Raw genomic sequence first — 243,793 nt, 5'->3', positions numbered from 1 at the left:
TGTTTCAAAACACAGGCATTTATTGGTTCGGATGCTGCAGACGTTGTCGGAGGTACCGTGAGGAGATACACAGAAACAGTCATGGTCCCTGCCTCATGAAGCTTACAATCTAGAAGAGAAGAGACCTTCTTTTTTTTTTTTTAGTTCTTTTTTTTTAATCTTTATTAAATCTTTATTTAATCTTTATTATTTTTGAGAGAGAGACAGCGTGTGAGCAGGGGAGGGGCAGAGAGAGAGGGAGTCACAGAATGCGAAGCAGGCTCCAGTCTCCGGGCTGTCAGCACAGAGCCTGACGCGGGGCTCGAACTCACAAACTGTGAGATCATGACCTGAGCCAAAGTCGGACGCTCAACCGACTGAGCCACCCAGGCGCCCCAAGAGCAAAGACATTCTTTCACTGCAGGATACCTTGAAATTCCAAGAGGACTGTGAACAACGGCCAACAAGAGCAGATCATTCTGGGCTATTGGTATCTGGGGGCCGGACAGGGAGGGTCTGGATGGGCTGAGAGAGAGGAAAAGACTGTCCCACGTAAAAGCACATCACAGTGAAGTCACAGGGCAAGCTCACGCCTCAGACAGGGAGACCCGTGAGTGGACGTGCAGTCTCTGGTATGCATAACTGGGGGTGAGGTCGAAAGGCTGGCTGGAGCCCCATGGTCAAGGCTGAGGAGTCTCAGCTTCATGCTCTGGCAACAGAGAGACAATAAAGGGTACTGAGATGCTGACTGGCCATCACAAGAGTCCGTTTTGGAAGATTAAGTGGCAGAGCCACGTAGAGCTGAGTGAAGAGGGATTTTAAGTCTCGAGAAGAGCAATGAATTGAGAGATTTTAAGGTCCTCTAAGCAGAGTCTGTGATTCTAAAATGCAAGACTGGGAGCAAAAAAAAAAAAAAAATCAGGAAATGATTGCGATACCCCATGGGAAGGGAAAGAAGAGCTGTATACATAAGGATTTATAAAAATGACGAATTGAACACAACTCTATTGAATACCGAACCTCTCAAGAGAAACGGAAGACTGGGAACAAGGAGGCCAGCACTGCCACACCTTGCCTTACAGTCCATTTGGGTGGCGGGTCTCATCCACTCCCCCGTGGCCGAACAAGTGTCGGACAGAGAGACTGACCCTGGTCCTACCAAGCCCCGCCATTCACCACTGACCTGTGCCGCAGCAACAGACAGCCTCACAGGATGGAGGAAGCTACACCCAGCACGTACGACTTTGAGATCACGGGCAATGACTGCGCTCAGGGTCATTACAAGGAAGCAGCTCTAGCCTTTCCCTCATCTTCGGAAGCACAGAGAGATTCTGAATTGAGAGGTCTCCTAGGTTGACTGACCACACCCAGAGTATGGCACCCAGATGCTTACCAGACAATCAGGAAATCACGATGGGCTAACCTACAAACCAAAATGTAAAAACAGCCCTAAATGCTTACCCTCTATGGGAGAGAATTTGTCTCATACAGTTGCTCTTGTTTATCTCTCTCAAGCTAATTCCAGTGTGTTGACATCATTCTGGGGGTTCCTTATTGCAGGAAAATAAACCCAAGATGGACCCTGAAAATAATAAGCACTGGTCCCAGGCCAGTCTGTTAACAACAAAGTAATTATCCTAATGGCCAGAACATCTTCGTTGTTTGTAACTAAAATGGCCTGTCCCACATCTCTAGAGTTGAATGCTGTTCCACTCCACAAATAAAGAAGGTGTGCATGTTCTGTTACTTCCACCATACAAAATCCAATTCCGGTGTCTTTGTATCTATTTGTATACAAATAGAACAAGGAGCCACTATACCGGACTCAACAGCAACTAAGAAAAACACTTCTATATACAGTGGCTGGACTTTCAATGTAATAGAAAGAACACTTTGGTGGGAAAACATTTCATGAGTGCCTCCCAGGAGCCAGGACCCGCCTCTGGGTGGTGGCAGGGGCGAGAAGGACGGTGCACACCCAGTCCCAGAGCCCTTCACAATCCACGCTCCCTGCGTAGAAGGCATGTTTTTGTGTAGTTGTGCACAAATAATAACAGGGCAAGACATCAGTGCTATCACAGAATTGCCTTTACAATGTGCTGTGAGAAGACAGTCTGTAAGAATGAGGTTATTTCTAATAAGGAGAATGGGCGTCAAATCCGTAGAGTTTGGGAGCAAGGGAAATGACATTTGAACATTGGACATGTTTACGGCTATCAGACTCACGGATACAATTCATATAGTAAACAAGCTGTATGTAGCTGCATGTTGATTATAAGTTAACCTGTGGAGCCCAGGTATCATCGTGCAGGTCAAAGTGCTCCCAAGACTCAAGGGGTTTCTTAGCTCATTTGTATGCGAGGTTGGTGCCTCTCACAGATCAATTCAGATTGGAAACTGTATACAAGACTGCATAGTTGGCATGCTCCAAGTTTGTCAAACGTGTACAAAGAAAAATTGAGAAAGTAATATCCCCAAAATGTTAACTTTGTGTACCTAGAAGTAGTGAAAATATAATAAATTTTAAAATTGTACATGTATTTATATTTGCTTCTGTTGTGAATTTTCTCAATGGAGACATAGTCCTTATTAAATCTATTTTCCTGATTATATATTTCTGGTTTTATTATATAAATCAGTTTTATTGATTGCAAAAGTAATATACATACATACAAATACACACTTTTTTTTATTTGAGAGAGAGAGCAGAGAGAGAGGGGGGGAGAGAGAATCCCAAGCAGGCTCTGTGCTCAGCACAGAGCCTGATGTGGGATGTGATCTCATAACTATGAGATCAGGACCTGAGCCGAAATCAAGAGTCAGACACTTAACTGACTGAGCCACCCAGACGCCCCAAATACACACATTCTTTAAACACTGCGATATAAAATTGTAAAAAACCAGAAAGCAAAAATTCTACGTGCTCTGCCCCCGGAGATAACCTCTGTTAACATATGGGTATATTGCCTTCAGATGTTTGCTTTATGCATATATAAGGCACATATATTACTCTCATGATCATAAAACTATATATAAATGCTAGAAATATCAACGAAAATAGGAAGATCCTTTTCTGCTTCAACTCTCTTTAAAGATAAATACCTCAGTGACAATAAGACATCAGTGATATCTGACTTTGTCTTTTTATTCATGAAACACAGGCACCAGGAAATAGTCTTAAGTGACATGGATGGCCCGTGGGCTCTAACACTGAGGGCTTCTAGGTGGGTCCTGGGCACCTGGGCAGGACAAGCGGCTGTTACAGTGGCCATTTAAAAGGCACTTTTATGGGGGAAAAATACTTCCTCAAAAGGGCTTTCTCAGCGACCAGCCCACCAAATGACTGCTTTACTCTGCTGGTAGCACCTGCTGCTGCTTGGCTGGCTGGTTAACTAACCCAAGTGACATCTCTGGGAACCTATCCTCTCGCTGGAGAGGCCGCTGTGCGCCCCCAGCGTCAGTGCCACCTGATGTCTAACGGAGTGTGTAGGCGGCGTCCCCGAGGTCTGACCCAGGCCTTTTCAGCCCGACGTCTCTAAAGACAGAGCAATGGAAGAACAAGTCAAGTACGCTGTCAACGCCACCCGCACGTGGGCGCCCAAGAGGCCGAGGTGCTCGGGCAAGGGCGAGCGGACAATACACTCTTACGGCAGCCACGTCGTGTTTCCCGGAAAGTCATCGCGGCCACGTGTCAGGAGGCCGAGGCATGGCTTCTCTCTTCTCGCCAAGCCCCGCACTGGGCACGCCGGACAGAAGGGGGGGCCTGACCTTCCAGGCTGGTGAAAGTCACAGTCTTCAAAACCAGAACGAGGCAGAGGCCTGGAGGAACGGACCTTCCGCCTGTGACACGGGAGGAGGCCGGGAGAAGGGCCCAGAGAGCCGTGGGCTGCTTCCAGAAGTCTGGTTTCAAGACAAGTCAATCTGCTGGTGGATGGAGACCCACAGGGGCCACGGGGTGACGAGCCGAGGCAGATGCGAAATAAAGCTGTACTGTGCTTTTGGTTCAAGTAGGGGCTTGGGAAATGATGAGCCACATGGGCAATGATCACACGACTGGACCACTTTTGCCCAGGATGCCCTGCCCCCTCAGTGGCTGTCAAATCTGTGAAGCCGCTTCCTCCTCATTTCTTCCTCTGGTGAGAGACGGAACCCGTAGGGCAGGGGACCCGGGGGGCTGTTTCCTGTAGTGAGAAAACACAAGGGAGACTCAAACACTGCCCATCCATTGTTCTGACATTTACAGGGTATTGCTTCCTAGGCTTTCAAGGGGGAGAGAAGACAGATGGCTGGGGTGTCATCTTTGTTTCAGCACGAAGCAGAAATGTAACAAACATATTTCAACTTCAGCTGTCAATACTAAGTGTCAGCATCAAGTAAATCTTTTTAGTGCGGTCCAGTCTAGGAGTGTAATCCAGTCCTTTTGAAGATTCTTGACAAATCTCCCCATTTTTATTTTTTCTTCCATCACGCTTCATAATTTGCATCATCTAGCTTCTACAATGTCTCAAGGGCTTTATATTTTATTTTATTTTATTTTATTTTATTTTATTTTATTTTTTCTCATTTCATTTCATTGTATTTTATTTTATTTTTTATGTCCAGAGGTAATTTGTCACTGTGTCTAACTTCCCCACCAAGTATGCTGATTAGTTTCTCTTCAGCAACCTTTGGGTACCCCCCTCTCCCTGCCTCTGCCCGGCTGCCTCCTGCAGCACCCTGCCACCTGCACCCCAGCCAGTGAGAATCAAGTCTGCGTGAAACACACAAACACCACTGAGCATCCAAGGCCACACAGCAAGGGCCCGATTACCACGCTGACCAATTATCTGGGAGAGCAGACAAAAATGCAGGCTTAACATCTGAAAATCAAATGGAAGACCATGGAAATCATCACTGCAAAAGGCTTTCTGCTCATTCTCTAAGACTGGCACCTTTTCCAAGGTGTTTCCAGGTAATATACATTGATATGACCATTGTGGAGCCCAAGATGAAAAAGAGTTGGAGAAAGCAGTGAGAAATTAACCTGCTCGCAAAGACAAATACTGTATGATGTCACTTACACGTGGAATCTGAAAAACTGAACTCCTAACCAGAGAGTAAATGGCGGTTACCAAGGGCTGGGGGTGGAAGAAGTGAGGGTATAAACTTGTAGTGAGTAAATAAATCCTGGAGATCTCAGGTACAGCACTGTGCCTGCAGTCAATATCACTGTATTGGAAACTTCCAAGTTGCTAAGAGGCTACATCAACTGTTCTCAACACAAAGAAGAACTGGTAAATATTGACATGATAAAAATGTTGGCTGATGCTACTGTTGTAATCATATTGCAAGATGTAAGTGTATTAAATCGACATGTTTTACACCTTAAGTTTTTTAAAAATATTTTTTAATGTTTATTTATCTTTGAGGGAGAGAGAGTGCGAGCAGGGGAGGGGGCAGAGAGAGAGGGAGACACAGAATCCCACGCAGGCTCCAGGCTCTGAGCTGTCAGCACACAGCCCGACGTGGGGCTCAAACTCACGAACCGCGAGATCATGACCTGAGCCGAAGTTGGACGCTCAACTGACTGAGTCACCCAGGTGCCCCTGCACACCTTAAATTTACACAATGCTGTACGTCAATAATATCTCAAAAAAAAGTCAGTCTCCTCACTCCACAACAGGAATTTCAGCTGTCAGATGATGAGAAATTTTGAAACGGCAGTCAAAAGGTAACTTTTTTTTTTTTTTCATTTTGTTGCTTCCCTAACACTTAGGCTTATCTGGTTCTCCTTTCCTTTTGAGACCATGGGAGAATTACCCCTCCTGGACACCCTGTGGCCATTCCTGACTAGAAAACCTAAACGTCAAGTGGGCAGGCCTAGCTTCATACTCACTCCTGCTGGCCAAGCTCTACTCGAAGGCTTTTTGGTTCAGAGCAATATATGCCAATTTATCAACCTTCATTAAGGATGGCATTCAAACACAGAACAGGCTCATAAGACTTCCACCATAAAGAGTTCATGAAGTCTAGGGGCGCCTGGGTGGCTCAGTTGGTTAAGCATCTGTGACTTGGGTCATAATCTCGTGGTTCATGGGTTCAAGCCCCGCATCGGGCTCTGTGCTGACCGTTCAGAGTCTGGAGCCTGTTTTGGATTCTGCGTCTCCCTCCCTGCCCCTCGCCTGCTTGCACTCTCTCTCTCTCTCTCTCTCTCTCTCTCTCTCTCTCTCAGAAATAAGCAAACATTTAAAAAGTTATTTAAACAAAAAAGATGAAAAGTTTAACTGGATACGATTTTTGCTATATATGTATTTGAAAAGGAATTTTGTCTTTGTTTCCAAGTGGCAAATGCCTGACATTACAGAGAAACTCATGAATCCAATTACCACTAGTTTATTGCCTGAAACTGTTTCATGAGAGGAGATCCAAATCCTGCTTTCCCTTCAACAGTTGTTTGCAACAATAAGGCACTTGGGAGTGAAGGCCAGTAGTGACACCCCTACCAGCGCGGCAGGGAGGCAGCGGCAGAGCTGTGGACGGGGTCAGGGGCAACGTGGCAGGTGGAGCCTGGGCCACTGGGCATGAGCCCGTGGAAGCGGCAGGAGTGCTTGGCCTCCCAAAGGGAATCATGGTGTCCACAGCAGAAAGGTGGAGAGCTGAGGCTTCCATGGATGGAGACGCAGGGAAGGGCTCAGAGCTGTAGGCCGTGGGGGCTCCTGGGGCCCGCGAAACGAGCAGCTCGCACACGTGCACTTGGGACCTGCTCGAGGGGCAGTCGGGGAGGGCGGGGCCGAGCCAACGGAAGTGCCGCGCAAGCAAGCAGAGAACTCCCATCAGGGGAACAAGCATCACTCTTCTGCTCCTAGAGCTTTTCTAAGGTGCCCTATTTCAGTCAGCTTTCACTCCCAGTTTCAGGACCCCAAGTTTACAGACGAGGAAACTGGCTCACAGAGTGTTGGGGACACACACGAGGTCACGTCTACCCGCTTTCCCACTACCCCTACACCGGCTGTCACCTCTGACGCCATCCCCGTGAGCTCCTGCCCAAACCCACGCGGACATGGGAGCTCCTCCCATTTGGAAATAGAAAAGGAAGGTCCAGCCTTGAGCCCTCAACTCCACACGACTCTGCTGTCACCACAGATATGACTACAAGGCTCCCACAGGGGCCCCTGAAATTCCTAACTTTCCAGGACCACCAGAGGGCCCGGATTGTAACAGTAAAACCCGGTTTGTAATCAGGCCCGATTTTATGGGTATTTAAAGCCTGTGCTTTGGGCCAGCAAGGCCTCTGCTACCCATTCAAGTCTCAGCTAAGCTTCGTCTTCCACCCCCTGCTTTTCATTTACTCTTAAAACTGTTTCTGTGTTTCTAGAGTTTCCACTTATGTCATATGGTCTTTTACTTCTCTCCACAGCCTCCACGGGGCTCTACAAGGCATTTCTCAAAGGGTCTTAGAAATGTTTACAATATGTACTTATATTTTTTAAGTGTATTTATTTATTTTGAGAGAGACAGAGGGAGAGGAAGGGGCAGAGAGAGAGGGATAAAGAGAGAGAGAGAGGGAGAGAGAGAGAGAGAATCCCAAGCGGGCTCTGCACTGATGCAGGGCTCGAACCCACACACTGCGAGATCACAACCTGAGCTGAAACCAAGAGTCAGATGCTCAACCAACTGAGCCAGCCAGGTGCCCCTGTAACATTTGTTAAGCGCTTGGCAAAGGTGTGGACGGGCCTCAGCTGGGTGGTGGGAGAAGGTACAGCCCCCATCCCCGGGGACGTGATGGGAAAGGTGTTCATAGGATGTCATCAGATGCTTCCAGCCCTGCCTGGAACCGGAAGGGACACCCCAGGCCAGTCTCCATTTTGCAGGTTCTAGTAGGCTCCTTTGTGAGGGGAGGCTGCTCAAACAGGTGATGGCTGGGTCCCTTCCAAGACTGTGAGGTCTGACCACCAGGGACAAAATCCGGACTCCTCCACTCATAGCTATACATCCCTGAGCAAGCTGGTTATCTTCACTAGGCCTTAGCTCCCCTATCCATAAAATAGGAATAAAGGGATTCCTTTGCTGGGCTGTTGAGAGGCAAGAAAAGAAATGCTACAAATAAAATGCTTAGCTGAGCCCCAGGCACGCAGGCAGTGCCTGATGAGTGCTGGTTGTTATAATTTTTCATGTCTACCACCATCATGAGTCACGTGTCACATGTCTACTTGTTAGTATCGTTAAGTAACTTGGTGGAAGACACAAAATAAAATGACTTCTTAAAAGACAGTGCCCAATTCTATTGGGCAGCATTTTGGCAGCATTTTGTATAAAATGTGGAGTTGCTGCTTACTAAATATTTGCCTTCAAAGAAACAGATACAAAAAGGAAAAAGGTAATTAACAACCTCCAGTTAACAGCATCTTTTGTAACAACACAGGAGACTTTTCAGTCCCTGGGAAAGCTGGTGGGCCCAGCCAAGACCTCCTTTTTTCTGCCGAGTTAAATCACGCACTGAACATTTACAGGCCTGGGTGAGACAGCCTTGCTCTGGTGAACTTGGTACAGAGTATTAGTATTTATGAGCCCTGCCTCCGTGTCCTTGTAAATGGAGGTCAGCCCTCAATGTTACTCAGAGAAACAGCGAGCATGCTTCAAAGAACCTCAGGAACAGTGCCCAGTTTAAGATGATTTAGCTCAATTATAGCACCAGTAGTGAGATCATAAGATTTATTGATTCATGGTTCTTGATGGAAAAATTTTCAGTTCTCTACCCTTATGTATAATGCAGTAACTTCTGCAATTACATCCAGATAAGAATTGCTAAAAAGAGCACCATGAGTTGATGGCCATTTTCCCTCCCGTACGCCATCCCTGTAAATAGAGATGTTTAATTTGCTGGTATTCACAGATCCTGCCCATGATCTGATGAGCACACTGTACGATTCAGTGAAATTAGACTGATGTGAGTCACAGGATGGCGTATCTTTCCCTTACAGTAGGGAGCTAAAGAGGCAATCACTTTAAAAAAAAAACCAACAACAACCAGGAAACCTCTAAATAAATCACCAGTGTTCTCAGGGATTTCTATTGTCAAATGAGGGCAGCAGCATGGGATACACATTCTCTCTTTTAAGGTTACTTTATTAGTATTCCATGAATTACAAAGCTTCCAAAATGCCTTCTGAAAGGATGGTTGCTAAGTCATTTACTGACAACGACCAACAAGGCTGGAAGAAATCCTAACAATTTGGCAAGACATTCTCTGAAAAGGGGAGATACTTAAGGACATAAGACCACTTTACTTTTTGAGTCACTAATTATAATACATATCTGTCTGTCTGTCTATCTATCTCTTTAAAAAGAGTCTGAAGTTCACCTAAAACCTCGTAACTCCATACAAATGGAAGCATCATCATGGTTTACAAGAAAGGTAACATTTAGAAGTGACTTGAGAGGGAAAATATTCCCATTTCTACTCCTCAACCAATCGAGTCAGCCACAGTGGGGATTTCTTGGTTTTGAACTTCTATCTGGAATCTCAAAATGAGAAGCTTTGAAATGGAGATCCACTCAATGGCTACTTTGCCTCTCTGACCTTAAGTCAGTTAATTTTGGAAATCTTTAGGGCTACAATAGACTTACAATACATAGGCTATAATTCAGTGAGCAAGTCAAGTAACCTAAAATATTGGCTCTACTAGGTCAGGTCTAGTGTTTCTTCCAATACAGACAATGTACAGTCTGACCTCTGGAACAGAAAGTTCCGGAGACAAGAAACATCTGTTGGGCCATTACTAAATGCTCACCCTTCTTATTCTCCCTCCTTTTTAAAAAGTGCACAGCTTAGTTAGTTTTCATGAACTGAACATGTGGGACCAATACCTAGATCAAAATACAGACCACTTCTGGGGCACCTGAAGTTAAACGTCCAACTTCAGCTCACATCATGATCTCATGGTTCGTGAGTTGGAGCCCCACACTGGGCTCTGCGCTGACAGCTCGGAGCCTGGAGCCTGCTTCAGATTCCGGGTCTCCCCCTCTCTCTGCCCCACCCCAGCTGTGCTCTGTCTCTGTCTCTCAAAAAGGAATAAACGTTAAAAAAAAATACAGAACATTTCCGACACTCGTCAATCTCTGCACGTGCCCTTTTAAGTCACTGCTCCCAACTAAAGAGAACCCACAACCCTGATTTCTGACCGGTGGAGACTCCTTTATTTTCATGCATAAATGGATTCATACACTATGTAACCTTTGTGAGTGGTTTCCTTTTATATTATGTTTGTGATCCACATTGTGTATGTGGTTTTTATTCTACCTGTGCCCCCAAGTGGAACTTCCCTATTTATAGACAGAGGAACTGAGGCTTAGAGATTTCAAGTAACTTGCCAAGACTACACAGCTGGGTCAGTGGCAGAGTCAGGACTCCATCCCAGGAAGGCCCCTTTCTACTCTGTTCTAGATTTGATGTGTGTGAGTGTGTTCCTTAATCCCCAACCAGACTCTGTAAACCTGAACAATACTATTGCCTTAATCGTGACTTGGAGACAGGATCTGAAGTCTGCCTCTGCCTTGGACAAGACTCAGTGTAAACAGTAACCACTCTTGGGTTACTAAAGGGACCTGGGATTAGGATCTCCTTTGACGAGGCATCGTTTTAGCAACGGGCCCAGCCGCAAAGGGCAGCCTTGGTAGTTCACCATCAAGTGATACTATACACAAGAGAACAGTTTGTAACTTCTTACACAGACAGTTTTCGATGCACTTTCTACCTCACTGTGCTGGAGGAGCATCAAGGGAGGAAGGAGAGGCTGAGCGTCCACCTGTCATTAGCAGTCACTGGCATATGACACTTTTCAACTTGAGTGTAGCTGACACGCGATGTTAGACTAGTTCCAGGTGTACGACCTAGTGATTCGACGGTCCTGTCCATGATGCTGTGCTCACCACAGTGGAGCCCCCCGTCTGTCACCACACCACGCTATTACAATACTATCCGTATTGTGACTACCAGTCACTACCAGTGACTATATTCCCTGTGTTGTGCCTTTTAGCCTCATGACGTGTTCATCCCGTAACAGGAAGCCTGTATCTCCCACTCCCTGTCACCCATGTGCCCATCCCCCCCCCCCCCCCCCCCCCCAACCAGCAACTTGTTCTCTGTATTTATGGGTCTGTTTCTGCTTTTGGTCTATTCAGTTACTTTTTAGATTCCACACATAAGTGAAATCATATGTCTTTCTCTGACTTATTTCACTTAGTGCAATGCCCTGTGTAGGTCCATCCATGTTGTCACAAATGGCAAGACCTCAGCCTTTTTTTTTTTTTTACGGCTAACACTCCATTATGTATTTAAATTTTTAAAAAATATTTATTCATTTTTGAGGGACAGAGAGACAGAGCGTGAGCAGGGAGAGAGAGAGGGAGACAGAATCCGAAGCGGGCTCCAGGCTCCGTGCTGTCAGCACAGAGCCCGACGCAGGGCTCAAACTCACAGACCACGAAATCATGACCTGAGCTGAAGTCGGACGCTTAACCAACTGAGCCACCCAGGCACCCATAACACTCCATTATATATTATATCACATCTCCTTTATCCATTCGTCTATCAATGGACACTTGGGTTGTTCATGGAATTTTTGTTTAAACAAATGAATGTGAATTTTAATACTAAAAAACTTTCCTCTTTTTAAGATCTGTCTTAAATCCTTTGAAAATTCCATCACTGTCTCAACAGTTTATCATAAGATTTTCATGACACTAACGATGATTTTCAAACACTTTTTTTCATACATTTAACGATGCTTTAGAATGTTCCAAACTTTCCTTGATCTAAAGTGTTTCTTTGACCAAAATGCCATTTGGTCAGCAGTCTGTAGGTACCTCCGTTTACCCATCCTATCAGCTGATTCTGGAAACTGAGAAGAGGTTGACTATGTCTAAGAATATCTGTATACTTCAGGACTGTATTTTCCCCCCCAAATTCAAAACCATGTAGGGTTATTCACTGGACAAATATGTACAAACTCTTGGAAAACTAAACACAGGGCTCCCTGAGGGCAGAGGTCTCTCACTTCTGCATTCTCATTGCCTAGCACAGATGAGGGGCCCGACGTGTCTGGTTGGGGTGACAGAAACCACACGTGGGCCTTGTCTCGAGACACAGGTGGGAGAACACGCTTTACAGCCGACAAAAAGGAACCGAAGGTAGGACTTCCCATCTGTGCGGAAAGAGCGCGTTCTGATAAAAAAAACGTAGGTATGTGAGCAGGGAGAGGCTAGGAAAAAGATGAAGACCCTTCGGGAAATGAAAACTCCACAGTCTTCTCAGAAGCTCCGGGGCCAGCGTGTCCACTTGGCCTCAGGGGGAGGCTGCCGACAGGACATTTCTGATGGAGATTCCACACCCGTGTGCAGAGGGGGCAGCTGCTGAGCTCGCCCCACCAGGCCTGCATCTCTGCCGGACCCCGCTCTGGGGACCCTCAGGGGCGACACAGGATTGCCCAGGTCCAGATGGCTCTCTGCTCCAGGCTCTGGACTCCTCGGCCCTTTGTCAGCCCGACCCTCTGGCCTTTCTCTCTTGGGCAGGGGCTCACCAGTGGGGAGACCCACAGGCAGAAAGGGGCTTCTAGTGGCTTCTTCAGAGCTCAGATACAAGTCCTTCTGCCAACTCCTCATGCTTCTTGATCTTTTTTTTTTTTAATTTTCATAACTTTTAATTTCATTATTTAAAAAAGGAGAGGACAGGGATGCCTGGGTGGCTCAGTCGGTTAAGAGTCCGACTTCGGCTCAGGTCATGATCTCATAGTTAGTGGGTTCGAGCCCCATCATTGGGCTCTGTGCTGACAGCTTGGAGCCCGGAGCCTGCTTCGGATTCTGTGTCTCCCTCTGTCTCTGCCCCTCCCCCACTCACGCTCTGTGTGTCTCTCAAAAATAAATAAACATTAAAAATTTTTTTTAAAAGGGACAGTAGGTAAAAGAATGAACTATAATAAATTGAGCTTGACAAGATAAAAAACTGCCTCCTCCCGAGACACATAGAGTTCTGGCCCCACTTGCCTGCCACTTGCTATGACATTCACCCTAAAGAGTGGTCGTGGTGTTTTCCCTTCCTGGCTTTCAGCAGCCCCAGCCCTGTGGGCACAGTTACCACCCCACAGCAACCGACTGGCCACTGAAGGCGGAAGTCACAGTCGGGGTCCCGGCCCTTCAACGGGGCCAATGCAAGATGTCTGGACACAGCCAGACGGTCTCGGAGACACCACTCACTGGAGAGTTGCCCAGTATGCTGCTGTGGTCCTTAAACACTAGTGAACATCATAAAGGAAAACTGGTTAAAAACACAGATTACGAGATCCCACTGGTAGAGATTCTTGTGCTGGAGCCCAAGAAGCTGCATTTTAATGAGCACCCAAGTGATTCTGTTGCAGGCAGTGTATCAAATCACTGAGAATTGCTGTCGGAAAAAAAAAGACGCTTCACCAGACCTGGGCTCACATCCTGACCCTGCCAGGACCTTGGACAAGTCATTCCCCAGGCCCCCCCACACCCCCCAGCCCCTGCTCCCAACCCTCCAGGTGTTGGGCTCATCTGTGCCATGAAGGTGCTGGACTGGACATTTTGCCCCCCTGCACAGAGATGCCATGACTTGTCCGGTTCCCAGTGAGACATCAGGCTGGCTGGGCTAAGACTGCAATGGGGGACACCAGCCACCGGCCTTTACTGCCTGCAGCCCGGGTGGCTCACTCTGGAGGATCCCGCCTGCCCTGCTGGCCGGCCTGTCGGTGACTTCTGGCATCTGGACACACAACTGGCCGTGCTATGCTCCTTGACAATGTCCTCCAGCTCAGCTGGTCTATCTCGGTGCCCCTCCACTCTGACATTTTAATTTTCAGTAAACTTTTTTATTTTGGAACAGTTTTACATTTGCAGAAAAGTTACAAAGATAACAGAGATGATTCAATTCCCCTAATGTTAACAGCTTACGTTATGACAGTATAGTTGTCAAAGGTAAGGGATCATTTATAGGCATGGGTGCATTACTACGAACTAAATTGCAAGTTTCACTTGGATTTTTACCAGTTTTCCCACTAATTTCCTTTTTCTGTACTAGGATCCGTTTGGAACATTTAGTTGTCATGTCTCCTTAGCCTCTTCTGGCCTGTGGCAACTTCTCCATCTTTTCTTGCTTCCTATGACCTTGACCATCTTGAGGAAGTCCAGCCAGGTAGCCTGTAGAATGTCCCTCAGTGGGGTTTGTCTTATGTTTTTCCTCATGCTTAGACTGAGGTTATGGATCTTAAGAAGAAGTCACAGAGGTCAAGTACTCTTCCCATCCTGTAATAGCCGGGGCTCCTGCTATCAACATGACTAGCCACTGGGGGGGCGGGTAACCTTGAGTACTTGGTTAAGTAGTGTTTGCCACATTCCTCCACTTTTTAAACTTGTCTGATGAGTTCCGAGGGAATAAAGCTTTGAGTCTCTCCAGGAATGACCAGGATAAAATGGAAGAAGTGGGAGTAGGTACTTCAAGGAGGCTTGGTCACCTGTTGGGGAATGACTGCATAGGGTGGGGGTCGTCCCTGACCTTCACTGGGCCCCAGGTCCCTGGATTCCAGGTGAAGGGGCTCCAACACTGGTGTGAATGTATGAATCACCACGAGGGCTGGAGAGAGTTTCCGATTCTGTAGGCTTGGCATGGAGCCCAGGCCATTGTATTTTTAATGAGCTCCCAGGTGATTCGGACCTACAGTAGCTCTGGGGAACCAATGAGCTGCAGCTTAGATTTTTCTTTCAACTAAAAATATCCACCTTGGGTTTGCTTCCAGTTTTTACACTTGCCAGCAGGTGGACCCAGAGGCCTGTGACACGGAGTCCACTGAAGAAAACTAGGGCAAATTCCAGTCAACAAAGCATTCCGCCTCGTAAGCAGAACTGGGGTTATTTTGAAACAGATGGGCTCTACAGAGGCTGCCGCACTGAATATTATGGAGCTGTTTATTGTCTAGATGGTCTGGATTATCTGCCAGCATCTAGCAGTTTCTCTGTCACATCAGACTTCTTCAAGAGCAGAGGAGGAGACGGACGAGGCACTCAGAGAGGGTTAGACGTGGTTATGGATGTGGATGCGGAGTCGGATATTTTAACCGGCTCTAAACTCAGAATCTACTCTCGCTACTGTGCTTACTGCTTTGCATCACGGAGGGCTTTTTACTGCAAGGGTCTGTATCCCCCTAACTCCAGGTTAGAAGAGGTAAACAAACACAATCTGTGGGAATAAGACAACCGTGGATGCAGTGATACTAAAAACGACTTATTGTAAAACCTAACCAAAGCGGTAATGTTTCCCGGTCCACACTGTCACCCCAATGCCACTTATACTTGCCCCCAGTCTTCTTTCCTTCTGCCCCCTCTCCTTGTACCGCCCCAGCAGAATAGCAGGAGGGAGGAAGTGAGATAAACAAGGGCCATACGACTGTGCCTGATGCAGCGGTTCCGCGCGTGCAGGGCCAGGACTTATAAACGGAGTGTTCTGTGAGTCCTGGAAATCTGCAAAGAACTCCAGCATCCATGGCTCCTCCCTGGAGGATGTTTTCAATTCCTTAGCCCATGACCTCAGACACTTAGCTGCTGTCCTGGCCAGCCCAGGCCCAGAGGGGCCACGAAGGGGTCTTTGAAGCTGGCGGCTTGGTAATTGGTGGTCTGGCTGTCTCTGCGGCTGGACAGTCCCCAGGGGTTGGAGGGATACCGAGAGGGGCTTCCTGGCGGACGAGGCCCTGCCTGAGATGGTGGGCTCCTCACTGCCTGGGCCACCAGCTCCCCCGGCTCCACGGGATAAAATGCCAGGTGCATAGTCCACCCCCACCCCCGCCTCGCGTGCAGGGGGAGGCCCTTCGCCCAGAAACGACAAGCTCCCTAATGCTATTGCTTTTCGCCTCGGCTTTCAAAGCCCCTCTTCACACAGAGGTACAGAGACGCGTCTGTGATGACATTTAGACCTACTTCATTTTTTTCCTCACTCCCTCTCCCTCGAGTTTCAAATCAGAGACAGCTCAAGTTTCAGCTCTGGAAGCAAAGGCCCAAAATAATGTTTTCATTGACTTTTGAAATCACAGCCCATTTAAAATTAGACAATATTTCACTCAGAAACCTCAGTCTTCTGAAAACACCGTTTAGCCTTGGGGAATGAAAAAAAAATACAAATAAACATCATCCCAAGAAATCACGGGGTAAGGAAAAAAATGTGGAGAGCTAATGTGAGAACTTTGGAAAGGGACAAGGGAACTTGGGTTGACAACCTCTGCTGACAGCGACTACTCAGGGGTCAAGTCCAGCTCTCCCTGGACAACCACTGCAGGTAACTGGGTGTGTCACGAGAAACGAGGAGCCTCGGGAGGCAAGGGGGTTGGGATGGCTGGTCCCCAGGCTCGGTGGCCACAGCGACCCAATGCTTCCATGTCACAGTCCTGCGAGAAACATGGCATAATGAAGCACCAAAGGCCAGATACTGGCCCTAGAGGAGGAAGTCCCAAAGTCTGATGTAGAGAAGCTTGGTGAGAGGCAGATTCTAGGCTGTAACTTGGAAGATCCCAGCCCAGTATCTGTGGTGGGACCCAGGAATCTGCATTTCTTTTTCTCAAGCACGGAGAGTGAGTCACCGGCCTTATTATATGAAACTTTGATCACAGCAATGCCAAAATGTATTCTGGGGGTTCGTCTGGCCTTGGCCATGAGCACCTTTATGGCCACTGAGTTTATAGAAGTCGGTCTTTTGTCACATTTTTCATGAGTCAGAGACTCTGGTGGTTTCTTGGGTTGTTTATGCTCAATCCTGGATGAGGTGGGCTTTAAAAGTAAGGTATCATTGTAACCTGGCTCTCCAGAGGATTATAACAAATACAATTATGGTATTGCTCCAGAGATTCTGTTAGCCTTAACATTAGTGTAGATGAAACTGGCCCGCTGCCCCTCACCCAATCCTCGGAACAGAACGATTCACCTCTGGATCCCTGGAGGCCGGAACATGGTGGGTGTATCACAAATGTTTGGTGCATGGACAAAGAACAACTAATTGTGCCATCAGGGCTGAGCAGAGAGAGGGAGTCAGGGTGACCAAGCCGGAACAATGGGGCCAGAGGGCACTGACAGAAATGGAGACACATGGTGCCAGGTAGGGAATTTCAAGGTCTGGGAATCGTGGTTTCTGGCCTTGGCCCCCAACCAGCTCCCAAACCCTAGACATTCATGGATGAGGAACAGGTGAGAGGAGGCTATGCACACACAGGCTTAAGAATACAATGCTGTGTATTTGTTTCCTCTATGAAATTCCTTAGGGATTTCCTCTATGGGTTCCTCTAGGAATTCCTCTAGGAATTCCTTTTCCTGGGCTCTGGGATTCATGATACCTTAGAGAACTTTCAGTAGCTAGAAGCAGGCCAAGATAGGAGATGCATTGGGTACATCTAAACTGAATGCATCTTAAAGACTCCAAAAATTCAAATTATTTCTGCATTTCAAATATCATAAGCCAGATTAGTGCATAACCACATGTCCAGAGATACTGATATCAATGCATAATTACAAAACATCCCTGACCTAGGAAACTATCCCTGAGATTTTTGATGGCCAAGAGAATATCATGGTTCAATGCTCTCATGAGAGCCGAAAGCTGCCTGGAATCCTTTTCTCGAAGGTGGGATGAGAGGAGGACAAAGTGATGAGAGCCTCTGCGATGGGGTGTGGCATGGCTGGTGTCCAAGGGTTGCACTCGGCAGGGCCAGGCTGAGGGCATCACAGGGAAGCAACAGCCATGAGGAGCTAAAACAATGTGAGGACAGTGGCCGGGTGGTTAAATAAAAAAGGCAGGAGAGAGGAGGTGAGCATACATGAAAGAAGAATGACACTCTATTGGATGTATGATCACCATGACTTCTGAAGGGCCACCACTGGGCTGGGCTCCTCTAGGAGGGCACAGGCACCATGGAAGGGGAGGAGAGCACAAGTGCTGAGCCTTTCTGGGTGGATACACCCCGTTGAGGTGGGCAGCTGAGAGGCCATCGGGGCATCACAAACACACAGGAGCCTTGCCCTCAGAGCCTAAGAGCCAAGAAGTTCTTCCTGAAGGTCAGAGTCCACCTGGAGTTGTGTGGGCTGTGGATTTCTGTGACATGATAAACGATCCCACAAGCGTGGCGGCCGTTTTCAAAACATGCTTCTTTCTGTATTCGATGGTATTTAGCCTAACCCTGAGCCTAACTGCCACTCTTTGCGCGTTCTTTTAGGTCTGATTAACTCACTCCCACCACATTCTGACCTTGTGCCCCATCTAAGAGAGCGTGTGGATGTGTGCGTGTGCATGGACACGTGCATGTGGGTGCACATGCACACACGTACACACACACTGAGACTTAAACATCTCCAATAAACAAACCCTCCCAGCCTCAGGAAGGCCTGGGGGCTTTCTCAGACGGTTTTCATACCATTCAAACAGCCTGCCTCTAACTGCCTCATCCTGACCTAGAACTGTTCAGAAATGACTCTAAAATGGCCTCTTAGCAGAGAAGAGATACTCCATAACAATAAAAAGTGACTTACTCTTACAGGGCTGTTAATAATCTCTAGGAAAATAAAAATTACTTTATGAGCATTAAGGGAGACCTTGGGACTAAATTTTTTGAACTTTACTGGCCAAGTTAGGAGTCTAGAATTTGACTTATCTTGGAAAACAGAGGAGCTAGATGAAGGGGAGGACTATGATGCTCTCTGAGCCTCTTTGGAAGTATCTCGTGCATGCTGTGGACAGATTAAAAGCTAGTGCTGGAAGGCCTGTCTATGGTTTTAAGAAGGAAGCTCTGAGGAGTCAGTCAAGTGTGGACAGGAGATTCGGGGCGAGATGCATCCAGTCCATAGTAAAAATCATGGGTTTTCAGAGAAGGGAGGGGGGTCATTTGGGGTGGTGGTATCCAGTCGGCTCATTTTGGAGATGGGAAACAGAAGTGCAGAGAGGATAAATGGTTTTCCTGTTTTGTGCAGCTACGGGGGCAGAACCAGAAGTCAGGACTCTCGACGGTCTGTTCCTACTACCTGGCTAATTTTTTTTCCTTAAGTTTATTCATTTTGAGAGCCAGAGCAAGTGTGCATGCACAAGCAGGGGAGGGGCAGAGGGAGAGGGAGAGAATGCCAAGCAGGCTCTGTACTGTCAGTGCAGAGCCCAAAGTGGGGCTGGATGTCAGGAACTGTGATATCATGACCGGAGCTGAAAGACGTTCAACCGACTGAGCCACCCAGGCGCCCCGTCTTATTTTCTTTCTTAGGCATTTCATCCTGCATAACCTCCCTAGTCAAACCTGCAGTGGACACTGGTGTTTCACTAAAGTGCCCTTCTGAGATGTGGCTCTGGCAGGGGACAGAGAGAGGGAATGATTTCTGGAGCCAGACAGACCTGATGTTCTTATCTGTGCAGGGCAGAAATCTGCTTCACAGATGTGCTCAGAAATGAATGAATTGAAGAGTTTCACCACCTGGCCCCAAACAATCACAGGTAAGTGGCTCCTGATTATTATACTAATAACCCCCCTTCCAGGCTGCCCCATCCTGGGTACGTCCCCACCATACAGCCAGTTAGTCACACATACCCAGACCCTAGTCATCCGAGACTATTCCTTGTCCCTCACCTGCCCCTCTTGGACCCCTCACCGAATCCTGTCATTTTAACCCGAACATTTCCCAAACTCCTCCCTTCCTCTCCATCTTCCCCGTCACCAACCCTGTCTGAGCCACCTGCTTCGTGAGCCCGGACTGGCGTCTGAGCCTCCAAGTGATCTCCCCACACCGTCTCTGGTCCTCCTACCAGCCATTCCACACACAGTTGCGGGAGAGCTTCTGGAAAGCACGTGCCTCATCCTCTGCCTGCCAAGGGTTTCCTTTTATTTAAGTACAAACATCAAAATTTGTACCCAGTCCAGTACACTTGCCCTGTCACCTCCCACTCACCAGTTCCCTCCTCCAGCAACCAGCTCAAACACCATGTCTCCAGGAAACTGTGCCCAACCCCTCTCCCCCGCCACCCCAAACCCTCAGTGAGGGTCCTCTGCCCTAAGCTCTCACAGGAACACGGCCCCTTCCTTCAAAAGCACACAGTGCCCCCATTAGTAATTGGACAGGACTCATTATTTCAATAATGTGGGTTCTCACTGGGCTTTGAGCTCTGCGGGGTAAGAACAGGGAGAGGTTGTGTTCACATTCTCTCTCCAGAGATGAATAAATAAATGAGCCGATGCACGAATGAGAGAGAGGGAGGGAGGGAGGAGGGAGGGTAGTAACTATTGTCCTCATTTTACAGATGGCCAAACTGAGGCTCCAGAAGGTGTGTGATTTCCTGAGGCCTCAAGAGCCAGCACATAATACAGCCTGGACACGAGGGGCTGGATCTGAGCCCAGTGTTCTCTGTCCTCCATGAGGCACCCACCCATCTCCCTTTAACCAGCACCCACATCTCTCCCTTTAACATCCAACTTTCTCCACTTCAACCAGTGGCTCAGCAGAAAAAAAAAAAAATCAGTGTTTTGTTTTGTTTTTTTTTTCAATGGGGGCTATGAGGGTAGAGGAGGGGCCATAATTGGTACACGAAAAAAAAGAAGAAATTGCAAGTTGATATAGTGGATATTTTGAGTTAAAAAAAAAAAAAGATGACCATGAAAAGGCACAAAATTTGTTGCTATTTAGACCAACTATAACCACATTTCCAGAATTGTTTCTATGGGTCTGAAGATAGCAGATTAAGGGCAACTGACTTGGCAAAGGGCCTAGACGGGTTTTCAGACGCTCTTAGGTTAGAAAAAATTAAGGGCAGTAAAAGCTCCGGTGAGGACACGATACCAACATGACTGATATAAATGGAACACACTTCTATGAGTCATTTGTAGCTTTAAATACTACAGAAAAAAGAATTTATAAAACATGCCCAAACAGCCTCCCTTTGATGTGGCGAACCCTTTTAAAACCACATTGTTCAAATTTATGTTAAAATGCAAACCCTTCATGTTTACAATGGCACTCTCGGAGAAATGCAATATAAAAGTACAACTGTTAAATTTCAAAGACAAGACTTATAACCTCAGAACAATAGGGCATTCCCAGCGCAAATTTATGAGCTGTTAAACCTCAAAAGGTTTCTTCAATTAGCAGTGAAGGCTTTTGACATATTTGCAGCCTGATATAGGGGCTGCTCTTTCTATAATTTGGGGTGTATTGCTTTTATCAGAACTTTTCCTTACTTTTATTGACCTCGGCCGACAACCATTGTGCTTCTCTGTGCACAGCGTTTGATCCTGCTAATTATGCTGTGGGGCCAGGACGGCATTTCACGGTTTACCATTGCTCCTGGGGCGCGCTACAAATTATACATAATGCATTGCATTGTAATTGCTGCATTGTGAACTTGGCTCGCCTTTCCAACATAAAATACCGACATCCAAGTAGTTTTATTATAAAAAAACCATAAGGGATTCTTTTGGATTATAAACATCTGAAGACATAACATTCTCATGAATTCCAGCTGGCTATTTTGGACACACAGAGGGCAGGAGAGGCTGGAAAGCAAAGCAAATATACTTCATATTGATGTTTACAGAGGAAAAGGAGAGGCAGTCCTAAAGGCAAGAAGACTATGCTGAATGCAAAACACAACAGAGGGAGCAGAAGCTGAAGGGCGGACAGAAGTCCAAACCGAGAAACCGGAGATGCAAATTCTAGCGATGGTCCTAGGCCTCACTGGGCCCCTCGAGTTCCTCATTTTGAAAACAAAGGCACGGAACCAAGTGAGCACAAAAGTCCCTTCTCCCCAAAGACAGCGGCCTCAGGAGAGCAGTGGCTTGTTTTCTGCATCTAATTCGTCAGGCCAGCCTTCCTACCAGGGGGCTAGGAACCTGAATCTTGTAGTAAACATGAGGCCTCTCTCGGGTGCCCTACTGGTTTGGGGCCTCGGACAATAAGATAATGGCTTTTTAAAGGGCGGGGGGCAGAATGAGTGAAGCCACACGTTTTATGTATGCAACACGGCCAGCTGGCAAACAAAATTACGAGAACGGTATGGGGGTCAGTGAGGCTTATCGCTGTGGCCTGCGGGCCCCGGGCCGGAAGTCCGTGCTCCGGACACCCCCCAGCAGGCTGCTTGTGTCTCCAGGCCTGTGGTTTAGAAGCAACACCTAGGTACCAGGCAACTGCTCCTAATCCTCTTTTCTACCTGCACCCTCCTCCCCCGCCAAAACGAGACAGTAGCCTGATCTATGAGTTCAGACTGGTTTCTTTTCACTTCCTTTCAGGGAGAAGAATGTTCTAGAAGAGCTTAGGTGGAGGTGGCACTCTATCTGAGCACATTCTGCATCAGTGAGGATGCCGTCATCAAAGTTGGGGAGAAGGTGGGGGTGAGGTTGTGGGGGGGTGGGGGGGTCAGGCTCATGCATCTTAGTAATTTACAACAAATCATCGCTGAGGACACGCTGCTTCCTCGCTGCTTCCACGCATCACAGCGGCTGGGTTTATAAGTCGATGACTTGGCATCCTCACTTCTCTTGTATAATGGTGTTTCTGGGTGCGGGGTGCAGGGGGATGTCTGTGTAAGATCCAGGATGAGCAGACAGCTACAGGCTGTCCCCACAGGCTCTGCCTGGGAGCTATATTTGGGCTGCCCTGACGGGGATGGTGGCCAGTTTTGTCACACCTTCACAGTGTCCCTTGGGCCAAAGGCTTGGGAGGTTTCATCCCTGTTCCAATCCATGCTGCATTTAGTCTCCAAACAATCGAGACTTCTGACCAGTCAAGTAGGCCATGCCGGCCGGTGAGGATGGAAAGGGGGACTATTTAAAAATTTTTTTTTTTAATGTTTATTTATTTTTGACAGAGACAGAGCATGAGCGGGGGAGGGGCAAAGAGAGAGGGAGACACAGAATCCGAAGCAGGCTCCAGGCTCTGAGCTCAGCACAGAGCCCGATGTGGGGCTCGAACTCACAGAGTGTGAGATCATGACCTGAGCCAAAGTCGGACACTCAACCGACTGAGCTACCCAGGCGCCCCCAAAAGGGGGACTATTTTAAACTGAGCCCACTCGCGTGATTGCATTCATATTTTCTGTGTTGCTCAGACCTAAAGACGGAATACAGCACCTCAGTCCTGCAGCCAGATGCACTCAGCAGAGCCCACAGGGGGCATGTTTTCAGCTCTTGTTTTCTGTCAGCACTGGCAGAACTTGGCCTATGTGTATGATCTCTTTTCAACTATTTTCTAAATCATATGTAGTTTCCATAAGCATTACCACAACTTCTAACGTGCCAGTATAAAAGGCAACACTTAAGGAGTTTATGTGTAGATCACTGTTGAAAATTCTAAGCCTAACAGATGTTCAGGGCTTCCTTCTTTGTGTAGAAATACATGCATTTCCATGCCTTTCTGCACTAGACAGCATTTGACACAGTGTCTCTGCATCCAAGCAACCTCCCTGTTCTGTACCAAACCACCCCCTTTCCTTAAGAGAAAGTTTCTGTTGTCGAGGTGGGACTGGCCTGGTTTCTGCGGGCTCCAAGGGGAAATGAGAAAGTGTCAGGAAAATCAAGAAGCGGGTGGCCCCAGGAGGAAGGGGACTTCCGCAAGGGGATGACCACTCTGAGGAAGGCAAGCCAACTGTTAGGGCCTCAAGAGCATCTACTCCCACAAGTTTCCGACACGGTCCTGTCAAAAAGAGTTTCTCTTTATGCTCCTTTATCATCTTGGCGTCACTTAAACCTTGGGAGACCCGACAGGAGTGTGGGTCTAAAAGCTCACGTGTTAGAAATGGAGCTTCTGAATAAAGGGAAGGAATAGCTGGTGGTTTTAGGAGCACAATTTCCAGAGTGACCCGGCGGCTCAGTCGGTTGGGCAACCGAGTCTTGATTTGGGCACAGGTCGTGATCCCAGGGTCATGGGCTCTGCACTAAGCACGGAGCCTGCTTGAGTTTCTCTCTCTCCCTCTGTCCCTCTTCCCTGCCCGCTCTTTCTCTCTCTCAAACAAAAATCTTAAAGAAAAAAAAAAACACTACAGTTTCCTTCCCACCACCAAGAGACTTGACTCTGACCCTTCCCTGGGTCACTGCAGTGAATGAGTTGGGGTGACTGGCAGTGCTGCGGTCCATATGTGGCCATCAGGCCAGTGGACCTGGGCCTTGTGTGTGCCACAGGAGCACAGCCTGCAGGAGATACGTGGCCTAAAACTGGTAAAGGTCACCCACGTACAAGGCCAGGGACCTTACAGGAGTGAGCTCCAATTACACAACGCCTTCGGCCCCAGACGGGTCGCCGCCCTGCCCTGAGAGATGGGTACTGGATGCTAGAGTGCCCTGGTGCTTGGAAATTCCTACGCAAATCACTTCCAGGGTAAACTCGTATTTATTTTTCAACCAACTGGGAGAATCAAATGACCAGATGTCTCTTTTGTAGATCTTCATTAACGAACAAGAGACCTGACAGAAGTCACCACCTGGATTCTCGGGACTCAAAGGCAGCAACACTCACACGTTATCGTGGGGTCAGGTCCTGGTTAAGCTTCACCGCATTCACACTCTATGCTCACCACTGTGTCCAGAGACCTGAAATTCCGCGGACTGACACTGAAAGGACCCGGTGAGTCAAATGTTAAGTGCAGTAAAATTTGGTGTAAAGGAAATACGCTCTCAAATGTCAGTTCTATTGGGGTGATGATCCACCTAGTTTCATAATCTCTGGTTAACTAGAAAACTCACAACTTCTTCCTCCTACTGCCGACAGCTGACGTTTTATTGCGAGCTTACTACGTGTCGGGTATGGAGTTAAGCATCTGATGTGATGATGAGGGACAAGGGGGGGGGTTGTGGCTCACCAGTCACAGCCAGGAGAGGACACAGTTAGTGTCCTCATTTCCATTCCTTCTAACCTCCTTTATTTTGGTTTAGAGTTTGTAATTTCTAATTCCAGCAAAGTCTTGGAGGCTGTCTGAAAATTTACTAATTTGTCTCTCCCCTCTTTCCTTAATTAATACAACCGACATTAACTGAAAACATGGACTGTGTGTCAGGCACCATTCTAGATTAAGGAAGAATAAGGCACAGTTTCTTCTCTTGAGAAACTCACGGAAGCCTAAGATGAACAGGGCTATATGGTTTAAATGAGTGCATATATTCACATCCATGAGACCTATGCGCTAAAGCCAATATTAAACGTATGTAAAATTTCTAAAGCTAATGAAGCTACTTAGTTAGACACCCCCCTCGTTGTACAGATCCTGAAACAGGGTTCAGAAAAGCTAAGAAATTTGCCCAAGTCCCTCAGCTAGCCTCCAGTAACTTTGTGGTTGTTGCTGTGGTGGTGGTTGTTAAGATTTTGTTTTTAAGTACTCTCTACAGCCACTGCGGGGCTCAAACTTACAACCCAGAGATCAAGAGTCCCGTGTTCTACCGACTGAGCCAGCCAGGTGCCCTGCCCGCATGAACCCTGGAACTGGAACCCGGCCCTCCTCGTTCTCATTGACGACAGACACACCTATGATTCAGCGCATCAAATACTGTGTGCGCTCCAACAAGGTTTCCAGCAAGAAGGGTCATTCCAATGGCTCAGGCAGCCATAAGGCATTGCCAGTCTTGCTCACATAGCACATAACATGACTGTGTTAGAACAGTGGCTTCTCTTTGATGTAGGGCCACAAACACGCAAAACATGCAGTTGGTGGGTGGTTAACCTTCCATCAAAGAGTTCTGTGTTCCTCCGACGGACTGCTCCTCCCACCTGGTTCAACAGTGAGCAAACAGCCCAGCTAATTTCAATCCAAACTTCGGACCTATATTTGGCAGCAAAGTATGTTTAGAACTTTGCAGGGTTGGTCATGCAAGGGTCGGAATCCTAACTATTCAAACTGTTACACCCAGTTGTGCAAAAGGGGCCTTTGACTCCGGCCACTCGTCAAGGCTTGTGATACTGGGTAAGGAGTACTCTCTGGGCAAGAGTGTGGCAAGGCTGTGAGTCAGTCTCCCCACAGTCCCCTCAAATCCTCAAGCCTAGCACATGCCAGCAGCCATTCTCCTACCTAGTGGTCAACCTGGACAAAAAGGCTCTCAGGAGGGAGCAGCTGGAAGGGTCAACAGTCAGGATTACGATTTTAGGACAGAAAACTCTACTGGCCTTACAGTTGTTCTAAGGCTCAGACAAATGCCGGAAAGGGATGTGATCTGTGGCAATTATGCCCGTGAATGAAGCAGCCCCACGTTCTTCGCATTTGATTTTCACTCCGTAAGACAATAACAATGACAATCACAAGACACCTGGCAGTGTTAAGAATGACCATCTCTAGAACTTTTAGGCTTGTTTACTCATGGTCTGATTTACCACCCTCTCTAAAGAGAAAACAGTTCAACTATAAAACATTAGAAAAGTTCTTGCTGGGGTGCCTGGGCGATTCAGTCAGTTAAGTCTGACTCTTTTTTAAAAAAATATTTTTTTAATGTTTATTTATTTTTGAGAGAGAGAGAGAGAGAGAGAGAATATGAGCGGGGGAGGGGCAGAGAGAGGGAGACACAGCATCCGAAGCAGGCTCCAGGCTCTGAGCTGTCAGCACAGAGCCCGACGAGGGGCTCGAACTCACAGACCGTGAGATCATGACCTGAGATCATGACCTCAGCCAAAGTCGGACGCTTAAGCGACTGAGCCACCCAGGCGCCCCAAGTCTGATTCTTGATTTTGGCTCATATCATGATCTCACAGTCTTGAGATAGAGCCCCATGTTGGGCTCTGTGCTGACTGTGGAGCCTGCTCAGGATTCTCTCCCTCCCTCTCTCTCTCTCGCTATCCCTTCCCTGCTTGCACATGCGTGCTCTCTAAAAAAATTAAAAAATAAAAAGTTCTTGCTGAACAGGACTGGGCAGGGAAGAAAGAGTAAACGGGAGCGGAAACATCTAGCAACTGCTTTGGGAAATAATCCCAAGGCCATGGAGCTTTAAATAAATAAATACCAACCTTCCGATGGGGATAGTTTTGGGTAAATGGCAAAGCACATGAGGAAGCCGAGCAGAAAAGGGCCTATGAAAATTCCACCTTCCTGACTTCCTTACACGACAAGGCCAGACGTTTCCCCTCAGGCACCCACTTCTTGGTCACCAACATCTCCAACACAACAAAACACCTCAACATTTTCTTGAGTAATTATATTCTTAAGTTGATGTCAGGCAAATCTTGTTCTTTCTCTGGGGAGAATATGCTTTGGGATTCTTGCCACAAATGAAAATGCCCTTGATGAGTTTAGGAACAGCTCCCTTAAGAACCATATAGATCTAGGGGCTCCTGGGTGGCTCAGTTGGTTGATCGTCTGGCTCTTGATATCAGCGCAGGTCTTAATTTCAGGGTTGTGAGTGCAAGCCCCCTGTCGGACTCCACGTTGAACGTGGAGCCTACTTTAAAAAAACACGAAAAAAAAGAACAATGCAGATATATCCATACATGCAAAAAGGCAATACTGATAGTGAACGAGGGGTGCCTGGGTGGCTCAGTTGGTTAAGAGTCTGACTTCAACTCGGGTCATGATCTCACAGTTTGTGGGTTCAAGACCTGTGTCAAGCTCTGGGCTGACAGCTCAGAGCCTGGAGCCTGCTTTGGATTCTGTGTCTCCCTCTCTCTCTCTGCCCCTCCTTCACTCATGCTCTGTCTCTCTGTGTCTCTCAAAATGAATAAATGTAAAAAAAAATTAAAAAGAAAAGAAAAAAAAGGAAGGTGAACGAGAGTCCCTGGGTTGAAGTTCAGGGAGGAACCACCATGAGGAAGGACAGTGCCAGAGGGCACAATACAAACTCAAGAAGGGTTCTACATCTGCTGATTCTGAAGTCCAGGCCCACCAAGAGATTTGAAAAGAAATACAGAAAAATACCATAGCAGTGGAGAAACTGAACGTTTACGTGCTCAATCTTTATGCTCTAGGCTTCCTTCCCCACTGTAGGCTTTAGTTTATAAACAGAAGGGTTGTCTTTTGAATACAAAAGGTCACGTGTGCATGCACATACAATCCAACCACAAAATGAGTAATAAAAAGCAAAGACATTTCAAATATATGTCACCAAAGGGACCCCAAGGAGCAAGAGACAGACCTCTGGACTCCAGGGACGAGTCTGTTCTGGTCACTGTGGTGTTGCTAGTGCAGGTGGCCAAGGAGTGTTTGCTGAATGACAGAATCCCGAAGGATTTTCATGGATGGAGGGCGTTCCAGCATTTCTGCCCCGAACCGGAAACTCAGCCCATCAAGCAGCATTGCAAGTTTTTGAGTTTAGCCCAAGAGTGGCCTGGAAGCCTCTTAAAGAGGTCCGTCACAGCCTCTGGAGGCCCTGGGGCTCCGTGAGGAGCAAGTACTCCCAGTGCCCACCCACATAAGTGTGGACCCCCTTTTCTAGGGTGAAAGCAGGTCTGAGGAAGAAAAAAAGGGCTTTTTAGACAGTCCTAGTATCGCCCCTCATTTAGTCCCTTTGTATTTCTTTCTTTCATCAGGAGGGGGCGCTCTCTCTCTCTAGCTTTCCACCATGTTCAGTAGGTCACTTGCTACCAAACCCTAGAGCTTTGAAGAAAGATGAAGATTCATCTTCGGATGAAACAAAGTCACACAGTTGTATGTCTTAATGCATCTGAAATGATACAAGGTGAGGCTTCCAAAAGTAAAAGCCCGCAAAGGTCCTCAGACATCCCCGCATGACTGACAGGACATCCCTGTTCTCACAGAGCTTACCGTCTGGTGCGGTCAGAGGCACACATCAACAGCCGCCATCTCCTTGTGAAATATCTAAGAAAAGAACTGCTCTGAACCTCAATCTCCTTGTGAAAAAATAACTGACCCAGACCCAGAAACCACGGCCTTCAGGGCAGTTTTGAGGATGCAATTCAAAACAAAAAAGATGGGAAAGTATTTCGCAAGCTCGAACTGATGAGAAGTAAAAAGTTTTAACTTCTTAGATCTTGGTACCTCCAGGTGGTAAATGTCTCTTACTGTGTCTGGTGCCGCACCTGCTACCTACAAAGACTCAGTGCTCAGAACAGACAAATCTCTACCAAACCCTAAAAATAAGGCTTCTACAGGTGTCCTTCTGCAGCCAACAGATGTTCCTGAGGGACAGACACACATAAACCAGGATGCTTCATGCATAGACAAATCTTGGTTCATATCACGGCGCTCTGAAGAGTCAGAGGTTTAAACAAACAAACAAAATCTTACTTTGGGAAAAGAAATGAAACCATTTCTCAACTAGCTTCAGTCCTAAGCAGATACCACCATTTATTCGCCCTAGGAATGAGAAGCCATGGACTGTTCCTAAATTCAATTGTACGTCTCTCTTTTGCAGACATTTTATTAAACACCTAAAGCCTCCCAGCCAGCAATGCTAGTAGGTAAAAGGGGAAAATGAACTCAGTTTTGGAAAGAAAGGATCACATGACATAGTTTGGACATCTATCCTTGGAGGCAATCTGGTTCTATTATTTGTCCTGTTTTTTTCTCTATTCTTTTTTGTGGGCACCCTTTTGGGGAGCAGTGTGGGAGAGGGCTGGGGTGGGAAATGGCCAGGTTAAAAGCAGCCCCGGCACTGAAGAAGGATAACATTTAGAAATCTCTGCGAAGAGAAAACTGGCTGCTTCGAATGTGTGAGACTAGACCCTCCTTCTGGCTGCAGGGCTCCCTTTGGGTCTCACCGCAGGATGTGTGTTAAGATGATGTGCAGCGTGTTTAAATAAAACAAGAAAACAAACCAAGAAAAATTTAGCCTTATGAAGAAGGAAAATCGCCTAAAAATACTTTACTACGACTTCAAACATGAAATCACATTTACAAAATAACATTTTAATGACTTAGGCGTAAATGACTCAGGAACATATGGATTAAATTTCCTTCAAAATGCATATGGCTTGAACAATTAGGGGGACTTGCTTGGCAAAAATTAGCTTGGTTTGTAGAGCACAGCTCTGGAAAAAGGAAAAAAAAAAAAAGAAGTGTGTCAAACGGCACTCACTGTAGCGTCCCTTTCTGGTGCTTTCTTCGGTGACTGAGTCAATTGGCTACAACAGCCATTACCTAACAAACTTGGAACAACTTTCTTGGAAATGGTTTAACTCTTTTTCCCTATTTAGGCAAAGTATTCAATAAGTTTATAATAAATGACTCTCCTTCACCCCCAATATTGCATCAAAAATAGAGGCCCATTTCTGTAAAAAAATGTTGAGCTGTCTTAGGCCCAGAGCAAATGGCTGCTGCATCTTTTCAATAATAGGGATTTAACATTTGGGGATGTTAAATCAGGGATGTTTTTATTTTCTTTTAGTCTATTTGGAGTAAACTTTAGAGAGTACCCTTTTCCCCCCAAAATTAACGATGCAAATTTTAGGCAAAGCCCACGATCATCAGGTTCTGTGTTACTTGCCCAACCTTTGTTGTTTTTCCACTCAACTTCACATGCGAATACTACCACTGTCTCTGTAAAATACCTTAGCATTCATAGTGTTTACTGGTTCCAAAATGTACCCTCAAATACCATCTCACTCTATCCTAGGGGGCAGTCATGAAGAGCATTCAAAATATTTTTTTTAAGATTAAAACAATTTTTTTTACTCTTTATTTATTGAGATTGAGAGAGAAAAGAGAGAGAGAGAGAGCAGGGAGAGGCAGAGAGACGGGGAAACCCAAGCAGGCTCCATGCTGTCAGTGCAGAGCCTGATACAGGGCTTGAACTCACGACCCATGAGATCATGACCTGAGCTGAGATCAAGAGTCGAATGCTTAACCAACTGAGCCACCGAGGTGCCCCTCAACCTATTTTTTCGATAAAGAAACTGAGAGCTGAGGTTCAGATCAAGGTCATAAAGCACCAACCAGCCATTATGCAAACATCAGATTTCTTATCTTGAAATCTTTTATTATTCATTTTTAGTAATATTTGGTAGTGGCACTCTCTAGAATGCCTAGTCCCTTTAGAATACTAGAATCTCTATTCTTCAAGGACCAGAACAAATGCTACACCTTTCAAGATATGACCCTTGAACACCCAGTCTCTAAGTGTGATGGTCTTTTTTTATTGTGTCAACTGGGCTCATCTATGGTCTCCAGTTATGTAACCAAACACGAATGGGGGTGTTGTTGTAAAGGTATTCAGTAGATATGACTAAAGTCCATAATCTTTTGACTTTAAGGGAGATGATTCCAGATAATCGGGGTGGGCCTAATTCAGACAGGCCCCAAAGACCAGAGCTGAAGTTTCCCTGAAAAAGAAGGCATTTTCACCTGTGGATTGCAGCTTTAGCACGTGCCCGAGAGTTTCAGCCCACCCGTCCTGCAGGCCTCCTACAGATTTCAGACTGGTCTGTGCAGCACCCTCAGGTGCATGAGCCAATTCCTTGTACTGAATCTCCTAATATATGTCTCCCACTGGTAGTTTCTCTGGTTGAACTTGACTAATTCCCCAGGTAATTCTCCTTCTCTGTTCCTATCATTTATATAATTGCCAAAACCATTGGTACTGTAAGTTCTTTGTAGTCAGGCCCACATCTCAGACATCTCTGTAAGCCACAGCACTTAAGTCTTACATAGGAATAAATATTCCCTGGAAGAATTCGATTATGTAATGCAAGAGCAGAAGGGACAGTGCTTCATCCTCCTGTGAAATAAGTAAACCTGATTCCAAAATGCTCATGGGGAAACAGGACAAGCCAAGGAGCGTCATAGCCTTACAGGCGATTTCACCAAGGAGACTGTTTCTGCCACCTACCAACAGGTTACCAGTTTCTGCTCACTGGACACGACAATCTTATGGGTGCAGGACATTTAAGATTCCTGGGCCCGAAGCACTAAATGATGATCACAACCTTTCTACTCACCCCATCAATGCAACAACTAAAAAGCTCTCACACATTTCCCAATGACCCCCCTGCAGGGGGCATGCTGTGCCTTTCAAAAATTACCTCCGTAGCATTAAAACAATTAACATTTATCAAAATACGGAGTAAAAAATTATGCTAAGAATAGCTTCTTCTAAAACAAATGGCAGTTATGGATCAGAAAAATGAAAGATACTAACAGGTTATCATGAATGCCAAAAAGTAATCACATACAGAAAGTCAGAGGCAGGATAAGATTTCTTAACTTTAGGTACTTTATCCAGGCTAAGGATATAAATATTTTTTATTAATTCAACAAGTACTTAGGAGCCCTTCTGTAAGCCAGGAAGTATTTGTTATGAGCTCATGAGAAAACAGCTAGGAAGACCTTCATGGAGCACACAGGGTATATTGTTGGGATGTTAAAATACTAGTTATGTGGCGTGCACAGAATTCATTCTTGGAGACCTGGGGGCCTCACAAAGAGCTAATCTACCTTCTACATCACTTTCTCAAAGTGATTTGTAGACCGACCTCAGAGCATCATCCGGGAACTTGTTAGGAACGCAAAAATTCTCGGACCCCATCCCAAACCTGCTGATTCAGGAACTCTGGGGATGGGGCATCCATCCTGCTTGGCATGTATCAGAGTCACCTGCAGAGCTTGATGGAACAGACTGCCAGGTCTCACCCTGGTGTTTCTGGTTCAGCAGGTCTGGGGGGACGTCCAAGAATCTGTATTTCTAACAAGTTCCCAAGACCCGCTCTGAGAAACTATGCTCTACATCTGCCCTAGTATGATGGCCACTGGCCACACGTGGCTCTTTACATTTAAATGAATTCAAACTAAGTAGAATAAAAATTCAGTTTCTCGGCTGTATTAACTATAGTAGTCTCCCGCTCATCCGTGGTTTTGCTTTCTGCTGTTTGGGGTGCCCGTGGTTAACCATGGTCACGAGGCAGATGATCCTCCTCTGACATATGGCCAGAAGGTCAAGAGTAGCTTAAGGCTACGTCACTCTCCTCACTTCATCTCATCAATAGGCATTTTATCGTCTCACATTCATCACAAGCAGGGCGAGTACCAGATATTTTGAGAGAGACCACATTCACATAGCTTTTTATTAGTCTATTGTTACAATCGTTCTCTTTTACTATTGTTGTTAATCTCTTGCTGTGCCTAATTTCTCAATTAAACTTTATCATAAGTATATATGTATAGGAAAAAACAGTACATACAGGGTTCAGTACTATCTGTGGTTTCAGACATCCATGGGGGGGGAGGCCTTAGAACGTGTCCCTCAAGGATAAGGGGGAACTCCGATACATTCCAGGGGCTCAGCACATCCAGCGAGTGGCAACCACACTGGACACTGAAGATACAGACCGCACTGCAGAAAGTTCTATTGGACAAGGCTGTTCTGGAGTTACTGACGAGCCCATGCAGGAGGACCCTTCCATACATAGCCAGGTACCAGAGGCAGAGAAAAGACCAATTTCACATATTAACCTTACAGTGGAAAACACAAGGCCAGATGGTCCAAGTCAAGGGGAAAACTGTTTTGCGAGTGAGCTGCTTCTCACGTGGGTGACTCACTGTAGCTCCAGGATGAGGAACATCAGGGGTTTATTTACGTAACAGCAGCTAAGGCTGGAGAGACCAGTAGGAGAAATGCAGTCTGTCAATTATCATGTTCCTTTTCCTTAGCTCTCAGGGGTAGAGGTGGGGGTTAAGAAACTCAAGCCTTTAAAAGCACAGGGCTGGGGAGCCTGGGTGGCTCAGTCGGTTAAGCGTCCGACTCTTGATTTCATCTCAGGTCATGATCTCATGGTTTGTGAGTTTGAGTCCCACCTTGGGCTCTTCACTGACAGTGGGAAGAGTCTACGTGGAATTCTCTCTCTCCCTCACTCTCTGTCCCTCTCCCACTTGTGCTCTTTCTCAAAAAAAAACAAAAAAACAAAAAAACAAAAAAACAAAAACAAAACCCTTAAAAAAATAAAAGCACAGGGCCTGTTTTAACTCTGATGGAACACGAGACAAAAGCAGAATCTATCTGGAACCAGCAACTACTCATTTCCTGAAGCAGCTCTTGTCAATTCCATTGCTGACCTTGGCCTCGCTAAGTCCAGGGACCATTTCTCAGTTGTCATCCTACAAGTACTATGAGGGGCATTTGGTGCGGCTGAGCACTCCTCCCTCTTGACTTATCCTCAAAGAGCCACACTCTCTTCTCTACTTTCTGCCCACTTTGTAGCCCCTTCTTCTCATTCTCCTTTGCTGGTACCTTCTTTTCTCTCCAAACTTCACGTCGGGGACCTGGCACTCAGTCCTTGATCCTCTTTTCTATTTACACTCACTTCCTTGGAGACTCCATCCAGCTTCATGAAATTTAAGTATCACTTATACCTCACTGATGACCTGAAAACAGGTCCTGTTTCCAGACCGCACCTAGCATCTGGCCTCATACAAACACACCTCCTCACTGCCCCCACGTGGAGCTCTCACAAACCTCTCACTCCCTGCAGGTCCAAGACTGAACTCTGTCCCCCGCCCTGGCCAATCTGTTCTCTGTGTTCGGGTGAATGGAAGGGAAACTCCAGCTTCCCAGTGCCCTCAGCCAAAACATCACTCCCTTCTCCCTCCTCTTTCTCTTACAATCACAACTATTCTGTCAAAAACTCCTTCTGCGCCACCTTCAAAATATATCTAGAAGCTGACCCTATCGCTGCTCTGACCCAAGGACCGTTCTGTCATTGGGTTTAGGGTCCACCATCTTGAGACCGCTGCCTTAATTACATCTGTAAAGGCTCTTCCTCCAAATACACTCTAATGGGGTCTTTTGGGGGCTACCACTCAACTCACTATGCTGGCCCACAGCAGCCCAGGTGATCTTTCAACAAGTTAAATTATGTTAGTCCGCTGCTCAAAATTCTCTAATGGTCCTATCTCGGACAAAAACAAAAGTCCTTAGACTGGCCTAAAAGGCCCTACATTATCTGGCCCTTTTACCTCTCCATCCTTACCACCTACCTCCTGGGGACAGAAAGCACTGGCTCAGACTAGTGCACATGGAAAGAAGTGGAAGAATGTGAGCCACGTTTTGAGTTAGCACCAAGAGCACTTGGTTATTGACAACAATTAACGAGGAATGAGTCGGGGAAGTGGAAAGGTCTGACAAATTCAGTTTCATATGGTCTGCATCTAAGAGGTCCTTGAGTGGGTTAGACATAATTTCAGAAGCTCAGGAAGAGATCTGGGCTGAGGAGATAAATGTGGAAGTTGCCGGCATATACACAGTAACTGATGCCTTGGGAGAGAAAAGAACACCCAGAATGAAGTCATTAGGAAAACCGTTATTCAGAAGTCAAGTGGAGGCAGGTGAATCTGCCAAGGAGGCCAAGGAAAGGGGCCAGAGTAGCAGCCGGAAAGCCAGGGGAGTGGGCACTGGGGGGAAAGGGAGGCAAAAGGTAGGGTTTATGTCTGGCAAGAAAACGCAGGGAAGAAAAATGACCCCGGGTCTTAGCAACACTGAGGTTGCTGGAGAACTTGGCTAGAGCTGTGTGATTAGGGTAATGGCAGCCATGAGGCGATCGAGGAAGTGGACGCAAGATTCAGAGCTGAAGAAGTGAAGACAGTAAGCAATTCGCTGGAGGATGTCAACGGGAAGAAAGAATGGGGTGAGTGAAAGGCAGCTGTGTTACTGCTCTCTCCTTTTGGGATGAGGCAGGAGAGAGGCTAGCATATGTTTTGCTGTTGATAGGAAGGATCCAGTAGAGGCCGACGGGAGAAAGGGATAATCAGTAGCAAACGATTTTCCTGAGAAATTAGGAATTCTTTGATAAGAAGGAGACCTCCCTGCCCAGCTGTCAGAAGGGATGAGTTAAGTATGGGGATGGGTATAAGTAAGTCTGTAGCCTTCTTGATGGGAGCCGGAAGTCATTACCTACAGGTGGATTCTATTTTCTTCAAGCAGTCAAGGCCAGGTGGGATGTTGACGTGCATTTATAATAAGCTCAGTCTCCTCTATTGGGTCACGTTCTCCAAACAGACTCAGCTGCCAGATGGAGGCTCTGAGAAGCCTGGTGGCTGGGCTCATCCCAGTCTGTGCTTGCTTCCAGATAGGTGGAAGAAGGACGAAGCAGCAAGGGCATGGATGGTATTTGTAAGACGGTACTTGAAACAAAGGATCAGAAATCTAAGCAGGGTAGGGAGGAAAGATCAGGAATTAATGTAATGGACTGAAAACGGGGACAAAGAACACTGAGGCAGACTAGTCAGAACATTAAGGTCATCTGAAAGTGGTTGAAACTTTACATATTTAAATCCATGAATGCTAAGAGCCCAGTATATTTCACACGAAATATATTTCTCTTAAGTTTGTTTGTTTATTTATTGAGACAGAGAGAGAGAGAGAGAGAGAGAGAGAACCAGTGGGGGAGGGGCAGAGAGAGAGGGGGAGAGAGGATCCCAAGCAGGCTCTGCATTGTCAGCACAGAGCCCGATGCTGGGCTCGATCTCATTAACTGCAGGATCATGACATGAGCTGAAGTTGGACGCCCGACCCACTGAGCCACCCAAGTGCCCCGCAAAGGTGTTTTGGATACAGCTACTTTACTACCGAGTGCCACTCTACTTTCTAACAAGGAGGACCAAAGGGACCTTGCCATTGAAGAGGTAAGAAGGAGGTACCACAATTCAAGAAATATGATTCCAAATCTCTATTTCACACTATTAAATTACTTCTAAGTGATGCGCTTTATTAAGTTGACTACAGCTGTTTCTTATTTCAATTAAAAAAAATTTTTTTTAATGTTTATTTATTTTTGACAGAGAGAGAGACAGAGCATGAGCAGGGGAGGGACAGAGAGAGAGGGGGAGACACAGAACCTGAAGCAGGCTCCCAGCTCCAAGCTGTCACCACAGAGCCCGATGTGGGGCTTGAACTCACGGACCACGAGATCATGACCTGAGCCAAAGTCGGACGCTCAACCGACTGAGCCACCCAGGTGTCCCTGACTACAGCTGTTTCTATGTGAGTGTCCTACATGCAAGTTTTACCAGATTTCTTTTTTAAAGCTATTCTCCATGCAGTGGCTCTCAACTAGGGGTGACTGTGCCCCCCCTGGAGACCATCGATCAAGTCTGGGGATATTTTTGGCTGTCACAACTAGGGGGAACGGTGCACTGCAGCCAGCGGGTAGTGGCCGGGGGCTGCTCTTCATTCTATGATGCACAGGACAGTCCCATGCCACCCAACAAGGAATTATCCCACCCAAAATGGCAAGAGTGCTAAAGAAAACGCCAGCTATTTATAACAAAGAGGGCTCAACTGTGGATCAAAGTAACTAACAAACTATCTTCAAATTTTCTGTACCGGAAACATAACAGCGGCCTAAACAAAACCAACTTCGTTTTCAGAAAAGGCATCAAAGTAAGCACACGAAAAGGTGCGAGGTTTAGAAAAGAAAGCCGCTGGATATGCTGGACTTTTCCCCCCATCCTCGCCTGGCTTCCTCATTCCCTTGTTCCTCTCTCTCCTGCATACTGGAGAATTAACTTCCAGTGATAAATTAATCTTGACAAAATTCCTTTACCAGAAGTAAATGTGAAAGTCTGAAGAATTTAGTAAGACGGCCTTTTGCCCGTATATAGAAATGATGAAAGACCAGGCCGCGGTAAATTCCAAGCAGAGTAACATAATGATAGCAAATTTATGAATGGGTCTTCTTTTCACAGTTCTACTGTCAGGACTAATTACTTGTATTAATTAGGACTGTCAACACATGAATATGCTTGTTGAGGCCACTTCCTACGGTAAAATATGAGACTTGTAAATATCAAGACACTTGGAAAGATGCAAAGACTTTTTATTTATTAGCAGCTCTAAATGATGTGGAAGCTCCTCTGTACCATGAGCCTTGGGAATTGACTGTAAATAGATTCCTGGTTAATGAATTTGCTGTTTGTTCTTCCTTGCTTAGGCATTACTCCCGGTGTAGCCTTTGGATCTCACAGCCAATACATCACTGCTTTAGAAGGACTGTAGGAAGGCTACGGAGAGAATTCCTCACATCGCTGGAAAACTAGAAAGGACAACCAGGACAGTTAAAGGCAACGGGAGGGAGCAGAAGCACAGTCTGACCACCACTTTTAACTCTATGTGACCCTGGGTAAGTGGGTGAGTGACTTAGCCTCTCTGTGCCTCGGTTTCCTGACCTGAAAAATGGAGATAGAGACAGAACTTGTACAGAGCCGTGGTGAGCCTCCAAAGAATCAATACACGCAAGGGGCTGAGAGCACCGCCCAGGCGGGGTCTGTCCTGGCTCTAACCGTTTTCATAACCACGGCTACCTGGGATCGGGGTAGAAACAGAATGAACGTTCCAAGGAGATCCTTGGAGTAACATGCAGTTATGAAGTGCTTCGGAGTCAGACAGAGGTCTGGATCATACCTCGACTCTAGTACGTTTAATTTCTGGGCCTCAACTGTGCCAGTCTCCTGAGTTCTTGCAAAAAGTAAATGGAAAAGGAAAATGCTTGTAAGGTACTTGCTTATGCCTGGTGCCTGAAAGGGGCTTGCTAAATGCTAGTGGCTTCAGTGTTCGTTACCAGTATAAGCTTTTTGGAGAAATCTCCGAGATTGAAATGGATGCCAAAAGAAAAGACTTCGGTAAGTGATCTAAGAGAAGTGGGGAGACAAAACCCTCGGAAAAAGAGAGAGGGAAACAAAGTGGCCAGAAGAGGTGGCCCCTTCCGCGCCAAGTGCCCTTCCGTTCTGTCTCAGGTGGCTACACCACAGCGCCATGAGCAGGGCCTAACTCCCTCGCCACAAAATCCCCATAAACCCCTCCCCTGGTGAAGGGGAGGCGGCTGCAATTCCAACAGGGGCCCGACTGATTGCAAAGCCCAGACCTTGTTGAGGTGGCAAGGCAAGGATGCAAAGGGCTTCCTCGCAGACTGAGGGGTCTGCAGATCCTACGCTCTTTCTGCTTTTTCCTTTTTCCCCTTTACACATAAAAAATAGTAATCAAATTCTTGGTAGGCAGAGCATGCTCTGGTTGGTCGGCTAAGCTTTACCCGATGACTACCATAAAATGCCATAAAATAATTTTAAATCGAGGTCAGTTCATCAAGTCACTTCAGTTTTAATCCCGTTAAGTATCAACTTGGCAACAGTCCATAAAAGACGAAATTATTCTGTATTTTATTTGACAAGGTCCTTCGAGAGATGTCTCTCCCTGACAGTGTGAAGATGGCCTGTCTCGTGGGCGCTGCAGGGAATGCTTTGGGAATGACTAGAGAGGGCGTCTGCTAAGGTCCCTCCTGATTCAAAGATCTTCTATCTCTGAATAGAGCAAGATGTCCATACTATGAGTGGTTTCAATCAAAAATCCGTTTCTGTATAAAAAATGCAAGATCAGACAATGTGCTAAGTCAACCCCTAATTTTGTCTTAAAAAATCATGCAGTACCTTAAAAACCAATCTGGCCAAAAGTTTATAACATCAAAATAATATATAAGGAGAAAATCTAGCTGCAGGATGTTCTGGATCCTTTCACAAGGATACTTGTTAAATACAGGGTAACAGAAAATCCACCGCAGTTCCTAGTGATGGAGTAAAAAGCAAGGTGATCCACACTGATCACTGGAACCTGTTAAAACTTATTTCAAGGACATGATCTCCCACCTCTACCCCAGTTGCTAATTGCTTTCAAAGCAAATGTAGGTACCAAAGGATCCTACTGATAGTCCTCTAAGGTAGTGGGGAATCTTTAGAAATGGTCACTATGTGCATTATTGCCCTGTGAAGAACTCGGTTTCTTTTCTGATTGCATATTATGCTTAAAAATGAACTTGCATGATATGGTAGAAACAGTGGGGAGTGTAATGATGTGGATTTCTGGCTCTAGCCAATAACACCCTTTCCTCTGAGGGTGCAGAATGCCTAGGTGGTTAGGACCTGGCCATTCCTAATGCCCTTGCAGAGTGAAAATCCCAGGAATAAGTATGTTAACAAGAACTCTGTGTGATTCTTCTAAGGTGAAACCACAGCCATGGGGCTCGTAGACTAACAGTTCTGCACTGTTTCTGGAAGTGTCAGCTGAGCTCTCTTTAAATGGCACAACCAAGCCGCCAGGTTCTAATCGTCTCTAATTGGTGATCTTGTGAACTGCAACTTCCCTTACCACTAAAAGGGCTGACGATATCATTCCTCTAATAAGAAACATGTTAAAAGGCAAAATAATAAAAAGAAAGCACTACGGGCAATAATCATGAAAATTCATTGCATTATGTTAACATTCCTCTTCAGTAAAAACTTGGGTCTAGAGAACAGAATAAACAAAAGCCAAACATGTTACTTTCCAATTTGTTAACTGCATGATTTCCAATAAGAATTGGTATGTGATGAAAGATGGGCTTAATGGTTCCTTTTTTTTTTTTTTTTTTTTTGTCACGGAGACATGTCAAGAGAGTATCTTCCTTCCTTCTTCCCTCCCTCCCTTCCTCCTTTCCATCCTTCCTTTCCCTCCTTCCCCTCCCTAAACATTCCCAACCAGCAGCCCCCTTTTCGTTTATTAGCATGTGTCACCTAGATAATAGCTATTCTTGCTGATGCCTTGCTAGTTCCCTCCCTCCACACACCTTCCTCTTTCTCCCACCTGACCTAGTTCTCTTAAGGAAGGAAATGTGGTCTTATCTTCATTTTGGAGGAAGAGGGGGCAGCTGTCTTGCTCATGTTTGGCACAATATGGGTTTTCCATATATTCTAAAAGTCATATACAAAGAAATTAGAAATCTAGGTACTATTGAAATGGGTGGGATTATCTGTACCTCCAACTTAAAAGTGCCCACTGCCTTTTGCTAGAGCTCCTTAAGAGAGCAGAGATAAATGGGAACGTCTCACCTTGATCCTCAAGTATCTCTCCATCTAAAGGCTAGGGGAGCTTACAACACAATCCCAGTGCCTGGGCCCATGTAGGCATCTCTGCACACTTCTTCACCCCAACCCCAGTGGCGGCAGATTCTGCCTGGTAATTTAAAAACCTCCCCACGTGATTCTAACAAGCAGGTGGCTGAGTACCAACAAAATCTCTGAAACATCTCCTCTAGTTACTTAAATACTCGTCAACTGTATGTTTGGTCTTTCTTGAATTACAGTCCTTGGATGCACTCACAGTCACCATTCACTTACTGAAACGCACTGGATAACAATGGTTATTCTGTTTTCAGAAACCAAGTGAGGTCACTGCAGTTACCAACATATTCAGTTCTCCTGGATGTCAGTGAGCTGTCTCCTTCTCAAAAGTCGACTCTCCTTTATTCTTAATGCTGCCTTTCTTGTCTTTCCACTGAATTGGAAGATCCCATCTATAGTTAGCTGAGTCTTACCTGTGGGGGGCGGGCATTTTGGAATTTCATATCCCCTGGACTCTCACATGTATCCACTGAAGGCCTTGAAAACACTCAACCATGAAATTTGTCACACAAATTCCCATACAAAGCTTAAAGTTGACCAAGAAGACCTTAATTAACCTCTACTTGGAAAACTTCATTGGAAACTTGATGAATATTTTACAGAACTCTAATTCACTGAAATTTCTCATTTTATTCCGAAGGAATGAGAATAAATACAAAAGTTCACTGAGCTAGTAAATAGAAGTGTTTCATAGAAAACTAGTGCTATTATTATGAATTAAAATATGATGATAATCCTACCAATACCCTATGAAAGGCAAAATAACGTAATGATTAAGTACACAGACTCTGGAACTAAGACTGTATATAGGCTCACATCATGGCTCTACCATTACCAGCTGTGTGACCTCGGTCAGCCTCCCTTTGCTTTAGTCTTCTTTCAAAAAGACAAATAGTAAAACTGACTTCATTGTTGTTGGATTAAAATGAGTGTATACATGCACACACATGGATACATATGCATAGGTCACTTACAACGGTGCTCGTCACGCTGTGACTCACTTAAGTTCCATCTTTTCCCCGGCAGCCTGATCCCCACACGGTGATCTTAAAGGCACCACATCTGAAGGGCACCACATCTGAAGGGCTCAGTTGGCTGAACATCCGACTTCAGCTCAGGTCATGATCTTGTGGTTTGTGAGTTGGAGCCCCACATCAGGCTCGCTGTTGTCAGCCAGTCAGCAAAGAGCCCGCTTCGGATCCTCTGTCCCCCTCTGGCTGCCCCTTGACCCCTGCGCTCTCCCAAAAATAAATAATAAAAGAAAATCCATATTTGATCTTATCGCTCACCTACTCAATGGCTTCCACTGTCCCCAGGGCCACGTACAAAATCCTTAAACACAGTGTAGAGGGCCTTTCACAACCTGATTCCCGCCCATCTTGCCACTTGGGGCCCCACCTGAAAAATATATTGCAGCCCCAGCCAACTTAGTTTCTCCAACAGGCCATCATCTTATCTATTCATCTATTTTCTCTGTGCCCCTCTTGGTTCAAACCCTTCAGTACTCATCACTTTCAGAGGAAAGCCAAAATCCTGAGATGGACCATAGCCTAGAACACACTAATTCAAATTTAGAGTCAATACCCAGGTTGCCCCCAAACTTAGGAATCATACATTCATTCATAGGAGAAAGGAGGCTCACTACCTGGGTGCCCCATCTGCCGATCTTTAAGACAATGAAGGTGATGGCAGATTGTTATGATGTCACTACAGCCACACAGGAGGAAGACCCGTGAATTCCGAGCTTAGAGTAAACGGCATCCTCTCTGTATGCCTGTCTCCTGTTTGCTCTAGGCGCAATTTTTATTTCCATTTTCAGTTGTTATTTCTCTATTTGTGTAACTGCAAAGAGCAGAGGGAGATACGCTTTTTCAGCAAATACAAGTCTGGGGGTTTTTAAGGACAGTGCTCATTTGATCTCATTATCCTGCCAGTTAATTGACAGGAAAGAATGTCCTAATTGCTCATTAACTCTGAAGATGTCCCCCTTGTATGGTGTCAAGGTCTTAGAGACACAGGGTATACAGCATCTGTACAAACTGCTGCTGCTTTGGGGGACAAAGCGTAAGTTTCACACAGCTAAAAAAAAAAAAGAAAAAGCAAAAAAAAAAAAAAAAACCCCAAAAAACCCAACAGATGTTTTTGATTTTGGCTTCAAACAATCTTATCTATAATGGAGTAGAATTTGGTGGTGAGTTATTTTCTCCTTGAGCTAATAAGATGAACCACACTGCTGATTAAATACTGTTTTCTGGGGCCCCACATTTTCACAGCCATTGTTTATGGAAATCATTCTTGGTTAGATGGTAATCTGCCAGAATGGCGATGGATTTTTTTTTAAATTTTTTTTTAAACGTTTATTTTACTTTTGAGACACAGACAGAGCATGAACGGGGGAGGGTCAGAGAGAGAGGGAGACACAGAATCGGAGGCAGGCTCCAGGCTCTGAGCCATCAGCCCAGAGCCCGACGCGGGGCTTGAACTCACGGACCGTGAGATCGTGACCTGGGCTAAGGTCGGATGCTTAACCGACTGCGCCACCCAGGCACCCCAGCAATGGATTTTTGAAAGGTTCTCTGAGAAAGGTACTCCTCAAAGAACTTCCGCTTCTACCCACCCCTGGGTCCCCATATGCGGGACTGTGATGAGTAAAACCGTAACAGAACAAAGCCATCAACACGGGCACTGCTCAGGCCCCTTCTTCAAAGCGCACAAAGAAAGCCAGAATTGCTCTAACCAGCTATGCCCACATACTAAGAAGCCTGGTTTACATGCCTCTGTGATATATAAAACATTAAAATGATAATTGGCAAATAATTAGGGATACCAAGGGCTAGGAAATGTCATAACTTGACAACGGTCATTGTGTCAAGATTATGCTCAAAACGGGACTTACTGGGCCTGAGTTATCTAAGTCAGGGACTTATTTCCCTCTGCACCCGCAAACGTCCCACCGAAAAGCATCCTCTATTCCACAGTAAATTACTTGGGGTTTAAAATGTATCTTTGTCACAGCAGTGTGCGCCAAAAGAAGGGCCCTGCTAACCCCCAGAGACACAGCTTATTTAAAGTTATAATGAAGACAGCAGGTGCTCTATGCAGATGTCACTTCTTCTAGGAGACACTTATTAAACACTTTATCTCCCTTACTGTCGCTGGGCTAGCTACATTTTATGTTCTTTCAGCATCACCGTAGCCAAAAGCAAACTGTTTCCTTTTAGTCTCACTGAGCTGAAAATTAAAAACTACTGGGCTTTGGGTTGTTTAGGGGGATTTGCAAATAATTCTAAATGTAGTGATTCAAGAGTCAACCCATACTGTTTTCTAGTGACACAAAACTGTATTTTGCAATAAAACAACACTCTCCCACGGAAAGCATGCCAGACTTCTTTCCCTGGTGACCCAAACCTCTGCATTCCAACCACCACACATCCTTTTGTTCAGAGGAAGTGGAACAAACAGATAGGAAAGGACCCCACTCGAGAAAATGTACGAAGTTTTCCATTTCGCATACTGTCAGGTAAAATGGAACTGCCTGGGGCCATGGTTCCGAAACTCTGTGCTAAAGCAGCCTCAGAGTAAGACAGAATCCAGTATGTTCTGGAACCTTAAGAAAGAAGTCACTGCAGTAGCCAGGAAGAGCTAGCTACTAATAAGGGGAGCAGTCGGCCTTCTTGCCTAAAGTGTGTGGATCACTTCAGCCTGGAAGGTTCAGAGTAGGGATGGAATGGGAAAGGGGGTAAACAAGAAGGAAAAGGGGAGACTGGATCTGGAGGGATCTGGGCTCTGCTCAGTCTCCTCCATCACTCTGACTGCCCACGAGTAGCCCGCGGAGGCTGGAGGTGAACGAATGAGGTGTGTCTGCCCTTCTCCACAACAAACAACCTGAAGCCTTAGGTGGAATGGGGACGTGGAGAACATCAGAGAAGAGCATGGCTAAGCGTGAACAGTTTTAGCAATGCCCAGATTCATTTTACTAATTTTTTTTCCTTATAAAGGTTCTACATGATTTTGGAGACATTTTTGAAAAGGGAGTTAAGCCAAAATAAGAAAATAAAAGTCACCATAATCTTATTCTTGAGAAATAAGGGTAAGCGGCATTTTGTTAAATATCATCCCAATCTTTTTTACGGTACATTCACTAGGTCCTTTTAATGGCTGAGTATTATTCTATATCATAATTTATTTGACCTGTCCCTTCTCATGGCATGATTAGGCCATTCTGCAATTTTTCCCAAGCAGATGATTACAATGTAATTTTAATCAGCTTAATATTTATAGTAATCTTCCTAACACTGCACAGTTTTGGTCCTGTGTTACAACAAAAATAGATTTATGTAACACAGATGTGGCACAGGAAGATTTCTGGTCCCTAACTGAGATTCATGAAGATATATAAATACATAGTATGCATGACTCTCACATCTGGCTCTCCGTAACTAAATACAACAGAATTATAAATAGTTCTGGACCCTTGGAGAACCACCATGTGATGAAACTAGACCACTGTGAAAGCCATTTGTGAGCCTACAACAAATGGAAACCAACATATGACTTGATTTTTCTTACTAGCAACACAACACAACACAACACAACATGACAAAGTGGAAGGAAGACAGCACAAGTCTAAGAGGGCTTTGAGAGGCAGAGTGGATGACACTGGAAATTCTCACGGGAATAATTCCCACTCCTGAGGAGCAGGAGAAATGTGTGACAGCCTGATGTCAAATTCTGATGTCTTAAGCCACACCTAATGTGAGCACATGCCTTCCTTTTTGTTCTCAATCATTTCTCTTCTAAAAGGAAAGTTACCAGGGGTGCCTGGGTGGCTCAGTCAGTTGAGCTCAGGTAACTTTGGCACTGCTTTGTCCTATTTTTGTCATTGACTTTGAAAATAATCTAAATAAATTAAGCAAAGGATCACAATAATATATCCAAGATTTAATCCCGAGGTCATGATCTCGCAGTTCAGGGGTTCAAGCCTCACATCGGGCTCTGTGCTGACAGCTCAGAGCCTGGAGCCTGCTTTGGATTCTGTGTCTCCCTCTCTCTTTGCCCCTCTCCCGCTCGTGCTCTGTCTCTCTCTCTCTTCCTTAAAAATAAACATTAAAAAAAGTTTTTTTAAAGGAAAGCTACTGAACAAAAATAGAGCCCTATTAAAATGAATGATGCAAATATCCTTAATTAAAATGTCACTGATGTTTCTATATTAAAAACAGTATTTTCACATTCATATGCTATACATTTTGGTAAAAACGAATGACAGCTCAGAAGATTATTTATGATTGTCTACAGTAAGCACTTTTGTGTGTGTGTGTGTGTGTGTGTGTGTGTGTGTGTCCTTTAAGGTACCTGAGGTGCAGGTTTCTTGTGCAAGAGGGAGTTCTTTCCCTACAAAACAAACATTTGTTTTCCAATTTTTAAACCAATCTGGATCTGTTGCTTAAACAAAAACCAAAATCCAACCAAACGACAGGGCTTGGCCAATCATAGATGGGCAGGTGAAGAAGACGGTGAGGGAAATGTCACTGTTATTCTGGAAGTAATACAGTCTTTCTAAAGGGCGTAGCCACACCCCCCCTCCGTTTTCAGGGTTCTGAATTCAGGAACATCACATCAGCCAAACCATCTCCAAGAATACAAACCTAACTCCAGGTCAGTTAGGTCTTGACTATACGGAGAAAACCTCTCTCCTGTCATCAACAATTCAGTAGCAGCCTAGAAATGCTTCTTCTAAACAGGCTCTGTTGGTAAGACATAAAAGTGTCCCAACTAGTGTCCCTTCTTGTCTGGTGTTTACCACTTAGAATGCGACCCTGGGCAAGTCATTTAACTTCTCTATGCCACTGCTTCACAATCTGAAATAACAAAGATAATTGCAAATGCTTATTTCTTAGGGTTCTGTGTGGGTATGTGAACCTTCCTCGTCCCACGGAGAGGCACTTAATTCTTGCTGACTTGGAAAGAATTTCACCACAACATTTGCTGTGGTTTCTTCTGGGTGCCTATGTTATGGGTAGCTGCGAGGGTACACCTCAAATGTTACGTGGTTCTTCTCTGGGTGCTGGGGTTATGGGTTCTCTTTTTGTCTTCTTTTCTCATTTGTATTTTCCGCAGTGAATATATATTGCTTTTAAAACTAGAACAACAAACGTTAACCAAATTCTCAAGACTGTTATAGATGAGCTCAGTTAGCCATCATCACTGTCTTAGGTCCTCAACACAGTCCACCTCAGGACATCTGGAATTCAGGTAGAACTTCCAGAAAAGGAGTTGAGTGCTGACCATTCTGATGGCGAAACAGAAGCAGAACCACGCAGCAATCACGGCACACATCTTACCAGATGTTAGCACACGTACATCAGAGCCGTCTGTCACACTTTATCATCTGTCTCCCTTCCCTCGACAGTCAGGTGGACTCTGCCCCTGGTGACAGAGAAAAGCTGAGAAGTCTGTCTGCAGTCAAGCCTACAAGGAGGATGTGAAAACTCACTCAGAGATTCAGCTTTAGGGCGGACTCATGGGAGCTCTAGAAATGTGGCTCCAATCTAGCACCTTCCAGGGAGGTCTTGACTCCCCGGTTCCTCCCACCTGCCTGCTTCACACCTGCATCCCCAGGGCAGGACACTGTCAACAATAATCAAGGCCAAGTTAACAGACATGTATATAGATGGTGATGGGATATTAAGTCTCTTGGCTTCTCTTAGACTGTTTCCTCATTGGGCAAAATCAGGTGTCAGATATGATGCCTCCTAAGGTCCATGCCAGCATATCACTGTTACATTTGAAAATGGCACTGCTTTGTCCTAATTCTTTGTCATTGACTTTGAAAATAATCTAAATAAATTAAGCAAAGGATCACAATAATATATCCAAGATTTAATCCCCAAGATTTAAACTAAAGTCACATGCTTAATATGCTCAGCAAAGGTGGTTCTTTACGAATGCCAAACTCATCACTGGCGTCAGTTAAACTCAAAGATGAAGAGGAAATATTAAGATACAGTCATGAAAAATGTTAAATGTAGTCACTGTGGTGTGCAATTACAATGCTTAAAGAGGAATCAAAAAGGCTCAAATAAAGAGAAAATAAAATCAAATTCACTGAAAACATCAACTAATGAGTCTATGAAACAAAGTCTGGGTCTTCAGCTAAAAAAAAAACAGACGGTTTTGTATTATATTTTAGTATAAATAAGTGGGATTAGAAATTTCCTCATACTCTCCATGCTTTGATTAATAAGAATTTAAGATCCACTATAATTTTAAATCACTATTTGATATCTCTTTTCCAAATTAATACACTTTATAGAAATAATGTCTATATTAATAGTTTTCTATAATTATCTGATTTTATGGGACACTGACTATACACATAACTTCTGAGATTAAAAACTATATACATAGCTTGAGTATACAAATCATTGTATCAGTAAATTTGGTGGTCTACAGAATTCTTACATAACTTAGGGAATGATGGTTTTGCTGAAGAGGAGAATTTCACAGATGGGTAAGTAAAATGACCAACTCAAAAGTTACTACATGGCTTTCGTGGATCTAATACACACAAGAGGCTCAAATACAGACTTGCTGAGTAACAGCATGAATAATGACCCTGAGGAACATGATGAGGGTACTGGGTAATATTCCTGACACCGTTAAGATGTGGTGGCCCAGAAGTGGTCTCCAAGTGTGGGAGAGGATGGAGGGGACATGGGTGGGTGGAACTGATTCATTACAATTCTGTTTATACTTTTATTGTTAAATCTCCTCATTAGCATCTGAATAATGCCTTTTAATAAACGGTGATCGTGGGGGGTAGCGGCAGAGGAAAAATTATAAATACACATGTAACTATTACTGTCAAGATCCCAAATATGTTTAAATTTCATGTATCTTTATTTCTATTTTATTATTTCAGTCACCGCGGGCTATGGTTAATATTTTAAAATCTGGGACTTCAAGAGAAGCCGGCTCCTTTCCCACCAGGGACGAAACAGAACTCGGGCCCACTCATTTTATGATTTTTCTTCCTGGCTGGGATATCCACGTGTTGTTTCACAGATTTTAAAACTCACTTGCTTATGTTTCTTTACGGGCACAATTTGACATCTAGGCACAGTCTCGAATGTCAAACTTCACTCGCTGAAGTGAGTATCTCCCAACACAGAGCTGCAAGCAAGAACCATGATCCAAAGGGAGCGTTCTGCAACGAGACTGCTTTTAGACAATCTGGCAGATGGTACTTGTTCATTACACAGAAACTTGTCCTAGGAGAAAACACGCCAATTTACTTAAAAAAAAAAAAAAAAAAAAAAAGAAGTTACGTGGTCACACAGAATTAGCTGTACATCTCTGTCCTGGCCCGTAACGCCTCTGCCAAGCCAAGGAGGCCAGCCGTGAACATTTGCATATGTTAAAAACTGCCAACCGCATTATGCCTGCACTGGGCCAAGGAAGGATCATATAACCATGCAACTGAATGAGCCACCACCATCTAAGCCACGTATGTATCGATTCAGGTCTGCCACGGATGGCTGTGTGAGTTTGTCATCCCTAAACCCTGACACCCATGGGTCAAACACCAACATTCCTGACAGTTTCCCAGAAACTCCAGCTATACTCCTCCTACTCAGTCCATTACCACAGAATAATGGAAGAGGAAGAGGGGACCCAACTCACCTCTTTATTGTAAAAAAAAAAAAAACAGAGGTCTGAGGAGATTCAGTCATTCACACCTCAAGTAAAGCTAGTTAATTACTATGCCAGGACTGAAATGCAGGCCACTGGTGTTTTCCCATCATTTTCGCTTTGTACCACACCAGGAGAGATAAAAAGAATGAACATAATGCATCTGTTTTCTGCAAACATGTCCACACAATAAAGAAACAGGCTCTTATATATCTTGGTGTAGCTTCAGCAAGAAAGAAAAATTGTACAAGTCTTTTTTTTTTTTTTTTTTTTTTTACCTAAAATGTGTCTCAACGGTCCCTATGAACACATGATGCTTACAAACAAGATTCAAAGATATTGTCAAATAATCTGTTAACCACAAAAGCACTAGATATTGATTTGGAACCCCAACATTTTTTTCTCCAAAATGGCTCCCCTGGCAATTTCACATCGAGAAACTCAGAGACAAAGCAGCAACCAGTTTCATTCTGAAGCCAAGACCTTTGTAGTATATCCCACCATGGTTTCACATATGGCCAACCAGCAACCCCAACTGTATGGTGTGTGTGTGTGTGTGTGTCGGGGGGGGGGGGGTGGTGACAGATCTGCCTGATTTTCATGAGAGCCAGAGTGTGATTGGGGCCATTTGCCTTTCAGAAAGAGTCTAAGAAAAGAAGCACAAGTTACTCTACATGTCAGCAAGGATTTCCAGCTTTAACCAGTACACATGCTCCAGGCTGGCAGATAGAAGTTGAAAAGGACACAGCTTTGCACCCAGCCGCCAGCTGAACTTGGTGGCAGGCTATAAAAAAAAAAAAAAAAAAGGCACAAATTATACATAGAAGGATGTGGGGGAGGGGGGAGAAGAAAATGCAATGAGCTAATGTTCCCACTTGGCATCTGCCTTTTGACTCAAAGAAAGAGATGGCTCTTTTCCAAAATTTTTCTATTATTGTGCTATCAGCTGCCTCTTGGACGTGCTTATAAAAGCTGAGACTGCCAACAAAACAAGACAAGATTTCTGTTGATAGTAGTAAATGTGCAAGCTCCTTGAAATAATAGGGATTTCGCTATTTCTCCTGCAAAGGCTACTTTGGGATTATTATTCCCGGCACGAGCTTCGGGACATGTACAGCCAGGTCCTGTTGAGGACTATGCGAACAGCAAATTCTGAAGTTAAAGAGGTGCTACCTTGATTCTTTAATTTCCTCCTCCAATATAATTTAACTAAAGAACAGTCTGAAACTGATTGGCGCTGGATGTTTCTTGCTGGACTGGCATTCAACCAAATGAATTTCTATGTTGTCCCTTTCAAATCTCAGTATTGCTCTATTACACCAACTTCTTTGAAAACTGGAAATCAAAGAGAAAAAATTAAGCATCCAGCTTTTTTGAAAAGGACTATAGATTCTACCTACTTCGTGAGGGAAAGATCTTATTCAAACGCACAAACACAAAAAGGTAACAAACAAATGCACTAAGAGTGATAGATTCAAACTCCAGTGAAGAACCAGGAATGCTTCCAGCTTCCCTTTGGGGTGTAGAAAGCTAGGGAAAGCATCACTCCTCTCCTTGCCATAAACATAAATGCTGGCCAATCTGCAAGTTAGTAACTTTTTCTTGAACCCATCAGAGAGCTGTGGCAGTAAGGCAGCTAAACAGAGTCTGAAAAGGTACCTGAGCACTTGCTCACCTAGGACGGACTCTGATGGACACTCAGAAGAACTCGGCCAAAACCATGAACGGATGCTAAAGGCTTAGTGTGAGCTAGCCAGAGAACACAGACCATGTTCACAGAACGTATAACGCAAAGTGTACTGGGGGCTACGATATACAAGAGTTTGCGCCCACTTCTAGGCTCTTCTCGGAACCTCTTGTGGGCCTCCCCCAAGGGACAGGTGAGTCCACAGACGGCATCCTTTGTCATTCCTGGTTCAGTCCTGGGAGAAAGAAGAGCAGTCAGGGCAGGAAAAGTTTGTAAAACAAAAGGCTGCTCACATCCTTCTTCTCTATCCCCATGGAACAAAAGCCGTCATTGCCTGGGAGAAAGGCAAAAACCGTGGTTTCCCTAAGGGAAATGGTAAAAACCTACTGCAGCTTAGGATAGGGGGATGGGAAATGAAAAGGGACCTCTAGACCTGGGGGTGGGACAGGAACACAGGGAAGGCCACAACTCTAGTCACAGGGACACAGCCACTGCCTAAGATCAAGGCCTAGTCACAGCGTACCCCGCTTGCCCGCCACCCGAGACTATCAAACACAGTAAGCAGCAGCAGCAGCGTGTGCCTGGGAGAGGGGCATGAGAGCACATGGGGGGCCTGCCCGAGCCGCAGCGCAGAGGAAAGGCTGAAACTGAAGGTCAAGCAGACATGGAGAAAACCTCGTCAGCAAATCAGCCCCCACCCTCAGAAACAAGGTAACCCCGGAGGAATCTGAAGTGCTCGGTGTACAGGAGGTAACCGCAGCAACCCTAGGCATTCGGTAATACTGAATTATATAGTATATATGTACTAATATAAATGTTTTAATATAATATGTTGATACAGTAACTCATATAATTCGAAATGCAGTACGCAACAGAACAAGTAGAGAATAAGAATGGATTGGAACACCCAGGGGTGCTGGACTAAGTCAATCTAATTAACATTTATAGAATATTCCACCCAACCAGAGAAGAATACACGTCAGTTTCAAGGGCACATGGCATTTTCACCAGGATGGACCATAAAATGTCACAACCAGGTGAGCCTCATCCTGGGAACGTAAACCTTCTTCAGCTTTGAAAATCAAAATAATGTAAGAAGAAAAAACAGATTAATAATCTCAACAGATAGAATTTTCTAAATTACTACTTACAATAGCCTACCTTCCCCTCCAAAAAAAATACTTAGGTATAAATCTAATATGTGGAGGATCTGGATGTTCAAAAAATCTAGCGATATGAAAATATGATTACAACAAAACACTAAGTGAAAACAAGGTACAAAATAGTATGTACTTTACAGTCAGAATTTTATAAAATGAACTCAAACCAAATATTTTTTGCATAGGGAAAAAAAAAGGCTAAAGAAGGCCTTTAAGGCCTTTAAAACAGTGTCTCTTTGGGGGCGCCTGGGTGGCTCAGTCGGTTGGGCGTCCGGACTTTGGTTCAGGTCACGATCTCACGGTTCATGAGTTAGGGCCCCGCATCAGGCTCTGTGCTGACAGCTCAGAGCCTGGAGCCTGCTTCTGTATTCTGTGTCTCCCTCTCTCTCTGTCCCTCTCCCCCACTCACATTCTGTCTCTCTCTCAAAAATAAATAAACATTAAAAAATTTTTAAAGCAATGTCTCTTTGGTTTTTTGTCCTTTTTTTATGGTTACTTATTATTATTATTTATTTTGAAAGAGATAGAGAGAGAGAGAGAGGAAGAGACAGCAATTGCACAAGCAGGGGAGGGGCAGAGAGAGAATCCTGGGCAGGCTCTGAACCGTGAGCATGGAGCCCGATGCAGGCCTCGATCTCACAAACCTTGAGACTGTGACCTGAGAGAAAGAAATGAAGAGTTGGACACTCAACTGACTGAGCCACCCAGGTGTCCCATGGTGTCTCATAATCACAAAGTGTTTTAAAGAAAATCAACCTGAAATTAATGTAAACAATTTGTAAAGCTAATCCCTTTGCTGCCACCTGGGTCTGTAAAATGTACTTCATGGAGTCTCGTTAGGTTAGTTTCCTTAGAACTAGTTCCATATGCTCTTGAAATCATTCACTGAAAATAAAGTTCTGTGGTCAAAGGAGTTTAGAAAACACTCATGTAATAAACTGGCTTCCCAACTGCAGAATTAATTAGAATCATGCTGTTCTGGATCCTTAAGGGAATATAGTTTGCTATATTTTTACAGCCTTGCAGTGTTTCCCAAATCTATCTGAATGCGGTACTTGCGGAGGGGAGAGCGAGACGTATGGGACAGGGTTGTTTCGGCTGACCTTCCAAAGTAGGGTGCAGACATCACAATATTTTGCTTCTAAATACTTCAGTGTGTATCTCCCAAGAATAAGGGACTTTCTGCTACTTACCCATGATACCATTGTCACATCCAAGAAAGTCAGATTACTTCCCTAACATCTAATCTCTAGTCCAAATACAGAATTCCCATTTTCCCAAAAACTGTTTTTACAGTCAGTTTTTTAAGGTTCTCATGTTATGTTTATTTCCTCTTAATACAAAACAACATCCTGTTTTTTTCTTTCTTTTTTTTTTTTTTGACATGGCTTTTTATTTTTTTCCCTCAGGAGACCAGTCTCATTGAATTGCAGAAATCCCATGTTTCATTTAATTGTTTCTCCATGGTGTTATTCAGCCTGTTCCTCTATTTCCTGTATATTGACACTTATGTTGAGAGGCTCAGAGTCAAGTTAAATACTTTTAGGAAGAATATGATGCTGGGTGTCTCATACTCCATCCTAAGAGGAGATACACAACAGGCCATCGCATTAATAACACCGCTAAGCTTGATCAGTGTATTGAGGTGGTGACACCAAATCTCTCTGTTGCAAAGGTACATTTGCCCCCGTTGTTATCAGCATTGTGATAACTTCCTCATTGTCCTCTCAACAACCTTTTAGGTGACGGTTTTTGTAGTCATTGATGGTCTCTGCAGGACTACCCATTATTTCATTGGGTTTCTTACTAGTTTTCATTTACCTTTTTAAAATTTCTTACAGGCAAACTTACTTTGTGATGTACATGTATGTGAGTTCTGACAAATACAGAGTTGTGTATCTACCACAATAATCCAGACACAGAATAGTTACATCACTTCAAAAAATGCCCTTGCGCTGTCCCTCGGGGTATCCTAAATGAAGTTGAGTACGAAGCCCAGGCTCAACAGCTTTGCTCCAACTGTACTTGTCCCATAACATTTCCTGCCATGCCTAGTAGTGATTAAACCCCTGTGTGCATAGGAATAAAATCATGAAAACTTGTTTTAATAGAGGCTCTGGGGCCCTACCCCCAGAAGTTAGGACTCCAAGGCTGAGGCATGCTGTTAGCAATTGTGATACTAGTAATCCCTGGAGTAGACACGATGTAATGATATGAGAACGGCCCTAACTCTCTACCTTTCCTTCTATCCATCCTCTTTGCAACGTGACTTTGCAGCTCCTGCCATGAGGAGGTGGCTTCTATTTCTGCATCCCAGGAGTCTGGGCGGAGACTTGTTTCAGCAACAAATACAATGGAATTGACAATGCACCAGCATAAGCCTCATTTTCACTCTCTCAGAGCCCTTGGGCTGAGGCCTGGTGGATGAGCCTGGGCCAGCCGGCTGGATGAGGAGGGGTGCACGGCCTCATCTCCACCATCACCTCACACGATGGTCACTCAGGTGAGTGAATGGGCTCATCCGGGGGCAACCAGCTCCAGGTGACCCACCGCAGACACCTTAGCACAGAGGCCAAGCCAAGATCGCTTAAGCTTGGCCAGCTGACCTATATGCTCTAGAGTAAGAAAAAATATTTATTGTTTTTAGTTGTGTGTGTGTCTGTGTGCATCCGTGAGTGTGTGTTTGGTGATCTGTTACATGGTAATAGGTGACTTATACACCATAATTCTGATACGCTTCACCCAAGAAATACGGACTTATCTCTTCTCCATTTCTCTCACCACCTTCCTCATTTAGGCTTTCATTTCTTGCTCGGACCACTGCTGTCATTCAACCTCCATGCTCACTGCTGCCGCTGACTGTATTCTTTACAGTCAGAAGGCAAGTTGTCATAACTGATGCATTCTTATCATCTAGCATAATGCCTGCTCTCCCAACAGGTGCTCAGTCCTTCTTTGTGGTGCCGACAGATTCGTAAAGCACGGCTCTGATCACGTCCCTGGGCACACAGGACTCTACCGGCATTCACACCACATTCCAGGTCCATTCTCCACTTGGCCTATTTAATTCTAGGACCTCTGGGATCAGGCCACAGCCTTGCTTCCCACTCTTCTTCCCAGTCTTCTCTTAATGCTCCCTTCGAAAGTGAGGGCTGATGGACCACGCCCTTGCTGCCCGGTCTACAGGACACTGACTCCTGCCTGGAAGGCCTGCCTCCATCTCTGCAAACTCCACACGTCCTGGAAGGTCCAAGTCTTCTGGGAGCGTCTGGTAGCCGTGGTTAAGGAGGAGTTCCCCCCCTTCCCCCTGCCTCTACCAGTTGGCCTGAGCCTCTCGGAGCTGAGCACTCCCACCTGAGCACCTGACACGATGGTTACCTGTTCCTTGTGGCATCTAGCAGGCATCTCCTCTACCTGAGACTGCGAGCTTGTTGAGGGAGAGTCCATCTTTTACCTCTCTGTATTCCCTGTGGTACCTAACACGGTCCATGAAACACAGCAAGACCTTAATAAATGCGTATTGAATGAATGAATGGATGGTTTTTCGTCACTAGTAAAACAACAGTAACAGTAATAAGCCAAACTCACAACAAAGATGGCAAAAATAAATACAGTGCTTTTCATATATTGGTCTGTAAAAGAATCTTCTGGAAAGTCTGCTCAAAATACACATTCCTAGGCTTTGTCCCTAGAGAGACTGGTTCAGTAGGTCAGGAGTGGAACCCTAAGTGTGTGATTTGGGGGAAGGTTTGTGGGCAATATTTTGATATACAGTGGTATATACCTGCTTTATAGGTATGAATTCCAAGGCAAACTCCTTCCTTCATGCACCTATGAAATTTTTTTTTTAAGTTTCCTGACTTTAATGCCAAAGCATTGTGTGCAGTGAACCTATAAAAAGAACAGCTTTAACAATACATACATAGTCTGGCACCTCATTAGCTTAGGTTGCTGGGAATATGGCATCACACCGCATTCTTTGTAATGACAATCTACACATATTTTTTTTTATCTACATATCCTTTTTATAACCTATTTAAAGTTTAATATGTGACAAATAGTCCTTTTTCAGACCATCTCACCATGTGATGCATGCTTTAAAAAAAGAGAAGGGCGCCAAATTCCTACCTCGGTCCCAGAGGCTGGCTCTTAATGCTCTCTCCAGTTGTTCCTCTTCACTCAGTCCTGCTGTGTATGCGTCATAGTCCCTGGGTACTTCTTCAGAGTAACCTGGCATGCCGTGGGGGTAATAATCCTGATATCTGGAGTAGCCTACAGTCACAAGGAAAAGGTTACAGAACATTGCCATGTACTGTTCTTTTCACTCTCTCTATTTCATTAAGCAAAGACAGTAAAATGACCTATGTCATCAATTTGAGTACAGTGATACTTGCCAAAATAAAACCAGACGACAAATGGAGAATGCCCCCGTGGGGGTGGGCTGTCCTAGGTCTTATCACTGTTGTACCCACGGTGCCCAGCGTGAAACTGGAGTGGATTCTTACAGTTCAGAGCTACACAATCCTTGGGGAATGTTCTGTGAAGTGCTCACGAAAGTCAAGGGAATGGCTGAAATGATAGCTGATAGAGCCTTTCTGTCTGTGGCTCCATACAATGAGAGGCAGACTACCATTTAAGGCAGAAACCACAGGATTTCTGTGCTGGGTATGATACTTTGGACACTAATAACTACAGTGAGATACACAAGGCAGTGTCTCTGTAATTATAATTGTATGTCAAAGAACATGGCTTCTATCAATGGTCCTTTCAAGAAATTGGTTGCTGGGTAAAACGAGAGAAGAAACAACCTGCTCATTAAATGATGCTTTAAGTATCAGACTTACAAAGCCCATTACTAAAGGTCAATTACAGAGCAAAGTTCACTTCTGCAAGGGGTTTCCATCAATCTTAAGTTAATTTGAGTTTATTCCTCACATTTCCTTTAACTGCCCACTTTTATGTAATTTGTTTGGAAGAGAATTTTTTCCCTCTAAAGATTACCAATCTAATTCTGGTGTAATAAGAGAGAAGTTAATAATAGTCTGTTTATCCCTTCTTTCCTTCTATTATCATAACCTTTGGAGGGGAGTTTTTAAATGTTTAATTAATGTGCTTTTGGTTGTTGATGAAAATTCCTACCCTGTATCCTTAAGTCCTGTGTCATATGTCTCCGTATCATCCAACATAGTACATGCCTGAGTTTAAACTTCTTATTGTTTTAGTAAGACTACGGGGAGAAAAAACCTGACAATCAAGCTAAAAAAGAGGAACGTTGTGGGGCAGAATCTGGTTAATTAAGATTTCATATTCAGAATATTTGATAATTGGTCCTGAGGCTATTTGAAAATTTACTTTTGTGTTGGTTATAAATAAAATGCAAGATTAAAAGGGAAACAGTTTAAGTATCTCCCATGGGAATTTTCAGGCACTCAAAAAGTCTTTATTTTCATAGAAACAGTGAAATGATAATAAAACACACTGATCTAGTTTCAGCTGATAATCTAATGTAATGATACACATTTATACAAATATTTGTCATGCAAAGTATATGTGTCTATTCATTATGTTTTCATAGCAGCTTTAAGGGGATATAATTGGCATACGATATAATTCACCAATTTAAAGTATACACCTCAATGGCTTTTAGTGTATTCATGGAATTGTGCCATCACCACAACCAATATTAGAACATTTTCATCACCCTAAAAAAGAAACCTGCACCCGTTAGCTATCGTCCCCTGTCCCTCCCAGCCCTAAGTAACCACTAATCTACTTTCTGTCTGTATAGCTATGACTATTCTGGACAACTATATAAATGGAATCATGTAATATGTGGTGATCTGTGTCTGGCTTATTTCATTTAGCATAATGCTTTGAAGGTGCATCCACGTTGTAGCATGAATCCGTACTTCATTCCTTTTTGTGGCCAAATAATATTCCATGCGTGATTATATCACATTCATCAATTGATAGATATTTGGTTTATTTCCACCTTTTGACTCTTGTGAATAACATTCATGGGCAAGTCTTTAAATGGACACATGTTGTCATCTCTTTTTTTTTTTTTTTAACATTTGGTTGTGAGAGACAGAGAGAGAGAGCATGAGCAGGGGAGGGGCAGAGAATGAGAAGGAGACACAGAATCTGAATCAGGCTGCAGGCTCTGAGCAAGCCATCAGCACAGAGCCCGATGTGGGGCTCAAACCCACAAGCTGTGAGATCACAAGCTTGTGAGATCACAAGCTGAGCTGAAGTCAGATGTTCGACCGACTGAGCCACCCAGGCGCCCCGACATGTTATTTCTCTTGGGTATATACCCAAGAGTGAGATTCCTGGGTCATACGGAACTTCTATGTTTAACCATGTGGAAATGCCAGAATGTTCTCCAAAGAAGCTGTGCCATCTTAAATTTACACAAAGCAATGTTTATGGGCTCAGATTTTTCCAGTCTTCACCAATGCTTCTATCTATCTTTGTAATCATAGCCATCCTACTAGGTGTAAGTGGTATCTCATTATAGTTCTGATGGTTAATTACACTGAACATCTTTTCATGTGTTTATTGGTCATTTGTATATCTTCTTTGGAAAGCAGTCTATTCAGAGTCCTTGTCTACTCTTACTGATTATTACAATACTCTTCTACCTTGGTACTGTTTTACTACATGTCCTGAAAAGTCACACACAAAATGAATGATTTAAGTAAACATTAAATAAAAATGTTCAGGATTTTGGGAATTAATTCTGACAAGCTTTGCTTCTAAAGTAGTAAAAAATTAGTGGAAATTTACTAAATACCTCCAATGGCCCAACTTCCACATTGTCTCTCATGTTTCCCATGTCAGAATACTAACATTATGGTATTTAAATTTTTTTTTTTAAGGTTTTATTTATTTTTGAGACAGGGAGAGACAGAGCATGAATGGGGGAGGGTCAGAGAGAGGGAGACACAGAATCCGAAACAGGCTCCAGGCTCTGAGCCATCAGCACAGAGCCCGACGCGGGGCTCGAACTCACGGACTGCGAGATCGTGACCTGAGCCGAAGTCGGACGCTTAACCGACTGAGCCACCCAGGCGCCCCTAACATTATGGTATTTAAAACAGAAAAGGATGCGAGCAAAGTGCCCGAATCCTCACAATAGTGTAGGACTGAAGTGGGAGCTGGATTCAAATTTAAATGTGGACACCTTCCTCAAACTGGTCTCTACTCAACTTTCCTATGAAGAAAACTGAGCTCCCACTGCTACGTTGGGGAACACCCACTAGCAGGTTTTATATCCTGAGAGTAAAGACTGCAGCAGTGTTACAAATATTGCTTTCCTGAATTCTCACCAAAACAACAGCAACAACAAAACCTTCCACATAAGGGCAAACAGTTAAAATACAGTCAGTATGTCTACTTCACACAGAACCAAAGACAGGGGCAACTTCCAAAACATAAGGGAATACTTATGGATAAGTCATTAAATACCATGGCATGCTTTAGCAATCCCTGAACAGAGAGACTGCCCAATTCTCTGGGAGTGCCAACTACTTTACTGCAACAGAAAGAAGCATATTGGGCACTTTCCCATATGGCTCATTACCACTTTCAAACCACTGTGGAAAGTTATTGTGTTATAGAAGGTCTAAGCAGCATTTCTACCTATCTACCTTCGAAAATGTTCAGCTAATTCAAAACCCAAAATAACCCCAAAGCACTGAATACCCATTTATACAGATATCAGAATCACTGCATACATCTATAGAGTTTCAATTACCACGTAAATTTGCTACAATTTGAGACAATGTTTTCTTGACATAGAAAAACATTTTTCTTCATGTTATTTCTTAGTTAAAAAACAACCCAGAAGTGCCTGCACGAAATAAAGTCTACAACTCTAAACATCTGAATATTATAAAATCTAATTTGGTACTTGTCAGACAAAACATAGGGTGAAAAAGGAAAAGCTTTAGTAAGTTAAGTCAGAAAGACTAGTGTGGTTAAAGGTTCTCTATCATCAGTCATAAATCATCAAGAAGACTAAAACTCCCATCAATATCTATTATAATGAGAACAGGTCTCCTAGGACAAAAAATTTTCTTCAGCTGTTCCACTGGCCCAATCAGATATTTTTAAATCTTCATAATAAACATGGCTGGAAAAACCCAACAATCAAACACTTAAGATAAATAACTTTAAATTATATCCTGCAATGAATACCAGTTTAATATTCTTTTGTAGCTATATACTTTGGCTCTGTAGTAAAAGAAATTCTGGTTATCATTATTCTATTAACTACTCCATCTGTTCCTTATACACATACCAGGATTTCATGGCAAAAGAGATCAAGAAACACCACCAAGATTAGAAAAATTGGTAACAGCTTTTTAAACATTCATGAGGTTCTTTGACCTATAAAGACTCTTCCAGCTAAGGACGGCCATATTAAAAATAAATCATTACTTGTAAGAGATACACATGCTCTCATACAAGTTCCCTAGATGACCATTAGCATGGCCACCTGGCCTTATGTAGCTCTGCTTTTGAAGAAATCCAGTCACTTCAGAGGAAGGAATATAAATGTAGTAATCTTACAGGGGATAAGAGAGAAAGGTAAAAGAGGCTTTTATTTTTGCCCTTAATTCTCTGGTCTGTGTGTCTGCTCTGTGCATGCCTCTTCCAAATGAAGGAGGAAAGGAGCAGGTTTCCCTTTTTACTATTTTTTTAAATAAGTGCCAAAAAAAAAAAAAAAAGAGGAAAGAGAAGACAGTAAGGGGAACTGCCCTATTTCGTTAGGATAGATCAGCAGAATGTCTGGTCCACCTCCTATCCCTGTACAATAGAAAAAGCAGAGGCTAAGAATCGGCGAGTGGCCCTTTTGGTCCTGGTTTTATCACTAACTAGCTGTATGACTTTAGTCAAATTACTTAACATTCCTAAATTTCAATTTCCCAGCTGTCACACAAGACCTTAGGACTAGGGAATCTACAATAGTTTAAGACATACATGTCTGTGCACAAGTATATTCTTATTATTCTCTTTGTCCAGAGGAACATTCCTGTTACTTTTGGGGATTTAACAAATCAACCAGGAGAAAGGCCTTTTTTCCTCTACCGATGCCTAGTGTTAGGGGCCATGTTCTCTGCCAAGTAGAGGGGATAAAGTCAACAGAAGTGAGAAATCACAATGGGAGAGAGGACCAAAATGGGTCTTCCTGTCCAACCCACCTCTTCCGAGTTACACGGGCCAATAAAGCTCTTATAATTAAATCAGTGTAAGCTGGTCTCCATAACCAACAGATGAAAGGAATCAATGCTCTTCCAAATGAGTATATTTATCAGCTTAGTCAGTAACTACTCATTGCACTTATCTTTAGGTGAGTCCACAGACAGAGGGAGGTGAGCTGGCACTCCCCAACACCTGTTCCTCTCCTGCACCAAGACCACAGTTGTAACATTTTAAGCACTCGAATTAGCACAGGCAAAAGCCTCAGAAGTGAAATCTTTTCTTGGGGCAGCAACAGTATTCACTTCTATGGTTCCCAAGTCTATGTAAACCCAATCATCTAAGCCTATGATTTTTGTTCTTGATTTCATTAAAACCACCTGGGTAGTTAAGAAAAAAAAAAGTCCAATTCCCTGTATCTGTCCTCATTCTGATTTAATTTGTCTTGGATGAATTCAAGGCCTGGATATGCTATAAAAACTCCTCAGGTGCTTCATATGTATAGCCAGGATTGATAATCATGATCCAAACCTTTATAACTACATCAAACACAGAGCTTGAATATAACTCCAACAGTATCACTCCACTGATTAAATCCTCCAGTGGCACTCTGACACATTCTGGATAATCTCAAACAGGCTCTTTAGTAAAAGCCTGATAATCCCTTTCTTCCCATTGTTTTGCTTAACTTCTACTTATTAATTCAAGACCCATTCTCCACTTCCTCTGAATAACCTCCACCAACTGCAATCTTACTCCTCCTGCTCAGGCTGCACACTGAATGTACCACGCTAATACTGTTGAAATGGATTTCTACCTCTGCTAGAAAGGAGTAACTGGAACTGAACTAGCCCTTCCACCATACTCAAGTAGAAAACTGGAGAAAATATATGAAACAAATAGACATTTTGAAATACAACAGATATTGTATAACAGGCAATACAAGATTTTGAGCCTTGAGAGAAAGGAAATAAGCCTGTAGGTGCTTCCCGGACTATGGTACAGGGAAAGGAGACATGAGCAGGTGCAGCAGGGTCCTCGTGATGAGCTGACATTTGCAGGGCAGAGTATAGCAAAGGAGAAAACTAAATGCACAGAAAAACCTTCAGGAATCTGCATGGGTCCTCTGGAGATTTGGCTGAATTATTAAGCCAGGCATGTGTGGGTGAAATACCATAAGACCAAGGAAAGAATGATGAAGATCTACAAGTTGACCAATTCCCAGAGCTCAGGCAGGGCTGGAAGATCTCTGCTTCCCAACCAACCAGAACAGAGAGCCCTTGCTGAACAAAGGCCATTCAGGAGAGACCCCAGAAAAGTGATACTTCAGTTGTAGCACAGAATTAACCATAGAATAAGAGTTATTTTAAACTCACCTTAAAGAACTTAAAAACAAGTGCCAGAGGGATCAAACTGATCATCAAGAAACTTAACTGTGTGTCAGAACAAAGTTTAGTTTTCTCTGAAATAAGACAAATTCAACACCGCAAAATACACAATGTCTAGTATCCAATCAAAACTTACCAGACAAACAAAAATTGTGACCCACAACCAGGAGAAAAATCAGTGTGTATTGTAGCAGCTATGTATACATATTACATATATATTTATTTATGAGGGGGAGAGAGAGAGAGAGAAGGCACAATTAGGAGCCAGGGACTTTGAACATAAATATTATAGCTATGCTTGGGATTTAAAGAAAAACATGAATATAATGAGAGAAGACATGAAAGACAGAAAAGAGAACGAAATAGGACTTCCAGAGCTGAAAAATACAATACGTGCATGGAAAAATTCACTAGACAGGATTGACAGCAAACTCGACCTTGTGGAAGAATCTGAACACACAGCAATAGAAACCATCCAAACTGAAGTCCCCACGTACCCAATTACACAGCGTCTCAGATTTTTGTAAGACAAAATGAAGCGATCCAACATTGGTGTGACTGGAAATCAGAAAAGGTGGGGGATGTTCTTTAGTAAAAAAGCTGGAAAAATGGATTACCAAGAGATCTGAACTAGAAGGAAATGTTTAAGAGAATTCATGAGGCAGAAGGGAAATGATAAAAGATGGAAATTCGTATCTACATAAAAGGAATCTCCTATTTTTGTGAAGTAACTCACACAAGCCCTGGGTCCATCTCTGAGCTAAGTATGTGATGAACAGACCCAAGGGGGGATTAAAAACAAACAAAAAGCAGGGGCACCTTAGTGGCTCAGTCAGTTAAGCATCTGACTATTGATTTTGGGTCAGGCCACGATCCCAGGGTTGTAAGATCGTGGCCCATACTGAGCTCTGTGCTGAGCCTTGAACCTGCTCAAGTCTCTCTCTCTCTCTCTCTCTCTTTCTCTCTCCCCCCTTCTGCCCCTCCCCCTCTCATGCACTCTCTCCACTCTGTCTCAAAATAAAGAAATAAATATTTTTATTATTTAAAAATTTAAAAAAAAATGCAAAGGCTTTAAAAACTGAACTGCTACATAACCCGCCACACAAATATCAAATTAACCCATGAGAGGTACATGCATGAGAATGGATCAAATAGCACAGAAGATCTGAAAACTGAATTGACATTGGAACCTAATCACCCACAGAAGGAGAGACAGAATTTGTGTTCTAAACCTGAAGAGGGTGACTGCCTGCACAAACAAAAATGTCAATATTTTATAGGTGATGTTCACAGGATCTGGAATATCACAATAGTCAAAAAAGTCACCGTCAAAATTACTGGAAATCCCAAACTAAAACAAAATGGAAGATAGTGACTAATGCTCAGGATTAAAAGACAATCAATAGATGTCAGCCCCATGAGCAGACTCAGAGATTGGAATTACCAGACAGACTTTAAAGACGATCCAATGACCAATGACCATTCTCCATGAGATAAAGTGAACACTCTTGAAATGAATGGAAAGATAGTTTTCAGCAGAGATAGAAACCACAAAAGAGAACCAAATGGAAAGAGTAGAAGTGGTATTGTTAAAAGCCGCTGGGTGGGTTCAATAGCAGAATGGAGAGTACAGAGGAAAGAGACCATGAACTTGAAGATAAATCAGCAAAAATTATCCAAGGTGCAGAACACAAAGGGAAGAAGATTGGGGGGGGGGGAAGGAGCCTGAAGGGCTTGAGGAACACTATCAAAATGTTTAGATTTCATGTCATTAAAGTCTCAGGAAGAGAGGAGAAAGCAACTGGAGAAAAAACATTTGTATAACTAATATCTGAAATCCTCCCAGATTCAGTGAAAGACAAAATACGTGAGGCAAAAACTGACCAAATTAAATTTTTTTTTTCAACGTTTATTTATTTTTGGGACAGAGAGAGACAGAGCATGAACGGGGGAGGGGCAGAGAGAGAGGGAGACACAGAATCGGAAACAGGTTCCAGCCTCTGAGCCATCAGCCCAGAGCCTGACGCGGGGCTCGAACTCCCGGACCGCGAGATCGTGACCTGGCTGAAGTCGGACGCTTAACCGACTGCGCCACCCAGGCGCCCCAAAAAAACTGACCAAATTAAAGGGAGATCCAGATAGTTCTATAATCATACTTGGAGATTTTAACCCCCTTCTCTGCACTGACAGAAAACTTAGAGGTTAGCAGGATCAGTAAGATATGGAAAATTGGAGATATGTATGTATGTATATGTGTGTGTGTGTGTGTGTGTGTGTGTGTGTGTATATATCTTCACACAGAGACACGTTAATATATATATAATTCTCTGTGCCTATATTATTTAAGTCAGGGGTCAAAAAGCTACAAATGTGGTCCAAATACAGCCCAGTGTCTATTTTTGTAAGTCAGGTTTCACTCATTTGTTTATGAATTGTCTCTGGCTGCTTTCATGCTACAAGGACAAGTTGTGACAGAGACCATGTGACCATCAAAGCTTTTGGAGTCTAAAACGTTAGCTATCTGGCCCCTCACAGAAAAGGCTGCCGACCCCAGTTCTCCAGTGGAATGACTCTAAAAGACACCTAGACATCCACAGCTACGGTTTCTTTAACACCTGTCTGCAGAAACTGGCCCCAGGCACTACAGGGGGGCCTCCCCAGCACGGCACACGAGGGCCTTAGTCTGAAACAGGTCATGTGCTTTAACAGGAAGTGCTTTCTACATATTTGTAAACCATTTAGAAAAAATATATTCTCTTCTTTAAGTCACATGGTATTAACTATTAGAGGAACGCCTACCTTAGCCTCTTAGGGTAGGCATGATTCCTCCTGAATGTGCAGGTGGGGTGGACTGTGGAGAAGAGCAGATCTGAAACTAACTTGTAACACTCAGTGGGCAGTGTGGACTTGTAGACTGAGAATCCAGTACTAGACCCGGATCTAGCATGAACCTTCCCATGCCTGAGAGACCTCATACCAATCATACAATATTCTCAGGCCAGAGTCACCTCCTTCCCCAGCCTTCCTTACCAAGTCACCCAAATATGCTCCCTGGGCTCTGGCTCCATCTAGCTTCCAGGCATGATGGTGGCTCCAGTACATACCTGCGGACGCTACTCTACAATAGCACAAGCCAGTATCACCTTAAGGCAGCTCTGTGGTGGCAAACACTGTCATTTTAAAAAATAAAATGTATTCGATGAAATAAAGTGCTTACCTGAGCTATTAAAGTAGTACTGCTGTCCTGGGTAATGAACAGGGGAGGGAAAATTGCCTAAATATGAAGGAAAACAGACATTTTAATTATAGCCATAAGGATTCCCCCGCCCCAGCTTTATAGAGGTCTGATTAACAAATAAAAAAACTGCATGTATTTGGGTTGTACAACATTAGTTTTTAAAAGGTATATAACATGATGATTTAATATACATATACATATGACATGACTGCTACAATCAAGTTAACACCTATCAACTCACAATGGTGTGTTACCATTTTGTGTGTGTGTGTGTGTGTGTGTGTGTGTGTGTGTGTGTGAACATAAGATCTACTGTCAGTAAATTTCAAGTATACAATACAGTGGATGTCTACTCACAAGTGGGATTGCTATATCATAAGGTGTTCTATTTGTAATTCTTTGAGGAACCTCCATACTGGCTGTACCAGTTTACATCCTTACCAACAGCACACAAGGGCTTCCTTTTCTCCACATCCTCTACCAATGCGTATTATCTCTTGTCTTTTTGATAATAGCCATCCTCACACTTCCCCATTTCAATCTGCATCACAAAGTTACAGTAACCAAAAAGGTACTGGCATAAAAACAGCCACCTCAACCAATGGAACAGAACAGCCATAAGGCTTTAACTGATGATCTTGCCAACAATTCGGAGGTTCTTTATAACAAAGCCAAGGTCATTTCAAATGATTTCTAACCAACTGTTAAAATAAACTCCCTTCTGTCTGGGCCTAGCCCTATCGGGAACAGAATATGGGAAACCCTCTACAGTTCCTTAGAGGTTCTAGAGGTTCCTGTTGACCTAAGAGGGTCTCTACCTCTAAAATAAGCCTGGGCTTAGAGGCTCCTGTACAAGTGGAGATGGTCTGGTGTCCAGAGAACCTGCTGCCAGACGACTGTTGGGGGAGCCATGGTTCTTACCCTTCTAAAGGGCCTTTCCCCTTCCTTGTCCCTAACAGGGCAATAGGACAGTCAATTCAGCACTACTGAAGGGAGGCGGTGTGGGGAGTAACAGGCAGGCACAACTTCAGTGTGATGCTCCTTCTCCAGAAGTTATCAGGCAGATGCACTTGGCTATTTTCCACAGGGCTCTTGGGTCACCTCAACTCTCAGGTCACCCTAGATCTTTCTCCGGCTTCACCGGAAAAAAGGCAGAGAGATTATAGGCTATTTGTAAATAGCACTGAATGTTTGTTTCAACTTTATATTACTTTGAAAACAACATGATGTAAAAAAAATAGTCGCCCAGAACATAGGCAAAGTTTCAAGAAGGAAAACTAAGAGTTGAAATGGTGTAATTGTGGGGAAAAATCCTCTTTAAAATCAAAACTCTTCCCTAAATTCTGCAAGAAAGCTTTACAAACCACTTCAACTTCAGGTACACATAGAAAATGAGACAAAACATGGGGCGCCTGGCTGGCTCAGTGGGTAGGGCATGCGACTCCTGATCTTGGGCATATGAGTTTGAGCCCCAAGTTGGGTGTAGAAGTTACTTAAAAATATAATCTTTAAAAAAAAATGAAACGAAACATTAAACTCGCAAGAAACATTCCTTTCCCCTTATCAGTACTAAGGCGCATTTGGGCAACAAAGCTCATTACTAGATTTCCATAATTAAGTTGTATCAAAAATATAATGAAAGTGGACATTTTCAATAAATGCAGTTCCCGCTGTCTCCTCCAAGCACACACACTGGAAACACAGTAATAAGCAAATGTAGGGAAATGGGAATCCGTTTAGATGCAACACAGCCTGTAAAAATCATCTGAAAGTGAACACAACCCCCTAATAAAGACGGCAGTGCAGTGCCTGGAAAGCTTTCTAATATCATGAATATTATATGGTTCTCAAGAATACCAGTCATCGGCACAAAGTGTGAAAACAAATTATTTATGGTTCAAGGAAAGGTAAAATAGTCTCAGAAGATTTCTTATGAATAAAAGATGAAATATTGGAACTCATATGGTCTATAAAACAAGTGTCTGCAAAATAGTTTTCCTATAAGTCAAACACAGTATAGCATTTTAAATTAAGAGGGCTAAAAAATTCATATATTCTAAATAAAATAAAGTACTTTCATTGAGCATCAATTTGACAGGAAAAAAAGCCAGAAAAACAAAAACAAAAACAAAACAACAACAAAAAAAAAACCCCAAACTTTTATAGGCTGAAGCCACGCTTTAAGCCATAGCACACTTGATTCGGCCACGCATGAATATGCATCTCACCCACCAAGAACCTAGGGGTCATTCTGAATTCTTGCAAATACTGGCCTGCACTTCGGTCCAGATTTTTTCTTTTTTAACTTTGCCTTGCACATATATTAATTTGGGGAATATTACGGAAGAATGCATTATTTTAAATCCATTTTAGGGGTGCCTGGGTGGTTCAGTCAGTTAAGCGTTCGACTTCAGTTCAGGTCATGGTCTCACGGCTCATGAGTTCAAGCCCCGCATCGGACTCTGTGCTGACAGCTCAGAGCCTGGAGCCTGCTTTCAGGTTCTGTGTCTCCCTCTCTCTCACCTCTCCTGCTTGTGTTCTGTCTCTCTCTCTCAAGAATAAATAAAAAACGTTAAAACATTTTTTAAATTAAAAAAATCTATTTTAGTTCTCTGCATTTTCAAGAAAATCGCGGTTTTCTGTGAGTTCCCTTAATGCTGCAGGTAAAAATACCACAATTTGTCCCCTAAGAAAGCTTCTGGTTCACAATTTGGGTTTGCAGACTCTTCTCTGGAGCAGTGTGGGGCACGCATGCAGCCGGTGTTTGGCCTCTTGGTTTTAAAAAAATTTTTTTTTCAACATTTATTTATTTTTGGGACAGAGAGAGACAGAGCATGAACGGGGGAGGGTCAGAGAGAGAGGGAGACACAGAATCAGAAACAGGCTCCAGGCTCTGAGCCATCAGCCCAGAGCCCGACGCGGGGCTCGAACTCACGGACCGCGAGATCGTGACCTGGCTGAAGTCGGATGCTTAACCGACTGCGCCACCCAGGCGCCCCAGCCTCTTGGTTTTAAAAAGAGACTATTCGGGGGGCGCCTGGGTGGCTCAGTCAGTTGAGCGTCCGACGTCAGCTCAGGTCATGATCTTACAGTCTGTGAGTTCGAGCCCCGCGTCGGGCTCTGTGCTGACAGCTCAGAGCCCGGGGCCTGCTTCGGATTCTGTGTCTCCCTCTTTCTCTGACCCTCCCCCGTTCAAGCTCTGTCTCTGTCTCAAAAATAAATAAACATTAAAAAAAAAAATTTTAAAAGAGCCTATTCGGGAATTCCTAAGCTGAACCACAGGGAAACTTGGGGTGGCTTCTGTTTCCATTAAAATTAAGATGAACTTCCAACCTGTTGTCAGGCCAAGGGTGTTTTATTCTGTACCTGCACACATTTCCATGATTTTCTTCAGAGGCCCAAGAGTGTACATTAGTCCGACGAGAATCCCGGCCAGATGCCCAGCGAAAGAAGCCCTGGGAGAGAAGGAGACCCTTTGTGAGTATTTGCTCTGCCGCTGATTAGACACATTCTGTCTTCTCATTAGGCCGGTGCATGTCAATTAGTCACAGTCTGCAGGCTTTGCCCCCCCCTCACGTCCTTTACGCTGAGCAGCATTTAACTCTGTCCAAAGAACGCTTCCTACCTTAAAAAAAAGTACAATGAATAATAACCACCACATGTTTAAGATGCAGTTTCCCCTCCTTGACCAAGAGAAGGGGGCTGGCTCCTTCACAGCAGTGGAAGCATTTTGTCAAGACAAACCCATCTGTTTCTTCCAGTTTTTCTCTGTGGCTCTTATCCCAAAACATAAATGAAATCCATTTTCTCTGAATTACATCTCAAATTATTCAGGCATTGTGAGGCCCCATATCTGCCCGTGTAGCACAGCCGATTGCGGATTTTCATACACCACCGACAAGTGAGGCAAAGAGCAGGAGCAACCCGGCAGAGGAAACAGAGATGTCCACACCCCTTCCCCTAAAGTTGTCTTCATGTGTACCTTTCAGGCCCTTAGCAAAGAGACAAAAATGTAAACGTCAAGCTTGAAAGATGAGATAGGGCATTAAATTGGTTCCATTCTTCTTTTTTTCCCTTAATTTTAAATGTTTTATTTATTTTTGAGACAGAGAGAGACAGAGCATGAGCAGGGGAGGGGCAGAGAGAGAGGGAGACACAGAATCCGAAGCAGGCTCCAGGCTGTGAGCTGTCAGCACAGAGTCCCATGCGGATATCGAACCCACAAACCGCGAGATCACGACCTGAGCTGAAATCGGACGCCCAACTGACTGAGCCACCCAGGTGCCCCTGGTTCCATTCTTCTTAAAGTACCATCTGAGACTGGCAATCACTATAAGTGACTCAGCAAGCCGCAGCTAAGTCTTTGTTGAATGAGTAAAAGAATAAACAAAGGTCACCTACTGTCTCCCTCCCTCCCCACACCCCCACCCCTGCTCTTGCTCTCAGTGCATCCCACACTCTGCCATCAGCTGTTCTAGAATGGTGGGTTAGCCATGTCACAGCCATCCGGTGAAACTCACTGACTCGTCTGCTTCCAGAGCACTCCAGCCCGCAGCCAAGGCATCCCAGCACTCGGCCTCGCTCATCCCTTGTCCCCACTCTCATGGCCCACTAAGTCCATCACTGCACCCACCACCAGACCCCCACGTGCTCAAAGGGGACCACAGGTTGAGCGGAATGGCAGGCACCCCTTTCGTAAAAATCGTGTCCCTCCTTCCTTCCACTGTCTTCCCTCAGCAATGCTGCTTCTGCCTTTACTATAGCATGTACTTGGCCTACCGGGGAGGGAAGTGTTAACTACACATTGGCCCGGCTGTCTGTCTGTCTGTCTGTCTGTCTCTCTCTCTCTCTCTCTCTCTCTCTCTCTCTCTCTCTCACAAATTCTCTGAGGGCACCAACGATGTCTTCTTATTCATCTTTTATGCTACATTAGAAACTAAAAAGCAACAAACAAACAAAGGGTCAAGTGTATGAATATTTCCACAGCTTAGGGAAGTGACCTTCATTCCAGAAAGTTATTAAGGAGCCAGATGTAAACTCCAAGAGCACAGTGATTTCTGTCGTTTCCACATATGTATGACACACCCCTAGGGCCATGCCTGGCACTGGAAGACACTGGGATGTGGGTTGAATGAACGATTCAAGTGTCCCAGGACACCAGGAGGCAAGTTAAACCCATTACATCTTCAACTCGGAGTGCACCCCCTGAGCCACGGCGGTGATGGAGCTGAGGGGCTGACGTTTACTCCCCTACAGCAGACCTAGACTCAAAGCCAACACACGTTGCCTACCTCAGCAGCAACCAAGAGGGCAAAGGCCCTGGAAAATCACAGGCAAAACAGCCACAAGTCATTTTCACTGTCTTAGAGCTAGCGAGAAGACTTGTTAGGTCCCAGGAAAAGAAGAGACCATGGAAGGCTTCGGAGAAAAGACCAGAGGAAGCCGTCTACAGGCAGGATGGCACTGATGTTTGTTCCAGGAGCTAATTCACTCCCACCGTTGCCCGAAAAAGCTCCTGCCACGTGCACACGCACTGTCACAATGCGTGTGTGTCTGCATGCATGCACATACACGCTCGCCCCCCCCCCCCACCCCCACAATCATCCCTTCAAGAGAGCTATTATCTTCATCAGATAGATTTACCTACAATATGTGCAACCTGATAATAAAAACATAGGATCAGACGCTCGGGTTCCCATTTTTAGGGGAAGAAGAGCATGAGCTATGCTTTTTCTGAGCTTTTCCAAAGAAAATAAAATTGTGCTTATTTTGTTCTATTTTTAGGCTACATAAAACCCTTCAAATAGTTCTAGGAATGGCAGAGAAAGTGGTAGTTTGAGGGATACAAAGGAGAGGCCAGAATCAATTTTTTAAAAATAGTAACCTCGATTTCACAGAGAAGAAAATTGCATCAACATTTTTTAACTTTTTAACCCAATCTTCACGGTGAATCATATAGATACAAAATAACACGGGAGAAAATTTCAATTTAGAACTCCAACCTATTAAACAATCAATCCTGAACCTCATTTACAATTTAGAGTACAATGCAGTGAAATGAATTCCTTATCTCTCTAAATGAGTTTGCAGAAGTTTGAATTATAATCTAATTGTCCTCATGTAATGGTGAATAACTGGGGACGGAAAGCTGGCAGACCAGAGACCATATTGCACCATCATCCGACATTCCGCATTTTCACACAAGTCCCATCTCAAAACCCTAGCTGTCCTTACCATTTAAGCTCTATACGGGTGTTCATCTCTTAAAATAAGAGATGATGATCATCTCAATCAAAACTGAGGATTTTGCAACATAACACACACAAAAAGGGACATGCCACACGGGAAAGGAAACCTAGGCTCATTTTGAGAGGCAGTTACCCTTCTCCATGCCGTCGGTAACCATCTGACAGACTGCCTCCCTCCCTCCCGAAGGGATACCCGTGTCCTGAGAGGAAATGGACCCGTGGGCAGGAAATGGGGCTGGAGACGTGTCTCCTTCCCAGCAGGCAGGGTGCCCAGTCCTAGCACCTGGGCACTTTGTCCCTGCCGCTGGGGGTGCTGCGGGGCCACAGGGAGGTCCTAGGCTTTGGCGGAAGACAGTTAACAGCTCCAGAAGCAGACCGCGTTATGATCGTAACTATATACATGAAACAGACGTTTTGATGCCTGCGTTGTCCGAGGAAGCCCATGGTTTCATAGCATCTGTCCGCGAAGTATGTGCTCTACTCCGTTCTTAGTCACCCCCACAGGCTGATGCCCCACGTGGCAGGCTCCTAGGAACATGGCTTCTTCTGGGCCTGATTAGGTCTTAGGCTGGGACTGAGGATTTGGTGATGGCCTGCCACCTTCCATCCCAATTCAAAGTAATTCTCAGGGACAGGACCACCCTCTTCAACCCAATACCCGTGATGTTACCAGTGCAGTAAACAGCCTGACACTAGCACTCAACAAATTTCTGAAGGAATGGAGCAGTGGAATTAAAACTGCATATAAAATGCCCATTTCTGATATACGTTACAATTGCATTCTGAAAACACAAGTTAGGCACGGTCACCAATTAACAATTGTTTTAACATCACATCTCATCCAGAGAGAAAATGATTAAACACAACACCCTCCCCATCCTGCATACTTAGACAATGTATTACACAAAACACCCTCTCGATTAACAAAACAGCAACACCAAACCTATTATTATATCCCAGAATTGGTCACTGAGAAGCTTTATTTCTTCTGATAGCTCAGTAGTGACTCCCTTTAGAAAGCATAACAGCTATAATCAAACACCGATTGATGGCAAGGTACAGTCACAGGGGCCAGGCGCATTGCTGCCATGTCCAGTCACACAGGTTGTGCACCACGCAAACAGACTATGATGAGAAGAAATATCATTTGTCTGGGGTCTCAGGCGTTTCACAAAGACCCAATATTCAAATTCAGATCATCGCGTCTCAACTTCGCGGAAAGCACCCATGTAATTTCATTCCAGTTGGGGCCTATGTCTTAATCCAGTAGTTCTTAAGCTTGTTCAGGTTCTAAGCCCCTTTCAACGTCTGATGAAAGCCACAAATCCTGTCTGCAGGAAAATTACACATACACAAAGTGTCACCTATAATTTTAAGAAGTTCGCGGATGGTTTGAATGCCATCCACGGACCTCCGGTTAAAGACCCTTGCCTGAAGTGAAAATAATTCATCACAAATGGGAGAATTTCAAACACTAGCCCCAAGTCTAAACATTTCGTTTGTACTCAAATCCTAAGACAGGGGCAGCCTTTTGTTTGGATTACTTAGGTTTATTAACACGCCCCGTCTCTTGGCTGGGCTGCTCCTCTGTAGTGGTGTAACCTACTCCTAGATTCAATTTCCTCCCTGCCCAAATCCGACTGTTAGTCATTCTTCCAGCTAAAGCCTGAGAGTAAGAAATTCTGCTACTCTCTGTATGTCCGAAAAGATCTTTCGTTTCAGCCTCCCATCTGTCCAGAGGCACAGGATCAACCACTGCTGCTAAAAAATCTCAGTGGGACAGTCCTTCATCTGTCTTTTCAGATTTTCTCTTTATTTTGGATACACTGCCATTAATACCACAACCACTCCAGTTGTAGACTTATCGTTTTGTACAACCCTGAAAAATCATTAGCCATTACTGTCTGTCCTGTAGATCTCCAGAGATGCAGTGCTGACACAGAACTGGGGCTCAACTTGTGTTTCTAGGAAAAAAACCTAAAAAAAACACAAAAAAAATTGAAAGGTTAAAAAATCAAATCGCCGTTGGTGCACATCGCTTATTAGGGATAGTGACGGTAATTGTGGACCAAAACTGAGATGAAGGTATTACTGTGTGTTATATGTCAAATGTATTTCAATAAAGCTGGGAAGAAGATGATTGCGGATTTCAGTTATGCAAACTATATGCAGATATTATTAACACCAGTACAGAGGGTTCTTTGCAATCATGCCGGCATAAACTGCTTCTCACTCCTTTGAGAGGCGACTTAGAAGGTTGAGCTAAGTGGTTATGCAAAATGTTCATGCTCCCATGTGCCACTGTTAAGGAATCAAAAGCCTAAGCTATGATTGAAAGCTGTGACAAGCTATAAAGGTCCTCCTCTGCTAAGTGGCAAATTCTTTCCACAGCTGAAGAAGCTGCCATCTCAGGCGTAGCTCAGAAAGCAGAAAATGTATTCCTCTAAGACATAATCTCCCGGTGTGTGCAGAGCAAACGACCTCATTAAGGACGTAGCTTGATGGAGACACAGTGTTAGACAAGGCAAGAGGACGCGGTAAGGTAAGAGGCGGTCAGCTAGAAGGGGGCTGCTGTAGCACGTGTTCCAGAATTTCCTCCTGTAAAAGCAGTCCGTACCGGGCTGGAACTGCATTTAACAGAAGTTCTTAATTGTTTGGGGCTCTTAATGAACGATCCTAATAAACTGACCTAACAGCCGCAAGGTGTGGCAAGAGGCGCTGAGGTTTTTGAACGTTCTTGCCACTAGGAAAGACCTTGGTAGGACTGCTTCTTCCCAAGATAAACTGTTCTTAAACTGTTTGGTTTCTGTCCTGGATGCTTTCTTCAACCACTACGCCAGTACGTGTCTTTGGCAATGGCGATTTGGGAGAGACTTGGTCTATACGTTCTTTCTCTTCACCACATTCCCCGGCACCTCCTTCCTGCCACTGTTGGCTGCAGAAGTAAGAACCAGTCCTCTTCCAGTATTATATTCCCTCCCAAGGGAGGCACTGAAATATTGGCCACGTAACCACTCTAATATCCATGTGCGTTTATTAAACATGGCACCAACCTCGGGCCTGGGGCTGGGAGCTGACCACTGACATTTACTTGAGTCCTAGACAAACATGATCTGGACAAAAACAAGAGTGCTGAAAAGGGATGAAAAGTCTCTCTTACAAAAGGGCTTCCAAGATAATAGATGATGCCTAGCCATTCCTTGGTTCTTGGTCCCATGGCCCTCAGCCTGGAAGCAAGATAACTTCATGAGCTGATTCAAGAGGGTAGCATTCATTCATTCATCAAATATGTACGGACTATTGCGTAAATAAGACAAACACGGTCGCGGCCTCGCGGAGCTTACAGTCTGGTGGGGGCACACACACTCTCTAACTGCGAACTGTTTCAATGTAAGGAAGCAACTCTACTTTCCCTAGAGTAGTCTGGGATGGCTCCTTAAGTGACATCTAAAGTGACATCCATAGCATTTGGAGCTTGTATGCCCCGAGGGGAGGAAGGAAGCTTCACACAGGGAAAAGCACACAAGTAGGGGCTGTGAGGCTGGGAAGAACCTGGTGTGTTTTAGGTGGCTGGAACATAGTGAGTTAGCGAGTGAGCATGAGGACATCCTACAGCATGAGATGAATTTGGAAAGAGGCGCAAACGCCAGATCTTATAGGCCATATGTGCCAAGGGGAGGAATTTAGGTTGTTTCCTGAGTACACCGGGAGGCCACAGGAGAATTTTAAATGGGAGAATTTTTCACGATGGTCTACTCTGTCCAGTGGGAGAGCAGAATCTACAGAGGCAAGAGCCAGCGTAGGAGACCAGTAAGGAGGCTCATGTAGCTCAGATGAAGAATGAGGGCAGCTTGGAAGAGGGTGGTAGCAGCAAAGGTGGGGAGAAGTGAGCGGCATCTATTCTGGCAGCAGAGATGAAAGAACTTGCAGTGGACTCCGTGTGCGGGGGGCAGGAAGGGGAGAAATCTAGGCTGCTGCCTTGTGCAACACGACGGACAGTAAAAGCCTTGGGGCGCCTGGGTGGCTCAGTCGGTTAAGCGTCTGACTGTGGCTCAGGTCACGATCTCGCGGTTCATGGGTTCGAGCCCCACGTCAGGCTCTGTGCTGACAGCTCAGAGCGTGGAGCTTCAGATTCTGTGTCTCCCTCTCGCTCTCTGCCTCTCCCTCGCTTGCACTCTGTCTCTCTTAATACCAAACAAACATTTAAAAAAATTAAAAAAAAAAAAAAAAAGGATGGACAGTGGAACCCTTTACTGGGATATGGGAAACTGGGAAGAGGAGAGGGCAGGGTGGGTGGAGTTCAAAGCTCAGTATTGATGTGTTTCGGGACAGATGTCTGCAAGACAACTAAATAGAGGCAACTAGTACAGTGTTCAGTAGGAAGCTGGGTACCAAGTTGGAAACTGAGTGTAAGAATAATTCAAAATACTGCTCCAGGATATTTCATGTTATTTGACTTCTAGAATATTTGTATATACTAGGATGACAATATATCTTTATGTATATAACATAAGACACATTATAGACACACAAATATACATATATAGATATCTAAAAATAAGATTTAAAGAAGGTACTGTACATTAAAACAGCAACAGATAATGGGGGGGGGAGGAGCAGGGAGTAACATCTTCCTTTCTATTTTCCAAACTTCTTATAATAGTGTTTTAGTAATTGCATTTTTTTTTCAAATACAAAGGGAAGAGAATTTGGCAAGGCCCTCGTTTAAAGAACAGCATTTCTCTCACCAGTGTGGTGGATAAATCTAAATGTTTTTGTTGTTGTGAGGGTAAATCGTGAAGAATGTTCTCTCCCATGTGGCACAGGCAAATGTTTTCAGATAGCACTCCAGATGAAAATCTGTAGCTTTGCAGTATTACGAAGTTTCTTTAGAATCTGTCGTTGTTACTCAGATTTTCAAAACGAAATGAAAGGTGTGCCAAATTAACTGAAAGCAACAGGTCGGTTTTATTTTGCACGCGACATAAGCGAACAACGATTCCCCTTCACCCCACACACTTAATTGGGGCACAGACGTTACAGAGTCCGTGCAATTCTAGAAGTGAGGCCTGTGCTCCTTTGCTCGCCAGACACCTCACAGGACCAGACGTATCCTACAGCTTCCTTTCCCTGGTTTTCCAAATTCACTATTGAGTAGCTTCCATTTGCCCAAACTCTCTCCCTCTTCTCTGCACCATCTCACATGCACCCCGGCCCCCGGGATCATCTAAGAAAGTGCTTGAGAACAGGGGAAACTGGAGTTCTATCACCTGGGGCTGAATCCTGGCTGTGACACCTTTGGGACCAACGTGCACCCACCTGCACTGGCTCTCCCCACTGGCACTGTCTTAGTTCAGGCCTCTCCCTGGCTCCGTCCCCCTTGCTCTGCTCCAGCCTGGCTCACCATTGTGCAAGCACTCTCTCTAACAAGCCAGCCTCGCCCCAATCCTTAAGCCTCTTGGTAGCTCCCCAGTGTTTCTAGAATAAAACACAAGCTAGCCTTGTTACATCCTTCACGTGGCTCCAGCTGCCTCTTAGCCTTCGCTCTCCACTGCCAGCCCGCAGCTCGACCACACCCAAGCTCGAGCCATTTGCAAAAGCCTCGCTTTCACCCTTCCCGACGTTGTATGCAATATTGCCTTCACCCGGCTAAGCCCTAGCAAAACGCTCCTGGCCAGCACGTTCCTGCAGGACAGGGTAGGGTCTGCGGCTCCTCTGTATTTTCCTGGCACCCAGATCTTTCCTCGTCTGCTGATGTCTCTGCCATCGCCCTGCTGCTTAATCTAGTGGCTCTCAACCCTATCATACCCGATGCCCCCTTAAACTCAAACAGTTTGCAAGGCTCCATCTTCTTGAAATAAAATTTATAAACAATCACAATTACACACATACTTCTTAAGACACAGACACATACACACACACAATTTCAACTCAACGTTATAATGCTCTGGCTGTAAAATAAAGATTTTTAACAAGCAATGCAACAAAATCATAGGAATTATTTGCATAGGATACTACCAGAAGACACATAAAATGGTCCTTTGCTTGCCCCTATGTATGGAATCTGCATGAAGGTGAAAATAGTATATGCAGGCAGATACAGATGGGCTTTTTGTGACTCAAATACCACGTGCAGGGTTCCATCGGTGACATGATTTTATGTGACGATAAATAACTTTTGACTCCAAAAAAAGCAAAGTACAATTTTCCCTTAAGTTACATTTACAATTTTCCTGGAAAAGTCATTGTATATTAAATCCATGCCAAAAAAAAAAAAAAAAGCAAACACACACACACACAAAACTTGGTGTTTATATGAAAAGCACAACTAGGTTTTAGGCTCGGATAATCATAAACAGCTTATTCACCTACATAAATGTCCTTTCAAAAGATTTGGGGATGGGAGAGTTATGCAGGATCATTCTGGTTGGAGGGCACTGTCCTGCATGGTGCAGGGCGATTAGTACCTCTGACCCCTGCATACCCAATGCCAGCAGCACCGCTAATCATTATAATAACAAAAAACAACCCTGCCAATTTCCAAAGTCCTTTCTGGGGACCTAAGCCACCTATTCCAGTGGAAAACCACTGGCTTAGTGCACAGCAAATGCTTATTAAATGTTTGTGGAATTGATAACCTTTAATCATTAGGCCTCAAAAATCTTTCTTTTCAAAGTACTTCCCATGTGACTATACTATGCACAAATTCCAAGGATTCCAAGTAAATCTACAACATATTGAACTGATACGCAAGCAAACTTCCCACCACGACTGAAATGCACATGGGGAGTAAGAATATTTGAAAGAGGCCATGATCACTTCCACATTGCACTGTGGCAGAATAAATGCAACTTGGCACGTGAAAAATGCTTTGCCATCTGCTATTACTATAGACAGAAATATTTCTGGATACCACATGAATGATTATTTGCACATCACCTCCACAAGTAAATATAAAATGAAAGAGAAGTTGGATTGTTTATAGCCTGATTGTAACATGTGCTACTGTTATGAAGCAAATGGATGTTACTGTGAGCTCAGCCTTATGGAGGGGTTTTCAGAAGCAGTGTGATTCCTAGAAATCCCGTGGTAGGGGGGCAGCTCTCTGAGGTTGTAGGAAGAGACTGGCATCAGTGACCCCGATTAATAGGAGTCATCACAGGGATACACAAGGAAAAAGGGTGGCAGGGTGGGGTGCCTGGGAGGCTCAGTCAGCTGAGCATCCGACTCTCGATTCTGGCACAGGTCACGATCTTCGTGGGTTCAAGCCCGGCACTGGGATTCATGCTGACAGTACGGAGCCTGCTTGGAATTCTCTGTCTCTCTCTCTCAAAATAAATAAATAAATAAATAAATAAACTTAAAAAAAAAAAGTTACAGCTCCGTGGACTCCACCCCCAGAAATTCTTCAAAATTTCCTTAGAGTGGGATGCTGACATCATTTTGTTCGTTTTTTTTGGGGGGGGTTTTGTTAATTCCCTAGGTGATTTTAATGTGTTGAGGTCCACTGATCTCAAGCCAAAGTTCAAATTCTAATGGTGAGATTACACCTACATCGTAGGCCAATAAGAAAAACATTTTGAGTCTAGGCAAGCCTCTTTACCCTACAAATTACCCCATAGAAGTGACATCTGTTTCCCTTCTTGGTAAGTGGACCTTAATATATTCTACTATAATGCTGCAAGAGAGTAAGTATAACTTTGAAAATTCATGCAAGGAAACATGTGAGCTCACTTCAAAAGATTTACAAGTTCTTTGAACTTATAAAAACCTGGTAATTCAGCTAGTGTGCCCACATATCCAAGAAAGTGATATACACATGGCCGAAGGTAACCAACAGGAAAGAGTTAAGGTGATCCCCGAATCCCTAGATCCAACACAAAGACCGGGAAACAAAACTGGATCACAAAGTTAGCCTCCAGTTTCAGAAAAATTAAATTCCACTTGTGGTTAAATCTGGTCTAAATCGAAATTCTGACTAATGAATGCCCCACCTACTACATGACTCAGAGACCTGGGTGTGCCATTGATATCACAGACTGCTTCTGTAGCAGCTTTGTTGGTATGCCTGGAAGGCAGAGTTTATGCTAAACATGAGCACAGAACCACGGGCAACACAGTCTGAAAATGCCTATTAGAGGAGAATCTGTTTAAGCAAAGCAACCTGCTAGGCTGAGCATCTGTGGAAGCCACGAGACCCACAAGAGCTCATCTCAGGGCACTGTCAGTGTCAAAGAAATGGTCCCACCTCCAATGGAGGCCCAAGGTGGGGAGATATTCCCTCATCTCCCTTCCTTGCAGCTGTACACAGGCATAGGACCTATACTTGGCCAGTGAGATAGATCTCATCTTGAGAATCTTATGATGAGAGTCCAGGGTAGCAATGTTCCCGTTCCATCCAGTTCTCTCAGGTGTTTCCAGCGCAGTGCTTCAGTCTTCTCAACAATTCTACAAGATATCGGACAGCTTTCTGATCAGTCCTTTTGTGGTTAAGCTTGCCAGAGTTGATTAATGTTTTCAACCAAGAATCCCAATTGGGGGGTTCCAGGTGTATATATGGAATCTGAGGCGATAAGTGGCTCTATTTTCTCTAGAATCGCCACTAGCCCTAGGATGATGGAAGGTCGGAGCTTTTGGTCAACCCTGCCACCAGGTAGGTGAGCTTCTGCATGTGGAGAATGAAGGTGTGGTGGACAGATTCCAAGATGGGCCCTAATGATACCTGGTTGCTGGTCTTCACCCCTTTTACAATCCTTTCTTCCTGCGCACGGGTGGGACCTGCGACTTCCTTCCAAACAATATAGCGTGCCACTTCCACGATTGCGTTACATAAGATCGTAACTTCTGCCTTACAAGCAGAAGACTCTTTTTTGTGCACTTTGATGAAGGAAGCTGCCATACTGTGAGCTAACCTGTGGAGAGAATCCAGTGGCGAGGGACTGAGGATGCCCCTGGCTGACAGGCGACAGCAAAGCCCTTGGTCCAACAACCCACGAGGAACTGTGTTCTTTGATGAACCACATGGCTTGGAAGCAGATCCTTCCACGTCAAGCCTTCAGATGAGATCTTAGTGCTGGCTGACACCTTTGCTGCAGTCTTGTGAGAAATCCTGAAGCCAGAGACCCAGATAAGCCATGCCCAGCCTCCTGCTGCACAAACACCATGAAATAACAGATACGTGCTCTTTTAAGCCACCGCACTTGATACTGTTTATTACATAGCAATAAATAACTAACACAGAAGCCAACACAGTAAAAGAAATAGAGCCAGGAGATGGAGACAAAATCCTAATACACCCTGTCCGCACCTCCAAATCCTACCACATCTGATGCCTCTGAAGCCCTGGCCTGCACCACCGGAAATTCTAATCATGTAAGCCAACAGAGGTCCTTTTCTTTGATCAAGTTAGTTTCAGCTGGGCTTCTTTAAAATGTAGCCAGAAGAATCTCAACAACAAAAGTGTCCGAGGATGACAGAAGCGAGGTAGAACCAGCAGATCTCAAAGTCTGAAGGGGAGTTCTGCCAGACGCTCTTTCAGTTCCGGCATAAGCTAAGGCTCCAGGTGGGATAGGGGACTTGATGGTTCCAACGAAAGAGTCAAAAACGTGTCACGTACACTGAAGAATTATTAACCCAGATGGTCGAGTCACCAAATCAATTCTCAGAACCTCCGCCCTGGTATCAGATACAGGTCCATTCCTCATGTGTGGAAGATAATAAAAGTAATCTTGCAAGACTTAAAAGAGAAAAAATACATATAAAAGTATTCCATATAATGCCTGCCATATTGTAGATGCGAAGCAAAAGGTGAGGAAAAAATTCAAACATCTCATTTTTTAACTGAGGAACACTATTTACCACCTCCACGAAAGAGCTCTGTGAAATTCACGGAGACTTTACTCAGTAAGTGTTAGCACAGACTTCCAGGGGGTTGCAGGACTCAGGCGGCACTGGGAGACTTCGGGAAGCTCTGACTAGCTTCAGTGATTCTTCCTGTGCCCACAGAAGACAACTCAGGGGCCCTGAAGTGGTGGCAGCTCTCCCAAGGAGCCGGACACTGATTTCAGGACTTTCCCTGTGGTATCTTTCGTTTTCCCAGACAGCCCATAAGACCGGTACTATTATTGGTCCCATTTTACAGATGAGGACTTGAGATTCAGAGAGAAGTAAAACCAAGGGCCAGGCTTACAGAGAGCGAGGAGAAAGCGCGAGCGGCGCTCAATAAATGTGTATTGAAAGGAAGACTCAGGAATGTATCCATCCCAAGGATCCCCACCTCCCTGATGGACACACTTTCTGCTTGTCTTTGCCTCAGACTCGGCACATCTGAGGAAGTTTGACTAGGAAGTGTAACTTGCAGTGAGGAGCCTGAGACTCCGACAGAAGCATGAGTAGGAACCGTGTCATTGTTCATGTGACACAAGCCGAACAATACCATGGGTCACTTCTGAGCCACAGAGCACTTGCGAAAAAATCAAGTAATCTACTCTGATTTCTAACTTACAATCCTCAACGGGTTTTTTTTTTTTCTTTCAAAAAACCAGTGCGTGCCTTCTTCAAATCTACTAAAAGCTTTATGGCACCAGGTGACTTCAATCTCGTTTACTGTTTTCTAAGCTCTTTCGCTGCCCCTTCCCCCATCCGATCTTCTTTCCACCATGGATTCTGAGCTGGACCGTAAGAAAATTCTATTGAAATTAACAGGCAAAAAATCTATGAAATCCAGACTGAATGGGGACCTTGAGCCATCATTGAAGACGAAGTCCTGTGAAGATCTTGGAACACTATGGAACGCACGCCGAACACCTTCCTCATCAGTTGGGCCGTCCGCCTCTGCCCGCATGGGGAACGACGGCGCTGATGAAGCTTTCCAGACTGGATACGCAGAAAGAGTCGGTCGGCAGCACTTGAAATACCATCGCAAACGACGTGTGTCAAACGGTGTATAATCCGCACGCTCAAGATGCTTGACAGCCATCGCTGGCAGTGTACTCAAAGACACCGGGGTGGAATTTATAAATTTTAAATGAACTTTTGCCATTTCTCACATCAAATCTTCAAAATGACTGCTACAATGCAAAAAAGCTTCAAACTTCCTGTTCCAAGCCAGGGCTATTCACCATCCCCGCCCGTGTCTACTACCCAACCGTGACTCTCGGTTCTCCGTGGCCATGACTCAGTCAGTTCCCACTCCCTGCAAATACACCTTAAATCTTTTGCCACGACCTGAGGAGCTCAGATCAGAGATGTGATAACTTCCAGAACATGAATAATACCGCTGTGACTAGTATGAGATACCTGACTGAGGAAAACACAACAGTCATAACGATGATGACGAAGAACATTTTTCTGCCTTCAGAAAAAGCCACGGTTCTCGATCGGCAAGAGGAAGCGTGGCCCTCAGGACTGGACATTCCATCCAGCCTTTTTACACAAACGAGGTTTGCTCTGTCACACCTTTAAAAAAACAAACAAACCGGGGACAGGAAGATCAGGGGAAAAATGAGTTCTGAGTAATGAGTCTGTGAGCAATGTGGCTAAGAGTCATAATAATCTATGACCCTTACTTTTTCACACAATTAGACTCTTGAAGGGGGGGATTTTTCCTAAGCGAACTATCTTCTGCATCCTAGAACTCTAGCCTCATTTCTCATTCAGCAGCTTGCAGAAGGGAAGAAAAGGGAAGGAGGCCGCCGTGAGTCACCATCAAGTTAGATAAAGCAGACAAGGCTTGCTTTCAGAAACCTAGTTCACCATAAGTACAGAGGCAGTATCTACGCCGAAATGACTTTCAGGGGATTCTCCAAAGCGAAATGCAACAAAACAAAACAAAACAAAACACCAAAAAACATTAGTAACAGCAGATTTCCATCAACACTGCACTACACTGGTTATTAGTAAAAAGATGGATCGGATAGTGTTCATTTTTAATTCATAGACTCTACTTGTATATTCAGTACAAAAAGAGCACTGCAAGTTTATAAAGTCATTTTTCTGCCGCCCGCGTAAGTACTGAATTATTTAAAGCTCATTTGAAAAACACACACACACACCTGACAGTTTTTAAAATACTGTTTGACAACAGCATTTTCAACATCTATAAAAATATGTGCTAGAAAAGCAGATTCTGTGCACAGTGTCTTTCGTTAGCAAGTCCTAAGGTATTTTTTACCCACCAGTGTGTCACATCTCACAAAATCATTTGAGAGAAACAGGGGGGAAAGGTGACCCTCTGCTCAGAGTTCAAATCACTTGATGATATATATATATATATATACATATACGTATATACGTATATGTATATATACGTATATACGTATATGTATATATATATGTGTGTATATATATATACGTATATATATATGTATATCACCTGGTGAATCTATATTACCCTCAAAGTAAAATTAACTGGTTCATCAAAATCTGCACAATGTCAGTTCCACTGGGAAATCTTCCCTCCAATGACAAAATCGGAATTCCTGGATAAAGTGACACTACCAATGAGCATTCTCTCCAAAAGATTTCACCAAATACAACTGTGATGAGTTTGCATGCCATCAGTTGGAATCCCTCAGAGAAACTCAGAGACTTGAAAAAAAAAATGTTTCTGAAATATTGTCTGGATCATGAAATCTCCATGTTTTCTTTTAGAAAGAACACTTGGTTTTACTAATATCAGTCCACAACTTTAATGAAAACACACACGGTAATCTCTTAAAACAGAAAAAGATATTCCCCCTGAAACATACATCCTTCCAGAAGCTGATCTAGGTTCCTCCCACCACCGCTTCCATTTCCTTTTTCGTACCTGCTCTTAGGCAGTCTTTCTAATTCTCTTAGTTAAGCCTGCCACAGGCTTGCCCACTTGATTTGTCTCTTTCAAAGAAAAGACACTTCAATGACCAATTCTGTCATATTTTTCCTTTTTGGGTTTTTTTTCCTATTTTTTTTAATGTTTGTTTATTTTTGAGAGAGAGAGACAGAGTGCAAGCAGGGAAGGGGCAGAGAGAGGAGGAGAAAGAGAATCCAAAGCAGTCTCCAGGTTCTGAGCTATCAGCACTGAGCCTGACGTGGGGCTTGAACTCATGAATCATGAGATCATGACCCGAGCTGAAGTCGGTCACTTAACTGACTGAGCCACCCAGGCGCCCCATTCCTTTTTGGTTTATTAAATTTTGCTTTCATCATTATCTTCCTCTAATCTTTCATTTGTTCCATTCATAGCTTCTTAAATTGAGGGCTTATGTTATTTACTTTGTAATCTTTCTTGCTATATTATTTAAAAAACACTTCAGACTTTGCCATAGCCTGCAGGTTTGTTGTGGGGTATTCTTACTGCCTATTTATAAAGTTTCTTTTTAAATTTCCTCTTAAATCAGGGAGTTACTTAAATATTTCCAATTGATTATGATTATTGGGATTGTATATTTCCTTTGGCTCATATTTAGTTTTTTAAGTCTTTATTAATATTGTGTCATCACAGAACATGACCTAGAAATCTCCTTTTCTTTTTTTTTTTTTTTAGCAACAGTCTTTTTTTTTTTCATTTTTTAAATATAATTTATTGTCAAATTGGTTTCCATACAACACCCAGTCAGTGTTCATCCCAACAGGTATCCTCCTCAATGCCCATCATCCACTTTCCCCTCTCCTCCACCCCCTCCCCCCCATCAACCCTCAGTTTGTTCTCAGTATTCAAGAGTTTCTTATGGTTTGCCCCCTCCCTCTCTGTAACTTTTTTCCCCCTTCCCCTCCCCCATGGCCTTCTGCTAACTTTCTCAAGATCTACATATGCGTGAAAACATATGGTATCTGTCTTTCTCTGACTGACTTATTTCACTCAGCATAATCCCTCCAGTTTCATCCACATTGCTGCAAATGGCCACATTTCATTCTTTCTCACCGCCAAGTAGTATTCCATCGTATATATAAACCACATCTTCTTTATCCACTTATCAGTTTATGGCACATTTAGGCTCTTTCCATAATTTGACTATTATTGAAAGTGCTGCTATAAACATTGGGGTACACGTAACCCCTATGCATCAGCACTCCTGTATCCCTCGGGTAGATTCCTAGCAGTGACACTTCTGGGTCATAGGGTAGATCTATTTTTAATTTTTTGAGAACCTCCACACTGTTTTCCAGAGTGGCTGCGTCAGTTTGCATTCGCACCAGCAGTGCAAAAGGGTTCCCGTTTCTCCACATCCTCGCCAGCATCTACAGTCTCCTGCTTTGTTCATTTTAGCCACCGAAGGTGCCCTTGTAGCCTCGTGTACAACCCTCTCTACCGCATGCAGGCACCTGTGGTCCCGTGTGGGATGAGGCAGGGCGCTTCACCCATTCTCGCCTGGGTGTTGAGATGCCTTTTCAGTCTTCTGAAGCCTCAGTTCCCTTTTCCTGTTTGAGTCCCTGACTTTGCTTTCCAGCTCTGTACTCAAAGATTCTGAATCTGACTTTTCTTTACTGCTCACTCTATACTTCTGGACTTGGGTCAATAACTCGGCTATTTACACTTTGCCTTTTATCTTTAATTGGGCCAGCCACCCCCTACTCTGACTTTACTCCACAAAGACACATTTATCGAGTAACTGTGATGTGCCAGGCACTGTCTCAGGCACCGAGGACAGACTGATGATATCCCTGCCCTCTGGGCCTTTAAAGGAGACAAGCAAGTTAAGATTGATGACAGTATGAAGATACTCGTGAAAATATGCTACTATATATTTATATTTTACCAACACATTTTTTCTACTGTAAGTAATGCACATTCACTGTAGAGAATTTGGCAAAAAAAAAAAAAAAAAAAAAAAAAGAGATAAAGGAGAAAATGATAAACAACTCCATAACCTTGAGTTAACCATTAATACTATTTTTGGATTTTCTCCTAGTCCTTTTTGTGACTCTTCTTTGGGGAAAAAATTGAAATCACATTATATATAATATGTTACATTCTACTTTCTACCCTCATCTTAAGATTTTCAAATTTAATGGTCATATTTCCAATATTTAACTCCATTAAAATAACTTCTGAACATATCATTTTAATGGCTATATAATATTCTATTGCATCATGATTTATTACATCATTTACTCTATTGGACACTTAAGTGGTTCCCAATTTTCCAGTACTTCATGACAACAAGTACACTTCTGTTGATCTTTTTCTGTATTTCTGGTTATTTATAATTTGGGCAGGTTCCTAGAAAAACAGTTACTTAATTAAAGGGTATAAACTTTTTACAGCTCTTGATACAGATCATCGAATTACTTTTCAGAAAGTTTATACCAATACGCAGTCCCATTGGAAGTTTATGTATACTCTGATTCACCAAATCCTTGACAACAGTGATAATTTTTTAATCTCATTAATTTTTTTTAACGTTTTATTTATTTTTGAGACAGAGAGAGACAGAGCATGAATGGGGGAGGGGCAGAGAGAGAGGGAGACACAGAATCGGAAGCAGGCTCCAGGCTCTGAGCCATCAGTCCAGAGCCCGACGCGGGGCTCGAACTCACGGACCGCAAGATCGTGACCTGAGTTGAAGTCGAACGCTTAACCGACTGAGCCACCCAGGCACCCCTAATCTCATTAATTTATTGAGTAAAATAGCTTATTATTTTTAATTTCCCTTTATTTGGTTAATGGTGAATGTTCATATTACACATTTATTAGCCACCAATTGATTTTTTTTCTGTCAACTGTCTATTGATGGACTTTTTCGATTTGCCTATATTTTTCTTTTTTTTTTTTTTAATTTTTAACGTTTACTTATTATTGAGAGACATAGCGTGAACAGGGGAGGGGCAGAGAAAGAGGGAGACACAGAATCTGAAGCAGGCTCCAGGCTCTGAGGTGTCAGCACAGAGCCCGATGTGGGGCTCGAACCCACAAGCCATGAGATCATGACCTGAGCCGAAGTCGGACACTTAACCGACTGAGCCACCCAGGCGCCCGGCCTATGTTTTTCTTATAGTTAGTATTATTTACCACAAAAAATTGACCCTCTTTTTTTCCTAATTTCTGTCTTGTGTGCTTTCTACTTTGACACATGACATATTTGGATCTGGGGAAAAAAATTGTTGCCTTGGCTTCATTTGAGATTACTATATTCATTGCTTTTATCCTTAGAAATTTCCTCCCAACTCAAGAACTGAAAAACTTCCTTCACATACCCTTAGACACGTTTTACATGTTTTTAAAATATTCTAAACAAAACCTATAAGAAATCTGTTTTCACATATACTGAGGTAAAGTTCTAACTTTAGCTACTCCCAAGTAGTTAAAAAATTCTTCAAGCACCATTTGCAAAATAACCCTATTTTCTCAACTGATTTCTGATTATGTCTTTATTATGTTTGTGGCCTATTTGGTTCTTAAAAGATGTAGAAAAAAAAGTATATCTTGGAATCGAGGAACTATGGTGATATAAATAACAGAGGAGACATATACTGCTAGAAATAAAACTTATTTATTTGACCTGTGTGTTATAAATGACTACAAAATTAAAATGCTCTCTTCTTGAATTCAGAGGGGAACAATGTCCATTTAAGGAGAGATAAATTAGAATCAAATTATTTTATCTCTCATATAAGCTAATGAGAAGCCAACTTTAAAATGGAAGGAGTCTGCAGCCTGTTCTCAGCTGGTTATCACAGAATAATTGATGCACTAAATGACTTCAATTCATAGCACGGACTGTCTTCATCTTGCATAATTTCATCCAAACCTGAATGTAAATGGAAAAGTCCTCTTGCCTATTTAACTCCCATGACTTTTAACTAAAAATCACTTAAGAGTGCAGAAGAAGAAGGAAGAAATTAGCAAATATAAAGAACTTTCAATTTGAAAACATTCCTTTCTATACTGAAAGGGTAAGAATTAAGTAAATACATTAGAACTCTCCAGAGATGTGATTTATCATCTTATTAGTTGAGAGTGAATATTTAATTGTATAACATTTATCTCCAATAGTGACTCCTGAAAAAAATTCCAAACAGGTCAAAGTGAATTCTAAATACTCCAAAGGGAAATAAAAGTGCTTCACAGAGTTCGTTATTTTTTTTTAATGAAAAAAATATTAGTAAAAAGAAAATCAAGTTGAAAGAATTGCTACATTTGGTAATTAACTTTTCAGAATAAAAAACACCCTTTTGCTATAAGGCACATTACACAATTTAGTTAAGATGCACTTATTCCTATCACCTTTTAACACAGGATATAGAACTTTTCCACTTTTTAAAAAATTCCTTTTTACAATACCCCCCAGTCCCCATTACCTGAGACATGCTATGAACCCGTGTCTTATGCCTGTCACCAAGTCACCAGCGCGGATCATTAACAAGCCTAGTTAGTTAAGCACAGATTAGGTAGATGCCACCATCCACACACTCACAATTATATCACAGCATGGTGGCCAATTAGTTGCAACCTGGGTAGTAAGCCTTATTCCAGACAACTCCATGTTCAACCGGAAAACCAGCTGCTTCCTTATTTCTACCTACCGCTCTTCTCTGTTATTCTGAGCCAGCCAATTGGGTAAAGCAGGCCCTAGACAAGGTCTGACTAATTTACAGACAGCAGGCACCTTCCATGCTGGTGCGCTCTGGTTGGGATGGAAATTTCTCACATCCCCCTCTGTGTATGACGTATACATTTTAAAATAGAAAGGCTGTCCAATTACGGAAAACAATATGGGTCATACACCTAATCAAAACTTACTCAAATCACGTTAGTGCCTAACTGAACACTGTTTCTGAATCACACAAGGGCAAATGAAAGGAAGGTAATGCTTATACACACAGACATTTAGGAATAATAATTTATAACTCTTCATTAAAAATAAAATAAAATAGATACCGTATGTTTTCACTCATATGTGGATCCTGAGAAACTCAACAGAAGACCAGGGGGGAGGGGAAGAGGGGGGAAAAAAGTCACAGAGAGGGAAGGAGGCAAACCATAAGAGACTCTTAAATACTGAGAACGAACTGAGGGTTGATGGGGGGGGTGGGGGAGAGGGGAAAGTGGGTGATGGGCATTGAGGAGGGCACCTGTGGGGATGAGCACTGGGTGTTGTATGGAAACCAATCTGACAATAAATTACATATAAAAAAAGTGAAATAAATAGCACAATACATTGTATAAAGCGAAAGCATGGCAATTTTAGAATGTTTTCATATGTAGGAGGGCGTTCATTGGTGCTGTCATTGCTGCAGTAGCTAACACTTCCTGAGGGCTTATTCTGTGCCAAGCAGTGAGCTAAGCATGCTATATAAATTACTTTAGGTTTTTTTCCATGAATGCATGCATGCCAATTTCCTCATTTATCTTTGTGTCTAGTGTAGCTCGTGGCATGGTTGTAGATACTCAATAAGTATTTGCTGAAAGGTGCAACTAGAAGGAACATGCACGTAGAATGTTAAACTTCTGAGCCCTTTCTCTTGATCTCAAGTGATGTATCATCTTCATGAAAATTATGGCTGAGTTGATTCATTTGGGAAACTACTGTAACATAAATCTCTATCATGGGGTATATTCTAAACTAAAGGGGATTATGAATGATGCTGTGATAATGAAGAAAAATTCTGAATCGCAATCCTAAAGTGTTTCCTATTATATATATCTATGCAGGACACAGATGTAAAATAAATGCTGGATTATTCAAAAGAAAACAACAATAACAACGACAAAAAAACCCCCCAAAACAAAAACACCTGTCACAGCCAAGAGCAGCTGCTATGGACTGAATTTTTCCCCACCCAAATTCATACGTTTGAAGCCCTAACTCTCAGTATGATAATATTTGGAGATGAAGCGTTTGGGAGATAACTGGTTTAGATGAGTTCATGTCAGTTTGTGCTGACATTAGTGCCCTTAGAAGAAGAGACACCAGAGATTAAGCTTGAGTCCCTCCCTTGTCCTCCCCACCATGTTACAACACAGTGAAAAGGCAGCCATCCGCAAGCCAGGAAGAGATTCGGCACCAGAAACCGGCCATGCTAGCATCTTGATCTCGGACATCTAGCCTCTAGAACTGTAGGAAAATAAATCTCTGTTGTTTAAGTGACACAGTCCATGGCATTTTGTTATGGCAGCTCACGCTAACCTATACAGGCACTAAGCAGATATGAAGACTAAATATTATGTGGTATCCTGGAAGAGATTCTGGAACAACAACAACAACAACAACAAAAGGACAACAGGAAAAAAACTAGGAAAATCCGAATAAAGTATGGACTTTAGTTAATAATCTGTCAATACTGGCTCATTAATTATAAGAAATGTACATACTAATTTTAAGATGTCGAAATTAGGTGAAAATGGGTGTGGATTATAGGGGAACTTTTTGTATAGCTTCACAATTTTTCTGCAAATCTAAAGACATTCTAAAAAATAAAATTTATTTAAAATACTTAAGTATATAAAACCTGTGTCTTCAGTCTTTCCCCCCAAACAATCCATCATGTTATTTATTTTTGTTCTTAGCTGCAGTTAAAGTATATCTTTATCCATTAATATTCAGGAAGAAAGAAATTCCCCATAAACATTATCTTAGTCATTATTTATAGAACATAAAATTGTACTATGTTCTTCAGGTCTCTTAGTATATATAATCTAATAAGAACCACGTGGTATTTAATATCACACAGCTTCTTGAAAATATGTAAAGCACACAAACAAATTACACGCAACAAAACACAACTTACTGAAAAGGAAATGACAAGTTGTCCTATTTCACTAATTAAAAAATTGCAAATAATAGCAAAGTTACAATTTTTGTTATGTATCAAATTTCAAAAAAAAATTGAAGAGAATATTCAGGCTAGCCAGGAAGTGGGCGCCTTCTGTTTTTTTCTTTCTGTTTTTTTTAATGTTTATTTATTTAGCTTTGAGAGAGTGAGAGACAGACAGAGAGAGAGAGAGAGAGAGAGAGAGAGAGAGAGAACAAGCAGGGGAGGGGCAGAGAGTCAGAGTGTCTGTTGTTCCAGACAGAATCTGAAGCAGGCTCCAGGCTCTGAGCTGTCAGCATAGAGCCCAACGGGGGGCTTGAACCTATGAACTGTGAGATCATGCCCTGAGCTGAAGTTGGACACTTAACTGAGTCACCCACGCGCCCCAAAGCGGGCACTTTCATATGCTGTCACTGGACTATCAACCAGACCAACTTACAGAAAGCATGTTGATAACATGCATAAAAAGCCATGAAAATAATTCAAACCCTGAGATCATTGATTATATTTCTGGGAATCGACTCCAAGGATATATGCAGGCTTGGGAGCCAAGACTTGCAAATGAGGTGCTGACAGACATCCTCACTTGTCACTTGAAAGATCAGGTAGCAAGATTAGTATGTAAAATTAGTGAATGAGAAAATAAACTTAAGGAACCACAAAAGGAATCCTGATGCAGCCATTAAAAATCGAGGCTTTTGACCTGCGCTCACAACAAGTTAAAGGAAGAAGGGGGAAATTTACTTGCGTGTGAGGGTAGTGCTGTGTGATGGGATGCCAAGACTAGTTTTCTCCGGGCGGGAGATCATGGGCAATTTGCTTTCTTCACCATGTGTTTAGAGATTTTCAACTCCTCTACAACGAATTTGCAATAATCAAAAGATTAGCAACTGAGAAATTAGGTTACATTTCCATTTAGCTGCTGCTTTTTTTTCAGTTCAATTATTTATGTAATTTAACCAACTTCTGAAAGAAATTGTCATACACATCTCTAAGAAAAGAATAACTGAAGAAAAGTCAGTCATCAGATGAAATTGTCTTTTCTGTTTTCCCCGCACCTCCTGTGCAGCTCGAAGTTGACTTTGTCCGGCTGGTCCAGGGCAGGGTCTCCCCACTGTCCACAGGCTTGGACTCCAGAGCCAGAGAGATGATTTATACACCCCCTTTCCCTCAAGGAGTTCCAATTCTAGTGGCAGGGAAAGTTCCCTGCCTCAAAATTTCTCATTCTCATCTCATAAAATCTGACTCCAGGGAATCATTGCTTTGGTTAAGTATTGCTCTCACCTTGAGTTCTGCTCAACTACAAGCCCTCCTGGGAGGCAGACAAATTAACTAACTCTTTTATAGGATTCATATAACTTTCCTTTATGGGAGCCTGTAAGGAGGGGAAGGAGGAAGTGTGTAGATGGACATCCAAGGAATGCAGAAGAAAAATCTCCCCTGCTTCACAGAATTTGCTCAGGACAGCCCTGGAATGTTGATTCAAACTTATCTCCTTAACAGGCTCCGAAACCATGTTTCCATGAAATAAAACAGAAGGTGAGTATCAGTGCTATAAACATTTGTCATCCAAGCTAATTAGAAAAACAAAACAGCCCCAGTAGATACAAACAAAAGATGGGATTATATATTATAAACAGAACCACCAAGACTTCATAAAATGCTCATCCTGGACAATGGATAAACAGATTTGTGTATGCACACATATACATATACGTACATGAACACAAACATGCACCAAACAACTCGGCATCGTATCATACCTACTAAAAAGGTTATGTTTTATTTTTTTTATATTTTTTAACTAGGTTTATTTATTTATTTTGAGAGCGAGCAAGCAGGGGAGGGGCAGGGAGAGAGAGAGAGAGAGAGAGAGAGAGAGAGAGAGAGAGAGAGAGAGAGAGAGAGAGAGAGAGAGAGAGAGAGAGAGAATCCCAAGCAGGCTCCGTGCTGTCAGCACAAAGCCTGATGCTGGGCAAGAACCCACGGACCATAAGATCATGACCTGAGCCGAAACCAAGAGTCAGACACTCAACTGACTGAGCCACCCAGGCACCCCAAAGAGTTTATGTTTTAAATGATGATACCCAGTGCAGTTTAACTGCAGACAAGAGCGATAGAAGAAATTGGCATAACTTCTTGAAAAACAACTTAACCCACCCTTGAGAAACATGGATCCCAGACAGCAGCCCTCTCTCCTTTCAGTCATCTGCCCAAACACCACCCCAACCCTGAAGAAAGGACAGTCCCTCCTTGGGTACATCCATCAGGTCATTTTTGTTGCAGGAGCTGTCTCCCCCAAGCATGATTAATTTGGGTATCACCGGAATTACTTATTTTGTCACTTGCTTGTTTATACAAACCCCCAATGTATATTCTGACCCTATATCCATTTGGGTTTTGTTTTATTTCCCACTAAGCTGCTGGAAATACTCCCACATTTGCACAGTTTAGAAAGGAATCTTATGCTTTCCTTTGGGAAAAGGTGTTACCTCTTATACTTCATTTTCCACTTTGCTCTAAATAACCCTTTCTTCAATTTTCAAAGGATTTTGTTACTAATGCTGTTTGTGACTGAATAGCTGTTATTAGCATCTTTGGTTGAGGTGAACTCTAAATCTGTTAGCACATATTTCCATATACTGACAGCTGTCTTGTGAGCTGGCACAGACTTTAGCAAGCCTCGTGAATAATACTTGTTCTAATGAAAGACAATAAATTAGTAGAAATGTGTGATCACACCCTGTTCTTCTCAATGCCACCAATGCCCTGGCTATTTATTACCACTGAGGACAATAAATGACACTGCTCCTATATATATTTCACTCCAGTTTAAGTAACTAGTAGCTACCCGAAAGCAGTAGCTGTCAAAATTTTTGTGCCGTGTCCCACAATAAACATACATTTTAGGTTTGACCCAGGTCACATACACATACAGCTAAAACATACATACAGAAATTTCTTAATTCTTACCCTTACTGTATTCAAAATTAATATTTCTATTTCTCCCTGCCCCCCCCCCCCCCACTTCCTTCTTTTCTTTCTAAATACCAGTTGTGACCAACTAAATTGATGTCAGGATCTCTTTTTTTTAAGCACTTTTTTTTTTTTAACATTTATTCATTTTTGAAAGACAGACAGAGACAGAGCACAAACAGGGGAGGGCCAGAGAGAGAGGGAGACCCAGAATCCGAAACAGGCTCCAGGCTCCGAGCTGCCAGCACAGAGCCCGATGCAGGGTCAAAGCCACAGACTGCGAGATCGTAACCTGAGCCGAAGTCGGCCGCTCAACCAACTGAGCCACCCAGGCACCGCTGATGTCAGGATCTCTTAAAGGGTTAGAACCCACAGGTGAAAACCCTGCTTTAAAGCCCCGTTACTGCTGGGTGATGTCGCTGTGACTCAGGGACCACAGCGTCTGGGTACCGACTTGCCCCACACCTCTACCCTTTGCTTCCACTCCAATCTCCACATCCCCCAAGCACTGTCCTTTGTCCTCATGGCTTTTCATTCTATTTTCCCCCTCTTCTTTCCATTCAACTCACTGTGGCGTTACAGCTTCTGCAGGGCACATCTGCCCCAAGGTAGTGGCATAAAGCAAGCATTTTCTTTGACTCATACTCAGGAGTTCAGAGAACGCAGAGGGGTGGACAGCCTCTGCTGCACGACATCGAGGCTAGGTTGATTGTTGGCGGTCTCTGAAGGCCATCGGCTCACATGTCATGACAGAATCGGAGGGGATGGACTTCTAACACAGACCCCAGGGCCAAGTATTTCTGCTCACAAGACAAGAAACATGTTGCCTCCGAAGTCGTGAGGCACTTTTGCGGACATCTACTGATTACAGTGGGTCACAAATCCACCCAGTTGAGGAGGAGGTGAGCTGGACGCCACCTCTTGATGGTGGAGTGGCTAATTTCTAAAAGAAATGTCCGGCAGGAGATGGTGTGACAGTCACGTTCTGAACAGTTATTCCCCAACATCGCTCCTAATTCCCAGGCAAAGATCCAACAGCCTACTGTGTAGGTAGATTCACATGCATGTCAACTAGCACTTCAAATGTGATGTAGCCAAGCTGACCGCTGTCCTCTTCTTCGGTGTCCCCTATCTCAGTACAACTGTGGGGGGCTGGAGGAACCCTTATGTTGTGTTTTAGACAAGCATGCCAGAAACAACCTCTCACAAAATGTAAGCAGACGGAAGGAGAGAACTTAGCATGTAAGAGACGGGAGGATGAATGTAGCATGACAATTCCGTGCCGTCTAAAGGATTCTATCCCATATGGAACACAGTCAGGTTTCATAGTCAGTCTCTGGAGTAAGACAGACAAGGAGCCATTCTCCTTTGGACAAGGACTTAACAGCTCACGCCGACAGCTGTTTATCTAGCAATTTCAGCAGTTATGTATGTTTTTGCATGTCCCACTGTGTCCCTCTCTCTGCACAAAGCACCCCTGAAAAAGGTTCTACTTGTCTAGCAGAACGTCACCACCTTTCCTTTCATACGAGCTCAGAAACCTTCAAGCAGCTAGAGAGGCAGCATGAGGGCTTAGAGCAGCAGTTCTCAAAGTGTGCTCCATGGGCCACGGAGGTCCCAGAGATCCTTCCAGAAGTCCATGACGTCAAAACTATTCCCCTAGCACTAAGACATACTCGCCCTTTTTGCTGTGCTGCTGTTTGCACTAATGGTATACAAGCAGTGGTGGGTTCAACTGCTGATACCTTAGCACGAATCATATGAATCGAGGCAGTGGCCCCCAACAGCACCCTCAGTCACTGCGTTCTCGACAGCCACATATTCAAAGTTAAAAAAAAAAAAAAAGCTAAGTTTTATTTCATAATGCTCTTAATAAAACAGAATAGAATTCTTAATTTTCAAAATACCAGTATTAGCACACGTTTTTTGTATGTTATGTGACAAAACAGGAAATATGTATAACGTGCTTCAACTGTGTATCAGAGCAAGACGCTTGTCACCAAGAAGAGCTCTTGTGATTGGGTGAGTTGTGTGAAGAACCAGCCACTGTTTTCATGGACCAACCTCTCGTGTCATATTCACTTGGAAGAAAATCTGACAGACTATGGTTAAATAAATGGAATACCCACTTTCTCAAAAGTGAACAAGATGAATGAAATACCCACTTTCTCAAAAATGAACAAGATGAGCCTTCAAAAAAAAAAAAAAAAGAAAGAAAGTAGCTGACGATATTTATTGCCAGTGATAAAGTTTGAGCTTTCGAGTGAAAATCAGAATTTTTTTTGGAAATTGACAAGATTGACACCATGAAAGCTTCCCAATGCTTAAAAGACTTCTGGTAAAATCAGTGGTGACACTGACAAATGGGGTATTCTGATACTGCCTAATTAAATTCGTCAATGTTTACAAGGTCTGCATAGTCGGCAAGCCAGTATTTCCAAATGACCAATGCAGGATCTTAGAAAAATCATATGTGGGTAGAAGATCTGTTCAAAGTTTAAGACAGGCCAGTGGACCTTCACATAACAGAGTATGACAGGATTCACAGATATGGTTTCAGATTCCATAGAACTGACCTTTAAGAAAGTACTGCCTGCCAACTGTGGGTACAAAGAAGAATACCCACAATTATCTGAAAAGGCTATTAAAATGCTCCCTCCTAATCTTTCCAAGGACACGTCTGTGTCAGGCCAAATTGTTTTTCACCAAAATGATATGCCTCAACAGATTAATTGGGGAAGCAAATACAGGGGACAGATGCTTTTTTCTTATAAGCTGATCATCAGTGAGTTTTGCAAAAATGTTTATTGCCATTCATCTCCCCTTTCTTGGTATGGAAAATATACTTATTTTCCATAAAAATACTATTTATGTGGATACGTATCAGGTTAGGCTTACTATGATTATTTTAAATGAGTTATTAGTAAGGTTATGATTTTAAGTTAATTATCATGAACGTTGATTTTTAAAAAGAGTCTCATATTTCCAATACACTCAAGACTGATAAATATAATTAACAAAAACCAAAGCTTTTTTGGGTCCTCAACAATTTTTAGGGTTCTAAATTGGTCCTATGACCAAAAAGTGTAAGAACCACTGGTTTAGAGGATGAATTCACAGATCTGATTGCTGAAGCTTAAATACTGGCTATCCAATTTACTAGCTGGTATCTGCCCAGCTTTAATAAGGGATTTCAAATTTTTTATGCCTCAGTTTCCTCATCTCGTGAGAGAAGTAATTATTCCTCCCTCATAAAGTAGGTGTAAAGAAGACAAGAGATAATACAGAGCTTACAATGGCGCTTGGCAGGTAAGAAGTCCCCCTAAAGAAAAGTCATTATTATTATGCTCCATGGACTACCAAATTGGCCTCAGGAACCTCTCTTCCAACTGTTCCCTCCTTTTCCATTCTCTCAGCCACTGCACTATTTCCGGTCTTCAGTTTCTTGTCTAGTGTAGGTCAACATTTAACTAGATTCTTGCCACCAAATCTAAAATCAGAGGTCAGTTCATGGCTGTTGCTCCTCAGAAACCAAAGTCTTCTACCTAAGAAGCAAGGTCAGAATTCATTAACCTACCAAGGCTCTCTACGGAGGGGCCTCATCCAGTGTGTTCGTGAAAAGTACCCTGAAGAACATTTGTTCTGTAGAGACTGCTTCATGCTAGCAATAAACCAGAGTGCCATCATCAAATAAACGGGAAACTAATAGGTTGCCCTGATTTCTTGCTTTCTGAAGTAATTTCCTGAACCTTTCAGGTGTTCGCGTGTCCTGTAACCGCTGGATTGGAAAAAGAACACACATGGGCCGAGTTTACTGACCAGGGAACCTTGTGGCAGGGACATCTCAGGAACTGGTGTTTTGAAGGGCACATGTGGGGGAACCCTGCTAGCTTTATCTCCCAGTATTTGGGGGCAGATTCTTTGCTAATTCCTGAACATGTCATGCTTCCTGGATTTTGTTCTTTCTGTTCCCACTGCAAAGAGTAGTCTACCTATTATCTCCCAACACTCAAGGCATATATACCCTCCACCTTCCTCTGTGAAGTCTCCTAACTTCTCAAATCAGAGTTAATTATCTTCCTTTTTTGTTCCTTTGCTTTTATTGAACTAAAATCTTTGCCTCTGTTTTGTTTCAGTTAGTTGGTGGTATGTGTTTCACTAAACCGTGAAGTTGCTGGAGGCCAGGGGCAGGGAAGCAAGGAAGAGAATACTGATTCAAGTCAATATCTAACAAGAACCCCAACAGCAAAGACACAAGAGACACAAACATTCTGTTTTTACTTAAGACACTCAACATTACTTAATGCTCAACATTACTCCCTCCTTACTGCTGAAGGAGATAACAAGTTCTAAAACAATGAGATATTGGCCTGCCTTATAAATGAAAAAAAAAAAAAAAAGAAGTAAAATTGAAATATTTAACGGAGGTCATAAAGGAATCCATCAGAAGATTTCAGACCAAAAGCAACCACAGAAACTACAGGTCTCTTCAGTGATTGCATTATGGTTCTCCAGAGAACAGAACCAATAGGATGGATGGATATATCATTTATTTAGCTAGCTGATAAAATACTTTATGTATTTATATTTACATGTAATTTATATATAAATTTATTATAAGGAGTTGGCTCTCGGGAGCTAAGGAGTCCTATGATCTGCCACTTGCAGGCTGGAGATGGAGGGAAGCCAATGGTGTAAATTCCAGTCCAAATCTGAAGGCCTGAGGACCAGGGGCACCAATGGCACAAGCCCCAGCCCAAGGGCAAGAGACGGCCAAAGTCTCAGCCAAACAGGCAGAGAGAAAGTAAAGAATTCAACCTCCCTCCATCTTGTTGTTCTATTCAGTTCCTTCGTGGATTGGGATGATGTCCATCCACAATGAACCTAAGTTCATTCAACCAAAAATATTTACTTAGTGCCCACTATGTGTCAGGCAGATGATAAAGACACAGAGATGAATAAGAAAAAGTCCTTAGTCTCAAGAAGCTCCTACCCTAGAGAAGCAGTGGGGAAAAAAAAAAAAGGATAAACTCTAATGGAGACAGTGTTTAAGGTAGAGAAATCTATAAACACTATTGAAACAAAAACAAGGAAATAATTAACTCTGTCTGGAGAAATCAGGGAAAGCAGCAGAGAAACAGGTTATTATCTGATTTGGGTTTTGAATGATAACCACGAGTTGACAAGGAGAAAAGACTAAAGGGCATGCCAAAGAGAGGGAAGAGATTAGCACTCCCAAAAGCCCAGGCACACGTGGTCGGTATTTTGAGTCTGAGTTTTCACCCCTTCTACCTGTCTTTGGGGTATGGTGGGCCAAATGATGATTCCCCAAAGTACATCCATGTCCTAATCTCGGGAACTAGTGAATGTTACCTATATGGCAAGGACTTTGCAAGTGTGATTAAATCAAAGACCTTGAGATGGAGTGATTATCCTGCCACGTCAGGATGAGTCCTAAATGTAATCCCCGTGTCTTTATGGAGGCAGAGGGAAATTTGACACAGGTAGAAGAGGAAAAGGTAACGTGATTTTGGTGGCTTTTGGGTGACACGCCCATAAGCCAAGGAATGCTGGGCGCCATCAGAACCTGAAAGAGGTGAGGGATGGATTTCCTCCAGAGCCTTCAGAGAACACACAGCTCTGCCAACACCTTGATTTCAGCCCAGTGGTACTGATTTCGGCCATTTAACTTCAGAAATCATGAAAGCATAAATTTCCACCATTATGAGCCACCACATGCATGGTAATTTGTTGTAACAGCGATAAGAAACTAATACAGATGCTATCTGCTATCTGTCTCTAGGATCATTTCTGACATCCATGGAGGACTCCGGAATAATTTCACTCCCTTCATCTCTACTCTACTTCCTACAATTTTTCTGGGTGATTTCACCACCCATGTAGATAATCCACCCAACACCTTAACCTTAAAGTCACCTCTTTGCCTCTTTGACCCCAATGACTATCTCTGCCACCATTCCCCAATGTCACACCTACACAGACATGCTCATGAGTAAAACCTCCAACACCCTGTCTTCTGACTACCAGTTCCTATTCTCAAAGCTCTCTGCATTTTCAACCTCAACAAAACCTCCTATGTCCTACCTGCCCTCCCCCCTCCATTTGCCCACCACCACGTACAGGCCTCTCTAGTTCCCTTCCCTTCCCCACAGGCGTTACTGGGACAACCCTCTCAGAACCCACAGGTGAATTTGCCAAGAAGCTCATGGAGCAACAGGTCCCTCACTTGCCAGGGATCCTTCAGAGTGTGGCAGAGGTCCCAGGAATGTACCCATGGGCTCGTAGGTTTTTGTAAAACTTGTGAAAGTGGGAAACTGAACCACATTGGCTAAAACCGCTACCCCTACACACACCAACTTCTGCTGTCACACATCCCCCCGTGTCAGGTGGCATTAGCGTGGCCATAGACATTTTGCGGATTCGGCTAAAGGGAAGTGGAGTTGAACTTACGTCTAGTTTGGATTCAGTGGAATTTATTTACATGGTTGACGGTCAGTTCAGGGCAGAGTTAAGTCCCTGCTAGTCAGGGCAGTGTACAAAGGGCTTCAGAAAACCCTCCTAATGCCTACTCTGTGTCTTTTTTCTTTTTTAAAGATTTCTTTATTTGGGGGTGAGCACACGTGGGGGAGAAAGGCACATAGAGAGAGACAGAAGATCCAAAGTGGGGTCTTCCCTGACAGGCTAACAGTAACAAGCCCGATGTGGGGCTTGAACTCATGAAACACGAGATCATGACCTGAGCTAAAGTCGGACACTTAACTGACGGAGCCACTCAGGTGCCCCTGTACTCTGCATCTTCAACCTGAACTGTGACAGGAAGCAGAGGGGCACAAGTGCCACGGCACTCTCAAGTGTTCTGGGACAGCCAGCATCATGCTGGTGTCAGTGCCCAGGGTCTGGAAAGTTCTCCCAATCACGGAGCGTGTAAAACCATAAATGGGGGACTTCGGTTCCCACTAAAACAGAGTGGAAACAGCCATGAAACAGAAGAATCTACTCAGCAGCACAGTGGATACAATTATAAATGTGCCATCCATTCGACTTTTCCTTTCCAAGAATCCTGCAAAATCAACTTTATTCAGAATTCCTGGGTTTGTAGCTCTCAAAAATATTTTCAAGTCATATCAGAAGCTGTAAAGAAAAGTAATAAATAGATTCTTAGAGTTCTGGTAATCCAATGAATGAAGGGAAGTGAATCCTAAAAGAGCATCAATACTTAAGTTTCTTGCTGACTGGGCACAAAGTAGTGGTGCCCCTGAGGAAAACGTGAATCTCCCACCCTGCCACTAAAGATCCTCGACGACACTCAAATCGTTCAAAGTACATTTGAGATTGGTCACTGCACAGGGACACTTGGCAGAGGTCTGAAACTTTACAGCTTATATGTAAAAACACTTTGATGGAGGTTTCTCCGAATCAGAAAACAGTGCTAAAAATCTACATGAGTTGTAAAGAAACTCTCCTCAACTTTCAATAAAAAATTAATTTTGATGCACACGCTATTCCCTCTACAGAAATGCTATTGCCAAATTACTGTCATATGAACAAGAGATCAAAAGCACACAGCCAAACCTGGGGGGGAAATATTATAGAGGCATGCCAGGGAGTTAATAGAATATTATATTACTTTTATGGGTTTTATAATGTTTATAGTATTTGTTAGCTCTTTAAAATTTGTAAATTGTTGTGCTTTGGTTTCTCATTTAAAATTTTTACTTTTGTTTCCAAGTTTGTATTTTTTTTTCTTAAAAAGAACCCACAAAACTGAATAGCTCAAACTCACAAAACTAAGATCTGCCCTAGACAGAACACTCATCTTCAATCCCTTGCCTTCAGTCTAACTGGGGGTCAACCCCACCTAATAAATGTAGAAGGAATGACAGAATCTGAAAATCACTCTTTACAGCTCCCCCTGAAATTGCCAATTCAGACAAGGGTCCTCATTGGCATATACTAAACCATAAGGTAGAAGGTTATTAACAAGTTATCTGCATGATATCCAATTATCACCTCACAGTTAGCTTTCCAATTGCGAAAGGATAGACGTATCCTTACAATGGAGACTACCTTAATTAATCGATTGAACTTGGAATTCCTAATGGCGGAACAATCAGGCATTATGTCCTTCCTGTCATGATGCAAGAAGATATTACACAGCCTTACGGCATCACACCTATGAAGTATTCTTGCCAACAGCCCAGTTTAAGCTGAATGTAAAAACATTTGCACCTAACTTCCAGTTCACAGAAATGCAGAGGGGCTAGAGGAAGCAATTATATAACCCTACAAGTAAACACGCAGAGACATCTAGAACTTGAAACAGTCTACAAAACCTTCACTAGTCTCTTCACAATTTTTCCATGACAGTTACTTCTCAATGTCCTAGAAAAATAAAAAGTAGAAGGACATCTTTAGAGTAAAAGGGAACAAAGAAATGTCATAAACAAATGTGTGAGCCTTAACCATATCCTAGTCATCTTTTATCTCCACTCCACCCACCCCAACCACCCCCCAAAAAAACCACAGCAATTACAAAAGACACTTGAAAACTGGTGAATATCGGAATATAAACTAATTATTAGACAACATTGGGGAATTACTGTTGATTTTCTTCAATATGACAATAGTAATGTGGTTATATAAAGGAACAGATTTTTTTAGGAGACGCGCGTTGACGTTTTTAAGGATGAAGTTACTCTGATGTTTGCAACTTACTTTCAAATGGGTTAGCAACTTTGCGTTTGAAACTTTTTACAATTAAACTGGAACAAGTAAAAAATGTATTAAATCTTTTTTCTCTCAATGTAAGCAAGAAGTTTTTAGTGGAGGCAAAGTAATTATTCTCATCAACCATTAACAATGAAGCAGTACCCAAAGCCTAGGGGCTAATGTTTCAGAACTGCCATATTGTACTAAAAAATCTCGTAGGGTCCAAATGCAGTCATGACCTACTTAATTTGTGTTTATGAGGAGCGCATGGGAATTTTTAGACTGCTAACTGCCATTCTGGTAGGAAAAGTCAGGTAGGAACAAGAGGTAGGGGACAGACGGAATTGAAGCAAACAAAATTTTGTTTGACTTATTTTACTCATCTTTAGGAAGAAAAAGATTTCAAGTATGATTCCTTTCAGGGCCATTGCACCCTTCCAGCGACTGATGTCATAAAAAAATGTTAAATCCTTTTATAACTTATAAAGACTTTCACATAGATTATCTCTCGGACTGCTTAAAACAGACTTAGGAAACAGAGAAAGCAAGTAATATTCCCAACGGACAGATGAGGAAAATGAGGCTCAGAGAGGCCACATGATTCACCTGAGGTCGCACAGCTAGTTATGTCGGCCCGGGTCATTCACACATGACCACTGTCCTCTAGCACGGTCACTGAGTGGCTGTCTTACAAGGGGTAACGTTCGTTTCTCTGGAGCTTCAGTGTTTGGACTAAATAGCCTCAGGCTCATCATGAGAAACTGCAGAGGTTAGAGGTAACGCTTGGCATCAGACCCCCTTTCTTCCATCGACAGAAGGTGGAGGGGGTGGCAGGTGGGAAGGGGCAAGAGCCCAGTCTACAAGGAGGCAACCTCCTCAAGGAGTCTGCACACTTCCCTGCTGTGTCACCTCCAGAGCAGGGACACTTCTTCAAACACAGTCACCTAGCAGGGTCCCAGGCCACGCAAGGAAATGAAAAGACCATGTGAGGCAAAGCAGTCGTGGAAACAAGGTACAAGCAAGTACTGTGAAAAGCAAAGGCACCAGCAAATGAGTGCTATTACTTCAATCCGCTGGTCAAGCCCAACCCCTCACAGTGCCTAATGGCTGGGTGTTTGGAGTGGCTTCCCTCCATAACACGCTGTAACTGGGGGAAATTACTAATTCCGTGGCTTTCATAAAACACAGAGGTCCACCAAATGTTTGCTTGGCAGATTTTTTTTTCTCCCCAGAGGGCAGCTCATTAAGTCTGACAATAAAGCAGGCTTTGTTCTAAAGATTTACAGTGTTTTCCCAGTGCAAATTCTAATTGACAACCACTAGGAGAATAACAATGTAGAGCCAAGAGAGCTCTGGTTTCTTCCATTCTTCCAAGATCCATCTCAAAGAAGCACTCGCTTCTTAGTTTCCTGGACCAGTGTTTAGCTGGGTCTTTATTTAGACACCGGCATAAGCAGATGCTTGGGCATCAGAAGTAAGTTTATCATTCAAAGTAGTCAAATCTTAAAAACCAAAAAGATTTATTCTTTCCAGCTTCAAAGATAGGAAAATGTCATCTAATTCCCAGGCTCAGAATATTGGGTCCCTCCGTGCAGAATAAGCATGTTACCTAAAAATGGAACCATGCCTTTTCCATGGAAAGGGAGGGGGGACCCTAAAAAAAAAATAAAGTGCATGATGATTGAGAAGTCTTCAGAAATGGATGCATGAGAATATTAAAGGCACTGCTATTCAATGGATCCATCATAGAATAAAAGTTCAAGTATCAGAGGGAGTAATTTCAATATGAATGTTGGGTGTTGTGGTCACAAACAACAGTCTCTCCTCCACACAGAGGACCAAGTCACATCAAGCAAGTCAGGGAGCTGTGAGTGACAAGGTATAGAGCGAGCGGGCTGTTCAGATAAGGGACAGACATTACTGGACCCTTTTTCAAAGAAAACTTTGAAGATTTTGTTAGGCTTTCTTCATGGAACTGTCACGAGGTAACAATACAGTTGCAAATGAATGGTGCTCAGTGGTCACATCGCTGCTTTTTACGGACCAGCTGGCAATGGTTGCCCACGATGGAAAATTAGCATGAAAGAAGGAACTTCAGGTTACGGGGCTGACGCACAGCCCACAGAGAAAATTCCCAGATAAAGCACAACACCCAACACGGCCACACGAACCAAAAGCAAAATAAGACCCCTGTGTGAAACGAAAAGGAGAGAAAAAAAAAATCCTCCTCACTTCTTCCTGAATCTTCCTGAATTTCCCCCTTCTCCAAACAGCATCCAGGTCCCCATGGTAAAAATAAGCAAAAAAACCCCATGTGCTTCCAATAGCAAATATAGATGAAGAGAAGTGAAACTGGTAGAAGATGTGGGAGAATAACACAATTCACCCTCCTTTCTCCTTTTTTTTTTTTTTTAAGTTTCTTTATGTATTTTGAGAGAGAGGGCCAGAGCTGGAGTGGGAGAGGGGCAGAGAGAGAGAATCCCAAGCAAGCTCCACACTGTCTCACAAAATGTGAGTTCAAGACCCGAGCCGAAACCAAGAGTCAGATGCTTAACTGACTGAGCCACCCAGGTGCCCCTCACCCTCCTTTTTCTAAGCAAAAACAGGGAAAGGAACCAAAGTGGGAACGCGCAGCACCCCAGGCAGGATCACCAGACCAGGAGTCGGGAGGTCCTAATTCTTATTATGCTAGTGTCTACCATGAGCTGTTTTAAAAAGCACCTTAACCTCCTGACTTTTCTCGTCCTCATCTGAAAAGGAAAGGATGCATCTTAATCAGTGGTTCTTAAACTGTATTCCTTGGAGCCCTCAGGTGCTATGGAGGTACCTCTAAGGCAACCACAGCAACACAGGGGTACAGCAAAAGGAATGGGGCCCTGTGCTTCCTCTCAACCCTAAACCATTCACAGTTGATCCATTTTATATACTGAGTAAAGTTGTGAGTAAAGTCTTTCGTTTAAAGAGTTCTAGTACCAAGAAGTTGTGAGTAAGGACTATTTGTTTTGTTTTGTTTTAAGAGTTCTATTACCAAGGCACTTCACAAGAAAAATGGCTTAACACGTCTTGTGGACCAACTGAACCAACACATCTTGTGATTTTTATCTTTATAATTATGGGGTCTCTATGTGCCTTTTTGCATTACTATTATTAGAATCAATGCACATTAATGTTGATCCTTCCAATCTGTATATCAGGTTCTCTTATTCTTACTTCCAGGGCAAGGAAACTGAAACTCAGATAGGACAAGTTTACCAAAAGTCACAGGACTCATAGTGGACAGGACTCAAACTCAGGAATGTCTGATGTGAAAATGAGTCAGCTCAACGCTGCCCTTAAAGAATCAACTTTGCTGTAAAGAAACCACTGGTTACCTCATTATTATTGCAATTCTTTCTCCATGGAACATCAGGTTCTTCATTTGTATATTCTGAGAATAAACACTCACCCTGGCGAGATGAAATGAATAGCCACAAGTTCTGCCCAACAAGCAAATCTGTTGGGTACAGGAAAGCCCAAAACGTTGGCAAAGCCTCCAGGGCAATAATGGTTGTTAAGAACTTTCAAAGCAAACAAAACTCCTAGAAGAGAATAAAGAGCATACAAATATCAACAATCCAAATGTGGAGACAATCAACATTTACAAAGAAAATGAACTGAATGTAAAAATGATTATTTGGCTATATCCAACTTCTTGCTTTGAAACACACTCTAGTCTTTACAAGTCAACCCAGCTTTTGGTAGAAAGACAATGTTCAAAACGTTCAAGGCAATTGTTCTTCTGATGTTTCTTAACACAGAAGGTCGTGGTGACTTTCAGCATGCTAGAAAATATATAACCCATAAAATGGGAATAAAATACCTGAAATGGTACTAAATGCCACTGAATTGTTCACTTCAGAATCGTTAATTTTAAGCTATGTGATTTTTCAACTCAATAAAAAATATAGCAGTAATGTGTATATTTTGAACCTCTATGGAAAGATGTGTTGAGGGCAGGACATGTTTCCTTTCTTCTCCCACAACTGGTTGCATGAGGATGTATCTTAGAGGGAAGGGGGATGGATGGCAGGGAGGGTAGAGAAAAGAGTTAGATTTCCTTCTGTTGCAGGACTCTTTCCCTCCTCCCCTTCGCATTCTAATTCTTAGAACACCTACTTTAAGCCCCAATGGCAATTTCAGTCCTATGAGATACATATAGAGTGACTATCATAGTTGTTAAAACATGGCACGCATGTCATGGTAGGGTGTGGTGCATTTTAATGAAGTCATTGAGAGGCATACTCAATGTTTTAGAGAACTCCTTATCACAGATACACCAGCAGGTCTCTCCTTGGCCCCACCATGATGGAGCAAGTACATGTTTCTAGAACTACATCTCCTAACAAAACTACCTTCGAGCAGACCCTGGTCCAAACAAATTGTCCAAGAGTGAATGAGGCAGTTAATCAGTGAATGATTAACATAGATTAATAGCAAGATCTATGTCCCTCCTGTGCTCCAATCATCCTTCTCTCCAAAATCCAAGCCCCGGCAATCTTTAGCCACTCAGAATTCAGTTCCCTCGCCAAATAGGGACCCACATTTCATAAAATGGCAACAGCCACACCTCTCTGTCTTCATGCATGCTACTTTAGAAATCTATCTGCCTTACCTGAGAAACCTACAGCACAGTTTCTTCTGAAGCCAGGCTCATTCATAAATTCTGCAAGAGCAAATTCCAACAACAGGTACACCACCCCGGTGAGTAGCGAGAATGTGACGATGACATAGGCAAACCATTTACTTCCCAGTCTCCTTTCCAGATTGATTCCTTTCCATAGCATGGATGCCATATTGAAATACAAATGCCAATCGTCTGCATGGTGAAAAGGAGAAAGCAGTAAGCGCTGCCAGTCTTTCTGCTGGTAACACGTCTCCACGCTAAGGCAGGAGCTCAACAGTGGCTTCAGAGGACTCAAGAAGAACCAGATGTTGACAGCCAAAGTTGCTAGGGTGACAGGTGGAATATTGTTGACCCCAACATGGAAGATTTGAGAAAGGAGCAGAATAAGTCCAGTATTAATTCCTCTTGATCTCCGCTGCATGGTTAGATGTCAACCCAGTGATGGGAAAATGTGGTCAGGTTTTAGGCATTGGGGAAGATACACAGGGAGCTGAACCTAAAACATAAAATAAAATGCACATGAAAATCCACTAATTAAGACTTAATGCACCAATAAGACATACTCATTTGAAGATGAGCTTACATTATATATACATATACGTACATATGTATATATATATATATATGTATATGTATAAATATACATATATGTGTGTGTGTGTATATATATATTCATATATATCTCACACCTCCTGTCTGACAGAAACATTTATTATCAATGTCTTCCAGACCAACATCCAGGATGCTAGCTGATGTCCTCCCTCATCTTACATTCTAAAACAGAACATTTCACCCAAATCCCAATGGACCAGTTAATGGATGGGTATGCTTTCCGTGACAAATATGCCATGAAAATATGACTTGTCTTCCTTATAAATAAACTTGCAACCTAATAAAAAAATCCTAAAAGATAGTATGTAAATATTTAATAACGATTTCTACTCAGAATGCTGAGCAAGATTCTTTACCACCTTAATATTTTTAAAGAAATATTCAATTTTGATATATTCGATAAAGTCTGCCCAAAAGTTTTTATTTTTTATTTATTTACTTATTTATTTATTTAGCCCCAAAGTTTTTATTTATTTTTTTTTAATTTTTTTTTTCAACGTTTATTTATTTTTGGGACAGAGAGAGACAGAGCATGAACGGGGGAGGGGCAGAGAGAGAGGGAGACACAGAATCGGAAACAGGCTCCAGGCTCCGAGCCATCAGCCCAGAGCCTGACGCGGGGCTCGAACTCACGGACCGCGAGATCGTGACCTGAGCTGAAGTCGGACGCTTAACCGACTGCGCCACCCAGGCGCCCCAGCCCCAAAGTTTTTAAACTTCCACCGGCAGGTTTTAAAATGCAATCATTTACTATCTCCTACTCCATATTGTCAGTTATCAACTGCTAGGATGCTTTATCTTCACAAAAACTTCTGCTTTTTTAAAGTTTCTTGCTATGTGCCAAATCCTAGATTCAAATGGTCACTGTCTTTAAGGAGGTCACCTTCTAGTAAGAAGTAAGCCAACAACTGCCATACTATATTTTAAGCTCAGTGACAGAGGAAGCCCAAACTCGAGGTGGTAACAGGACTGTGGTCTTAACGGAGTAAAACAGAAGTAGCAACAAGACAGAGCACCAAGTTCAGCACTACATCTCCACCCCCTGAACCTGGGCTGGCTTTGTGACTTCCTCTGGCTGGTAGATCGCAAACAAAAGGACACCAATTCTGAATGTAGCCCTCGAGATGACTGACAGGCTTCTGCTTTCTCTTGAACCCCCCTGAAGCAACCAAGTGGCCAAGTCTGGGCTAGCCTGCTGGATGAGGGAAGACACAAGCTCCAGGCACCCTTATGGCCCTGACCACTAGCCAGCTAATGCCCCTGAAGCAAAGCTGTCTAGCTGACCAGCAGCTGACCACAGACAAGACATGAATCCAGCACAGCCCGGCCTAATTTGCTGACCCACAGAACAATGAGCTAAATAAATCATACTGTAACTTCACCAAGTGTTAGACTGGTATGTTACACAGCAATTACTCACCAATACTGAAGGGATTTCCTTTGGTGAGGGACTAGCTTAGGCTTACGGGAAGAAGTTAGTAAAGAAAGAGCCACAGACTAAAGACGCAAAAGATAAGAACTTAAGTCCTTGGAGGGAACAGCCTCGTCCATCATAACAGGAAGAAAGAAGAAAAATGTCAGTTGCAGATAAGGGTAAATAGGCAGGTTGGGGCCAGGATGCTGCAAAAGTTCTCATCTAGTGGTTTTTACTCTATGGAGGTTCTTGGGCTCCCAACCAAATACATGACTTACTCTGATACCCTAAAGATTCTCATTCAGACAGAACGTTGGAAGGTACATGGGCTTCGGGCTAAAAACGGGTACAATTCTACTTTATAAGCTTTGTGACCTAGAGCAAATTACTTTAAAACTCTCTGAACTTTACTTTCTTCACTTTAAATTAGGAATGATAATACCTCCTTCCCAGGATTACTGTAATATGTCTGGAAAGCAGCAGATGTCAAATACACAATAGACACATTTTTTTATTACTGTAAGGTAAGCCCACTTATGTGGGCAAGTTTTGCAAATTGTAGCATCTTAATAAGGTGCAAATGTACTCCCTATCCTCCTCCCATATGGATTCTAGGAAATGACCCAGAAAAACTACGCTTGTGTGCATGCATGTGTGTATGTGTATACCCGCATTATTAGCACAACCCAAGGTTCTTTATTGCTATGGGCTTATTAACATAGTTCAATACCATTCTCATGAACTACAGAACTTAATAAAATTTCAACTGAAGATCAGCTCCTGTGTTATTTTAGAGAAACAGTCTATATTTTTCACATTGACATTCAAGTCGACTTTCAAATCTCCAACTACTGTGACTTTTTTTTGCAACATTCCCTAAATAATTTTAATATCAAACCTCAATACCTATAAAAGGAGCAATGGAAAAATACAGCCTTAAACATTAAGTAATCGGCTTATAAGAAATCACAAAACGAACCCTTCAATCTCAATATAAAGAGTGCCCTATGATGCTAGGTTGTGCACAGGAGGAAATCAAAACTAATTATGTCTTTGCTTAAGAAAAATTCCCCCTTGGGGCACCTGGGTGGCTCAGTTGGTTAGGCATCCAACTTTGACTCAGGTTATGATCTCATGGTTCATGAGTTCGAGCCCTGCATCAGGCTCTCTGCTGTCAGCACCAGGCCCACTGTGGATCCTCTGTCCCCTTCTCTCTCTGCCCCTCCCCTGCTCTCTTTCTCTCAGTCAAAAAAAAAATTAATAAAAGTATAAAAAATAAAAATAAAATAAAGAATAAATATTAGAAAAATAAAAATAAAGAATAAAAATTTAAAAAAAAAGAAAGAAAATTCCCCCCCTTGACTCCTTGACTGGAATCATTAGTGATGAGGAATATGAACAAAAAGACAATGGAATTTCCCCAATCTCATATCACACTGTGCACTCAGGCTCATATTACACTTGCTTGACTTCTGCCCAAATCCAAAGGTCCCTTTCCATCCGTGTCCCTTCTCACCACCATCTCCAGCTGGTGACGCCTCCTGCCTCCTGGACACTGTGCTCTCCTGTACCGCCACCCCTCCTTCCAATCCCCCTTCCTCTGCCTTTCCCTTTTCCTCTATCCTTGCTCTCTTTTGCACATGCTCATGGAACTCCATTCCCATGGTTTCTAAAATCCTTTCTGTCATTTTGATTCCCTAAATTTATATTCTGAAGCCTGGATTTTTCAGTACGTTTCAGGACCATAATCTTACAGGAAGAATACAGCCTGTCTGATCTCTTGGTTTCTGAAAACTGAATTACCCCTCCTTCTCACAAAATGTCTACTTAGCCATTTCTTCTGTCCCTCATTGATTTAATAAACATCAAGTGCCAAAAGCATGCCAGTCTCTATGCCAGGCAGTAGAGGTACAGCAAAGGACGCAACACTTATAATCTCAGCCTCTACATAATCCGTTTCTATTTGCCGAAAGAAATAAAAATATTGGCTGTAGAAAATCAAAGGATGACTAAAATGGTGTGGTTCACACCCGCAACAAACGTATACTTAATGCGAAGGCAGATTATAACGGTAGCTGATGTGAGATGTGCAGAATATATATTTGAGTCCCACATTTCCAAATAAAGGCCTCTAGAATACCAGTGTGGGTAGAATTAGAAGTCAGGGGTATTATGTAGCAAAGATAAATGGGCATATTTCATACCAACTCTATGGCACACTTTCCTTCCGCATAAAGCTATCGAGTCAGCCTTACGAAGTAAGGGATGCAGCCTGTAACATGGTAACAGAAAATCCACGTGGTCCATGTGAAGATCAAATCTATAACCTGACCTTGTGGGCCAGGCAGGCACAGTTCTAGGAATACCAAAGGGAAGAGATCACAGTAAGTGAGCACTGACCATAAATGAATGTTGTTTTCTCCTGCTCATCTAATACATAAAAATCTTCACACTGAGGAACTATAACAGACCACAGAGGCATGATGGGTTACAGCGACTTGTCTATAAGCTGGAAACCAGTTCAGCGTGTTTGGTTTGGGAAGTGATTTATTTATTCTAACTTGTACCCAGACCATAAAGCAGTTACCACAGCCCAAGGAAGAGCAGGCTAGTCCCTGCACTCCCCCCACCTCAAACCCGTCTTTCCCCACATGGTCAACCTGCCCCCCTGCTGAACACTGGATCATCCCTTCTAATTCTGTTTCCATATTCATCATCTCAGGACACAGAATTTCCCGCTCCCCAGCTGTTCAAGTCAGAGATGTAGGAAACATCCTTGACCCGCCTTCGCCCCATCAATCCCCGACCCCCACATCCCATCCACCCCACGTAGTTGATTCTTCCACAGTGGGTGTCAATCTACTTCTTTCTAGCTCTTGAGCCCTAGTCCGATCTAAGCCACAATCATACCTTGCCTGGATTACAACAAACTCCCTAACTGGGTTCTCTGCTTATCCTCATACCCACCAACTGTTTTCCACCACCACCCACAGTAATCCCTATAAAACTGAAGTTGGATTCCCCTGCAATGGCTTCTCATGAAAGTCAGAATAAAGTCCAAACGCCTAACCACAACCACGTGCTGTGACAAATAGGACCCCGCCCACCTCTCTGGTCTCTTCCCCAGTCACTGTGCTCCCATACCAGGAGCTCCAAGGTTGCAGCAGAAATGGCTGAGGACAGAATTACCTTATCTGTTCTGATCACCACCGAATACCCAGAGTCTAGCACAGTGACTGGCACAGAGTTAGTGCTTAATCAGTTATGTGCCCAAGGACTCCATATGCAATAAGTAAGACTGACTGAAAAGGCTATAATCGGTTCATTTCTAAGTATTTTTCCTACAAACTGGAACCACCTTCCCCACAGAACTATGCATATGAATCCATTTACATTTTAGCTCCAGAACAGTGTTTACAGCATTTATCTTTATAGAAATAAGCCTCTGATCCATTTAAAATGTACTGATAGGTTGTTTTGCCAGGACTATTTGATTTAAAAAATGGCATTTGAATTATGTAGTCATACACACTAGACAGCACTATATCAAAGTTGTGATGGAGAGAAATGGAGGGCTTCTTGGAATACTGAAAGGAAAATTAGCCATATTTACTTTTAATGAGAAATTAAATATTAAACAGGTATGTAATAAGAAAAACTAAGTGGCTAGAACAAACAAAAGAAAGTGAATTCGTAACTTGGGAAACCAATGTGTCTCAAGGGGCAGAGAGAGGGGTTTTATAAAAAGGGGAAAAACTAATTACAGTGATTTTCAATTCTACTTACAAAGCAGAAAGTATTTCATCATTACCATTTACTACGGTGGCATAGGTCTCAATTTTCAGTTAAAATGTTCTAGAAGAATTCAGAACCCTGAAGCTGCAAGAATAAACAGCAGTTAGAAATTATATTCCCAATTTGGCATCTGGCGGTAACAGTGCTGATCCACTGACAGCTGATGGACATTTGGGTTGTGTCCGCTTCTTGACTCTAAGGATTAATGCTGCTACGAATGTTCATGCGTCTTTTTTTTCTTTTTTTTTTTTTCTTTTTTTTTTTTTTTTGGTAGGCACACATGTTTTCAGTTCACTTAGATATATACCTAAGGGTGGAATTGCTGGGTCACATGGTAGCTCTATGTGTAACTTTTTGAGGAACTGGTAAACTGTTTTCCACATTTCTGTACCATTTTACATTCCCTCCAGCAGCGTATGAGGGTTCCAATTTCTCCACGTTCTCAACCATACTTGTTTTTATCCACCTTTCTCACTACAGCCATCTGAGTGAGCGTGAGGTGGCACTGACTTAGACTTCCCTGATGACTAAAGACATTGAGCAAATGCCTAAATTTTCATTGCTTAAAACGTAATATAAACACATGTTGATAGGCACACATAACCATACAGACAAGCTCACGCCCTCTCCCTCCTTCCCTCTCTCTCTCTCTCTCTCTACTCTCTTTCTTCCTCTCCGCACCTCTCTCTCCCTCCAAGAAACAGTTTAACAACCTCAGGTCAAAAGAAAACTTCAGAAAGAAAGATGGAACCACAAAGAAATTGTTTTGGTTACACTGCCAGGATTTAAAAATATATACATATTTTTTTAATGTTTTTATTTTTGAGACAGGGAGAGACAGAGCGCCAGTGGGGGAGGAGCAGGGGGACACAGAATCCGAAGCAGGCTCCAGGCTCTGAGCTGTCAGCACAGAGCCCCACGCAGGGCTCAAACACCTGAACTGTGAGATCATGACCCGAGCCAAAGTCAGATGCCCAACTGACTGAGCCACCCAGGCACCCCTACAATGCCAAGATTTTAGCACCGCAGTCCCCCTGGATGTATCGTGTTGAGAGTGAATGTGACTGACTGTACTTCACTAGCAGGGGCCTGGCTCAGGCACTCATGTGACAATAAATATTGCAAAACTGTTAATATGTTTTATTGCTTCAAACGAAGCAAAACTGTTATGGAAATAGCAGATTATGTTAAACATAAGCACTTCCTCTGCTTTTTAAATTACGAGAGCTGGACAACAAATTAGTGCATCATAAATACCACACTAAGCTGGTCAAAATACACACAAAACACAATGCATTTTTTTTCTTATTTGGTTTTAGTACAATCTACTTTCTCTAGGAATGAACTGAACTAAACCATTTCTTCTCACCCCTCGAAGCTTCTCAGGAATCCTATCATTCATGGCTTTTCTAATCCAAACATAAGAAATTATTTTCTCTACTTCTTCCTAGAAGGCCAATCGATGGTAACATTTTAGTCTGGCACAAAATAATAAAATTCTTTGGTCATCCAATAAAACTTCATAATTAGCATAATTTTATTTTCCCTAAAAGGTATTAGCTTCCTTAGGTCCCAAGAGAACCAAATTACAAAATGCACATTTCCAAAACATTTTTGAAAATAAGAGAATGGTATAGTGTGACATGTATTTGCATTTAGTGAAAGACAAGAATTTATTAACTAAATGCTTGCAAAGTAATTTGTTTCCTCTTTCCAAATATATGAATACATTTCAAAAAGCCTATACAGCTTAGAGGCAATATATGGTTTTTAAATGCAATACACAGTTGCATGAATAACATGTAAATTATGCTTTTAAAACTTAATACTTAGGGGCTCTTGGATGGTTTAGTCAGCTGAGCTTCTGACTTCAGCTCAGGTCATGGTCTCACACTTCGTGGGTTCAAGCCCCATATCAGGCTCTGTGCTGACAGCTCAGAGCCTGGAGCCTGCTTCAGATTCTGTGTCTCCCTCTCTCTCTCTCTCTCTCTGCCTCTCCCCTTCTCGTGCTCTGTCTCACTCAAAAATAAATAAACATTAGGAAAAAAAATTAACTTAATATTTAAATATTAAATGTAATAGCAGATGGTATGGCTTTCACACCTTACACTGTATTCAATTTACCAGAATAATCATCTACCTGAGCTGATCAGTAAATGGGGAGTCTTGGGGGTACAGGGTAGAATCTTTCTTATAGTACCATAATTGCTTAATGGCAAGTGGAATATAAATGACAAATTTTTCTGGCCACCTGTATCTGTTAACTGGCTTCCTGAGTCACAATAAATCAGACCAAAGAATCAGAGTACGATTCTCTATTTTCTTATTTTTAAAAAAATTTTTTCACATTTATTTATTTTGAGGGGGGGGGCACGCACAAATAGGGGAGGGGCAGAAAGAGAGGGAGAGACAGAGAACCCCAAGTAGGCTCCGCATTGTCAGCAGAGAGCCTAATGTGGGGCTTGATCTCACAAACGGTGAGCTGAAGTCAAGAGTTGGATGCTTAGCCGACTGAGCCACCCAGGCGCCCCTCTTGTTTCATATTAAAGCCAGAGCAATCCAAAGAGATGAAAACAGTCAAGTGAATGAAAACTGACTTCATGAATAAAAAATGAACACTGAAATCAAATTATATTAAGAAGGTAACGGGGATCTAGTCATGAACATGTGACGCTCTCAGTAATTAAGTTTCATTCATGGAAACACCCACAACTTGGTCTCTGTTCCAGAAAAAACTGGGAATTGAAAGCACGATCCTCTTTGGAGGGCTTCTGAGACCTCCATTGATTCCATGGTTCTCCAACCTCATATGCTCCATCTTTACAACCACCTGAGAAATTGTCTTACCTAGTTCTATACAACCATTACACTATCTCCCAAATGCCAACTGGCTAAATTGTTTTCATTTTAAGCTACCAGACATTGGGTTTTTATGACACGAGATCTCCTCCTCCCTCTTTTTCCCCATCTACCACCTCTCCAAACGAAAACAAATATAAGACTGCTCACATCTTCATGAGATAATGCCCAACTGTTGTTTATACTAGCCTGCCTTAAGTATCAGTATCATTCAAGTGGAAGGCAGAATCCCTGATCCCTGAGGGGGATGGGATTGAAGACCACTAGAATAACACAAGAAGCAATAGAATATTCCAGACAAGCGAGGAGCCATTAATAAAGGCATATACTATGTGGTAACAGACCTGACCAAAAGTCAAGCCCTTCTCACTGGGCACTCTTCCCCTGATTCACTTATATAATGACTGACTAGATTTACTGAAAATCCAGTCTTATCATGTTATCCCCTGCCCCCAATCCATCATGTTCTTTACTACATCATCCTAAGACTGAAGAGTATCATAGTTAATAAAATGGACGCTGAAGCCCAATGGTCTGGGTTCAAATCCTGACTCAACTGATTGGAATTTTATGATCTTGTTCAAATTCTCAGTCTGTGCCTAAGTTCCCTCATTTATAAAATGCATACAAAATACTACTAAGACTTGCCTCATAGACTTGCTAATGTCCATAAACCATGCAGGACAAAGCCTGAAACATAATAAGCACACATAATCAACATACCAGTGTTAGCAGGTATTACATTTTTACCATCATCATCTGACCAACTTCAAGCATTTCAGCCTAGGATTCAAAGTCTTGTAATATTTACATACTTCCCCAATAATAACTAGTATCTCACACATTTACAGTTTTCAAAGTAGTTATGTGTAATTTGCTTCATGTAATTCTCACAATAGTCTGAAGACAAACTTAGTTCCATGTTTATTGACTAACTGGTCTACCCAAGCACTTGCCAGGAAAATCACCTGACCATCCTGCTGCCTATTCTGCAGCATACTCTACAGAGCTGCCCATGTGAGGAGCAGCTCCATGGAGATTCTGCCCTTTCAGGGGATGTTCACCCTGCAGCCCTGGGTTTCTCTGTCCAAGGTGCTTAGTAAGTGACCATCTCCACACATGGATAGTCACGTGGGGTGCTCTCACCACCAGAGGTCACAAAGTGCATTTCACACACATCCCCTAGCTTAGTTTTTAAATCTGATCATTCCAAACACAACTGTCCCAGTTTACTAGAAATCCTTTCAGCAGTTCAGGTGTGAAACCATGAAACAGAGAAAGAAATTCCGTTTTTTCCTGTACAGATAAACCAAGATGGCAATGCTCATAAACTGGATTCTTAGGACTCAAATCCAGCTCCTCCCACCAGATGGTACCGCTTATCTGGCAAGCCCCTTAATCTGTGTCTGTCACCACTGCAAACCTTGGTGCCCCGGCCTGTTCCTATGACAAGCCCTCCCAAAGTCTGCGCATCCACCGCGTATAACAAATGCCTCGAACGTCTGTAAGTGGTTAAATAAAAAGCTTTGGAAATTCCAGGCTGTGATCTAGATGCAGTGCAGGAAGTCGTTCAAAGTTCTGCTTCACACCCAATATCTTTTAACATAACTCACTAGACTAGGAACCCTTCCAATGCCAGCTACTTTTCTTCCACGTAAATGCTCCTTGGAGGGTAAACTCAAGTTTGAGAGACGTTTTTTTTAAGTACTAAAAGGGAAGAAGACAATTTTGCATTTTTAGTTCAATCCCTACTTATATGGTGTACATTTTTATTAGATCTAACTTAAGCAATAGTGAGAAAAAAATGATTATAAGTGTGAAGATTTCATTACCTAACCATTTAGCAAAGGGCTTCTTTTCACAAAAAGATCTCACCGAGAGAGAAAAGGAAGAGCCATACATTTGAAGTTAGATAGTGCTTTCAACAATAATGAGGGTTACTGAAATAGAATGTCTATTTACAAAAATTATTACTAGGAGAGAATTACATTTTTAACAGCTCAAAAGAAGTAAACAGGTATCTTAAAGTAAAATTCCTAGAAAGCAAAACCAATGTGAAGAAATTCTGAGACATAAACAACTCTGGTTGCTGAGGGTAGAAGGGTTGTGTTCGCAAGATTGGGTAAAAAATGGGTAAGACTTATACAGGTCAGAAATATGCAGATGGTGCCCACTGGGGGAGAGGGCCGTTAATCTTCATGATCATCCCCCCAAATAATCCAAATTAACATACAATCTAATTAAAAGAGCATGCTTGCCATGCAAACACAGCTTTAAGGCATCCCCTGGCTACTGGCTCCCAACCCTGCGCCCCCTCCACTTCCGACCAGATCCCTCCTTCTGAGACCCTTAGATATAGAAATTCTAGAGCCATCAGAGTTTCTGGAGCTGCTGCACGCAGACATTTTAATAAAATTTATTTTGCACACACAAAAATAACTGAGGCAGAACTAAGGTAGTAGCCATGAAAAGAGAAGTTGAAATTAAATATCGGAAAGTAATTTCAAATGATGCAATTACCTACCCTGAGCCACAGAAATACATGCCCCACGGCAATAAATAGAATCACCAAAAGAAACTGTCAAGTCAGGACCTGATAATCAGTTCTATCCTATGGAGTCTTAACAATATTCAGGGGGTGATAAGGTTCACAAAGGTTTGGTCGATTTCACCTAAGAGGTACACAAGGTTAGACAGAAGACTTCAGCTTCCATCCTGGCCCAGTCATTAAGGAGGAGGATAGAAAGGCCTAAGAAGTAAAAGATAAAACAAGAAAACAAAAAGCCACCAACACCACCACAACAAAAACCAAGTTTTTCTACTTCCCTGAGGACTGGTTGAGGACGGAAACAGCTTCACAGGGGGCTGAAGGTGTCGGGTGATTCTGGATCATCTTGCTGGGCGACCAGGTCTCTGTCCTGCCCTCATTGTCTACCACAGTCTGCCACTCCTCCACTGTCCCATCCGACTCAGTGATCTTGGGCACAGATGTGCTGTTGAAGCAGTAGTTGGGCGGGGGCTCCAGAACTGGGCCACGCCCTTCTAGGAAGCTGGGGCTCAAGATCATCGTCTTCTCTGGCTCTATAATGGGGCCCCATGTTAGCAAACCTCTGGAAAAGTCTCCGGCTTGGGGGGACAATGGGCCAGTTTCACATACAGGCAAGAGACTCAGGAAAGGAATTACAGATTTAGGAAACACTCTCAATTAGTTTCAACAACAATGATAACAGAAGAGCTAGGTGTGTCAGTTTATTTGCGCGGAGTGGAGGAAATTAAGATTCATAATATGCTCCCAGGGACGAAGGACTTTGTCAAAGTGAAAGCAAAAGACGAGGCCTTGCTAGTGACGAGCAATATGCTGGGGATTCCCCTGGCAATTTGAAAACTTTAGGTAAAAAGCATGAAGAGGATGAAAATGAACCAGAGAAACCCTTCCCGGCGAGGTAGCACGTCGTCTCCTGCTTCTGCTCGCGGTCCTGGTTCTACTCATCCCACGTCTGCTCCTAGCTTTGGGGTCCTGAATGTCCACGAACATCCATCTCATTAGGCTGAGTTGGATCATCAAGTTGCTTTGGGGCACACAAAGCTCCGAAAGTCTGAGTCCAGTCTTAAGACCGAACGGTTCTCTCCAAACATAGAGACTGAGGCAGATGGAGAAAGAGACACAGAGAGGCACACAATCAGAGAGAAATCGATCAATCCCGCCTGGGAGAAGAAAGTTTAACTGCATCCTAGCCTGGAAGAGGCTAATTGTTTTAAATGTTTACTTATTTTTGAGAAAGCGCGAGCGAGGGCATGGACATGTGCACATGAACACGGATGGGGGATGGGCAGAGAGCAAGGGGGACAGAGGATCCAAAGCAGGCCCCGGGCTGACAACAAAGAGGCTGATGCGGGGCTCCAACTCATGAACCATGAGACCGTGACCTGAGCTGAAGTCGGACGCTCAACTGACGGAGCCACCCAGGCACCCTGGAAGGGGCTACATTTTAACCAGGTCACCCATGTGATCAGTCAACAAACAACACACTGACCATCTACCACAGGCGAGGCAGAGTTATTAGGCTCAGAGAAAGAAAAAGACAAAGTGCACACAACTGTTTGCTTCAAACAAGTCAGGAAGCTGCTCTGATTATTCCCTGCACAGAATGAGAGAGGTAACAGTGCTTCACTCCACAGGGTGATTAAGGATACAGATTTACAGAAACATAAAACAGTTCTACAGAACGATCCAGTTTTCATTCTGTCATGGTCACCAGAAGAGTCTGACTATACGACTCTACAGTAAGCAGGCGTCCTCCTTATTTATTTTTTTATTTTAGAGAAAGACAAAGAAGAGCGCCAGCAGGGGAGAGAGGCAGAGGCAGAGAGAGAAAGAATCTTAAGCAGTCTCCACACTCGACACAGAGCCCGACGTGGGGCTCAATCCCACAACTCTGGCTGGGATCGTGACCTGGAATCAAGAGTCGGACCTCAACCAACTGAACCACCCAGGTGCCCCAGCAGGAGTCCTTCTGTGCACACAAATATTTTTACTCATTTACTGTTGCCCATTTGCTGGGTGGCTTTCAAACATTTTCACTGGAATCAAGGGAGGGCCATTTGGAAAATCATAAACAGACACAGAGCGTCTTAAGTCACCTTGCCTTGAATTTCTCAGGGATAAGATCATTGGGAAAGGGGGGTGGTGTAAAGGTCCTCTCTGCGATAAACTGCCCACAATCAAACACGTCCATGTGCAAGCCCCAGATGGTGGTCCCTCAGAAGGGCAACCAGGCCTCGTTTCTCTCTGTACCTCCCCAACTCTGGGGAAAACATCAACATGCAAAAATCCAGATGAGGGGCATTCTGAGCTCATAAATCCAACCCAAGCAACGTCTAAAAGAAAGAAACCCTTTGTGCAGCTTTGTAATGGCAGAACAAGAGACCCCTGCCAAGACGCTCCCTTGAAGCCCTTGGGATTATGAAACTTAAAACTCTGAGTACTTAAAACTCTGATTAACTTCTGTTACTCTCCTATGCCTAGCTGTCTGAGCAGGTCATGCCTGCCTCTAGGTCTTTGCTCAGCACAAGCAGAGGTTACGACGGCTGCCTTGGATCAGATCACCCATCTGGTCTGTTTATTACCTGTGTTATTCCCTTGAGCAAAGTACCACACCAATCCATGCCTCAGTTTTCCCATCTATAAAATGGGTTGGTATGAGGATTTAATTAGAATTCTCTTGATGACTGTAACAACTTGTTCTGGTATTATTATACATTGTTTGGGCTTCCCCCAGAAGCAGACACTGAGACAAAGGTCTCTGTGCAAGTAATTTATTTGGGAAGCCACACGTTTGGGATTTATGATAATTCATTTGGGAGGCAACTGACCAGGAGGCCAATTAGAGAAGCAAACCAGGGAAGGCAAAGCAGCCAAAGCTGTGTGCATTATCAAGCCAGCCATCACGATGGGTGCCTGGGGCTTAATCCCACTGGGAAGTCTGGGAGCTGGCGTAGATATGCCCCAGTGCTATCGCCCAAAGGGCTGAGAGTCTGCCTTACCTCACTGTCACTTGTGGCTCGTGATACCAGGCAAAGCAAGTGTCAGGGGCCAGAGAAAACACTCAGAGGCTAGTGTTTGAGTCCTAGCAGGCCCTGACAGCTAGAAGTCTGTCAGAATGGATGAAGGGGATGTAGGAAGGGCCCTCCTAGTATCACTCCCTGCTCTGCGACACATTTCCTTCTACTCCTCCCAACCCATTCAATTCCTCCTCAACTGCCAGCCCAGCTCTCCACCAGGCTCCTCATCGGCAGGCTCCCTGACCACGACACTGATGTCCCACAATGCTCTCTGAATGGATGGCCCACAACTGTCAATAGGATTTCCCCAGACCCAGTTATCATATCCTCCAAGCTGTGTGTTTTCAGGGTGTCTTGGGGTTTGAGAGCACACACTCCAGTCTAAACTGGTCCCACTGACTGGCTTCAGCCGTGTGCTGTGTGACTTTATGCAAGGCAGCTAAACCAAGCCTTAGCTTCCCACTACGTAAAATGGAGTGGTAGTAATAATGGCTAAACGTAAAGATTAAATTACTTAAAACATCAAAGTGCTTAAACTAATGCCAAGCACACAGTCAACACTCCTTAGATCTTAGCTATTGTTTTAATGACTTAAATAGAAATACTCACTTTCTATTGATTGCTGGTTTTTCTAAAATAGAAGTCAAAAAGAAAAGTCAAATCACTGGCCAAAATTACACACACATATTACCAGTTCGTCTTTGGAAGTACAGCTCTCCAACCTTACGCGTGTGCTATTATCTGATAAAAGCAATTCACAGATCAGGACCCACAACTGGAGGCCACGCTCGTGGCCTGACCCAGATCACAAACCTAGACCTCAGCCAGCCTGCACTTACAAGAAACGCCTTACTGTCAAGGAAACCTGACCACCACTAACGATCCTCCACTTTAGCTGCAGCTAGCTTATCTTACCCTAGAAAACAGAACACACCAGCGTCATCAGGATATCCCGGCCCCCTAGCCAATCATGCCCCGCTTCCACATTGCCTCTTGTAATGTCCTATCACATTCCGGCTTGCCCAAAATCCTCAAAGAAGGGTGTTCACTGCTTATTAGGCACTGTACCTCCCAATCCACGGGTTGTTTTCCTTTAGATAAAGACACCAAACTCATTCCTAAATTCTTAGTTTTATTTCACGTATCCCATTCGATCCTCCAAACTTTATGAACAGGCACTGTTATTATTATTTCCCCATTTTATAGACAAGCAGAAATTTTAACCACAATATAATCCGGCTCTAGTCTCTGTTATTAAAATGAAATGATGAGTCAGGTTCGTCTGCAGAAAAGCTGAGAGTTTTTAACTCTCAAGATAGTCTACACTTAGACTCCAGCAAATCATGGAAGTTACCATTTAAATAGTTCTAATAGTTACTACCTTCAGTGACCTCAGTTCCAAGCAAGCTAATTGCAGGGAAGCAGAATATGCTACCAATATATGCCACTTGGCATGAAGATTTTTTCTGAGCTGAAGGCAATTGAGAAGAAGCAAATACAAGTAAAGTCCTTTGCCCTCTTCTATTTACCTAAGAGGTGGACATGAATTTGTAGGCATTCCCCTCCGTATCTTCAAGGAAACACAAAAGTTAATCTGGGACAACCTTTGATTGGACACCCATGAAATATACATAACAAACTTTGCTAATTAGCCCATATCTTCCATTAATTGCCCACATATTTGCCTCCTACAGAAACTTAAAGTCCTTTTCCTTTGTCTTGTCACTTCTCCACAAACGTGTTGTTCTTTTGTTAAAATGCTATATAAGCCCAAGTTCTAACCATCCCCCTGAGTTACTCATCTCTGTGTACTCCCAAATATATACACAACACACATGCTAATAAACTTGTTCTGTTTTTCTCTTGCTGATCTGTCTTCTGTCAGTCTGGTTTACAGGGCTCCAACTGGAGAACCCAGGAGCATAGAAGGGAACAGAATTTTTTCCTCTCCTACAGGAATGAACTTGACTATGACTTTCAATATGAGCCTTTAAGATTTGGGGGTGACAGTTTGCCTTATATCTTCAGTTCTCTGACAGATCTATAAAATCTTGATTTCCAATTTGTTCAGCTTTTGTCCTGTTGTGAGGACAGGGATGACAATTTCCAAACTCTTTACATGTCAGAGTTGAAATAAGAAATCACCTGTCTTTCAATAAAAGATATGATACTTGACCACCAAAAAAATTAGGAAGGACATAATCTCAGCATAAAGAATAGTCTTTCCCAAGAAAGGGCAGTTGATAACTTCCATTAAACATACCAAAATGTATATGAATTTTGAAATTATTTCAAATATAGAAAATCTCACTACAGAAAACTTTTACTCTATCAAACCTAAGTGGTTTTGTTTTTTAAATTTTTTAAACATTTATTTATTTTTGAAAGAGAGAAAGACAGGGCATGAGTGGGGGAAGAGCAGAGAGAGAGGGAGACACAGAATCTGAAGCAGGTCCCAGGCTCTGAGCTGTCAGCACAGAGCCCAACGTGGGGCTTGAACTCATGGACTGCCAAGATCATGTGACCTGAGCTGAAGTCACACAACTGACTAAGCCACCCAGGCACCCCAAATCTAGTTGTTTTCTTGATACAAGACAATTTGTTGATCTATATTTAAGAAAGTAATACAAAGTAACATTCAAATACCCCACTTCTTTTGGTAACTATCACAGTCATAGCCAACAAAAACAAAAAATCAATTTTAAAAATCAAGTTAAAGACAAAAAAGTAACAATAACCTAAATGTCGTTTTTTTCTCACTGTGGAATATATATATGCTATACAAAGAGAGAACCAGAGGACCAAAAGCCTTCCACGCCTTCTCTGACTTTCTCCCACCAGGGCCAGGCACTTTGCTAGCTAGGACTCTGGAAAGTGTGGGTCTGCGGGGGGGGACAGGTGTGAAGTGCACCCTGGTTAGCATTCTGCCATCTCCCCCAGTCCTGTCCTACAAAGTAAGGTTTAATCTGACAAGCCACAGAGAGGCAAAAATATCTTTTCTACCTTTTAAGAATTGCTCGAATAAAGGAGCACTATCTCAACTCTTAGCCCTGTGTTTTACCAAATCTCCAAAATCATGGTCACATCATTCACTTTGCCTTTGAAGAATGACTTCTGCATAAATGCACCTTCATATTATTAGAAGACTTGACATCGGTCTCACCCAAGGGACTGTCACATAGGAATCATCTTCACATTATTGTAAAACATCATTCAAACTTACTGTTCCTTGTGCAAAATCCCATCAGAGCTAGAAGAGGCTTAATTTCTCCTAATAAATGGATATGCTTTTTCCTGCTGAGAACCACTTGGCCATTTAGTTGTTTCCTCCGCCTTCACTCGTGTCTTGTGTCATTTCTGAACCCAGCCCGTTTTAAAAACAGGAAAATAATGTACAAGTATGTGCCAATATAGAAATGTTACATCAGTCCAAATCAGAGAATACCTCCCTTGCACCTGGGTTTGAAAAACAGAAAGTGGAAAAAAGGAAAGATATTTTTAAGGCAGGAAACAGCATGCATGTGCTGTTAGCGTAAATGCTCGAACTACATTAGAGAAGTAGAAGTTAATTAGCCTGGTCAGCTCTGCTATAGTGCTTGCTTTGTAACAAGCAAATGTGTTCAAATGCAATTAATATTCAGGGAACAACAGAACATAATGCAAATTTCGCATTTGATTACGCGCAATTTCATCCGCAAGAAGCATTAGGTGAAAGCAGAAAACTGCACCCAGCTGAAGAAAGCTACACAGAAATTCACCAAATGCACCCAATTACACACCTCAAACATCTACCACCTACCTGAGATCAGAGAGTATATTACGAGTTACACCATCACATCTGCAGTTACAACTTACCTTCCACTTCTGATAATCCTTCTACTACCACCTGACAATAATTCACTAGCTCCAATCCTCTGACAACCAATTTCACAAGCAAAGTTCTGGATTTTTTGAAGGCAAAGTACCATATTTATTGTAGTAGTTATGTATTTCTTAACCATTTAACACGTGTGACCGTGCTACCATTTTATTAGGTTCCTTTTTTTTTTTTTAACGTACAACTGACAAAGTTTTGTGAGTGTTTTGCTCCAGCCACCATTTGCACCATAAGCCCTGTGGTTTTTATTACATGATTTTGCACAGCATGAGGATTTGAGGAATGCCTGTGTCCCATTCTGGCATAGCTGACTATACCACCAGCATAAAGTGTGTGGGAGGGAGGTCAGCTAACCTAAGAAGCGCTGCTTGTCAGCCATTATTATTCACTTCCACTCCATGTTTTATTCTTACAATCCCATCCTTAAACCAACTCACCAAAGTTAGAGGCTCCCAACACTCAAAGATTTAAAATGCATGCCCTGACCTTCCTTGGACAAAGCAGAGTAAGAGGGGACAAATTCTCTCTCAACCTGTCAAATATGCCCTTACTTTTCCTCTTAATGTCTTCTCTACAAAAAGTTGTTCTGCCTTCCCTCACATGGAATTTAAAATCAAGATTCCTTTAATCTTGGCATTTGTTTACTTGATCATATGTTCTTAATGTGCCAATGATTATCTCTGATTATAATTACTCAAGGACCACATTTGTGTTTGGCAAGATGCTTTCAGTAAGAGAGATCAGGATAATATCTAGTTCGAGTGTAGCAATTTCTGCAAAGAAGGGAAGAGTAAAAATAAGAACCCAGGATCAGATGCTCTGACAATACATGCAGCTCAGTGAAAAAAACTGCATTTACATGCATCGTGCATGTTGCACTTCTAGACAGCACACAAGGTCAAACCACTAACTGTCAGCTACAATAAGCTTCCAAACTTCTGGTCAATTACCTGGTTAATAACAAAAGACAAGGCTATGACATCATTATAGTTATAATTAATTTACACAGATCAGCTTCCAGTTAATCAAATACATCTTTAAAAGCATTTAATTATTTTTCACCTAGAAAGCAACACTCAGCTTTGTTAAATAAAAAGCAATCTTGCTGAATTCAACATGAAAGGTTGTCAGGCTACTCTCAGACATAAAGGACAAAAGGCTTCACAGGGCATACAGCTGCAACGTGGGAGCTGCTGCCGCATTCACAGCAAACAGAAGCACAAGGTGATGGCTGATAGAACACATCTGAACAGTTTCTGAACATAACGAAGTTGTCAGGAAACAGGGTAAACAGGCTTTGGGAAAAGAAACGTCCCAATGCTTTTTGTCAAAAAGATATACGGGGCCAGCAATATAGACGTATGTAGTATAGGACAGTAGTTAAGGGCGTGGTCTTTGGTGAGAGCTCTACAATATGCCTTAGAAAATGTATTTGATCACCAGTCTCTCACCTGTAAAAGGACATAATGCAGGCTCACTGGGTTTCATGAGGATTAAATGAGATTACGTATATCAAATCATAAATTGGGAAGTGATAGTGTTTTTAATCCATATAAACAAATAAAGACCTAGGATTAAAAATTTTAAATACCTTTCAAGTATTTTTATAACTGAGTAACCAATTAGCATTTTTCTTGGCTTTCTATGATCCACTGTTTAAACTATATCATATGATTCAAGTCCACGTACATTTTGAAAACAGTATGATGGGGTACGTGGTAGGCACATCAAAGTAGGAACTATTTTTTAATTAAAATAAAATTTATAACAAAGTCTCAAACCAGAGTTCCCGTCAACATGATCTGATAATTTGAGAATTTAATGAGTCTTTCCAAAAAAATTTCAATATGTCAGATGGCAAAATTTTTATTTTCTTTGCTCCTTTTTAGAGTGTTATAGTCTTAACAGAAAGGATTATATTATCTTTATACATGAAAAAAATGAAACCACTGGATTTTGTATATAATCTTGACTTTTGCTCCACGGTGAGGGGAAATTAGTGCCAACTCCAATTGTGATCCTTCACCACTTATGATTTCCAGTATCAATCATAAGTCGGTCCCTTCTCTCACAGACTACACGTCTTAGTGTAATGAGGGCTCATTAAAGTTCTCCGACTGACAGCCCTTCAGACGTAGGTCCTTAACCCGGAGACACATGCAGAGCTGCAATACTCCCTATCACTCCCTTCTAGAGGATTCAAGTAAATTCCATGCTCACCTTTGCTCTGTGCCAGATTTCTTTGTTTATCTGCCTAAAGTCCATGAAAAAGTGCTCGCCATCCCCCCATTTAATCTCTGTGTAAGAACTGGTAATGAATTATTCATGTGACTGAAATCCTCCCAGCACAGGAACCAGTCAAGGGGGAGAGGAGCACGCCTGACTTCAGAGATGCTGTTTATGTGCCCACAAAGCACATGGGACGGCCACTAAGCAGCAGGTGGTGGGGTCGGCTTGGAGCTTTGGCCTGCCGGACAGCATCAATACTTCATTCTTTCAGGAACAGGAAGTTGCCTCCCAGCCTTACTGGATGTGGTCCTGGTGGGGACGGGGAGGGGGGTGTGTGTCAAGTTTTCCTTTCCCACACTGATTCAAGGGTGATGGTGACCAGAGTTGGAATAATAACTCTCTCCCTGGAATCTAAAACCTGTGCAGAGATACAAAGACCAACAATACCTGGAACTGATACTCGGAGCCTTAACCTAAAGATATCCTTCAAGTCCACTGAGTCTACCTAAACCTTGAGAGCTCACCTGGCTACTCTCCTTTACCAAGGCTTGGTTGTTTGGTTTTCTGTTGATTCTCTGAGCTATCCATTGACTTCCAACAAATTTCTTGTTTTCGAATAAGCTATCTGGATACCATAGTTAACTCACTTTCTGTTGTTTGCAAAGAACACTCCCCAAAACGCTACATTTGCCAAGGGCTGGCAAGCAGACCCTAGTCTCATTCAAGTATCACCAGCTCTCATCTCCTGGTACCTCACTCGAGTCCGTGGGAGAACCAAAACATGACGCATATAGAAGCAGTATCTCAAAGGTCTGTTCCAGCCATGCTATTCCCAGAGAGAGAAGAGCACAGCTGGCTAAGGACGTGAGAACAAGAGCAACTTCTGCATAAATAAGGCAAAGTCCTCTCAAAGTCATCTACTAAGTGTCTAAACTTGAACACTGGTTGGGGAAGCTGGGTGGCTCAGTTGGTGAATGTCCGACTTTAGCTCAGGTCATGATCTCACGGTTCATGAGTTTGAGACCCATATCAGGCTCTGTGCTGACAGCTCAGAGCCTGGAGCCTGCTTTGGATTCTGTGTCTCCCTCTCTCTCTGCTCCTCCCCCACTCACCCTCTGTCTCGCTTTCAAAAATAAATAAACTTAAACTGGGACCCTGGATGAAGAATGTAATCACAAAAGGAAAAATGGATGATCTAAAATTTGTCTTCTATTTATACAAGATTGATGATTTTAAAGAATACATCTAATTATTGATTTTCAAACTATACTCCCTGCCTTTCTTCTTCACTGAAAATAAGACTAGTTTGTCCATTTAATAAAATGTTACCACTTGATGAAAACTTCTGACTAGGACTTTGGGACAACGAATCATTTAGATTCATCAACAAAATGAAAAAAAAAAAAAAACAAAGTAAAGAGGAAGGGGAAAAGGAAGGAAGGAGGAAGGAAGAAAAGACGAAGGAAGGGAGGAAGGAAGGAAGGAAAAATGGAAGGAAGGAAAAATGGAAGGAAAAATGGAAGGAAAAATGGAAGGAAAAATGGAAGGAAGGAAGGAAGGAAGGAAGGAAGGAACTGAGTAAGAGGCTTCTTCAACCTGAGAGCCTTTAGAAAGGATCATGGGAGTATCCTGCATGCTTTTCTGTGGCTTTACCTGTGTTTCACCATTATGTAATTCATTAACACACATCAGTCATCACATTTCTCTAATTGTGAGCCCAAAGAAGAAAACCAGTGAACGTGGAACTATAGCAGTAAAAGCATTGAGCATATAATTTTATATCTCACTGTCTGTATCATTTATAAATATCTGAGAATTAGTGTCCTTTCAGGCAACCAGTTTAGAGAGCAGACATACAAACAGTGACACTACAGTGTGATAAAGAATGAAAATATGAATGCATATAAATGTGCACAGAATGTTTAGAAAAGAGCAAAAATAAGTTTTAAGGATTTGTATGGGGTGTGGGGGAAGGAAAGAAAGAAAATACTGGGCAGGCACTATCCCGTGGGCAATGGGGAGGGAGATGAAATGATCCATGAAACTCATCATCAAAAGCAGGAGAGTCATCTCTCTCTCTCTCTCTCTCTCTCTCTCTCTCTCTCTCTCTCACACACACACACACACACACACACACACACACACACACAGGATTTAAGTCATCACTTGGCAGATATAATAGCTACAAGCTAAAAATCTGGAAAGCCAAAAAGTCCCTCTTTGATACAAAATTAACATACCTTGAAAGAAACAAGGAAATCTTGAATACTTTGGTACGAAGGAAGAGACTACATGGGCAGTAGGCACAGTATTTATTCCTACATTTGCTCAAAGTTGGAATCAAACTGACTCATTACAACCATGACTGTGAATTGCTGGTATCTGTAACATAAAAAAATGTAGCAAAGTTTCTTTCAGTGTTGCCCAAGAGACTCCATCAAGGAAAAAAAAAATCCAAAATTAGGAGGAGCTGCCATCACATATTGACTGACACAAGCACGTACACACACCCCTATATATTATTTATATAAAGTTGAAGTCATTGTAATATGTATATAAATTTCATTCATAACTATCCTGATACTGTGACTTTGGATTAAAAATGCATAAGCAAGTTTACACCATGCAGAAACAGCTGTTGGTATAATGAGAACATTCCTGGAGCTGAAGCCAGATTTGGGGTCAAATATGGATGCCATTGTTTACTAGTGTGTGGCCTTGGGCAAATCATATAATCAATCCTGCTGAGCGTCTGCTTCTTTATCCATAGATGAGAAAAATTCCACTTACTTACTGGAGTCATTGTGAAGAATAAATGAGATAGCATATTATGTGAAAGCACGTAGCACACTCCCAAAGTTTGTTTTCCAATCTCCCTTCCTCTCCATAAAGTAATGAGCCTTTCCCCCCATGGGACTAGACTTTATTGCTTTATAATTATGATGTGCATGTAACAATGTCCCAGAAACTAGATGGTAAAATAACACCAACACACAAACCTGAATGCACACCATTGTTCGTTGACTATCATCTAGATCCCAAAGGGCTCTTATACGGCTCTTGTACACTATCTATCGCTTCCCAGAAATTTGACACATTTTCTTTTCTGAATACAGCCAAAATTATCCCACAGGCTTTGAAATATTGCCATCATGATGTTGCACAGAGCAGCTGGCTGATTGAAAGTGACTCCCCCTCCCCCACACTCCAGCTGTCACCAGGAAACCCTCCTCAATGTGTGAAAAAAGACAATGTGATATTACTACCGCTCCTATTAATAACAATCTGACAAATACTCAGCATTTGAGATTATTTTTCTTATGAAAGCTCACTATTAACTAAAAATTAACTCCTTAAGAAAAACCCTTTACCATATAAATTGCAAACCAGCTGCTTTCATACAACAAAAAACAGAGGGACTGTAAACACAAGCAATGTATTTCCACTGACTTCTTGTTTCTTTTTCCTCAAGTCATCTGTAATGCTAAACAACAGCCAGTTAAAATATTAAATAGCTTTAACAGTGATACAGCTGTCATGGCTTAGAGGGCTCAAAAAAATAAAATAAAAACTGAGAGGACTTCTCAAAACGTGTGCATAGACTCCTATTTTGTAAAGTACGGGCCAGACTGGAGGCTGGATGCTTTCTCTTTTTCTAACAGCCACTTGCTCCTGTGCATGAGAAGTCATACACACATCTGACACGGCTGAAAACCCTGGGAGCTGTCTTCAGAACAAGTTTGTGAATCTCACTCACAATAATTCTTAGTGCAAGGACTTCTTAGAGAGAACTCATCTCTTGAGGATTTCTATCCCACAGATGAAGAGTTTCACACCCAATGTCCTGGATTCCAGGGTTCCAGCGACATGCCTCAGAATGTCACCGCAAAAGATTCAAGATGAGCACCAGCAGGCAGAACTGTGCCCTTCAACCTCTCTTAAAGCCTCTCCGCTCCTGAGCTCTTCAGGTAAGATTCAGCTAAAGAGGGATGCCTCCTAAAAACAAAACAAAACAAAAACAAAAACAAAAACAAAAAAACAAAAACAAAATCTAAAGACCACTGCTTACATGATTAGAAATGCAGCATAAAAGGGAATCTATCTCTTTAAAGCATCATTTCTTTTAAATGGTTTATAAAAAGAATGTTTACACATACATGCATGTATCTAACTTTACATAAATGTACCACCGTTAGATTACTTATCCCCACCTCCATATTATAATACCTTGCCAAGTAAGCAAAATTATGACCTGCTCTGGCTCCTTTCAAGTATTTTCCATGCTCACATAGTCATATATAATATATAGACAAAAATACACGGTATTATTATTTTTTAAAAATGATACATAATGTATAATGCGTTTTCAGTGCTGTCCCATCTCCTGGAACATCCTGTCCCTTCTCTAGCTGACTGTCCTGGTTAACTAACTGAAGATACTTAAATATTAATCAATGGAGCTCAAGCTCAATGGACCTTGAAGTTCCAATAAACACCCAAAACAATTTATGGAAGTTGCTCTGTTGTGGTGATCAAACTGAAGATAGTGTTTTTTCTACCAGGTTTTAGAGTTTTCACCTTTTTCACATGTTTGCCTTCTCCCACTCATAATAATGTGAAAGCTTTGACTCTTCACTTCAGGATTTTACTATTTGAAAAGAAAAGCAGTACAGTTAGCTAATTAACAAAAATTTATTTATTTATTAAGATGGCATGAGGAAATAAACGAGGTAAGTTTGGGGGTGATAACTACCTTTTTCTCCCCTGTCCCAACATGCAGCATTTATTGAACCTCTATGCCTTCACCTTTTGCACTTTATTTCATTTAATGCAATGTCCTGAGGTAGGTACGTACCATGACTTCTACTTTATAAAAAAGGAAATTAAGAGGATGTTAATTTGTCTAAAGAACTCAGTTAAGTAGCAGAGGCAAAGTTCAAAGCAGGTTCGACGTGACCAAAACCACTACTATAAGTCTGCCGCTCTAATACAGAGAAGTAGAAAATGTGGGGGCCATTGAAAACTGAATGTTTCGTGATGGGACAGTGTTAATTTAGCGGTGGTATTAACAAAATTATTTGTAGAAGCTGATATCCAAAGTGACTCATGTTTATCTGAAAACTCTGACACACAGTATCTAGGAGCCATGGTGTGGTTCGGGAGCAGTGTGCTCTAATCAAAGTGACGTGTTGTGTATGCCATGGTGAGTCAGTGACACTCCTCAACACTGGAATGAGTTTAGGTTTTATGGCAACTGCCTCAAATCCTAAATATCGACACCCGCCCCCCCCCCCAACACTGGCCCCCTGAAAAGGGAAGAATTGTAGGTTACTGCAACTGACAATCTGGGGGAAAAAAAAAACCCAGCAGGTGAAAGCCACACTTAACCTTGGTCCCACAGTGCTTCCAGAATAGAGGTACAGGGGGTGGTTAGTACGAGGTCTCTGCTGGTGGAGCTATGTGCCACATGGGAAAGAAAGATAAGCACAGAAACATCTTCTGCTTGCAAGTCATTAACACCTCTCATCTCCATAGCTAAGGCTTACTCTGGGTATCCACCCTACTTCTTTACCAAGTTCTGGGTCAAAAGAAGGTATAATTAAGCTGGAAACACCAAAAACCATTCCTTAACACAATTAGTTATGTCATTCTTAAAAATACTCAGTCCCGGGGCACCTGCTTGGTTCAGGGGGTACAGCATGTGACTCTTGATCGCAGAGTAGTGAGTTCAAGCCCCACACTGGACAGGACATCTACTTTTAAAAAAACAAAAAACAAAAAACTACTACAGCCCCAGTAGTGTGGGTATTAGCACGTACTGCTATAACCTTCAACTAAATATCCTGCATCCAACGATCTTAATTATATAGACTATTACTAGGATCCAGAAATAAACAAAATGCCCCGTAAGCTGTGGTCACAATAGTCAGGCACTGCAATTCACAATTAACCCCATGAAAATACTTCCAGCACAATCTATGTGTGTATTTAACTTATACAATTTTTTTTTGTAATTTTTAATGTTTATTTGAGAGAGAGAACGAGAGACAGAGTGCAAGCGGGGAAGGGGCAGAGAAAGGAGGACACACAGAATCTGAAGCAGGCTCTGAGCTGGAGCTGGCAAGCTGTCAGTGCAGAACCAGATGAGGGGTTCAAACTCACAAACCGTGAGATCATGACCTGTGCCGAAGTCAGAGGCTTAACCGAGTTACCCAGGCGCCTCAAACTTCATGCAGTTTGAAGGAGCTATTAAACAGCATCTCATCTTTGAGTGTTTTCTATGTGTGTTAGTGTTAAACACTTTCCCTGAATTTTCTTTTTCTTTTTTAATGTTTATTTAGTTTTGAGAAAGAGAGAGAACGAGTGGGGGGGAGGGAGGGAGGGAGGGAGGGAGAGAGAGAGAGAGAGAGAGACAGACAGACAGAGAGAAACACAGAATCTGAAGCAGGCTCCAGGCTCTGAGCTGTCAATACAATGCCCTCCTGGGCTCACACCCACAAACCATGAGATCATGACCAGAGCGAAGTCAGAGGCTGACCCAAGTGAACCACCCAGGGGTCTCAAACACTTTCCCTGCATTTTCACACTGAATACTCACAGCCCTGTGAAGAAGCCTCTAAGTAACTTGTCCAAGATCTTACACCTAGGAAAGGCTTCACCTGGATTCCAAGTACGTTCTGTGACTTCACAAGAGCAACTCTTTATCATGACAGCAATACTTAACAATGTAAGCACCCAGGTACATTGGGATGCACTGGAAACATGTTAGAATAGATTTCTGATTGAAGTCTGAGATAAGATCCCAAAATTTGCATTTCCAACAAGTTCCCATGTGATGCTGCAGCTAGTAGTCCGGGGACAATTAGGAACTCAATGTACCGTTATTCTTTGTAAAATTACTTGCTTCCCCAAGCTGCCGTGTCAGCAGCAAATTATAAGTCTTTACAGTTTATTGGAACTGGGGGGGGGGGGGAAGAAAGAAATGTGGGACTTCAGACTTTTAAGAAGTAATTGCAGAGAACTAAAAGAGGCAAAGTACAGCTGTCACTGAGTGCCCTGCAAAGAGACCTACACAACGCGATGATTAAGTCATGACTATACAATAATTCCTAATAAGCAATCCTGAGTCTTCAAAAGTTATTGCTTAGTTTGGAAAAAAAGAAAGCACGTGATCCATTTTTGGACAGGTTTTTAAAGTGTGACGAGAAAAAGGGTTACATTCACAGGCGGATTTCCTATCCCCTATTAAGAGAAACACCACTTTTTAGGTTAGGGTTGTATCGGCCACACACTTGCTGGGAGAAACGAAGTTATTCTCCCGGCACCTGAAACTGCAAGTTGTTGCTGATGATGCAACGTCATTTTAAACTTCCTGCTTTCGAAAGGACGCTTTAAACCCCCCCCACAGAGCCCAGCCCATCCATCCTCCGAGCACATCCTTGCCAGGGCAGTCGTCACCAGGATCAGACAGGGTGCAGACGACGGGACCCTCCCCCCCACCCCCAACCCGGTTGACTCGGTAGACTCGCGGCGGGAAGCACCCTTCCGCCTCTTGGACTTGCCCAGGGTGCCCAGAATGCGGAAGCGCGCCTCCAACCCGAACCCCCCCCCCGCCCCGCTCCCCGGCCCGGCCCGGGGAAAGCGCCGACTGGAGGCGCCCGGCACCCGCTCCCAACCCGGCGCCACGACCCTGGGAAAGGGCGAAGCGACACCAGGCAGGACCAGCGACGCGAGGGGGGCCAAACAGACGCGGAAACTCACGCTCTCTACGGCCCGCCTGCGTCCCCACGTCTTGGCGCGCGTGTACGTCATCACGCACGGGCGCCAGACACCGAACACTCCGGGTGCCCGGGACCCACAGGGCGGGGAGAAGGGAGCGTGGGCGACCTCGCGCCGCGGCTCGCACAGCAGAGCGGGCGGGGCGGGGCGGGGCGGGGCGGGGCGGGGGTGGGGAGGGTCGTAAAGCGGGCCGGCCAGCCTCCCTCTGCGCATGCTCAGTTGCGCGCCTCCGCGCTCTCCGCCGCCCCGGGATGGACGTGCGCACCGCGTGCGGTGGCAGTGGCTTGGGGCAGGTTTCGAGGGCCTCGCTGGAGAGGGTCCGCTGCTGAGCGCAGTGGGGGTGGGGGACTTGTATCCCGGCCCCATCCTCCCAGCACCGAGTAAAACGTGGATGATCTTCCTTGGGACCGTAACTGTTGGTCGCCCACCGCGCGTAAAGCAGAGGAGCGGCCTGCTTTCGAGGGACCGGACGTGGGGGACCCCCGGCGAGGGGGCCAGGTGGCGGCTGAGAAACTGGTCTTCCGGGGTCCCATCCGTACCGCGAGGTCCTGCTGCTGCGTGGAGGAGTCGGACCCTGCCCGTGAAGTGCTGGTGGGAGAGACAGAAACTCCCACCTTCGTGAGTTAGCGGCACACCGCACCAGAGCGTCCGTGTCTGGTGGACCCCGTGGTTACTAAGTAGGCCACCAAAACAAGGCCCTGGGGGTGCTGCCCACTCCCCAAGCTTAGCCCGGAGCTCGCATTTCTTAGTCTGTTTGCCCATTGAGGGGCTTCTGGTGTTAGGTATTTCGATGGAGGTCTCCTATGAAGCCGTTTTAGGAATTCTGCTTCTATCCTAGAACAAGTGTTAGGTTCAGTTGTAGGAGTTAAGTTCAATGTAGTAATGTTGTATTTCTTTTCTGCAATACCAAGAGGCTGGCCTGCTCTTTGGTATGGAACTTTCTAGTAACTAGGGGGAAGACCTGCCTTCCAAAGGCAGGTGGTGGTATGCTGGTCTGTACTTATTGGAAGTTGTGGCAGCTGTGTGTAGCGAGTCTTGTCTTTTGTTACTGTTTGTTGCAAGGACTCTTCGTGGAACTGTTCATTTTGGAGTTTGAAATTTAAATGAAAATTTGGCTCATGTTCAGAGGAATATAACAGACTTTCAAGTGACAGGAAGATTCTTAGGAAATTCCAAGTATGTATTCTTTGAGCCTTACAAGTCATGCCTTTCTTCTAAAAACAATACACTGATCAGAAAGTCTGACTGATGGAAACTGCATTCCTAGAACGTCAACTGAAGGGGGGTGGGAAGTAGATGAATCGCCTATAGGAGAATTTTATATACTTCTCTAGAAAAAAGATAAATGTAATTATTCAGAAAGAAGGGGTCTTCATTTATCTTTCTGATCCACGATCATACGCATTAATTCAATTCATACTAATCCTGTCTTCTGTTCTCTAACACCCCTTATACCTTTCTGTAATCGCATCATTTTTCTTGTTGTTATCTTAATACGTCAGATACAGAAGTAATTTTGGGGGAGCCACAAGTCAAGAAGTCTCAATACAGTAATCTCAAAAATGTCATATATAAGGATTTAGAGTATACATAGGCAATTATATTCCACTTTAAATATTACTAGTGAAAAAACTTAATAGACATTTAAGAGGACAGAAAAAGTCTGCCTTTTTAAAAATGACTTTTTTTTTTTGGTCCTATGGTTCATTAAACAGCCTGCAACTTTAAGTTGTATTGAAATCAGCAAATTGTATGCTCAAGTCCTATTTAGATTGGCCGACATCAGTTAGATAATAATTGTGCATCTTAAACATTAACATATGAGGCAGTCTCACATCCTTTCACTGAGACAGGGCTTTTAATAACAATAGAACAAATAACAAAGATTCAATGCCAGAAGACCTTTAACATTAAACTTATGCAGTTGTTACATTACTTTGTAAGATAATGATTCCTAAACAAAGTATTCATTATCTTAATCACGAGAAAAAGCATTTGTACACATGATACATAATATCCAAGACCCATCTAATGATCTGAACAATTCTCTACTTTTATCAAAGGTTTGAAAGAAAGCAGCAGTGTCTGGGATTAAGCCATTCGATGTAAATGAGTGTTCCTACATTGTGGTCCTAGCATATAAATAGAGGAGTTGCGGTAACAACCTTTGTACAGTTCATAAACCTACGATGGGAACTGGCAGGAAGGCAGAGGAGTATCATTTTCAGCCTTCAAAACCCGGCCTGAACAAGGGAGGACATCAGTTAGTAGCACCATGAGCAAATAACACAACTGAATTATTTTTTGAAAGAGGAGCTTGTTTTGGTATACCGTTGCTTTTAGTGGATCGCTCATTGTTGTACTCAGCACTGTACCAAAAGATGTATAAAACTTATCAAAGAACGTATAGCTTCCTCGTTAGGCAAAAGCTTGCAAATTAATTCAAGAACAATCTAAGAACCACAAAAGTAAGTACAAAAATTGCATCATGTATTATGATAATAGTAAGACCAACAATAGTATTTAATAGTAATAGACCATGCAAACAGTAACCTTAAGAAATTTTCACTGGCTTTACTGATATCAAACAAACTAGACTTTAAGACCAGAAATATCTCTGGAGACACATTTCACACAGAGTCGGTACATCAAGAAGATGTAACAAATAGAAATGTACATGTGCCCACCCACAGAACCCTAAATACATGAAGCAAAAACTGATAGAGTTGAATGGAGAAATAGATAAATAGTAATAGTTTGATCTTATGCAATATCCTATTCTCAACAATGGGTAGAGCAACTAGACAGGAAACCGTTAAGGATATAGAATGCTTGAACAACACTACCAGCCTTATACATATAGATCGCTGTACTTAATGATGGCAGAGTTTATATTCTTTTTAAGAAGTATAGTCTTTAGTCCATATGGTAGGCTATAAAACAAGTCTCAATACATTTAAGACGATTTGGATCATATTCTATGATGTAACCATGTTCTGTGGTTCCGAGGTTAAGAATAGGCAATAGGAAAAAAACATAGAAAATCTCCAAACATTTGGAAATTAAATTACTCAAGAGTTGAAGAAGTTATGAAGGAAATTAAAAAATATTTTGAACTGAATGAAAATGAGAACATTGAAATTTGGTGATGCAGCTAAAACAGTGATCTGAAGGGTATTTACGACTTTAAACACCTATATTAGAAAAGAAAAAGCGTGCCAATAATCTAGGTTTATACCTTAAGAACTAGAAAAATAAGAGCAACCATAGCAAGGAAACAGGAGGGAATAATTATTGTATTAGAAACCAGTGAAATAGAGAAGAGAAAAATAAGGAAAATCAATGAAAATAAAAGTTGGCTCTTAGAAAAGTTCAATAAATTTGACCAAACTTTATTTATTTGGCTGCCCCTCCCAAAGAGAAGATACAAATTACTGAAATTAGGAATGAAAGCAATACACCGCTGCCAACCCTGCCAAAATTAAAAGAAGCTATGAGTAACCTTATGTCAACAAATTAGACAATGTAGTTGAGTTGGACAAATGCCTACAAAGATACAAATTGCCAAAACTGAGTCAAGTCTGGAGTTTGCATCCATGTCCTACAGCTACCAGAACAAAGTACCACCAACTGGGTGGCTTAAACAACAACAATTTCTGTCTCACACTTCTGGAAGCTAGAAGTCCATGATCGAGGTGGAGAGCAGGATCACGCTCTCTCTGAAACCTGTAGGAGAGAATCCTTGACTCTTTCTGGCTTCTGGTGGTTTGTCAGTGGTCCATAGCACTCCTCAGCTTGCAGCTACTTCAGTCTCTGCCTCCATCATCACATGGCCTTCTCCCCTCGTGTCCATTTCCTCTTCTTATTAGGACACTGGTAATAAAGGATCGAGAGCCCGTCCTACTCCAGGATGAACTCAGGTTGACTAATTACATCTTCATTGACCCTGTTTCCAAATAAGAATCCATTCTGGGGTACTGCGGGGTTGGGACTTCAACATACCTTTTTGGGTGATGCAATTCAACCCATAACAGATCCATAACAAGTAAAATTAATATAGTTGGCCCTTGGACAACGTGGGTTTGAACCATATGGGTCCACTTATACACAGATTTTTTTTTGATAAACACTACTGTAAATAAATTTTTCTTAATGTTTTTCTCTAGCTTTATAGCAAGAATATAGTATACAATACATACACAAAATATGTATTAACCACTTTATGTTATTGGTAAGGCTTCTGGCCAACACTAGGCTATTATTTTGGGGGAAATCAAAAGTTATACATGGATTTTAACAGTGCAGGGGGTTTGGTGCCACTAACCCCTATGTTGTTGAAGGGTCAACTGTACTTTAAAATCTTTCCACAGGGTTACCTGGCTGGCTCAGTCAGAAGAGAATACAACTCTGGATCTTGGGTTTGTAAGTTCGAGCCCCATGTAGGTTGTAGAAATTACTTAAACATAAAATCTAAAAAAAATTAAAAATAAAATAAAATCTTTCTACAAAGAAAAACTCAGGCCCAAATGGATTCAGTGATAAATTCAATCAAATATTTAAGTTAGAAATGATGCCATACAAAACATAAGAGAAAATCTCTGTGATTTTAGGTTAGGCAAACACTTCTCAGCTATGACACCAAAAGCCCAGTCCCACAAAAGAAAAAATTGATAAACTGGATGGCCTCAAAATTTTTAAAAAGTTTGCTTTTTAAAAAGACATCATTAAGAAAACGAAAATCAAGCTACAGATTGGAAGGAAATATTTGCTAATTTTCTATTTGATAAGGATTTATATCTGCTTAAAGTACTCTTATAATTCAACAAGAAGATAAACTTCATTTGAAAAACAAGCAAAAGATTTGAATAGATCCTTCACTGAAGAGAACATTAAAATATTCCCAATATCGTGTCACCTGGGTTGCTCAGTCGGTTAAGCGTCTGGACTCTTGACTTCAGCTCAGGTCACAATTTCACCATTTTTGAGTTTGAGCCCTGAATAGGGCTCTGCACCGACAGCACGGAGCCTGCTTGGGATTCCCTCTCTCTCCCTTCCTCTCTGCCCCTCTCCCACTCACTTTCTGTCTTTTAAAATACATAAACTTAAAAAAGTTAAAAAAAAATATTCCCAATGGAATTAGTCATTAGGAATGGGCCAATTAAAACTTGCACAGTCCCTGCAGTGACTATAATAGAGAAGACAGACAACAATATGCAGAAACGGGAGCTCTTGTTCATTCCTGGCGGGACTGTAGAATGACGTGGCCTCTTTGGAAAACAAGTATTTTTTAAAAAGTTATACATACACTTATGGTGCAACCCAGCAATTCCACTGTTAAGAATGTACCCAAGAGAAGCAAAAATATGTCCACAAAAGAGTTGAATGCAAATTTCACAGCGATAGTATTCATAATTGCCAAAACCTGCAAACAGTCTGAATGCTTCTCCACTGTTGAATGGATAAAGCAATAAAAAAGATACAAATGACTGATTCATCCTACAACATGGATGAATCCCAAAAGCAGTATGCTAATTGAGAGAGAAAGCAGACCCAAAAGACTACGTATTGTAGAATTCCATTCATAGGAAATTTCCAGAAAAGGTAAATCTATACAGATGAGTGGTTCTTGGGACTGGAGATGGAAGTCAAGTTAAGTAAATGGACAGAAGGGAACTTTGGGGGATGATAAAAATGTTCTAAAACTGGATTGTGAATATGGTTTCCTAACTTTATAAATTTATTAAAAATTACATTAGGCGAGGGCGCCTGGGTGGCTTAGTCATTAAGTGTCTGACTTCGGCTCAGGTCACGATCTCACAGTTCATGAGTTTGAGTCCCACATCGGGCAAGCTTGAGCCCTAATTCAGGTGAGCTCATGCCCTACTTTGGGTGAGCCCATGCCCTGTTTAGGGTGAGCATGAGCCCTGAGTGAGCCCTGCTTCTCTCTCCCTCTCTTTTCCCCTCTCTCTCTGTCTCTCTCTATCCCTTGCTCACTTGTGCCCTCTCTATACACAGAGAATGAGTGAGTTCTATGGTATGTAAATTCCATCTCATTGAAGCTTTTTAAAGAGAAAAAGATAACCAGTCTGTGGACAAATGTGGCCAGTCATCTACAAGGTCTAGTAAAGAATGAGCATGGCAGACTACACAGGGCTTACCCATCACATGCTATGTTCAGAGCATTATTCTTGAGTTGGGGGATACCAATCAGATATGGATGCCATACCCTAGGAACTTCTAGTCCTGAAAAGGAGCCAAGGGATCTATATAAATTTTAAAGAAGCCAGATAGAGCTAACTATTCTTACTGATGTTTAGTTCAATTAATTTGGGACTTTAAAGGAAGAGAATATTAATTAGGAGCTGGACAGATGAGGAAGTCCTTTGTGAAGTTGACATTTGAATGGTATCCTTGATATGTAAGTAGGATTGTACCCACTGACGTGAATGGAATGGAGCATTCTGAACCAAAAAGCAGTAAGATAAGAACAATATTGTGAGGAATCATTAGGGTGATATTATGCTTTATGTATTATTTGAACAGGGTGTTATTTTCATCAATAGTAACAGATGAAAAGGGTATGCCATGATGTATGACCATTCTTGGTGTATGACCATTTATGTAGATACTGAACTAAATGGAATGGAGAATTAAGGAGAATAATGGGAAAGGTTAGCTGTAGATTATGGATGTGAGATAGAGAATGTTAAATCTTATTTGAAAAAACACCATTAATAAAATGCGGTCAATTAAAATGCTTTAGAAATTCTTATAATGCTCTTGTCTTTGAGTCTTTATCTGGAAATGTATGCTTTGGAACTCAAATGATTTTTTTGTTTAAAGGAATAATGTAGAATTAAGGATCTATCATGATTGAATTTATTCTACAGCCAATGAGAGAAGTTCTGGCAGTCATAAGGTATACTAAAACTACATATAGCAATGCACTTGCAACAGACCTGTGATGGTTAATTATTCTGAAATTATTGTGTACATTATTATAATTGAATATGAATTTTCACTAATCAACTCTCAATTAGTCTACCTTGTCTGAGAAGGGCTGCGATAACAGTAAAATATTTCATGTCATTCTTTGGGTATTTTAATGCTTAGAATTTAATGCTTAAACTCCTGCCCCTAGATCAGCCACTTCCTGATTTCCAATCATACCAAAAACAGATCATTTTACCCATTATATTGAGCATTAAACCAATAAAACTTCATTCTCTCCTCATGTATTGTCTAAATGATTGTCTAAGGGGTAATCCCCTCCCTCCAGAGAAGATGAATAAGCCTTAATTTCCTTCTCCCTACCCCAGTAACCACTAGAGAACAAGAATATAACATGGAAATCTGTTAGTCAAAGATTCTGTCTTGGGACTTGGACTCTTAGGAGATCTGGAAATGGTCATTTGGAAGCCATAGTCATCTCAGCACCATAAATGACAGTGCTTCAGTGTGAGAGGTGGAGGCTGAGTACCACTTAAGGCACCTTTAGCATGACTACCTCAGAATACCCTGAGCTCTGACTCAACCCTTGACCTACTCCTGCTAAGACCTTCAGATATAGATTTTATTTTCTTACAAATCAGTATTATTTTGGTAAATTATAAGATAGTTTTCTTACTCCTGCAACATCCTACAAGCTCTTACTGTTACCACCACTATGACTTCCACTTGCTGAGTAAGTTAATGCACTTAAAGCTCATCAAAGCGCCTATCACACAATACATCCTCAATATGCATTCACTGTTATTATACTATTAGCTACTGTTTGTTGAGTGTCTACCACTTGCCGGGCACCTCACCTCTATTTTAAAAATGAGAAGGGGGCGCCTGGGTGACTCAGTCCGTTAAGCGTCCCACTCGTGATTTCTGCTCAGGTCACGATCTCACAGTTCATGAGGTCGCACCCCACGTGAGGCTCTGCACTGACAGCACAGAGCCTGCTTGAGATTCCCTTTCTCTCTCTGCCCCTTACCCATGTGTGCGTTCTCTCTTTCTCAAAATCAATAAAGGGTTTTTTTGTTTGTTTTTAATGAGGAAACAGAGGGTCAGAGAGCCTAATTTATCAAAGCACACATACCTAGTGGGTAGAGGGAATGATGGGGATGATCAAACTTTCTTCCTAATACATTATTTCTACTTCTAAATATTAAATGACTAGCACTGTGTGTCACCGGATGCGGAATCATCTATGTAAGAGGTAATTTTGTTTTTATTCCTATACATGTTTAGAGTTTTCCTTGTTTAATTATCTAAACCATTAAAACTGGACATAACCATTGTCCATTTTGGATTTATTTGGAATGATTGTGTTTCTTTCAATTATCCACATTTTTCTATTTTCAAAAGTAATTTATTGTTTTGGATAAATCTTCCTTAATCTTGTTTTCACTTATGATGATTATCTCAAAATAAAATTAGGTTTACAGATGTCCCATTGTTCTTATGTTTACGGGATGATAGTAGAATATTGTTTGAGAGCTCCCATTTCTTTCAAATAATAAATCCCAAATAAGTAATTTAATAATTATTTTAGCAGCATTTTTCTTTTACATCTGCAAATGCCCCTTCTATTTTTATATCACCTAAAATTCTTATGCTTCCATGAGTACAATGAATGATTTTGCCAAATTGGCAGATTTTGCCAATCTGCCAAATCATATTTTCTACGTGCCCTCTGGGACCTAACAGGAGACCCTCTAAACCACACCTTCTCCAATCAGGCAGATTGTATCAGGAATATTGTAAGTGTGCTTTATGAAAAACTAATTTAGATAAGGAAGTCTTAGAAAAGGAAGAGCTATCAATCATCTTTCTAGGGAAAAAAAAATGTCCATAAAGGAGCTCACATCAAAATATGGGAAATGTGGCTGTGATCACAGCAGTAACAGTAGCAGACGTTTGTGTCAACTTCCCATCTACCTGTAGCCCAGGTGATTTCAGGACCTCCCCTGGGCACATACAGGCACGTCCACACCCACAGGTACCCAACTGTTCCTCCACCACTGCTTGCATCCACAATTAAACATAATGTGTTTTAATTTTTTTTAACTGTTTATTCTTGGAGGGAGAGAGAGAGAGAGTAGGGGAGGGGCAGAGAGAGAGGAGACACAGAATCTGAAGCAGGCTCCAGGCTCCGAGCTGTCAGCACAGAGCCCGACGAGGGGCTTGAACTCACAAACTACTATATCATGACCTGAGCAGAAGTCAGACGCTTAACCAAGGCGCCCCAAACCAGAATCTGTTTTCAATGGAGGGCTGTTGAGGGAACACTTAGAATTCTGAGAATGAATGCCACCTAAAGGTCAATGGGTCAACCTGTTCCCTAGCATGTGGTAGTCCTGGGTGGTGACTGGGAGAATCAGAGGCAGAGGCATCTCAGGTGGACGGAGCCAGGGACAAAAGACACAGTCAAAAAACTTACAGAATTATTGCTAAGGTTCTATCCAACTTAACGACAACAGGCTAGGAAAAATGGGGCAGAGCATGGGGTCGGGGGGGGAGGGGGTTGATATCACCTATAATGACAGAGAGCTGCACTTTGCATCATTTAGATTTTTCTTTTTCTTTTTAAATTTAGCAGACCTGATTTCTAATCAAAGCATTTCCTTCTCGGGGGGATTTGGTTTTTTGAGTGCTAACCACATAAGTAAGAGCTGTCATTTATCTGAGAATTTTAAATATATGTAACTGGAAAAGGATTTTTAGAGGTAACTTTACTTTTCTTATGAACATGCCAGGCATCAGGTGGATGTCAGGTCATACAAGGTTTTATGCTGCCAATTATTTTTTAATATTTATTTTTAAATAATTGCAAACTTTAGAAAAGTTGCAAAATAGTACAGAGAATTTCTCTATATTCACAAAATATGCTGTTAACATTTGTTTCTCTTTTCCTCTCCCCCTCTCTTTATATATACATTAATATTAGCATTAGTATGTTAATATATACGCACACTTTTTTCTTATTTTCATGTAAATTGCAGGCAAGGTGCTCTTTTGCTTCAGTATCATTGCCTAAAACAAGATTTGTTTTTTAAGAAAAAAGTTATTAGTCTTAAATCTCTGGGGTAAATCTAGCACACTATTTTATGCATTTTAAGTTGCAAACTTCCAAGTGCCATGAAGCTCAGTTGGGAGCAAACGATGACATCCATTCTATTCTAGACCATACATTTAAATATTGAGTAGAGCACAACCTGGATTTTAAAAAAGCAAAATGCAAATTGATACTTTGGGCTGAACTACCAACACGAATTAAACATTTCTAACTACCAACAGGACTCAAACATTTCTTTCTACTAGGGCACAAAATGACAAACATTCCGACAAAATTTAATTCATTTGACTCAGTAATACCCCAGAACCTTAAAATCAATTGATTGAATGACTACAATGAATCCAAGATATCGAGGATGCGGCAAGGTGGGGATGAGCATGGGTCTAACAGGCTATGGTAGAACTTACTGTTACATAAACCTTTAAAGCCGTTTGAGCGCTTGATGCAGGCTTTTGTTTCTAATGTTTCTGACTTACAAGGAACAAGAAAATACAGAAAATTGGAAAATGCACAGAATATGATTTTCAGTTCTACCACTGCCATGTGGCCTCACGTAAGCCATTCTGACCCTCTGACACTTAATTTCCTAAACTGTAAGATGAGAGAATCACATGAAATTATTTCTAAGTTCTCCTTCAGCTTAAATATTTTAAGATTCTAAGATGGAAAGAAAAAATAAATACAATGTTAGAAAAAAAATAAAAGAAGATAATAAAATATGAAATGTAACTAAAAGTAAAAGTTGCTAAGCCAAAGAAACATTTTAAGATATGGATGAAAGATCACTATAATTTTCAACACTTAAAAATTCACATAAGTTTAATTAAAACCTTGATAGTGAACAAAAGTAAAAGGAATAAAATATATGGTTTCGCTGTATTTTAGAATGAAGAAAACAGAATGAGGGCACAGTCAAAAAACTAAATACAAATCACAATTACTAAATATATCTTGTGTTACGATGTCAATGAGACACGGTTACAGCTCTAGACAAAGAAATCTCAATTACGGAATAATGCACAACTTGAAAAATCAAGCAACATAAAGTTAAAACATTTCTATTGAAAGCCTGTAAGTCATGGGGGGGGGGGGGAAGAAAAATATATAACTAAGTGAAGTCAACAACTGTGAAACCAACTCAAGCAAAGAGTAAGCTGATTATTTTTTAACTTCCTAGGAAAAAATATCAAGAATTCATTCACTGCCCTTACAAAATATAGAAGACGCTCGTAATCGTGATTGCATTCATAAGCAGCTTGAATTCCAGCACACCAAGCTTCAGCCTTAGCCCTAGCCAAGGGACTGTGTGTTCTGACCAACCTCTCAACTGGGCCAATAATTCTTTCTTCTGTGGCTTCTCACCAGGATTAAATGAGATAAGGTATGCAAAATGTAAACCTTCGTGACTGGCACATAGTTAAAGGCTCAAAAATATGAACTCTAATATCAACTTTTCCACAATTCATACTCAGTTTTCCACTTTGGGGAGGAAAAGCCAGAGCTTGAGTGGCAGAGATAAAAGAAAATGGGGGGTATTGGAAGCCAGAGAAAGAACGGGGGTCTGACTGATGTGGGGGTGCTGGGGCCCACCTTCCTGGACCAGTTAACAGGCCCCATTTCTTCAACACTGCTCTTTGGAACACCAAACTTTCTGGTAATTCCTTTTTCGGTCTGTGTTAACAGCTTTTCTGATCTGACTTTCAAAAACAGAAGTTAATTTTTAAAACAGATATTTACTTTTCTGTGGACTTCTTTAGAATATGCACCTGAGAAATGGAAGATTCATCAAGAGAGTCTTAGGAGTGATGACTAGATATTAGTCTGAACAATACTCTGTCATAGATAACTCATTTGCCTTTTTCCTTTTTTGAATGAATAAAGCTCCTTATGAGAAAAATTAAGACCAGGATTGACTACCTGCCTTTTTAGGGAGTTTTTCCTAGGCCTTAGGAAATATTGTTTAGTCAGTATCAGAAAAAGAATCACTGATGAAAATAAAGGCTATCATTCACTGAACGTTTGCCATGTGCTTTACTCATCAAACCACATTTATCCTTCTAATGAGTCTACGAAACAGGATTATTATCTCCTTTTACAGATACAGAGCTCCAAAACAAAATGACTAAGTACAAGTTCACAAAGACAAAAAGACTTTGGACTTAAACCTAAATCGCCATGAATTCACCCACAAATCTTCAGCTGCCCGAGCTACCGGAGGGACCTGGTTTGTAGGAGAAAACTACCGTTTAGTTTTCATACTTAAACCTCAGTTTGATATTTTACTAACAGGTTTTTACCTTGAATTTTCTTGAGACTTATTTTTAGTGCACATAATCAAGGGAGAAAAAATAATGAAGGGAAAGGCTGACTCTTCCAGCACCAGGTTATATTTAATCTTAGGGAAAGGCAACATGTTGTTTAATTTTCAAGCCCCACTGAGAAATAATATGACAGATTTTGACTGTATTTTTATGGAAGAAATACAGGACATGTTGCTTATTGAATATTCTTGCACTTTTAACCATATGTGATTGATTTAAGGTAAGAGTAGTTTTTAAAATTATTTATTTTTGGTAAATTGTAACCAGTTGTTTCCTCCAAAACAACAGTCTCTAGAAGCACTTTCTTCCTTTTGGCTGTGAAAAATATTCACAAAATAAAATATGCACATCAATTAGATGTGGCAAATTGTGTAGCCTCTTAGAAAGACTTGAGTTATATTAGACCTTCTTTTGATTAATGGGCATTCTTTAAATGAATTAGCCCAGATTCTGCCCAGGAGCATAGTCTGGGCATCCCAGGGGAATGCACTAGAACAAGTCAGAATGTGGAATATCTGTCTTCATCATCAAATACTGTTCAAAAGCAATTGGTTTTGAAGTACTCTTCAGACAGAGGTCACAAACTCCAGTGCCTAGAGGAGGTAGGCAGGTGATACAGAGTCAAGTGGGCTGGGTGGAGGGAAGGACCTGACACATCATGGTGACAAATGGCACCTGACACTTGGCCATGGTGTTAGGGAGATGAGCTGGTGCCATGGGACTCTGGCAAACCGGCCATGGAAAGGGGCAGCTGTTTTTCAATTTTGGCTGACTGAGGCCATTTGGGAATCGGGGCTCAATGCTTTCAGATCATTTGATTTTTAAAGAGGAATTAGAATTTCAAATTTTGATGGGTATCTTCTAATGTTTAACAGTTGACGATTACTTTTGAAAATACTAGTTGGGCCAATTAAAAAAAAAAAATACCCTGGACCACTTCTGGTCAACAGGCTACCAAGGGTGCAACTTCTGATTTAAGGAAATGAGACAAATAGTAATAGAAGTGATACCTGCAAATGATCTCATGGTTCTGAATTCTTATACCTCTTTACTAGCCTTTATATAACATTAAAAATGCACTTAAGTTGTACTTGACCAAAACCAACAGGAAAGAAGGTGTAGGCCTGGCGTCCTATATGAAACCATATGGTGCGTTCCTTGATGTGTGAACTCTATACCACCTCCTTCAGAATTAACTAAAGAGCTTATTTAAAATGTGCATGCTGGATTTACATTAATTAGGTCTCAGGTGGCTGCTACAAATCTGACTTTGTGCAAGCAAGCACCTCAATCCCCAGATGATTCTAACCGCCATTAACGGAGCTCCCCCATTCTGAGAACACGCAGGGGATGTGGTCACTTCCTTCACGTCTGTATCATCCCTGTACTCCCAAGCAGACACAGCTCTGATTTAAAAAGGGTTAAGTTTTGGACCCTTTGGGTCCCTGGTTGCTTGGGTGACCCAGAACACGTCTGTGCTTTTGGGTCATTCAATCCTGTAGTCCACAGTGACAAATGTCTACCTCATTAGCTTGCAGTTTATAGATGCTCAGTACACGTCTTCATTTAGCTAATGTCTTAGTGGGTTATTTCCTCCTGGCTCCCTACTGAGGATCAATGTAGTGTACCTGATCGGCGCCCAGTAAGTAATTTTTGATCGACTATTATAATGTATTAATTAGAACACTGTCAACTAGGCCTACCAAATCAACTGTCTGTGACTGAACTGAACAATCATTTACTTTAACCCACGAGGCATTTTGGGTAAGCCAATAATTTGACTGATTTTTAGTTCTCAGAAAATTATTTGATGACATTGACCAAACGAGCCCATCCCCAAATAATAAAATTTCTGGCCTCACCTGCTCTTAAATTCAGGAAGTAAGCACATTATTAGGAGTGTGTAACTCATTATGCATTCTTACACAGGACAAAAATAGTATCATGAAAGTGTGACAGTCACACCATTCTAGACACTGGAAACATTAGCTGTAGAATATGCTGATAGATTGGCACGTTCAATGAGCTACACATTTTAGTGTGTCTAGGGAACAACCACAACTGAAATGTAAATTGCTATTTTGCTTCGGTGAAAAATGAACCAAAATGCAAGTTGTATTTTAAAAACATCAAGATCAGGAAAAGGCAATAGACCTGTGTGTTCTATCAACAACAGAATCTGGGTATAGGGCACAGTTTAAGAGATCATTCATCACTTAGCTTAGACTATAAATAAACTGCCTCTTAAACCATTCCACGCATTGTTAGACAAAAGAAAATTTTGACCTCCAAGGTAACCTTCTCCAGAAGATAAACTGATAATTTTTTGCACAGCTTGTCTTTTTTTCATCATTTCCATGCTATTCTAGTTAAGGCAACAAGCCTTGCAGTTCAGAATATTCAAATATGCTATTAGGATCCTGGACACAGTGATGGGTCTTGAATTCACCCCTGCAGAGGTGAAGTAACATTAAATTTGTCCGTGCCTCCTCTAAGTCAGCAAGATGGCACTGTACAATATCTTTGGAAATACTAAGTTAGGAAGCCCACGGAGAAGAAGGTGAAAAGAAGGTTAGCTACAGCATAAAATCATGCACCAGATGCGATGACCCTTCATCAGAGGCTCTGTAGCCTGCAAGTCAGCATAATGTTATCGGATTCCCCTTCCTAGCTGAAGCCAGACACATTGACAAAGGCCACCCCACCTGCACACTGATAAGCCATCAGCATCACCTCACAAACTAGAAACACAGAGCTGGGGCAATTTATAAAGAGAACTTAAAGCTATAAATAGCCTCTTTTATTTTCTATTCCCCTCTATTCCCCTCACCCCAAACCCAAAGAATTGACCTTTTCTTCTAATGTCTGAAGAGCCCATGAATATAACTTAGACATAAACATTGACCTTTGGTAGCCAGAAATCCAAAAATTACACTTTGAAGAATTCCTAGAAAACTCAGTCCTCCATTTTTTGAGCAACTGGAATAAAAAACTTTAGTATTGCTCGGAACAAATAGAGTGACAGCTCTTCAAATAACCTTTTTTTCCACAGAATACACTTAGCAGAAATAACTTCAACTAGAATTAATGAAGTGGAATAAAAATTGCAAGTTCTAATTTTTACTTTTGTTTTCTGTTACGTAGGTAAAGTGCATGGTCTTGGAATCAATCAAACTTGATATGCTTTGATTAATACAGTATAAAAATTTCCAAAAGAGTTCTGTGTGGCCCAGAGGAATTAAAAAGTAAGATATTCAATGAATTTTGAAAGCTTGGATGAAATGTATAGTAACTGTATTACCTGATACACAGATCTTTATTTTAGAAAAGAGAATCCCCAAACTGGATGCGAAGTGGGATTCTAGAAGGCAAATTCTAGGAAATTGTTCATGATGAAATTTTATTTTATTTTATTTTATTTTATTTTTATTTTATTTTATTTTATTTTATTTTATTTTATTTTATTTTATTTTATTTTTTAATTTAATTTTATTTAGTTTTGAAAGAGGGAGAGCATGCAAGAGGAGCAGAGAGAAAGGGAGAGAGAGAATCCCAAGCTGGCTCTGCACTGTCAGCGTAGAGCCTCATGCAGGGTTTATCACAAACCATGAGATCATAACCTGAGCAGAAACCAATAGTCAGACACTTAACCGACTGAGCCACCCAGGCCCCCAGAAATATTATTTTAGAAATTAGAAAAATCATTTCAACTGCTCCCGTTGCAGAAATTAACTCATCATATAATTACTGATGGGAAATTAATTGCATGAAGACAACCAAGGACCTCAGATTAATGAGTAGAGTTCATGAATAAGGATCATGGGAAGAAAAATTAATTAGATTGGTTTGGGCAAAGAAAAGAAAATAAATTCAAGCCAGTTATACCTAAGAAGGAATCAGAAGCATGCACTTTAAAAGAATGGTGCTGGGGCCCCTGGGTGGCTCAGTCGATTGGGCCTCCGACTTGGGCTCAGGTCATGTTCTCGCAGTTCCTGAGTTCGAGCCCCATGCCGGGCTCTGTGCTGACAGCTCGGAGCCTGGCTGCTTTGGATTCTGTGCCTCCCTCTCTCTCTGCCCCTTCCCCACTCACACTCTGTCTCTGTCTCTCAAAAATAAATAAACATTAAAAAAAAAAAAAAAGAATGGTGTTGGGAGGGCCATCCACCACTGGCCAGATGCAGTCTGTGAAAAGTCTTTGAGTGGCCAGCCTGTAGCCTTCTCCCTTCCTGATGCTGAGCAGTCTCTGTAGTTAGTCACATGGGCAACCATGTCAAGGTGCACACAGTGTGACTACCATAAGTGCCTACTCCCTGGGGGACAGCAACGATGGGAGGGTGGCTTGTTCTCTGCTTGCAGGGCTGGGGTCATAGGCTCCTCTCCTATACCAAGCCCGCTTTTTGTGCAATATCCATCTCAACCACTTGTGTCGGCCTGGTGGACTTGTGGGGAGAGGAAACTGGCGTAAACATGACTTGTGGTTACTGCTTTTTCTATGAGTAATAAAATCATTCATCGCTAGGGAGAAAAGGTGATCAGATGTCCCATCAGCTCCCTAATCACTCAGGATTAAAATTCTAGTTATCTTTGAGTTCTCTCACGATGCTCCCAAATATCCAATCTGTTTTCAAAGCATTGTCTCCACCTCTGAATTTTTTCTGCATCTCTTCCTTCTTCTTCATTTTTACCACCACAGGCTTAACCCAGACCCCCATGATCACATTGGTTCTATTGAAACAGACTCCTAACTAGCCTATCCCTGCCCAAGGTTTCCATTTTATTCTATTTCCTGGATCTGCTCATGTCACTTCCCCTGTTTATCATATCAAGTGCTCTTCATTACTAATGAAGTAAGTCCAAACTCTTTGATCTGCATTCAGAGTCATCTGTATGGTCCTCAAGATTATATAATAGCGTCTGATTCTAAAATTGGGTATCAAGTGCCTGCTATATAATAAAGATATGACACTAGATGTTCTGAACGATTCTCAAATGAATAGGACACTCTTCTTCTCAAAGACTTTGTGGTTGCCACTTCTTATAATGGCTATCACGATGGTTAACTAACAGGTGCTAAACACATTACAAGCATGATCTCATTTATAGACAAGCCACGTGTTCTCCTTACTCCAGTCCACATAGAATGCCTGTGTTTCTTCATGATCCTCCCACCATTGTTCATATAGGCCTCTGCCAGGAAAGCTTGCTTCAAGCCACCTTTCTTTAAGACACATCTATTGCTCACCCAAAGATAGCAGCGAACAAATCACATCCATTCTCTACTTTATGAGAATAAATAAGTATAAAACATGTCTGGTGATATTTAAGAAACATAAAGTAAGTTAATAGTGTCAAACTGACCAAGTCTTGCCCCTTAAGGATGGGGTTTCTGTGATCCTCACCACTCTAGGGGAGGCCCTGTTCTATAATAGGGTAGGGATTGAAGGGTGAGGAGTGATGAAGAGTGGTAGGACTAATCCCATTCAAAATACATGGTTGAGGACAATGACCATAATGCCGATGAAGGTTAATATTTATGGAGCACTCATAATGTAAGCTCTAACTGCTTAAAATCTCACAATGATTTAGTGAAATACTACTTTATTCACATGCTATTGACATTTGAGACATGAGAGAGGTTGAATAAAATGGTTGACATTTATAGTGATGTAAGTGACAGTCAGTTGACCCAAGGCAGTCCAGACCTAAGGTCTAAACTAATAGCCATTCTATGAATCGACACACAGAGTATGAGGGTGCAAGAGATGGAGAAACTCGATGCTGGGTAGATGCCCCCCAAATTTCCATGTTAACTACCTCTGTGCCTCCAATCTCCTCTCTTCTAAACCCCTCCTTCAAAACTCCAAGAGTGCTCTATTCCACAAGAAAGTCCAACTTTGTCATTACCCTGATTAAACAATTCGATGGCTCCCACTGCTAGAGAGAGAAACTATTATTATTATTGTTATTACTATTATTACTCGCTAACAAAATGTATGAAGTGGTATGTACCTTGACTGTCAGTTTAAGAAAATCTCTACGCCAAACTTAAGCACCTGGTACAGAAGGAAAAGTTAATTTAGTGATTTATTAGCCATTATAAAGAGAATCCTTATTAGATTTCACTGATAGACTGGAATTTAGTTTCTATGCACAGAAATATGTCCTCAGGGGCATAAAAGCAAAGTAAGAGGCAGCTCAGGGTGGCAAAAGGAAGAACAAGCACAAGAGCTTTGGAGCCAGAATTTGGAATCATGGCATGCTGACTTCCTTAGAGATCCAGCAGACTTATCTGCAGCACCATCAAGTGCAATTTGGGGAAATTTTTTCCTCTTCATAAGGTTGTTGTGAGCATCAAATGAGACCAGATATTAACGGGCTTAAAACAATGCCCGCATAGAAATTCCTAAGCAAATGATAACCATTATATATTATTAAAGTTTTCATTGTTCTACCCTTATTATATGCTATTATGGTAGTTAAATTCAAGTAGTAATATGTGAATGTAGCTTTAAAGACAAGCAATCTTATATTGCTTGAATATGGGATAAAAATCCTTCTTCCCGAGAAATCCACTGCAAGATTCCTTTTTTTTTTAATGTTTATTTATTTTTGAAAGACAGAGTGTGAGCTGGGGAGGGGCAGAGAGAGAGGGAGACACAGAATCTGAAGCAGACTCCAGGCCCTGAGATGTTACCACAGTGCCTGACTCGGGGCTCAAACTCAGGAACCAAGAGATCATGACCTGAGCCGAAGTGGGACACCCAACTGACTGAGCCATCCAGGAGCCCCTCCATTGCTAAGATTTCTTATTTGTCCTTCTGGGATTTTTGTGTATAAAAATATACATGAGCTCTTTAAAAAAAATAAGTGATAGCATTTATTACATGGTTTGCATCTTACTTTTTTTTTTTTCCTGTGAGGATTATTCTGTAATGGCACTTACAGATCTACTGAGTTATCTTCAGTGGCTATGCAGTATTTCAATAGGTAAATGTGGCATAACTTATTTAACAAGCTTTATAACTGATGGACATGTACGTGGTTTTCAGTTATTTCCCATTGCAAAATAACATTTCCCTGAATATCTTTGTATAATTGTGTTTTTTAGAATTCATTTCTAGAAGGGGAATTGTTGGGTCAAATGGTATGTGCATTTGAAATTTGTATAGCTCTTGTGCAACTGCCTTCTGAAGAGGTTGAAAGAATTCCTACTCCTCCTCAGTTGTAGTGTAAAGAAGCTATTTAAATACATTCCTTAAAAATCACTCAATTTTCTTAAGCCAATTTTCTCACTGTCCCAGAAAAGCCCATGCTACATTCCTACCTCCTTTCCTGTAATTGTCTTTGCTCCTAGCCTAGAATTATCCTTCTCATTTGTCCTATCTAAATCTTCCCCATCTGCATTAGTGGGACACATTTGGTAGTAAGTAAGAAAACTCAAGTGAAACTAGATTAAGGAAAATTAAAAGAGTGGGGAGGATAATTACTGAATGGATTCTAAGTAGTTCACGGAATTGAAAGATGAGCTGCAGGTTCCAGAGAAATTCTAGAGAGGTAGGACCAGAGTCTGCACACACACATCTAATTATTCATTTACAACTCTGAATCTCTGAATGATTGAATTATCTTCATTGGTAGAGTGGTGGGTCTCATAACTGTCAAAAATGTGAAAAGGTAGCAAAGTATAAACACAGAACTTCAAAAGATTTTTTTGCACTGGCAGCTGCTGGTTTATCCATACTATTGGTATCTTCTTATTTGACAGAATTCAATCAAGAAGTTTAGAAAGCACTGGTAGAGTGTTCAGAAAAATCATCCCTCCTAAATATCAAGGAGTCATAATTTCAATGTTATTATTTATAATAATGTCCTACAAGTGAAACTTGTGCAGCAACAATTCCAGAATCATCTCCTCCCCCACCTACATGACTAGAATATTTTGAAAGTGCCCCCTTCATCACGCTCTCCGTGGTCCTGAACCACTACAGTCAGTTGAAATGTGTTAGGAGGGGGAAAAGGGATAGAAAAAGTGAAGAAACTGCCCAGTTTTGTTAATTTTTAAATACTCTCAGTAACCAACAAAGAACTAAAACCAATCCTGATCGAACCAAAAGAGCAAGCGATTTTGTAGGAAGCCGTGTCGATCTGTGCAAATGTGCAAGTGCACAGGCAAAGTCATGTAGGGGAGTCAGCAGATCACCACTGTGTAGAGAAATGGCACATCAACTGCCCTTCACAGTGAACTTATAAAAAATTACATGGATTTTCTTTATTTTTACTTTGATGTTATGATGGGATAATTGCAGAACTAAAATAATAATAAAGTCTCACAATTCATAAAGCTGTGTTTAAGTACATTTTGTAGTTCCATAAAGATTTTGAGAGTTATGGCTTTTACTCTTTGGTAAATTGTGTGCTCATCAATGACATAGTCATTTTTATTTTACATAATTATATTGTTGGTGTTGATTTATTTTACAAAAGATTTTATTTGTTACTTTTCCAGCTTAAGACTAAGTTGCTAGTATTGATATTTGTCTTTTGGGTGCACTAAATACTTTACATTAATCTTTAAAAGTAATTCAAGATAGGGGCTCCTGGGTGGCTCAGTCGGTTGGCAACCGACTTCGGCTCAGGTCATGATCTCACAGCTCGTGAGTTCGAGACCCGCGTCAGGCTCTGTACTGACAACTTGGAGCCTAGAGTCTGCTTTGGATTCTGTGTCTCCCTCTCTCTGTCCCTCCCCTGCTCACACAGTGTCTCTCTGTCTCTCTCAAAAATAAACATTAAAAAAAGTAACGTAATTCAAGATAAAGGGAAAGCTATTATTTATTTGGGAAATTTTTAAAGCAATAAGGTGTGATTAATCTAAAAGTAAATTTCTAGAAATAAACTTTCATATAAAAATATTATTTAAAAGTTTGGTAAAAAAATTAGGACATATGATCTTGGAAATTTTTTCTATGAATCTCTATCTCTCTCCTCACTTCCCCCTTCTTTCCCTCTCTCTGAATTTCAAGACATGTCTAGAAGTCTAGGTTTTAGAGGCAAGAAGGTAAAAGTCCGTGGTGAGAATTATCTAAATATAACATCCATACCTTTATATATTTCAATACCTTTATCCTTATGGCAATTTTTCAAGTAAGAGTTATTTAGCAATTAGAAAATGTGTTGCCATGATTATCCACGTAAGCGCTACAGATTTTACTATACACATTTACTGTACTGTATACATCTGAAGAGTACATTGAACTCCAGTGATTTCCCTAGAAATCAAATCATACCCTGGGCAGTTTGTGTGCACCTGAGATTAATGTTGATCAGTCTTACACATAAAACACAATAAGGCTAAAGCCTGTGCCAATTCCAAGGTTTCCTCTGATTTGACCATCAGTAGCAATTGACTTAGTAGTTTACTTTCTTCTCCCTGATACAGTGTCTTCCCTTTGCCTTAAAGAGAACACCCTTAAGTAGTTACTCTTCCCACTCTCCTTTGCTGGTTCCTTTGTCCTATTCTGTTCTCTACTTTCTGCCTCTTGATGATCGTGTCCAGTATCACGGGCTTTCCATTCCACAAATGCCAACAACCCAGCCCAGACCAGTCGTTTCAACTTCAATTTTATATATACAAATGCCTACTTGATATCTCAACCTAAACATTCAACACTCACCTGAAAATCTGCATGTCTAGAGCTGAATCTTCCTGATCTTCCCATCATCCGTGTACCTGTTTACTCACAATCACCCAATCTGTGGTGGTTAAAAAAATGGCTACAAATTCTTTATTATTCCTCCCATGAAGAATATGGTTCAGGTGTCTTCCCCTTTAATCTGGCAGGGGTTGGTGACTGCTTTGCCCGAGAAAGTACATACAAAAGTGAAGCTCTATGACTTCTGAGATGAGGTCGTTCAAGGCTACACAACTTCTGTCCGGTTCTCTTGGAACACCCCTCTCAGCACGTTTGCTCTTGGGGTGCTCTGTATGTAGTCTCAATCCTTTGGAATTTAGAATTTAACCTTCATTCTGACCTCTAGCCACATGGAGAGAGCAAGTATAAGTGTTCTGAGAGACCCAGCCTTTCAGTCATCCCAGCCCAGGTGCCAGATGTATGAATGAAGAAGTTTCCAGATGATTCCAGACTCCAGTCATTCAAGTTGCCCCTAGCTATTCATGCCATCCCAGGAAGGGTCCTGGGCATCATGGAATAGGGACACACCATCCTCACAGTCACCTGACTGAATTCCTGATCCATAGAATCTTAGAGCATAACAAAATGGTTAACACTTTAAGACACTTCCTTTGGAGCGGTTTGTTAACCCAGTAATAGAAAACGGACACTGTCTCAGTTGTTGGAAACTTTACCTTTCTGGTTGCGCAGATAAAAATGCCCTTTTTCTCTCATGTCACATCCAAACCACCTACAAATCCTGCTGACTCCACGTTCAAAAAAATATTCAGAATTTGACCACTTCCTCCCCTCTCCACTGCCAAACGGATCTCCACCACATGATCCTTTATGGTTTCAGGCACTGTTCTCTCTCGAATCTCTCTGCTTCCTATTCTCCCCTTCCCAACTCTGCTTCAGGTACGCTTCCTTCTTCACCATTCCTTTAACGTGCCAAGCAGTTTCCTAACTTGGGCCCTTTGCCCTGTCTATTTCTTCAGCATGGAACACTCTTCACATTTTTCAGTTGGCTATTAGCTCACCTCCTTTGGGTCTCAATGTCACCTTCTTGAAGGAGACTTAAACCTGGACCATCTACTTATCACTGCAAGCCTCTGCTACTGCCAACATTCCCAAACCTCCTAATCTTGATTTAATTTTTTTCTTCCATAGCACTTATCAACTTCTAACATACTAGATATTTTAATCATTTAAGATGCCTTGTCTTGGGGCGCCAACTTGATGGCTCAGTTGGTTAAGTGATGGACTTCGGCTCAGGCCGTGATCTCTCCATTAGGGAGTTCAAGCCCCCACATAGAGCCCCATGTGGGGCTCTGTGCTGACACCGCAGGTCCTGCTTTGGACCCTCCGTCTCCCTCTCTCTCTGCCCCTACCCTGCTTGCACACTTGCTCTCCCTCTCAAAAATAAAAATAATATTTTTTAAATGTTTATTTTTGAGAGACTGAGAGAGACAACAAGCCGGGGAGACACAGAGAGAGAGGGAGACAGGATCTGAAGCAGCTCACCGCTGACAGCAGAGAGCCTTATGTGGGGCCCAAACCCATGCACCGAGAGATCATGATCCAAGCCGAAGTCGAGGTCAGATGCTTTACCAACTGAGCCACTCAGGCACCCTAAAATAATAAATATATATATTTTTAAAAAGATGCTTAGTTTTCTCACCATGTGTCTTCCCTTACTAGAATGTAAGCTCTGTGAAGGCAGGTACCTGGCCACCTTGTGCTGTACGTATCTCAAGCACTTGAAATAGTGACTGACAAACAGTCAATGCTCAATAAATATTTGTTGAATGAATGAGAAATAGCCCTTAAAAACTTAATTTCCTAGTACTCAGAGGTGTTTATGTTTGGTAAATTGGGAAGTACAAAAGAGCATTTAATATTTTAACTAGTTTAATGAAACCAATGTCAATAAAACTAATTTGCATTACTAATACGTAATTCATTTTTAAATGTGTCTCCTTTACAATAAAGGGCAGTCCCTTTCTTATGTAACCTCAATCCAAAACTGGTGCAAAATTAAAGATAAGTTTATATGAATCTATTTTATGTGCATTTATGTCTACTTCACCTCAAATACTTTATACATCTTGCAAGGGAAATGACGTTAACAATACAATAGAATAAAATTGAGAAATGATAATAAATGTCTATTATCTTTAAGAAAATAGTAATTGAATTACATTATGTTCTTAATTTGTCTTTCACCTGTATTTACATTTCCATTGTTAAGATACATGGAAAATTTAAGTGTAGCAGACTTCATTACTTGGCAGGTACAGATTGGCTTCAGTGGAAAAATCATTTGGTTGGTACTAAGAATCGTATAATTTAAATGAACTAGAATCCACTGGAAGTGTGATGTGCTTTTGTCCTTGGGAGGTTTTATGGTGAGCACAACCGAGAAACTAGAGGTGTGGTTGTTTTGCTTTTGAATTCAGAAATACTCCTATAGTGAGGCAAACTGCAGATCATGACATGTTAATGTGCTTGGAAATTAATTTAGTGGCTCTTAGCAAGCATTAAAAGAGCATGAGAAAAGAGAGAAAGATGAGTAAAAAGATCCAAGTGCATCGCAGGGAATAAGGGTAGACCATGTTTCAGTTGTGTATGTAGATATGTACAGGGCTTGATATACGATGTGTTTGTAAAATGTATTTTTACTGCGGGTCATGTTCAAAACGTTTTAAGTCACTGCAGTAGAGTATTTCAGAATAAAACTACTGACCAAAGGTCAGTCCTTATGTATTGCATGATATTTTCATTTAAAATATGTGGGTTTAGACATAAGATACGGAGTGGTTTGCAAGTCTTAGCACACATGAAACTCAGTGGGGGAAGTGCACATTAAATTAGAGAGCATCTGATCCAGGAGTCAGGGGTGGGATAGAAAAAGGCTGCACATGTAACAAGTACCCAGGTGATTCTGATGCGGATGACCTTCTGCCCACATGTAGAGCCATACCAGACAATACCACGGTCATTGATGTGATTATGAATGTCTTGAGTTCAAATTAATTCATATCTTCCTAATCCACACATAGTAAATATTCCTAAGCTTCTAATCAGTTGTGCATTTTTTGTAGGTTTTTTCTTTGTTTGTTTTTAAATAAAGAGCCTTAAAATCATAAGCCCTAGTTTGAGGAAGAATTACACGAAGAAGAAGAAGAAGAAGAAGAAGAAGAAGAAGAAGAAGAAGAAGACGACTATGACGGGAGGAGGAGGAGGAGGAGGAGGAGGAGGAGGAGAAAGAGAGGAGGAGGAGGGAAGGGGGAGGGGGAGGGGAGGGGGAGGAGGAGGGGGAAAGAAACAAAAGTTATGATTATTAACCCTGCCATTAAGGGGGGGTTGGTGGGAGAAAAATGAGGGCCGTGGGTGACCAGGGATTCTTTGTTAGAAAAACCAACATATTTTACTTCCAGGCCCTGACTACTGAATAAAAAGTACTGCAAATTTGTCATTACTAAAATTCTTATTAAAAAACAAGTAAAGTTGGGCCACCTGGGTGGCTCAGTCGGTTAAGTGTCAGACTTCAGCTCAGGTCATGATCTCACAGTTTGTGGGTTGGAGCCCTGCATTGGGATCTGTGCTGACAGCTCAGAGTCTAGAACCTGCTTTGGATTCTGCCTCTGGCTGTCTGTGTCCCTTCCCCGCTTGCATTTTGTCTCCCTCTCTCAAAAATAAATAAATATTAAACATTTTTTTGGAAACAAGTAGAATTATTTTGAAGACATTTTTTGGTTATCGAATTTTAGACGGAGTGCACCACACCAAAACATTTTTAAATTTTTTACGTTTTTAAAAAGAAAAAGCAAGTCCTTTAGATGAGTGTGTCAGTCATGGGGAATCAACCTAAAAAAATCACCAATCAGTAAAAGTTGTGAAATGGAAAAATTAAAGCATGGCATAGAGTTCTCACCTGCTCCCTCCCCTCCAACCTCAGTCATCTGTTTATTTGATGTTTTGTTGATACCCCAAACAGCAAAAGGTTTGAGATTGTCTGTTGAGGGTGTTAATGCCTGTCTGAAATCCTGTGTGAGTTCTCAGTTAGTTATCTTCTCTGAGTTCTCTGGGATTGATGGGGAATGAAATCAAGACTAGAGCAGAACTGGATCCTTACTGGCTGACTGCCTGTAACTGATTATTCCCCAAGACTCAGAGACTTATCAGGTCTGAGAAGTCTCTGTTTCACCCAACGGTTGTAAATAGCCCGCAGGTAGAGCCCTTTGCTTCCTGGTTAAGGCTGTGCATTTACCTATTCCCAAGGTATTTAATGAAACATTCCCCTTTGGGCCTAAGCCAATGATTCTTAAGTTTTAGTGTAAATAAGAATCTTTTAGAATGCCACTTAAAAAAGTAGCAGCTCAGAATGTTGCAGGATTTTTACCTTAATACCCGGAATTCATTGTTTTGCTGCAGACACAGCATGAGCAGCAGGCAGAGGTTTATTAGAGTATAAGATTAGAAAGGAAGAATAGTAGGAAAGCTCTCTTTGCAGGGGGAGGACATCGGAAAGCGAATGCCCGAGGACTATAAGCAAGGGTCCTTGTTTTAGAAAATTCTGGGCAGCCCAGCCCCTCCCCTTCCCCCCTGTTCCTTCTCAGGTTCTACACTTATTGGCTTGATAGCTCTAGGGCTGGGTTGCCCGTTCCGGAATGGCTTGTTTCCATGGTAAGAGGGGTGGCCTATGGCCACTCTTAGGTCTTTCATCAAATTCCTGAGGAAAACTTGAAGGGGAGTAGGGGTTCTGTTACATTCTTAAGAGGAACCTTTCACCGGAGGGGGTTTGCTGGGATCAGACACTCCCAGCATTGTTCCAAAATACGTGTTTTTCTCCACCCAGTGACCTCAGGTCCTATCCTTTCCCTCTCTGCCTATTTTATCCTCTCTTTTCCTATCATAATAGCGGCTACTTAAAAATGCAGATGGTGGGGGTCTAGTGTTCTCTGTGACATTCTGGTTCAGTAGGACTTGGATGTAGCCGGAACTCTACATTTTTAATCACACCTTGGAAAACACTCACACAAATGTTTTTTAAGAGACAGAATAATTCTTCACACTTGTCTGAAAGATTTGATACCTGTGAATGAAAAGAGAGAAGCTCCAACGCAGTAATGCCTCAGTTAAGTAGAATTTTCATTGCTGTTGTTCTCTTGGAATGTATATAAGACTGAAATGCAAGTACTTGCCTTTCACAGCAGCATATTGTTGTGCCTTTCGGCCAATCGTCAGTCATCTGAAACTGTGTCACAGAGAAGATGGTGCCCGCATGGACCCGGCAGAAATGGTGTCACTGGGAGTATGTCAAAAATGTAGGACATCAGCCTGCCCTAGACCTTCTGAATCAGAACCTGCACTTTACAAACACCATCAGATTTGAGAAGCATTGATCTTGCAGATTCTCGAGCCAAATGTCACTTTCCAGCTCACTTTCAATTTCCCTACCTCACATTTTTTTTTAATCTGAAAGGATGAGAGATTTTAATCACGAGAACAAGGTTATTAAGGGGAGGGGCATCTCCAGGCTCCCAAATCATACCATTTGTGATTGATGACTTTTAAATCAGAGGCCAATAGGCTGACATGGGATATTGTTTGCCCTGTGCCTACTTTTTCACGAGATCACAGTGCTCTGGAATTGTATTAATTCGTCCCCCACCTTCACTGTAAGCTTTCTGTGGGCAGGATCATATCTCAGGAATCTAAATCTTCAGCGCCCTGCTTAATGCCTGACCAAAGAGGTGACCCTAGCACCTGAACAGAAAAAAAAAAAAATGCCTATCACTTACCTGAGTGATAGCCACCCTTCAAGTTCAAGCTTAAGGCTTCTCTCCTTCACAAAGATTTCTTTAGATATTTCATCTACCATGGTCTCCATCTGCTCTAAGTAAATACTTCTTATTCGACATTTAACATATGTACATAGGACTTTAGGTATCACTCGTCATTATCTTGTATCTCTTATTATCCCATCAAAGCTGTAAGAAGCTCTTTTATATAGTTTATACTGCCTTGAAGAGAAGGTATTCAAATATTTACTATTAAGCTATCTTAAAAATAGATATTAAAATGAGAAAATCTGCAAGTTTTTATTTTCCTTCAAGCATTATTCTAAACGGCCAAAATTTTAGAGATGACTATTTAAACAGCTCCTCCAGTTGTGAGCTATTTCTCTTTTTTTTTTTAAAAATTTAATGCTTATTTACTTTTGAGAGAGAGAGAGAGAGAGAGAGAGAGAGAGAGAGGAGAGGTACAGAGAGAGAAGGAGACACAGAATGTAAAGTAGGCTCCAGGCTCTGAGCTGTCAGCACAGAGCCCAACGCTGGCTGGAATTCAAGGATGGCAAGATCATGACCTGATCCGAGGCTGGACCCTTAACCGACTGAGCCACCCAGGCATCCCTGTGAGCTATTTCTCTTAAGCAGAACATGTTCTGATATAGGAAATACTAAATGCTTTCTAATTGTCAGTTAGTTGTAGTTTCAGCCCATTCAAATCTAATTTCTGTTATTTCTGACACTGACTTATACTTCTCTATGTTGACAATATATAAAATGTTTAATTTATAGCAGATTAATTCATAACCAAAATAAGTTTATACTTAGAGATCACGTTAGGGACATAGGTAATAATTTACGAAGTTTTTACGATGTCCCTGATAGCATTACACATAGACCAATATTTTCATTTCAAGCTAAGTGTAGACATATTGCCCAATAGTGCATCCATGGCATGTGAAGTTTTAGCTCCTGGAATCATCACTGCATTTGTGAATATCAACACAACTGTTCCCGTGTTTAGATGAACCATTTCAGCTCTTAGTTTTAAAATGCACTCTAGTCTACCACACAACTCATCTCTAACTATCCTATAGATGGCAGCATTGAGCAACATATTTGGTAATAGGTTTGCTTTTTGGTTTCTGTGAATTTTCAGCTAGAGCTGAATTTTTCATCCAGTGTTATTTCATTACAGTACGCCACAAGACTAATTTAGCACGTACGGTGACAAAATAATACTTGTACCTGCTCCAAATTACTTAGATTCCGCAAAAGCACCTCTTTCTATTCTGTATCTTATATGAACCAAATGTGCATTTCCAGAGTAATCTCAACCCATTAATAAAAAAAAATGTGAAGAACAAATGAACTTACTATAGTACAATTATAATAAATATTAACCATTTTAAACGTTGGTAGTAAAAAAACATCAGCAAATAGGAAGAAATGGCAATAACAGCCCGTGATCAGCAGTAACCTTCCACCTGAAACCTGCTGGTCTGAACGGAATTTGTCGCAGCAATCTGGCTTATGTCATGATTTTCATAGAAGTTTTAGCCACTGAAATTCAATTTTTAAGGCAGAATTCATTTCTCACTAAGACAAAAAGCTTTTATATTATTATGTAATAATTTGTTTCATATGATTAAAATCAAACCTCTCTGTGAAGATTAGGGCAGAATATTTATTTGCAATTAAATTGATCTTCTGGCTTTCTCCTCCTTTTAGGAAAGAGTATTTTGTTTTCCACAAAGGCGTATTTCCTTTATTTAGCTTTTGGGGGGAAGGGAGGTGGGGAAAGGAAGAGGATCATTTGAAAAGTAAAATTCTATGGATTTGGATGATTTTCCTACAAAATGATAAATACCCTCCAGTCCCACCCCGCGCTAACCATCAAACTTGCAAAAAGCCCTTTGGCCTTAGATTATGTTACTAACGAATAACCCTTTCGTCTCACTTTTTTCTTGCCAAGGGTAAAAGCCCACACAATTACACTTTGCTATGAACTTCAGGCTTCCCTGCTCCGCACCCCCCTTCCCTGTTCCCCAGGAAGCAAGCTGTGCCCCCAGAATCCCGGTCCCCGTCGCTGCAGCCTCATTACCAAATATCTGCTATTTATAGCTTTGCTGTAGTGGGCACGTGTGCCCTCATCACCAAGCTGTCAGAGGGAGAGAAGGGCGGGCTTTCAATTCAACAGTGTGTACACAAATTACAGATTAACCAGGTTTAGATGAGCCTGCATGATGGCAGGGAACGTGAAGGTACGAGGAGAAATGAGAAGCTCCCAGGCTTCCGCAGATGCCGGGTCCCCCAACTTACATACCTTACGCCACTGAATGGCGCCTATGGTTCTCTCTCTCTCTTTCTCTCTCTCTTACTACGCTTTGCAACCTACCTTGGTACCCTCACCCTCTGTCCCCACCTCCCCTCCTGCTATGCAAGGCTTGAAAGACAGGCAGCCCTACCAATCAGCAGGCTTCCCCTGGAAACAGCCCCCGCCCCTCACCCCAGCTCTAGGCCCAGGCGCGCTCCGCCGCGGCCCAGCCGGCCGGGCCATTGAGCATGCCCAGCGCTTGCACTGCTGCGTTTCCCCGCGAGCATCCCGCAGTGTCTGCGAGCTGGAGGCAGAGGAGGGTCTCCGGCGTGGAGAGGGGGCGGAAACCCCACACTGGCCAGGAACGGGGTGGATAATTAAGACAGCGTTACCCTGAATGACAAACGTCATCTTTGTAGGGTTCTCAATGCCAGCCGGGCGAGCAAGGGACAAACTGCTTGTTCATAGGTCAGCTCACACAAACAACTTTGGGGAGCGTTGGCATGTGGAGAGACGGAGACCCCAAGATAACTGTAAGACTACGCAAGCAGATCCAGGATGCTGACCTCTTCTACTCATGAAGTACCCATTTTCCCCGTAGCGTTGAGCTGGCAGGATCCTTGTTTTCTCCCGATTATCCTTGTGGTCAAGGGTAAAAATTTTATGGGGTGGTTCAATGGGTGTGGATGGATACCGTGCGTGAAACAAACACTTAAGCCCATATTTACACAGTAGGGTTTGGGCCTTATGAACCCTCTGTAGGTCCCTAACCTCCTTTTTAAAACACAGACACATTTCGGAATATGATAAAGGACGTCTTCGTTTTCTCGCCCAGACTTCACCCCCGTGAATCCCCGCCCCCTCGCTAGGAAGGAGGTAGGGGGAAGCCGTGATATTTACATTTTTCTCCCCCAGTTCCTCAGCAGTAACCCCACAGCGCTGGGTTTCGAACACCCTACCCGGATCCCTCTTCTCATTTGGAGTGACCAGAATCCCCCAGTAAATGCCCTTGGGCGTCCCTCTGTCCCTTCGAGGTACCTCTCCCTGCAGTGGTTTCGGGGATTCCAAGGTGGAAGGCCGGCCCAGAAGTCCCTTAGAAGACCTTATAAAAATACAGATTTCCTCACCGTGGCCTATCACTGTGAAACTGAAGTCTGGCTTCTCTATTTTCTGGAGGAAAGAGGCTTGACCAGAAGCCACCCTCTCGAGGGGTCGATCTTACCTGTTAGGTAAGATCTAGCCCAGCTCCGGCGCCCCCTCCTCCCTGGGTCCTCCCACTCAGGGCCCCGTAGCCGCAGTCCCCCCCCCCCCCCGCCGCCCCCCACCCTCACTCCTGCGTCTTCCCGAGCTCGCCCCCCCGCCGCCGTTTTCCCAGACTCCCCTCGTGCTTTCGGGTAGCCACCCAAACACACCCGCCCGCACCCTCGGCGGGGATTCCTGCGGGCCGGGGGCGCCCTGGGTGGCACGCGGGGAGGACGGCTCTGCGCCGGGGCGGGCGGCCGCGCAGGGGCGCTGCCCGAGCGCTGCGCCGGGGCCCAGCGCGGGCGCCGCTGCGGCACTGCCGGGGGGCGGAGAGGGGCGGGCGCGGGGCGGGCTCGGCCGGGAATGTAGAGACCCGGGCGGGAGCCTCCCGGCGGCGGCGGCGGCGGCGGCGGCGGCGGCCGGGCTGCGGAGCGCGGAGGCTCCGTCACGTGTTTTTCTCCTCCGAGTGAGACGGCGGCGCGGTCGGCGGGGGCCGGCGCGCAGAGCCAGACGCCGCCGCTTGTTTTGGTTGGGGCTCTCGGCAACTCTCCGAGGAGGAGGAGGAGGGAGGAGGGGAGAAGTAACTGCAGAGGCAGCGCCTCCCGGGGAAGAGGCGTCTTCCCCGACTCCTTCCCAAACCTCCCCCTTTGCCTCCCGCCCTCGTCCCCTCCCCTCCTCCCCTGCCGACTGGAGCGAGGGGCAGGGATGAGCCTGTCCCTCCGGCGCGTCCCCAGCTCCCTCGGCCGCCTAGTAGCGTTTCGCGTGGAAAAGGCACTTTCTCCGTCCGCCGAGATGGGCCCGAATGGGGGCTGCAGCGGACCCGTCCGCGGGTGGCAGCAGCAGCAGCAACAGCCGCAGCGCCGCGGTCTCTGCGATTGAGCTGGTATTTGGGCGGCTGGTGGCGGCGGGGCGGTTGGGGGGTGGGAGGAGGCGGAGGAGGAGGCGAAGGAGGAGGAGGAGGAGGAGGAGGGAGAACCCCGTGCAACGTTGGGACTTGGCAGCTCGCCTCCCCCTGCCCAAGGATATTTAATTTGCCTCGGGAATCGCTACTTCCAGAGGGGAACTCAGGAGGGAAGGCGCGCGCGCCTGGAGGGGCAACGCGGGGACCCCTGGCCGCCGCCGCCGCCCGCCTGCGCCAGACTCCAGCCCGGGCGGCGAGAGATGCATCTTCGCTCCTTCCCGGCCGCGGCGGCTGCGAGGAGACTTGGCTCTCGGAGGATCCGGGCTGCACTAGCGCCGGACGCACTGCCTCCCCCCCAGGGCATGAAACGCCCGTAAACTCCGGCCGGGGCCACCTCCTTGGCGCAGCCGCTGCGTCCCCCTTCGGCTGCCCCTCCCCGGCGCGGGCGGCGGCGTGGTGTTTGGAGTCGGGGGTTCTGCCGCCTCCAGCCCTGTTTGCATGTGCGGGGCCGCGGCGAGGAGCCTCCGCCCCCCACCCGGTTGTTTTTCGGCGCCTCCCTCTCCTCGGCGGCGGCGGCGGCGGCGGCGGCGGCGGCGGTGGCGGCGGCAGCATGGCGAGCCCTCCGGAGACCGAAGGCTTCTCGGACGTGCGCAAGGTGGGCTACCTGCGCAAACCCAAGAGCATGCACAAGCGCTTCTTCGTGCTGCGGGCGGCCAGCGAGGCGGGGGGCCCGGCGCGCCTCGAGTACTACGAGAACGAGAAGAAGTGGCGGCACAAGTCGAGCGCCCCCAAACGCTCGATCCCCCTGGAGAGCTGCTTCAACATCAACAAGCGGGCGGACTCCAAGAACAAGCACCTGGTGGCCCTCTACACCCGGGACGAGCACTTTGCCATCGCGGCGGACAGCGAGGCGGAGCAGGACAGCTGGTACCAGGCCCTCCTGCAGCTGCACAACCGGGCCAAGAGCCACCACGACGGGGCCGCGGCCCCCGGGGCAGGAGGCGGCGGGGGCAGCTGCAGTGGCAGCTCGGGCCTCGGCGAGGCTGGGGAGGACTTGAGCTACGGGGATGTGCCCCCAGGACCTGCGTTCAAGGAGGTCTGGCAGGTGATCCTGAAACCCAAGGGCCTGGGTCAGACAAAGAACCTGATTGGCATCTACCGTCTCTGCCTGACCAGCAAGACCATCAGCTTCGTGAAGCTGAACTCGGAGGCGGCGGCCGTGGTGCTGCAGCTGATGAACATCAGACGCTGCGGCCACTCCGAGAACTTCTTCTTCATCGAAGTGGGCCGTTCCGCGGTGACGGGACCTGGGGAGTTCTGGATGCAGGTGGATGACTCTGTGGTGGCCCAGAACATGCACGAGACAATCCTGGAGGCCATGCGGGCCATGAGCGACGAGTTCCGTCCTCGAAGTAAGAGCCAGTCCTCTTCCAACTGCTCCAACCCCATCAGCGTCCCGCTGCGCAGGCACCACCTCAACAACCCGCCACCCAGCCAGGTGGGGCTGACCCGCCGCTCTCGCACCGAGAGCATCACCGCCACCTCTCCGGCCAGCATGGTGGGCGGGAAGCAGGGCTCCTTCCGCGTGCGCGCGTCCAGCGACGGCGAGGGCACCATGTCCCGCCCGGCCTCGGTGGACGGCAGCCCCGTGAGTCCTAGCACCAACAGGACGCACGCGCACCGGCATCGCGGCAGCTCCCGGCTGCACCCGCCTCTCAACCACAGCCGCTCCATCCCCATGCCTTCGTCCCGCTGCTCGCCTTCTGCCACCAGCCCGGTCAGTCTGTCGTCCAGCAGCACCAGTGGCCACGGCTCCACCTCGGACTGCCTCTTCCCCCGGCGCTCTAGTGCTTCTGTGTCCGGTTCCCCCAGCGATGGCGGTTTCATCTCCTCGGACGAGTACGGCTCCAGTCCTTGCGATTTCCGAAGTTCCTTCCGCAGTGTCACCCCGGATTCCCTGGGCCACACCCCACCGGCCCGCGGGGAGGAGGAGCTGAGCAACTACATCTGCATGGGAGGCAAAGGATCCTCCACCCTCACCGCCCCCAATGGTCACTACATTTTGCCTCGGGGTGGCAATGGTCACCGCTACGTCGCCGGGGCCGGCCTGGGCACCAGCCCAGCCCTGGCCGGGGATGAAGGAGCTAGTGCAGCCGATCTGGATAATCGGTTCCGAAAGCGGACTCACTCGGCCGGCACGTCCCCTACCATTTCCCACCAGAAGACCCCATCGCAGTCCTCGGTGGCTTCCATTGAGGAGTACACGGAGATGATGCCTGCCTACCCGCCAGGAGGTGGCAGCGGAGGCCGCCTGCCCGGCTACCGGCACTCCGCCTTCGTGCCCACCCACTCCTACCCCGAGGAGGGTCTGGAGGTGCACCGGGGCCACCACCGCCCAGACACCTCCTCTCTCCACACTGATGATGGCTACATGCCCATGTCCCCAGGAGTGGCCCCAGTGCCCAGCAGCCGCAAGGGCAGCGGGGACTACATGCCCATGAGCCCCAAGAGCGTGTCTGCGCCACAGCAGATCATCAACCCCATCAGGCGCCATCCCCAGAGGGTGGATCCCAATGGCTACATGATGATGTCCCCTAGCGGCAGCTGCTCTCCTGACATCGGAGGTGGGCCCAGCAGCAGCGGCAGCGGCGCCGCCCCCTCTGGGAGCAGCTACGGGAAGCTGTGGACCAACGGGGTCGGGGGCCACCACCCTCACGCTCTGCCACATCCCAAACTCCCCGTAGAGAGTGGTGGCGGCAAGCTCTTGTCTTGTACTGGTGACTACATAAATATGTCGCCGGTGGGGGACTCCAATACCAGCAGCCCCTCCGACTGCTACTATGGCCAGGAGGACCCCCAGCACAAGCCAGTCCTCTCCTACTACTCGTTGCCAAGGTCCTTTAAGCACACCCAGCGCCCCGGGGAGCTGGAGGAGAGTGCCCGGCACCAGCACCTCCGCCTTTCCTCCAGCTCTGGTCGCCTTCTCTATGCCACCACCGCAGAAGATTCCTCCTCCTCTACCAGCAGCGACAGCCTGGGCGGCGGGTACTGTGGGGTCAGGCCCGATTCTGGCCTCCCGCACATCCACCATCAGGTCCTGCAGCCCCATCTGCCTCGAAAGGTGGACACAGCTGCCCAGACCAACAGCCGCCTGGCTCGGCCCACGAGGCTGTCCCTGGGGGATCCCAAGGCCAGCACCTTACCTCGGGTCCGAGAGCAGCAGCCACAGCCCCCGCTGCTGCACCCTCCGGAGCCCAAGAGCCCAGGGGAATATGTGAATATTGAGTTTGGGGGGGATCAGCCGGGCTACTTATCTGGTCCCGTGGCTTCCCGCGGCTCGCCTTCTGTCAGGTGCCCATCCCAGCTCCAGCCAGCCCCCAGGGAGGAAGAGACTGGCACTGAAGAGTACATGAACATGGACCTGGGGCCAGGCAGGAGGGCCACCTGGCAGGAGGGTGCCGGGGACCAGCCAGGCAGAGTGGGCCCCACACCTCCTGGGGCGGCCAGCGTGTGCAGGCCCACCCGGGCCGTGCCCAGCAGCCGCGGTCACTACATGACCATGCAGATGGGCTGTCCTGGTCAGAGCTATGTGGACACCTCACCAGTTGCCCCCATCAGCTATGCTGACATGCGGACAGGCCTCGTTGCGGAGGAGGCGAGCCTTCCGGGGGCCACGGCCGCCGCTCCCTCCTCATCCTCGGCGGCCTCGGCTTCCCCCACTGCACCTCAAAAAGCAGGGGAGCTGGTGGCCCGCTCTTCCCTGCTGGGGGGCCCGCAGGGACCCGGAGGCATGAGCGCCTTCACCAGGGTGAACCTCAGCCCCAACCGGAACCAGAGTGCCAAAGTGATCCGTGCGGACCCGCAAGGGTGCCGGAGGCGGCACAGCTCTGAGACCTTCTCCTCGACACCCAGTGCCACCCGGGCGGGCAACACGGTGCCCTTCGGAGGGGGCGCTGCAGGAGGGGGCAGCGGTGGTGGCAACGGCAGCGCCGAGGAGGTGAAACGCCACAGTTCTGCTTCCTTCGAGAACGTGTGGCTGAGGCCTGGGGAGCTCGGGGGAGCCCCCAAGGAGCTGGCCCAAGTGTGCGGGGCCGCCGGGGGTTTGGAGAACGGGCTTAACTACATAGACCTGGATTTGGTCAAGGACTTCAAACAGCGCCCTCAGGAGCGCCCCCCTCAACCACAGCCGCCCCCTCCCCCGCCCCCTCATCAGCCTCTGGGCAGCAGCGAGGGCAGCTCCACCCGCCGCTCCAGCGAGGATTTAAGCGCCTATGCCAGCATCAGTTTCCAGAAGCAGCCAGAGGACCTCCAGTAGCTCGACTGGACATCACAGCAGGTGCGTTTCATGGTGACAAAGTCAGAAGACAAAACCGCTTTGAACCCTGTGCTGGAATTCTCTTCCTCTTTGCCTAGGCCCCTTTTCCTCTCCTTCCCACTGCTTCCTTAGGGGATGCATTCCCAGGATGGGAGAGGTTAGGGCACACAAGGTGTACTCTCCCCCCCTCCCCCGCCCCCCCCCCCCCATGACACTTGGCTGGTGGTCAAATAAACCTGTTGGAACAGCGGCCCAGGAGGCCTTTTTCATTTGAGGTTCCCAAGTGAAATACTTAACCGTATGATTTTCAAAAATATATACCCTACACCAGTGCTGAGGCTTGTGAAGTCCCTATATAAGAACCTTGTTCTCTTTATTGAAGTTTTCTTTTGACTGTATATTTAGGTCAGTCCCTAGAAGGAACAGACGAAAAAATACTGGTTAATACAGGGTCTAAACCAAACCCTCCACTTGAGATAGTTTCTTGGAGCTCTTCAGGGTGATCTTATCAAGTTGCTCCGTGTCCTTTAGTTCTGTGATTTCACAATACCAAAGCAACATAAATAGCAGTGGAAACATCAATTTTTATTCCTGCTGCCCTAAAACGATTCAGGAGGAAGAGCTTATTCAGGCTTACATATTTAGAGAGACATACTTGCCTGTTTGTGACTCTCTGTAGAAAGTCATTATGGGTGACATTCTCTTTTTGTTCCCGAACCAGGATTTGTGAAATATTATTCACACACCGACCCACCACCTCACAGGCATGGCTGTTTTCATACAGGGTATGCAGTGAAGTCTGCTGGTGTCTGAGACCCATTATTAGTTAAGAGTTATGGAAATTCACCCCAGCGTGTCTGCCTTACCGTTGTCTGTTCTTGCAAAGGCCTCAGGGAGACATCACCCAGATCATTTGAGGACTACCGCACATCTTCTGTAAAATTACTTAACATTTTTTTGTGTGTGGAAGAGAAAGTATTGAGCTAGGGGAGCGCAGGGGTCTGGTTTGATTTTGCATTGAATGTTAAAGCCCCTTCGTTTGGGGGGCATTTCTGGTTGGTCTTTAAAGGCAAGAGTAGACACCTCAGTAAATGTGGAAACTTAGCCTGTTACGTCTTCTGTGGCTAAGGCTCTACTGAAAATGAAAAACATTTGTAATAGGAAATCAGCCTGTCCTTCATTCCGTTGAGCCTGTTTTCTGGTGGTCATAATTGTGGGAAGAAGAGAGGAGTGCAGTTTGCAAATAATGTGATGAGTTGGCAATGTAGAAGTTTCCAGCATTTGGAAACACTTTATTCTGACGAACTGATTATCTTGTGATAGTCTTTTTGATATATGCTTCACAGAATGAGCTTTTAAAAGCATTATTCTTCGTAATGTGTGTCCATTCATAAGAAATTGTGCATTAGGTTTCTATTCATAGGTATTTGCTTATCATGTGGCCTCAGTCTCCTTGATTCTAACAGCCTCTAATATTTGACCCCTATCCTTCTCTGTTTTCTAGAACAAGACATAGATATAAAAACATTCCGACTAAGATTTTAGAGGATATATTACACAAAGCATTATTTGATCAGTATTTAACCTTTATTTTCATGAGTCACTAGACGAGAGATTTAATTGTATATATCAACATCAGTTAAAAACTTTGGTTATTTTTAAATGATAAAAAAAAATGCTTAGGGGAAAACCCCTCTAATCCTTTAACCATTTATGCTGCAAAGTGTTTCATTTATAAAGTAATGAGAGTTTGAAGGAAAAAAGAAAAAAACCCAGCAGAACCAACATTGTGGCCAGAGGGGAGATGAAAGAGGACAGGAAAGAAGAAATTCTCCTCACCTCCTTTCTTCGGTCGAACCGGTCTCTTTTTATGTAGAGTAGAAGAAATAATATTTGCTCTAAAAGAAACTGATGACCAAATAGAGTTTTCATCTTTTCAAGGGGCTTTAAAATGCAATCCCCTTTACGTGGAGGGTACCTTAAAAACCAACCAACCAAAGCCAAACGATCTTCTGAGCTTTCTTAGGGAGAGTATAATATTTTGGAACACGCATATAGTCATATCCCTAATAATCTGGGAGTAGCAGCACACCATGCTTTCACAGCACCATGGCAGAAAAATTCGACAGTGCGTATTGTACGATGTAAATGGCGAGATGAGAGGTGTGTGCGGGTGTGTTTTCTGTGAGGCACCGAATGCTGCTTGGCCCGCTTCCCATCGTGGATTCTGCTCACCTGCCTCTGCCCTGTTGAGTTTAAAGACAGTCCATTCTCCTCTGAAACACAAAAGCGGACCCGCCCCTGGCAAACAACTTTTCCCAGGAATGAGTATGGTGCTTTGTGAAAACATCCTTTTCCTAACTCCCTCGGCAATTTCTGTCTTTGCCTGCCTTGCTGTTGCTCAGGTAAAACCCGAAACTGGGAAGGAATGAGGCGCGCTTCCTCCTCACCCCCCCTCCCCGTTTTATTAAACATTGAGGCTTCTCCAGTATTTTTCTCTATTAAAGGAGAACATTTGTGAGGCAGCTCAGGAGCTCAGAACTGGTGGTTTTCCTTCTGATTGACCTCATGGCAGCTACCGGGTTTTGTCAACCTGTGTCTCCTCGGAGTTCTGTTTTTAGTTGTTTTCCGGCATCCCCTTCTCCCCTGTTCTTTGTTTCCCATCTCTTGTTTCCTGTTTCTGGCGTTGTCTTGTTGTGTGTGTGTGTGTGTGTGTGTGTGTGTGTGTGTGTGCGCGCGCGCGCGCGCGCCTCATTTCAGAATCTCGCAGTCCTTGTGGCCTACTCTGCAGAGTGGGTTGAGAGCCCAAGAAAGAGGCAGAAAGGACACAGCAGCCCAGTTTTTCAATTTGTTTTTTAGTTTTGAAACTGCAGCTCGGGCACATAGATCAGGCTTTGGCAAAGGCACAGACCCAAGCCACCCCTTTTAGGTCCCCCCCCCTTTTTTTTCTTTTTTGGTCATTTTGTTAGGATCCCTTCAAAAAAAAAAAGGGAGGGGGGAGCATTTCTTTTCTTTCACTGCATTTCCTTGGGATTTCAAGGATTCCTACCTCCACGACTACCTCCCTCCTCCTCCCTCCTTCCCTTCCCCTCCCTGTGTGGCCTTTTTGTCTGGCGCATACCGTCTCAGCTCTGGCACTTTCCCGTTTCCCGGGTCACCTCCGCTTCCTGCATTCCTCCCTATTTATTTGGCACTTGGCTCCCCTCCCTCCTCCGAGCCCCTTGAGCCGGGGGTTGGGGAATCTGCAGCGGGGCTGAGGCCGCCCTCACAAACCTCCCACCCCGCCCACCTCCGGTCGCCTGGGGGCGCCGGGCTGCCTGGCCCCGTCCCCGCCCCGCCGGCCGCGTGGTGGTCGGGAGAGCCTGCTGAGCCCCGGCCCCTCGGTGCCGGACTGGCTCTGGGTGGGCGGGGCGGACGGGCGCGGATTGGCTCCCGCCAGAGCCAATCAGCGCGAGCATTGGCAGTACTGCGGCGGGCGCGGGGTGGGGCCTCGAGCGGGGGGTCGGGCGGGGGCGGTGGGCTCGGGCCTCCGTCCGGGGTCTCCACGGTAGCCGGCGGGCTGGGGCATCGGGGGCGCCAGTCGTCTACCTCTGTCCCTCCACCTCTTCCCTCTGGAGCCCGCGGAGCTGAGCCAAATGCGCGTCTCTCCCCCCGCCACCCCCCCCCCCCCCAAGCCCGGAGGATGTTATGCTCTCAGCCTTATTCGTGCCTCCAGCCCAGAATCCCAAGAATGAGAAAGTCCAACCAGCCCACTGACAGAGGCCGGAAACACACACTTCCTCTTTTTTTTAATTGAGAAAAATCCAGGCCATGACCATGTGACATGCCCCATTTTGTTTCCCTCCTCTCTTTACTACGGTTTACTACGACGCCACGTTCCTTCATCTTCCTGTCTGGAAATCCAGGAGCACGTGGTTGTAGGATTGATTGGGTTGGCTCAAGATTCTTACATTTACGTCCCTTACTAATGGGAGGGAGGAGGGGGGAAAAAACAGAGGAGGAAGTACAAGTGCTGTGGCTGGCACTGTTTGGGGAATCATTCAGGAAAAACTCATTTGGCTGGAAATTGCATTAGGGTCAACACTATATATCGAGCGGCTGCAGTTCGAAAAGCATGCAGCCAGATAAGATCAACAAAAACTGACCCTTCTAGGCCCAGGGGAGCTCCCAGTGAAATGAAAACGCCGGATATAGCTTGCAAATCATGAGAATCTAGAGATTCATTGCAAGGGCCTGGGTAGGGTTTGGTACTGAGGTTGGGGGAAACGCTGCTTAAGCTCTCAAAACCAGATTTGTTTTTTTGACCAGTGACAGCTCCAGGGAAAGATCATCAGGGGAGACTGGCTACCTTTCCTAAAGCTTGCTAGGTTTGTGTTGTGGCCCTCACATAACCAACAGCATATGAGATATATTACTTGAGGGGATGGAAAATGTGTTCAGATCTGTCCTTTCTAAACTAAAGGAAAATAAAAGAAACCCTCCCCTTCCCCTCTCACCAGCCAGCATCCCTCATGCATCACTGCAGCACAAGCCCCAAAGGCAGCCGTTTTTTCCGTAGGTGTAAATGTAAGGAAGAAGCACCGCCCTGATGTAAATGCCATGCCTCATGCTGTTCTGAGCTGTGGGAGAGTTTCTCTGTTCCAGAAAACTTTGAACATCTAACAATCTTATTAATCTCTGCTCTCCTTGAAGTAGCATTTTAGGTTAAAAAAAATAAATCCATAAAAAATTCTATATATTGTAGTCGTTTCTCTGATTGCCCCCCCCCCCAAATGAAGACTATCTTCAATATTGCCTACAATAAAGGACTTGCAATTCAAAAGTTCATGTCTCCCCTGACCCTTGCTTCCTCCCTCCCACCCCCGGAGTGGTGGGGAGGTTATCAAAATTTCTGGAAAATAGCATTATGCTATCTTCAATGATGGAATGGAAAAACCAGTTCCTGGAAGCCAGAGATCTTGGGTTGTAACACAGCCTGTGCCCTTCACTAGCTAAGCGACCTTGGGCAAGTCACTTAATTTCTCGGAACCTATTTCCTCATCGGTAACTCGAGAGTTTTGTTCTAAATTATTCTGACCTCCTTTGCAGCACTAAACATAGGAGTATTTTGGAGACAATAACTGATATTCTTTAATGGGTCAGTTGTAATGAGGATTCTTTCTGAAGAAGCTGTTGATGGGGTCATAATGAAGTGCATGAGAATATTCTGTTTCGTCCTGTTCTGGCTTTTGGATCACTCTTAATAGTTTTGATTCAGGACCTATTTTAACCTTTCTGGTTTGGAGGGGAGCAGATTTTAACAGACCTTAAGACAAGACCTCCAGACTGCACCAGTCTCAATTTTTCGAAACTTTTCTAGACTGAACTGGGCTCCTCCTCCTCTTTCCTTGTTGAAAACTCAAATGTGTGTGGGAATGCGAGTCGACTGCTAGTTTCTTGCCTCCGAAGGTCAACTGTTGGAAGCATCCCACCCCACAGTACAGGTCAAGCTTTAACCAATCGATGCCTATGACATTATTCTGTTTCTCCTCTTGGAAATCACCCCTTCTTATGTGGGTGGTCTGCTTATGGATAGTGTTTCTCATTTGTACCGTCAGAATCCTTCAGTGAGGTATCAGAGAGGAAACCTGAGTGGGCAAGTGAGGACTATAGGAAATCTTTTACAATTTTTTGTTTCAGCCTCGTTAGGTGTGTGAGAAGGCCTCGTATTTCTCTTGCTGGCAGCCTGAGTGTCATCTAGCTTTTTCGTGTGTTCTCTTTTCCAATCCTTCCGCTACCTATCATGTATATTTCTTAGCTGTATAGTATATTAATGGTTTTTTTTTTTATTTTGGTGGGTTGGTAGCTTGAGGATAATGGGACACCTCACAATTACAAGGTTTTGTTGTAAAGAAAGCTATTCTCTCAATTATTTCCTCATGTTACAAAGTTACTGGAAATTGTATTCAAGGAAAATAGTGTCTTGTGAATTCAGTTGGAAGTCAGTTTCACACTAAAGATTCTGCAACCCTCTTTGCCACATCTACAATTATATACTTCATTTATTATTTCCTTATGAGTCCGTAGCTACGCGTCAGACTCTAAAAGCTCTTCTTAAAATGTTCTTGAAACATGTTTAGAAGTTGTAATCACGTTGAATTTTAATTTAACAGAATCACATTCTAGTATTGGTATGGGATATAATATCAGTAGGCTAATTGCCAACTAGTGAAATAGTTGCCCCCCAAAAAGTTATCATAAAGCTTTTTTGAATGATAGCTAGGAAATATCATCTGCTTACTTCCATTCTTGTCTGGCAAGGTGGAGATGGGAGTATCTTGCCCGTTCTTGACTCACAGAAAAAAGGAAAAGATAGATTAGATGGGTGTAAGGTACTGTCATCTATGGGGAAAGGAACATTTCCCATTTTAATAATATTCTTGCTTCAGGCTCTGCTATAATCTGTTTGTTAAAATAGAGTTGGTTGGATAAACGGTATTTGTGCTTCCTCAATGAGCCAGTGATCTTTGAATAATAGAGCTTTTAAAAATGATGTGTTGATGTTGAAAAGGCTGCTTTTCTTTTTCAACCCTCTTTCTGTATTTTCATTAATGATGGCAGTGGAATTGAATATGTGGGTCAGGCTATAATTTTAATTGGATCATTGCATCTGTCTTCAAGCGGAGAGGAAATTTTGTGGTTTTATTACCCCCACCCTGAATGTTTTATTGAGTAATGTTTTACTGAGTGAGCATTCATTGTTTTCCTTTTGCCATTCCTTGTTTGCTCGTTTGTTTGTTCCCCACTCTGTGTGTACCTTCTGCCATTTACTCCTGGTCCTGTTTGAGCCAAACCCACATACATTGGATGCTAATTGGTTGGGCTGTAAAGAAGATGCCGGTAAACCCAAGTTCATAAACTTTTCCCCCTTGTTTTCTATTGACCAAAAAATACTTGGATGCGAGTTCTCTGATCTGCCCTGACATATTTAGGTCATGCTGCTGAATGAACAGTATCACTTAATCTTGAGAAATTGATAGTTGTGTTATGTTTGTTGAAATGATTAAAGAGACATCCCCCCCTTTTTTTTTTCTGTGAACGTGGATAGTGTGGCAAACAAATTATATTTTGCACAAAAAGTCATGATGCTTCTTTTTAGGAAAGTTACAATCCATGCGAGGTGGGCAAAAATTTGAGAAAAGACATTTATAAAAATATGACAGTTAAAGGTCTGCAAAATATTCATTAGTTACTCTGTCCTCAACTGTTATTCGTCTTTTATTCTCTCATGATCATTTCCCTGCTCCCTTTTCAAATTATTTGAAGGGCTCATTAGGATCCCAGAAAATAATCATACTTACCCTTGAATTTTAGGGATTGTGGAGATAATCAGAAGAACTTTAGCTTCTTTGGTGCAAGACCAGAGGCCGCCTACCTCCCAAACTCAACATACATGATCTGCCCTCGGCCTAACAGGCCCCAGACCATGTTTTGTTGCTGGCCCCTCTCCCTCTTTTCCTCAACATACACCACTGAGCACCGATGGTGTTCCAATAGCACATATTTTCTTGTAAGCCGATGGGGGTGGACCCATGAAAGTGGAGGGGTGGGGGGAGGTGGTGAAGGCAGTTCAAGTAATTACCAAACTTCTTACAGCACAGCTTATCTGGGGGAAAAGAAACAAACCAAAAAACAAGATTCAGAACATGAAATCCATGAAAGTCAGCATTTTTCATAGCCTTACGGGGTGAATGTGCCCATCTACCTCAAAGGATTACGCTTTTCTCAGCCCTTCTAACCCTGCCTTCCTGGCTGGCAGTAACACCAGCATAATTAAATAGCTTATAAGGCTGTTGAAACTATTTGGAAGAGTGGCCCATTTTTGGATATTCAGCCGGCAAACGTAATATTAGCAAGAAGCAAGAGAAAGATCTCTTTGGCTCTTTTGTGCAGGCGAAGCGGCCAGGAGAGGGGGTCCAGGTGTTACAGGGACCAGAGTTCATGAGGACTTGCTGGAGGTTGGGCCGCATTACGAAGCCTGGGGTGAAGGTGGAGGCTGCAAAAGAAATTGTAAAAGTCTTTTCTTTCCGTCTTGGAAGTTCTATCATTCAAGGACTTTTTTCCCCCCCTTCGGGTGGGTGGTTTTTATTTTTAGTAGTGACAGGCTTTAACCCTCTGACCTCTGGTTCCTGTGCCTGCTTCTGGCTGGAAGTATAATCTCCTTTGAGGTTTTGTCCTTGCTGTTTCTTCCGTGTGTTCCCTTGCACTCTCTCTGCTTTGGTGACGGGCAGTCGTATTTGTTTTTAAGGTTAGAGTCGTTTCTTACGGGAACAAAAAAGCATTTCTTTTTTAAGACCACCAAGTCTTAGGATAGCTTGCCGGATCTAGTCACGTTATTTAAAAAAAAAAAAAAAAAAAAAGTGTCGGTGTGGGTAATTCGTGCGCGTGCTCTAAGTTTCAAGCAGTTGAAAACATTTTTTTGTTGTTGTTTTTTTTTAAGGTATGAAGTGAAAACTAAGCTTCCCTCCCGCTCTTGCTCCCCAGGTCGCCTTCCCCTAGGCCACCATCAATGCTGGATTTTGTTTATGTTTCCAGAGATGAACTGCTCATAAATTTTGAAGCTTAGTAATAGGGGGTTGGTTAAATGCCCAACTGCTCCAAGTCTTCCATGGAAGAACATGCTCAGATCCCCCGTTTTTGCACCGAAGGAACACAGCAGAGAGCATGCCTCTTGCAAGAGACTCACTGCCTTTTTTGTTAAGAGGAAAAAAGAAAAGTACTCTTTACTTTCCTTGCCTCTTGTGACTCTTCAGGACGCAATATAAAAAGCATAATCTAGTGTAACCCAGCGATGGAGGGAAAGCATTAGTTAGGAAATGATCTGCTTTTCTAATTTTGAAGCGTTTGTGCAAATTGATTATGAAGGGAAAAGGGTCTCAGTCTTCAAAGTGCAAGTCTTCATTATTCTGTTTTCTCCTCGGGGCACTTGCATGGTAGCTGGCCAGCATTTCCCCGCCCCCTCCAATGGAATGAACAACTAGTTCTTAATATAGTGTAGTAGGATTAACTATAAAGGTTAACGATCCTTTTGAAGGCTTTCTGGTCACCCAGGTCTCCTATTGGTGAGAGTTCAAAAGAATTAATACTTTCTATTGGAATGGTCTGAAAGATTGGGGAAACCATTTCAAATTCTGGGAGCAGGTTACTTTAGACATCATAATCGCATGTAAATAATACAATAAATTGCTTTCGTGTTTTCCTCTCCTAGTAACTTTGGAGAAAGTGAGTGGAATCTGTTCCGTCTCCCGAGGAAATGTGTATCACTGTGTGTATGACAGAGATAATCTCTACTTTGTACCAGAGAGGCAGCCTAATGGTTAGACACATTTATGGCTGATGTCCTTCCTGATTGTGGTCCAGGTACGGTATGAATAGGAAGGGGCAGTTCTCGTTACAAAATAGAAACTTTCGAGAACACGAGAACAGATAACATTTAAGTCGTAATTACCAATGTTTTTTATCATTTTTGGTGACTTGTTAATAAGAATATGCTAAAGGCAATAATACCGGGTTTTCTTCCAGATCCTCTGGAGTGAGGGATGAAATACAGCATGCAGGAACTTTTAAAACAGCTGTTAAAGAATTTAATATAGGAAGCAAGCTAATTTCTTAGGTGTATGCATCATTTGCCTTCATTAGGTGTACGCATCATTTGAGCTGTAAGAAACCACCCCAAGACCTGTTGCCTTAAGATATCTGTCATTTGTTAGATCCCAGTCCTGAGGGCTGGGGAGCTGGGCTGCGTTCAGCCGGGCAGTTCCTGTCTCACCTGGGTAAACTCCTGTGGTTGCAGTTGGTGGACGGTTGGCCCAGGGCTGGTTGGTTTACAGTGGTTTCCCTTACTTGTCTGGTGGATGATGCTGACCGTTGGTGCCTGCTGTTGGTTGAACCAGAGCAAGCTAACCCAAAGTTCGCGCAGTCCTTGGGTGAGCAACCAGCCGCCGCCAGAGGGGGCAGGGGTGCACAAGTACTTTTCAGTGCTCTGCTTACACCACTTTTGCGACTCTCCCATTGGCCGGAGCAAGTCACAAAGCCGTGCCCAGTTTCAAGGGATAGGAAAATAGACACTACTTCCTGATGGGAGAAGCCATTGTTTCTGACTTCTCCAATGTATGAGCGTATGTATACGTGCAGTTGTTCACACCATCATTGACCATTTTTCAGTTGCATGTTGAACATTTAGAATAAGGTTATTCTTAAATGTGTATAATGAACATGCCTAGCTTTGGGTGAAACATCCCTGATTCCCTTTGTATGAAGGGTTACCGCTTTTTTCCTTCTAATTTTTCTTTGAAAAACACAAAAGCTTAGAAGGTCTCCACAAACTTTTATTGAGTTCATACTGTGAGCCGGGCACTGGGGACGGAAATAGGTGTGCCCCTGCCCTCCTGGTGCTTGTAGGAGGCAGAGAACAAAGACGTAAACAAGGAATTTCATTGCTGCAGAATGTGGTACGATGAGGAAGAAGGACACGGTGTTACGGAGTAGAATAATGGGAAATCACTTTAAATGTGGGGACAGGAAATGATTTGAGAAAATAGTACATAATATGGTTCTATCATTCAGGTTTGTGAAAGGGAGCAAATATTTTTATACCACGTGTTCATGGGGCCAGGTGCAGATTCAGATCTTTTTTTTTAAGAGTTTGATTTCCCCCTTGAGATAGGCTTCTTATGGGATGAGTGAAAGCTGGAAGTTCACCTCTAAGAAAAACATGAAAAATGACTCCTGAGGTTTCTAGTAGCAGAGGCTGTTGTGGACTACACTTTCTAACAGTCCTCAGGCAGTTCACACAGTCTTGGCGATGAAATGGGGCAGTAGAAAGGGGCCCAAAGCCACAGGGCATCAGGCATCTTCCCTCTGCCCCTTCACCAACACCACCCTCTCCCCACGTATGTGGCAAGCTGGACCAGAGCAGAGCTTGTGCAGAGAACTAGACTTTTAGTGGGGAGTGGTGGAGAGTAACGGGTGAAATGGAGTCCAGGACTTTTCGACGGTTTGAAAGAGATTTTCCCACCTGAGCACAAACGCAGACTTTGGTAACGCAGAGTTGCTGGTTCTTGGGGAGCAAATGCTTGATGGTTGGCAGTATCCGAAGGCCAACCCTGTCCCAGATCTCTTACCAGGCAGTATTTCCATTTTTCTTATACCAGAGCCTCGAATGCCTTAAACGTTCCTGAGGTCAGAGAACAAAACAAAACTGGGACACTGGGTAACATATGTCACATCGGGAGGAGGGAAGGGAGATCCCTAAAGTGTTTTGAGGGGCTAGTTGAGTGGTGTATTTATATCCTGATCTTGACAGCTTGCACCCACCCCCCAGCTCCTCCTTGGCCTGCCCTCTGCCCCCTTCCCAATTCCAGCACACTCTTTGAACCGCAGTTAACAATACCTTCCTTTCAAAGCTGATCTCCTTCCCTCTGGTTAGATTAAGGTATATAAATATTACATTTTTTTCCCTAAAGAATGGGTAATGACTTTACTTCTGAAAATATTTTACTTTCTCTGGGAGCGTACCCTGGAAGTCATTGGGATTATAATGAAAACTTTCCCTTTTGCTAAGCTTTTCGCGCGTGTGTGTATGTGTGTGTGTGTGTGTGTGTGTGTGTGTGTGTGTGTGTGTGTTTAGAGGCGAGGAGGGCTGGGGAGTGGAAACTACATTCCAATAAAAAGGGTTACATTCCTAAAACGAGGTCTTTAAAAATATTTTGCAGCCTGAGCCTTTGGTCCCTCACAAGTTCCTACAAGGGACAACCTTCAGACAGTGTATGGGCTTGTTGATTCTCGGGCCTTTGAACTGTGTGAGGAATGTGTCTCAAGACAAAAAGGAATGACTCCTGCTTTTAGGCTCTAGCCTGAAAGCTGGAAGAATGTTATTGTGTCTTCAAAGCCTGCTTCCCACCACGCTGTATTAGATGGGTTCTTGGAAAGCGTCTTTGCATGATCAAGTGTACAACAAAAGCCCGTGCCACCCAATTTGATCTAATTCAATGGCTACTTTTAGGTGGGTTTTAAATTAATGTGTCTCTTCTGTAAGAATACAGCCCCATTCCTCTGCTCCCTCTTTACCCCAGTTGAGATGATTTATAGTGACTCACTAGATTAGGAAACTTGAGGCCTTCCTTTTTGGGGGGGGTGGGGGAGTGGGGATTGGGGAGTGGGGAATGTTACTTTAAAAAAAAAATAGTGGCAGTGGTATTTCTGAAGGTAAAGAGTTCTTAGCTCTGTAGAATTGAGAATAGATTTTCACTGTAGGTAAGTCAGATTGAATTTGCATTGTAAAATCAGTACATTTAAATGATCACAGAAAACATGTAGAGTATTTTATTTGCCTGGTTCAAGTGTACCTGGCACCCTCCCTCTCTCCTTTCTTTCAGAAATGTCCCCTCTTCCTGTGATGGCGGGAAAACCCTGGTGTCCAGGCACTCGGGCACTCTTACCTACTAACAATTGTGAGCTCTTTGAGCGTAGACTCCAGTATCTGAAGAGGGAAGGGCCCACAAGACACTTGGCCAGATTAAAAACTTGTTCATCAACCGTTCAGGGAGCAGTTATTGAATCAAGGCAGGGGATAACTTTAGAAAAAGTCTCAAACAAAAACAATGCTGTGGGTATATTTTGAGTGCCTCCAACCATTTCATTCCCCAGATATCTTAAAAATCAAATTCAGATTTACCATTGTGTTAAAAATAATCAAACCAAATTAACAGGAGCTCTTGCGATCTGATATGACCGGATATGAAAAGCTTAGGTGAAATTAATTGCAGCCTCATCATTCATATGTCTGAAATGCTGGGGTGCTTCCTCTGTTTCCCCCAAACCCTTTTTTTAAAGATTGATGGAAATTTTGCTTTGTTTTGACAAGATTTATTTCTCCGCTTCCAACAGGAGTTTAACCAACTTTTAGTCTGCTGAGAGAGTTCTTCTGATGTTAATTGTAGTTTACTAATCTAGGTCAGAGCTTACTTAGCATTCTCACTGATGAGGTTTAAAAGTATCAAAAGCAACGAGAAAATTATTTGAAAAATAATTATTGTATCACCATTACCTCTGCCTTTACAAAGAGGCTAGTTTGTTCTCTGTGCTTATTCCTTTTCTTCTTCCTGAGTATATCTTTGCTAATTAGCCCTTCTACTAAAATACTGGGACTATCTGGGGAAAGGAATTAAATTTAAATGAGTCCGTTCTGCCAGTGTGGCACGTGTTAGCTACTCTGCTACAATGTTATCCTGGGTCTGGGAAGTTGAACCTAATTGCCAAGGTAGGAGGCTGCTCCCCCCCGCCCCCGGGTTCTGTTTCCACACTCCATTGAGGCTGGGCTGGTTTGATGGCCGCAGTTCTAGGATGTGTATTGTAAACTAGTGTATCAGCTATTAGAGCAATTCTTCAACATTGCTTTTGCTATTTCAAGTATGAAGCTAAAACTTAGAATCTAAGCAATTTTACACCTAGCAACACCAGTTGTCACCCTTTGTTCTGAAACCCCAAATCTGTAATATAAATGCCTTCTGTTTTATTTTGAAGAGTATTTCCATTTTCTTGGCCAGTCTTTTGACATTTATGCTACTTTCTAAATAAAACCTTGCAGTGTTTCCCAGCAGGTATATGCATCTGGTATTGGGCTAGGCTATTTCTGGCTCGACCAGCGTGGTTGACTGGGTTCGAATGCTTCATGCAGTGAGTTTGGCATTTGGTAGATACTGTTTGTTGTCGATACTGAATAAATGAATGTGGGGCCATATGTTTTTAAACCACAGTATGGGAAGTATGCCAGCACTTTATTTATCTGTAGACCAGAATCATATTCTGTTCAGGAGGACAGAGAGTGTTTCTCAACTCCATTGCCACGGCCTCACACTTACTTGGCGGGTACTTGTCTTAAATGTTTCCATTCGTTCCATAATCAAGCTGTTGTAATTAGGAAACCTGGATATTTGAAGAAAGCATAACTGGTCATGAAGACAGTGGTGAGGAATTGCCAAAGGCTCAAATGTTTGTAGACCAGACGTGAGAGAATGTTCTAGTTCATACAACAAGGAGTTAGTGGGTTTCTGCTGAGTGCCAGGCATAGTCCTAAGTTCTGGACTCACAGCTGTGAAGAACAGACAGCCATTCGGGCCCTTGTAGAGCTTCTTTTCTCAAGGACAGGTTGAGGGAGTAAGCTGTCAAGGATCAGCTTTCCCAGAGGACAGAGGAGACCCACTGAGAGATGTGACAAGGGCTTCTGGCCCCCCCCCCCTTTATGGACTTGAGAGGTTGACAACATTGATTTGTACACACACTTTTACCTTAAAACTCATCACAGTCCTTTTGCCTGGATGTAAATACGTCATTTGGACTCTTTGTGGCTTATCAGTCATGACTAAGTTTACCTTGTGACTCACAAATGCAGCAAAGTCCGATTTTTCTGCTGTAATAGGGCTGTGTATGAGAGAGAAGGAAGTAAGAGTTGAAGCTGTTGTGTCTCTGCTTGGAAGAGATGGTCTTACACGTAAAGTCAAGATCTGGAGCAGATGACAATGAGGGAAAAAGGGTGAGGGGTATTGATATCTCTGGGGGGTCATGGCAAGGATGGGAACTGGCCATAGGTATGGCCACCATTGTGTGTTGGGCCACAGATGTGTGTTGGTGTCATGAACGAACCATAGCTCATGTTGCGATGTTGACGTAATTTTCCCTGGGTGTCCAAACTTTTCTTTTGAACACCAGTGTGCAACGCTGGTGATGTGTAATACCAATCTTTTTCTGAAATTTTGTCTGGAAATTCTGTTGGAAAAGTATTTAGTATACTTTCTCTATGCTTATTACTTGTACAGAATGTTTGGGAGGAAAGACCAAAATCTTGAAACTACTCCTATATAGAAAGATTTTATTTTTATATTATTGTGTGTTTTGCTAGTAAGGATCTTCAAGCATATTCCTGTTAGAACCACAGATCACGAGAGGAAATCCCACAGTTTCAGGGAACATTTTCTAGTGGTTTAAAGCTTTTATGGTGAGATTTCTTTATAGCTGACTTAAGTCCCTTATTCTCAAGGGAGAGCATTTCCCTCATTCTGATTTTAGTAGTGGTGAGAAGTGATAACCCCTGTCTTTTTTTTTAATTGGGTATGTAAATTTTATTTTTATCAGAGGGTTTAAATATATATATATATATATATATATATATATATATAAGCTACTGTAAAGGACAGTGAGGTTGTAAAAACAAATTAAAAAATAAAACATAATGACTACGTTTATTTATTTTAATGTTTATTTATTTTTGAGAGAGAGCATGCATGCAGGGGAGGGGAAGAGACAGCGAGCAGAGCTCAGATGTGGGGCTGGAACTCGCGAACCTCCAGATCGTGACCTGAGCCAAAGTCAGTCACTTAAACCCCGAGCTACCCAGGTGCCCCTTTAATGGCTAAGTTTAAATGTGCAGAAAATGATACAGGAAATCACAATAACCTTGGTGCTGGTACTAGTCAGTTTGCTAAAAGAGGAAATAAGGCTGGAAATGATTTTAAACCAACTCTTCAAAGAAACTAGCCGTAAACATAAAATGTTTCATAAATGATTAGACAATGCTCATTAAACTGGATATGACTTTCTGGGTTTCAGATATGATATATATTCATTAGCTGAAATTTATTTATAGAGTCACTGAAAGAAACTTTTTATATTTTGTATTTTATTATATTTTATGTTATGTATTTTCTAAGAAATATTTTATATTTTATAATTTACTTTTCTACCAGTAACAACAGTGCACCCAGTACAATTACAATTTGGGGCTCTTTAAAGAGTTTACTTTTAAGTAATCTCTACACCCAACGTGAGGCCTGAACTCACAACCCCGAGATCAAGAGTCATGCACTCCACCCACTACGCCAGCCAGGCACCCCCAATTTAGGGTTCTTTTATGTGGCCAGGAGATTTAAAGGTGTTTGAAAACCAGTTGGGAGAGCTGCTGAATATTTATACAATTTGGGTTTTCAAGTAAACTTGTTTCATCGTTCATTTTTAACTCAGTATTTTTTTTTAAGTGTTCCCTTACTTTGTGACACTACAAGATGCCCCAGGATCATCTGATTTATTTTCTGCCCTAACCCTAGAATCTTCCATTTCTCCAAGAAGCCCTGGATCCTTTCCTTGGTGAATTGTATTAGGGACCAACATAGTGGCACTAGCTGTGTTTGTTGCTACGGGTGTCATTTATTTTCTGCCCTCCCAGTTGCCAGAGCGAGGAAACACGTGTGTGTATATTACACCCTATAGATGCAGACATACCTACAAATATGTCTATATGTAACCATCTGGATCTATACCAAACTACACATGAGTTCATACTGATGTCTCTTACCTCTAATGGATTTCCATATGGATTCTTCTAGCTTTTCCCCTTGTTTATCTGTCACCTCCCACTCCCAACTGTGGGAAACTTTGCTCTCACCATCCTCCGTCCATTCACTTCCTTGTTGGAATCTACATCGTGCATATGCATGCCAGTTTCAGAATTGTTATCTTGTGCCCTATAGGAAACAACTTGATCAACCAGAGTGCGGTGCTTATGTATAGTTTCTTTTGCCTTAAGTCTTACAGATTCCCCTCCTTTCCACAGTTACTTTAGTCAGTATCTTCTTCCTTGGCCCCCTTCAGTGAGGTAGTTTCATGTGTTTGTAATGCATTTTGACTCTTCTGTCCCATTCTGTGTTCTACCTGTGATCACTGACTTTTTTTTTTTGTAGGATCCCTTAGAATATTTTTTAAAATGTTTTTTAATGTTTATTTTTGAGAGAGAGAAGAGAGCATGAGCAGGAGGGGTAGAGAGAGAGAGGGAGACACAGAATCCGAAGCAGGCTCCAGACTCTGAGCTGTCAGCACAGAGCCCAACGTGGGACCCCGGGCTCGAACTCACGAAGCGTGAGATCCTGACCTGAGCTAAAGTCGGACGCTCAACGACTGAGCCACCCAGGCGCCTCTGTGATCACTGACTTCTTAATGATTTTTAAAAATTTGCAGACATTAAGGTTTATTCTTTTTTTATGTTTATTACTTTTTTTTTTTTTTTGAGAGAAAGAGAGTGCGAGTCAGACAGAGAGAGAGAGAGAGAGAGAGAGAGAGAGAGAGAGAGAGAATCCAAAGCAGGCTCCAGGTTCTGAACTGTCATCACAGAGCCCCACGCGGGGCTTGAACCCATGACCCGTGAGATCATGACCCTGAGCTGAAGTCTGCGCTTAACCAACTGAGCCACCCAGGGGCCCCCACGTTCTTCCCATTTTAATCTGCTCTATGTCAGTATTTATTTGTGCAGCCACAGAGCATTATAGATTTTTGTACCACCTTGGAGCTACTGTGATTGTCACAGCCTGTTTCAGCTTTCTTCCTTGAAGGGTCTAGATATTTGGGCGTTTGAAACTGTGTTGTTTGAATCCTCCTGCTGGTCATCTTTTAAAAACCCTGTTTTGTAATCTTGCCTCACTGCAGATATTTATAAAATCTTCACTTTTACTTTGCCGTAGTTGATTGACGGGGCTCAAGGAAACGAGTTAATACAGTTAATTTGAGCCTGGTCATCATCAGTTCCTGGACACCCGGTGGGAATCTGGAACTGGCCACACACTGCTGCCTGGGCTGGGCACAACAGCATGGGTCACAGGAGGCAGCCACAGGGCTCAGCCCCATCTGAATTTGTCCTCTGGGGACAGGGCTTTCTTTGCTGGACTGCAGGAAACTGTTTCTGGGCTTAAAAAGGCCACTTTGTGGTAAATTGGTGCTTATCACCTTTGCAGGAAAAAAGCAGCTCCTTAGCAACTGGCCGAAAGGGGCTCGCAGATCGTATTTACAGTCTTTTAACACTCAACCAGGTTTTTTTTTGTTTTGGGGTTTGTATGTTTGTTTGTTCTGTTTTGTTTTTTGATCATTTACTACAAGCAAAGTGTAATCAGCCTTAAGGCTACTCTCTCCTGGGGTGGCTACCCTTGACCCAGACAACTGTGCTTCCTACCCACCAGGAGAGCAGGTGTGCTGTGGGGCAGGTACTCAGAGGGGGGAGTGACAGGGGAGCCACAAAGGCACAGATGTTTGGGTCAAATGCTAGGACACAAAAGACAAATAAAATCCAGGTCATTTATGTTTCATAGTCTTATTCCCTACAGTCTTTTTTTTTTTTTTCTTTAAAAACACAGACATTGATTTTTTTCTCACCCTCTGAAATTGTCTCAACTTGTGTTTCTGGCAATAGAATTCCTGACATACTAGATCATAAAGATTACTGCTAGGCGTATTTTATATCTGTGTGTGTGTGTGTGTGTGTGTGTGTGTGTGTGTGTGTGTGTTTTCTCCATATATTTAACCTTGGGTTACATGTGTAATTTTTCAAACATTCCCTTATAATCAGTTTTGTTGCCTGTACTTGTTGACTGTGAAAGCCTCTGGAAAAGTTGTTTGAAGTACAGGAGACTCACGGGTTTCTTTATACGTGTCCTTTTCACCAAAATGAACCTGGATGAAAGTTGTTTTTAAAACCGTTTAAAAACCCACTGAACCTAAAATACATCTTATGCCCTTTTTTAACCTTATATTGAAAACAGGCATGTATACCTGCTAATGCCCGTGATTTCAAAATGCCCAGAAATATCCAAATAGCGTCCCACAGGTCATTGACTAGAGACATTCATGGTATCCTCCGTAGGGTTTCTGGCGCTGCTTGATTTTGCACATTCCAGATTGTCACCAGAGTCTAAAAAGAATTAGTATGCCTGGACTATATTTGCATTTAGAGTGTTAGCAACCCTCCAGAGTATACACACTGGGCTATTTATGAAGCAACTTCAGCTGACAGCTGAAGATCAGAAGATTCTATTTTGGGAAGTGTCCTAAATGTGAGGTTCTGTGGTGAAAAAATTTAGTGCCCTACAGATAAGAATACTTAAAACAGGAAGCAGTGGTAATTTATTGCTTCCTGTGTAAGTATCCTTATCACTATGATAAGCTTTAGGTTTCAGTTCTGCTTTTCTGATCCCAAGATTTCTTTTCTTGTAATCAGCTCCTGTAAGAGGATTACAGATAATAATAATAATAATGATAATAATAAATATAGGGAAATGTACAAATCTGGTGGTTGCAGGTGGGGCGGGGTACGGGGAGAGAATTTACCAGCATGATTTTTCCTGTCTTGAGAAGAGTCTTTCATTTCCAGCCACTCAGTAGTGTTTGGTAGGCTAAGACAAAAGCTATACCACCATTGGCTCATTCCCTTGGCTCTGTCTGTTGCATGCGTGTGCATATGGCATCGATTCCAGGTTAGTGTAATGCAAGGCTGGGTTGACTGTGGCTCATGAAAGGTTGGATAATGGGATAGACCAGCATGGATAAGAAAAGAGGAGATGGGATTTTATTCCTGATCCTGCCACTTCCTGGGATCTACCATTTTTGACCTAATTTTCTGGTTCATAAAATTAGAGGTAGTAATCGTTCCCCAATCAATCTGATAGCGTTGTTCCAAGGAGCAAGTGAAGAAATATATGGAAGCTCATTTATAAGCTGAATTGCCTTGGGAGCCTGTGGTTTATAGTGGTTTCCCTTAAATCCACCGCTCTCCTTTAGCTCGTAGGACACGAGGGTACTTTTGACTCATGTTCCTTCCTTAGTAATAGTATGTTTCAAATTCAGTCAGCTTCCTAGATTTGTTGGCTGGACGACTATATTGTGATTGTACCTGAGAAGATGCATCAATGTTGACTCTCTAGTGGAGATATGTGTTTCATGAAGTAGGAGTCTGTTGTGCTGTTAAATTCTAGGGAGCTGCATTGCATTTATTAGCTTGGCATAGAAAAATCAAAGTTCTACATATGGGCTAAATTATTTTATAAGCTGTAAGTATAAATCAGGATTAAAGAGTGAAACATATTTATTACATTTTAAAAGGAAGTATGTACATGCATTTTATAGTTCCTATGGATTTAATTATATACTAAATATGGAAAATAAAAGTATTACTGGGTAGCACTGAATGTTTACTTCCACAGCACTCGAGTTTGTCTTTGCTCTTGAACCTGTGCCTTCTTTGCCAGAGAGATCTGGTGCGATGCGCTGTGCCAAGCAGGAGGGACAGCCATCCTAAAGAGATGGGTGAAGGAAAGCCAATAGCACTCAACGTACTTACGTAAAGGTTGGTCATAGGTTCTTGATGGCATAACTTACTCTTCCTAAAGAAAGGGAGCTTTGGAGAACAAAAACCAGCTAAATCATCTCCTATTCACTCCTGCTCTTGCAAAGTGACTTTTTGTAGTGTTGGCTGTGTTGTGATTTTAAAGGGTGCCATGTTTTTATGGAGGAGAGTGAATATTCAGTTGTGAGCTCATTCTTGGTCCTGACTTGCCTTTGTCAAGGTCACAGGTTTGTGGGAAGGATGACGATGATAGGGTACACATGGCTGTAGAGGAGTCTACAGTTGGGTCCCCTTTCCTGTCCTCAAGTGTATGACATTGGCCAGCTCTCCAGAGTAATTATGTCAGTGGCTCACTGGGCTCATATGTGTTCCAAAATTATTTCAGAGCATTGGCTCCATTGGTCAAGGACAAACAGAGATAAAATGAGAAGAACAAAGGGTAGGTTGGAGGAGGAGTAAAATTCATGTGGCGGTTTTGTAGACAGCCACTGACCAGAGTTAATTACTAATTTATAATTACCCAGGGGTCAGGAGTTTGAATTTTAGTTATTTCACTGTTTTGTTTTCCACGTAGAGTGGGTTATGTGAACTATTATATGAATCTTTGAATTTAGTAAGAAAAATACTAGGCCTGAAAGTGTCCCTAAAGATGATAACACTTCAAACATTCATTCTATGGTTAAATAAATTCAGGTGCAGAGAAGTGAAGTCAGTTGCTTAAGATGATACGGCTGTTTCATGGTAGAATCAGCAGAGAACCCTAATATATTATCTCCAGCTTGATGCTTTCTCGGCACCCCCCCCCCCCGCCATGTTATACTGCACAAAGACATTCATGCATATATGCCTTGTTGATTTTATGTATATATAATGTTACACATGTTGCATACATATATGTGTGCCTAGAGGGCATACGCTGTAGATTTAATTGTTCATTTATTTGTTCCTCAAATAGTTAATAATGCTAGGCACTGTTTTGGGTGCTAGGGATATAGCTGGGAATAAGAAGTTTATATTCTAGTGGGACAGACAATAAACAGATACAGTTATTTCAGATACATTTATTTCTGATAGTGGTAAGTACTCGTCGGGAAAAATCCAGCAGGGTGGAGATAATGGGCAAAATGCACCATCATCAGTTTATCAAAGCAGCTAAGTGGACCACACTCAAATTTAGTTTTAATTTATTGTTATTGAAGTCGTTCTGAAAAATTCGATTGGGCAAGAAGCATTTGGGTTTTCAAAGACATGTTTGGGGAAAACTTATAATTTATGAGAATAATTAAAGGATTTAAAAGATTGCTTGTTAAATGAAGTTTCCTCTTTTATATGCAGAGTATTTGATTATTAACCCTCCATGAAAATAATTCATGAGCATTGGTAATTAACTGCCTGTATCCATGACTTAGCCAGCCCTATCTGTAAAGTTTTAAAAATGCATTTATGACTGGCAGGAATTTATTAGTGCTCTTTTTCCAGCATCCTCTTTCCTTTCTGGGGGAGGAGAGGACTAGATTTCCCAGTGTTTGCACTGCTCTGCTCATCTAGGAGAGCCCTGAAAATGGTGATGCTGTATGCTATATAACTTGGAAGGACTTATTTTAAATAATAGTAAGGCAATCAATGGATGATATGTCTAAACTAAGATAAATGTATGCTGGTTATCAATGAATAGCCCTGGTTCCTTGGGAAAAGTTGGAAGACTCTTATTTCATTGGCTTATGACTTATTTTTATAGGTACCTGTTCTCCCCACAGTTGTAGATAAAGAGTTTTCTGGAGATAATGACCAGAGTAGTCCTTGCCTGTTTTCCCCACTACACAGATCCCTTTGTCAAGTGACTTTGATGTTTTGGTAATGGTTGATAAGTTGTTGCTTCTGAAATGGAGGTTAAGTCTCCAGCCTCCTGTGAAACTCTTAGGGAGCCTAAAATGACATGTCCTGCAGGTCTAGGTCTTGTATTCATAAACTGGTTGGCTGGAAGGACAGGCCCAGAAATGCCTCTCTGGTCCCATGGGGCGCTGGGGACCTGCATTGTTTTGGTCTAACATTTGGACTTTCTGAAAACCCTCTGTGTAGCCTGGCTTGAACTCCTTTTTCCTTTTGGTCGCTGATCATTCGAACCTGGATTCTCCTGATTTTAGTGTCCATATCCTTCATGGCCCATGTCCTTTCTTGGCTGGTCAAGGGCCTGTGTCCTAATTGTCTTCAGTTCATTGTTCCTGACTCTTTTCTGAGCGTGCTCCATTGACTGCAATCTTTGGCATATCTTCTGTGCTTTAAGAGCATACTTGTGGCCACAGAGCAATTTGGTGATGGTGATAGTGTTGAATTAGGAGAACTCTAATATCAGTTTCTAGGTTCTGATGGTTTTTCCAGTAGCGTAAACAATTTTGAAGTATACTGAATATAGTCACATAAAATATATAGAATGTGAGTAGTCCCATTATGGCCAAACAACACATCAGTCAGCTCTGATGAGTTTAAAGAAGAATCAAGATCTTTGTAAATTTCTGAGGGCCTCCAGATTGGTTTGGTAACAGCGAGAGCTTAGTTCCAAGTAGATTTGAAGGTCAGCAAATATCGAGGAATACTGAAGGCAATTTTATCAATCACCTCTAGACATTCTCTGTAGTACACAAACACCTAAGTCTTTGATTAGCCCTTTGGCTTTGGTTTGGTTTATTTTCATCTTATCAATGGTTATTTGCTTATTATATTCATTACTGTCTCATTATTTCATAAAATATATTTGTATCAAGGCAACTAATATATGTCCAGTTATTCATTGCATAGGTATTTACTTGTTGACTAACCTACCATGTACCCAGCTACTTTGGGAGATGGAGACTCCAGTAAATTAGGCAGAATTAGGTTTTTATCATCATGACATATATATTACCGTAGTGGAAGAGACAAATGATAAAGAAGTAAACAAAAGCATATAATTTCACGGAGTAAGACCTACCAGGAAAATTAAGTCGTGTACAGTGATGGAGAAGAAGGGATAGGGCGGGCTATTTCTGATAAGAGTAGTCAGAAAGGAAGCATTTGAGCAAACACCTGAGTGAAGTGAAAGAGAAGCTCCTGTACCTATGTGCTCGTGAAGAGTGTTCTGAGGAGCAGCAGATGGGAGTCCTACAAAGGGAACAATCCCAGTACGTTCCAGTGCATCTGGAACAGCCGAGAGAGGGGTAGCAGACGCAACAGGAGTAGTAGGTTAGAGCCAGATCTTGGAGGGCTTGATAGGTCATGGTGAGTGGTTTGGATTTCATTCTTGTGAGATGGAAAGCCCAGTCAGAAGGTTAACATACGTGCCAGGAGCACCCTACACGCCTACCAAGGATTCTACTGGAGAGACATGGAGTTCGTCTGTATAATCTCTTACTCGTCACCTCTTTACTTTCAATTGAGCCAGTCAGCTGGGGCCTCTTCCATGAACTAAAGCCACCTTCGACCTAGGTTTTCATAGATCCGTTCCTAGAATTGCTTAGGCACATTTTAGGGGTACCTCCAGGAGATTTCATCTTCGGTCTTGCCACAGCAGCATGTTGCCCAAGCCGCTGAGATGCCCGTGGGCCAAACCAGCCCCTTTGGATATTGTCACTACAGTTTAGTCGTCATTCCAAGACTTTCTGGATGCTTGGCCACCCACCTAATGATCCTTGACACATTCCTGGCAAGGCACGCCTACTCTGGTTTCTTTACAGCCAGATCGCAATTCTTTGGAGAATGGCAAAGCCCCTTTCATCTAGGGTAGGGTCCTTGATTGAAGCCTCCGTCAAGCATTCTAGCTGCAAAGAATTTAAGCCAGTTTTTATCTACCTTGATTTGGTCATTTTTGTTTTGGAATCCATGTCACCTGACATGACCCGTTCACATATTGGCCTTATTAGTGCTTACATTTATTTCAGCCCTCTTTTTATCTTAAGTGGTTTTTAGGTTATGGGATCCAAATTTAGACTTGCCGATAACAGTTGGATGCTAGTGGACTGGCATTGAGTGGAAGTCTGTATGTTTTAGGAAGTACAGTATTAGTTCGTTTTAATCCTTTGATCTTCCTGTATGCTGGATACTAGTCTGCTCTAACACCTACATTCAGAGCACTTTTTTTCCCTGTGACATTTAAAAGCTGTAATGGAAACATATGGCACCAATCAGGTAGAGTGAGTTAGCTTTGACTTTTATTGCTTTTTTTTTTTTTAAACTGGATTTTACCTACTTCCTGGAAAATGTTGGCCGAGTTCACTTTTAATGATGTTTTGGATATGCCATTTGCTTTGAGGTGTTAACTCTGTGATCTTTCTTGTTTTGAGCTGCTCTGGACAGCTGGCTGTAGTGGCTTCATGGAGACATGCTCACGGGTTGATGAGACCCTAAATATGCGCATGGCAGGGGGAGGTGGCAGGGGGAGAGTGACCTTCATTATCTGAGGTCCTGCCATTATTAAGGATTTAGTAGGGAAGTAGAAGCTATAAAAATATTCACTAATAAGCTAACCACTTCTAGAGTCTCTCCATGCGTATTATCTCTCTATACTTACTACCAGAGATGGCTCCTCTATCTGCTTTATTCAACATTGAAAGTGTGCATTTTGCAAAAGATGCAGAATTTCATGAAGTCAATGGAAAAGACGTTGAAAGGGTGCCTGGGTGGCTCAGTCGGTTTAGCGTCCGACTTGATTTTGGCTCCGGTCATGATCTCATGGCTCGTGAGGTCGAGCCCCATGTTGGGCTCTGCACTGACACCATTGGAGCCTGCTTGGGATTCTCTCTCTCTCTCTCTCTCTCTCTCTCTCTCTCTCTCTCTCCCCCTCCCCTGCTCACACTCTCAAAATAAATAAACTTTAATAAATAAAATAAAATTCTCAAAAAAAAGAAGAAAATGAACTACTGAGATTCCGAAGTAGTCAGTGACAAGTCTAGATCTAGCAGAATTAGATGAGAGAGCTACTGAAGAAACAAACCAAAGATAATGACTCCTTTAGGGAATGGTAAAAATATAGGATTAAGAGAGGCCCATGGGGAAATTGATAAAGCCTCTGAATATTTCTATAGAATAATTTTTTTTATGATTGTTCTATAAAAACCGATGAACTCAAAGAGATGAAATATGCAGGAAAAGTATTTTAAAAAAATGAACACTTTGATCACACTCTGTTCATTCTAAGACTTTGCCAGGAGAGGCAGCTGACTTACATTTTGTTAAGTACAGGCAAAATAGCTTTTTCCATCTATTTTAGTTTCAATATTTACAGTACTCTAATTTTCCAATATAAAATTCCATTGAAACTGCTTTTTACTAGAAAAATGGGCTTCATCTTTTAAGCAGATTTTACTTTTTTTATAACTTTTTTTTGTTTGTTCTGAGAGAGAGGACAAGTTGGGAGAGGGGTGGAGGGAGGGAGGGGGAGAGAGAGAGAGAGAGAGAGAGAGAGAGAGAGAGAGAGAATCCTAAGCAGACTCCACGCTCAGCAAAGAGTCCAACGTGAGGCTCCAACTTATGAACCATGAGATCATGACCTGAGCCGAAATCAAGAGTCTGATGCTCAGCTGACTGAGCCACCCAGGCACCCAGATTTTACTTTTTTAAATGGCTTTTTGCTAGTACCAGTTACGTTCAGCTGATAATGACGTTCTGTGTATTTCTTTTATGCATGTGGCATATGATAGTCGTGGGGAGGAGCCCTTCCCTTTTCCTGCCCAAATTTTGCAGAGTAGAATGGAGTTTCTCATTGTGTCAGTCCAGTTGTTGAGTAGGCGGGTAGCAAAACTCCAGGGATAATTCACTCTGGTGAGCCCAAGAAAGATCATTAGTGCTCACGGATGGTTTTGAAAACTCATTGGAACAGAGCGATGCTCGCCAGCGTTGTAGCAAACACAAATAAGTTGTCAATTCCACGGAGTCCCAATAAAAAATTCTTCCCGGCCCTTCCAGCTAGATATGGATCAGTCCTCAAGAAGGCTATGCAGAGAGGAGCCTCTTAAGAAGTTTGTCTGACAACAGATAGCCATTCATGAAAAGCTTGCTGATGCTAGTCAATAAAATTTAAAATTTTAAGGGTTTCTTCTCATGTCTAATTCCCATTTCAGCTCAACTGCATATTTCCTGAAGGAGGCGGAGTTAGAGTGAAATTTTTTTTCTAAGAAAGGAATATGAATCAATGAAGCCATCCATAGTGGGAGGTTGGGCTAGGTAGCGATAAAATCCAAGAGGAGGGAAATGGAAATATGCACAGATTTTTCTTGGCTGGGAAGAGAATTATCAAGAAACGAAGTTTGTTTGATACAGTTCTAAGCACGATATTGATGCTGTTCCTATAACCACCACCTCAGTGTGATTATGCACTGCTAGGTCTTCCAGGGAGCACTTAATTAGTGTCTTGTAGAAAAAAATCAAATCTTGTAGGAAAAAAGTCAGTTGGGCAGCTGTCCAGTTTCTGATCTGCTCACACGTAAATGAAGATGAAGACCTTAAGAACTACAACCCAGAGCATAAATTGTAGTATCATTTGTGAACAGAGATGATGACACGGGATGACCACCACGATCTACTTGAACTCCTTTTTCTGGATTCATAACATCATCCTCGTTAGTCATTCTCTTTTTCCTGGTCTTTGTGTTTCAGGCTCATAGAGCGCTTTCCATAGCCGTTTAAAAGTCCATACTTTAAAATTCAATTCTTTGTCACATTCTTTGGGTGATTCTGTTATTGCCAAACCAACACATGCTTTTATTAGTGCAGTAAAAGCAGAAGCAAAATATTGTTTAGAAAATCTGGCATAGGGAGAAATCATAAAATTTATTTTCAAATGGAATAGAAATGGTACTGGATTGTGTGCTGTTCAAGTTCATCCATGTTCCATCTTTCATCATTTGGCATGAACTACAGAGTTATGTATAGGGGTTTTCATTTTATTAGTGTTTGAAGTTCATTTGCTGTAAAACATTGATACAGATGAGTTTTGAAGCCCTGATTAACCCAAGTGGTTGGCCCAAAGATTATTGTATGAAGTAGGACATATTATTGCCCTGAGACCTATTGTTGGTATTGACTAGAGTAGCTTGTGTATTGCTCAAGAGAAATTTGATTCAAATTGTGAATGGAGGATTTACCCAGAGTCTTTTGTGATGTTATTTAAAGTGGACCTGGGATGTTTGTGAGGATGATGAATAATTCCAGATGGAGTAAAACTTGACTTCTATCCTAGAAACCAAGACACAAAGACCACAAAAATGTTGATACCTTGGCCATTAGAAATCAAACCCACTATGATCAAATATTTTGAATTACTGGCGCTAAGGAAGAAGAAAACTCTTTCTGCTGCCGTTTTGCTTTTGAAAAGCAGATGGCATCTTTTTAAAAATACCCTTGAAATCCAAGCTCTCTGGATTGCTCATTTCATTTTCACGTGGGCATTCAAGGGGGTAACCACTGGGATCTGGGATGTGGCATCTATGGTACTTCTTGTGGCTTTCGTTTGTAATATTTTTGTCAGAAATGTGGCGAGCAGCCATCCAGAGAACCTTAATACAGGACTCTCAGAATCATGCATAATTTTAGGACCAAAGAAACCACGGCATAAAAAGAAAAACCCCAAAAATGTAGCAATTTGAATAAAAAGGACCCCAAAATAGGATGGTAAGGGAAGTGTTTAGGGAACGAGGAGTTAAAACTAACAAGACCCTCCAGTGGAAGACTATCTGCCATGCATTCTTTCCACTTTCTGGATCTCTCACACAAACCATCTTCCCTCCTTGCCTTCAAGGGCTTTGTATCTTTCCTCCTTCTGTCTTTCCATTCAGAAAATTGCCGTACGTTCTTTACTAGAAAAGCATTTGAAAGAAGATGATGACACAGAATGCTCTAAGTTGGTCTTATTCTCTTCTGGATGGTCAAAATAGTATCGCAATATTTTTGTAAGAATCGCAAATACATATTTATCCACGACAGACCACTTGTTAGCTATTTTCTTGCCTGATTCCTTGCATCAGAAAGGTGTTTTATACTTGCAGGGTTGTTCCTCTGAGTTGATTTGGGTTTTATGTGTAGTCCTCTTTGTATTATTCCCGCTTTACAGTAAAACACGTAATTCTACTTAACGCTAGATAAGGAGTTGACAGAGTAGAGCTTGTGGGCTAAAATCTGGCCGTCACCTGTTTTCGTGTGTGTGTGTTAGTTATAATGGGGATTTGGCCACCCCATTTCTTTATGTGTTGTCTGGCAGCTTTCGACCTAGAACAGCAGAAGTGAGTTGTTTGAATAGAGATTGCGGGTACAGATGGTAGGTAACACTTGACATTGTGATTGCTCTCTATCTATTTTGTGCGTGTCTATGGTCTCAGGGTGCGTTAGGTGATTGTATCACAGGAGGCCTGAGTTAGGTGTCTTTGTCAGCACAAGGTGACATCGATTATGACTTCCCAAAGAATCCTGGACCGTGACTCCCAGTCAGGATGCCACATTCACATGGTGATAGTGCATATTTATGGTCACTAAGAGCAAGGTTTTAAAAAGCATAAGTAAATGAATAAATCATGCCAAATGTGAATGGATCGTTTCTGGAAAATAACGATCGCCAGTTGTTCAAAGAAAGTGAACCTCCGGGAGCCTCGTAATCCATACGGGGAGTGCTTCTGTAGTGAGCCAGGAGTGGATAGGTGTAGGGCTACAGATCAGCCCTTTGTATTGATTAGTCATTTTAGTCCTGTTTTATATGCTTTTTGAGTCATCTGAATGAAGTGACTGACCAGGGGTCTTTGCTAAAATTAATGGGAAACTAATTTTTGTATAGTTTATGATCATGGGAAAGTACTGTTATTTGACAGCTTCTATTTGTGACCATGCTTATGGCCCTGTCATAACTTCTAAATTACATTCATGAAACAGTTATTCAAGATTCACAATTTGTATTTTAGTCTGGTTAGACAGCTCTTCCTTGGGCTGATTCCATGCATTTGGAGAATTTCAGGTGTATTGATGTACCTATAAAATCTTAGTTCTGTTCAAATGTTAGAATGTGTATCATCTGTAATTGGGGATCTTTGTGGGGAGGAGAAAGCCTTTTGAAACCTCAAAAAGCCTTTATTCAGTGGGAGGTGTGATAAGAAGCAAAACTTTGACACTGTGAATGACAGTTGACCGCTGTGGCGGAGGCGACTGGAAAGAAGTACATAGGAAAGTACCAGGGACAAGATGGCTACTTTCCAGCTTTTTCTGAGGCATGGTGCTTGGCAACCGGTTTCGAATGGCTTAATGGAACTCACAACCACCGGGCTGTGTACGGTGCAATTCGCAGGGCTGTTCTCACGCAGACAGTGGTATAAACAGCGCCCCCTGTAGTTGTACTGCCCTAACCTCGGTTACAGCAAAAAGCCAAACTAACACCAAAACACATTCCCAAGCCATTATGTTGTTGTTTTAGTTAGATTATCTGGAGAGTTGGGTTTTATTGCCCTGCCTCGCTCATTAAAACTGAGAGTGAAGAACTGGAATTGTCTCTAGGTTCCCACTCCTGCTAATTAGGTGTGTTGTAGCTTGATACAGAACCCAGCTTGATTCTCAGTTTAACTTCCCGTCATGAGCCAGCCCTGAAACCTAGAAGTATTGTTTTTCATGGAAGCAGTGTGGAAGACCTCAGCAACTCCTGAATCCATGCCGAAGTACACATGCATGAGTCCGCTGCTCTGGGGAGGAAAGAGCTGCAGGGTGAAGATTCACAACGCTGCCGTCACAAGATTGGCCTTCGTATTATGCATATTTGCTTCCAAGGCTTCTAGTGCCGGTAAAAGGCAGCGCCTTGGATTTCAGACAGCTTCCATGGCACGTTTTCAAGCTTTGTTCTTGCAACATCTTTTCAACAAGGAATTATTTGGTGTGTGATGAACGTACAGAATTGAATTAAAAAAATACACCTTATTTTCCCGCTAATAACTTTATCTGAAAGGGGGAAGAAGAGGGTGCTGGAGGGATTAACCTTTTAGCCAGTGTCCGCATGCACATAAGTGGGTCCCTTCCTACGTGCCCAGATCTCTATCAGCTGTGTACTTCTTCTTCATCTTTCACAGGGGTGAGGGTTTTCCTCTGACGTAGAGACATTCCAGATGGACAAGAGTGTAAATGCCAGGTGACATTTTTAGGGGCTTACTAATGGAGCCACAGCAGATTAAGAGCGGGGAAAAAAGTATGACTGCACAGATTTGTAGGCGAGTGTGGACCGGACACTGTTAGATTAGCTATTTGTGAGAGCCTCTCTTTTTGATATTTCATAAACTTCTTGAGTATTTTTCAACTCTCTCCAAGGAATAGAAAGTAGAATCTTAATGTCACCTTTTGTGGAAATAATATTACGGGCAACCTTTTTTTTTTTAATTATTATTTATTTATTTTTATAAAGAAAAGTTTTAATGCTTATTTTTGAAGGAGAGAGAGACAGAGTGCGAGCGGGGGAGGGGCAGAGAGAGAGGGAGCCACCGAATCCGAAGCAGGCTCCAGGCTCTGAGCTGTCAGCACAGAGCCCGACGCGGGGCTCGAACCCACGGACTGTGAGATCATGACCTGAGTCGAAGTCAGACGTCCAACCGACTGAGCCACCCAGGCACCCCTCAGGCAACCTTTTAGTAAAACCACTTATTGAATCTTGGTTTTAAAATTAATTGTTAAGCTTGTCTTAGGGCAAAAGACAATAATGCAGGGAATAAAACAAATTTAATTTGTGCAGATACACTAAAAAACTTGTTTGAAGGGTGGGCTTATTCTGCGAGTGATTTTTCTTTCTCATCCAAGCCTACGTACATGTTCTAACAGACTGAGGTCAAAGCATTTCAGCGTATTTTCATGGTTTCATTCTTCATGGTACTGGTGCCATATTTGCATTTCAGTGTGAGTTTCGGTTCTCTTGTGTCTTCTCTAGTGTATAGAAAGTGCCATGGTTTTAAATTACAGTCAAAAAGTGGATTTGGGTTGTCTTTGCACGATTTTTGAAAGAAGTTTCTATGTTGCTTTTCCTTGTTTTTAAACACGTTCAAAAGTGTATTATCTGCTTGGATCATAATCGCCCTTTTCTGCTCACGCAGTCTCATTCAGCCTTTGTGAAGAAATAAATTTCGTTGCATATCAACATTTTACGATATTATAGGAAGTACTCCCGAGTTTTGGAATGTGACTTGCTTCAGCTGCTGTTGGTGGTTAATGGTTCAGGAAATTTGCCAACTGCCGTGGTTTGCTGGCCATGTCAAAACCTTTGTAACTTCAGACTCAAGAGCCCAGCACTTACTTGCCCCTTTATTAAACGCAGGTGCCAGGTTTAGAAGTTCCTTTGCTCCAGATCTCCATAAAAGTTTTCTCTGGACAAACTGTTTTGCTTTTTAGAAAGAACTGGTCTGTTTACCAACATGGCATCATAAAAATACAGCAGCTTTATATAGCTTTCAAGACCACATGGTTGCCTAATGAATATTACTTGCTAGTTGTGACTTGTACTTGTGATTTGAGCCCTTGTGTAATATTGTTCCCCCTGAAACGGGCATTTTGGGGTATTAGGGCTTATTTTTTCAGTATTCCCCCATTGGGCCTCTCTGAGTCATCTTCTGGGCACAAACAGAAGTGAATGTATAATTGTAGAGCCTCTCTTATCCCACAGTTACTGGATCAAATAATTTGTAAAGTGCACCGAGGATCTTTGTTAGAGGAATTTACAAGAACATCTTCAAAACAATCCTCATATCCGTTTGTCCTTCAAAATCTGAGGAGCCAACATTTCTTTTGGTATATCAATTGTATTCCAAACTATTAATTATTGGTGCATTAACATCTCACTGACTACAAATCATAGTAGGAATTTAAGAATAGAAAAACAAATATGGTGTTGTCAAAGTATGTTTTTGCGTTCAATTAATTTTTATCAACTTTTCCATCCTAAAATTTCTCTTGTTTCTACGGGTGTATATTTTGCCCAGGATTTTATCAGAATGCTCTTTGAATAGTGAAGTTCAGGGAGAAATGATTTTCGGGGGGGGGGGGGAGAAATTTTACGCAGCCTTTCTCGAAGTGTGCTTCACAGGGTGTTCGAGTTGTTAGTATGGAATAAGATCTACATACTTTCTGATCATAAGTTTGGGAAACACGGGGTTAAACAAAATGTGAAGGCTCTAATGTCAAGAGGGAGATATTTCCTAAATGTCATGGGCCACAGAACCTTCTTTGTCATGGAGCTCATGTTTCATAGAACATATTTGGTGCTGTTGGCTTACTGTATGGCCAGAACTGGGTCTGTTGGAGTGCACCAATTTGGGGGCACCAATCATCCTCCCTAGTGGAAGCTTCTTACCTTGTATATTGTAGGTTCCCCCAAATATTGCTATGACTTGGAGTCTTGGTCCTGATCCATTAATTGTAATACTGTATAAGTAGAGAAATATATTTGCTATTCTTACACATGGCCTTCATCACTGAAAGCAAGCGCACAGCACTTAGACCTTTCTTTGGCTGTATCTATATGGCTGCCTTCTCAGAAGCCTGTTAAGGAAAGGAGGAGCCATCATATTGAAGGAGACAATTTGCGGCTTCCCTATAATTCTATCCTAGTTGGTATGAATTCACACTGTTACTGTAATGCATCAATAAGGATATAATTGATCAATAAGTCATCTGATCTCTAAAATGATCTTCTCTACTTATATTCTAAAGGAAAAATATATTCCTTTGGAATGTCAAGACATTGGAATATATTTGGATATTTGGATGTCAAGACATTGACTTCTAGTTGCATGGTTAACGTTTACAAACCGCGCCTATAACTCTTGGGCGACGATTCACTGACACAGGAAGCATATCCAGGGCTGTTTCACCGCCTTTCGTGGTGCATATGTTTTGATTCAGTGAGATCAGCGATGCCAGATTTTAACATTGGGATTTTCTCAGTAAGATGAAGTTGGTGATTCACCTTGGCTCATACCTCAGACTTGTGGGTATAGGATAAATGCGTTCTTAATGATAGTTCAGAGCCGCCAAATCTTTTATCTGCCTGAACTTATTGACTCTGTTACCATTGATCTTAATTGGCTGCTCCTGATGGAAGTGTGCTTGTATTAAAGTTTAAAAGGGACTTAGAATGAAGTCTCTCCCTTTACACGGACGATTGAAAGTAAATGCGCGAGGCCTGTAGATGACATGGAGTTTTAAAGACTTTTTGCCAACTGTTGATCTCCTGAAAATGTAACAGAGTTTGAGAGGTTTGGCTCCTCCCTTCCCCCTTTCCACTTACCAGGTGGCTGGGTTGCAGACATTCATGCTTTTCGGGTTCGCTTGTTGTGGCGTTCGTGCGTTAATGTTCAAAGACAAGAGTTTAAAAACTGGTTGTCGTGATGGGGGCACCCGGTTTTCTAAGCCGGAGTATCAATGATCAGGCCGATAAGGATTTATGGGTGGCACTAATTGGTAGGGAGAAGCTATTAAGGGTAAGTTAAAAAAAAAAGTTGGGAGGAGGAGGGAGCTAAACAAGGGATGAAGGCACAGAGTGCCCCCCAATAATGGCATCCACCATCACCCAGGCCCAGTGCCACCCAAGTTCAGCGCAAAGAGTTTTGACTCACAGGAAAACCTTGGGTTGCGAGTGACTTGTTCTGTGAGTGTTCCACTAGACAAGCAAACATGTCTTGTAAAATGTAACTTGAGAAACGACTGAACTGTCTTGCCATCCGAGTAGTATGTGACGCAGAACATCCCATGATCGCAACTGAGCCGATCGTTCTCGAAATTCATTTCAATATACGAATGCTTTGGATTACGAGCATGTTTCCAGAACGAATTCTGCTCGCGAACCAAGGTTTTAGCGTATTTTGATTTGTTAAGCCACTTGTACCCCCTACCATGCAACAGGGAACATACACTGGAGCTGGATCCCATTTCAAGATTACAGATATAGTTTAGAGCTTTCTGTAGACAGACATCATTAACACAATAACAGCTCTCCACTTGAGCCCATTTTATATCAATTGCTGCCAACTGAAATAATGACACAGAAGCTCTGTTTCTATGTAAACTGTATAATATCTTAAAGCTAACGTCATTGTTTTCTCCTTCCCAAGTACAGCATGTTTTGATCTACATTGGGAATATTTTTAAAAAGTGGACGTCTAAGAATGTAAACAGTTGGGAGGAGAGATGCAGCTGTTTATGATTTACTTTTTCATCTTCTGTTCTTTGGTGGCTTCTAATGTCAAAGGACTTTTCTTTACATATGATAGTGTATGGCTTAGGACCATAAGTATGCTTTTTCTGGTTTTTATTTCGGCTTTCTAAATAAGGGACGGAAGGACGGAAGGAAAAGTCGTTGGATAAAAATATCCCCCCACAGACTGGGTCTTGCACTGGAAGCACTGGGCCAGAAGAGCCTACGGTCCTAGAATGGAGAGGGTTTCTATTTTATGGGGCCAATAAATGTCAGGCTATGAGCTTTATCTTTCGGCGCTGTGTGTGTGTGTGTGTGTGTGTGTGTGTGATTGTCAGAGTCTATTAGTCACACCCAGTTGCTTGTGTTGACCACTGTCTAGACTCTTCAAGAAATGAGAGATTTCATATTTAGTGGTTTCACAGGAGGGCACATAATAAGGGATAAAAGCATGCATTTATGATGGCAATATCTTTTACAGATGATTTTCCAGAAGTGGAGGGATTTCTGATATCTGGGTGCCTATTGTGTGAAATGGTGTTCTAGCTGATTTCATTTAGATTTATCAGAATGGCATTTCACTCTGTAATTTCTCATTGCTCTTTGTAAACACGAAGCTTACCCCAATCTCCTGGTGTAAAAATAACTTTGTATATTCCGGTGGACTTTGTTTAGATGAGCGGTTTGACAATCCTTCCACCCATGCTTTTTCTAGCATTGTCTGTAGATGTGTGGTCGCCAGCCTGGATTTTGAATCCCAGTGGCCCCAGGTACCAGCTTTGAGATCTTGAGGAATTTACTATTCTTTCCAAACCTCAGTTTCTCATTTTTTAAAACAGAAATAGTAATATAGTCTCAGGATGGTCATGAGGATTACATGAAATAATGTGCATTAAAACTCATAATATAGTGCTACCAAGGAACACATGTGGGCCCTATTGCTTGCTGGTGGGGACTGTGTGTGTGTGTGTGTGTGTGTGTGTGTGTGTGTGTGTAACATGTTTACGTATCACCACCTCACCCCAGAAGTGCTTTACTCAACTATTTGGGGAAGGGAGGAAGATACAAGTGAAATTTGAAAACAATTATAATCAGTGTAAAATTTGCTTTATTTGTTTAGTCCTGCTTAATTTGTAGTATTAAAAATAGATGGAGCTTTTTAAAAAAATTTTATCAAAAGGGGATAACGCTTTTAAAAGGTTAACAAAACCCCTACTTACTATTAAATGTAAGGGAAACCACAAAAACTTAAGAGCCTATTTTTCTTTGCCTAAAATTACCCTTAATCAGGTCATATGGACCTTAGACTATGTGTGTATGGCATCTTATTTTCATATATATACCTTTATATCTATAAACATTTATTGAGTGCCAGTTATGTATGAAACACAATGATAAATCAGAGCTGGAGAGTGACAAACCTTGAGAACAATTTGGTAAATGATGCCAGTCAAATGAAAGTTTTATTGACAGGCTCAGAAACTGAGATTTCATGGCATATGTGGAATATAGTATGATTCTACTATGCCAAGATATACTTTTACCTGTGAGCTAATGAAGTATAAAAATTCAGGTTATAAAAGTTTAGGGTGCTTTAGAATTGCTAAGAACAATCCATTTTAAATAATGGATCAACTATTAAAATTATAAGTTCAGAGCAAAATAGGAAACACCTCCACACCCAGTGATAAAACAATGGAACAGTATTCCTTTAAAAAAATTTCTTTTTCATGTTTATTTTTGAGAGTGAGAGAGAGAGACAGAATGCAAGCAGGGGAGGGGCAGAGAGAGATCCAGGATCCAAAGCAGACACACAGGATCCAAAGCAGGCTCCAGGCTCTGAGCTGTCAGCACAGAGCCCAACAAGGGGCTCGAACTCCCGAACCACGAGATCATGACCTGAGCCGAAGTTGGACCCTTAACTGACTGAGCCGGTCAGGCGCCCCTGGAACAGTATTCCTTAGTGACGATGAGTGTCATTGTTGGGGTTTCGCTGACGCCGTTTTTTGAGGTGCTCCTCCCTGCAAACACACGAACAGTGTTGCAGAGAGCAGAGAGCAGTCAGTGTCAAATACCTTTCCATTTCCTTTGTGTTCCCCTTTCTGCCCTTCCCTCCAATGGCTTCTCGCTACTGGATGGGATGCATGGATTGTTTTGTAATTGCTTAATTGTCAGGGTCTGGGCGCTGTGCTTTACGGTCACCATCTCATTTAATCTTACCAACAACCCAGTGAGCTAGGTGGGCACTTTCATCTGGCACCTCACTGAGGTCGATCCAGTGCCTGAGTGCCGGTAAGTGCCACAGAGGAGCTAGGGTCTTACCATCGTCGGAAAGCCACAAGCCTAAGTGCCTTGCAGGCAGTTTCCACTCCTGTTGTAGCCCATAACCCTTGGTGAAATGTATTTTCATCCTGTCCCAGCTGGTTAGGAAAACAACTCCCGTGAATCGCACAGCATGCGAGTTGCGCTACCCGGCAGTGGTTTCAGAATTAGTTCTTGGGGAAGATCTCCGGCCACCTCATCATTTTCCTAAAGCCATCAGAAACCTATGCTTGCCTCACTGGGGCTTCTCTCCCAGACCAGTAAAGCTGCACCTCCTAGTCAGAGCACAGGGTCAGGCCCAGTGAAGGAAACCGCGGTCAAATAACGAAGACCTTTGTACTGCTGTAAAAGTTCATTAATGTGAAAACGGAACCTCGTAGTCACTAACTTGCCAATCAGTTGGACTGAAGGGCATACTCTTGACTCAGGCTATGTGCCTTCTAGGAAGCAGACGACTTTGCTACGGTCTGTCGATGTGAATGGAAGTTTCTAGTACACACGCACCATGCTTCTGTGCTTAAATTTGTAGTCTTTTCCAAATTTTGGTACCTTTGAGTCACTATGGCTTTGCTACTTCCCCAGAGGCCAAGTGTACCTGCCTCTGGATCTTCCTCTGCATGCATCTATGGTTCTGGGGATTTGATACTTGCACATAGAGTCCGCTTGATGCTGCAGAAACAGTATGGGGATAAATTAATGTTCCGTGGGAAAATGGGAGCATATTTTTATATCAGTACTTTTGATACCTCGAAGCTGAAGGTGTCGTCATCATGTAATTGTTAGGTCGATTCTACTCTTGTATGCCAGATGGGATCGGAGTTGGCAGTTTGGTGGCTTTGGCTGCTGCTGGTCCACTCAAAGAATGAAGCCAGGGAGTTAGGAACTAACCTCCCATTTGTGCCTTGTGGTTTATTTGGTAAAAGACAGCTGGAGGGGCGCCTGGTTGGCTCCGTCGGCTGGCGGAGTGTCTGACTCTTGATTTCGGCTCAGGTCGTGCTCTCACCACCCAGAGTTTGAGCCCCGCGTCGCACTCTGAGCACTGACCACCCGGAGTCGGCTTGGGATTCTCCCTCTCCCTGTCTTTCTCTGCCCCTCCCCCGCTCTCCCTGTCTCAAAATAAATAAACTAAAAAAAAACCCCAAACCAAAGACCTGCTGGAGGGCAGGGTGTACGTATGTGTTTCGTTGAGGTTTGGTGAATGCTTGTTTATTTGGGTTCTATCATCTGTGAGCTAACACACATGGCCCGTCTCACTTCCTCTTGACCAGGACCTCCAGACTTCAAAGTAATCTGCATTGGTGTTTTACAGAGATAGAAATGTATCGGGTCACAGTTTCCATCCCCCTTTTCCCACGCCAACTGTCTGTAGTCTCCCTTAGCCTGAACACGAAGCAGGTAAAAGCCCCTCCGTGTGGAGTCTGCCGTTGTCTTCCCCAGGGTCTTCTTTGCAGCCATCTAGATCTTGTTTGTTCAAGGGCCCTGAGGCAGAGGCTTCTCATTCTCCTGCAGTTCGCTCTTTTAGAACCTTTCCGCCTGGAAGTCTTTCTTTGTGTTTCACTGTAAAACTGTTTCTGTAACCTAACCTCACTTACCTTGCTGAGATGGAGCCCAGATGGCTTATGGCCTGGCCTTCCTTCGAAGTCTCCAGTGAAGTAGTCTTTCCTTCAAGGTTCTTTACTCCGTGGCTACTCAGAATATGGTCCTCAGACCAGCAACCTGAGTGGCACCTGGGCACAGGTTAGACGTGCAGAATCTTGGGCCTGTCCACAGACCTACTGAATCCCAGTCTGCATTTTAACAAAATCTCCAAGAGATCCGAAGCACCTTAAAGTTTGAGAAGCACTGCTTTATTTTATCCCTTCGTAGTTGAGTTATTATTTTCTCTGTACTTTTCTCTGGTTTGCCCGAAGAGTGGAGACCGCTACTGGACACGCTGACGTAATAGTGGAAATCGCCGGTGTTGCTGTATCTCAAGTCCCTATTAATTTAATACCTGTGATATTACAACAAGTGTGAACTAAATTAATGTGTATTCTTCATTTACAATACATCTGTAGCCTTCAGAGACTTTTTGGGGTTTCCCTCTGCTCTATATTTGCCCCCTTGTCCTAATGGAAGGCCCCATTGTGACTTGGCTGCTAATATCTTGCTTTGTGCTTATGTTGGGTACCACCTTGTTTTTCCTCTTTCTTTGGGAACTTCTCATTTTTGCCGGGGGAGTGGGGCTCTTTTCTTTTCTGAAGACTTGGGCTATTAAGATGTTAATGACTGCTGGTTAGAAAGAGTACTCTTTCGGGTGAGGACACCCCATGTCTCAGTGGGATCTTACCTCAGTGGTACCCTTGACCAGTTTCGTGAGCTTGGGCAGCGTGATTCTAACGCTTAACAATAATCACATGATCAAGGAAGTCTCCGTAATACCAGGCATGGGACTGCTTTGACCGTTCTGTTTATGTTAAATCTGTGAACCCTTTCTATGATGACTTGGGCACGCCGTGGAAGTCACCTGTTGAAATGGGAAAGGAGCATCTAAAACAAAAGTTGGAATAATTACCATCCAGATGCATCTTTTGGTGAGTCCTTGGACTGTCCTTACCGCCAGCTTATTTACTTGTATCAAATGGTTCACTACTCACCTTCCTGTTGATTTCCTCCAGCTGTGTGTTAGAAAGGACATTAGCAAGGATCTGGCCACTCTTAATCCTTGCACCTCTATATGGAAGACTGGGGGAAGGCCTTTGTTTCTCCTGGAAATTCTCTGGGGAGGACGCAGAAGAAATGATATATGTGAAGTCAGTGGCTATGTTTAGGGGCTCTTTGGGTGCCGCTGATGGCCGGGAGTGAGGAGAGCTCAGGGTGGAAGGACAGGAGGGAAGAGAAGCATCTCCTAAGATTCACATTTGACGTGGGCATTTACGTGGTCGTGCTCTCCCTTATACTGTTAAGGAAGGAAAGTGGGGGTAACCAAATGAAGAGGTAGACGGTTGCCCATTCGTGACATGGTTTTATGGGAAAAACTTCAGGCAGTTTTTAAGCAGAATTAAGCAAAGCTCATCATAGGGAAGTTAATTAAATGTTAATTATAGCCTGTCGCCGTTGGGTAGTAATGGTGAAATTGTGTGGTTCAGTTTTATTCTGAAGGTATTTTGTCAGCTTCGCAGGCTACAGTGTAGAAGAATAGAAGCTATTGTTTTCTTTGTATACTTGAGGACCACAGTAGCTTCTGGGGCTTTATTTAAGGAGGATGAGCTCTTATTACCATTACCTTTGGGCTCAATCTGCAAAGCTTCATACTTAGCCACCCGGAAATCAACTTGTTCTTTCTGTTCAATGTCTAATTTTTAGAACTTTGAATCCTGTGTACTCTCGTTGATGATGGTATATATGCCCTGCCCAGCCCCCCACCCTCCCACGTCCCCCACCCCCCACCCGCCAGCATTTTTCAAGTTTAAGTTTTAGGGAAAACAGACCCTGAATGTATCTTCCTGGGAAGACATCTTATATTTAGAAACAGCAATTAGGGCCCCTGGGTGGCTCAGCCGGTTGAGCATCTGAGTCTTGATTTTGGCTCAGGTCGTGATCTCACAGTTCGTGGGATTGAGCCCTGCCCTGGGCTCTGCACTGACAGCAAGGGGTCTGCCTGGGATTCTCTGTCTCCCTTTCTCTCTGCCCCTTCCCTGCTTGCACTCTCTCAAAATAAATAAATAAACATTAAAAAAATACTTTTAGGGGCGCCTGGGTGGCTCAGTCAGTTAAGTGTCTGACTTCGGCTTAGGTCATGATCTCACAGTTCATGAGTTCAAGCCCCACATCCTGCTCTCTGCTGTCAGCACAGAGCCTGTTTCAGATTCTCTGTCTCCTTCTCTCTTTTCTCTTCCCCCACCCCTCCTCTCTCTTTCTCTCTCAAAAATAAACATAAAACAAATTTAAAGATTAAAAAAATACTTTTAGAAACAGCAACTGGAATTTCTATCTTGTACTTTGAGATATCTATATCTATATATAGATATAGATATAGATATAGATATAGATATAGATATAGATATAGATATATAGATATAGATATAGATATAGATATGGTAATAAATGCTCTTCCAAGGTGAGTATTTCATAAGGTGAAAAAAATCTCTAGGAACTAGTATTCTGAATTAGGAATAGCCTCTTAGAGAACAAAGTTAGTGGATTTATTTTAAAAGGTTGACTAGGGGCACCTGGGTGGCTCAGTTGGTTGAGTGTCCGACTTCAGCTCAGGTCATGATCTCACAGTTTGTGGGTTTGAGCCCCGCGTCGGGCTCTGTGCTGACAGCTCAGAGCCTGGAACCTGCTTTGGATTCTGTGTCTCCTTCTCTCTCTGCACCTCCCCTTCTTGCTCTTTCTCTCTCTCTCTCAAAAATAAGCATTAAAAAAATTTAAAAAAAAAAGGTTGACTAATTCTGGAACAAAGGGGGCCCAATTCTTGACTTCATTTTACTCCCAGATATTGGAGCCCAACGGGCATGACTAATAGTCACAAATAACATAAGGAAAGTCTCTTCTTTCTCAGTGAGTTTTACAAATGATCGTAAGGACTAGATATTTTCTCCATTTTATGAAATTGTGGAGGCAAAGCGAGGTCAGATGACTTGTCCCAGACCATCCCGAAAGTATTGGCTCAGTTGGATGAGATACAAACCTGGAAGTAATAAAGCATAGCTCTTCGTGGGGTTGATCTCTTTTTCATGGTCCATGTAGGGGGAGCACAGGGCACCTGCTAGTCTCCCCCGCACTCTGTTACTTTGGACTCCATGATGCCTGGTGTTCTCCCCCCGGTTTAGTCCTTGCTTTTGTGTCACATCCGGACATCCTTGTTCTCCTTTGGAGGAGGAACGTGTGAAAATATGGGCCTGGACTGGTTAATCAGATTGGCCATCTTCTAGTAAAAAAGGAGGGAAGGGGACACAGCAGAGGTAAGGCTGTGAGCACGGAGTGCACACCCACTGGGACTCTGAAGCCACAGTGTGGCAGTCATAAATAAAAGAGGGTCTTGGAAATGGGAACGCCTACCTCTTCCCGCGTGCACTTCCATAGAATTGGCATGGACCCCAGAAACAGTTAACGGGCATGTTTGGCGGCACGTTTCTCAGCCTCAGCACTGTTGACGTTTGGGGCCAGATAGTTCTGGGTTGCAGGTGGCCATCCTGTGCATTGTGGGAGGTTTAATAGGATTCGGGGCCTCCACCCACCACATGCCAATGGCCTCTCTCCCCCTTCATTCCAACCCCAGTTGTGACAACCAAAAATGTTTCCAGGCATTGCCAAATACCTTTTGCAGGGAGATATTACTCCTGGCCACCCAAATTGAGAACAAGAGATTTAGTGATGTGCTTGGAAGCTAGAAGGTCTGTGCAGAGAAAAGGGGTTTAGTCCCCTGAGCATGTTCCAGTGGAGTCCAGATGGCTCCTGCCTGGCTCACCAGTGGCTTACCTTCACAGACCCCCTTATCTCCCCTGGGACTGTAATTTCCTCAGGGTCACTGAGCAGCATTGTCTTTTTTTTTTTTTATGTTTATTTATTTATTTTGATAACGCACATGCTTATGAGCGGGAGAGGGGAAGGGGCGGGGGAGGGGGAGAGAGAGAGAATCCCAAGCAGGCTCCCTGCCATCAGCACAGAACCTGATGTGGGGCTGAACTCATGAACTGTGAGATCAGAATCTGAACTGAAATCCAAGAGTCAGTCACTTAACCAACTGAGCCAGCCAGGCACTCCATTATTCCTTTTTTTTTTTTAATGTTTATTTTTGAGAGAGAGAGAGAGAGAACGAGAGCGAGAGCAAGCAGGGGAGGGGCAGAAAGAGAGAGGGAGACATAGAATCTGAAGCAGGCTCCAGGCTCTGAGCTGTCAGCCCAGAGCCCGACGCGGGGCTCGAATCCACTAACTGTGAGATCATGACCTGAGCCGAAGTCAGACACTCAACCGACTGAGCCACCCAGGCGCCCCACCACCACCTCTGAATTAAGAATTTGGCACAGCTGTCCTCAGGAGGCTTCTAGTTCAGCCAGGCAGGCAGCTCAGTAGCCGAGTGACATGATGGGGTTCAATTCAGCGGGCCGGTAAGGGAACTTCTCCGCAAACGCCGTTCTCCAAATTAAAAAGCCAAAGGCTGAGATGTCAGATAATGGGGAAAAGAAAGGGGAACAAGAGCAAAGTGGAAGCGAGACTTGAGACATGAAAGCAGAGACCGTGAACCCGGGGTCAGCGGGTGAAAGGTCAGCTGCTCCTTGTCGGCTGGAAGAATTTTGCTTCCTGATCCTGGACAATAGAGAAGTGTTTGCAGTCGCTTAGAAATCTGCACCATTGTCTGCTTCAAAGGCCTCAGAGATGCAAGCAATGTACACGTTGTCATTAATTTCAGATGATCTTTCCAGTTTTTTTCCCCCTCCTCTTCCAGCTGCCCACCCTTCGACGTGTGCATCTGGCTGTGATTTCAGGTTTTCGTCAAGTAAGTCAGGCAGCGTTGACTGGCTATGTCCCATTCCCGTTCGGTTCCTTCAGATGCGAGACTGGGGACAAGAATTCAGAAACAAGAGCCGCCCGTCCCCTCCCCCTCCAATTAGAAACATGCTTTGGAACCTGGAAATAGTGCATAAGAATCTCACTAAACATCCATTTAAGTCTATTCAGGAGAATTCTTTGTGAATCGTTTCTTGTAGCATGGTGAGTCTTTCATTGGCTGACTTAGAAGGGCTGGGGGCTTCAGGCTTCTGATTCCTCTGAGAAAGCAAGAGAAGTGGGCTTTCAACGGTGTTTCTGTAGATAGCCTTAATTTAAGATCCGCCAAAGACACGCGAACGCTTTCCGTCCTAATATTTACCTTGTGCTGTTCCCTGTGTAGGTAGACAGGTCTTTGTCTAAAATCCTATCCCAGGGTCTTATTTTTAGCTTCACCACTACTTTTTACCTTTTCTGTTTGTACTGGCACTTCCTCCATACCACCCCCCCCCTCGCAAATAATTTTGTCTCCCTTCCCAAGACTCATTCTAATCTTGGCTTCAGCCTCAGCCCTTGGCTGGTATCTGGTCTATGGATTTATTCTTGCTTGCAGATTCCACCAGAGCGTCTTTGGTTGGCGTGTATTTTCAGGTATCAGGAAAAGATGGGAGATCCAAGGATATCTAGGACTTTTTTTTTTTAATGTTTATTTATTTGTTTTGAGAGAGACAGAGACAGAGGGTGCACCAGTGGGGGAAGAACAGAGAGGGAGGGAGGGAGAGAATTCTAAGCAGACTCCACGTGGTCAGCACAGAGCCCGACTCGGCTTAAACTCAGTAGCTGTGAGATCATGACCTGAGCCCAAGTCAGACGCTTAGCCGACTGAGCCACCCAGGCGCCCCCAAGGATATCTAGTTCTTGATAAGAGTTCTTACAATAAGAGCTGATGTTTGAGGGCTCACATGTGTCAGGCATAATGATGAAAATTTTCGTGTATTATCTCATTTAAGCTTAAAGATAACCCTATGAAGTGGGTACTGTTATCCCCGTGTTACAGATGACAATATTGTGATTTACAGGGGTTACTAACTCGTCCAAAATCACAGAGAAAAGAATGAGAGAAGAGGAGATCGTGTAAATTCTTAGTCTCCTTTTCAATTTTTTTTTTCTTTTTAGAAAGAGCACACAAGTGGGAAAAAGGGGTAGAGGGAGGGAGAAAGACAGAGAGAGAGAGAGCGAGGGAGAGAATCTCAGGCGGGTTCCATGCCCAGCAACGGAGCCTGTTGTGGGGCTCAATCCCATGGCCCTGGGATCACGACCTGAGCCGAAATCAAGAGTGGGACGCTTAACCAACTGAGCCACTCAGGCGCCCCTCCTTCTACATTTTAACTTGGAAATAAGTTTTGAGTTAAAATTGACCAGTGTTTAAAAAGCGTTAACAGCCATGTGGTAGGACCATCTTCGTTCTCAAAATAACCTTTTTTTGGGGATTTAATTTCCTAAATTATATTTTAGAATTCAGAAGTCCATACAGGACACACCTCAGTCAGATGGTGACAGCCCTACTTATCGCATGACTTTATTGCAAGCAGGGTTACAGCTTATCTTGAACACAGCCCAGCTATGTAGAGGTCTCACCCCTGGCCTTCGGCAGCCTGAGATGGATGGGACTCTTTTCCATCCTCCTTAACTGACTTTTGTTTCAGACTTGCTTTCACAGAAGCACCTGGGTGGCTCAGTTGAGCGTCCGACGTCAGCTCAGGTCATGATCTCGTGGTTCATGAGTCCAAGCCCTGCATTGAGCTCCCTGCTCAAAGCACAGAGCCCACATAGGATCCTCTGTCCCCCTCTCTCTCTGCCCTCCCCCACTCACGTGCGTGCGTGCACACACACTCTCTCTCTCTCTCTCTCTCTCTCAAAAAAATAAAAAAAAACACATAAGAAAAAAAACGAACAAAGAAAGACTTGGTTTCCTAGCCCAGAAGTCTTATCACTTGCATTTCTTTAAAAAGAATTCTTGGGGCGCCTGGGTGGCTCGGTTGGTTAAGCGTCCGACTTGGGCTCAGGTCATGATCTCACAGATCGTGGTTCAGGTCCCGCGTTGGGCTCCGTGCTGACGGCTCAGAGCCTAGAGCCTGCTTCAGATTCTGTGTCTCCCTCTCTCTCTGCCCCTCCCCTGCTCATGCTCTGTCTCTCTCTGTCTCAAAACTAAATAAAAACATTAAAAAGAATTTTAAAAGAATGCTTCCAGTAAAATGAGTCACAATTGTGCTCTGAATACATTTGAAATACGCCGCCGTCTACCAGTTTCGATTGGTTTCAGAGAGTTTTCTTTCATCATTTGGGCCACATAAACAACAACAGCTCACGTAACTTCCAAGAATCTTGATTAAATTCTCCCCCACATTTTCCCCCTTACTATTCTCAAAGCAAGAGGGAAGACAAAGGGTAACACCTTTTTGTTTGTGATTTATGATGATGGTTTCCAGGACATGTCACTTAGATTGTGTGCAGTCCGGAGAGTCTTCTACTGAGCTTGACCTTACTAGGAACAGTTGGGCATGGCCCTGTCCTCCGGGAGGCCCGTTGCATGATCAGAATACCACGGAAGATCAGGGCCACGCAGCTGAGGTACCTCGTGGTTCCCGTTAAAGATGCTTGTTCAGTTCAGTACTTGCATTTTTCTTGCATTACCAAATTCTTCCATACAGTCAGCCACAAACCCATATTATCGGGGACTCCGGCTAAAAACTTGTGGTGAGTAGGAAGTAGATTAAAAACACAGGTTTTCCCTCTTCCCCGGCTGCCAAAAGTGATGTCAGTGGTGTTAATGATCCTTACCTCAGCCCGCTGCAGACTCGGGGCCCTCTGTGTGAATGCTTGTTCTGTGCTCTGGTTCCTATGCTATTACGGAAAAGCTGCTGATAGTTGATAAGAAACAATTGGGTAGTCAGACAATTACTCAAATGTAAAATCAGGCACTTGCTTTCTTGAAGCAATTTATGATCTGACTCCAGGGAGAGAGGAAAGAATGCGAAATCTATTTAGTGTTTAGCAGAAATATTAAAGGCAGCAGCACTAGGCTGAGTCTGCCTCATTCCCATTTGCCTAATTCCAGAAATGGCATTGCAAACACTTTTTTACTATCTCTACACCACATTGTAAACTAAGTTGTGATTTGAATTTATGTCTACTGGTTTGGATCAAAGCCAGACCAATAAAACCTACTTCCTGTGTTTCTGAACATTGAAACAAAACAAAACCAAAAAACTGATGCGAAGTGACAGTATAAACTATAAACCTCAGAGCTGGAATTTAATTCCTAGGAGAGAAAATAAACTGCAGAAATAGCTCCCACGAAAGCAGAAGAAAGACTGAATTTTATGACTTGCTTTCTCAGGTAGGGAAGAAGGTATCATATTACTTTCGTGTCTTCAGGCAACAGGTTTATTTTGGTTGAGCTCCGTTAAAATTAAAGCTTCCTGTCCCACATTATGTGGTCTGACTTGTAATGTAGAGGGGTTGTTTTTCTGAGTTTCCCCTACCTTGACTGTCACGTATGTGGGGATGCATTCTGATTTCTGTAGAAGAGAGATCTGAGACATTTTGACTTACCTTGCGGGGATGGGGGAGGGCTCTTAACGGTGTTGACGACCCCCGTTTGCTTTCTCAGCATGCTCCATATTAATAAAAAGAAATAACCCGTGAAATAACTAAAGTGAATATTCTTCGGCTTAAGAGATTTTTAAAAAATGTTTATTTATTTATTTTGAGACAGAGGGAGGGGGTGGAGGGGCAGAGAGAGAGGGAGAGAGAGAATCCCAAGCAGGCCCCACAGTGTCAGTGCAGAGCCCCACGCAGGGTTGGATCCCAGAAACCATGAGATTATGAGCCAAAATTATGAGTCAACTGCTTAACTGACTGAGCCACCCAGGCGCCCCTGGCTTAAAAGATTTCTGAATGCTTCTTCAGAGTTCCTTAGTACATCATTGGCAGAATACTTTTTTTTTCTCGAGATTTTATTTTTAAGTAATCTCGAACCCATGACCCTGAGATCAAGAGTCACCCGCTGTACCCACTGAGCCAGCCGGCCACCCCTGGCAGAATACTTTTAATTGTTGCAAACCATATGTTGTTGTAGTCGTTTTAATCTGTCTTCTCCATAAATTTCCAACCCTCTCGAAAAGTCCCTGCCCTTTGTTTTTGGGGACAGGAGAGGTCCACAGTGCTGGCAGGATTCACCCCGTGGACCACAGCGGAGGCTCGAAGGCTGGATGGCCGGCTCCTGGGTCAGCCCCTCTCCTTTTCTTTTCATGATACACGTTGCCTTTCTTCACTGGTGGTCTCCTGAAGTCACCGGCCCTGCCAGAAGGCCTTTCGCTGGGACAAAAGGGGAACTGGAGCGAGGTGGCCTCTCACATGTTGGCAGCTTTCCCTGAATGGTCCTCCCTGGCAGCCCCGTGTGCTGGAAGGGCTGGCCAGCAACCTTGTTATCTTCCCCAGCTCTCGCCCGTGTGACTTGCACCAGGAAAAAGTGCTATTTAAGCAGCTCCTTTAAAGCACTGGCCTGGCTGCTCAGTTACCCTTTGCCTTTTAAGACCGTGAAACCAAGTCTTTCCAGCTCCCTTCTGGCCTATTTTCAAAGAGGTTTCCTTTCTTTAGCTTCTTGTCAACAGAAAGTAGCAAACGTCTTGGTCTTTCCTCTAACTTGAGTTCTTTAGTTTAATCCTACCTTGATTTTTCCTTCTCTTTCTTTCTTTCTTTCTTTCTTTTCTTTCTTTCTTTCCTCTCTCTTTCTTTCTTTCTTTCTTTCTTTCTTTCTTTCTTTCTTTCTTTCTTTCTTTCTTATCTCTCTTTCTTTTCTTTCTTTCCTTCCTTCCTTCCTTCTTTCCTTCCTTCCGCCACTTAGGTCTGTCCTTCACTAGAGTCCCAGCTTGCCCCCACACTTCCCAGCTGTACCTTGTAAAAAGCAGAGTGATTCTCCCTGTGTCCCAAACTTGAAACTCTCTGGAGGTAGCTTTTCTTTTATTTTACTTGGGTGATTATTACGGCTAACAGGACTGAGCTGATAATTCTGTTTCCTCCCTAAATGCTGACGTCCAACCCTCGGGGGTAGAACCAAACTCTAAGCCAGGAAATGTCTTTAACAAGGGTTTCACAGTCCATCAAATGGATCAGCAGCCTCCTTTCTCCATCTGAGATTGAGTAGTGTGAAGGTTAAAATCCAGAGTACACATATACTCCCAGAACTATGAATCTATTTAATACTGATGTGTGTGTGTGTGTGTGTGTGTGTGTGTGTGTGTGTGTGTGTTAATTTACTGGCCTGTTTGCCAGAATCAGGTCTGCTTAAAGACAGAATACTTTGGCAGTGTTTTATAATGTACCTTACTAATAGTATGCTAGCATTCTAGAAGACTCGATCTTCTCTAAATTAGTGGTACCGTGAATTATTGTGTTGGCATCAGTGAGGTGGCTGAAGAAATGGACTGCCATCACAGTAGTGGTATGCAATTGACTATAATTGTGTCAAATAAGAAGTCAACAGGCCAGGAAAGACAAGATTTAGAGAGATGTCACAGGCTCCATTTTCGGCATTCTGCCAAGTACAAAGCTCCCCACCATGCCCACCATTTCTCTCTCTATTCCCAGGTGAAGGGAACGGTCTTCTCCTCTGAGAGGAATCCTCCCCTCCTGTTCTTCTATATGCTTTGTCCCATTCCCGTAAGGACTTGGGCTTTTGGACCCCAAAGCCAGGAAGCCAGAGGCTTTTCCTACTTTCAAACTCCCATCCCCATCCCCATCCACGACAAATTGGGAGGAAGGGAAAGGGATAGAATACCGAAAATGTTTAAAAGTTGGTTAACATTTCAAATATCTTCTCATCACAGATTTTTTTTTAAGAATGGGGAAGATCGAAATATGATGAAAACATTATTTTCCAGTCCTATTTAAACAATTTTGACCTTAAATGTAGAATTTTAAAAGTTCAAGTCCTTTAAGCAAATAGTGAACTTAGGACCACAGCTGAATCATGGTTTTTACCTGGTTGACAAGATTTCAGGAAATTTTATTCCTTCTTTACGTTTTTTGTGTTGTATAAATTTTCTATATTGTGATCGAGAATTTTTTTTTAATCATAGCTGTTTATGTTAAGTGAAAGAAAAATGTGCTGTTTTGACACATGCCTTTAAGTGGAGGAATTTATTTATAAAAATTTTTTTTCTAGTTGATCTACGATATGAGATTTCAAACAATGATCTCCACCGAAGAAAAGCCATTTACTGTAGTTACAGTCATTTTTTTTCTAAGCATAGTTGGGTGAGGAAGAGTTACGTTCTGGCTACATTTTGGTAGAAGACAATAGCCCAGCAACTTATAACATTTTACTCCTGTTTTCTTACTAAAAGTAGAAATTGCAAGGACTGCTTTAACCAGGTATTTAGAACAGTGTTGCAGTTGACTCAACAAACTGGAAGGAGGTTTCAAGGCCTTTGAATACAAGAGAAAACGTTTAGTCAATGGGTTGGACTAAAAATTCGTCGTTGGAAGGGTATGGATCCTTCATTGTACACATATCATATAGCCTGATGCTGTTTTCAGCTGCTTCACGGTGAAGGTTAATCAGGCTGAGTGTGAAAAGCAACAGAAGCTTTATTTGTTTTTCAGCTTTGGTAGGCATAGTTTAAGTGGGTCGAGTCCAAAAGATGTAAATTCCTACTGGATGCAATAATGCAGTAATCCATAAGTCTCAAGTAGCATTGCTCAAGTGTTGACTTACTTGATAATGCTTTAAAAATTGCATTTTTCATTACTGGCAACAGGATTAGGTAGGTTTTATCTTACGACAAGACACACGGAAAGGTACAAGAGATGCTGATGTGGTGATGAAATTTTATCAAAATGTAATTTCCTGCTACTAAATCTCATGACAGGTGCATGGTATTTCTGAGTTCAGAAGTTATTCCCCAGTGATGTAACTAGACAGAAAATATCATAGGAACATCACCATTTGGTATTTGCCCAGCGCTTCTCCAAGGAAGTGTTTTTGCTTTTTTGTTTCCAGTTTATGGATGTTACAAATGACTTTTTGTATTTGTAAAACGTTGTTGCAATATTTGCCTCATACGGTTGGTGGGAGTCCGTTGGGGTTGTATATATAAAGTGCATCAAACATACCTACACCCCTGTCTTCCCTTTTGGTGCTGATTATAGCCTTTATCACTGACTTTTCATTTGTCACTAACAGATGTTTCTTGAATTGAATGAGTGCTGGCACCTACTGTGGGTATTGACTTTTTAAAAATATATTCCAAAACTGTATACTATATGTGTTTGCCTTCCTTCAAGAGACTTCCTTTATTGAGAATCAGCCCTTCCTGACTGCAGTTGCATAGAGGCGGGGATATAGGCAAGTGAACTTAAGCCCCAGGAACATAGGCTGAGGTCTATCTGTAATGTCCTCAGAGTTCATTTCCAATAAAACTCCTCAGAGCATTTGTGAACAGCTATGCTTTTGGAACTTTAGTTTTGGGGTTCTTTGGCTTTAGCTAATGCCTCACTGGGAACCATTACTCAGCTTAATCAGCCCCTGTGTTCACCCTATTTGGCTCCCAAAACTTCTTGGCTGTTTCGAAAGATCAAATGTGCCCTCAAAGGGCCAAGACTGGCTGCTATAGAGATCCTTCAAAAGAATATGCCCGAGGCTGAGAAGGCGGGTGCAAAAAAAAAGAAATGGGAACTTGAGAAGGCATTCCAAAAATGCGCTTCCAACAATGGCTGCCTGATTGGAATAAGTATGCAGACCCCAAGGTGGCTGGAATGAAGGACAGTTCTCACCCAGGCGTGCCTGTTAGAAATCTGTATCATTTACTCAGGAGCGAAGTTTTCTGTGCGTCCATACAGACACACAGACACACGTACACACACACCCTTGAACAAAGATAAGCAGATGTGAACTTCAGACTTTCCCTTTAAGTTTTTCTGGGCCTCTGTTGCCTGTTTATAGCCTCTGTCCCCATACTCGTGGTCAGCAGACTCTCCCACTTTCCCCACTTGTTTTCACTTTCTCAGAGATCCCCAAGGTGATGGCACCAGAAGGGAGCATTAGTGGCTGAGACGTGTGCTGATCAGGATTTACGACAAAGGGCTTTGAAAAGTAGTACGCTGAGACTTTAGAGGGAGAGTTTATGGTGCAGTTGACAGATCCTTTATTTCCTGCTCTTTGAACACACACGCATGCGGGAAGCTACAGGGAGGGTTCCGGAGTGGCCCCAAAGCAACAGATTTCAGCATCTGGCGAAGCCACAGTGTTTTCCCTTTTCAGAGGGCCCCCGATCTCTGCCCCGCCGCATTCATGCAGGTTGGCACATGTGACTACAAAACTGGATACAGTTTGTTCCTGTGCTGAGCTGTTCATTCAACCCTTCTGGCCGAGAGCCAGGTATAAAATGAAAAGCATACCGTGTGCCCTCCGTTCCCACCGCACACACACTCCCCTCCCCTTTTCTGTAAATGAGCAGTTTGTTTGTTTGTCTCAAGCCCTTTAATGCAGTGGGGCCTTCCCACTTCATCTTAGGCCCCGAGCTGTGAAGCTGTGTCTGGATACTCTGGTCAGAACGTTCGGATAGATTGCGGTGTGAGTGCAGGAGAACCTTGCAAGCCTGTGGGAGATCTGGAGATGGTTCTCCGGGGTTTCTGAAGGGAGGGGTTTTCCTGACACTTTGGGAACCACACAGAGTAAGTCCTGTTTCTCTGGCAACGAAAGGGATAGGCCTGGAGCACTCTCCTGTTTTCACATTGGTGTCTCCATGTCACGTCTTTATTTGTATAGAGAAAAATAGGCTGTTTACCTGTCATTTAGGGGTGGGGTTAATATTTTGAAATAAACAGAAATCTCCTCATCAAGCTAGAGTCTCCCTTTAGTACATTTCGACTTACCTGAAAGCCATTATGTAAATAGGGAAGGCTCACAGGTCCCGGCCATACTCTCCTTCGAGAGAAGAGAGCGAGAAACAGTTCTATCGGTCAGCGTATACACTGGACGAATTGTAGAACCTGTTCCTTTCCTTGCCACGGATATGGATTATTATAACTACCGCATCTTGACTTATCATGAAGCATGTCTTTGTTGTCCCTATACTTAAAGCTGTCTTGGGGTTTCCTTCAGAGTTCTTCATCTACCCAACCTACATTTGCAGGTTTGCTTCCTTGACCCCTTTCCACATACCTTGTGAGGCAACATGACTATATTCTTCCCTTGGCCTTTCTGCGGCCGCACTCTCTTCCCCAGACCTTGTTTTATCGTGTGCTCACGGTGGAACTGTGCTTTTCCCCTTGGATTCATTCCACTCATATTTAGTGAGTACTTACTGTGTGCCAGCCCTTGTGTTGAGCTCTGGAGAGGCAACCCCAAAGCAGCATAGATAGGATCCCACTTCCACACCCCCAAACTATCCCTTTCCTTCCAGACCAAGCCATATGTGTCAGCGAATTACTTCCTTTCTGTTCCCAGTTAGAAGTATTCTTTCCGTGCAGCGAGAGCTTTTTTCCTGTGCATTTACCACGGGATTTACCTCCTTCCTGTGCATTTACCAGGGGATTTACCTCCTTCCTCTTTTGTGTGGTGCCGTATACTACTGAAGACATTCTGTAAATATTGGTATTTATAAATAACCGTGGAATGCATAAAGAATGTGGCCCTCAGAAGGACTGTCGAATGCTAACACTTGAGAGCGAAGGAGGGTTCATAACGTTGAAAGAGGTGTCTCCTCTCTGGAAGGGAATGGATAATGCCCCATGAGGTCTGCCTTCTTGAATTGCATGGAAGAAATGTGCTTCTTGCAGAGTAACATTTCTATTAGGTCTAAATCAGAATCCCTTCCCTTTTTAATTTAATGATTAACTGGGTCTGTTTCACCTGGGTCTCCTTTCGCATCTGAAATTTTCATCGCATGTCAAACAATGGCGCATTAAAAACTTGACTTCAGATTTTGTAATGTTAGGCCCTCCGGCTTCAAATTCTAAAATCTACACTTGACTGTTAACCAAAAGAAGATGAAGTGTGGCCTGGCTGGACTCTGCCTACCATATTTTATAGTAGGTTTACCCAATAACTATAATTCACATCTTTGTTCTGATCCTAAGAACATCCAAGTATTTTGTGTTTTTGTGTTGTTAAACTCTGAAACCTCCAAATCAGATCGATTTGTTTACTGACTTAATATTGACTGTTTTGAGTTTGTATTTGCTTTAGACTCTTGCATTTTGAAAGGGGAAAAAAAAAAGTTAAATACAGTCTGTTGATTTTATTTAAGTACACAGTACTGTTTGTGCCCGTAACTTCGGCTTATCTGGTTCTGCCTCCTTTTTAAAGAAAAACCCGTAGAAAATGATGGAATACGAGGTTTGAGATGCCTTTGCTGACGACTCTTTTTATTTTTCTTTTCAGAATGAAGACCTGAATGACCTCAGCAAATCTTCCCTTAACTCATGGGTACCCAGACTCTGAATATTTCATGATTCACAACCAGGACCTCACATCTTCCTCCTCAGTAGATGGTACGATGCATCCATTTCAGTTTGTTTACTTTCTACAATCCTCAGGAGTTCCTTGACTGAACTGCACGTACTATATTGTGCCAAGCAAAAAAGCACTGTGACACCAGAATAATGAGTCTGCATTAAGTTCATCTTCAACCTTAAGGACTCAGCTGGCCACGTGAGCTGATGTGATCACCTCCATGCCACGAGAGAAGGGGTTTACTCTCACTGCATTTACAAGATACATTTCATCTGCTGCTGAAACTGCGTATGACAAAGCATCATTGTAAATTATTTCATACAGAACTGTTCGCTTTGGGTGGAGAGAGTATTAAATATTTAACATAGGTTTTGATTTATATGTGTAATTTTTTTAATTAAAATGTAACTTTTCTTACAGCACATCTTTTTTTTGGATGTGGAACTGAGGTATACAATGTTCTGTTGTAAAGAGTGGAGCAAATACTTAAAACGAGGCTAACAAGAGTAGAATAGGGTACGATCCTTGTTTTAAGATTGTAATTCAGAAAAATAATATAATAAGAATCATAGTACCATTAGATGGTTCTCAATTGTATAGTTATATTTGCTGATACTATCTCTTGTAATATAGCCCTGATGTTGAGCTGAGATCCTTACAAGAATTGACCTTAATTTTGTATTTTTCCTGTAAGGCAATAGGCCATGTTAATTAAACTGAAGAAGGGTATATTCTACTGGGTATTTTCAAGTGTCAGCGTAAAATTGGCAATTGGATGGAAGTAAAATCACAACTAAAAGAAATCAAAGACTTCCATTGTATATACTGTAAAGAGGAGGAGACTTGGGTGATTCCTTCAAATCAAAAGCTCTCTTTGGAATGAACAATGTGGGTGTTTGTAAATTCTGGAAATTTCTTTCTATTCATAATAAACTAGAGACTGTTGATCTTTTCTTCTCCCCCTCCCCCCACTTCTGTAAGCTTCCTGCTCCATTGCTACCATTTTTTTTTTTCTGTGCACACATTAGGATCTTTTATTTCCTGCATCGTCTCGGGAAAGATGGTAAGACAAGTGAGTACTTGTCTTTCATTTCTAACCAGAAATTAAAACTCCAGAAAAATGTTTTTTATCATGACCAGGGCTACATGTCACTTTCCATAAGACCCTTATGTCCTGTTTTCTGAGATCATCCCGTGCCACATTATTTAACTGAATGTAATTTGGCCCATTTGCCCTGGTGGGTACTGGCCTTCTAGTGATTAGTTAATAAAACCCAGTGTACAGAGAGCATGTCAATGCCTGACGACCAGCTACTGAAACATCTAGCCAGCAGTGAAGAGGTTAATCCTCCTCTTATTTGGAAAGTACACACATCTTGGAATTTTTCCTTATGAAAAAGAAAAGGCACTGGACATAACTTCGAGCTATTGCCTACAGTGTTTTTAATCTTTTTTTTGCCAGGGAACTTCCTAAAGGTTAAGTGAATTAATGCCAATGTCAGGCTCTTCGGAGGCCGTGTAAACTCTCTATCAAAAATTCCCAGCCCTGCTGTTGAGAAAGAGCAACATTTTATTTCTCCCATGGGTTGAGCTCCCTGGGTGGGGGAAAGGCGACCCGGAAGGGGCCAGGGTTGGGGGCACTGCAGTGGCCGCTGCCCCTCGTCAACTGGTCGGGGGACCACTCAAAAGGGAGTGGACATAAATGGAATTCCTCACGCTGGCAAGGCCTGCGTTCTGTTAACTCAGCCAGATAGCATGTACCTCACAGATTGTTGTACAGTGTTCATTGTGGCAGATTCCAATCATTTGCATGCTCATCAATTTCTAAGATGAATAGGTCTGTGGTCGTAAGAATCCATTGTTTTCAAGGAACTTGCTGAATTACATCATTTCCTATGAGGAGAGGACACTACCGATTTTAAAAATCTGATACGAATTTTTTTTTTTACACTTTTATAAAAAAGACTTTCTTCGTCAAACTAACTTAAATGTTTCGAGTATTCTGACTCATACTCTTGCTAGTGTAGGAAGAAAGCAAGCTGTCCTGCTGTCTTCTACTGGGGACATAGGTAGTTAAAGAGAAATCAATGAACAAAGTCAGCCCCAACCACTTTGCCTGTGAAGCTGGTTATTATTTCTCAAGGAAGCTAAGTTTTGACTATGTATTGCCAAGATACCTCTGTGTGTGGAGTATCGACATCTTTTGGGTGAGAACAGAAATGAACAGACTGGAAAAGCCATCTCTTGGTTAATTTCTCTGATGCTTTGTTGAGTCACGTAGCATAAAGTTAGAAAATCTTATAGAAGCTGCTTCTAGGGGTCCCTGAGCTGGGTCTGGTGGTGGTATCCAACCTCATCAATTTAAAACTGGAAGTTGCTGGTATTTAAGGCAAAAACTCATGCTCTGACTACAGAGGGGTTGACCTTGAGCAACATCAGCCGCTAAATCCTTGTGTTCAGTTCCTATTGAGAGCTGGCTTTTATCCATTTCCAAGTATTTGTAGGCCAGCCAAGGAATTACATTAATGGGGCTTCTAGTGGCCTCTGGTTAACCTATAAGTTAGTGGCTTTTCCTCATGAGACCAACCTTTTATAGTGTTCTTTCTTAGAGACCTAGGCAGAGTTTTAAAATTCTCCTTTGTAGAAAGAACAAATATATTTCATGACTTTGAGAATATCTTCATTCTGGGAAAAAAAAATCCTAGAACCAGCTAGAAGTGAAGAGAATCCATTAATGATCAACCACCTGAGTCAATAATGACAATTCAGTACCGATGTTACATTTGTGGCTATTTCTCGCTAACTTTCAAAGGTCAGGGACTTTCTTAACTAATCTAGGTTGACTGCAACAGTGGGTTTACTGAACACCATCTAGCCAAAAGTAGAGATTTTTAACCTTTTTTCCTCTGTTGTCTCCTAACTTAATTTTGGGACATTTAACATATTAAGAAACAATTTTACTGTCCTGTAAGAAACAGCATTTTACAACCCTGAAGCCCATTTTGTTCAATCTCGCATCCTGAATGCAATACACCATGTAGTTGAAAACTTTAATTTTGTTTACTGCAGGTGGTTTAAAAATGGGAGGGGAGCTCATCGTCCACTGACAGTAGAGCCATGAAAAATGGGAGAGATGTGAAATGCTCTGAGTGCTTTGGCAGAACTCTGTGGGTCAGTCCATCACACAAAGAGGTGCTGAAACCAGAGACACTGCGGGAAGTAAGACCTTGACTGGGGAGATCAGGAGGACCCCTTGGGAGGAATATGGAGATGGATAGAAGCCACATATGAAATTGCTGCTTTGCAATGACTTGACGGGGGAGTTAGTGTTCCTAGGACACCGTGTGTGTTAGGTGGAGGTAACGCTGCATTCATAAAGGCTGCTGAAAAAGTTGAGAGGAAGAAGGATGCATTTCTTGGGATGTGAGGAAATCTGGCCTCACCAATACTGAGAGAAAGACATCCGCTGTGGAAAGCAAAACAGCCTTCCTATAGTCAGAACATCGAGGGTTAGACACCGGTGCCTTTGATCATTTCCAAAACCAAGCCATAGAAGATCTTGGAGGTCCTACCTAGTGTAGCTCTGTATGTCCATGTCTCCTACACCTGGGTGGAGAAAGCATGGGTCGGATGGCATGTTGGGTTTCCCACTTCTTGTAACCAGAGCATCTAGTTCGATGTGGTGAAGAGGTAGAAAGATAGTGAAGGTGTTTGACCCCATTCTTAAGGAATGTATCAGTAATGGAGAGCTTATAATTAGTTAATAAGATTAGAAAATGATTCAGCTGGAGAGTTGCCTTCCTTTCATTGTTGATGACTTGGCATTTGTGATGTATACACCAAGAGCTCTGGTGTTTTCAACCCTTGCCATTCACCTGGCATTTAAATCTCTCCTTGCTTCTGTTGTTAATTTCCCTGGTGTGAACCAGTCTGCCACATAATAGGACAAATTCAGTAAACAGGAAAACTTGTCTGTATTTGTATAGACCTCTTGAGTGCTGTTTTGTGTTTGTTTTTGTTTGTTTTTGTTTGTTTGTCTTAGAACTTTGCTATTTGGCTTAAGAATGTAGTTCCCAGGACAATTTTCCTTACAAAGTTCTTTCATTACACCTCTTGGCTGCAGGGTGGGCCAAATTAAATACATATATATATTTTTTTCATTTAATGTATGTGCAGTTTGGTTTATCATCTTAAGATGGTGGTGCTGTCCATGGTGCTACTTCATCCGTGTACAAAAGGACCAATGCATGGTCTGTATTGCTACCAAAACATTTACTGTATATATGTGTATAACATATGTATTATGTATATATGTAATAGGTACCAGGCCAGGTATATATTTTTATTTAGAAGTGTTTCACTTTTCCTAGTTTTCTTTATAGTGTTATGCTTATTTTCGGTCCCCCCTTCCCCCCGATTTTGTCTGGTACTTAGAACTGTAGTGTCTTCATTGTTAATTAAAGAAAATTGTCTCAATGAATTCACGGATGTGAATGCTAGTGATCCTTAATGTTTTTGGTTATGGGATGTGAAACAAAACTGCCAATTAAAAGAGTTGCTGGGGCATTTGGGTAAGAGCATACACCATTTAACATACTTTAATAAATGATTTTGGAACAGATAGGTTTGCTTCACACTGTCCCTTGTCAGTTGGCTTTCAGTGGCCAAGAGCATAAAGAAAAAGACCCTGGAAAGATTTTAAGCTGCTTTTGTTGTTGTTGGTAAAATGGGAAGAGGGAAGCAAAAATCCATTCTCCTTGGGATGGAAAGATAGATGTTCTGTTGATAGGCACTGGAACAGCCTTGCCAAAACTTTCAGTGTGCACATGGATCCCCCAAGAGGTTGTTCAAATGCAGATTGTCATTGATGGGTTATGGGGACGGGGCTAGAGATGCACTGGTGACACATTGTCGTCATCTGGATAGCTTTTAAAGAACATCAATGGCCAGACCCACTCCAAAGATGGCCGATTCTTTGGAATGGGGTCTGGGCATCAGCCGTGGTTACTGCCACCACTGTTTACACTGTATAGGACACTAGTACAGGGAAAGTATCTGATTGCTAAAGTCACTTAGAAATGCTGATTCCCTGGAGCTGTGTAGGAACATGTGTTTAAACAGGTGACTCATGGTGGGCAAGTGAGAAATCCCGATTTCTGTGCAAGTGGAACCTTTTGGATTGTTTCACCACTAGAAAAGATAGGACACCGATGACTTTTGCAAATAAGAAAGCATGTTGCCAATATAGAAACAGCCAACTCCTCTACCTTCTCCCAAATTGAGCTTTCTTGCTTAAGCAATTTATTTTTTTAATGTTTATTTTTTGAGAGAGAGACAGAGACAAAGACAGAGTGTGAGCAGGAGACAGGCAGAGAGAGAGACACACACAAAATCTGAAGCAGGCTGTGGGCTCTGAGCTGTCAGTACACAGCCTGACATGGGGCTCAAACCCATGAACCCATGAGATCGTGACCTGAACTGAAGTTGGATGCTTAACTGACTGAGCCACCCAGGTACCCCTAACTTAAGCAATTTAAATAGGTGATTGTTGTGTCTTACATTGTTAGAACAGACTCAAGATTAACTTAAAAAACGTTTTTTTTAATGAGGCTGATACTCCACTGAGAGTAAAAAGCCTAAGTTTTCTTATTTGGTGCAACAGGCTAGCACGGTCTTCCCTCTGCCTACATTGTAAATGGTATCCTTATTGCTAAAAAGCAGCACAGAACATGATTGAATAAATGCTTGAAGTCATTAGTTCATCTTTGCTTTACATTAACTTTGTCCATTTATTTTCAAAAGAAAAACAATGACAGTAACTGACTTTGCCCTCCCTGTAGTATTACACACCAAACATCACTCTAGCCCCTATTGAAATTATATGTGAACATCACTAATTAGGAGTAATTTGAGGGAAGTCTAGTTGGAATGAATTGATGGTGCCATTTATAGCCTGTCTTATTGCCTTTTACACATATACAGAAATAAACCAGAGCACATAAAAGGTGGATGAAAGGACTAGGAGCATTAATAATCGAGTATCTGGTATTATCTCTCTGAAGCGACATTACTCTGCATTCATTCTAGGTTAGATACCAGGAAGTTACATCAATTGTCTCACCTCATCTTTCCAGCAACCCAGAGGTAGGTATTATCCGTATTCCTGTTTCCCAGATGTGGAAGCAGAGGCGAGAAGGGGCACATGTGTGTCACTGGCTAGGATGCTTCAGAGCAGCCCCTGCAGTGAGGGTGACTTGATGGCCAAGTGTGTATTCTCATCGATGCCACTGCAAGTCTTTGGTTTCTAAGTATTTAAGTAAAACTTAAGTTCTGTACATGAAAAACATTTATCGCTCCAGCTGCCCTGTGTTATAAATTTGCTGAGCAAGTATGGTCTCATAGGAGCTTGAAAGTGAAGTTCTGTTCATCTTAATAACTTTCACCCTAGAAAGTAACAGGGCCTTATTAGGTTTGTTTCCATTCTTTACCTTTGTGTCTAGCTTCGTTTATTTGTGTCAAAAATCTTTTTTTCTGGTTCCTTCTTGTTTTTCTCAATAGGTATGCCCCTTTCAAAAAGCAGCAGAATAGAAATATTTGGCTTTATTTTAGGAATGAACATGGGCAGCAGGTGAAATGTGAAAGCTGCATAAAATCCAAACCACTGTGTTTTTGGGCATTAGGTTTTACATATTACCTCTGTAAATAGAGGTAAATCAGAACTTCTTAGGTTCTCTCTTATGGATTATCAATGATCAGATAAATGACAGAGATTAGCCAGAGGGAAAACATGAGCAGGTGGTTGCCTGAGTCTCAACGAGTTGAAGAACAAGGCCTCACGTGAAGTGAAAGAATAGTAGAAACTCCTCCAATACAGGAATTCCCTCTCTGCTATACCCTGCAGGGGAGGAAAGAGTTTTCATTGACTCTTAAGGTTCCTGGCTTGGTCTGAAAATTAAACTGACAAAGATTGACAGGAGGAGAGCACACAAATTTATTCAATATAAATTTTGCATAACACGGGAAATTTCCTAAGGAAACAAAGACCCAAAGAAACAGCTAGATGAGGATGTTTAGGCTTGGTTTGATGAAAAGCGGGCAATTGTGGAGGAAGGTGAAAGGTTAAGGAGTATGAGGTTATGGTAGTAAACAGGGAAACAGCAAGGCCTGCTTGTTCAGATTCTTTCCAGACACCCCTTTGTTTTTGGAGAGAAGTATGCTCTTTTCCTGTGGGTATAGGGCAGGCACCACTCACGTGAGCATGTTATGACCTGTTCCAGGGGAGAAGGTCAGAGTGATCTTCCTGCTTCTGCTGTTTTCTTAAACTCCTTCAGTTTAAAATATTTAATATATGAAGGTGTTGTATTTTGAATTCTTTTTAATGTTTATTTATTTTTGAGACAGAGAGAGACAGAGCATGAACGGGGGAGGGGCAGAGAGAGAGGGAGACACAGAATCGGAAGCAGGCTCCAGGCTCTGGGCCATCGGCCCAGAGCCCGACGCGGGGCTCGAACTCACGGACTGTGAGATCGTGACCTGAGCTGAAGTCGGACGCCCAACCGACTGAGCCACCCAGGCACCCCAAGTTGCTGTACTTTGAACCCCACCAGTCCACAGTGCTTCTCAAAGCTTGGACTACACACAAACTACACAGAGTTTCCTGAAGAGCTTTTACCAAATAGATTTTAACAAAGACCTCATGACACTGTATTAGTAATCAGTTGTTTCCCCAAAACACACATCTCTCCAGGGTTATTTTACACCCTGACCTTAAAGGAATGTGTTGTTGGTGCTTGATAAGCATTATCCTTTCTGCTCTGTCCTACATGTATATCACCCCAAATCTCAAGCATCATGTTCTTAGTTGTAAATGGGAGAGAAGGAATGATATTGTTGGAGATCCTCACTGCTTCTGGAAAAAAAAAAGAAAAAATAAAAAACAGTCTCTAAAGTAGAAATTAGTTTCAACTTACATAGGGATTATCATAAAAACAAAGGAATTAGGTAAATTTTTACTTACAGTGTTATACAGCATTCTTCTGATTCTATAAAACAAAATCACAAACAAAAACCAAAATATCCCCAAATGTTAAGAAGTGGTATGTCTGATGGCATTATAGATGATTTTAATTCTAGCTTTTCTATTTTTCTGTGTTTACAATGATCCTGTCTTATTTCCATAATGTTAAAGCAAACTATTATTTTAAAAAAGCACAAAGGGGGTTGGGTGGGAATCTCAGTGAATCCCACATGTCAATATTACCATACATCACACCATACCATGATCAATCAGTCAGAGGTCAGACAGCTAAGGCCTGTGAGCCAAATCCAGCCAGCTGCCTGTTTTTGTAAATAAAGTATTATTGGAATGTAGCCATGCTCATTCATTTATTTATTGCCTCTAACACTGTAACAGCAGAGTTGAGTAGTTGGGACAAAGACCAAATGGCCCCCAAATAAAATATTATCTGGCCTATATAGAAAATGTTTGCTGATCCTTGTAACTGATGTTTTTCAAGAGTCATATTTGGGATGAAGCAACGTTTTGTGCCCTGGGCTTCTGAAATTCTCCCCAGTGTGCTAAAAAAGTGTCAAGAAGCTCTGAGGCCACCACTATATTGCTATTGGACAGAGTTTATGATCATATTATCAGAGCTTCTTAGTCCTTGTACAGTTGATCACTGAAGTGCTAAAAGGACTTCTTTAAATGTCACTTACACTGAAGTACTTATTTATAGTTAGGCATGTACAGCTGAATTAGGGTAAATCTGGGATGATACCTTTTTCTTGGTGCCTCAGTATTTCTAGATTAACAGCCAACCTCCCCCACAAAAGGTAGAAACAAATGAAAAGTCTGTCCTTTTCAAAGGGGGCTGGGTTTCCTCAAGAATTCCAAGGGGAGTTCAAAGTAGTTTGTGGTATCCAGAACAGCAGGACCTCAACCAATCAGAGAGACAATAAACAGGCATCCTTTTCCAATCTCCTTTTCTAACTTGTCATCAACTGTCATGCTGAGAATGGAAACCAGGGCCAAGAGCATGAATTCCAGTCAGGAAGATAATACCTGGAAACCTACGAGACAAAGAGAAAATATTTGAGAATTGCTGGATTAAAAAAGAAGAACCTGGGGCGCCTGGGTGGCGCAGTCGGTTAAGCGTCCGACTTCAGCCAGGTCACGATCTCGCGGTCCGTGAGTTCGAGCCCCGCGTCGGGCTCTGGGCTGATGGCTCGGAGCCTGGAGCCTGTTTCTGATTCTGTGTCTCCCTCTCTCTGCCCCTCCCCCGTTCATACTCTGTCTCTCTCTGTCCCAAAAATAAATAAACATTGAAAAAAAAATTTTAAAAAAGAAGAACCATTGTCATCAATTGGGTCATTAGCTAGGAAGGCAATTGCTTGGTACTTTTTAAAATTGTTATAGAGTCCCAATATTTATTCACCCACAATATTATCAAGGAACTATTATGTGTTATGTGTAAGAGATACTCTCATAATAACCCAGCTCTTGTCCCCTTGGAGCTGTCATTGGAGGTACTCTCAAATCTGGACCACTTGTTTTATGTACAAAGAAACTGTATTTCAGTCCCACCCTCACTGAATGTGACTTTATTTTAGAAGTTGAATTAATGGGGTGCCTGGGTGGCTCAGTCAGTTGAGCATCCCACTCTTGATTTCAGCTCAGGTCATGATCCCAGGGTCTTGATATGGAGCCCCATGATGGGCTTGGAGCCTGCTTGAGATTCTTTCTCTCTCTCTCTTTCTCTCTCTCTCTCTCCTTCTGCCCCTCTTCCCTTCTCATGTTCTCTCTCTCTCTCAAAATAAAATAAAATAAAATAAAATAAAATAAAATAAAATAAATTGAATTTATATCAGTTGATTAAATGGATTCCTTAACACCCCCCTCCCAGCGAGTGTTTGGGGTTCTTTCAAGGGCCCGGTATGCAGTGAAGCTGGTGCACAGATTTGAGAAGTCATGTCCTAGATGGTTGCTGATGTTGACCTGGATAGCCGGTTAGGTGGAGAGTGGGAGATAGGTACAGCACTGAAATGGAGCGGTGGTGAGGACCAGAAAGCTGGCATGAGGAGAGTGAGAGCAAGGAGGTGGGGAAAGCCTCCCACAGCCATCTTTCAAAAAAACCAGAACGCATCATAGAATCACAAATTGTTGCTGTGGAGCAGAGTCCTTTATCTGTCATCAGGAGCAACTCCTTATACTCAACTAATGTGAAGAAACTGAGGTCCCCAGACACCAGCCCATCAATTCGCAACTTTCTCCTGGATCAAATATGGTGAAAATCCAAGTAACACCCCCAGCTCACCTTTAGTGGCATTTTTGCTACATGTCTGAGGCTGGTCATGGATCAGCTCATGCACCCATGTAACCCTTCATCCCAAAGGTTTTGTAGATATTATATAAAACACCATTTTACAGAGGAAAAAAGAAATCAAGGTCTAGAAAAAGAACTTGCCTAGGGTCACTCAGTGGGTAAAGGTAGAGCTAGAATCCCAGCTGAGCCCAGTTAACTCCAGAGCTTTGTTTTAGAGTTTCAATAATTGAAAGCCATGGAAACAACAACAAAAATCCACGTTCTTTGAAATCCTCGTATACATTTATGACCCTAGGTTGTCAGAAAATGCCATATGGAAAGTTCTCGATTTACAGTTTCAATTCTCCAGACACAACCTATACCCTCTCCTCCACACCCCACCCCCATCAAGTCCAACTTTCTCTAGTGCTTTTGAGGGTTTCCAGTTAAGTCAAGATGAAAGTGTTCCTCAGCTTCTTGAAACTCAATTCTTAAGCGATTTTCCTCACCAGGTTAATGCAGCTTCTAATTTCTTGTCACAGAAGATGGCAGACAAACGCACACACACATGCATACCACACCACTCATGCACGTGCGTGCACACAGACACACACACACGGGCCCCACACACAAACACAATTCAAGGAGGAAATGTTAATGAGGCATCTCAAACAGCCAACTTATTTTTTATATCAGCAGCATGTTTCTGGGTTAAATTCAAGTTGTCCATTTAATTTTACATCCCCCTGTCATCTCCACCACACAGCTACTATTCCAGTTAGCAGGGTCCCATGCCCCATATGTGAAAAAAAAATGTAGACCTCTGAATCTGGTTTACTTCATCTGTTGAAAAATAAAATGAGTTGGTCTGAGCTAAACAAACTTCTTCCTGAACAGAGTAACTCTACCATTTGTGTTTGCTGAAATGTTTGACAGATGGGAGTCTGATGGAGGTGGGGGTGGAATTTCTTTAAATGGCTGTGTGAATACTTCAAATCTTGTCTTTGCCTCGCCACTACCTGTGTGACTTTGGGCAAAGCACTTCTCTCTGGCTCTCCACTTCTTTGTTTATAAAATATGAGGGCTACCTAATTGTAACCTGGGTTTCAGGAACCCGTCAACACTAAAAGCTGGTGCAATGCTTTTCATGTGGATGGCTGTGTGCATTCTTTTCCCCCTGGGGAGAAGGGACTGTGATTTCTGCTGGATTCACCAAAGATCCAAAGCAAAGAGATGGTTTCTTGAAATCACAGAATTTCGCAATTGGTAGGATGCTCTAGCAATTTGTATAGAATTAGGGGCTGGCAAAAATATTAGACCAGCACAAATTTCCCCTAGTGCTTTCTCCCCTCAACTCTACACATTGGTTGAAGTTGGATACCTACCACCCCCTTTGCCAAATGTTTTCTTGGGGGTCCAGGTTCCTGGAGTGGAGAAAACACATCTGATAAACTATTTTTCCCACAGGTATATGAAATTAATGTATTAGCCCTCAGAGCATTTGGCTCAAAAAAGAAAACATATCCAGAAGGAAAAGAACACTTTGGCAAAAAGGAATTAATTGCTAAGGTGGTATTTTAGGTAACCATGTGGGGAGATGTTTAATAAGGGGTGTTTAGTTTAGTTGAATCAGATTTCATACTTTATAGGCACTCAGCCTCGGAAAGGAGTATGATGAGGTAATCCCCTTCTCTTACATGTAATTAAAATAAAACTTTACTTTGGCAATGACATAATCCATGCATGTTTGCTAATGATAACCTTAATTTCTAGATTTTTTGAATAAGTTTAATTTGGGGTAAGTTCACCAAAGTTAAACTTTTTCCCTCCTTTGTTTTTGGGGTGAAAGGAGGGTCTTTGCCTGGCTAGTGCTCTCAAGCCTTTCCTGGGCTCAACCCCCTTGTCTTCACATCTCTGAGGTCATTCTGGTAGGTGACCACCTACACCAGCCATTTATGAAGTTGGCTCTGACTCACTTAACGATGAACTTTGTTTACTTGTTGGCAGGGAAAGAACTGAAGCAGGAAAAGAATGAAAGAATTTCCTTCTGGCAGACAAACAATTCCTACTTGTTACTACTAACAGGAAATCTATTTTTATTCTTCCGTGCCCCAGCAATGGAGTTGATCTTCATGACACAAAGAAACCCTCAGCCAAAAAATTTAGAAAGAGCATTTCTCTTTGGAACTTACCAACTCCCAACATCTTCTCTAGGAAACCACACTATAGTACTTCAAGTATGAAGATGATGCTCCCTGTGCATGTTCCATAAAAATGTTGAGCCCCAATGAAAACAACCTACAAAGATTTTCAACAGAGATGACCACACAGTTGAAATATGCCATTTAACTTTTCCTTTGGTGGTCACGGAGAGGTAAGTTTTTCTTCTAGAAAAACTATGCTGTAGCGTTGGAATTAGACAGTCCTAAGCCAACCGGGAAATGCTGTTTACTAGCTCAGAGACCATGGGAAAATCACTTAACTTCCCAGAGCTATTGTTTTACCGTTTGTAACGTGGGGATGATGCTATTTACCCTGAAGAGGTTTCTTAAGCATTGAAGATACTCCTGTCATTCCCAGTGCATTTCAAGTAGCGCTTCACCCGTAGCTGGTACCCAATACATGTAGACCCCGTAGAGTAATTTTGGGTCTCAACATTTTTACAACTTTTGGACAATAGCGCTTCTTTCGTGCCAAAAGAGTTCAATCTATCTGTTTATATCTGTAAAGTTTAAAAGGCTGTAGACACAGGAAGTCTTCCTTGCCTGGTCTTCATTCTGTATTTCTGGCAAAAAAGACCCAGGCTCCAAGGAAAGTTTATGACAGGGCCACTGGTGGAAGTGGGTGATCATGGCGCTGCTTCTCAGAAATGCACTCGGGCAGTCTCTGAGCACAAAACTGGCACCGATGAGGAAACTGGGCATTAAGAACAATGAACAACATTAGCTAACTCTACCTTCCATTCCAACTACTGCGTTACTCTCCTCAAGACGTGAGTGGGGACTGGACACTCTCCTCCCAGCCAAGCATGGTAACCTTTCCCTTGGATTCAAATATGGTTCCTGAGTGTCACTCTCTCACGCTTTCCGCTCGTGCAAACACTGCTGTTTCATTCTAACTGTAGCCCTCTTTTGGAGGTGCCTATTAGCAAATAGCTGCTGCACCCTTTGGCCCTTGGGGTTGGCCAGGCTTAAGTTCAACTCTTTTTATATTTAAGATCAAAATTAATGAAGAAAATGGGGGGTGGGGGAGAGGGGAAAATGGCTGATGGGCATTGAAGAGGGCACTTGTTGGGATGAACACTGGGTGTTTTATGGAAACCAATTTGACAATAAATTATATTAAAAAAACAAAATTAATGAAGAAAAATATGTAAGAAGAGGCTGTTTCTGCCTCGTTTATAATGCGGGTTGTCTCTGTCACAGGGCTCTTAGAGAGGAGGGTGTCCAGGGGACCCTGCTATGGCATGGTTCAGCCACCCCACGCTGTGGAGAGAGCATACTGCCCAAGACAAAGGAACCAGGCAGCGCGGCGCAGACCCTGCTTCTGGCCAACTTCTTCTTACCATGTTTCATCCCTTCTCCTGCCTTTCGTTTCTTTCCCTCCATTTTAGGGCTGAGCCAACCTCGCACAGCATTATTTTTAGTTCTCGCACGGGAACACGGACTTGTCTCTCTGCTGGTTTCTTTTTCCCCTTTACCAAGGATGTGCGATTGTTTTTCCACCGTGCATTCAGGGGCTCGGGAACATCGTGTGCTTACTTATGGTTAACCCCTTGCATTTCCCCGAGGTGCTTTGTTCAGTCGCTCATGAACTTTTAATTTTTTCCAGGCTTGTGTGTTTTGTCCAGACTGCGGCTCTTCTGGAGCTGGGCCGGCCTCTTTGTTTTGGGGAAGCTTATTGCTTCACAGTGAGACCATCTGACAGTTGTTATCTGTGACCTGAAAGCCAGAGGCAGCCAGGAGTCTGTTCTTCTCGAAGACCTCCCAGCTCCCCAGCCCCCACCGCCATCTGGGACCACCCGAGGAAAGAGACCAGTGTGACAACAAATGTTCACAGGAGGATGGAAGTTTTCTCCACCCGCCAAGGTCGGCCTCGGTCTGTCCTTGAGCCCCCAACAAGGGGGAGAGCCATCAGATTCATCTGTGTGGGTGTCTACCAGGATCTTCTCTCCCTCCTCTCTCTTTCTCCCTTCCTGTCTTCCTCCCTTCCCTTCCTCTACCTTTCATAAAAATCTGTGGGCTGGCTGCTGGGTAACAGCTCCCCAAGCACAATGGCAGATATAACACTGAGTATGAGCCAGTGAGCCAGGTCTTCCAGAATGTTCCCAATGCACTGAGAATAAAATCCGCACTCTTCATCAGGGCCAGCCTGGCCCTGAGGGACTGGCCCCTGTCTCTTCCCACCTGACCTCTGCATGCTTCCCTTCACTCCCTGTGCTGTCAGCTCCTCCCCCCCCCCCCCCAGAGCCATCACATTCACGCCCCCTCTTCCAAAATGCCTGGCTTCAGAACTTCTCATAGGTGCTTTCTTCTCATCCCCCGGGACACCACTCAGTCCAAACGCTCCCTTCCCGGAGTGGCCTTGGCTCATCGCCCCTGCCTCTCTAGCCGTCCACTGCACATGTTTACTTTCTTCACAGTGCAGTCTTCATCTGCAATTATCTCTGTATTTATTTGTTTACTTGTTTATTTTCTGCCTTTATCCCGCAGACCCTCTGTCTTTTTCTCCATGTGGCCCCCAGTGCCTGACACAGACTTTGTCTTCAATAAATATCTGTTGAATAAGTGGATAAATAAATACTTCAGTAGGGGATGTAAGAAATAGCATCACAAATAATGATAATGATAACAATGATTGACTTCTCTGGGGATTTTCCCAAGCACTGTGTCTTAAGGATGCTATCCCCAATCTGCAAAACAATTGAGAGAGAATATCGTTCTTATATTTTGCCCTCCCACCCCTAAATGAGGCTTCCAAGCATTGGTATTTTCCCAAGACCACCTACCTAGTGAGGGACAGACCTGGGATCTATCCTCAGACAGGTCTGACCTTACGGCCGGTGGTTGTTCTTTCCTCTTGACCGTGATGTCTAAAACACGTAAACAACGATCATACAAGCCAGGAAGAGATAAGCTCCATGAGAGGCACAGATAAAATGTCATGGGAATTCAAAGAAGGAAGAAGTGGCCTCTGGATGAGGGCAACAGGGAAGGCTTGTGACAAGGTGATTTTGTTTTGCTGGCCTTGTGCCCCTGATGACTCAAGGGAGAGAGGCGGGGGTATTTGGACAGTTGGAGTGGGTTGAAGTCAAACACCAGAGGGCTGCGTGTGCGTGTGTGTGTGTGCGTGTGTGTGCATACACGCAAGCATGCACGTGATCGTTGAGGGCAGAAAGGCAAGAACGACAAGATGATTTTAAATTCAGTGCAGAGGAAGCTAGTGCTTGTAATAGGGAGTATTTTCTTCTGGTCTCCAGCTCTAACTCTGATTATTATTTAAAGACAAAAGCACACATCTGTATCTATTAGAGTAAGAGCTTCAAATAAACATTTATTATCTCACATTTCTGTTTAAGTAAACCTCACTATTTATCTACAAAACAAAATATATTTTCTTCCTGAGTCACGTCTTCAGTTCAGATGTAGTCTAAACGTTCCCAGGCCTATCTAGCCTGAGGGAGGGGTCACATATGATCACGTTACCACTTAAACCCAAGTTTTCACGATTCGGTGACCCCATCTACTTAGTAGGTTTTATGTTCCTTGAAATACCTCTGACCAGATTTTCCTCGAGTTTTCAGGGACACATCGGCTGCGTTCACAGACAAGTCCTTCCTGTTTTCTCTGCTTTGCCCTCTCTCTGCTGCTGGACTCGGTGCTTTGGACCAAGTCCCCTGCCTATGGCTCCAGATTCCCAGTCTCCAAATGGACTGCATTCCCCTTAGTCTTCCCGGCACTGGACCTATACACTGTGGTCCTCACAGGACGGGGACAAAGGCCTCCTCTCTTCTGAGTCTCAGACCTGTTGGGGGCGGGCTGGCAACTAGAATCGAAAGCACAGCAAAAGCCCTGCCAGTCACAGTAGATTCCATTTAGATTGATACCAGTGTGTTTTCAGGGAACTGAAAGAGATGATGTCGATGTGATTTTTACAGTGTGATGCGAAGGAGGTCGTGTAGATGTGCTGATTTCCTGATCTTTCAGGTGAAGAGACAAAACACAATTTATAGGTGATAAACCAAATGGTAGAAGTAAACATATATTCAAAGTGTAAAACTCAATATTACAAAGCAAAATTGATAGCAGAGGAAAGAGCCATGGGAGACAGAAATAGAACTATAACAATTCCGATCTATTGGTTGCCTTTATAACTATAATATATCACAGTTTAGTATGATAAAGAGTGCAATTCAGAGCAAGGATCTAATGGTTTTGAATATACAGAAGCCTAAGAACACAGTATCTATATTCATAAAGAAAAAAATTCAATAGAAAATACAGGCAAAATTACTTTATAAGGGCAC

At 43.1% G+C, this 243,793-nt stretch overlaps 2 protein-coding genes across 14 annotated transcripts; one reads left to right on the top strand and one right to left on the bottom strand.

The window, feature by feature from the left end:
- Positions 1-3,099: 3,099 nt before the first annotated feature.
- Positions 3,100-136,795, bottom strand: RHBDD1 (rhomboid domain containing 1). Of its 13 annotated transcripts, none has more exons than XM_045034556.1 (9): positions 136,642-136,795; positions 132,638-132,876; positions 131,121-131,262; positions 108,521-109,028; positions 107,315-107,447; positions 69,548-69,636; positions 66,161-66,217; positions 56,477-56,620; positions 11,721-11,851 (listed from the first exon to the last, which is right to left on the bottom strand). In XM_045034556.1, the coding sequence occupies exons 4-9, from the start codon at positions 108,951-108,953 to the stop codon at positions 11,736-11,738; spliced, it is 972 nt and encodes a 323-aa protein (XP_044890491.1). In that variant the 5' UTR covers positions 108,954-109,028; positions 131,121-131,262; positions 132,638-132,876; positions 136,642-136,795; the 3' UTR covers positions 11,721-11,735. The 13 variants fall into 13 exon arrangements, 9 of the variants coding, with proteins under 9 accessions (XP_023115514.2, XP_044890491.1, XP_044890493.1 ...); XM_045034558.1 differs by lacking the exon at positions 136,642-136,795 and adding an exon at positions 125,998-126,230; XR_006583583.1 differs by lacking the exons at positions 11,721-11,851; positions 131,121-131,262; positions 132,638-132,876 and adding exons at positions 37,685-37,917; positions 42,456-47,278; positions 48,889-49,016 and having other exon boundaries at positions 136,642-136,792.
- A 32,249-nt stretch (positions 136,796-169,044) lies between these two features.
- On the top strand, positions 169,045-231,446 carry IRS1 (insulin receptor substrate 1). The gene is made up of 2 exons (XM_003991219.4): positions 169,045-173,305; positions 226,895-231,446. Exon 1 carries the CDS (start codon positions 169,580-169,582, stop codon positions 173,282-173,284), a length of 3,705 nt encoding a protein of 1,234 aa, XP_003991268.2. The 5' UTR covers positions 169,045-169,579; the 3' UTR covers positions 173,285-173,305; positions 226,895-231,446.
- Positions 231,447-243,793: the final 12,347 nt, after the last annotated feature.

Source organism: Felis catus, chromosome C1, assembly GCF_018350175.1.
Source record: "Felis catus isolate Fca126 chromosome C1, F.catus_Fca126_mat1.0, whole genome shotgun sequence".
Lineage (NCBI taxonomy): Eukaryota > Metazoa > Chordata > Mammalia > Carnivora > Felidae > Felis > Felis catus.
Note: the sequence above shows the minus strand (reverse complement) of the source record. Positions and strands in the feature narration are given on the sequence as shown.

What these genes read in the sequence shown, in the direction of transcription:
- RHBDD1 (XM_045034556.1), bottom strand. Translation starts at nt 108,953, where the DNA reads ATGCAGCGGAGATCAAGAGGAATTAATACTGGACTTATTCTGCTCCTT. An exon ending in CTGTGCTGTAGGTTTCTCAG is followed by an intron (nt 107,448 to 108,520) that starts GTAAGGCAGATA and finishes ATTCTCTTCTAG; the next exon opens with GAGTTTTGTTTGCTTTGAAA. An exon ending in GTACTACTTTAATAGCTCAG is followed by an intron (nt 56,621 to 66,160) that starts GTAAGCACTTTA and finishes TTGTGACTGTAG; the next exon opens with GCTACTCCAGATATCAGGAT.
- IRS1 (XM_003991219.4), top strand. Translation starts at nt 169,580, where the DNA reads ATGGCGAGCCCTCCGGAGACCGAAGGCTTCTCGGACGTGCGCAAGGTG.